This window comes from Mytilus galloprovincialis, chromosome 7 (assembly GCF_965363235.1).
Source record: "Mytilus galloprovincialis chromosome 7, xbMytGall1.hap1.1, whole genome shotgun sequence".
NCBI lineage: Eukaryota > Metazoa > Mollusca > Bivalvia > Mytilida > Mytilidae > Mytilus > Mytilus galloprovincialis.
In genome coordinates this window covers 33,827,190-34,115,547 of record NC_134844.1, presented here as the reverse complement: position 1 = coordinate 34,115,547, position 288,358 = coordinate 33,827,190, and the positions used below count along the sequence as shown (strand labels likewise).

The 288,358-nt window shown below is 32.7% G+C and overlaps 4 protein-coding genes and 1 long non-coding RNA gene across 87 annotated transcripts; 4 read left to right on the top strand and 1 right to left on the bottom strand.

The window, feature by feature from the left end:
- Window positions 1-2,317: 2,317 nt before the first annotated feature.
- Window positions 2,318-85,867, bottom strand: LOC143082836 (uncharacterized). Of its 49 annotated transcripts, none has more exons than XM_076258752.1 (7): window positions 85,744-85,867; window positions 84,293-84,451; window positions 81,457-82,772; window positions 80,430-80,821; window positions 65,639-66,041; window positions 64,885-64,911; window positions 62,214-62,247 (listed from the first exon to the last, which is right to left on the bottom strand). In XM_076258752.1, exons 2-7 carry the CDS (start codon window positions 84,416-84,418, stop codon window positions 62,229-62,231), a joined length of 2,283 nt encoding a protein of 760 aa, XP_076114867.1. In that variant the 5' UTR covers window positions 84,419-84,451; window positions 85,744-85,867; the 3' UTR covers window positions 62,214-62,228. The 49 variants fall into 49 exon arrangements, with proteins under 49 accessions (XP_076114908.1, XP_076114906.1, XP_076114894.1 ...); XM_076258749.1 differs by lacking the exon at window positions 62,214-62,247 and adding an exon at window positions 63,167-63,373; XM_076258751.1 differs by lacking the exon at window positions 62,214-62,247 and adding an exon at window positions 63,811-63,958.
- Window positions 85,868-98,214: 12,347 nt separating this feature from the next.
- On the top strand, window positions 98,215-184,023 carry LOC143082833 (uncharacterized). 30 transcript variants are annotated; one of them, XR_012980481.1, is made up of 8 exons: window positions 98,236-98,394; window positions 104,914-105,054; window positions 108,400-109,613; window positions 110,177-110,460; window positions 167,567-168,212; window positions 170,424-170,738; window positions 171,108-171,346; window positions 171,787-171,943. XR_012980481.1 is itself a non-coding variant. In XM_076258743.1 (7 exons), the coding sequence occupies exons 2-7, from the start codon at window positions 104,926-104,928 to the stop codon at window positions 183,789-183,791; spliced, it is 2,112 nt and encodes a 703-aa protein (XP_076114858.1). In that variant the 5' UTR covers window positions 98,236-98,394; window positions 104,914-104,925; the 3' UTR covers window positions 183,792-184,023. The 30 variants fall into 30 exon arrangements, 29 of the variants coding, with proteins under 29 accessions (XP_076114832.1, XP_076114833.1, XP_076114836.1 ...); XM_076258743.1 differs by lacking the exons at window positions 167,567-168,212; window positions 170,424-170,738; window positions 171,108-171,346; window positions 171,787-171,943 and adding exons at window positions 181,079-181,170; window positions 182,790-183,054; window positions 183,664-184,023; XM_076258731.1 differs by lacking the exon at window positions 167,567-168,212.
- A 1,366-nt stretch (window positions 184,024-185,389) lies between these two features.
- LOC143082832 (metal cation symporter ZIP14-like) lies at window positions 185,390-192,949 on the top strand. Its single transcript, XM_076258716.1, has 7 exons — window positions 185,390-185,706; window positions 186,848-187,019; window positions 187,686-187,855; window positions 188,525-188,653; window positions 189,226-189,484; window positions 191,071-191,258; window positions 192,553-192,949. Exons 1-7 carry the CDS (start codon window positions 185,467-185,469, stop codon window positions 192,700-192,702), a joined length of 1,308 nt encoding a protein of 435 aa, XP_076114831.1. The 5' UTR covers window positions 185,390-185,466; the 3' UTR covers window positions 192,703-192,949.
- An 8,957-nt stretch (window positions 192,950-201,906) lies between these two features.
- Window positions 201,907-203,486, top strand: LOC143081644 (uncharacterized). The gene is made up of 3 exons (XR_012980006.1): window positions 201,907-201,993; window positions 202,785-202,932; window positions 203,353-203,486. It is a non-coding gene; the product is annotated as an uncharacterized LOC143081644 (long non-coding RNA).
- Window positions 203,487-219,198: 15,712 nt separating this feature from the next.
- Window positions 219,199-278,860, top strand: LOC143082831 (uncharacterized). Of its 6 annotated transcripts, none has more exons than XM_076258711.1 (15): window positions 219,199-219,330; window positions 223,591-223,831; window positions 261,656-261,769; window positions 266,203-266,280; window positions 267,169-267,276; window positions 268,172-268,664; window positions 268,976-269,178; window positions 269,739-270,166; window positions 271,780-271,937; window positions 272,376-272,578; window positions 272,951-273,174; window positions 273,438-273,596; window positions 274,072-274,201; window positions 274,417-274,516; window positions 275,228-278,860. In XM_076258711.1, exons 2-15 carry the CDS (start codon window positions 223,712-223,714, stop codon window positions 278,806-278,808), a joined length of 6,099 nt encoding a protein of 2,032 aa, XP_076114826.1. In that variant the 5' UTR covers window positions 219,199-219,330; window positions 223,591-223,711; the 3' UTR covers window positions 278,809-278,860. The 6 variants fall into 6 exon arrangements, with proteins under 6 accessions (XP_076114826.1, XP_076114827.1, XP_076114828.1 ...); XM_076258712.1 differs by having other exon boundaries at window positions 219,251-219,334; window positions 223,595-223,831; XM_076258713.1 differs by lacking the exon at window positions 219,199-219,330 and adding an exon at window positions 219,402-219,503.
- The last annotated feature ends 9,498 nt before the right edge of the window (window positions 278,861-288,358 follow it).

Sequence of the window (288,358 nt, the reverse complement as noted above, 5' to 3'; positions counted from 1 at the left end):
CAAATGGTAGAAAGATGGAATCAAGCAGATAACCTTGGTCACATTGAGCATTGTTCTTGACTCAACATTCACTATTCATTGAAGTGCCTACCAACATACTCGATGAGGGTGTGTGAATTTCCAAGTGGAGCTAAACGGGTGTGAAGACATCATGACTCCTTCTTTTAGAAGGACTACTTATGCAGTAAGATAAGAGTATAGACATCATGACTCCTTCTAAAAGAAGGGATACTTATGCAGTAGGATAAGAGTATAGACATCATGACTCCTTCTATAAGAAGGGCTACTTATACAGTAAGATAAGAGATTGATAATGTTGAAAATGCATTACAGGAGGTGAGGACAGCTCACTAGTAGTTGTCTTTTGGGATTGAATGGCCATAATTCTAATGATATCAAATAAACAGTTTGTTTAATGTTTTATAGTTGCTTTTTGTTACTAGTAATTGTTTAATTGATGCTGGTTCTACAATTTGTGTTATCCTTCTCTAAAAGTATAAATTACTGCCATTTGATTATCGAATTTTAACTTGAAATTCATAGAAATAACCACCGACAATGTTTTATGAGTTTAATCTCTTTAACATGTCTAAGGATATGAAAAGCTTATATTCGTGACAAAAAGTATCATCAATAAAACTGTGAATAATATTGCAGTATAAAAAACTCAAAATAAAATTTCCTTAAGTGTTTTCTCAAATAGATTGTTTTCATATATGCAAGGATTTTAGCGAATGTTTCTATCAACCTCTTGAATGACAAACAGTTTTGACATATTAGAGATAGAAAGAACAATATATTTTACACGGCAATATGGATATGGATATCTTGTATAAACTTTAAAGCTAAATAGGATTTAACTGATTACAACATTTGTAAGTTTCAAATTACATGTTAGATGTCTGCTGCATGAAATTACCACTTATATCTTGCTATATGTAACGTATATTTCACATCCCTTTCCAGCATTTTCAACTTTTGAATAAAAACTTCAGATTATACATTTCCGGATAAACAAGATTAGTTTATTCATAGATGTAATAATTCTATGGTTTATTCTAGCAAAGTTTCAAGTTAATATTTTTCACCGACCCCAACAGGAGAACACATTAACATTCAAATATTACAAAGTAACAAATTAATGCGTTCATAACATTTATTCATTAACATTTATACAAGAAGTAATACATATTAAAGAAAAGCTTTTGTCACCGTAATAAGGAAAGACTTAGCAACCGTGAAAATAACATCGTAAAAGTCAGAATTTCACACTCAATAAAATTTCAATATTATGTTTGGTAATGCGATTAAAAGGTAAACATACTTTTTTTTCTTTCCGTTTTATTGGAAAAAATGTATAATCAAACAAGAAATGATATTCATCACCTACTTTATTTTTAAGAATAATAGCTAAACTTTGTAGGTCCTTTTTTTATTTTCAAGACAAACAATATATATGTCACTGAGTCAATTCAATTACATAAGTTTTGGTCATTCAGTGTGGGAGGAAACAAAACGGAAGGGGCGTGGGTTCTAAATCCAATGGTTGCGATTGAGTAAAGTTCAAAAAATTGGAATCATTTTCACTATCACTTCGAAATTAAACAGACGCACTTTAACTACTCTTGTTACAAATAAGAATGTAATAGGCATGGTGAAAAAAACTTCTTCATTCGGATTTAATCTTATCAACGGTCATATAATGGCTTCACGTGACGTAAATAAAGTAGAAACTGTCTCTAATAATATGTACATTGATCAAACATTTATATCATAGATCATGAACTTGAAAAATATGTTTCTTGCAGGTTAAATAAAAACTACTAATGAATCGAAATGGATGAAAAACATTGCAATATTCAAAATGCAGTAGGAATATTCTCCGTTAGAAACATTTTTCTTATAAAGCTCACTCACACAGTCAAATATTTCACAATTACAAAAAAAAACATCAGAAGTTTAAGTCTATATATTTGAAAAAGCATGCTGCCTCAGACATCCTGATTACCGGGAGAAACACCTTTATGATACATAGCTGCATGAAACAATCAGACATCCTGGTTACCGGGAGAAACACCTTTATGATACAGAGCTGCATGTAACAATCAGACATCCTGGTTACCGGGAGAAACACCTTTATGATACAGAGCTGCATGATTCAATCAGACATCCTGTTTACCGGGAAAACACCTTTATGATACAGAGCTGCATGTAACAATCAGACATCCTGGTTACCGGGAAAAACACCTTTATGATACAGAGCTGCATGTAATAATCAGACATCCGGGTTACCGGGAGAAACACCTTTATGATACAGAGCTGCATGTAACAATCAGGCATCCTGGTTACCGGGAAAAACACCTTTATGATACAGAGCTGCATGATACAAATAAAAACACTTCCTACTTCCACGACAAAGTGGTATGTTACACAAACTGCATTTATATCTGGTGAATATGTCCCATCCATTTTTAGTCTTGGCACCAATCTTGATACAGTAGTGGCATCGCTTGTGGTTACCATCTACCAGCACTGATGTATGATCTGTAGACATAGGTACTGACATGATACCAGGGTCCAGTAAACCATCTGCAAAAGAAAGATTATTTTCATTATAAGAGTAAAAGTTTATGGAAGTTGCAATATCGTGAAAATAAACAAATACGTACATTGTTTATAAATTGGGATCACATAAGAATGTCATTTTAACAATATCAATCCTGTGGTAAAATCTACTTAATTCAAAGTATGACTATGTTGGATTACTTTTGAATGGTTCGAAATATAAAACCCATTATAGACATTTTCTATTTCTATCCACAATGACTATATAAGACTTATATAAAAATTATATTGTATGAATGCCAATGAAACAACTCTTCTTTATGGACAAAACGACGTCAAAGATAACACCTTTATATCACCGTACAGCCTTGGACGATAAGCGAAACCTATAGCGCCTAGTAAACTATAAAAATCACAGAAATGACAAATGTAAAACCATTCAAACGAGAAAACTGACGGACTGGGTCTCACGTCTAGTATATGTGATGGCTGTCAGCACTTCGGTGTTGACATGAATTTCAATTATATGGTAATTTTTTAAATTTCCTGTTACAAAACTTTGAATTTTTCGAAAAACTAAGGGTTTTCTTATCTCAGGATAGATTACCTTAGCTATATTTGGCACAACTTTTTGAAATTTTGTGTCCTCAATGCTCTTCAACTTATGTAGGAAGACGGATTAATATAAGGGAAACCTTGTTTCCGAATCCCTTTGTAATATTGTATCACTGCATTTATATGTGTATGTCATGTACATGATTTTTTGAAATAAAATAAGTAACTTTGTACTTGTTCGGCTTTATAACTATTTTGATCTGAGCGTCACTTTGGGCTTGTTCGGATGTGTCTGGTTATGTAATGTATTTCAGTTGTTTCCTGTAATTAGTTAATATTTCAGTTCTATCATGTACAGCTTTTGTTTAGTAATTTTATAAATTTACTGTTGGCAAAACTATAAATTATTCTAAATAATAAGGATGTTCTGGTAACTAACAGAAAACTCTGGCCGTTTTTGGCACAACTTTTTTTATCTTTTGGTCCTCGATAGTGTTCGACTTTGTGCTTGTTTCGGCTTTCAAACTTTTGTATCTGGGCATCAATAGTAGATCTTGTGTGGATAAAATGCACTTCTGGTGTATTAAAATTTTCAACTTGTTGCCTTTTGTTGGCTGTTGTTCGTGTGCTTCTTTGTCAATTGTATTCTCCAATTTATTTATATTGTAGTCCTGTGGTGTTGAGTTGTCATTTTAATGTTATATTTCACATGGTTATAAAAGGGGAGGTTTGGCATGCCACAAAACCAGGTTCAACCCGCCATTTTTTTTCTTTAAAAATGTCCTGTACCAAGTCAGGAATATGGCCATTGTTATATTATAGTTCGTTTCTGTGTGTGTTACATTTTAACGTTGCGTCGTTTGTTTTCTCTTAATTTTGAGTGTAAATTCACATTGCGATAAGACGTGTCACGGTACTTGTCTATCCCAAATTCATGTATTTGGTTTGATGTTATATTTGTTTTCTCGTGGGATTTTGTCTGATGCCTGGTCCGTTTCTGTATGTGTTACATTGTGGTGTTGTGTCGTTGTTTTCCTCTTATGTTTGGTGCGTTTCCCTCAGTTTTGGTTTGTTACCCCGATTTTGTTTTTTGTCCATGGATTTATGAGTTTGAACAGCGGTATACTACTGTTGCCTTTATTTATGAGTCTTACATGTATGTAGACGAAACGCGCGTCTGGCGTATTAAACTATAATTCTGGTACCTTTGATAACTAATTAGAAAAAGACTGTTACATGCAAAATCAGATAGTCAGAAACTATTTGAAATTTCTAAATTGTGTTAATAATCTGTAATCCTTCACCTTCTAAATGTGAATAAAATAGTATCAATCAAATCAGAACCCTAAGCCTAAAATAGTAATCTCTATCAAGCTAACAGGTATCTTTCAACAGTATATAATCATATTAACATATATATTCTGGTTATTTTTATAAGGATAAAAATACTTCAAAGCATTCACATTATGGTAATGTATAGTCCTGCCTCGGCACAAGTACAAATCGTATATATATGCACTAACAAATACTTAAAACCTTCCTTGTACAAGTAAATTCTTGAAATCATGCATTATCTTAATGAACCATTGAGTGCCTTTCTTTCTAACATAATACATATGGTATTGTCACGAATAGTGCAAAACAGTATTGCCAAGTTCAGATCTGAAAGTTAACGTATACTCAAAATTTCAATCAAGAAAAGAAATGGACCATGATTATAGAAAAGTCTTATAATGTAAATAAGGTATCAATGCCAATAACCAAACACCTACAATTTAGTAGTAAGCATTCGAAACTAAAAGTGTATTTCAAATCTCTAGCAATGTCTATATCTAATTTAAAGTCAAAGAAGTCTGACAAACAAATGGAACATGTAAGGTCATTAGTTACGATTTTCTTATCCCAGGAATAGATTAATTTGGCTGTATTTGGAATTTTGGTATATATTTTGTTTTTTTAAAATAAGTATCAAATAAAAGGTGAATGACACTTGACCCTTGAAGAGCATATTATGGCTGACAGTTTTGAATACTACAAACATGTATGAATAAATTCTAAAATTGAAGGCATATATTGTCTGTTTCTCAGATGTAAGATACATTGTTTGGTGTATCATAAGTTCTGGTAACCGGTTTGGCGTGTAAATAACGGTATATTATAAAATTCCCCTAACATACTACAATGAATATATTGTTTTCTATATCAATATCATAAGTTATAACCATAACAGTAACGGTCCCACTACTAGAAACACTTATGAATCACATCAACAAACGACAACCACTGAACATTAGTTTCAGGTAACATTTTTAACATGCAAGTGACTCTACTAGACAATGCGTTGTGAAAAGATTATGTATAGATAACCAGAATCAGTGTTAAGCGCAATATTACAATCAGAACAAAACAAAAGAAACGAATACAGACAATTACTGACGAGTAACCAAGCTTTCGACTGGGACATTAATATTATATATTTACCGCCATCTGAGTACTCAACCTAAAATGTATTAATATCGATCGATATATAAAGATAGAAAGGTCAGTATACAATAAACATTGTTAAAACACCTTCTACCAATAGTTGGTTGACCATATCCTTTTATCAGTGTATCAGATTACTATAGACATAAACCATGTTTTGAATATCACATAATCACTCTAGTATATCTTAGAAATCTTAGAAACATTGATTGATCGATTTTTTATTTATGTTTTTGTGTTTTTCGCCACTTTCAGTACTATTGGTTATTTAGTGGTGGCCAGGGTTTTTTGGCGGAGAAAGGAAGAGTGCCTGGAGAGATTCATCCATATCAAAAACAACAATATCATAGTTTCAAATGTAAAAACATTACAAGACCAAATTGTACAAAGAGATCAACCGCAGTACTTCCAAGTAGATTTTAAACAGCGACGTAATGAACTGTGAAGTAAAAAAAAATCCAATTTAAACCAATCAATTGTTTGGGTGTGGTCTATGAAGACCAAGATCATGCAAATGGTACACCACAAAGCATTTCTTATTATGGTATACATCAAAACAAAGAGGAACATTACACTGGATGCATTTATACCGACATCCCATCATTTTTCATATGTTAGAAATGTGTAGAAATATTGACATGGTTTACGACTTCTATCTATGAATGTTTCTGTTTGTTTCGGATAGGTAGAGGTGGAATCATTGACAAGTCATGAAAATATATGCAATTTGTTAACATTAATAAAGCATAAGATTATTAGTGTTATATCACATTAACATCTAATTAGGATAAATTGTAAAGAAAGTAATTCAGCCTATGATTACACGGGGTTTAAAATCGATTAGATACTTTCTTTAGATGTATTAGCATACAAAGAGCTGAAATAAAAGGCGTTTTTTTTTTAATTTAGTAAAAATAAACATCAAAATAGACAGAGAATAATATAAACATACTCTTTGCCACTGAAATATATGTCTTTTCCAAAGAGTTATTGAAGGTTTCAGACTATTGAGCTCCAGGTGTATATCCTATGTCGTCTAGTTAATTCTAGTCAACTGTGATTCCCGCTTTTGACAATATTAATAACTCTGTATAACCACATGTATTTGTATAACTTAAATGAAACTACCAGAAACAGATTTCCTTATACCATTATAATTTATATTCAAATACTTAAGAACTAAAATCTAAGTGATAGTTAGCACAAATGATATTCTATATAAAATTGTAGTCATTTCTAAAACAAAAACACACAAAGAAAAAAAGACGAAAGTTACAACTGTGTTGGCTACATTCGGTGAAATTGTGCGATCCATTCACTGTCATTGATTTTATCTTTGAAAATCGTATGAAAAACTTCAAAACAATTTCGGTAGGTGTAACACAATGAAACATCACATTGGCTACACTTGTAAGCACTGAAGATATCCCATCCTCTTTTTGTCTTGATCTTGTTCATCCAACAATATTGACAACGTTTCCTGGTACCGGTCAGTATTGGCAAATGACCACCAGATGGTTGGGCTCCTGGAGTTGCCTGGATATTTCTAGCGGTCACTGAAACAGAAATTAATTGCATTTACAACAAAACATACTCTGTTTTTTAACAAATGTCATTTGGATACATTATTAATATATAGTTGACCTATTGCATATAGTATTTGAAAACAGACCTTGCAGGAAACTTAATTTTATCACTGATTTACAAATTAAAGTCAAGATCAGATGAACCGTGTATTTTTTAACAAAAACATCTTATCCTTCCATACCACACAAATAGTTGACATATTACTACATTATCTGAGAAACAGGCCTTATCTAATAAACAAATAGATATAATAATGATAAGATATGGTGTGAGAAAACCATTATAGGTCAAAGTACGGTCTTCAACACGGAGCATTGACTCACACCGAACAGCAAGTTATAAAGCCTCCCCCCTAAAAAAAAATAACAACAAAAAACAACAAATTGAGGTAAAGGTCAAATGAACCCTGACAGAAAAGAGGGACGAAAGATACCAGAGGGACAGTCAAACTCATAAAACGCCATGGCTAAAAATGAAAAAGACAAGCAGACAAACAATAGTAATCATGACAAAACATAGAAAACTAAAATATAAGCACGAACCCCACCAAAACCTAGGGGTGATCTCAGGTGCTCCGGAAGGGTAAGCAGATCCTGCTCCACATGTGGCACCCGTCGTGTTGCTTATGTGATAACAAATCCGATAAATAGTATAATTCGGTAGGTCACATTCATGAAAGGGAAGGGGATTGTAGAAACGACGTAAGAAACATATCCGATATCATTTGTGAAACGGTTATTCCATAACGGTCAACCAACTCCGTCCGAATGTACACCTTTAAAATATGTGATTCAACTCAATTTTCCAATTGTCACGAAAAGCAAAACTGTGTAATTTATAGTTATCTGTATCAAAAATACAATTTGACTATAAGCATATATCTATTTTTTTTCAATCAGTTACCGGAAACAAAATTTTAATCTGCCATGTATTAGTGAACAACAAATAGATTTCGTTTATATTTCGGTCTGAGTTATGCCGCTTTGTCTGTAGAATATCATCTCTTGACAAATAAAACTGATTGAAATAGGTCACAATATGTCAAAACTTAAAACACTGTAAAGGGAGTATTTTTCTGTGAGCTACATGGGAGGTCTCCATTATTACGTCACAGAACACAATACCCAAACAACTGAACAATATGGTAAAAGGTAACATTTTAACCTACGAAATATATGAAAATAAATATGTTGTGTAATAAATGTTAGTTTGTACAAATTATATTTTGTACAGGGTTTTTGTACAAGTTATAAGTTTTTTGACACATACCTTCTTACACCAGGTGATTAAAGCATATTATCCTGATTTAGAATAATTTCTCGCAATTTGATTGCCTGATTTTGTCCTAATAAATTTCAGTACGTTTTTTTATTACGTCAATTGAAATTATCTCCCTTATTTATTATGTCAATTGGAATTGTCTCCCTTACACCATTGACCTAATAAAATAATGAGTGGCTTTATAGTCCATATAGAATGAAATTCAAAACAGTGTGGCTGTGGCCATTGATTGACACATTAAATTCATCCATTGACTGGGACAATTTACGTGAACTTTTGTCTGTAACGACCACTGTTCACGACGTACCTACGACAGACATTTAAACTATGGGGTCACCAAGGTTTCTTAACGAATTTAATTATAAAATAATTCGAAAAATTAATCAGAAATAACCTTTATGTTTTGATTTAAATAATTGATATAAATCAAAACATCGTGTTATTTCTGATTAATTTTTTCGAATTACTTTATTAAGGTGTTGAGAACCTTTGGTGACCCCATAGTTTAAGTGTCTTTAAAAAGTACACAGTAAGCAATGATCGTTACATACAAACGTTCACCTAAATTGTCCCAGTCAATGGATGAATTTAATGTGTCAATCAATGGCCACAGCCACACTGTTTTGAATTTCATTCTATTTTTAATTTTTCACAGTTTTAGATTAAATATCTAAAATATGTTTTGTTGAAATTGTCCTAATATTGAATTTGAAAATAATAATATGTAATATAAAAAAACAGGAAAAATTCGTTACAAAGTGTCCAATTGTCCTAATGCAGAATTTATCGGGTCAATAAAATTCATATCGGATTTGGCTTCGCCTCACCAGAAATGAATTTTATTGACTCGATAAATTCTCGTATTAGGACAATTACACACTGTGGAAATGATATTTTGTAAAATGTATCAGTCAAATATCTAAAATTCAAATTCATATACTTCAACCTAACATTTAGTGCTATTCTCTTTGTCATTAAACTGATATGAGGACACCTGAATGGATTATATTCTAATTTTAGTTTTCTCATTATACCATAATCATATCCATAAAAAGCCAGTTTGTGTTTGTGTATCAATGCTCAGTATTAGACTGTATCATGCAGTTGTGGAAATATGACAGAATTATGCAAAAACAAGAATGTGTTATTGCATCAAGGAGACCACTATCCACCAAAGTTCAAATGAAGTGGATGTAAGCAATTATAGACAATAATACGGCTTTCAACAAAGAGAAATACCATACCGTATAGTCGGTTATAAAGGGCCACGACATGTAAATAATGAAACAATTCAATCGAAAAAAACTAACATAACAAAACAATTTACGAAAATCGTATGTGACAGACATGAACCACAAATTACAGGCTCATGACTTGGGACAGACACATAAAAAATGTTGAGGGGTTAAACAAGGTTCGGAACGCTCAACTCTCTCTTAACCAAGGCCAATGGTGTTACTGAACAACATAAGAACAAACTATAAAAGTCAGTTAACAGGGGCTTAACTCATTAGATCGATACAAACCAGAAAAAAACATCAAACCCATTTTTAAGTCAAACCCATGTCTAAGTCGAAATGAATAAGCTTTACATTATTAGCATTCTCAAGAGTTGTGTGGTGAGAATTTCATACTCGCTGCTCTTGAAATAACCCATACAAAGGTCTCTTTGAGGAGTCAATGCATGACATGCTGCATGGTAAACGGAGTCAATTGAGACCAAATTGGTCTCAAAATCAAGTGTATTGTAAGTTAGCAGACCTTAACATGCAGAATCAAATGCTAAATATATGAATATTAATAAATCCATAAGTTTTGTTTTGATTTTCCATGATTCCATCTATTTTAACTATTTGACTATGTGTAGAAAAAATGTTAGAGCACAACAGTAAAAAAAAATATTCACACAGACTTTGAATCTATTCGTCATGATTATGAATGAAACATATGCAACTGAATGTTCAGCAAACAACAATCAATTAGTCAATATAAATATTTCCTTTGGTGTGTTATATCAACTTTTCATTCTGTAACTTAAGTTATGATTTACAATATCCATACTGGTGCATAGGATATAGAGAAAACAAGCTTTGCTCCTATTATAAGTGGCTAAAGGGACGACAGAGTCGTTTCAGCATAGATATTTACGGATTCAAATATAGATAGGAAATCATCAGTATGTTCATGTTCCAGACCATATGAGTATTTGGAACGTACGCGTACTAAAATAACATGACACAAGTTATTAAGTTATATCTTTTATTATCGTAATTACCTTTTACATTTAGAAATGATTACAAATCTTTTGTCAATAATTACAAAACATTGTCTTGGTTTTTTCTTCCTTTTTAATATCGTACAGTAGGTAGAAATAAATGTATACAGCAGAAATAAAAATATAAATACAATTGAAATGAAGTGTGTACAGTAAAAATGAAAATTATACAGTAGGAATTAAAACGTATATAATACAAATTAAAATGTATATAATACAAATTAAAATGTATATAGTACAAATTAAAATGTATATAATACAAATTAAAATATATACAGTAGAAATGGAAATTATGCAGTTGGAATGAAAATGTATACAGTGCAAATGAAAATTCATCTCAATGGCCAAACACAGTAGCCTTCATTGATTGATTATTCCTGACATCCTTAAAACTTGACATTAAAAAATTGTTCGTGAAAATTTTCGAAACAATTACGAGGAGTTTGCATTCCGGAGCACAATGGAATTTCGCATTCTTTACACTTATATCGAGTGAGTATATCCCAGCCTGCTTTCGTTTTACATTTTGATAGCCTACAGAATTGGCAACGCTTTTCCTTCTTGTCACCAATAGAAACAAGAGTATGTTGAACGTCTCCTACATAATGATGTTTGTACTCTTCTCCACCGGTATGTTGAAGCTTGCTAGTATTACTTGAAAGGTATGGGAATAGTACATCTGAAATTATAAAATATAGCGTCAGGAAAATAATAAACTTTCAAATGTACTTTTTTTACAGAAAAATATAAATTTAAAAACTTTACGACAAATTGAAACGCACAAGCAGATACATTATCTACGCTAGCCAATGGTTATTATCTACTCCCCTCCTCGTATGCTCTAAGGAGGAGATTGGATCGTAACCCTTGGCTAGCATAGATGCAGATACATTTGTTAGATGAAATTCGACAAGTTTTATGTGACATTTTAAAACATATCTTATCATTTTTGTCATGAAAATAATTAAAATTGTATCTTTAAATTCTGTTTGTCGCATCAGATCAAACTTTCTTTTATGTTTTGTATTATGTGACCTTACTTTATAGAAGGGTTCGTATACTATACATATCCTTGGTTCAAAAATTGTGCCGGATGACAAACATACTAAACTCCACAGTTGTTTCAAACGGGGTTATTCTATTAAAACTGACACAACCATACATTCGACAATGCCGACCAACTAAAAGATATTCTTTGTACAGTAAATATACTTTGTACAAGCATTTTCCGAATAAATATATGGGTTTAACTTTGATTTACAACTAGCTAACCCTCCCACTTTTGCAGAAATTTGAAAAGATTCTATTATAACGGAATATTTATACGTCTTTATTCTTTTGGCATTTGTAGAAATAAATGCAAATAGGAGACATATCTATACTATTAATCTATACTATTAAACGAGAAAACCTCATTTTGTGTGCCGCTTCTCTTCTTTCCACAATAAATTAATCAACACGCCTCTGTGTCCTATAGGTACAGTACATAGTCGCATTTGTCATCTATTCAAATGATTATTCAGATTGAGTTATTTTGGGAGAAAAACGAGAAAAAAGGTCATCCAAATACTGTCCCGTCATTGGACGAAATTTTAAGTCAGATTAGACTTCCGGTTTGCGTTTTTCTGTATACTCTGACCATACATGATCATACATATACTACGAATAAAGTGCATTTTAATTCTATCTGCTATCATTTTCAAGTTTACTATCCACGACGGTCAGAGTTTATTAAACGGAGAGGGTCTGTATACTATATCAATTGACCACCATGGATCGAATAGTCAACTTAGAATTGAAAGTAAATACACTTTATTTATATAGTAATGAATGTTCATAATATACAGATAAGCGCTAAAATTATTCATGTAAACTTTTGATACCTTTTCTCAAATTCTCCAGTCATTAAATCTTTTACAAAATTCATTGATTACAAAAAAAAGATGTGGTAGGATTACCATGTTGAGACAACTCTCCACAAGAGACCAAAATGACACAGAAATTAACAACTATAGGTCACCGTACGGCCTTCAACAACGAGCAATGTACATACTATGTACATACTTAGCTTTGAAAGGCCCGGAAATGACGATGTAAATCAATTCAAACGAGAAAAATAGCGGCCTTATTTATGTACAAATAATGAACGAAAACAAATATGTAACACATAAACAAACGACAGCCATTGAATCACAGGCTCCTTACTTAAAGGTTCATAACATACTAAATGAATTTTCATATTGAAATTGATAGAAAACCAAACATTCGGAATTTTGGAAATGAAGGAGGAGGAATAAAAAAAACATTTTCCTATCCCTAATAACCTATGACTTATGATACTTTTGCTGAAATTCTCCAGTCATTCAATATTTTACAAAATTCTTCCAACAACACTTTACATACTTTAAACTACGCTCTGAATGCCCGCGATTTCGCGGGTGTGTTCTAGTATGTTTTAACTAAAAGAGTGTAGCAATTTAAATGCACAATTCTTGAAGAGAAATCTTACATAGAAAGTAATAACTGTACTTGCATCAGAATCAAGCAATATGCATTTTCTTTTGGAGTGTAATAATTACTCCCTTGTTCGAAAACGTTTGAACAAGTTAAACATTTTCCCGTAGATTCAAAACGATTTGGCATATAACGTCTTTTATGGCTAGGATCGCGATTTGGGTGAAAAAGCCTTGACAAAGTCTTTGAAACTCACACCGCCACCGGCACATACATGTAGAAAAGATCTGATCGACGAAGAAAAATCTATTTTTTATTAGCGGTTATTTTCCTTTAGCTTTTTGACAGTGAGACGGTATTAATAAAGGGAAACCTGTTTCCGAATCCCTTTGTATTAATGTATTAATGTATTACTGTATTAATATGTATATGTCATGTACATGAATTTTTAAATAAAATATGTTTAAAGTATAAAAAGGGTGCTCGTATCTGGTGGATAGTTGTCTCAATGCCAATCAAACCACTGGTTAAGTTTTGTAATATTTAACAACGCTTTATACACCACGAAATACTTTCAAAATATATGATATTTGACTTTTGCATGTATGATCTTCATAAGAGAATTATCAACTACGATGGGGTGTTTTAATGGACACAAATAAGTCTCCCCTTATCTATAGAATGTATCGAACTTACTCTGATAAAGGAAAGGTACAGCAGGGGCTGATCCAGCCATTTTAAAAAGGGGGAATCCCAACCCAGGACAAAGGGGGGTTCCAACTATATTTCCCCATTCAAATGCATTGATCGGCAAAAAAAGGGGGTTCCAACCCCCGAAACCCCCCCCCCTGGATCTGCCAATGTAAAGGAAACACATTCTAGTACAACAAAGGTATTGCCATGACACATAAGAATACTCATACTAAGTACCATTAGGTAATTGTGTGGGGATCGTAAAATATCTAGGTATATTTAATAACTTATGATATAAGTGGGTGAGAGGTAAGGAGCCATAGATCATAAACAGAATCTATGCTCAAGATATTTAGTTTTTCAGCATGTTTCAATTAACAGCAATCATATATAACTCTGATTTGTCCTAAACTTGTTATGATAACAATTCATTGCCAATCTCAGTCTAAAGCGGTTTTCAAGAAAATCGTTAAAATATCCTTAGCCATGTCGGACTTGTTGGTTGACAGTAGGAATCATTGGACATATTTTGTATAAGTTAGAATTTATTCTGATAAAATGTCCCATCTCCATCCAAAGACAAAAACAATTTGAAGACGTGTTTCATTTTTGTTCATAAACTACTAACACATTATTTTTAGCAGAGAACACTTTTATAATTTACATCACTATTCAGCAGCAAAACAGTATGTAAGAAAGCTCTGGATTTGGATTCACTATCCGCAAAAGCATAGCTCTTTGTGATCATAATTGTGCATACTTCTAAACCTTCAAATCATAACGAACAAGTATATATTATAAGTTTCTCATTGATGTCACCACAGCTTTAGGAAAAACTCTAAGTAGTCGAAATACAATATCACCAGCCAATCAACACTGAAGTTGTGAGTTCCAATCCCGCACTAGGCAGGTGCACTCGAATCTAATCTTCATTGTCAGTTTTCCTACCAAAGGTCGGTGGTTCTTTCCAGGAACTCCGGCTTCCTCTGCCAATTAAGGTTGAACGCCACGAAATAGCACAATGATGTTGAATGTAGCGTTAAACACCGATCAATTAATCCTGAAAACTACCTTGTTTAGCCTAGAAATAGACCAGAAAACATTTTCGATACATGGCTTCATAATTGACCAAAAAACCTTTTTTTATTATTCTCATTTAATTAGGACCCTCGTAAAATAACAATCTAAATAACGAGTATACTATCCTTAAAAAAGACCACAATATGCAAGAATATTTTCAAAACTGAAGGATCCATATTGATTCAAACTTTGCCAGTTATTGGTTGGTTTACAATCGCAATATTATAAAACGCTGTTGGCATGCATAACTTCAGTCGTTACAAAAGTCTAGAGTATTTATTTTTCGTGTTTCGATAAATCGGTGATGTAAGAAATAAAACATAGATAACTCTACAAAGTCATGCTCAAACTAGTTATTATTCAGTGGACTGGCAAAAACTATATGATTAATTTCAATCAATATTTTAATGAAAACAAAGTTTACTAAAACCAGGGCCGTAACTACCTATGAGGCAGGGGAGGCAACTGCCTCCCCTGAATTTTCTACTTCAATTTTTTGTTTTTGAAGTAATAAAAGGGAAGTATCAATATGTACACGAAGAACTTGAATTTGTATTATGAACAACACACGTTTACAGTTTTAACAGTGTTATCATGATACGTAATATATATATATCTGTTATTTTCAGGATTTTTTTTATCGAAAGTGAACCATTTCAGTATTTTTTTTATTTTTTTTTTCGTGTGGCCATCCATCTGTTATTCAATATTTCCTATGTCGTACGAGAACGCATATGAAACTTTGTTTTCGGCAATTTTGATTAAAAGTTAACTAATCATATTTATTTACCATGTTTAGGGGCTCAATTAAGCAGAGGAAGTTCCTTTTGTATTGTCAAGATTCAAAGTTTTATTTAGAGTCGATATTCAATAAACTGCATAAACACAAGCTCTAGTGAGCTTTTCAAATCGACTTTTGTGAATCTTTTATGATATCGGAAATTCGTTACCGGCTGAATCAGCTTTTGGATAATTTTTTTTAACGTGTCTAGTCAGACAGTACGTCTCCCGATCGTACAAGAACAAGTATGGTCATTGACTCAATGCCTTAATTAGTAGTTAAACACTCCCATTCGTTGTAGTTCTATACATGTCTATTCAGCTTTTAAACTATGATATTGAAATTCAAGGTCCTCGATAAAAAAAAATATTCTTGCGTTCTATTATCTTACTTGATATGTTTTTTTTAACTTACCAGTTTGATTTCTAACAAAAATATCTTTAAATACAGATAATAATTGTTTGCAAAACAAATTGCTCCCGAGTTTCAAGCATTACTGATGAGTCGTAAAGTAAGGAAATCGAAGGAAAACAGGTGTTTTTTTTTCGCCATTTTATTGAGAGAAAAAAAATCGGCGGTCACAATGTATTTAATGTTAATAATTATAGTTAAAAGTACGACCTTCAAGACGGAGCCTTGGCTCACCCCGAACAGCAATCTCAGTTTGTTTTTGCATAAAAATTGCTTCCAGGTTCAAGCAATACTGATGAGTCTTAAAGTTTCGAAATCGAAGGAAAACGGGTCATTTTAAGCCATTTTACTGAGGGAAAAAAATCGGCGGGAGGCTGCACCCCAAAATCCCCCTCTCTAGGGGCCTTAATCGGCGGTCCCAAACCCCTGCCTCCCCTGAAATCGATCCCTAGTTACGGCCCTGAAAACATAGGTCATAAACTAAAAAGTTTATCTTAATATTCTTTCAATCATTTTATTGGTACATCGCCATGTTGTCCAAAGACAAACTCTTCATGAAAAAGCTGGAAACAGTTTCTGTCTGTATTTTCTCCAGAGCATAATCCAATGTCACATGTACCACATTTAAAGTTTGTTACAACACGCCATCCGGACTTGGTCCGTAATTTATGTATTTGACAATATTTACACTTCCGCTGCTTTTTATTTTCTATTGGCACAACCGGATGTCCAGGCAAATCACATTTCCGGTTGACATCCTCCTGACTAAAGTATGGATAACATCCTGTTCCTGTTAATAATTGTCTTCTTGACTGCCACGGTAAGGTTGCTGCAAAAGAAAAGAAAACCTTGTTGACTGCGAAAATCAGTATCGAAACACTTCTAATATAAAATCAAAATTGAGGATGTTTGGATATGAGATAAATGCACACTTATACTAGTAGGGGGACTCCTATAATGAAGTAGAAGGGTCTAGTCTACGCTTACTATACAATTTCCAACAACAACACAAGGGAACAACTGGAAACAATGTTAAATATCACCGAAGCTAACATGTCATTCTGGACGATGTAATAATACTGGATAAACCCTGACTCTGTTAAAAACACTGAAACCAGTGAAAAGGTTAAAAGTATTTACAATAAAAAAAATCAAGGCTATAGAAGCAATAGAGAATTTAAAATGTTAACAGAATACAATTTATTTACCCTTAATTCAGACTGCTGGTCCCTAAATACAAATTCATGATGATAACTAGTGAAGCAATTGCGGTTGGTCAATTCTTTGGTGCAGAGAGGAATATCACATGTAGCACATTTGTAATTAGTTTTCACTCTCCATCCAGATTTGGTACGATTCCCAGTGAAACGACAATATCTACATTCTCTTTGCTTATAGTTTCCTCCAACTATGGCTACTGGGTGACCTGGAACATCCTCTATCGGAGGTGGCCTTCCTACGTTATCCGGTCTTCCTGTATTACCCGGCATATAATTATACATAGTTGATCCTGGAAAGCAAAAGATAGTTTCATTTATTTTCCCCATGAACACTGTAATGCAGTTTTTGTAAGAGTACATGTACGCTTAGTGTATTCTTTTTAACTATCCTTTAAAGAACACTGTTACCGAGGTGTAAAAAAACAAGAGCTTTTTTAAATGACAGTTCCATTATTACGAAATGATTATCTTAAAGGGGCACTAGCTACGAGTACATGTATATAAATATTAAAATATGATATTGTTTGTTCAATTATTAGTTAAAGTGAAATCGTAAAATAAGTACTCGTATTTTTCAACTAGTATGTTCAATTTTGTCAAAATAAGCTAAGAAACATCGATGATGATTTTTTCACTTGAACAATTCGACCTCATTGAATCCATATTCATGTGACTTTCAATTCAACCCCTTAGCTAGAGATCGAGTGCGCATAAATTAAGCGTGTTTAATTATTAAAAGGAAAAGAATGTCAACATTAAAAGTGAATCAAAGGAACATGATTTCATTGACTGAATTGATCCACAAAAAAATCTTGCTTATACAGGTAAAAACGATGATTAAAGTTGAGAATGGGGAATGTGTCAAAGAGACAACAACCCGACCATAGAGCAGACAACAGCAGAAGGTCACCAACAGGTCTTCAATGCAGCGAGATATTTCTCGTATCCGAAGGCGTCCTTCAGCTGGCCCCTTAACAAATTAATATATTTCAAACCTATAACATGAAATTAAACAGACCTAGCTATCTATTTATATCCGTATATTTATGTTTATATCGCTAATATGATAGTCGACTGTCTTTGGATGACAACTCCATAGTTAATAAGATAGCGTCTAGACTAAAATACGCACGAAACAATTCAGCGATTTTTCACCAAAAATCAAGGTTTTCACCCAAAATTAGCAATTTCCCTTCATCCAAACATTCTCGATTTTTTTTATGTTCAACAATTCACCTAAACCAGCTTGGAAAACTAGAAGAACATTCTGCTGCAATTAGTTTGAGGTTTGGTCATATTTTGGCTAGAATGACTGGACTAAATCTCCACATATTATCGAGCCCATGCCTTGGAAATTGTTTACTTCAGACTTTTTTTATAATTTGGATATACGTTTTGTTATGAATCAATATGAGAATTTGAATCAAATCGCTGAACATGAATTTTACATCGAATGCCCTTTTGAGGTTAGCGTTTCAACAACAACTTGTAATTAATTAGTCTATAAAATTAACTTCAACATCAGCTTATTCAGGGAATATGACTTCATGTCACAGAAATTAACTCTTCGTACAAATAACTCAAAGCTGTGATTTCTTCGAACGTTCAGCACTAGAAAAGCATAGCGTGTATTATCAAAGTACTTGTATGCACTGAAGGGTAAAGATTGCTTTGGTTTATCATTGTATATATTAATTGTCATTGATTCAACTACAACTATCATGGATATAGGACGATAACTCCAATATCAAGGTGACTTTAAAAATGACATAATTGATATTTTTAGAACTGATATTAGATTCCTTCACCTTGCAAAAGATACGTAAATTTTCTTGACAAGTGCAACTTGAATTTGTGATTTGAATATCTGAGCATATATTTAATTGAAAAAATTTCTGGAAATTTTCATGGATATGATGTACAGAATGTTCTTATCAATGCACTATATTTTGTGTATCTCATTTCACACATGGTGCATGTTAGTAAACTGTATTTCAACCGACGTCAACAAGAACCACCGTCAGGAATTGGAATATTTGAAGTGCAAAGACCCCCATTCAAAACAACAGAATAAAAGTACATGTAAGAAAACACAGAGTAATAGAATGAAATTCAAAACAGTGTGGCTGTGGCCATTGATTGACACATTTTATTCATCCATTGACTGGGACAATTTAGGTGAACGTTTGTATGTAACGACCAATGCTCACTATGTACTTTTTAAAGACACTTAAACTATGGGGTCACCAAAGGTTTTCAACACCTTAATAAAGTAATTCGAAAAATTAATCAGAAATAACACGATGTTTTGATTTATATCAATTATATAAATCAAAACATAAAGGTTATTCCTGATTAATTTTTCGAATTATTTTATAATTAAAGGCGTTAAGAAACCTTTGGTGACCCCACAGTTTAAATGTCTATCGTAGGTACGTCGTGAACAGTGGTCGTTACAGACAAACGTTCACGTAAATTGTCCCAGTCAATGGATGAATTTAATGTGTCAATCAATGGCCACAGCCACACTGTTTTGAATTTCATTCTATTAATAATTTCTTGATAGATTTTGGCATGCAATTTACAAAATTCAAACCAATTTGAGTTCTCGTTTATTCATAAGACATATTAAAAATTATATATAAAAGTTTAACAAATCATCAATTACAAATATATGACATCAGTTTCATCAATACTATACAGTAATGCAAAGAAACCTAAACCATACAAGTGGTTTCCTTACCATTACAAACGAATTCTTTACATAAATTATATCTTCATTCAACCAATGATCATTTAGATTGAAGAAAGTGCATTCGAAAATTTCAAAATCTTTAAATTTCAAAATCTTTTTCTTATGATATCAAACACTGATTATAATACAATAAAATTACAAAAACTAATAGCAAAAAAACAATTCCTTAGTCATTCTTTTCACATTTATTCTTCACATATTAGTGTCTTTCGGACTTAAATACATCTGCTATGGAGCTTGTCCGTTCTTTTCACATTTATGTTTCACATGTGTGTGTCCATTGTACTCTATAAATTCCGTTCTTTTCACATATCTGCTTCACATGTATGTGTCTATTGGACTTTCATACATCTGTGATAGAGCCTTTCAGTTATTTTCACGTTTAACTTTCATATATTTGTGACAAGAGAACCAATATACATCTGCTGTTGATTTCACATGCATGCTTCACATGTCGGTGCATATTTGACTTGTATACATGTACAGTTGATTTCACATTTCTGCTTCACATGTTTGTGTCTAGTTGACTAATATACATCTCCGATTGAACCTTCCCAAAAACGTTTTCCTCGTGATATAAAACAAAACAATTTCTTGAAGTCATATCACCAGAACATAAATTCACGTTACAAGTTTCACATTTAAATTTTGTCTTGACATTCCATCCCCTTTTTGTTTTGATCCTGTATTTCTGACAATATTTACAATCTCTCTGCATATTATTTTCCCCAATCGGTACGACAGGGTGACCTTCTATATTACACTTTCTATTCGCCATTGTATTTCTATGTGACATCGAAATAAAGTAGTCCCTTCCTTTATTATCTGAGTAATAATGTTGTCCTAAAGGGTTGTTTCCTAAATCTTGTTGAAAAGGTATCAAGTCTGAAAAGAAAATATAATTTTATAGGCATAAATGAAAATGAGTTATCACAAAGGTTTTGGAAGTTTTGATGTGTACAGCAAATCGGTAAATAAGCAATGTGCTGAAATGATGTCTATTTTCAATTACAACATGACTAATTGCTTAAAAACACCCCCAAAAAACGATACCGTGAATTAGTCTATTTAGAGTTATATCCCGTGCTAAATATCTCATATTTTCGAAGAATATACAAGTTATCGCCATTATTACATATCAATAAAAATCCATAGAAACTAGGAATACACTAAAGTTCAAACTATAAGCAGATATTTCTTGTTTTAAAGTCTTAATCAAATCATACATCGTGTAACCTCAAAAAACACATTTTACATACATGTATATCCAAATCAAAAATTCTCACACTCAAATAAAACAGAGAAAGAGTGTGTTGCAAATACAATGGGTTTCTTTATTTGAGTGCATGTAATGAATAAATCAAATTCATCTTCAATATCAGAATTACATAATTGACAAATCCTCCCTGCTGACAATTTAAGATAAGTGAACATCATCTTTCAATACCTAAATCACTATTGCTTATACATTTCTTTTTCACAATTGTTGTTATAATATGAAAAACAATTAACTCCTTATAATTGCATGCGTTCGAAGCGCTTTTCGGGTTGCACCTCCATCAGGGACGCTCAAAGCCGAATACTCTAATGCCATGCGTGTTTGTTGAAGTTAAAGAGATATATGACCAAAACAGACTTTAAAATTAATAGCCATAATCATCTAAAGGTTAAGTATACCTGAGGGAGTTAAACTTTAGTTTCTTAATAATTTTCAAATTAATACTAGTAAACAGTTAGGTATGTTATAAATCTTTAAAATACTGAAGTATTGGCTGCTGAGCTATTGATGCATCTGGGGATTGACACATGTAAATGCATGAAAACTACTTAAAACTGATATGACATAAACACAAGAGTTTCTCAGAAATAAAGTTAATTTGAAAACATCCCAAAATATCCCAAATACACGTAAACAAAACACCAGAAGACAGCAAACTTGAGACACAATAGCTGGTTGACAGCATAATCGCGCTCTTTTTTAAGACTAATTTTCGGAAAAGTCTGTTATACTGCCTTAAATCTCAATCATAAATCGCCAGTTTAAAAAAAATATGTGAAATTCCAAACAGATAAAAGTGATTCCTAATATTTAAAGCCTTGTACCGACCAGTCCTGCAGATGCAATAGCTAACACAGATGAAAATCTGCTGTACACGGTAACAAAATCCACTGTATTGCAATAGCAATCGGAGCTGCTGACTACATCTGCTTTATATGACAAACAAAATGTTTTGAACGGCAATTGGGAACACAAATTCCACTGATATGATGTAGTGGTAGTCGGTAATAGGGTGTATTATTACTACTTGTATATTCTACATAGATTACCTTTGTCAGTTAAAGGAATGTCTTTATATATTGTGTTTTCCGAAGACGAATTCATTGTGAAATAAAACAAAACAATGTCTTTCTGTATGTTCACCACTACACAAGGCAATATCACATGTCGCACACTTGAAGTTCGTCTTGAAGCGTAGTCCTGATTTAGATTTTAATTTGTGTACTTGGCAATATTTACAGTCCTTTTGTATCCGTTTTATTCGAATTATTGGTACCATGGGGTGTTTAGACATATCTCCAATAGGCACAGGATGTTTAGACATATCTCCAATAGGCACAGGTGAACAGATGTTGAAATGACTTCTTTCATGATTTCTGGGTAAAAACAAGTATGTTCTACCTGAAAGGTCAAAGTAAAATACAATTATAACTTGGACCAATAGTTCTCTTATATGTCAATTATTATTACTATCTTATACGTTCCATCAGTTATGTGGTACATGCTACAATTGATGTTCAAGTTTCAAATCCTCACTGAATAAATCGAAATATCTACCGTGTCATTATAAAATACTATGTGTAATTTTATATACTAATATATTTAATTCCATTGAACTACTGTTTATATACTAATATATTTAATTCCATTGAACTACTGTTTATATACTAATATATTTAATTCCATTGAACTACTGTTTATATACTAATATATTTACTTCCATTGAACTACATATCTGAGATGTTAGATCATATCAAGGAAATGACATAAAAACATTTCAGGGGTAGTCTAAACCCGCCCTTAATCTCGGTAAACCACTAGATTGTAGATCCTACCTATTGTATCAATTGTTGACTTGCTCTCGTTACACAATTGGCACTGGAAGTTAAGCAAACAACAAACACTCAATTAAAAGATGTTTTTATTCATAGTCTTAAAATAAACATTTGCACCTGTCCTAAGTCAGGAATCTGATGTACAGTAGTTTTCGTTTGTTTATGTAATTTATACGTGTTTCTTGTTTCTCGTTTTTTTATATAGATTATACCGTTGGTTTTCCCGATTGAATGGTTTTACACTAGTAATTTTGGGTCCCTTTATAGCTTGTTGTTCGGTGTGAGCCAAGGCTCCGTGTTGAAGGCCGTACATTGACCTTCAATGGTTTACCCTTTAAATTGTTATTTGGATGTAGAGTTGTCTCATTGGCACTCACACCACATCTTCCTATATCTATTATCATAAGATACCACGTCTGCATTGATTCTAATAAGGAAAACATGTTAACTTCTGTGCATATGAACAATTTGAGATATTAGTATCCGTCAATAATTGGAGATATTGGTATCCATCAATAATTGGAAATATTGGTATCCGTCAATAATTGGAGATGTTGGTATCCGTCAATAATTGGTGATATTGGTATCCGTCAGTAATTGGTGATACTGGTATCCGTCAATAATTGGAGATATTGGTATCCGTCAATAATTGGAGATATTGGTATCCGTCAATGAAACAGCAACACAGCGAACAAAATGAACAAAGACATCTAGAGGGTAATCAATGCAGCTTTCAACAATAAACTGTCTGTACAACATGTCGAGCTTAAATTTGAACGGGGATAAAACACAATAATCTAAAACCGCTTATATTATTTTTTTCTATTGACAACAGTCATATTTTCATTTTATTTTTTCAAAGCCGCAGAACATTCTGACAAGCATTCCCTGTATTCATGGAACTTTATGGAACTTATGTAAACCATACACATGTACATCTTCGATACAGATTGAGAAAAAAAATCATGTATTTTTTTACTGCTTCTGTTTTATTAATTTCAATATGCCACATTAAATAAAATATATAGAACTCCCTGTACCTTCTACTATAATAAAGAATAGCCAACAAATATACAAATGGCACACTTTGACAATCTATATTGTACATTATAGTACGCTACAGTTTAACAATTTACACCTTTATATTCCAAAATAAAGTTATTAAGCGTTAGATTATAATTTACCATGACCACTTTTAAAACTGCAATGAGTTAAAACTACTTTAAACGGACGGTGCCACTACCAAACATTACTTACAATAATTGCATTAGCCAATGCACATGCGTGTAAGCAAGGACATATGTCAGTTATAATTCCTTGGTTTCTATAATCTGGTAGAAAAACTAAGCCAGAGTTCTACAATATGTTACAGACTTTTCTTTTAAATATCATTAAGAAAATTGGGTTCGATCCAACAAAATACTCATCTCATAGCTTCAGAAGAGGAGGTGAAACTGTTTTTAAACAGGCAGCCAACTTATAAACGCCTGGAGATTGCAATATCGCATTTTGTATATATTTTGAGTACCTATCTACCCAAATGTGTAAGCAGGACATCGTTCACCCAAACGAAAAATGTTGAAAGTAAAGCAATGTTTTGCATTTCGGGTACAAATAACTTCATGTTGAAGTTAATTTTAAAACGTTTCTAAAGACATAGAGATTCTATTTTCGGAATTAATAATTGGAATAACATTTTACAGCAATATACACATAAGGAAAACATTTTTTGACAATATGCCATTGTGAAAAGTTTAGAAACGATGGAGTCACAACCTTCATCAAACGGATAAGATCAGGAGGATTCAAAATTCATTCTATTTGTTTTCCAAAAACGAATTCATTGTGATATGACACAAAACAGTTTCTCCCAGTATGCTGGACACAACACAGTGCTATATTACAAGTTGCACATTTAAAATTTGTTCGCAGTCTGTTTCCAGATTTAGACTTTATCTTATATCTCTGGCAATATCTACATTCTTTTTGCATCGGATAACCTCTACTTCCAATAATAGGTACTAATGAATGTTTGGAAATCTCTCCCATGGGCACTGGAACACCTCCGCTGTGTCCTTCTCGTTCAGAGAACAACTCGTGCGACTTACCTGAAAGTTTAAATTAAACATTCGATTAGCCATCGAAATTGCATCCTTTATATAATTTGAGTGTTTTGTTTTGTTTTACCCCGGATTTTGTCTGTTTTGGAGTTTGTTTGTTTGTTTTTGTTTTTGTTTTGTTTTGTTTTGTTTTTCTCTTATTTGTTTTGGGGTTTTGTTATCTTGGGCGGGAGTTTTTTTTCAAATAGCATTATGCTGAATAACATACAAGTACTTTGAAACTTATACATATAAAACTTTGATGGGCGTAAAAAAAACATCGAAAGAGCAACAATTTAGAATTTCAAAATACGGGTCACCTTATTTTTTCTTAATTATCCTTCGCATAATTTGAATGCATAGTTGCTTTATTTGCGGACATGAAGTAGAAGAATTGGAAAATACTTAGAACCGTCCTCAGAATATACGAACATGTATGATTAACTGACCATACCTATTTATTTGTACAGTATTTAATAACTAGAGGCTCTAAAGAGCCTGTGTCGCTCACCTTGGTCTATGTGAATATTAAACAAAGGAAGCTGTCTGATGGATTCATGACAAAATTGTGTTTTGGTGATGGTGATGTTTTTGTACATCTTACTTTACTAAACAGTCTTGTTGCTTACAATTATCTCTATCTATAATGAACTTGGCCATGTAGTTTCAGTGGAAAATATCAAATTTTATGAAAATTGTTAAAAATTGACTATAAAGGACAATAACTCCTTAGGGGGTCAATTGACCATTTCGGTAATGTTGACTTATTTGTAAATCTTACTTTGCTGAACATTATTGTTGTTTACAGTTTATCTCTATCTATAATAATATTCAAGATAATAACCAAAAACAGCAAAATTTCCTTAAAATACCGATTCAGGGGCAGCAACCAAACAACGGGTTGTCCGATTCGTTTGAAAATTTCAAGGCAAATAGATCTTGACCCGATAAACAATTTTACCCCCATGTCAGATCTGCTCTAAAGGCTTTGGTTTTTGAGTTATAAGCCAAAAACTGCATTTTACCACTATGTTCTATTTTTAGTTGTGGCGGCCATCTTGATTTGATGGCCGGGTCACCGGACACATTTTTTAAACTAGATACCCTAAAGATGATTGTGGCCAAGTTTGGATTAATTGGCCCAGTAGTTTCAGAGTAGAAGATTTCTGTAAAAGATTTTACTAAGATTTACGAAAAATGTTTAACAAGAGGCTGTCACAACGACAGCAAACCGGATTTATTAACATTTATTTGTGTCCTGGCAATATCACAAGAACCATTACTGATGAATGGTGAAAGTGAAAATCGTCAATATCAAATTTGACCTCCATTTTGTCATCAGTATCAACATATTAAAATTTGAAAAGCTTAGATTGAATGGTTCATGAGTAAATGCAACAACCTGAATGGAAACGCCATTTTACGATCTTTCAAGAACCATAACTCCTGAACAGTAAAAGTCAAAATCGTCATTATTGAACTTGACCTCTATTTTGTCATCCGTAACAACATATTAAAATTTCAAAAGCTTTGGTTGAATGGTTCATGAGAAAATGCACGGACACGACGGGAAACACCATTTTTCAATCTTTCAAGAACCATAACTCCTGAACGGTAAAAGTCAAAATCGTCATTATTGAACTTGACCTCCATTTTGTCATCAGTAACAGCATATTAAAATTTCGGAAGCTTTGGTAGAACAGTTCATGCATAAATGCACGGACACGACTGGAAACTCCATTTTTCAATCTTTCAAGAACCATAACTCCTGAACGGTAAAAGTCAAATTCGTCATTATTGAACTTGACCTCCATTCTTTCATAAGTAACAACATATTAAAATTTGGGAAGCTTTGGTAGAACAGTTCATGCGTAAATGCACGGACAACTCCATTTTTCAATCTTTCAAGAACCATAACTCCTGAACGGTAAAAGTCAAAATCGCCATTATTGAACTTGACCTTCGAATAGTTGTCAGTAATAACATATTAAAATTTTAAAAGCTTTGGTTGAACGGTTCATGAGTTAATGCACGGACAACATTTGATTGCCGCCCGCCCGCCCGCCCGCCCGCCCGCCCGCCCGCCCGCCGTACATCCCCAAATCAATAACCGACATTTTTGTCACAAAAATCCGGTTAAAAATTGACTATAAAGGGCAATAACTACTATTGGGGTCAACTGCCCATTTCGGTCGTATTGACTTATTTGTAAATCTTACTTTGCTGAACATTATTGCTGTTTACAGTTTATCTCTATCTATAATAATATTCAAGATAATAACCAAAAACAGCAAAATTTCCTTAAAATTACCGATTCAGGGGCAGCAACCCAACAACGAGTTGTCCGATTCATCTGAAAATTTCAGGGCAGATATATCTTGACCTGATAAATAATTTTACAAAGTCAGATTTGTTCTAAAAGCTTTGGTTTTTGAGTTATAAGCCAAAAACTGCATTTTACCCCTATGTTCTATTTTTAGCCGTGGCGGCCATCTTGATTTGATGGCCGGGTCACAGGACACATTTATTAAACTAGATACCCTAAAGATGATTGTGGCCAAGTTTGGATTAATTTGGCCCAGTAGTTTCAGAGGAGAAGATTTTTGTAAAAGATAACTAAGATTTACGAAAAATGGTTAAAAATTGACTAAAAAGGGCAATAACTCCTACAGGGGTCAACTGACCATTTCGGTCACTGTGACTTATTTGTAAATCTTACTTTGCTGAACATTACTGCTGTTTATTTCTATCTATAATAATATTCAGGATAATAACCAAAAACAGCAAAACTTATTTAAAATTACCGATTCAGGGGGCAGCAACCCAACAACGGGTTGTTCGATTCATCTGAAAATTTCAGGGCAGATAGATCTTGACCTGATAAACAATTTGACCCCCATGTCAGATTTGCTCTAAATGCTTTGGTTTTTGAGTTATAAGCCAAAAACTGCATTTTACCCCTATGTTCTATTTTTAGCCATGGCGGCAATCTTGGTTGGTTGTCCAGGTCACCGGACACATTTTTTAAACTAGAAACCCCAATGATAATTATGGCCAAGTGTGGTTAAATTTGGCCCAGTAGTTTCAGAGGAGAAGATTTTTGTAAAAGTTAACGCAGGACGACGCCGGACGCCGGACGCAAAGTGATGAGAAAAGCTCACTTGGCCCTTCGGGCCAGGTGAGCTAAAAAGTACAGTATTTCACAAACAAATAACTACTGTTTTGTAAATAATTCTACCCACAAAAGAAATTCTTTCCAGATAACGAAGACTTTCAATTACAACATGGCAACTAAAGTCCATAACTGTAATGGTAGGTTTATATGTGTGTATAAATTTTGTGAAAAATTAGTTTTCACCAATATATAAAAATACAACAAGGTTGTTTCCCACATAGTTTTGTGTATCCTGTTTGTACTATAGTATAAAATGAAGTACATCTCTAATTCATTGTCCCATTGCTTTCCGTGTTCAATTCAAGTAGGCACAGCTCTTTTGATTTATAATTCAAGTAAAGTGACAATTATTGCATGTCAAAGCAACATTGTAAGATGTCTTGTACAAAAATTAAATCAACATACCTTTAAAGGCATATAAAAGAGAACTAATTACCGGAATTTAGAATGTACTATAACAAGTACTTCAGATCTAACAAACAGGCAAAATGTATGTACCCTCCTTTAAAAGGCTCATGCATTTTTTTATTATTCAAAATTATAAGTCAAAAGTGTTTTACAATGATCACCAGTTCATTTGATATTTCTGGATACAAGCAGTTTCAAATTATTCCCCATTGGAAATTCTAGGGCATTTAGAATCTAATTTCCACTTAGCCAGGTATTTGACATTGGGCGAGGAATTAGAATGAAATTCAAAACAGTGTGGCTGTGGCCATTGATTGACACATTAAATTCATCCATTGACTGGGACAATTTAGGTGAACGTTTGTATGTAACGACCACTGCTCACTATGTACTTTTTAAAGACACTTAAACTATGGGGTCACCAAAGGTTCTCAACACCTTAATAAAGTAATTCGAATAAATTAATCAGAAATAACAGGATGTTTTGATTTATATCAATTATAAATCAAAACATAAAGGTTATTCCCACAGTTTAAATGTCTATCGTAGGTACGTCGTGAACAGTGGTCGTCACAGACAAACGTTCACGTAAATTGTCCAAGTCAATGGATGAATTTAATATGTCAATCAATGGCCACAGCCACACTGTTTTGAATTTCATTCTAGCTTACACAACTTTAAGGTGGATTAACTTTGATTATTACGTCTTATGGTTTTCTTTCTGATCGGCAAGTATGCCCGTGAATTCAACGAGAGAGTATTATTTAAGAAATGCTGAGACCAAATTACATAGAAGTTTACAACTATAGGTCACCGTACGGCCTTTAACTATATACATGTAATGTGTACATTGTACATAATTTTATTCAAACATGATCCGTAATGGAGAAAAAAAAATGTTGTTTTTTTTTTTAAGAAAAATAAAAGAAGAATGTGTCTGATAACACGAATGCTCCTGTTCAAGCTTTGCGATTTTAAATTAAAAAGGGACATAACTCTAGAACGGCAAGTGACTCTCTTCCCAAATTCGGACTCAGTCTGCTCGTTATGGTTCTAAATATTGTGAACTAGTTTCAAAAAATTTGGATAATAAAACTTTAGTTAGACTGCAGAAACGAAAATGGAACGGACGGACGGTAAATGGTAACACTTTAACTTTAGCGGGAGCAAAAGCAAAAAATGCCTGAATGGGATAGGTTGTGATCTTATCAGGTATCACTTTGTTTAGTTTACATATATTTCATTTGCTTAATATTGCGATGAGACACAAATTAATCAAATTTTATAGTCTTCTCCAATCTATTTGTTTCCATATGTACTATTAGGGACTTGTGATAGCAATTATGTGTACAACACATCCGAGTAGGTATATCCGTAGTTACATTAGTACAAGCATATTTTCTTATATAATCATTTTTATTGAAATAACATAAAGCAACAGATTAACATATTTACAAAGAGTGATTGTATAAACTTCGTTGAAATCAGTATTCTTATCATACTTTTTGTCCATGCTATTACAATTATAATGTTCCTCATAACATAGCCAATCTTATTTACACACACACACATATATATATATATATATATATATATTATAAAAGGAACAAAACAGAATATGTGACTATCAATTAGTGCTGGGCGTGGCTATATTACCCCCCCCCCCCCCAAAAAAAAATAATATACTAGTATATAACAAAATAAAAAAAATGAATTTGAAAAGAAATTATAAGTTCAGTTTTCAAAAGCACATTATATTTACAAACAAACAGATTATTATATAACTCATATAAAAATAAGGCAACGGTTACATATCATGCTCTATCGCTCCATCATCTATGAGAGTATTGAAGAGGTGAATAGAATAGAAAATAATAGTCCCAAAATAATGAATTAACAAAAATGAGCCAAAAAAGGAAAGAGAACAGCAGGTTGCAAAGCATATATAAGATTAAATGTGGATATAAAATAAATCAAGCAATACAATACTGTTTACAGAAATGAACGATGAACAGAATAAATAAATTATCTAATGGATTGATTGTTGGTTGCTTAACGTCCAGTGGCAAATATTGCATACATGTTCAGGTCTAGATACGATATTATTCATATTTTCACGAGAATTTTACTGAATACGAGTTATTTCTAAAGACTAAGAAAAATGCCTTAAATGCCTTAAATTGGAAAAAAAATATTCCATAAAGGAAAAGTGATCCCATCCAGACGTACCCTGAACTATTAGGACTGACAATACTCCTTGTGATACATGTAAAAGTGATCCCATCCAGACGTACCCTGAACTATTAAGTTTGAGACTGACAATACTCCTTGTGATACATGTAAAAGTGATCCTATCCAGACGTACCCTAAACTATTAAGTTTGAGACTGACAATACTCTTTGTGATACATGTAAAAGTGATCCTATCCAGACGTACCCTGAACTATTAAGTTTGAGACTGACAATACTCCTTGTGATACATGTAAAAGTGATCCTATCCAGACGTACCCTGAACTATTAAGTTTGAGACTGACAATACTCCTTGTGATACATGTAAAAGTGATCCTATCCAGACGTACCCTGAATTATTAAGTTTGAGACTGACAATACTCCTTGTGATACATGTAAAAGTGATCCTATCCAGACGTACCCTGAACTATTAAGTTTGAGACTGACAATACTCCTTGTGATACATGTAAAAGTGATCCCATCCAGACGTACCCTAAACTATTAAGTTTGAGACTGACAATACTCTTTGTGATACATATAAAAGCAGGACCTTCCCGTCTTTTTGTGTGAACACAGATTTACGTCACAAGTATTGCATTTGTACTTGCTTTGTACTGGCCAAATGCTTTTAGACTCAATCTTCTTTCGGCGGCAATACTTGCATTCCCGCCTTCTTTCACTAGAAACAAGAACGTGTTCACGATAGTTGACCACAATGCACTCATATCCATCCTGAACCGCAGCATTCGACATCACACCTGGAAGAATCATGCAGATAGAAAATAAGCAAAGAAATGTACCGAAAAGGATGTGTTTCAAGACTGATAAGGAAACCTTGACTTGTATCATAATGAATTAGTACACATGCAAACATACAGCAAAAGTTAGTGCATATAGAAAGGGTGAATAGAATTTGTGTTAGTTCATAGCAACATAGTGCGTAACGAGTCATCGGCTGTCGAAGAATATATAGATGGGTATTATAACGAGTCCGTGCAAGTATATACATGGGTACTTAAGGAGTTTTTTGAAGTATATATACATGGGTACATGACTGTACACAACTGATACGTCAACAGTAAAAAGTAGACATCAGCTTCTGTCCACATTTTGAATTTTGAAAGATGCAAAGGTGAAGCAAACTTTTTTCAGTTGGTTAAAATAGAATAACAAATAAATCAAACTCAATAAAAATCTCTCCAATATTTTCTGTCCAAAGTTAAAACTTCGCAATTTAACGCTTTATGAGGAACAGTAAACATTATATTTTCGAAACGATATATGCTTCATTATGAAAGGCAACCAAACAATTTCTGTCTGTGTATCCTCCGGAACACAAAGCTACGTCACAGGTTTCACATTTATACTGAGTCTGTACAGCATAACCACTTTTCGTTTTTATTTTATGTCTCTGACAGTATTTACATTCTTTCTTCTTGTTTCCAGGAATTGAAATAAGATGGTGTCCCGGTGGTAAATTATGTTTATTGAAAGGAAAGGTATAGCGATTCGATTCACTACCTATTGCTCCTAAATGTGGTGACGCAAGGTCCATCATAACAAAAGATTTCTCTGGATTTTGTTGAACCTCTCTCTTACCTGAAAGGTCAAAGAAAAACAAACATATAATCAAAATGAAGACAAAACTTAAAAGTATAAAATACGAACTCTTACTGCATGCCTAAGAATTTTTCATTATGATACAAAACAAAGCAGTTCCTGTTAGTTGGTTCACCAGAACATAAAGCAGCGTTACAGGCTAAACATATATATTTGTTTCGTACTGCCCATCCTTTCCTTCTTTTCAATTTGTAATTTAAACAAAATCGACATTCTTTTTGTTTTACGCTACCGGAAGTAGGATTTACCTCCAATGGGTGTTAAGATGTGACCTTTGGCATATTACTTTTGTCAAAGGGGATTCTGTTGATGGCTAATGCTTCTTCAGGTTTAAGTTCCAATTTAGGTTCTGATAAAACGTCGTACGAATTTATGAACTTCATGAACTCGGCTTCATGCAAAGATGTTATCGAGTCACCAACGTGATTAGGACTTTCTGTCTTTTGAATAGGACAATGGTTTTTATACCTTGAAGGTCAAAGAACAAAATACAGCTAATGCACGACAACGTGTGACTTAATTGATCCAATAACACTACTCTAGTCAAAACAACTGCAATCAATGAAATAATGTGAAATTTTTCAACACCATAATAACAAGTTAAATTGGTGTTTCGTAAGGGGAACTGCAGAACCCTGTGTCTCGCCCGCGATTGTTGCTTTCAGTGTTAACGTGTAATGTTGACTTAAAAATAGGAGTCCATTTATCAGTGAAATACAGAACTTTTTCTTTCAATGCTATTCCTTTGTCTTGGAGATAAGCTTCTGTCTAAGTTTCATAACATTCCATAAAGGCTTGTTAATTTACCATGTCAAAATAATTTAATCTCAGACATTCTGTAAATTCAATTGTAAAATAATAACCTAAATGTTGACGACGCCGACGACGGAATCTATGTGTCGAAGGCTCGACAATAAATGAACGAGGTGAGAAATCGTCAAAATATAAATGAGAGAGGTTGTGGTATGATTGACTGGGGCATTTTTCCACCAAAGACCAAATAACGTAGAAGTTGGCATACTATTCCTACTTTACTGAGTGTTTGGGGCAACATTCAATGTGAGACAAGATTACGTAAGGAGATGTGGTATGATTGCCAATAAGATAAATATCCAACATAGTTCAAACGGAGTAGATTTTAATAACTTAAGTTCAACTTACTGCCTTTAACAATAAGCAAAACTCATCCCATTTAGTCAGCTTAAAAAAATAACGACATGACAAATAAGAATCAATTCCAATAAATTACAACCGCAAAATGTAACACAAAACCAATAAATGAAAATAAATTATGACAAAACCGAAACCAACAACAACTCCTGAATTACAGGCTCATGACGTGGGACAGGAACATATAGAATGTAGTTGGTTTAACATGTGCTTATCCCACCTCCTATTTGTGGAAGTGATATTACAAGCACAACATAAGTCAAAACAGTACAAATCATTTAGAAATACCTGAACTCATTAGTCAAGACCGTTAGTGTCCAAAGACATAATTTATTTACACAAACATCTCGTGTGAAATTTTGTTTGTTGTTAATAGCATTGGTTGTACAATCAAGACAAGCTCTCAAAAGGAGAAAAAGGGGGGTGCACATTTTATAAAATATCTGAAGCTCGAAATCAAATATATAACGACACATTTCAAAACCAAAAAAAAAGATGTTAGGCTAAAACTATAATGAACTCCTGGAGGATGTTATAGATAATAGCCTTTTAAATTTTATATTTAAAAAAAAAACATCTTAGGACAAAACTGCTAGTCATCCAAAAAAGACGTGTATTAATATATGTCTCCGGAAAAAAAACTAGCGAAGTCAATGTTTTTAAACGGGAAATCAAAATAAATCACAGATCATCAATTCAAATAGCAACCGCACACGCACGTGCATGTCATGAAGTAAAACGTTTGGTGGAATTCCGTTAAGCATGTTAAAGCCAACTGTGACACAACGAAGAAGACGACACATTTGACCCCACAACATCTTTGCTATAAGGCCACACATTTTAAAACGCACATGATTAATTCATTTTGTTAAAATTTACATTCAATGAATATAAATCCTCCTTAAATGGAAGTTTCAAACATGTTAGTGTTTATTTGATCTCATAAGCTGTAAATGATTGTTTATTATCTGTTACATTTTAAGATAATAGGAGAAATGATTGAATTAGTCAAACTTTGACATCGTCATTGCAAGGCAATCCCCTATAGAGCACAGTGGTAGTTTCATTCGCATTGATTTTCATATCTGGTATTTCTGTTTGTTTTTGCTGTTTACAGTTTCTGATTGTATGTTCTATCTTTTCTTAAAGATGATCCTTTTCATTAAATAAAAAGTGTCTGACGACAATATTTGTTTCCTAGTTTTCATCTGACGTTGCAATACAAATTAATAGAGAAACTCGAATATAAGAAGAAAACAAAGTTATTATATCGGTACAGGAAGAAGATAGTTCAACACTAGAATCTAAAACAAAAACTTAAGTAAATGATTCGGATAATAAATTCAAAAATACATGGAATAAATTTTATTCTTAGTCATAAAATAATAAACCAAACCAAACCAAACCAAAACCAAAACCAAACCAAACCTCAACCAGGTGCTCCGCAGGGCGCAGCTTTATACGACCGCAGTAGTCGAACCCTGAACAGTTGGGGCAAATTTGGTCACAATATTCAAGCTTGATACTGTCTGAATTTGAATCGTGATCAAATTTTTGACATAATTTGGGTTTTTGTCACAACATAAATGTGGTCAAAGATCTAACAATTCTATTGCACAATACTGTTCAATTGAAGATTTCTTCTTTTAACCTTTGAATACAAGCAGTGTAAGGGAGGTAATCAAGTAATCACTTATATATAACAGTATTATTTTAATTTTAATTGCATTACCTCCCTTACACTGCTTTTAAATTGTCTAAATTGTCCTTTAACCAGAAAAATCCTTGTCTTCACCCTTTTTTGCCCCTAATAGCTTAATGATTTGAGCCATAACCCCCCAACCATCCCTTTGCAGTATGAAAACTTCAGCGAGATTTATACACTTAAACACAAATTATAGACTGAAAACTACAAAAATGCTTATTTGGGCCCCTTTTTTGACCTTCACTTATTGAAACCTCCTCCCACCTTGGAGCAAGAACCCCAAAACTCAATTCCAGCCTTTCCTTTGTAGTAAGAAACCTTGTAGCATAATTTAAGAGAGATCCATTCACTTAAACCCCAGTTATTGCCTGTAATCTAGAAAAATGCTTCTTTTTTGGCTCTTTTTTAGCCCCTTATTTCTAAATGTTCAGGGATATACAACCCCAAATTAAATAAAAGCCTTTCCTTCGTTATATGGAACCTTGTGGTACAATGTCAGGGAGATCCATACAGTTATACATGAGTTATTGTCCCAAAACTACAAAAAGGCTTGTTTTTGGCCCCTTTTTTGCCCTTAATTCCTAAACTGTTTGCCCCATAACCCTTAAAATAAATCTCAACCTTCTACTTTATTGTATGAACATTGTGGTACAATATCAGAGCAATTGAAATACTTACAAATATTGTGTTAAAATTTTATTGATTTCTATTTACTTTTACTACAGTTATTATCCGGAAACCATCAGTCATCGGACGACGCTGACGACGACGACGACGTGATACCAATATACGACCAAAAAAAATATTGTTTGCGGTCGTATAAACAATAAGTCATTGACAAAATCAAACTAATAGTTTTAACTAAAATCATCTAATTTGAAATTCAGTTTAAATGTTTCTAATTCAAATTCAGTACTATTATACTTGTAACAAATTAAGACTTGTTATGAGTACATATCTAAGCAAGCATTTGATTAAAAAAAAGTAATATTTAACAATGAACTAACTAGAATAAACGCATCTGTTCCAGACCGTATGAGTATTTGGACCGTACGCATCTGTTCCAGACCGTATGAGTATTTGGACCCTACGCGTACGGTCTGACTAATACCAGACCGTATGAGTATTTGGACCGTATGCGTACGGTCTGACTAATATAAAGAAGTTGGTCAATTTTAGTAGATACAAATGCATATTACAGATCAACATAACTTAACTCTCAAAATAATATAAAAAGTTCAATTGTAATTGAAATAAAAACTTTATATTCTAACTATTTAAAAAAAAAAACACGCTAATCAACTCTGTTAATATCTTGTATTTATCGATTAGTTATACATTAATTAAATTATGATCACTGAAATTGAAGATATCTGAAGTAAATATAATATGGGAGGACAGTTGTTCTAGAATGTTTACCAACTTTACAAAAAAATCGCAATTGCAAAGGAACATGCATGAACTGCAAACATGTACATTTTTAAATGTAAAAAATATTACGTTACTTGTTGTAGCAAGTGTCATCTTGGGCGATTGTACCAAAATTGGATTTAGATATACAATTTAACAAACGTTTAATTTCAATTGTTCGTTTGTTCAGTTTATCCATCTAATTGTAATGATAACAATTTGTAAAACTTAAAAAAAGATTGTTATAAATTGTTAAAATATAGCCCATATGATCCAATCACATGCATGGTCAGCTCGTACTGGACCATACGCGTAACCTCATACGGTCCGACCGTACGTGTATGGTCGGACCGGACGAGTATACGTATACGGTCCGGACCGTACGTGTACGGTCCAAATACACATATGGTCTGAAACATATCCAATGTAACCCCACACATAAACAGAATTATAATACAATATATACAATAAAGATGAATCATCCCACATTACAACAGTTCACACCACAATAAAGGAAAACCATCAGTATACTAGAATACAAAAAAACATCACATTTGAAAACTCGTAAAAAACACAACGGGAGGTACAAGCATTCAAATAATAAGTTCTGGGATACTAAATTAAATTCGGTATTGAAAGGGAGAGTTTGTGAACCCTTTCCTGTGAACAACAACAGAAGTCAAAGTTTGAAATGCTTGCTATTGAAACTCCCCTTCCCAAAAATCAATTTGGAAATATAATACATTAGTGTTGCCCTTCAAAAACAACACAATCAACAATTATTAATTTGATAGCACACATCTCTCTATTTCATATATGCTGATGGCTTCCTTTGTCCTATGTTACACTAAATTTAACTATGCATATACCAGTAAGCCATAAGAAGACTAATTAACAATTACTAGTATACAAATGTATAAGCAATACTATCATCTCCTGTATTAACCTGTATAGGTATAGTTCTATTATACAAAAGAATTAATATAGTCAAATGTCAGCACACATCATCGTTCACTGTGTTTTATCGCCTAAAATCTGCTCGCCAAACATTTCAACATGATGTAGATGGAAGCAATTCCGCTCGCATACCTCGCTCGCACAAAGAGCCACATCACAAGTTTCACATTTATAATTAGTTTTTACTCTCCATCCAGAAGGTGTTTTTATTCTATGGACTTTGCAATATGTGCATCTTGCACCATTTTTTATATCATTAGGGACAATTTTATGACCTGGTAAATCATCAATTCCCTTTAATACTATCGCCTTCTTCTTAACAACTGCCGGTGCAGAAGAACCTGCACTGTCTGGGGCGACCACGGGATCAGGCTTACCATGAGCAATACTTGACGGAGATTGAAAATACGTTGGTCGTGATTGAAACTCCATGAAATTAGGAGAACTTTCAAGACTAAGTGGATAAGGTGGCGGCGGACGAGTAATATTGGGTAAAATTGGAAAAGGTGGTGGCGGACGAGCCATATTGGGTAAATTCAAAGTAAATCTTTCTCCACTAGAGATCGGATATCCACTCTTCATAGTATTCGCATCGCCTTCAGCAGTTGCCAGAGAATTTTGCTTATCCATATCGGGTTCCATTTTAGACTGTTCTGAATCCAAGGGTCTTCTTTGACGTTTTGTACCTAAAAGATAAATATCACACAGTAGGTTTTCATCTTAAAAATAGTTTTACATTGGTGAGTAGTTGAAAAATCTTCATATTGACTGTAAACGGGTCCATTATCTACATTTATTTAGTTATTATTAGTGTTTCTTGAACATTTGATTTCAGAATTCTAGGGGACAAATGTCATACAACTGTATTTTCTGTTTGAATATATTAAACAACCTTAATATATTTCAATGTAGCGATATAAATTTCAATAGAAATAAATTAGATATACTATTTCCATCTGTCAGGTATCTGAAACACATTTCCTCAAACATGTAAATATCTTTGCCAAGTTTAAATACGTTTTATGACGTCCATAATTGAAAACATGTACGGTTCCGGTATTATTCTATTCAATCAAACTGATCAAGTTTTAAAATGACACAAACATGACCAAATAACAAGACGGAAAAGTAAAAACCCCAAAAAATAACAAAAGATGAAATGCAACAAAAGCTGGTCCATTAGTCGTTAGCATTTTTCATATTCTTTATTAAAGCACAAATTACACCCATAAGAGGGCCAAAGGCATGACAATTACATATGTAATAACAACAATTTAATGGCGACATTAAAATTTACATAAAAAATAGAAATAAGCCAAAACATTAAACACAACAAATAACCTCAAGTTCCCCGTCCTCAGTTCCATAGACTGTTTCGTCAAGGAGCCTATAGATTTCACTTGCTGACTAGTGGTTGGATTTAGTATATATTGCATTTTATTATAAGAAAAATCTGTGTATTGAGTTTTTAAATCATTTAAAAAGACATGTCTTAAATCCTCATTTATTTTACATATTAGAAAGAAATGGGATTCATCATCCAGAACTTTGCACTTACTTCAAAGTCTTTGAGGGTGTGGAATATTTTTGTATCTTCCAGTTTCAATAGCAAGGAAATGTTCACTTATGCTAAATTTGCATATTAGTTTTATTGTATCAAGATTAGGGTATGTCAAATAAAATTCTTGTTTATATTCAGTTTTTATATTCTTAAACAATACAAGTTTGCTATTTTGGTCGAGAGATGATATTTTATTGTCGTATGTTTCTTTATATCTTTGCTGAAATTTATTTTTATAGTATTTTTTACTGAAATTCTAGTCTCCGTTTTTGTTTTTAGTTATATCTTTGGGTTGGCTAATATTATTATCAGACCTAATATGATTTACATATGAGTACCTTGAGTATATACCTTGATCAGGAAGTGATTTAGAAAGGGAGTAACACTCTTTAGGTAAATCAGATGAGTTTTCACTCAAAAGTCGGTCTTCATATAAAAGTGACCGTGTGGCAATGAAAGAAAAAGGGGGAATCTTCCTAATTCAGATCTTGACGCACTTCATTCTAAAAATGTGCGCACGGTCAACGCTTATCTGCATACAAATTAAAGTTTTTTGTTTTTGATTTTAGGCGATAAAACAAACGTTGCCAAAAGGCAAAATAAAAAGTTTAAACACATCAAACGAATGGATTACAACTGCCATATTCCTGACTTGGTACACAAATGCTCTTCTGTAGATTTCTTGGGTTCTTTTAAAATAAAACATTATTGATGTTCTTCGATTCTGATATCGTTGTACAATTCTTTATTCTGATTAAGTCAAAAATATATCATAAACTGGAAACAATATAAAATTGAATAGTCCGAAAATTTCAAAAATAATGTTTAACTGTAATATTCCTGATCGAATGGTGAAGACAGGTTGTTGATGTTAAGAACCAATCTTTAAACTAAGTGTTTGGTTTCAGCTTTCATATGTCTTCCACCATTTATTGTAATAAAGAAATGAATTTCGAAACTTACAGGTGTATGTCGATCCCGGCCTGCCTCTACATCGACAACAACACCCGACTTGTCTCTACATCGACTTTAATGACATACATAGGTAATTGTCATTGGTTAGTTCCCCAAAAATCAAGTACCAACTCTCATAGAAGTAGTTATTTTTTCTGTTGAGATTTTGAATGAAAAGAACAGTTAGCAGACCATGTTACATTACGGGAAAATCAAACTACTTCTTTTAATAATAAATGGCGGAGGACCTGGGTTCAGGACAGTGTTTAAGTACATGTAGTCAGACATACAAGTTTTATAATAAGTTCTGTAATTAAGTTTTATTCTAAATTCATTGACATATTTATGTTTTCAAGAATGGAACTTTCAAAAAGACATGAAAAAAATATTTTGTCCATAAATTGATAGGTATCAGAGAAAAGTGGGGACTATAGTCCAACTTGACGGCCTATGTATCACTTGTTTCCTGTTTTGGTGCACCATTTACCATGTGATATACAAAGAAACAACGCCGTTCTGAAGTATATGGATTACAGAGAGCGATGCCACAGGTATCACATTTATAACGTGTAAAAATCCTAAGGCCAGTCCGGGTACGGGATTTCATTACTCTGCAATGTTTGCATGTTTTCTGTTTTCCCAATCCCAAGGGAACAAGTCTGTGTTCGGGTGGAATGAGGATATCTTGGTAACTTCCGGCGTCAGATAACTTCGTGCTTGATAAGATATGAGGAAAGATGGATGAATCTGCAAAATAAGGGGATTTTAGTATGAGCTACTTAAACATGGTTGAAAATTCAAGAAATCAAAAGAAAACTTAACTACAGAGTTTACTGTATCACACGTTAACGAATAATTTATTAACGTAGTGGATGGCTTCATGTCAACCTAGTTCATATATCTGTACAACATTGACCTCCCAATTATTTTTTTTCTTATTTTTATTCAATCAATGAAAATTGTTATATGAACTATAAATTTACACACTAAAATCTAGATTATGGAAATGTCCAATCTACGCGAAGACCTCTACGTAAAAACCTAACTAAAAAGCTCAGTCGTCGAGATCGAGTCAAATGAACTTATTAACAGGAAGACTAAATATGAGGATCTGGATGGTCCTTCATTTCTATATTTTCTTTTTTTTTTAAACCATTTTTCTCTTCAAATTTTGCCTGCTACATTTTATTCTATGTTCTTTATATTAAGGCACCCCAATATTCTCTATTCAGTATTTTTTTTTGTTGCCCATTTTTCATTATTCTTTATAATTGTTGCCTTTGTATTCTGCACATTTTGACTATTATTAGTTTCTATTCTGTAAACCCAATCCACATTCTCAAATATGCAAGTTAGCAACATAGATGTTAAATTCCATAAAATATGGGCCTTGACTGAAAAGTCTGATTCAATCGTGAGTAAATGGAGGTCAAAGTAGCTAAACTGTCGCCAATAGGTGTCAATTAAACTTGACACAGTGCACAGACGAAAGTACTTTTAGATTTTCATATAATATCAAATCAAATCTGTTTTATTTCCATCACATGACATATAGTCTGTTCAGTTCATAATTTCAGTGATTTCAAGAAAAATTCTGGTTTTATTATTGGCTGGTAGTATTAAGTTGTATACTGAATATTAGAACTAGACGATAAAAATTCAAATCACAAAATTCACCTTCTGTATTTCACTTTTTTTCTCTCGATCATGTGACACGCTTAGTGAAAAAACCTGTTGAAACATATATAAAAAAAGAAGATGTGGTATGATTGCCAATGAGACAACTGTCCACAAGAGGCCAAAATGACACATATTAAAACTTGGTCACCGTATGGCCTTTAACAATGAGCAAAGCCCATACCGCATAGTCAGCTATAAAAGGCCCTGAAATGACAATGTAAAACAATTCAAACGAAAATTAACGGCCTTATTTATATAAAAAGAAAAAATGAACGAAAAACAAATATGTAACACATAAACAAATGACAACCTCTGAATTACAGGCTTCTGACTTAGGACAGACACATACATACATATAGTCTACTAAAGAGCGAAAGAATTACAGGCTCCTGACTTAGGACAGACACATACATACATATAGCCTACTAAAGAGCGAAAGAATTACAGGCTCCTGACTTAGGACAGGCACATACATACATATAGCCTACTAAAGAGCGAAAGAATTATAGGCTCCTGACTTAGGACAGACACATACATACATATAGCCTACTAAAGAGCGAAAGAATTACAGGCTCCTGACTTAGGACAGACACATACATACATATAGCCTACTAAAGAGCGAAAAAATTATATGCTCCTGACTTAGGACAGACACATACATACATATAGCCTACTAAAGAGCGAAAGAATTACAGGCTCCTGACTTAGGACAGACACATACATACATATAGCCTACTAAAGAGCGAAAGAATTACAGGCTCCTGACTTAGGACAGACACATACATACATATAGCCTACTAAAGAGCGAAATGATTACAGGCTCCTGACTTAGGACAGACACATACATACATATAGCCTACTAAAGAGCGAAAGAATTACAGACTCCTGACTTGGGACAGGCACATACATACATATAGCCTACTAAAGAGCGAAAGAATTACAGATTCCTGACTTAGGACAGACACATACATACATATAGCCTACTAAAGAGCGAAAGAATTACAGACTCCTAAGGACAGGCACATACATACATATAGCCTACTAAAGAGCGAAAGAATTACAGACTCCTGACTTAGGACAGACACATACATACATATAGCCTACTTAAGAGCGAAAGAATTACAGGCTCCTGACTTGGGACAGACACATACATACATATTAAAGAGCGAAAGAATTACAGACTCCTGACTTAGGACAGACACATACATACATATAGCCTACTAAAGAGCGAAAGAATTACAGGCTCCTGACTTAGGACAGACACATATATACATATAGCCTACTAAAGAGCGAAAGAACTAGATATCATTGAGATGGGAGCCATCTCTGTGGGCCCCGCTGTGAATAATGTGCATTAAAAAATTGTATCTTTACCATAGGACATGGCTTTGTCAACTGAAATCAAAGTTTTTGACCTTGACCTTTGACCTATGAAGTTGTAAATAAATTATGACACACCCTTTTGTGTTGGTTTATAAACATGTCAAGTATAAACTTTGAAATGATAAAGGTTCTCAAGATATAGAGCGGACACGATCTTTACCATAGGACATGCGGTTGTCAACTGAAACCAAAGTTTTTGACCTTGACCTTTGACCTAGGAAGTTGCACATAAATTATGACACACCCATTGGTGTTGGTTTATATACATGTCAAGTATAAACTTTGAAATGATAACGGTTCTCAAGATATAGAGCGGACACAATCTTTACCATAGGACATGGGGTTGTCAACTGAAACCAAAGTTTTTGACCTTGAACTATGCCCTAGGCAGTCGTTCATCAATTATGACACACCCTCTGGTGTTGGTTCATATACATGTCAAGTATAAACTTTGAAATCATAACGGTTCTCAAGATATAGAGCGGACACGATCTTCACCACAGGACACAGGATTGTCAACTGAAACCAAAGTTTTTTTACCTTGACCTTTGACCTAGAAAGTTGTACATACATCATGACACGCCCACTGGTGGTGGTTAATAAACATGTAAAGTATAAAGTATGAAATCATAATGGTTCTCTAGATATGGAGCGGACACAAAGTGTTACGGACGGACGGACAGACGGACGGACGGACGGACGGACGGACAGACTGATCACTATAGGGGAACGCCTTTGGCGGGACCCTAATTACAGGCTACTGACTTAGGACAGACACATACATACATATAGCCTACTAAAGAGCGAAAGAATTACAGACTCCTGACTTAGGACAGACACATACATACATATAGCCTACTAAAGAGCGAAAGAATTACAAACTCCTGACTTAGGACAGACACATACATACATATAGCCTACTAAAGAGCGAAAGAATTACAGGCTACTGACTTAGGACAGACACATACATACATACATATAGTCTACTAAAGAGCGAAATGATTACAGACTCCTGACTTAGGACAGACACATACATACATATAGCCTACTAAAGAGCGAAATGATTACAGGCTCCTGACTTAGGACAGACACATACATACATATAGCCTACTAAAGAGCGAAATGATTACAGGCTCCTGACTTAGGACAGACACATACATACATATAGCCTACTAAAGAGCGAAATGATTACAGGCTCCTGACTTAGGACAGACACATACATACATATAGCCTACTAAAGAGCGAAATGATTACAGGCTCCTGACTTAGGACAGACACATACATACATATAGCCTACTAAAGAGCGAAATGATAAAGCAAACCCAAAGTAATATGATTAATACAGATTAATATCAACATACGAAACACCATCATGCTACTGATAATAAACCAAATACTCACAAAATTCTCGTCAATCTTTTAAATAGTCAAATCGCAACTGACCTAAGCACATGCTTAGTGTTTGCCATCTCCATAACTAGTTATAGTGATGACTTTAACAGTCTAGTAAAATCATATACAATGACAGATTTTGAAACCATGTCACATCAAGCACTCATCACTGCTTTCAAGTGATTGACAAAATATGAAGTCAATAATACCCGAGACAAGTGCGATGAAAATTCTTCAGTTTATTAACATATTGAAAATTTAAAATGTTGGCAACTAGGTTAAAGGTATTTGACATTAAAGAAAGGTAGTAACACATTAAAACTCATCACTAACAAGCTGTTGGCCAAGTATTAAGTCACCTAATAGGTTATTCAGTAGTACCTCAGTGAATGTGTGTGGAAAAATTGTTTGACGGACGGACGGACGGACAATGTGAATGCAACACAACCACAATTTCATAAGTTCGGGTATGGCATTTTTTCAATGGACCATAAGCCTGGTCAGAATCACTTCAATAGATATTTTGGTTATAAGACAAAGTCTTAATTTCTCTATGATTTATTTTCACATGCATTTTTACATGGTTATATAATATGTTTATAAAAAAAAAGTAAATTTTGTTCACAATTTCACGTAAAAAAAAACTTAAAACGGAAAATATTATTTTGCATTTAAAATGGTCTATCTTTTGATTATCTGCATCTCCACGATGAATCTCAAGCAAGTATAACAACAGCTAAATACCATCAAATCTCATCCAACCGATACTAGACTAAAATGTCCGTTTTTTTATTTACACAAGCATGCAAACCCACAACCAAACGTGTAACTAGCTAAAAAGATGAATAACTAGAATTTGACTAGATTTGTCCACAGTAAATAAAAGCAACAGTAGTAAACCGCTGTTAAAAACTTTGCGAATGAAATATCATTCATTGCCTTCGTCGTCTAACTTTCCTCCTTGAGTTTTAATAAGTGTGTCATGATAGGCTTTGAAGCACATCCTTTCAGACGTTTCAAGTTTACATAACGGAACCTCACAGGTTCCGCACTTGTGGCGGGTAAAAATAGGCAACCCTGACCTAGTCTTGTTGTTATAGAAACGACAATACATGCATTTCTTTTGTTTATGTCCTTCGTTTGACACGCACGGGTGTCCAGGAACTTCAAATGATTTATTTGTGAGGACCATTCCTCGATACATATCTTTGTAGTAGTCGGTATAGTATGATACTTGCATCTGACCGAGGTCTTCAGTCCGAGGAGATATCTTAATGTGAGTTCCTGAAAGGGAAAAAGAGAGACAAAGAATTAAAGACAGAAACTAGCCAAAACTATTTGAATAAATCACACATCAACAGCATGCACCTCACATAAAAGGAGAAAAGTATTAGTAACTGTGAGAACAAAACAGAGTACACAACGTGTATATTTGATTAGAACACACGAACACTTTACAGCAGAATAATCATTATGTTGAACACTTTACAGCAGAATAATCATTATGTCCAAGAAAAAATAGGACACTCGTGGATTGTTTTTTTTAAAGCTTCATTCGAATATTGTTATAAACTTCGAGTCGAATGGACCGCCATCATATTTAAATCACCAAACTGTATTGTCATACCAAAAAATAAGAAACAATTCACACTGACATACAATTATTTTTAATTCTTTAAAGGGTGTTAACTGTGATCAATGGATTCATCACAATTAATTTTCAGAAAGGCAATGTCAATGTTTTAAAGTTTAAAGTCCCGCAACGTTCAAGAACCGGTATAACCCAGCAATTCCTCATGGTATTGCTTAAAACAATCCCTTTCTGAAGTATCGTCCCTACACAAAGACACATCACAACTCTCGCAACGAAATCTAGATGCGACCTGCCATCCTGACTTAGTCTTTCTGCGATATTTTTGACATTGCTTGCATTTACGCTGTTTGTGTCCCTCATTCGGAACAATTCTATGACCCGGAATGCCAGAATCCATTGACCTATTGACGTTCCAATATGCAAAGCTAGAGAGGTCGAATCCTGAAAGGGAAATAAAATCGAGTTACTCATCATCATATTAAGGCATGCCAGAACTGTTTGGATAATTTGTGCTCAACTTTAGAATTCATTCTGATACCAAATGTTCAGATTTCAATTCATTATAAGCAGGTCTGATAAAAATATGAGTCATCATATGACCGGTTTCTAGTCCCAACTTTGCATTACAAACAATCTGATTAAAGGATTGATTGGTATTTGGTGTTAAATGCCACTTTCAGCACTTTTGGCCATTTCTTGGCGGTCAGTGTTTATTTATGGGAGAAGCAAGAGTGTCTAGGGAGAACCACCGATCTTCGACAGTAAAACTGACAGTCCAAGTCAATTAAGACCTGTCAGGTGCAAGGTAACACACTAGATGAACTACATGGGCCACTCGACAACTGGTGTCCCCCTTAAGATACGGAATTCCGTGCGGAAAAATGAAGACGAACAAAGAACAATATTCAACATATTATCAACAAAGTCAAAGAATCACTGATCAAAATGTAACTAACTTCTTAACTTATTTTTTAAGGAAAGATCATCTATACGTATCCTTTTGCAAAATAATTGATAAATGTAATCACCTGTGAAAAATAAAGTATATCATATACTGGAATCAGCATACATTAAACTTGGGTTTTGTAGCTACCATATATGCTATTTATAAAACGATTCAAAAGATTCAAAATCAAACTGTCACCGTAAATGTCATACGCAAACCACAAAATCCAAAGTTTGTAATCGACTAGTCCCATCAGTCATCTTAGCAAGAAATTTAACTTTGGGGCTAATAAAACTTTTCAACTATATTCGGCTTGCCCTGGTAGAAAAAAAGACACACATGACGATTATTATTTTACTACCAACACAATTACCAAAGCTATAATATTTCATACATTGTGTTTTGAAATAATCAGAAATTAAATATCCAACTTTAACACACTAAGAATGTCTTTCTAGTGGTGTCACATAAACAGTAAAAAGATTTTGTACAGATTTGTATATTGTTGAAACAGTGCTCTGTAAACACCACTGCCAAGTAAAGTCGAAACATTCGTCGAGTAAGCTTTGAAACACAACGGTAAAATGTGTCACGATTTTCATTCGAGTTAGCTTTTGCAACGCATCTGAAAAACTTGTTATATATTTGAACATAAAAATCCAGTTCTAAACACAGACAATCAAGACTAAATAAATAAAACCTAAATGCTAAGACAGAATTTCTGCAGAGTGCTATGCACATCCAGGGGGGGAACTTGATTTGAGAAAGGTTTCTTTCTGAACTATTCTTCGTGATGTTGTTTCAAGTGCCCCGTAATATCGTTAAAATCAGGGGAAGTGTTACTGTCTGAACAGTTCCTCGTGATATTGTTTAAAACAGTCTCTTTCACGACACAAAGCTACGTTACATATATCACATCGAAACCTCGAATTGACCCGACATCCCGATTTTGTACGTATCTGATTTTTCTTGCACTGCTTGCACTTTAGTTGCCTGCGACCTTCGTTCGGAATCATCCTATGACAAAGTACCGTATCTGAAAGGTAAAGATAAAAGGATAAAAGACGGAGTCCTAAAATTCAATTCTATTTCTACATTAGTCAAAGGCAGCAGTGCAAAAGCCAAGTAACCAAATACTATCTCAAAAGACTCAAGACATGATACATACCATCACTAAAATACTACATTTTAACCTCAAACTTTAATTTAGATGGAGCTTCGCCATTTCATTTAAAACCTCCATTACATATAAGATTACATATTTCCATACTTTTATTGACATACTATTATGAAATCGTATTTAACGTCCAGTAGCAAATAGTACGTGTATATTCGGATGAGAAAATGTTAATATGATATGAATATGGACCCTGTTTCGTACTATCGCCTCGCCAAGTCAATATATTAGGTTGTTGATCTCGTCCACAGAAAAACATTACACCCTACCTAGACACATTTTACTGACTTCCAGCTTAAGTGTCTTACGCTCACTCCTGAATGCCAAGTGCATAGATGAGGTGCAGAAAATAACTATTTTCAATTGATTACTATTTTCAATTCTTTCATTTGACACGACCAGAAGTCAAACCAACGACCTTCGGCACTCGATCTCGCTTTTAAGAGACTATTATCAAGACTAATTGGCACAATACCCAAACTGTATGAAAAACGCCCCAAAGGTTTTACCAAATGTAAATTTTAAACTCCAAGTGCAATCAACAGAATCTATATCGCTTTATAATAAAACAAATAATTTTGTGTGTCCATAGTACACAGGTGCCATATCCGCACTATCATTTTCTATGTTCAGTAGACCGTGAAAATGGGGTAAAATCTCTAATTCAGCATTATAATTAGAAAGATCATATCATAGGGAACATGTGTACTAAGTTTTAAGTTGATTCAACTTTAACCTGAAGAAGACAGACGGACGGACAAACAAACTTATTGGGCATTAAAAAAAACGCATTCGTTCTCAATAATTAAACTTTTTTCAATTTTTTTTAGCCAATGCTACTATTGTGACATCTAAATTCTAAATTTGTAAGACCAAATATTAAAGGTTTATTGAATACATTAATTCTAGAACGGACCTTAAATATTAAATCGTACTTTTGAAGGAAAATGAAAATGAAGCACTCGTAGAGTAATTCTTTTGTGTATTTAATTATACAAAAAATAAAATCAAACTATTGTACAAATCATAACAAATCATCCCACGTGTCAATCAAGATATATATTTTAGCTGGTTATCTAAAACCGGTATGTCTACAGATATGGCAATCCGTCGTTGTATAAAATGAATTAACAAGGCACAAATAATTAATTTCATCATGCTCCTATCCTATTTCCACAAGAGACAACTTTAATATTTGTCTGGAAACACAAACTGTTCATGGAACAATTTGAAACACTGTCGCTGTGTACGTGTGGTTTCTTGACATAAAGGCACGTTACACACTGAACACCTTACACGTGTCCAGATCGTGTTTCCGGTGGAGGTTCTTCTCCCTATCGCTGAACAGTAGCGGCATGGTTTTTGTTTATACCCATCCGTAGTGACTAAATGGTGGCCTTGAGGAGATAATGGTGACCTTGGCTTATGACCCGGAAGAGGATAACGTTCCCTGTTGACGCATGGTGATTTCACTGAAAGGAAAATGATGGAAAAATAAACAAAATTGTTCATAGGGTTAATGAAGACACACTGATTTTAAGTTACAAAACAATTCCCACTGTGCAAAAGCATAATATACTTATACATATTTGCCATCACCTATGTATAGCACTTTTATAATTTCTGTAACTCAAGATACAAAACCATCACCCGTTTAGATCACAATTAAGGTCAAAATTGGCCAATTCATCTACTTCCAAACTTTCTACAGATAATTGATCCCCAAAACAAAGCAAATCTAAGATAGTATTCATAGTTCAATCCATAAAAATATTCACACAGAGTAAACTTATGTTCAATCATGTCAATAAAAAATTTCACTGTCGTATATATGCTTTTTAATTACAAAAATGCTACATTTATATCGAAATCAGTACAACTAAACCGTTACCCTCTTAAGACGTAAGCCGTTATTACATTTTTGTCACTTTTTATTAAAAATATGTTTTTCGTGAAATAGCTGGAAGCATTGTCTATAAGGCCGTGTTTTCCCGCGACATAAGGGAACGTTACACACTGAACACTTCATTTGAGTCAGAACGACCCAGCCAGATACAGTTCTAGTCCCCTCCATTTTACAATATTGACACATTTTCTGCTTGAAATTATCATTCAAAACCAGAGTATGCTTTTCAGCGTCAGTTCCGCGTGTCCCACTTGGCGACAAAAAGGATCCTCCTTTCATGGCACTTTTGGGGACTGTCGTTTGGCCTGAAAGGTAAAGAATCGTGTTTGCAAATATTATTCTACGTGTATATACTATGTATGTATGTATATATATAGCTACAAAGAAAAAAAAAGAAAAACATTCATCAATATCGATTAGCAAATAATATACTTTAAATATCAACGCATGTTCGGAAACTTTAAAGGAAATAACAATATGAAACACCAACTTTAACATACCAAAGTTCCAAGAACCAAAAAATACATCAGTGACGCCTGTTTAATTTATTATGACTGAATCCCATGATGATAGTCTTGTCATATGCAAACCAAAAATTTACTGCGAGTATTCAAACTATGAAAATGGAGTCAATGTAAGTTGATCCCAGTTAATCTTAAAATAACACTTATCAATCGTAGTAACTGGGTAACATACTTAAGAAACTGAAACATTTCTGGTGACCGATTAAACATGGAAAACAGCTATTCTCATAATGAAAATGCATGAAATATTTGCCACTGGACGTTTAACAATTACTGCTAATTAAGCTATTATCTAAGTTGTTCTCATACTGAACATGCATAAAATATTTGCAACTGGACGTTTAATAATTACTGATAATTAAGATATTATCTTATATTTAGTTTTTCACGAATATATACACAATATTTTTTAGTATCGTATGGATAGGAGCAAGGGCACATTCACTTTGAAAAAATGGGTTTTAATAATAAGAAATATTTACTTAAAAAATTAAACAAACAAAAAAGAAAAAGAAAAAACGGGTCTATGCCCCCAAGCGCCTGTGATCTTACTCAAAAGTTTTCCTCAGTATCCTCGATTAAGAAATGATAATTATGAATATTTTTTAGTTTGTTTTTGAATTGATCTATTATCAAATAATAGTAGTCGAAATACTAGTATTCACATGTCAAAACAAGTTTAGTAACGACAAATGATTTCTTTAGGTTTCAAAACTGCTTCAAGCGTCTACACTTTACATCTATGAACCACTAAGATTCAGACTGATTCAATGTGCGATTTCAATGTCTGTTAAACTCAATGGCTACATATGTTCATTTTTTAGGAAAGTTTCACAATCAAATAGTTCGCATGCTCATTACTAAAGATGATTCATATGATAGGAAAAAGTCAGTTGTACAGCTTCTTATAACATCAATGTATATACGCAAAGTTACTTGTCTTTAGATATATCGTCCTTGAATACAATTTTATCATGAAAAAGTTTAAAGCATTCCCTATATGGACGTGTAATTCCGCGACACAATGACACGTTGCAAATGGAGCATTTAGTACCAGTCAAAACTGTATACCCAGAATGCGTTTTTTGGCCCATCAACCTGCAGTAATAGCAGATTTTTTGTTTATACTGGTCGTTAGGGACTAAGTCATGGCCTCCAACACCTCTGATATAAATATGTTGTGTCGACACAGAAGAATTTGTTTGTTGAATGTTTGCTCTTCCTGAAATGAAAATAAATAACCAACATTGAATGAGAACTATTTCTCCTTTTATCGGAATATTTCACAAATACAAACAAGAAAAAGATACCGATAAAGTGGTAATTTATCATTTAAGAGACTTCAAACTGCAAAACGGTATTCCAAGAGAAGCGTAGTTCTATGAAATAATTCTACACATGACTGTGTCTTTCCACACAGAAATTGAGAATCCCTGTTTTCATTGTTAAGTATTTTAGTAGTTTGTCTTTAATAACAGTAGTGTCTCCCATCCTTTTTTCTAAAACCCTCGCATACCACAAACAAAGCCACAGTACAAAACTTAGATATAACAACATCTATAATATTGTCTAAATTGATTTTCATTACAAGACTGACGAAGAAGAGGATAAAAGTCTCTTTAGCTACATACAAAGATAATGTGACAACCCAACAAACGCCTCTCATTATACGATATACGCCTTTATTACGAAATAAACAGAAAGTTAACTGAAAGAACAACCAAAATATCGGTCATTGAAATGTACATGAAATAATTATAAAGAAATTATCTTTGAAATGTACACAGAGTTTTAACAAATTTCTCCTAGTGGACATCCTCGTTTCCATTCTCAATTATATTGTACCTCTCACTCAGTCTCCAGATTGTACATTCGAATAAAATATCAAAATATGATTGCTCGTTGTCAAATTTTGTCAACTTTTTAACATTTTAAAGTACTGAATATATTTTTTTTGTTTTTATATACATTGCCAACATATATATATACAAGGACAGACAATTTCCTATCATTTTGAAATATTCTCATCGGATGTTGTATATTGTTTGAGAATATACTCTTCGTGAAACAACCTAAAACAACTCCTTTCTGTCTTGCCATCATGACATAATGGGACATTACAAGTTTCACATTTAGATCGAGTAAGTATTTTCCATCCAGAGGGTGATTTCATTTCGTTAGCCCGACAGTATCTACATAGTTTTTGCTTCTTGCCATCCGTAGGAACAATGTTATGCCCAGGAATGCCACTGTTCCAGAACCTATAATTTGGCTGACCTTTGTTCGTCATCGTACGAGCAACACCTGCAAACAGAAAGGGGCAAAACAAATTGGTTAACCTTTTTACAAATTCCATTTTCAGTTTTCAATTTAAGACAAATATAAGCAACGTTCACTGTTGTGAATAAATTTTAACTGCATCCAGTTAGCAGCAAAACAAAATAGTCGACCTTTTTCAAACTCAATTTTCATTTTAATTTAAGACAAATATGAGCAACGTTGACTGTTGTGAATAAAATTCAACTGCAACCAGAAAGCGGCAAAACAAATTGGTTAACCTTTTTTTTCAAATTCCATTTTCATTTTAATTTAAGACATATATTAGCAGCGTTCACTGTTGTGAATAAAATTCCATTCACAGCCTCCATACATGAAGAAAATCAAAACATGTTATCCCTACTCGTGTATCATACGCATGCGTCGCTTAAAAACATGTTTAGGAAACCTTTCCTCCATGCAGACAACTACGAAAGAGCACAAATACGGTTCAAACCTGAACTTTGAAATATAAAACTACGTAAAATAATCTACGGATTTATTAAAACAAATGCTACTATTTACAAATAAAAGTACGCTAAAAATTGAACTAACACTCAATTCTCAACACATACAATGGTTTTCAATGACGGATTGCAAAGCTAAGCTGTTCACTATACTCTCTCTAAAAGAATCTACATCGGCTGAAGCATGAAGCTTTAGTATATTTTTCTAATACACTCAAGACAGTTAAACAAAATCAAAAACGAGGTCTACAAATCAGATGGGTAGTCAAAGTCGTGGTAGATTTTGACTGTTTTCGCAGTCCTTGTGTCCTGCCATAAAGAAGTCGAAAGCAGGAATAACAAACTCCAGATGGTATTTACTGAAACAATTCCTTCCGGTTCTAATACCAGGACAAAGCGGAACAAGACAGGCTTGACACTGATAAGCAGTCTCAGCTATTCCTCCTGCCGCTGTTCTAAGTTTACGTTTTTGACAGTATCTGCACCTTTTACGGCGATTTGTTTCCATTGGCACAAGTTTGTGTCCATCCATGGCCTCGTGTTCTTGTAAAATCTGGTTCATTTCTGACATGCCGATTGATTGGCTGATATCTGAAACACTGTCTGACTTGTTATCCCAGGCAAATGTTCCTGCAAGGAGAGAAGTGACTGGTTAAACCATTATATGCTCTAGACAAGAGAGGGGCGTGTTATCACGAAAAAGCACACTAATATCAAAAATGTCTTGTACATATCACCACACTCACTTTCAAAATGCAATACGCACATACACAACAAAAACATGTAGACGTGTGAAATAAAGATTTCATTTAAGCAACCATTCGTGATACAAATTAAAACAATCTCTATTTTTAGTACACAGAGGAACATCACAGAGGTGGCACTTGTTTCTTGTTCTAGCCATATGACCAAGTCTTGTTTTTATTTTCCGTTCTGAACAGTATTTACAGGGTCTGAGTTTGCCATCAAAAGTATTCACAACAACATGACCTTGGGTCTCTAACTGTCGTAATTTTGCACGATGCCATTCGAACTGATGAGAATGAGAAAAAGACGGATAAACATGTGCCGCCATTTGTTGAAGCTTTGGCATATCTGAAAGGAGAAAGAAACAATCTGTAATTTTATTATTCCGGACCTCTACAAGAACAGTACCATGCATACATCCAAGCAAATTAGCAACTATTAGAGCGAGACAAAACATTCCGAAGTCTTTACATCAGACGGATAGAACAGTCAAGTATCGAGCCAGTGATGGTATGCAATGAAACAATCTCGGTGTTTTGTGCACAATGGTACATCGCAAGTCGAACACTTGTATCGACTGCGTATTTTGTGACCTCCTTTTGAAATATTTTTGCTAACTGAACAAACAGCACATGATCTTAATTTCTTATCAACATTATCAACTGCACAATGCCCCAACATTTGTAAGTTTCTCATGTACATATGTCGTTTTGCTCTAATGTCACCAGAGACTTGACGAGAGGAACCATCGGAATGAATTGGAAAGGGTCGGCGGAAATTTTGATGGCCTGTGTCTTGCAATGACTTGTTAGTTTCTGATATAAATTCACCAGGGAGAAAATCTGAAAGGAAAAAGAAAACAATTCTTACTGCATGCAAGGAACAAGCATAGCTTATATCTAGAATGAAGATTGGGATTAATACCCGGAAAAGAATCCACGAGAAAAGAGAAGTGACAATTCGAGAAAGCTATGCAAACACATTTAAAAAGCACTCACGAAATTCACAATTTGATATCAATGAAAAGCAATTACCATTGATGAAGGAAATATCAAAACACAAGAACAAAGTGGAAAACTTCAATGTAAATTAACACGAGTCTGTTGTTCTTCACGTTTAGCTTTGTTTCCCCTTCAGTACAGCTATAAGATACAGTAACATTTATAATTTTTATTTTACATAAATACAAAGCGCTTCACAAATAAACAAATAGGCAAACAAAACGAAAAATGATTGCAGTAAATAATTATGACATGACAGCAACTAACTCAATAATGAGCTGATTTCGATTTGTTACCTTATTCAACCATTGAAATACACAAATGTACAATAGTTCTGATGTTAGACGTGTCAGACGTCTTTCCTCTACATACAAACTATGAAAAAACAAGAAAAATCCAGCAATCGATTACAAGATAGAGAGATGAATAACAAGAAAAAATGTTAATCTCTGATAATGAGAACTGTCTCAAACAAATTATCAACACTTCACAAAATAGGCATCTATAGATGGAACATATATAAATAACGAAAATTGTTTTCGTATTCATTGTCAAACAATATCCACGTACAACCTTTTCCAAATCAATAAAGAATTTCGACATGATTAAAACATTTACTGTTAATTAACTAAACAGTGCTTCAGTTAGACTGAATCGTTTATACCAGTAGACGTTTGTTCAAGAAGGGTTCTATGATATTCAACAAAACAATCTCTATATCCAATGCAAAGAGGTGCTGCGCATGTCCCACATTGCTGACGCACGCGTACTCGTTCTCCTTTCGGTGATCTGATATCATGTTTAAGGCATTGTACACATATTTTCTTCCTTTTACTGAAAGTGTCAACAATGGGATGACCTATAGAAGCTAATTTCTGTTGTTGGTATTTTTTCCAAACTCTTTGCTGATAGTCGGTTGTGACGTCAAAAACTACAGGTGCATCTCCTGAAAGATAAAACAATTTCGTCGTCATTTCCACCATTTTGGTATCAATCTAAATATAATGTGCAGTCAAAATCCTTAAACAAAGAATCCAAAAGGTGAAACAAACAGAAGGGAACCTTTATCCTTCTTCATTTGAAGAACTCTACTTCTATAGTAAGTTTCAAAATAAAATAGTATCCTACGTCATATTTTAGTTCTCATTTTTCAGAATACGTTTTAACAACAACTGCATTATGTTTCATACACAGATATGCATAACGAGAGATAACCACAATAAGACAGCAAATTAACAATTACAAATAACCAACAAGACATCTAGAATTCAACGAATGTTATTCCACATTTGAATGAAGTTGGTACAATATCACGCTCTAATTCACTACAGGAATAAATGAAAACAATGTCAATGTACACTATCAAAGGTCTGTCATCAACACAAAATGACCTAAACATTATCATGAAAAATGAAAAATATATACAACAAAGGTCGTATCATTTCTAGAAAATCCTTCCCAATATAAGTAAGAAGAGTTAATATGATTGCCGATGAGACAATTATATTTTTCATCTATTCACGCTAAGGCATCACTATTGTCGGCTAGTACGGCCATCGAATTATGTTTTCTTATGCCAATTTTTTTATTGGATTGTTTTATTGTTTTTCATCATCTTTTAGGTTTTTGCTTCTCTTTTATCACTTTTTTGTTTTACTTTTACATGTTAGTCGGTAGGGTATCTTGAGAATACCGTTTACCATGGAGATCCTTAAAAAAACGAATCATTAAAGGTTGAAATATTGAAGCTCTATTTGAACTCGCTTATATATACATCAACACTGTTTCTCCCAATAATAAAACATATATTCAGTCAACAAACAATAAAACTGAGTATAATATTTATTCAACAAACACATTTACATTGATAAATAAGACAACACCATGAATGAAGTTTATTACTTCGTCAACAATTCTGGTTGATTACTATAAAAGCAAACATATATATATATACACTTATGATATCAGCAATGATTCGTGATATATAGAAAAACAATTTCTTTTTCCAATGCATAATGCCACATCACATTTTGAACATTGGTGCCGAATTCTAACTTTCAGTCCGTATTTTGATCTTATGTTCCTACTGGAGCATAAAACACAAGGTCTTAGTCTGTCATTAAATGTGCCGACAATCCTGTGCCCTAGACTTGAAAGCCTGCCAATATTTTCAGCTCTTACACCCCTGTATAAACGTCCACTCTCGTCATCATACATATACATGGAAGAGTCTGAAAATATAGATAATATGACTCACAGTCAGGTCTCTTATGACTTAAAAAAAGTATGAAAAATGAATCTAGACTAGAAGTAATACAATACATATCCTCTGTCCCATGCAATGTTTTATGACTACAATATATACGAAAACTCGCAAATAATCAACTGAGTAAAGACTGGTGATGTAAAGTGAAGCATTCACGGTAACCAATACATAAAGCTACACCACACTTAGCACACTGGTGACGTATTCGGATGCTGTGACCTCTGTGTGACCTGACGTTACGCGATGCACATACAACACATGGTTTCAATCGTTTTTCGTCCGTATCAACAACTCTATGTCCCTGTAATGACAACTGACGTATAGTTTCATGTTTCCTAGTTCTATAATCAAAGTCTGTGTGGAACTGGGTTACCAAATCTGAAATATAAAAACATCAACCATGACAAATTTCTTCCATCAAGCAGGTCCCTCTTAGTGGACGAATTCATATCACTCGTAAAATATTGAAGGTTATCAAGCGAAATGCAACCTTGAATCCCTTATTAAACTGTCAAAACTCCAATAAAGTATTTAAAGTTATTTTCCACTTTTTTGCTGACTAAACATCCTTTTATGAAACTGATAAAAACAATCTCTGTGTCTTAGACAAAGAGGAATGTCACATCCTAGACATCGGTGACGGACACGAACTTTCTGTCCGGAACTAGACCGAACGTCATGAATCGTACACAATCTGCATGGCCGACATTTCCTTCCTTCTGTGTCACCTGGTACGTGGCCAAGGATATTCCATGCATCTATTTCAGCCATTCTGTCATTATGATTTGTAAGAATTCCTCCAAGATCTGAAAGGTAAAATGAACATTTTACCAAAGCTTGGAGCCAGGAAGACGACAGATTACGAATGCCAGTTTTTTAAATGTAGAATGACCACGAAAATTTAAAATCCACAAACCATTTAAAATATAAATATTATAGTTATAGTCTAATACGTTAACTTAACTTATAAAATCGTTTCAAAAATAATAGTACAATATTCCCTCTCATGTCGCCTTTTTATATAAACAGTCAGAAATATTAAAATTCAAAACAATAAAACAAACATGGAAACTGATGCAATATAAATGTATCAAGTGCGCATGAAATCAGTCAACGGGTATGCTCCAGATAAACGTTTGAGATGATTTCTGAAGAGCGTTAAAACCAGTTTAAGCACATAAAGAGCAACACAAATCGTCGAGGTGTGACGCTAATGAGATAAGTATCTACAGAGTTTAGATGGAATGGGTGTAATCAATTATAAGCTACCGTACAGCCTTTAACAATGAGAAAACCACACATAGTATAGTCCGACATGAAAAAAAGTGAAACAATTCAAACGAGAAAACTAATGGTCTCATGTATAACGTACACAAACGATTGACGTAAAACAAATATAACAGACATGAACCGACGACAACCACTGAACTCAAGGCACCAGACTTGGGAAATGCACATAAAGAATGTGACAGGGTTTAGTGTTCAGTACAGACTTTTCTGCTAGAAAGGATATCATTATTTGAACTAAAAATCCAAGGATAGCGTGTACGGACCTTTGTCAATTGCTAGTTGAAAACAGTTTGTATATCTCGAATTATTTTGGTATTTTTGGCACCGTTAGATTGCTGTCTACTAATAACAGCAAAACTAAACTACAACCTCGGAAGTAAACATCCAGTTTTACTTGAAATCACCTCAACTTTTTAAATTATTTCTCCAATATTTAGCGAAGTACCGTATAACGACATCAGGGAGTGTTGTACAAATATGCAGTCGTCGTCTTATCAGCACATGGGCAGTGCGATTCATACCCCCCCCCCTTCTCCCTTAAATTTGTTATCCTGCTCCATAGATATGACCTGGTTAGTTATTTCACACAAATTTGAAAACTAAACAATTATATCAAGGATTACATCTGATGGTCGGGATTTTTCATTCATTAACAATGCTGTTCGATAGAAACTGATCCAATAGTTTCCGTGAGACGAAGAGTTAAAAGTCTTAAGATATTAGACTCCGATTCAAGGCATATTGAATTCAACATTCCACATGCATTCAAATCCAACAACTTAAAACACAATACATATCACTCTTGATATTTTTTAATCATATATTTTATTAAATGTTATTAACAAGATTCCAATTACAAATTACAAATATTCCATACCACCACTTTTCATATACTACACTATTTGTATCTATCTACACGTTACATTCACACATGATTATATAAACAAAACTTGCAGTTGTCACCAATACAAAGACAACTATTCCTTACGAGTCGTTTTCCATACGAGGTGGTGTTGGGGGAAAATCAGTCATTTAAATAGTTTTTAAGCGGGTATTTAAAAAAAAAACTATATGTTTGCTTCCCAGTCCTTTAGTTTTCTGTCAAAAAGTTCGTTTCACATAAAAAGTATTAAAACAATTCAAATAAAAGGTAGTCTGCCATTTGCCACTACCTAAAGTTTCCTTTTTGAAAAAAACAGCATTATTTTCCAAACAGTTCATCGACTTTTGAAGCAATTTGCACATTTTTACAACTCTTTATGCCCTAGTCTTTCTAGTATAACCGATGAAGAGCCGTTTGTCTGAACTTATTGTACACACTCGCAGATATTTTCCCAAAGTCTTACTCAAGTCCAAAGCATCACAGCTTCAGGTTTTTATCTTGAAGGTTCAAACAATCGATTACACAGAAAATTTATCAATATTTCAAAGGTTTTGTACGAAATTTACTTAATAGGTTTTGAAAGCAATTCAAGCAGCAATTTCAACACAACCTTAACATGAGGCATGATGGATTCCAACTGACACCACTAAGTTGTTAACAGAATATAAACAAACAGTTCACCTGACAAAGATGTTTATGTGAATATTAATGCAAATTCTTTGAAATCTTGTCACAATTACGAAGTTGGCTTAAATTCTCAAAATATCGCTTTGCCTGTATTTAATGTGTTCATATATTATACATTTTTCAAAACAGACCGATGAAACAAATTGTTGTGGGTTCTTTGAAATATATTGTCACAATTACAGATTTAAGCTCAAGTTTGCACTATATCACTATGCCCGTAATTAATGTATTCATATATTATGAATTTTCCAAAACAGAGCGATGAAACAAATTGAAACAGTCCCTGTTTTTAGTACACAGAGGCACGTCACAGAGGGAACATTTACATCGGGTGTATGTTTTGCGTCCAGACTTCGAACGGACTGAATTAATGGAACAGTATACACAAGGCGTGACCTTTTTACCATCCGTGTGAGTAATATAATGGCCTAAAGATTTCAATTTCTCCCAAGAAGCATTAGAATAGGCGTGAGGACGATGTCCAAACACGTTGCTGTATCTCTGGAATAAAGGTTCTGAAAGAAGAAAAAGAAGTACTTCAGTATTGCGTTCACCAAAAGTTGATCCTAATGGAAAGATAAAACTCACAGCTGTACATGAACTTATGACCATTTCTTTATGAAAGGAAATATCACTTTTCAAGTAAATAATGTTTTTTCTGCTAAGTTCAAACTTCGAGATTCACTACATGTGCTATATTTGGGTAAAACACGCCTGCAACCCTACATTGCCTGGCTCTCTTCAGATACAAGACACATGCAACATTTCATATAAATCTTAAGGTTTTAATTATTTCTCAACAAGATTTATTTCAACTTTATTGGTTATAGCGCTTGTGTGGTTAGAAAACTATATATTCAACGAGTAATTACTAAAGGCTCTAAGCGACAATAGCAGAATATAACCCAAGACTCAAGGTATTTACAAAGACGTTTACAGAGACAAAAATCCAACATTGTTCTTTAAAGACACGTGCGTTTTTACACAAAATTACAAACTTTTTTTTAGCAGAGGACAAATATCAATCTATAAACGTGAAGTATAAATAATAAAAGTGTGTCGATTAAAACCAACAGATAATGTTTACATTGAAGCACATAACTTTTCTATAATAATCCTTTACAAAATGACACAGTATTTAAACAGGTTAATACATATGTACACGCTGCTGTCCCGAATAAAGTTTTGAAGCCACCGCCTGGTCCAGCAAATGAGAATGGTACAGACCAAAACAAGATCTATTTTTAGTACAAAGCGGAACATCACATTTGGAGCATTTATGCCTAGAGAACGCTCGATGTCCTAATTTAGTCTTGATTTTCATAGATTTACAATAAACACATTGTTTTGGTTTTTTGTCAGGAGTGTGAATGATAGTGTGGCCGGAATTTTCTAAAGTCCGCATAACCCTGCTGTAGTAGATTGAATTATGTGAAACATCGGCGTCTGAAACGGAAAAAAATAAAACATTTGAAGAAATTCGTTTATTTTCCACTACAAAAGATTTAAATACATATATACAAATTTACAATCACGAAGTTTAAAAATTATATTTCGATTCTCCAACTTCATCACTTTATTGTGAAATAATCATAAAGGGTATACATGTGAAGGCATCCGAGAGACGAGTATAACAACTTCAAAGGGAATTCAGAATCATATCACACAATTTACAGTATTATCTTATAAACTAATAAAGGTGTCAATGATGAAAAAAGAACACCATAACAAACAATGAAGTCAAACTATAACAAAAACAACTCAGCTGGAATATTAGAGAACCAATATAACAACGATAATGCATGGAAACTGCAATTGTAATCCTGTATATTTTGTTTTTGAAAGGAGCTGAGATGGCAAGAAGACGATATTGCTTATAAGTCGAAAAATATCGATTTTAATCTCCTTATCCTTTTTCAAACCATAAATCTTGATCGTAAATCTCAAGTAATCAAAAAGATATATGAAACTTAAACCTATTCTTGCATTCAAGAAATACACATATATACCATCCCCTATAAATATTTTGATCTGAGCGTCACTGATGAGTCTTATGTAGACGAAACGCGTGTATTAAATTATAATCCTGGTACCTTTGATATATATATACACACGTACATGCAGTTCAAAACAGTCCCATGAAATGCCTATCCAAACAATACTTTATATTGAACAGGACAAACGAAACTTTCAAACTGGCTGACAGCCAACGTTTCTGAACATTGAATTTAAATCCCAATTGTTCACATAAAGTTGAATGAAAGGACCTCCCACACTATGAGATGTATATATCAACGACCAGGGTCGAGCTGAAAAGCAGGAGCTAACTCTTCTCCCATAAAGTTTATATGAAACAATGCAAAACAATTTCGATTTTTTGTACAGAGTGGAATATCACATTTGGAGCACTTGTGTCTGGATAATGCTGGATGGCCAGATTTAGTTCGGATTTTCATGGATTTGCAGTATATACAAGGCCTTGTTTTACTTTCTGGGGTGTTGGCTATTCGATGACCAAAGTGTTCTAATCTCTGCAACACATTTGCATTTATCTGGTAAAACTTTAAGGATTCTGAAAGGAAAAATAAACAGATGGTCAAGTGCTGATTTACGTAACTGAAAATTAACAATACTGGTCATTCGTGAATTTTGATGTACAAGTGTGTAAATCTATAATATTTACACGAACCCTCTTTGAAACCAACTTCTATGGTCGTAAATAATTTTACACGAACTCTCTTTGAAACCAACTTCAATGGTCGTAAATAATTAATCTAGTAATTCATACGGAATAAACATGTGCAATCCTTTACAGTAAGCCCAACAACACAGCCATGTCAAAGAAGACACCACATAACCTATATTTCAATTTACATTCATTTTTTCAGAACAAGATTGGACCTCTCCAGTAGTTTTTTATGATGTAAATAGAAACATGGTCTATTTTTTGTACACAAGGCAATATTGCATAAAGAACATCGATGTCTTGTATAAACTTTCCAACCAGCCTTAGATTTGATATTGTTTGTGAGGCAATAAACACAAGCCTTCGCTTTCCCTTCTGGATTATTCATTAGCATGTGACCCATTCCAGATAAAGCCCGAGTACTTGAGAAAACGAGAACATCCTGTTGGCTACCTCCCACGTTGTAAGCCTCTGAAAGGAAAAAAGAACAAAACTGAACTGAATATATTCTTTAATAGTAGTTCCAAACCAAATATAATAATTAACACACATCTTTGTATTTACTAAAGTAGCATAAATAAACTCGACAAGAAACAAATGTATGCGGAATTAACAGCACTATTATCAAAACGAGACCCATAGTTATCAAAACGAGACCCATAATTATCAAAACGAGACCCATAATTGACCAACTGTTTATTTTATTTGTTCTCAACGTTTATCAGTATAAAACACTTTTACTCGGTTTAACCAACGAGACAATAATAAGGATATTGAGATACTAAGTATGACTTAAATGGGTAAGGATTTCAAATAAATTTTCGCAGTGACAAAGATCATAAAGGCGAACTGTATGATATAAATATGTCAAGCCAATTTCTACTAGTTAAACAACAAAACATGATTTACATTGAAGTATACTATCTATCAAGCTGAGCACAAAATGAGCGTCCGACTACTAGCCAGTAATCGAACATATACTGGGTGTTATCTCCAGTACGATGTCAATGGGTAACTTAGATGAGATATAAATCACGACAGAAACATTTTATTACAACTTCATAGAAATGAAAATAATTTGTATAGAACAGAACCTCATATATAACACTATGTTGTATGTGCATGTTCAGACAGATGACGTGATTCAAGATCGTAGAGAAGAGTTGTATGGTACAACAGGAAGCAATCTCTATGCTTAGTACACAATGGAACATCACATCCGGCACATTTATACCGAGTATACACGCGCCATCCGGATTTTGTTTTTATTTTACACATTGTACAAAAAGCACATGGTCTAAGTTTTCTTTCAAAGGTAGGTACAACCAGGTGGCCTAAGGATTGTAACTTCTGGAATGATTTTGGTTTGGAGTCCTTGAACGTGAAAGGGTCATTACCTAATGTGGTCTCTAACATGCGAGGATCTGAAAAGGTAAAACAGATCCTAGTTATTATTTCATCACATAACCAGTAAAACATCAGACACAAAATAACAACGTGTAAAACAAACAATAAGTATTCCTTATTCTCCATGGAAGAAAACAACTATAGAGTGTATTTTGTGCCTTCCTCGTAATCATTTTGATAACTTCCCGTTGGGGCATAACGGACTAGTTTGATTACCGAATTTGAAGGATTATTTCCTGACAGTTTGCTACCAATAAGGTTATGGTAATGATAATAACAATCTCTTGAACCTCGACAAAGAGGTACTTCACATGTCTTACACATGTAATATGACTTGACAGTCCATCCCCTTCGAGTCTTCACCTTGTTAATTTGACAATAAACGCACGCTTTCAGTTTATTTCCTTCAGTATGAATAAGAATATGTTCAGCTTCTTCATTCACTTTCTGCGAACCATGGCCAAAAGGCGGCGCTGGTTCTGAAAGAAATAAAGTATATTTGAAACATGAAGAGGCAAGATAACCTTGAGGAATTTACAACTGTCGATCTTAGGTTGTCATTTGAATAATACTGAGGTTATTTTCTGTTACAAGTCCACGCTTTAATAACAATCAACATCAAATACGATTTTTTTCTTCAAATTCATCTTAGTTTACACTAAATAACTTAAAAAAAAAAAAGACAATGTAAAAATCAGTCAATGTCAAAATGACTTCTTCCTATAGAGAAAATGACAAGTTTACTGAGAATCGGGAGACGATAAACTGATACAGTAAGTATATTCTGGAGTCTCGTGGGATCCCGTGTCAACAGATGATATACTGTCCGATTGTACAGTTGCCGTAGTAAGGGGTTCTGGTTTGATCCAGGACCCACTCAGCCTCCTACGACCGGTCCCTGTATTAAAATCATTCCATCCACGTTCTTCAATGTGCTTATGGAAGTCACCAAAGCAATTCCTCATAGTTTTACATAAAGCTACACCACAAGCTTGACATTGAAAGTAGGATGTTACAGCATGTCCGCTATAGGTTCTGGCATTTTTAAAATGACAATAAACACATTTTCTCAGTCTCTTTTCTTCTGTATAAACAAGCTGGTGTAGGATTACGGGACGACTGGTTACTTTTCTATTCTTGGAACTGCCTGAAAGAAACAAGTATGGCTCTGATTGGCTTTTTTGGATTCAAAAAAATAAAAATGTTGGTTGTTCTTAAAACTTAAATGGTTTTGATTGACTAGATACATCGAAATACGTGGCTATAGGAGATCAATAGAAATGTAAGAAAGTCTCAATCTTTTCTTTATTTGTCCAATTAAATGTTATTGTCAATTTCATCCCGAACACCATTACTTCGACACCAATTTCGATAGTTGACTGTTAAGACCTGTTTAATCATCTTTCGGTCTAGCATATATTCAAAGTCAACTTCCTTCATCAACTCGTGATAATAACTAAAACAATCTGTTGATCCTTTGCACAAGAAGACGTCACATGTGTCACACTTAAAGTAAGACTTTCGGACTTCTCTAGAGATTTTGGTTCTGTTTCCAACTACCGAGCACATGATACATGTTTTGTTACTACCAGCACGAATACACACATGTTGTCCTGGCAACGACTGACGAGTTACAGGATTGTATTCCTCTGAAAGGATAAATGACATATATCAAGTCACGTGGGAAGGATCCGGCATTGTTTTGTGTCTTATTAAAAGAAATTGCAATTTTCTTTACATACAGACTCAATTTGGGTATTATTTTGTATTGTTTGGTATTTTGTGAAAACACAAAGCCGAATAAGCCACATACTTCATACTGAAACAGTCACAAAACATTGATTCAATATCTGATATCTTGTCAGCAATAAAAATATCCAACAGAACAACGTATTGATTTAATATCAAGGTAATGCAAACAAGCCTTATTGATTTCGTATTCGTAAAAATCAATTCACATGTAAAAATACATAAACTATCAACTGTACTACGCATATCATACTTGGCATATTAAGCCGGATTGATTTTCTTAATTCTACTTAAAGATACATCAACAGCAGAAAAGACAAAATCAACAACATATAGAGTTTGCATTGCAAACTGGGATATTCCATCGACTTCCAAAACGTCCTAATCATATAAGTATTTAGATACCCATCTACACTAAAACTAAACACTTAACATTGCTATCAAGAACATTCCTAACATTGACGCTTTAAGACTCTCTAAGAACAGTACGTAACATCACCGAATAACACCGTTTATATACGACTTCACTGATATTAAGTCATAGCTCACAAGGACATAGTTCCGGTTACAGCAGTTATTTCTTTAATTCATATCAGTATGTAAACTTTGTCCACTGGAGATTTGGATTACGTGTTCGTTTTAAGAATTCGTGAAACAGATTATAACAGTTACGAGATCCACTACTGCACAATGCAGCATCACAACACTCGCATCGGTAATATGACCTAACCGAATATCCCTTATCCGTTTTACATCCTGTTAACTTGCAATATAAACAGGTCAATGCACGGCCACCTTGATTATGAACAAGTCTATGTTGTGGGGACAGGATGCTACGTGGAACATCGTCATCTTGAATCAACGACCGTTCCATCTTGGGTACTTTTAATGGTGACGGTATTTGTTTTGACCCTGTTTCATGTAAAGCAGAAATTTCGGTCATGACGACATTTAGATCACAATCAGGGGCTTGTGAATGTCCAGCTTGTTTCGATTTAGATTGTTCATTATGTTCATCATGTTTTGGACTATATTGAATCTCTTCTAAGGACAGGATCCCTGAAAGGACAAGAAAGACCTAGTTAGCCTACACGTTTTCTGATAATTAAACAGAAACAGACCACTAAAAAACTAGCTAGAACATAACAAACAACATCTAAGGCAACATTTACATCCTACCATGCTACTTCCTCTAATTAACTTAATATATGCAACATAGTCCAAGGTCTTCAATTTTGTTATAAAGTTTACTTTATCCAACTGGAAATTAATTCAACAATAGACTTTTATATTTCCACATCAAAAATATCAACAACTTTTAAAGTCCTGGTTTGACGATCGAGTGGTTCAATACATAAAACTTCAACAAATTTTTAATTGAACGAAAGATCATGACAAATGCACCCACATAACATGAAATTGGAAGTTTAATACTATAAACGCATTACAATAATAACATCAATTTGGCAAGCTATCTTGTTCCATCATCATATTATGAAACCTAACAAAGCAGTCTCGAACTTGAGGTCGACAAAGGCAGACATTGCACGTATCACATTTGTAATAAGTTTTTGTTGGAAGTCCTGTTGCAGTTCGAATGTTATTCTTTTTACAAAGCACACAAGGTTTGTTACTGGCAGTATTTAATGGAATTAAATTGTGTGATCCTGGCTGAGGGGTTTCCATTAATTGAACATGAAATTTAGACTGAGCCATGTCCGTTTCCTTTTCCCTATTCCACACACCATCAGATACATTCCACACAGCCACGGGACCCAAAGATTTGTCCTGACCCCACCCTGAAAAGGATAAACGAAATAACGTTAACCGGGAACACTGTGTTCTATTGTTGACTGTTTATTATAATGTCTATATCATGTGATATAAAAGTAAGGATAAGTGGTAAGATTTTCAAATTGACAATTATCAACCAGAGACAACTGGAAATGGATATGAACAATGAAAGGCCATCCATCCACCAACAGCCGAGTAAACCCCTGACTGTATAGAAAGATGTATAAAAGGCACTCCAAAATGATAACAATTCAAAAGTAAAAGCCAAATGCCTGATTTATGCTAATTTGATTCCAATTGCAAACTTTTATCAGGATTAGATAATACTTCAACACATTTAGTTTGTAACAAGATAATTAGTCATAAAGCTAAATAAAATTATGAATGGTATTATCCACTGTGACAGACATCAACAATGAGTCAAAATCATTATAATTCATTCTATTTTCAAAGTTGCCAGAAATACTGTGCATAGCATCAACATTTCACTGCCAGAAAGACTGTTCTACACCAATTGTTTAAACTACAGCTTAATTTGTGACATTTTTTCTCTGGTCTATCACATAATGAAAGACTGAATCACATGTGTCCTAGGGAATTTACTAGTGTCTATAAAATTTCTCAAAACAAAGGCAGAGAAATAAAGAGCAGAGTAAGTCTTCTTTGATAGATTAAAAGATGTCCCATGAAGTGTAGCAAAAGCAGATATGAATCACAAGATTTAATTCTTAATTAAACAATCAATTCTATCAATTTTTTTCCTCCGACACACCAGCTGAACAGTTATGTTGTTGAAGATTCTTTTTATGTTTATAAGACTTATTGCAAACCAAACATACAAATGTCTTTTCTTCTGAATGGCATCGCATGTGAGTAATAAGTCGACTCTGACCATGGAATAATTTTCCACATACAGTACATTGTTCAAATGAACCAGTCTCTCCGTCATGCATTTTCTTGTGCAGTTCATAGCCGAGATTGGATTTAAAACCTTTACAACATAGACGACAATAACCAACATATTCTTTCGAATGCTTTGTTTGATGGTGAATATTCATTAAATCTAACGACACAGAAGAGAATCCACAGATCCGGCATTGGTGATGTTGTGGACCACAGGATGTAGTGTCCAGAGAATGTTCAGAGTCTGTTGACTTTGCTGAAATCAAGAAAAAGAAGGATCCTAATTGCAAGTGTAAAACACTATGTAAAAATTAAATCTACTAGGCAAACTGCAAAAGTTTGATGTAGTCTATAAGCTGAAGATTCTATGCAAGTGTAAAGCAAAACATATCAATATATCAAATGTGTCCATATCAAAGAAATGGTCCAAAAAAAACAAATAAAAGAAAGGAAACAGAAAAGGCTTTTAAATTTTTCTTGTCAAAGGTATAGCATAAGATAGAAAGAAGTGTTTATTTCTGCTTTCATTTGATGGTAAACTTTGCCCTGAATTTAATTATTTAGTATATACTTTTTAAGATTTATATTCCATATTTTGTATTTTTAACAGACTAACAGGTTACGTGACAAAACGTTATTATATTAAAGCTTAAAGTCTCTATATAACTATCAAACTTTGAATATATATGCATCTTTTTGTATATGTCAACAAGTAAAATCAAGATCAACGATTGGAAAGATAAAATAAGAAACCTTTTAAAGAAACAAAATTAACAGGATCTGAAATAAAAAGCCCTAATCTTCCGTCAGTTTAGCCCAAATAAGTTGCAACCAGAGATTTTATGAACTCAAAATTTACTGATTACATTAATTGTTTAAACTATGCCAATGCTTGAAGGCTAGGTACTGGCCAGAGTGTCCACACTTGAAGTAAGTAAACTGACAAAATGATAAACATCTTGCCCATGAAAATCCAAATCACAGCCTAATAACATATTGTGACAACCAAGTTGTAGTTCAAATAAATGTTATTTCAAAGTTGATCTTCACATTTACAATGGAATACAAAAAGTTAATTAATTGCTTCACATCATCAACAGGAGAGGTTAGTCCTTTTATTCAGGTAAAATCATTTCATTATAGAACCATCCTTTGAAGACTGTAGGGACATATCTTTTAACTTCATTTATCTTTATACAATGTAAATGTATTTTACTTGTTTTTTTATTGGTGCATTTGCATATTTGATTCAATTTGTCTTTATTACTTTGGTTAAAAAAAATAAATTGTTTTATTTTACAATATAGCAGAACTCATAATTCTATTTATTATAGATTATTTTCGTATACTTTCTTCAATTAGTTGCACGACATTTATGATCTCTCAAGTCTTTTTCATGTTTATAAGACTTGTCACAGTGTGAACAAGCAAATGGCTTTATTTCAGAATGACTACGCATGTGTACAGCTAATCTGCTTTGACTAGCACACCGTCTTCCACAAATGCAACATGTTGGATAAGAATCATTTTTCTCCTCGTGCATTTTTTTGTGAATTTTGAATCCCGAAAGTGATTTGAATCCTTTTCCACACTCAATACAAAATGCTATGTAATCCAATCCATGTGTCGTCTGCTGGTGGTTATCCATTTCATCATATTCAGTGGTCAAATAGCCGCATGTCCGACATTGATAAGGTGGCTTCGTCCATGATGAACTACTTGCTGAAATCAAGAAAATAACCATCCTCAAATCATACTGAATAAAATAATCAGTCGATATACCAAATTATTTTAATGTATTCCAGCTTAATATGCACAAATTTAATAGCAATACCAACATAAAAATTTCATGAAGATACTAAAATAAAATAATGACTTGTATTTCATATGCATGTTGTTCTATCAGAAACCATATTTTACTACAAGAAGAAGCGTTTATTTAACTAAGTCAAACTTGTGTCATAATTCCTCATTTGTCAAAATTCTTAATAACTGAATCTGGAAGCCAAAAGAATTGTAAATTACTAATGCGAAAGATCCCAAGTACCACTGCTCCAGTTCAATTCAAAGTTCATAACACTAACACTTTCTATGGTGATATGCAGACCAAAATGATAAAACCGATTATTGATAAGATATTTAGTATCAAGTGGCCAACAGTACACTCAATTCAACACTTTTACTATGACGGTACTTTATTTTGCTATGCTTTTTCAGTGTTTCTCAAGTGAAGTCTACATTTCAATGCATACATAAGGCAGATAAGTTAAAAACAGTTTGAAGACACTGCAATATAAAGTTGGTTAGTTAAGGAATATTCCGCTGTTCTTTTTCCCTCCTCTTCATGTAATATCGTCGGTTTACTTCACGTCGTTTCAGTTTCCTCATGTGTTCTTTGATCATTTGTTTAGACCAATTTTCTCCAATAGGATCGACTTGCAGTTGTGCCTCTAAGTAACTAACTGAAACGAAAAGCCACTACGAATAATTGCAGAAATGATAAGCCATTTCATTATAAGTAGAAACGGATTTACATTGATTGATATGTGTTTATTTAGAAGTATTAGTCTAAACTTGAGTTCAATGTAAATAGGGTTGTCACAAAGGAAAATCAGGCTATGAATTCCTCCCCTAACAACCCTATTTACAATTTGAATGTTTCCATATACAGTTTTATTTCACAAATACCTGCGATAAACCAGTCCATGTTTACTTTTATGTTCAAGTATCCTTTTCAATAGTTACTATAAAATAGTAAGTTTATCTGATAATAATTTATTCCATTTATAGATTCATAGTCTTTTACAAAAATACATTGAGCATCAAATACTTATTAAAAAGATATTTGCTTGGCACCAATACATAGAATAGCAATTCTATATATCCTTTACTGAACCCCATTAATATAATGATTACATTTTGTGCTGTTAATCAATACAACCTTAAGTCATCTTATTGATTTGGAAAGCCTGGTACAAAATCAATATCCTTACCAAGATTTCCATTACACAGAATTTGGTCTCTAGAAAATCAATTTTACAACTTAATTCTGTACATTTTGTATACTGACATTATCAAATCAACTGAAAAACTGGAATTTCACAGATTTATCATTGATTTATGTCAACACAATGAAAACCTTGTATTCAACAGTTGAATCAGGACAGAAGCAACATAACGGACCCATTTGCCTAGGTAAACACTTGTAGAAATGGAGAATGGAAGACAGCAAGCAAACATGTATGCAAACAACCAAATGAGCACACGTCAGTTCCAAAAAGAAATATATACACTAACAAGTTGACAAAATCCAAATCACATTTCTCCTCTCCTATGTCTTTCCATGTGTCCAGAATGACCATTCCACGTTTTAAATCCTTTTCCACAGATTTTACAGAAAAATGTATATTCCTTATGAACTTCTCTTTGATGATCTCGTAGCTCTTCTTCACTTGTTAGGAAAGTATTACAAACTCGACATTGTGGCATAAGATTGTCCTTGTGGTCAAGAATGTATGTGACAGCGGTCTCTTTGGTTGATGAGGTCCTACCATGTCTGTTGGATTGCCAGTTGTTAGCCTGCTGCTTGGCCCATTCTACATAACTCTGAATGTCTGAAAGCAGAGATGGGTACATGTGACTACTACACCCATTATATCTCTTTCAACTTATTTTCTATATTCTTCTTCAATACTTCCACACTGACAATGTAGTCAGCTGAATGAAACATATACGTCTTTGAAAATATTGAGAAATCTTGAAAAGGTCAACTGAAGTAGTAGTCCAATGATCATATTAAGATCAAGCAGAAAGCAACAATTCCATGGCAAAAAGGAATAGAAGAGCCTTGGCATATAGGAAAACCTTATATTAAAATAAAGATCATCATTAGAAATGTCAAATTTTCAGGCAAATACATCCAGCCAGTCACAAAAGAATTTCAATTCAAAAACTTGAACCTGAATGAGAAACTATCTTTGCATACACTAAATTGGAATATTTGTTGTTCAGTAATCATTATTTAAATCTACATAACACTCAACATGCTCAAGAGCAATGATATATTGCTAAGTTTAGGTGAATTTAAAAAAAACCAGATCTTTTTATTCATAGTTTCATACCTTTTCATTTTCAAATCAGTCACATTTTTAATGACTTTACATATTGACAGTTTAATTTTCCTTTACACTTGATTTTATGCAATGTCAATAGTTATAGAATTATAACTCCATTACAAAAACAAAGATTTGCGTATAGACTGCATTTATTTTGAATATAAATTTTAGGAAACTGAATGCTCATGTCCAGGTGATAAACATTAGAACTATGATCAGATCTTGTTATGCATTTAAACATACAAATTATAACGCACATTTAAACATACAAATTATAACACACAACTATTTCACAGTGCTATAGCCCCTCTATGCGTTAAACATTTTACTGAATGGTCACTGATTATTGTTTGACCTCGATAACATCCAATTCTCAATTCCAGAAAAGTGTTGTTATTCTAAGATACAAGGAATAAAAAGTTTCCACCACTGTATAGTTCAGTGGTTACTTTACATCGTCTCTTTTCCTGATTAAATTTTCATGTAACAATGTACAAGATCATTACTTTCAAACTAAGAAACTAATATCAATTTTTTTTAAATTTCAAAAGTACTTTCAACATGCTTTTAGCTTTTGAATAAAATACATGCAAATTAACCAATATTCTAAATTCAAATAAATTGGGATTTATCTCAATGCTGCCAAAAGGAGTGTATCCAGTTAGTTTGACAAAAACGTTCAATAAAATTCAAAAAAAATTGGACATATTTGCAGTTTATATAACTGTTTCATTTCGTAAAGTAATAAACATCCAGCATTTCTAAGTTGAAAGCCATAAACACAACACTTCAAGTCTTCTAGTACAATGTCAATCCATGAACCTTGTCAAAACAACAAAACCCAAAAAACATTTTCTATTCCAATTATTATAATACAATGATCTTTTGAAAAACCTTTAAATCCTTTATCATTTTCATAACTTTTCAATCAAGTCAACAAGAAAACAAATTCAATCCAGCACTTTTGTCTATTCAAATATCATTCAATTATTTTTCACAGAAACTTAATTTGTCCATTTGCAAACTGTCAAGATATTCTATATAGTTATTTGGTAAACCTTTTTTTTTTTATTTATCATTACATAGTTTACATTTCTAGTGACAAAAACTATGTTCAAGAAATCATGTCATTATAGATATCATTTAATCACCTCCCTCCAACCCAATCTGACATGATTGCTCGAGGAGATGGCTTCAATAACAGTATCTTAAAATCTTATTTCAAATGTTATTATGCATAAAGTAACCATGTTTTACCAAGATAACCTAGCTCACATTTCATAATACATCAATAATCAGCAAAGTATTGAATACATAATATGCTCTTTAAGCAAATTAAGTATGTTTTCTTTTGAACATCTTCACATGTGAGCAAAGTTTCTGGAATTGTGTACAAGGACCAAAGGACATGGAATAAGAATGGTAATGAAAAGGCAAGCAAGCAAGTTGTATACGTACCTTTTTGGATACAGTATTCGGTCCAACTTTAAACCTAAAAATTTATAGAAAAACATGCACATATTCAATTAAGTGATCCAGCTAGAATTTCAAGGAGAGGGCTAAATAAACATGATGAAGATTTGTTTCTGTTTCTTTAACTTTATCTTATCATTCAAAACACTTTCATTTACATTTTACAAATTTTCTATCTGTATTCTTGTCAAGTTCATTTCACAGAAAGGACAAAATGAAGGACAGAGAGTTATTTCATCTCTTAATTTCAGACTAGCTGGAACACTTTAACATTCAATTCATCAAAACATCAAAATCACTTTTCAATATATACTCATCAAAGAATGTTATGAATAAAAGCTCTTTGAGTATCAAATTTTTAATAAATTAGTTATTTCATCCCAAAAAGTTTTTTTCAAATCAATTATATTTGAATTACTATAGAAAAGAAATATAACCTTGATGTTTTGTAACAGTAAAGTCTTTTTATTTGATGAATACAGGAACATACTATATGGCTTGACACAGTCAACAGACTTTAGATGTCATAAAAATACTTTCTTCTGGATGCCAAGTGTGCTGATCTTCTCCACAAATACCTTTTAAGTCTTTTAAAGTATAATAGGTGAGGGGTGTAACTGGGGACCTGATTCGGCAATTCTTAAAACTTGTGCTTCAAACTTATGAGTTTAAATATCCCTTTGGTATCTAGTGTCACTCTTTCATAGTAATAAATCAAAAAGTTTCTTGAAATCAAGAAATGATGAGACCATAGGCTAAAAATATGGGATCACTTTTGCAACTTCAAAGTAAGGAATGATGTGACTAGACAATAAATCCATTTTTTAACTCTATCACTCCTGCATCTCTGGATATTCTGCCTTCATACAAGTACTATTTTCTTGATAAATGATGTTCTACCTTATACAATGTACTTCCATTTAAGCAATTGCAAGTAGGGAGAGGCAATACTTTCCTTTTTCTACAATGGCAATGCATATGGGTAGTTGGTTAATTTCAATGCTGTATAATTGCATTGCAAATAGACTAGAATATGGGAAATGGCATTAATAGGATAATGACAGAAAGATATAACATTTTATATTTTTTTTAATTTTTATTTGTCATACATAAATTCTGTGTACTCTTCTTTACCAATCGCAGCATCATCCTTCCTTTTGTTCAGCTTAAAACCAGTATTTCTGGACAGTCCACTTCAGGTTTAAAATCCAATAGGTATAGCTGACATTTGTTGATTACAACTGTTGTTCTGTATTCAAGATGTTTTGGATCTGATGCTTACTAACATCTACATATGTTTTTCTTTGATGGAAAGTTGTCTCATTGGCAATCTTATCACATCTACATATGTTGTCCTTTGATGGATAGTTGTCTCATTGGCAATCTATCACAGATCTACATCATTTGATCTTTGATGGGTAGTCCTCTCATTGGCAACTTTTTAATAAAGGGAAGTATTTGCGATTCAACTTTGATCTAGAGCATACCGGATGACACTTATTAATCAAACATTTCCTGTGAACCACAGGAAGTTAAAAACACTTATATCATCTATATTATCCAAACTTTACTTTTTATTATGCCTGTTAATTTCAATTGATGATCACAACTACTTTACAAAAATATCATCTTGCGAGTTTACCAATAATCCAGATATAATAAAATAACCATTCACATAAAATAGTCACCATTAGGTTTCCCCAAACTCCATTTCTATATGGGTGCATGACTTGTGTATCCCAATGTGTGTTTTTAGCTTTTAGTTCACAATGCACATGTATGATCTTATTTTTCTCAGTTATACATACAATTGGTGGTGTCACCAATTTAATAAATTTTGATGCTGTGTTAAGTTTTTTCTTGTTTTGTACATGTGGCATTACTAACTTTGGGTCTCAAGCATATCTGGTGGTAATTTATTCCCAAAATTACTGCCATATGTCATATTTGTATTGTAATCTTTATCTTTGTTTATGGAAAACTTGTCCTTGGATATCCAACATAAGCTTCTGTTCAACTTCACTAATTATTTGTGACTATGTAATACAATTTAATCAAAAACTCATTTCTTCCTTAGTCAATTTACATACATATGACCCATAAAAAATCTGAATGTTAATAATATTGAGTTTTTACTCAAAATTTGAAAAAAAAATAACAAAAATTAAGAGTCAAAATCTGCAGTTTTAAAAAAAAGAAAAGACAAGCAATAACTGATTTAAACATGTGTATATGACTGCCTTTTGTAATTGTAAATAATCTATTTTTTTACAAGAAATTAAGTTTTTGGCTATTTTTGAAGCAGTGATTCTGAAGTTATTGAATAATTTTTGTAATAATCAAACATATATTTAATTTTAAGGATCAAATGAAATCACACGCACACATACATTTTTGTAACAGTAACAGTTTTGTATGTTTGTCTTAAAACACCATCATACATTACATTTTGTACATCAATTTTCAATATTATCAATATTGCTAGAAAACAGTTAAAACATGACGGTTACATTCTCCGGTCTAGTGTCACAGATTCCCAAATGGCAATAATGTTTATCAAATCAATAAAAGGGAGGCTTGCACATAGAGAAATTATTTGTCAATCCTTTTAAATTGATGTAATTTATTCTAAATGTGTACTGATATAATTTCATCACTTCATCTTCAACAAGCAAAAAGAGAAAAAGTCAATTAGAAAGAAATAGCTGTTTTGCAGGTTTTTCTTTAGTTGGTAAAATTTAGCAGGAAAAAAAACAAATACATGTAACTAAGGCAAATACTAAACTTCCTCTCTCCAATATCTTTATATCCAAATCTTGGGGCGTAGAATCTTTATGGAAACTTGCTCATATTCAAACCTTTATACAAGATCTAAGTACTGGATAGTTCAGGCTATTTAACCATTTTTTTATTTCCTTTATTGAAGCATTTTAAAGGCCAACATATAGGTGACTATTAAATTAAAATTCAAATATTACTATAAACAAACTTATGTCTTGTGAATATTGATATCAGTCTTTGAATTCAATTAACATACATTTGCTCATTATACCCTCTCAATAGTTTTATTTCCAAAATATAATGTAATGTGCATGTATGTAAACACCAAATAAACTTAAAATTACTCAAATCAAATCATAACATTTTGGTACATTGTACAAGTATATAATATGCATCTCATCAAGGTCATACAAATACCTTTTATATACATACAATGAATTATAAAACTTAAATTAGCATATAAACCTAACTACATAACATCTGTTACAACAAACACAATAAAGTACTACAAGAAAATAACCCATACATCTATCAATTTAAGAATATGTTCATAGACTATAACATGCAGGATTTCCAAGTTACACAAATTTAAGATTGAAGATATTTTTTACCCATTTTATTACTGAAATTTAACAAAATGAAAAAAGTTTCACATTAAAACTAAAGGAAGGACAATCATGACAATGCATTTGTTCATGAACTATATCTAGTTGCAAATATTTTTACTAAATGTATTTTGTCTATATATCAAAGTCATAGGCATGTGAATTGATGAAATTATTTCTGGTAGACTTGGCCAAATTTCTAAAATGTCTTATAAAAAATATTTCTTTGGATAAAATAAAATTTTAAGCCAAAAGGATTAAAAAAAAATTTTAAATACCATTAAACATCATGAATATTGCCCCCTAAAAAGTCCATGACAACAAGTGTAACAAAGATGTTTAATCTTGCATATTATATGACATACCTTTTATTTTGTCCACCATCTCCAGTCTTGTTGCCTGTTCTATCTGAAACCTATCATACATAACCCTAACACTTATGTGGGCAGGGTGGGACATGTAAATTGTCCGTTTCAATGTTAAATGATTTTCAACATCTCAACAGTGCAGATTTTTTTTATATATTATTGCATACCTTTCCTGTGCAACTGTTGAATATACATGTATTTAAGAATCTCATGTCAAATCAAAGCATTTCATACCTGCTTTTATATTTTCTTTCCATTAAAGCAAATGAGAGCCAAAGATGCCGTAGTGGAATATGCATTCAATTTAAATCATGACTGCTCTTTTGATAATATTTGCCATTCTAAATGTAACATCAGTGTTTTACTTGACTGATTGATTGACCTTTAACGCCACTTTTAGCATTATAGTGCTATTCTGTGGTAGTCAGCTTATATATCTTTACTTCAATAAAACTAGTTATATACTAGGCTTATTAAAACAATGAAATTTTCACCACTTTTTTTGTGCAAGATTCTTCTGTATACTTCATAACAGGTACTTATCGCAATAGGTCCAGACAAATGGGCAAAGGGCTTTTTTTTTGTGTGTTTACAACATGCAGTCAGTACAAGCTTAAAGTTTGTAAGTGTATATACCTTTTGTAAATTTACAATTTAACACTTATATCAAACTTTAAACTTGTATATACATCCTATATATGCTAAAGCAATTATTCAAGTTGAAGCCATCTCCTGTAAAAAGCATTAATTAACAGACTGTCTAGTAAAAATGAAGGAAAGCATATAATTTATCAAATCTTGTACTGTAAACAGGTCAAACTAGCCTCATAAACCAACAGCAAATGTTTTGAAGTTCCAAATAAATCTGATGACTTGAATAAGTCTTTGAACATTTACATGATCAAAAAATCAAAATAATATATTTAACTATCATGATTCTGTTGAAAATGAAAGCGAGTTTGACTGTATACACCCCTTCAGGCCTTCATTCATTCTTGAACAGTTATAAAATGGATGAAAGATTTTGGTTTTAAAAACAGGGAAGCATGTTCATAATGGTTTTTATTTTTTGTATCAAATGCAATAAATGCAGTCTGATTTGTCAGTCTTCATGTGGTCTGAGAAAGTTTCCTGTCCAACTTTTAGTAACATTACATTTCATGTCCCAACTTTTTAAAGCCGACAATACAGTATGAGGTTTACTCATTGTTGAAGGCTGTACAGTTGTCTAATTGCCTTATACGAAACATTTGGAATTTTACTATTTCAAAATTTTCCAAGACCTTGACTGCTGGTTGCAAATATATCTATAAGAACACTTTAGTCAAGTTTATTTTGTATAGGTGAAGGTCATCTTTAAAAGCATTTCATTCCACTGTCTCATTAGTCATTCACTTTAGTCATAAGTCTTACTGGGAAGGGACCCACACAATCTTGTTTTCAAACTTGTACTGTGGTAATTAGGATGAAGCCAAAATATTTCCTCAAGTGCTAACTATGTATGATCAATCACAAAGATGGAAATAAGAAAATATCAAATTGAACTAGAAGCCCTCATATTACCACAATTTTGTTAAAAAAAAAATATAAATGAAAGAGGTGGGTCTTGTGTTAAGACAGCAACCCAACATCATGGTTCTGATTGAATTTTCTAAAAACTGAATTCACAGGACAAGTTGAAAACAAGATGTTTCAAAAAACCAATATCTTTCATTGGACTTGTGAAGTAAAGAAAATTGATCCCTACCTCTAAAGCCTCCAAGTGGGTTATTTGGATCGTTGCTTAAACTACTATCATCGTTACTATCGTGTGGCCAATCTCCTGTCGCTTCCAGTTCCTCAATATCGCTATCACCTTCCTGTCCCATACCGTCGTCATTCCGTTGTATTTGCATTGTCATTGTCCCGCCATCGTCTGGTGCATCTACGTGCATGTCCAGACCACCAGTCGTATCCCCACTCAACAGACCAGAATGATCTGTAGAGTGAATAACACCATCTGAGGAATGACCAGGCTGACCACTGTCCTTGTGTTCTTTGGACATTGTCTCGTCTCCCGTTTCTACTTTGATTATTGTTATGTCTGCCATTAGATCTGCTGAACTTGCTGTTGAGGAATCTTCATTTTTTTGTTTTGAACTACAATAAAAACATTTTAAAAGTCAAAACTACAACAAAACATTATACAAGTTAAAACTACAATAAAACATTGTAAATGTTCAAACAAATTCTAATTCAAAGCAATATAAAGTTGAGTATCCCTAACCCTGATGAATTTGAAGATATGAAAACATGGCAAAGGGCATGTTAAATAAACACATAATAGTACATATGTATTAAATTGCAAAAGGAATTATTTTTCAATTGAAGAAGCTCTAATGACAGTTCATCAAGTAATTGTTTGAAATGCATGTTTGATAAGAAAAACATAATTTATGTTGATTTCAGATATCATTTTGTTTTGTTTGTATTGTTTGATTCCTGCAATATTTATACCATACCAATGAGCTTTAGAATGTTTTGTCAAATTATGGAAACTTTTTAAGAAAACATGTAAGTTTAAATCTTGCTTAAAAGCATAATTTGCAGTAAATATTCTTGTGCAGTTAAGGAATTATTTGACAAAGTTATACAAATTCTGTTTTAAAATATCTTTGGTATTGAAATAGAGATTCATTTACAAGAATGCACAACATTCTATTCTAGAAGACCTTTTTTCAATATAACAATGTAACAATTTATAATTTTGGAAGATTTTATAATAAAACCAATACCTGTCCTTGCTGGCCTCAACACTGGGAGGTCTATCCATACTATCACTTCTACCACTTAATGAAGGTGATCTATCTGGTCGTAAAGTGGATGGTGAACCTGTGGAGGAGGAACCACTGTGAAGATTTGGCATCTGTGGTGCACCTACTTGTCTGGCACTGCCAGCAGCAAATGATGGTTTGCTAGCAGTCTGCTGTAATCTTTCAGTGAAGGGAAAATGAGGAGGTCTTTGTTGTGACAATGATTCATGTGGTGATGTGAGGCCTGGGGCTAACTGTAATGCTGGTGGTCGGGAAGATGAGGCACTATGTTCTTGTTGTTGCAACTGATGGGTGACTTCTCTGGTTATCTGTGATATTTGTGGATCGGTTAATGAGATGATGGCACGATCTGATGCTTTTGACTGTGATGGCGATGAACTGACTGATGAATGGCGTGGTGTATATGACGATGATGACGGAACATGTGGTGAAGAATATGAAGGACCACTAGTTTGTCTCTGTGAATGACCTTGACTTGGAGATGGACCATGCGGAGGTCCAGTATTTCCCGTTACACTAACAATGCTAATATTTGGAGGTCCACTATCCAGCTGACTAGCCACGGAAACAGCAACACCTTTTTGTGATGGTGGCTGGTGACTGCTGCCATCTCCTGGGTCAACATGAATTAGTTCAATGCTGTCTTCTACAATATCAATGACACTTGGCTGTTGAAACCTTTGACTTTGACCTCTTGACATTGAAGCAGCATTAGCTCCAGGTCGTGGTACTCTATCCCATGGTTCTTGTTGACCAGACCCATAACTGTGAGACATGCTGAATGTATCATCAGCTCTTTGGCTAAAGCTTGACTGTGATGATTCTGATGGGGGTGTTGAGGCTCTATAAAGTCTTTGTTTTTTACTTGATGGGCTTAATGGTCTACCCATTTCTGAAGCTCTTTTCATTAGACGATCTTGAACTGTCTTCTGCAGGTCTGTTGCTCTAACATGGCGGAATTCTAACATATCATAAGATGAATATTTGTACTTTGAATTGGAATACATATTGTTCCCTGTTTTTGATTCTAAACACTTATAAAAGTCTGCACAACATTTGATTACACTATCCACTTGTAAAAGTCTTGCAACTTTTTCAACGTCTTTACAATTTTCTTCCGTGAGCAACATGAAACCTTCATATAGGTACTGTAAGAACATGTTGACTGCTTCCTGTTTGATGTCTGCTGTCAGTCTTACCTCCAGGTGAGAACCAATAGATGCTTTTTCCATGGATTGCAACATTGGACATGCTGCAAGTAACACAACCCGGTGGGCCTAGAAAAAAATCAAAACTTTTTGTAAGCATTTAAACAAAAACAAAATTTAAAGTACGAGTTGATATATTGTTGATATACATAAATTCATCATTATAACCAAAGTCCTCTGTAAGACTAATAGTGAGGTCATAATGTTCTTACATAGAATTTTAGATATACATATCAAAGGTGTGAGTTCGAATCCCGCTGAGGGACGGACAAAAATTTGTCAGTATAAAATCTAACTCTAACACTGTTTGGTGTAATTTTCAGACTTATATAAATATTTGCATTAACCTTGTATCTATATCACTCTTAGATCCAGTGGACATGTATATTGTATGGTTTGTCACTTGTTTCGACTTGTTTGTAAAATATACTTATTTCTAGTGACTGTATAATGAAATGAATCATGATCCTATATGATATATAAAAATTGTTGAGTTAGATTGCTGACAAATAATAAATACATTGTGTATGAAAATAATAATATAACATCTACACACGCTTAAAAAAACACGTGTCTCATGTCTATCTCTAGATTCACCTTCCGTGACAAGGTAACACTACGACTATTGAAGTTATATTTTAATATAGCGGATGTGGTCGAGTGGTCTAGAGCGCTGGACATGAGGCTAAGCGATTGGTGCTGTAGTGTATCAAAGGTGTGAGTTCGAATCCCGCTGAGGGACGGACAAAAATTTGTCAGTATAAAATCTAACTCTAACACTGTTTGGTGTAATATTAGAAATAGTAATATATTATATGCTTATTTTTGAACCTATTTTTGAACCTATATATATATATATGTTTTATTAGTAAAGTTAATCAATCTGAGAAGCAGTTGTAAGTCATTGCAAAAACATGTACCCTGAAAAATTATAGTAACAAATCCAATTGCTATTAAGATGGAAATCTTATCAGCTTTAGTTGTTTGTCTGATGGGTAACTAATGGAAATCTTTTGTGTATCTGGTTAGGCAAAATAATATAATTGATCCTAGGCTAAAGATTTTTTTTTAGGTCAAATAGGTTCAAAAATAAGCATATAATATATTACTATTTCTAATAAGTGTTGAATCTAATGTACTTAAATAAAACATTAATTATCGTAGGTTGAAATTAATTTTGAAATATTCCCATTTAATTGGTTATAATTTGGTGACATCTTCTTATTCTTAAAATATACAGCAATAATATTAAAGAAATTCAATAAAATGGTGAAATAATGTAACTTTGCCACTATTTCAATTTGAATGCTTAAGAATACCATTGAGTCAGTTTGGAAATAGTTGATCCATTACAAATTTTTCAGGATCTGAATATTGAATTTCATTCACTTTTTATTGTTCCAATGACAATAGAAAGCATACATGTAATTTGAACATTATCTCATCAGCAATCATACTGCATCTCCTAATTTTTATATTTCAGGCCATTAGGTTCTGTCCCTTGGTTTCTGATAATGTTAAAACATAGGGCTGTTGCTGCACAAGGTATCCCTAACTGAAACAGAATATATATTTGTTTGGCTACATACCTTTGTGGTGACAGTTCCTGTCCTTATGTAAGCATCACATACTAGCTGGCTCCTCCACATCTGAGCTAACTGACCTAATAATGAGCTTGAATGTATCTGGTTCATATAAACCTTCTGGTAATTCATTTTGGCAAGATTTTCTACTCTTAATTCTTTGAACTGCAATATAAATTATATTCAAGATAATCTAGGTCTGTAATTTCCTATTTCCATCTACTGAACTTTTAAATTTTTACAGGGCTTCCAAAGAATACATTTTAACTTAAAAATTGATTTTCACTTAATAAAATGTTCATATTTTTTCTGTATGTCTTAAGGAGGATTGCTTTTCAATCAATAGATTTTTGTTTTCCTTTTAAGGTTCATCATAACAAATGGACAAATATGGCCGAATTTTTAACTCAAAAATTACTCTGTGTGCAGACTTACCTGTGCTGTTTGAAAAGTTTTAAGGTCTAGCATCCACTAGACATATAAAAGTTAAATGTATTTTGCATATCAAAAAGATGAAATCTTTTTTGGATTTTATTGGGCATTTTTTTTTTTCCTTCCTGTAGAAGGTGTAAAAATAAACTAAGTTGGGATATAACTTTGAGATGCTCCCTCTCTGGTAAGATCTGGTTAGTCCTGTATTGATTGTCCTTGATTGAGTGGACAATAGATATCTACACATTCACACATGTGAGTTAAAGAGTTTATCTGATTGGACAGCATCAAAGTAATTCAGGTGTTTGTTTATTTTTACATCTTCTGCCCTATAATCTGTATATAACTTTTGCATATAAATATTATTATTAATATATGAATTAAACTTTCTATAATTTTTATTTTCTTGTAGAAAATTAATTATAATGACCTGTAATTAATACATAGGTGACAAATATCAGTTTAGTCTCCACTCAAGACAATAAACAAAACTTCGCCTTTTTTACTTTTAAATGGTGTATAATGTTTTTCTTTTAAATGTTTAAAATTATGCAATAATCATTGAGGTACTTCAAAAATTATCACTGTAATTACTAAGTAATGGCTTTAAACAAATCTACAAAATTAGTCAGATAATGCAATTGCCAAATGACACCTACAACCAGATTATGCTAATCAAATGTTATTAACAAATAAACGTGTTACTGGTTATTTCGGTTATTAGCCAAACCGTGTGACAGGTGCCCGTTGTCGTTATTATGACAATCACTTTTCAGACACTGACAAATTCATTCCTAAACCAATTGCATAACTATTGGGATAACATATGACAGCTAAAAGAAGTCAACTAAAGAATAAAGGGGTAACTGTCACTTCATTTGATTTTCCGAATTCCAAAAATGCGGGTCATGCTGCCTCCATCCCCGACCAAGATATCCCCTACCAATTACGTTCGGAGTCGCAATGATTTCAAAGTGATAGGACGAATAATAAAAAAAGTTATCATCTGTAAACAACATACTTACGTTTAATATAATTTTTGCTATTTAGAATTTTCTTTTTTGACGATCAATCAAGGAAGATATCAGTTTGTAACAATGGACCTGCAATCTTCCGCCATTTCTTGTATGTCAATGTCTGATATTTTAAACAATGCGCAGAGCAATTGCGCATGTTAGTTGACGGAGGTATACAAAAGGATATTTCATAAATGTATAATTTAAAAGTCTATAATTAATTCTGTCCCAATGATAATTATTTTTAGATTATAATCAAATACTTTCAGAGTCAAATTTTAAATCTTTATTTAATCAACTCGTTATTATAAATTCATATCAAATAGTCTGGAGACAGTTTCAAAAATAATCTTCCGACTAAAGTTTGACTTACACAATTCAGCATGATCTTTGCGATCAACTGAAGTCGTAAGATTTTTTGTGAAATTCGTTCCGCGGACTGTTACACTAATATAAAGGGACGACCATTTAACTTCAAGACTTAGAGGGAGGGAGATTGTGATTTTTCCCCGAAAAAAATGTCCGCCGGTCTGATCCCAAATTTGATGAAAATTGAAAAATTGTGGTCAAACAGATGACAAAAAAATTATCCAGATTTTCCCTATATCTTATATAATCTAGTGTCTATAATTTCAAAGAAGAAAAAAAATATTGATAGCGTCGAAAAACCAACAAAAAAATGTTCACGTAATGAAAAATAAATTCCAAGACAAAGACCTCCCCCCTATTTTTTCAAGTTAAATGGTTGCTCCCTCATAGTCATAGGTTCCAGCTATGACTACTTTAACACATGTATAATAGTAGTCTCAGACAGTGGCAGATCCACAAATTTTCGCAAAGGGGGGGGGGGGGGTGGGGGGGTAGTAGATTCAAGATACGGCTAGGTAAATCGCGGCAATTACAAGTAAACAAACTAAACTGTATAACAATAAGTCCAATAAGATAAAGCTGGAACATGATATAAGTTATCTCCTTCTCAAGATAATCCATAACTGAGAGGAAGAGTACAAAATTACATTAATAGAACTAAAATTGAGAATGGAAATGGGGAATGTGTCAAAGAGACAACAACCCGACCATGGAAAACTGACAACAGCAGAAGGTCACCAACAGGTCTTCAATGTAGCGAGAAATTCCCGCATCCGGAGGCGTCCTTTAGATGGCCACTAAACAAATATATACTAGTTCAGTGATAATGAACGCCATACTAAACTCCAAATTTTACACAATAGTTTTTATATATAATATTATCATCAGAAGGGCGGATTCAGATTCAGGCGGTGGCGTGGAGGACGTGCACCCCCTTAAATTTGCAAAGCATGGGTTGTCCTCAGCCAGATATCTACATTGAACCCACTAAGGAAGAATATTTCGATTATTTTACACCAAAAAATAGTTGGTTAAAATTTAAGTTTGCGCACTCCTAACATAAAATCATTTGTCAACCCCGATCAGTGGTGGGTGCAAGGTGGATTACACAGAGGGCGTACGACCCCCTTGAATGTATATAAATTTCAGCTTCAGTATGCAGTTACGACCCTTTCTATCTAAAACACATGAACCCACCGCTGATCTTGTATTCGTTGGTCCAATTATGATCGTCCACATTTCTTATAAAACTTCCGATGTGAATATACAAATTCATATTTTTTCTGTATTTACCTTTATCGGGAACGCTCAAATTCCAAATATATGGAAACCAATGATGTACTTGTGTAGAAATTGATCAAAAGGAATCAATAAAAAAACATGCACCTATTATCAGTTTTTAAAAAGTATTGTGAATAAAGGAGATTCGGGGTATATACAACAATAATACAGGAAAAATACAGATTGAGATTATTATATTTGTAATATAGATAAAATGAACGTTGAAACTAACCTTTGTTCAACGACAGATTTCCTAAATCATACAAAAAATCTTTCCGACTATCTTTATTTGTTGGAATTAGACTAAAGGGGTCTTATTTGCTATCATAACACATCTTCTTATTTCTGTATTAAAGTGGTCAAGTGTTCAATTTTAAAAACCTTCTTCAATTGGTCTGCACTAAAAAAACTTATGTAAACGATAAATATCTGTTATCAACAACCTTGATATAACAACATTCAACAGAACTTTCAATACTTTTAAATAATCAAACAGTGCCTACTGAGTCGTTAATCCACTACTAACCGTGTATTGAAATAAGCCCCGCCTCCCTACTAACCTAATATGGAATATACACGGTCACCACGAGGTCGCATTTAACCAATCATATTCCTAGAAAACTATAGGAGGTAAGATAAATTCAATTTTACTGCCAGTAATTATGTGTTTTTGGAGGAATATTGCTGCATTATATATTCAACCCGAGCAGTGGCGGATCCAGAGGGGGGGTTCCGGGGGTCCGCACCCCCCTTTATTTTGGCCGATCAATGCATTTGAATCGGGACATATGTTTGCACCCCCCCTGCACCCCCCCTTTGCCCTGGGCTAGCACCCCCCCTTTCGAAAATTCCTGCATCCGCCACTGCCGAGTATGATTTTATTCAAGCAGTGACATACAATAGCTTATACTTATGATACTGAAGTTTTCTTACTTTTTGATCGTCTAATAGATGTGTATTTTTGTAATGTGTGCATCATTTCGTTTTGTTGAAAGCAGGACATTTATATTTAGTGGAGGAAGGCACACGCGAATGCAGTTCATGCCGTCCCTAGCATCTACGCTTGTTGCGACGTCAAATTATGATAACGGACAAACTTGCACTTGACATTTTCATGAATCCGTATTTTTTATAGATAACCCTGTAATCTTAATGCTATTTGGTGTACCAACTTCAACTTTAAAATATATGTATATCACGTCATAGAATGTTCATGCAAAATTTCGAAGAGTTGCGTGAACATTTCGCGAATTTTTCGAGTTTTATCTTTCGAGTTTGTTACATGGGACAACGCTAAGTAAACGTTTTTCGGATAATCTGTGTCTTCCTATAAGCCTATGAATATTATATTTTTATTCTTTCTCTATCATATATAATGTGAAAATTTAAGAATCAATCTTTATTTTCATGTATAATTTGAAATATTTATTTCAGCATTTCTATAAAAATCTTCCCGTCAAATATTTACTTAATGCTATTTTTCGTGGTAGTAGCAATATCTAACGTTGCGTCTCAGCTTTTTCACAGGTTTCACTGTATAAATGGCAGTCCTGAGGATTTCTGTGCCATGTAAATGTAGTTTACAGAAGTTTATAGATATATTGGTCGATCATTTCGTTTGTTGTTTCCCCCAGGCCATTATTTCTCAATTCACATTAGATAACAGTTTATTGCACAGTCTTTGGAACTTGAGAAGCGAATCGATAAACACTTTTCTTATCTCACATAGCGATATTGTCTAATATCAATTAATATCTTTATATATACACATTATTCACATTTCCATTCATATACTTTATCATCATATAATTTTTATCCATCAAATCAAGCAAAATATAGTATCCGGCAAAACCTTCTTAAAATCCACAAATGCGCACTACATCTTTTTCTTTTTTCAATTTATTGGACTCGAAACATTGCTATATGAAACTGTCAAGTTATGAATTATATTTTATTTTTGAAAGAAATTACTACAAGCAATTCCACCTTATCAAAATTAGGAGATGTGATACCGGTATATGATTGCATATCAGTGAGAAAACTACCCCCCCCCCCCCCACACACACACACCCACCTAACCACCACGTTCAAATAAATTGGATGTTAGCAAGTATACGCAACCTTAAGGTCTTATAAAAACAACGAGGAAAAAAAGAAAAAAAACATGTCGTATAGTCGACTATAACCAGCCCCGTCAACCCCGTTCGAAAAACAAAGATAGCAGACATGTGCATGACCAAACGAAAACCACAGAACTACATACTCCTGACTATAGGGACACGCACATAAAGAATGTGGCAGGGTTTCACATGTTTATAAGTGCTCAATCCTCTCCTACGATTGGACAGTGGTGTTACAACAGACAATGAGAACAAACTATAAAATCATTTGAAAGGGGCTTAATTAGGTGGCTGGGGAGGCTAGCTTCCTTCGATTTGGAAAAAGCAGATAACAAATGTGAAAATTTCGAGAGTAGTATGTAATTCATGTGTAAGACTTATCATGCTTATATTGAAAACTGTGGGTTTTATCATATTTACGGCTATATTTTACAAAAAAACAAAACAGATTTATTTGTTTGATTCACTTTTTTCAACTTGTCAAATAAGGGGAGTTAACCCAGATCAAGTATTTTTTTTTTACAATGTAATGTTTTACCTTTTTAACTGTGTAGGAAGAAAACGAGTCCGGTGACCTCATTTTTTATTCTCTTAGCTGTAAGCATATTATAAGAGCTGTTTTCTTATATATTTGATCTACAAATTCTGATAGGCTTCTTTTCTTTTTATCACACAAAAGTGGATTTTTCAGGCATAATTTATAATAATACGAAATCTTACAATTTTGCACAACGAACGGACGGATAAATACGGACCAATTGGCGGGAAGAAAGACAGAAAGACGGACGAACGGAAGGTAAAATTCAATCCCCCTGGCCTAACGAAAGAGACATAGAAATCCATGTATCTAAGACTAAAATATCAATCAGTATACACATTCACATCCATGCATCATCCATCATCCAATTATTTTAGTGAAAGGAACAAATAAAGGTTAGAGAAAAATATGACTTTGTGCGATGTCAAAATATAGGAATTGACAGATTCTTGTACTTTACTTACAATGAAAATGCATTAGTATATAAACCCCCCCCCCCCCCCCCCCCCCCAAAAAACAACAAAAAACAAAAAACAAAAAACAATAGTATGGTTTTAATTGACTAATTATAAAATTGATATTTATTCAATGAAACAATATTCAAAGATCTAATAACAGTATTGAATTGGTACCATTTAAACTAAGTTATTTAGGGCTTTATACCGTATCTAAATTTACGGGCTTGGTAAACAACATCAGCGTAAAAAATCGGATGATCTATTCCCTTTGAAATCAGTTTATAACAGGTACAGCCAGACTTGCAAGCCTATTATTTGTTTCTATGAAACAATTTAATTAATCCTCCACTAATAAAAAAAATAAAATAATAAGAAATCGCGTCATGTCTTTATGGGCGAATGGTTGCAATGAACACAAACGTCTAATTTACGAACAATACTCAACTTCCATCTTTAAAATATATATATTCATATAACAATTTAACCTATTGAATGAAGCAATATATATAATCATACTAACTTGTTAAATTCAAAATAAGATAGGCGCATGTATACAGTCTTGATAAATGAATAATGTAATATGAATATACCCCACCCCCCTTTTAATCGGTCTTTATCCAAAGTCGGTCACCTATTAGAATCATGTCGAGTTTGTAGTCCATGAAGTAATATATTCTTATATCTTAATTTATTAATACAAAAACAGAAAGACTACCATGCAATATTGCTTGATGATAACTACATATGAGAGATAGCAGAGAAGCATATAATTACATAGTGGGAAGACACCGAAATGTTCGTGTTAAAAGACTTCTGATGTTACAACCTTTTAAACTAACTTCCAGGACCGAGGGGTGATACACTTCTGGGATGTAGGATATAAGGGCTTGAAATAGTCGGTATGTTAGACATAGGAGGCAGGAAAAACGTAATATCTAGGGGAAATTACGAAAATACAGGAATTTACAAATGAACATGTACAAGAATTATGGACATTTCAAGGCGAGATAACTCGTGTTAATTTTCTATTCTGGTTCCCAATTTGTTCTGATCGTCTGGTGACCAGTAGATAAGAAAAGATAACTCCCCTAAACAAACACCCCACCAATAGATGTCGATTTGCCGTTAGGCATATTGCGTAATTAATGTTATTAGCAATTACACGATAATTCCAGAAGCAATAGATTTTAGAAGGGATCCCCACTATGACTTTAAAAACTCTAGGTCAGCCAAATAAAGGTTAATGATCCTTGATTTAAGAAGAAATATCCGAAGCAGATATCCATTATAAATTATCTGTTGATTTTGTAAATATAAACAAGGAGGTTATATGATACAGACCATTCTATTAAATTGTATTTGAAAAGTAACGGTGTAAAACAAAGTTGTGGAATAGAGAACTTGAAGCTGTAAAGTCTGATTTTGTCATTGAAATTTATAAAATTATTTGCTTAACTATGTATTTATTGTTTATTGTTAATTCTATATATATACTTTATTTAAGACAAATGTATCAACAAGTTTTGATTCGTTTATTCTACATTTGCCAGAGGTACAATTATGTATAGCGAGAGGGTTGAATTCACGGCTCACAAAACATGTTTCACCCTGCCGCATTTTTACGCCTGTCCCAAGTCGGGAGCTCCTTGTCTGTCTTTTTTATTCTTGTGGGTTGTTTTTAATTTTAGTTAATTCAAGGATTTGTATAGTTCATTTATGTGTTTAATTTTTGGGGTTTAGTATGACGTCGATTTTCATTAGTTCATTCACAAACATTCGAAACTCAACTAGACCCAACTCGAATTATTCAGTGCCCTCTATCTACTACTTTTCTCGAGGGTGTGATCGAAGTGATCGTAATATAACGACTGGATTATTCGGGTTAAACTAGAACTAACTAAGGCCGTGTTCACACCAAATGCCTTGTACAGTAAACATGTTTACATTTGGTTTAATGTAATCTACACTAGTTTCACATAAGATTTGTCCACATCTATACACCTTGTTAAGTTACCTGTACATAAGATTTGTTCACACTTGTAAACTAAATGTCATTTCAATGTTCATTACGTAGAACCGAACTCAAATTTCCGAACAACTTTTCTAGCAGTAAGGGAACGACCATTTGACTTTAAAAAAAAAAGGGGGAATGGATTTTCCCACAATTTGATTAAAACAAATCGGGTCATACAGATGATTAGTCTGAATCCAAAGTTTCCCCATACATTATAGTGTTAAATATTGAATTGGTACCATCGAAAAAAATTGAATATTAACTTTCGCGCGAGAAAAAAATCGGACTCCGAGTCCCCCCCCTTTTTTTTTTAAAGTAAAGTGGTTGCTCCTTTAAGAAAGTCATTCTGGATTATTACATTTCTATCTTTTCTGTTTGTTTCAAATAGTATTGCTTCTACAAGTTTTGTTTTTTTTTGGCAAAAGGAGAGGGTGATATTTTTTTTTTTTATCTAAAATTGTATTTTAACGGATCTGAGATTCTACACAAACAAACAATTAACCCCACCCTTTTTCAGTAATGCATTTATGAGTGAATCGTTGTTTGAGTAAAGACCAGTGGCAAATATTTCTGTCAGTGCGTAGGTCCAGTCGATTCGGGAAGACCTTTTCTAATGAATTATGTGTTCGGCAATGATGATGGATGAGTCTTGATAATGGGTTAATAAGGCTATGTAAAGTGTTTTATAACAAATAAATATATCAAGTTTAGACAAATATTTCTGTAAAGAACTTTATTAATAAGTGTTATAAGTATCAATTTTATATAAAAATCGTTTCTTTTTTACATATAAATGGAAAAATTACAGTTCGGAATGTCTAGTTTTGTGTACACTGAACCTACACAAGGCCTACATTGACTATCGACTGCATGTAGACAAAACATGATTTAAACTACATGTAACGTAAACATTGAATTTTATCAATGGGAACGTAATTATGTTTAGTTCATGTGTGAGTTACACTAACACAACACCGAGTTTGGGTCAATGTGAACACGGCCTAATTCAACAGTGATAAACACAGAGTAGGAATTTTTCTTATTTCGCAAGTTTAATAGAGAGAATCCCAGTGGCGGATCCAGGAATTTTCATAAGTGGGGGCCCACTGACTGACCTTAGAGGGGTCCCGCTCCAGTCACGCTTCAGTGATTCCCTATATAAGCAACCAATTTTTTTCCCAAAATGGGGGGGGGGGGCTGCCCACTATAAATCCGCCTCTGAATCCATAGGCATATTATACCAAATTGTCACGGAACAGAAATTTAATACATTTTATGAACGGAGAACCAGTAATGAACGCAAATAAACAGAAATCCTGACACAAAATTGTTGTGATTTAGGAAAGATTGTAACCCTATCGGTCAAGTATTTCCAACAACCGCTGTCAGTAAGCAAATACACGGAAATAATTCAAAACAGAAACAAAATATCTAATAGCGCAAAACATTTGTCAATAAGGAATGTCATGACATCCGAAAGTCAGGTGCTCGTTTAGTTCACTCCTTTTTTATTGTTTGTTTAATCAATTTTTGAAAATATTCGTTCATATTTCAACGTTTCTAAATTTATTTTCACTTAATAAAATACGTTTTTTTTTTTATGTAGAACCCTCTGTATATTCTTATGTGTAGAAATAAGAATGCCCTTATACAAAAGAATAGAAAACAACAAATATAAATAAGTATGGTTATATCGCCAGAATAAGAGTTATACAAGAAAGAAAAAAAATGAAATATGAAAAGAATATTTTCAAATAAAACTTAACCAAAATAAAATGAAAAAAAAGGGGGGGCACTCAATAAGAGCCTGTGTGTGAAATACTTTATTTTCAATATAATACTTCCATGATAAGATAAAATAGCAACATATGGTATTAATTTGGGATACAGCACTGGAAAGGATTTGTCGTGGCCCCATGGGACGCTTATATACTATGTAAATATTGACACATTTGTGTTTATATGGCAGTTAAGATCATGGAAGTACAAAATGTATTATATAATACTTCCATATTTAGATCGATTATTATGGAGCTTTTCTTAAAAACGATTTCCGATGTATTTTGTCATTTTCATTCATTGTTTATGTTTTGAATAACATTAAAATTTCACGTTGGCATCTATATTCTATTTCAATTTAATTTTTCAGATTATGTAAACATTTTTTTTCATCAATACAATCATTGTGTATTCAATTAATTGATAACAAATTAATGCTATTGTTACTTGAAACTAAATAAGTTTATTAAGACAAAGCCTTTTTTAGAAAAAAATCCTTTTTCTGTACTTTTCTCAAAGATGTCGACAGAACCACACTACTTAACTTTGATGTTACTTTAAAGACATCTTTGGTATAACAGAAATTAATGTATTGCTTAAAACCTAACTAGATATTTCAAATAATGGATGTCAAAAAAAGGAAATTCACATCATAAAATGGAGAATTCAACTTATAACACCAACCACAATTCGTCTTTGAATACGGTCAATCCTAGTTGTCTGAATATACGTTGTATAACAAAAAAATATGAAGTTCCACTTTTAAAAGCATAGGGACACCAGTAAACATTATTTTAAAATGATATTTTTTATACCATTTGATAGGAAAACGTTTTGCCAATATTGTATAACGTATTAATTTAATTTACAATAAAAAATGAATTGAATATGATTTTTTTAGTAGACATGTATACCTCGTATTTGCTATATATTCAACCAGAAGATGACCCAACGTTCAACACGATGAGGACACCAGTAAATTTCGAAATAAAGTGAATTTTATTACACCATTTTAAAGCTAGAAAAATGGTGCAATCTTTATAATTTGTTAATTTTATATGATATCTATAGTATAGGCATAGTATTCGTTTATTTAACTAGTGGTCATAATTCCCCGTAGACAATAACGTTAAAAAAAATTCAATGATAACTGCTCTCTGTGGGATAGTTGATAAGGCCATCCAGCTGAGCTGTCCGCAATTCTTGTGTATGACCCCCATATCGGCACCCCTATCTTTGACAGCCTTTTATTTCACGTTGAAGACACTGCAAACAGTATACAATAGCTATTTGTTGAACACCCCTTCAACCCTGAACTCGTTAAAATGGGGTTTTAGTAATATTTAAAAAAAAAATTTGCTCTTTGAAACGGTCAGCTACCTGTTAACCTTCAGTTAAATTTTCTTTTCATTTTAATTTTGCGAGAAATTGCGATATACGAAACGATCGAGCTTTCTTCTCAACTTTTAGATGCAGCATTAATGTCAAGTATTGTGATGAGAGCTCATTAAAATCCATTGGAAATATTATATTAACTAGAACACACCCGCGAAAACGCGGTCATTCAGAGCGTAGTTTAAAGTATGTAAAGTGTTGTTGGAAGAATTTTGTAAAATATTGAATGACTGGAGAATTTCAGCAAAAGTATCATAAGTCATAGGTCATTATTTCCAAAATTCCCAATTTTTGGTTTTCTATCAATTTCAATATGAACATACATTTAGTATGTTATGAACATTTAAGTAAGGAGCCTGTAATTCAGTGGTTGTCGTTTGTTTATGTGTTACATATTCTTTTTTCGTTCATTTTTTGTGCATAAATAAGGCCGCTAGTTTTCTGGTTTGAATTGTTTTACATTGTCAGTTCGGGGCCTTTTAAAGCTGAGTATGGGGTATGGGCTTTGCTCGTTGTTGAAGGTCGTACGGTGACCTATAGTTGTTAATTTCTGTGTCATATTGGTCTCTTGTGGAGAGTTGTCTCAACATGGCAATCATACCACATCTTCTTTTTTTTGTAATCAATGAATTTTGTAAAAGATTTAATGACTGGAGAATTTTAGAAAAGGTATCAAAAGTTCACATGAATATTTTTAGCGCTTATCTAGAGTTGTCTCAACATGGCAATCATACCACATCTTCTTTTTTTTTTGTAACCAATGAATTTTGTAAAAGATTTAATGACTGGAGAATTTTAGAAAAGGTATCAAAAGTTCACATGAATATTTTTAGCGCTTATCTGTATATTATGAACATTCATTACAGTAACTATATAAATATAGTGTATTTACTTTCAATTCTAAGTTTACTAATCGATTCATGGTGGTCATTGGTATAGTATACACACGTGAGTATACAGACTCTCTCTATTTAATAAACTCTGTGACCGCTGTAGATAGTAAATTCTAAGTTTACTAATCGATCCATGGTGGTCATTGATATGGTATACAGACTCTCTCTATGTAATAAACTCTGTGACCGCCGTAGATAGTAAACTTGAAAATGATAGCAGATAGAATTCTGAAAATACACTTTATTCTTTGTATATGTATGTTCAAAGTATACAGAAAAACGCAAACCGGAAGTCTAATCTGACTTAAAATTTCGTTCAATGACGGGACAATATCCGGATGCCTTTTTTCTCGTTTTTCTCCCAAAATAACTCAATCTGAATAATCATATGAATGGATGACAAATGCGACTATGCACTGTACATATAGGACACAGAGGCGTGTTGATTAATTTATTGTGGAAAGAAGAGAAGCGACACCCAAAATGAGGTCTTCTCGTTTAATAGTATAGATTCAATATTAGTTTTGTCAATATCAAATTGATATTCTATTTTAAGAAAATTGACCAGCCGCTCTCTTCCAACATACTATCAAATGATGCTTCCTAAAATATTTAGTTTCATATAAAAGAACTTTATGATGAATAAACACTTTAAAGAAAATAGTGGCCTAGAAACTTTGGGTTTTTTTTTTTTTGGGGGGGGGGGGGGGTATATTCAACTTGAACTACCACACACTTCACAACTTTAGAACTCTGCTTGGATACGGACTCACTGGGACTTTTAGAATGAGTGTTGGATGTTCATTGGCAAATAGTGAATGTCCATGGATCCGGACTCACTGCGGGGCTTTTAGAATGCGTGTTGGTGTCCATTGGCAAATATTCCATTGATCCGGACTCACTACGGGAGCTTCAAGAATGAGTGTTGGGTATCCATTGGCAAATATTCCAAAAATACCAATGCACTATCTTAAGAAAAATAAGACTTTTACTGAGAAAAAAAAATGTTGCCAAAGGAGATTTTATTTTCCAGTTATTTCATGTTTTGGTCAATCACAGCACCTTTATATCAGTATACTATAAAATATTTGATTGTAGAAAAACACAGTGACTTGGTGTTCTGTCTTTGTGTACAGTAGTATCAATCAAACCTCCTTATTTCTGTGTTTGTCATTGGTTACCTTTTTGGGGGGAGATGACGTGTTCTATAAATAATAATTCGTCTGTCTATATATTTCATGAATGTTATAATTATTCTGAAGAGTTCAGTTTGTTTGCAATAATTTTCTAGACAGAATAACTGTTCAGTATCAACTAATTTTTAATTGTTTTTAACTAACGAATACCCTTTTGGATACCTCACTAGTCTGGACCAAGTGGATATCCAGATACCACGTGGTAGACTGAACCCCAAACATGGACATTAATGACATCAGTGTCCAATGTCGGGGTTCGTGAGAAATCGATCGAAAATCTAATGTAAATATTGGCTTTTGATTGAGAGGTCTGCGTTCCATTTAATGAATGGGCGATGAAAATTTATTGATTCAATTTATATATTTTGTTATATAGGTAGTTAATTTGATGAATGGTAATCATCTTCCCCCAAACGAAGCCCAAAATTAACATAATCCATGGATGCGCATGAGCCCTGCGCAGGTGCCCGCCGACAAAGAAGACCCTGGACCAATCGATATCGAGTCAGAACACAGGCGAGAAGAGAAAATGGCCACAACTCATTGAACCCGCAGTTGCAAATTACACTTTAAATTACTAACTTGAACAAAATTGCACTTCTTAAAGCATAATATTTGTAAGTATTCACACATATTTCTGTCGACTTATGTTGTAAATGCATGCAAACGGCTGGACCGTTGAACCTGTGTTAATATTGTCAAAAATGCTTTGTGTTTATCCGCCATATTTCCGGAGGAAATGTGGGGCAAAATTATGTGAAAGTTAAAATTATGTGTCCATATTATAAGATGACAATAACAACTATGATAAATGTTTGCTATCCGAATAACATAGTTATTTTATTGTAATTCATTGTTGGTAGACCAAAAGTTAATGAAAAGGGGGAGTGAAAAACTTCACTGATTTGTTTTGCCTTTTTAGAACTGGCATTTGTCTCTTTGCTTTATAAGACTCTTTCACATTTTGACAGATGTTGAATGCACTGTCCAATTTTCCAAGTTATCTATGTTGTGTTTCTATGATCCAGTGATCTGGAAGGTTTTCTCACTATGGCAGGGCCCCTCAAAAATAAATTTTATTTGAATTGAGCTCTGTTAAAAAAAAAAAAAAAGTATCATGCAGTATATTTTGGCAAAAATACCTTTAATATGTTTATGATTTTAAATAATAGCATGATATTGTTCCTGTGATTTTGTAATTTCAATTTCAATGAATATACAATAACTTCTTCCAAACCGGACAATAATTAAGTTAACCTTTATTTACAATGTTTAAACTGGTACTGTTGCCTTGTTCATGTTTATTTTGTACATTAAATTTGGGTCTTTGTCGATACCATACTTACTCCAGGCGCTCCGTATTAGAGGACATTTCAGGCATTTCCTTTGCACTTCTTGTATTATTTTTTATAACTTCATCACGGTGACAAGAATAACAGTAGAGAGTACTATTAATTCATAGAATAAAACAACAATTCGCTGAAGTCATGTTTACAAAATGTCAAATCGAGCGAAAGACCAAAAAATGACAAGGACAGTTAAAGGGAAACTTCGCAAAAAAATCAAAAATTGATATTATGTCCATTCTGTGTAAAAAAACTCAACTTCGTAGATATTAAAGTTTTATTTTGCTAGATAAGAGATCACCATCGATTTTAAATTTCGAGTATCAATCCTCTGCGTGCCGCCATTTTGACACCTTGTCCGTTTAAAAACCACTACATGTCTATAAACCACAAAGGACCAAAACTACAGTAACCGATGTAGTCGTAATTGCTTGTCGATATCTTGTCAATCGTACTGTTGTTTTATCCAAATAACTAACTTGATACGGAAAATGTTCTTATATTTTTTTAAATAACCATGGTCTGTTATTTTTAAACTGTTAATATTGGAATTAGTTAAAAAGTCAAAGTTCAAATCATAAATAAGTGTTCCGTGAAAATTGTTTTCGAAAATCTAATTTGTTCATAATTCTTTAAAGTAATAAACTTTATTAAAATAAATTCGGATCTTCACCTGTTCACCACCACCAGCATGGCTAAAGGTATTACTCCCAAAGGTATTGTGAGGGGTGTGAGGTGACACGTCCAGGTATTCAAGCGATTTCCTGTTAGGCTTGCAAGTTCGTGCATCGTTTCACTTGTGAAGGTATTGATCAGTGTACACGGCCGATAACTAAAAACTTTCCATTTTGAACTATCAGGTGTATAATATACATCTCTGTCTTGCGTGTCCGAAAGTGATATAATATACTAGTCATTACTAAACTCATACGCTTGTTTATAAATAACATTTCTGGTGTAAAGAATATTATTTATAAAAATATAAATAATACCCCCCCAAAAAAAATTGTTGAAATAAAAATCTTTTTACATATTTTTTCCAAGGGTAAATTTGGGAAAATGTAATATAAGTGAAGGACATATTGGAACATACCAGAAATATTGATTTAAAAAAATGTACGCACTTGTCGACGATTCGTTCATACGCCTGGATAGAAAATTACGAAACTATAGCGCAATTTAAAATATATAAATGTATACATTGAACATAAGAAAGAAACATACATTTTGTGTAAATTGAGGTAAAAGTTTTGTAAATAGACTAGTCCACGTATGCTGACAGTTATGTAATCATCGAATGTCAATAAACTATTGTATACCTAAAGAAGAAGAGAACCAATTTGATTTAAATACAGGTCGATATATAACTTGCTTTGGTTCATCGAAGTTATGGACATAGTAAAATCACAGATTTATATATCAATTAGATTGTTCTCGAATAAAGGAAGAAATTCGTCATCATCACAATTGTTCCGACATGCATGTAATTTATATGCAACTGGACGTACACTAAAAATCCCAAAGGGATGTGAATATTTTCCAGTAAAACTATTGAGTATTAAAGTTTCAAATCAATTTCGGGATTTATTTTTCTTTCTTGATATTCAATGACAACAATTTAAAGAATAAACTGCTTGTCCACTTTAGGAGTTTTCTTGCCAGTTTAAACAGACTTATAATTACATTCAAAAATATGGAAAGATGACATAAATTTGTTCTGTCTTTTTTTTTTAAACATCGTTGGCTCAAGTGTGAGACGAAGACTATTTTAATAAGGACATTCCCGATTATGATAAATTTGGTTGATGTTTTTCACACTTGAAAATAATATCTGTTCGTAATTTTTCGATACCATTCCAAGACGATCCTTAAATTTCCTGTCAATTTTTTAAACATTTTTTTTCTTCAAATAGCTGAAGGATTCATGCGTTGTGAGATTTAAAATATTTTGATGAGAACATTAATTCCTAAATAGATAAATAAAGATCGCTTTGGATGGACTAAATTATATAATTGCAATTGTTAACGATCTGTTTGAAATATTAAAGGTTGCCGATTCTAATTTAAAATAGAACAATTTTTAGTTCATACACTTGTGTTTAGAAGGCTATTTATATATATATATATTTATTCAATCAAAATAATTCAGTATTTTATCGTTACAAAAGTAATCAGAAGTCAAAATTCATTTAAAAGAGAGCTTTAATATGATAAATATATAAAAATATACAACAGCTATCCAGTTATTGTGCGACCTTAGTACTCCCGTAAATTAATTTTATTTCTTTTTCTTACATTTCTGTGTCTAAAACTATAAACTGACTCCCGTATATCAAACTCTGTCATTCATACCTGTGTAATACGAAATGTTGTTCACACCTAAGATGATGAACCCGTGACGCCTAGATTTCACTGCATGAAGATCAAAGATTAGAATTACATAATGCTAATCTTTTAATTACCTTGAGTTTAACTACGCATTCAACATTCACTCAGTGTCACAAAACAATACATATTTTATTTCCACAAGCAATGGAATGAAGCAAAAAGGTCAGAATACAAACATGTATTTTTTTAATACACTATCGATCATGTCAGTTTTCTATGTTTGTTTAAAGTATTTGCAGAAAAAAAATCACAAAAATGTTCTATTGTATTATTTACTTTATTACTAAAATTTGTATAAAAAAAATCCACACATAAACCCTACAATCTACTTTTAAAAGTTGCGTGGCTATCACTTATTTTTCGTTGGTTAATAGCTACACCAAAAGTCGTCGATGCGCTTTAAATAGCGTTATTATATGGTTAACGAACAAGACTTAAATGAGATTAATTTCACTCCCGGCATGCTTAAAGACTTAAACTACGTCACATAAGTCAGGAAGTTTGAAGAAATAAAATTAATAATTTCCAATTTTCTTCTTTATTACTTTTCATATCAAAATAAAACTTGGTGAATATGTTTTTTATGGTATTATGAACATAATAAGATAAAAAGTGAAAAATCGCGAATTATCCCTTTAAGCATCTTTTATAGAGAAAAACTATATTCATAAAAAATCTTTGGGGTTTTTCAATCTATTTAATTGCAAGCTAAACTAAATGAGATTATTATTAGTGAAATCTCGTCTGTACTAGCCAAATTTCACAAATTTAAAGTGGTTTATAAAAAATTATATAATGAATCATGGTAAATTACGTTTGTTGGGGTTATTAGTTAGACCGCATGGTTCTATTATTACCGTAGGAAAACACCCGAGACGCTGAACCGCATGGTTCTATTATCATAGGAAAACACCCAAGACGTCCCAAAAATATATAGGTGCTCCTATTGGAGGAACATTACACAGTTGTGTACACACACATAGCAGCACGGAACAGGATCAGAAATCCATTTGACGATATCTAAACGTTTCGAAAGTGAGTCAAACAAAGTGAAAAATGTGGGTGCTTACATTTGTCACTGTATGCGCCATTTCTTATAAATAGGCGTAGGGCGACCGTCCTTCCCGATCACTGTGATCTCTAGCCCGCCCAAGGCGAGAGATTCCAAACACCCAAGGCCAGTGACATTTTACTGCAAATTCCAATACCAAAATAAAATTCCATTTAAGGTGGCTCTGGCCTATTCAAAGTTTCTATCAGAAGTGCCGTATATTTTTGTTATTTTATTCTTTACAGAATCAAATTGGTTGAAAAAAATAGTGGGTCACGGAACATTTAAGCTCAAATTTTACTTTTAAATAGGTGTGTAAAAGGGACCATTTTTCAATGAAAGGATAGGGGAAAAAAGGGGTTGACATATTTTTATCGGAATATCAAAAGAACGTTCTATGACACCAAAATTGTAATTTAGAAAGCTGACATATAGCTTCAAAGAATGCGCAAATAAAAAACATAGGTCACAGATAAGGAAAAAAAAATATTTTGCCTTAAAACCCAAATTTTGGCGGGAAAATGGTGAAAATGGGTGAAATGTCATTTTGAGCCTTTCACAGATACACATAATATTCTTTTAGTGACATACAATGTAACTACAATGATTTAACATTTCTAATCAATAAAAATATTAAATTAAAAAAATAATATCAAATTTACAACACATACTTTTCATGTGCATTGTCATTCATGCATGAAATTATGTGCAGTCGAATACTCCCGATCCCCTTTAAAGACTAATTTTCTTTATTTTTGATCCCATTCAAATTCTGTTTTGTTTCCATTTTAAGCTCACCTGGCCCAAAGGGCCAAGTGAGCTTTTCTCATCACTTGGCGTCTGTCGTCGTTAACTTTTACAAAAATCTTCCCCTCTAAAACTACTGGGCCAAATTTATCCAAACTTGGCCACAATCATTATTGGGGTATCTGGTTTAAAAAATGTGTTCGGTGACCCGGCCAACCAACCAAGACGACTGCCATGGCTAAAAATAGAACATAGGGGTAAAATGAAGATTTTGGCTTATAACTCTGAAACCAGAGCATTTAGAGCAAATCTGACATGGGGTTAAATTGTTATTCAAGTCAAGATCTATCTGCCCTGAAATTTTCAGACGAATTGGACAACCGGTTGTTGGGTTGCTGCCCCTGAATTGGCAATTTTAAGGAAATTTTGCAGTTTTTTGTTATTATCTTGAATATTATTATAGAGAGAGATAAACTGTAAACAGCAATAATGTTCAGCAAAGTAAGATCTACAAATAAGTCAACATGACCAAAATTGTCAGTTGACCCCTTAAGGAGTTATTGCCCTTTTTAAAGTCAATTTTTTACAATTTTTCTTAAATTTTTGTCATTGTTACTAAAATCTTTTCTCTGAAACTAGTAAGACAAATTTAACCAAACTTGTCCACAATCATCATTAGGGTATCTAGTTTAAAAAATGTGTCGGTTGGCCCTGCCAGCCTTATCCTCTTTTGTGTATTGACCAAAAACTGAAGAAGTTAGAGAGAAACTAAACTGGCTAAATGATAAGCAATCTAAACTGATTTTTTCATGAATTCTATTCTTGTCTAGCTACAATGTTGGAGAGTGTCCGTTGTTGAATATGCACATAGACCAAGGTGAGCGACACCGGCTCTTTAGAGCCTCTAGTTTTATTTACAGTTATAGGCTAAGTAATAAAAAATTATTAATATTATTTTTTACCATTCAAATTCCAGAAGATATCTATTGATTTGGTGAATTATGCAAATGAGATGTATTTATTAACAATGTTGGAAGGGTATCAAACTAATGTTATTCATGAAATAGATAAAACGTCATTTAATGACATTATTAAATTTCTAGTGACTCCTTTCATATCAGAAATGAGTCATGGTAAACTCACTTAATCATCATTCCGATTTAAAATGAGCATTTATTAAAATTTAATAAATCAAAAACCCTTTTAAAATCAAAATGAAGCATCAAATTTTGATTCTATCAGTAAATGTAAGATAACTAAAATTAAAATTGCATAATGCAGAGTTGTTTTTGCCAAGGTCTGCATATAAGAGGGGATTCATTATTTTTCGTGGGAAACCAAATTTTTGTGGATTTCGTCGTTACTATCAGGATTCAGCTTGTTAACGTTTGGATTAAGAACTTTAAAAAAATCGGGAGCCAACATTGAAAGATTTTACTACAGATTAAGGGCAATATTAATTTTTCCCTGAAGCTTCTCTAGAGCGAAATGGTGAGACAGTCACTTTATTTGCCCAGTGTGGTGATCCCTGGAAGACTAAGTTTCAGATTTGATGGATTTGAATGGTCAAAGATGAATTCTTTATTTTCTACATTTATTTTTAGAAAGCATCAAAGATGAATCAGTACCAGAAGGTTTATATGAACCAGATACATTCCAGTTCTTTACTGGGACAGTTAGCACAGATGTGGAAAAGTCAGATGTTATGTGATGCACTAATAAGGACAGGAAATGTCACCACAAAGGTAACCTTGTAGTTACTGTACTGTAAACCAACAATTTTTCTACAGAAAATACTAGAAATAAATATTTCCTTTATACAATATTACATTGAAGATGTACAAAAATTACAAAAACAAATCATCATGTATAAAGGGCTAAACGCTTAATAAATTGTCATCTAAAATAAGTTGGTTCACAGTAAATATGTTCTAAACAAAAGATGTCTATTTAATCCATATATACATTATGACTTAAAAAAAAATTCACGAGACAAAATCTCAAGATTTAGAAACCACTAAAAAGTACATTACCATGTCTTAAAGTAACAACATGGCCTAAAACACACAACAAAAACTCAAACCCTTCAAGTTCATGTCAGTTTCAGAACCTCTTTTTGCAGAATTCTTTGAATTGTCAAAATTGTTACATAGTCATATACAATGTGCAAGGTAAAATATTAAATGATATCTATACAAGACAAAGAAATCTTAAGAAATATTATCATCCTTAATCATACGTAGTCTTCACTATTAAGTTTTAATGTTACAGACTTGTATTAATACTATTGGCCTGTTGTAGAAATTTTTGCTGGCCCGGTAGTATGTTTGACTAAGCATGAAAAAAGTGAGCAGTCTGTTTTTGTTTGTCACTTCTGAAAATTTGTATATAAATGCTAGGAGATAAGTGCAGTCAGGATTCTACTTCGTCAAAATTATCTCCCCATTACGGCAGTTCATTTTCACAATCGTAGAAATGGAATCCATTGTAGGGATAACATGCTGCCAGTTTTGCTTTTGGAAACCGATAGATTTATCCACATTGCACCATTACGATCCTTATATGTCAGTTCTATTTCAAAAGACAAATGTATCAACTAGCTAATGAGCATCAGTTAATGGTCTGGTCTGCATTGATTCAACTTAAAACTGTTGTCCGATCGGTTGTCGGGTGGAATTTTCCAAAATTCATAAACATTTAAAAAATTCTAATTAAATATTTCGTGGAAGGGCAGACTAGATTTTTTTAGTGGTTGAAGACTATAAACCCTAGTTATCACACACAAAAAAATATAATTTTTCAAAGATATGCATTTTCATCATCCAATTTGGAAAGAGTCGTCAAGTACTTTTAGTAAAAAAATAGCTATATGTAAACACCTACTCTGTTTTTGTGATTCATTTTAGATATGTTTTTCATCCGTGGTAAAAAAAAATAAAAAATCAGAGGTTATATAAAAAAGAAGATGTGGTATGATTGTCAATGAGACAACTATCCACAAAAGACCAAAATGACACAGACATTAACAACTATAGGTCACTACAGCCTTCAACAATGAGCAAAGCCCATACCGCATAGTGAGCTATAAAAGGCCCGATAAGATAATGTAAAACAATTCAAACAAGACAACTAACGGCCTTATTTATGTAAAACAAAAAATGAACGAAAAACAAATATGTAACACATAAACAAACGACAACCACTGAATTACAGGCTCCTGACTTGGGACAGGCACATACATAAATAATGTGGCGGGGTTTAACATGTTAGCGGGATCCCAACCCTCCCCCTAACCTGGGACAGTGGTATAACAGTACAACATAAGAACGAACTATAAAAATCAGTTGAAAAAGGCTTAACTCATCAGATAGATTAAGATACAAGTGGACGTTATGCATTTTCTACATCCCAACTTCAAAGATACCCATGTCATCGACTTGGTATCTAATTGTTCTGCTTTACTATGTAATTGATAAATTGAAAACTTATGCAAATTGTTTTTAAAATAAAACATTTCGTAATTGAGAAGAAAATTGTCATTAAGGTCTTTCCTTTTACTAAAGGGAAAGACCTTACTGTATTTCTTCTGTTTATTATTATTATTATTATTATTATTATTATTCTTCCGCCAAACTTTGACAAATTTATCCGCGTTAACCGTAAGACGTGTCGCTTTCATATTCACACTTTGTATCTGTGTCATGAATACCTATCCGGAACTCACCCTGTGAGTCGAAATATTTTGTCGGTTCGGAGTAATCCCTCCGAAACCCAAAAACCTTGTTATCGTTCCAACACCGTAACTGTAATAGGTAGAAAAAAAACGAAGGGTGAAATTTGTTCTGGACCAGACCCCGGTTCTTCGTTACATTTGGATCGAAAAGATTCAACGACTCATTGGTAGGGTTATGCCCCTCTGAAAATTAACCGGTGTCGGTTGGCCACCAAAACTCGGAAACCGTAAGTCGTAGACACCTAGGATCTTCACCATTCATCATCAATTCATGTATCTTTGAAAAATACCTCAAGGTCAAATTTGTATGTTGACCTTGACCTTTGACCTAACACCTTGTTATGGGATAATCTCAGAAACCATAAAACTTACAGAAGTTTTAAATAGTGGAAAATGTTTGGGTCATTATGGCGCAACTTTGTTACATTTTGACCGAAGAGATTTGACCTTTCTGTAAGGGGCATAACCCCTGATTTAGGTTTCTGAAAAGACAAAATCAGCTTTTACTATAAAACCAAAGGTCCTAGACCCGTGGGGTCTTCACCAATGACATTGGGGACTAATGACCTTGACAAAGGTCACAAGGTCAAAGGTCAAGGTCATGTCCCAGATAGCGAATTATGTGTTTTTGACCTTATTTTAAGGATTTTTAGTGTGTTTTAAATGTTTTTAAGGTTGACCTTGACCTTTGACCTATCAACTTTTTAGTCGATATCTCAAAAACGGTTAATCTTACAGAAATAGTAAACAGTGAAAAATGTTAAGGTGACTGAGGCACAACTTTTTTACATTTTGACCGAAAGGATTTGACATATTCTTAAGGGGCATAACCGCCGTTAACGGTTTCTGAAAAGGTAAAATTAGCTTTAACTCTTGAACGAAAAGTCCTAGACCCATGGGGCCTTTTACAATGACATTGTGGACCAATGACCTTCACAAAGTTCACAAGGTCAAAAGTCAAGGTCATGTCCAAATGATCGAATTTGTTGTTTTTGTCATTTTTTAACGGTTTTATGTGTGTTTGAGAGCTTTTCAATGCATTCTACGCCTATTGGAACATGTACTTTACATTTCGAAAAGGAAAGACCTCTCAATTGTTCAAGAACAATTGACATTTTAATTTTATTTGTTTCTATTAACTTTTAAAAATTTTTTCACTATAGTAAACATTTATCGCCTTCTCTAACAAAGAGCTTTGATTCTTTTTTTCTATTTCAACCGGGTTTCCGTCTGGGTGATAATGATACCAACAAAAAAAAACAAAGACATCTAGAGATAAACATATATAATCTATTTAATTTATAACAGATAAGTGTAATGTAAAGACTGCAATTACATAAATGTTCCTATCTTTCAGGCCCACAGAGTGGTGTTGGTAGCTGCTTGTCCTATGTTACAGTCCATGGACAATGCCTCTGTTGGTTCACATCTGGAAGTACGCTTGGCAGCAGATATTAAACAAGAGGCTGTCAATTCATTCTTACAGTACTTATATGAAGGATTTATGATGTTAAGTGAAGAAAATTGTAAAGATGTGGAAAAAGTAGCTAGACTTTTACAAGTAGACAGTGTAACAAAGTGCTGTATAGACTTCTATAATTGTCTTCAAAAGAAAACAGGTGTGCCTGTATATTCCAACACACAATATAAATACTCGTCAGCTGATCTCCTGGAATTCCGTCATGTACGAACAACAGACCTTCAAAAGACACTCCATGAAAGAATGATGAAACGAGCAGCTGCTGATTCAGTGAGACCAACAAGTCCAAGTGGCAAACGACAAAGAATGCAACAACAAAGACCACCAAGTCCCAACATTGATCTTGCCATGTTTGGTCAGAAAGCTGATGATACTCTCAGCATGACTCATAGTTACATGGGCAATACTGGCAATCAAGCAGCAGGTGAACCATGGGAAAGGGTACCTAGAATTGGTGCAATCCATAGTCAACGCCCATCTCACCCAAAGCCAGGTGTAATTGAGATCGTGGAAGATAGTCTGGAAATCCTTCAAACTCAGCCACCAGACAAGGACGGAAATAAGTCAGCTCCTCCCATTATACAGAAAAGCCTAGCTATCTCAGTATCTAGTCAACTCAATTCATCACAAGATGTTCATGTCGTAAACGTGAACGACTCTTCATCTCATCCCACTGCTGCCGGTGACGGTCCCATCATGAGTACGGGTAGAGACTCGATCACTGTCAGTCCATTAACAGTCATGCCAGGAACATCATCATTATCGTCATCATCAGCATCATCACCATTAACCAAAGATCCACACAAATCCACTATGGATAAAGATATGTTAGACAAACAAACATATGCCAAAAAATTACAGTCATCGTTAGACCATCAGTCCAGCACCCCTCAGAGAGGTCTGTTCCCTGTGTCAATGTCGCCAGCTAATATGTCCCCAATCAATCAAGTCAAGAAATCATTTGCAGCAGGAAGTGCTTCCCAAGCTGCCTCTATGTCACAATCACACGATTCACCCACCAAGAGAACATCAACCTCAGCAGGAAATGAAATGGAAAGGCCACAATCTTCAGATCAAGGCAAAGATTTGGGGTTTGTATATTACATGTGATAAATATTTACATTAGAAATATATTATAATAACATGCAAGTTCCCAAGCATTTGCGACAACACACACATGTGTTAATAAAGGTCAAACATAATAAAATCTTTAGTCATTTCAATTTTGCAATTATTTCTGTTTGTAATTAATTTTCATTCAGACAATGTATCCTCAAAATACGTAGATGAATAGATATAACTCATTCTCTAATCTTTTGTCTTGAAGTGTGACGATAAGTTTAAGAAGATGTGGTTTGACAGCCAATGAGACAACTCTTAATCCAAGTCACAATTTGTAAAAGTGAACCATTATAGGTCAAAGTACAGTCTTCAACGTACACAGAGCCTTGACTCGTCCCAAACAGCAAGTTATAAAACGCTCCAAAAATACAATTACACTTTCATATTGCTCAAATAGGACAATTAAAGTGACCAATTTACAACCAAAACAAATGCATTTTTTTCTGAAAATAAAAATAATAAACAGCTGACATAATATATTTGATTTGATTATAATAAATCAAGGTTAAATGTTAAATGTTTTACATTGTAGGACAAAAAATAAAGTGGATGACAGGTCTGCATCCAACAGTACAGATATGGCACCTGATTTAAGTATTGTAAAAGTAGAACCGACAGGTGAAGCTGGATTAGACATGTATGTTGATGTACCAGAAGAAAGTATGATACAGGCACAACAAAGAGAACAAAGGGAACACGATGATGAAAGCGATCTGGAATTAGAAGAAGCCTCAGGCGATTGGTCAAGGGATGAAATGTCAAACGAAGCAGCTGGTGGTGACCAGAATAACTCCTGGTATATAGGACAGTTCAAAGGTAGGTCTTCTTTAATATTGTCCTGATTATAACCCAACATTGTTGAGATAAATATACCGAAGAAAAAACTCAATTCTATATGATTTAGGAATGAGACATAGTTGTAAGGTATTTTTGAGTCTGCATTGTTGGGTTATTGTGTGGATCCCTCAAGATGGCATAATTGAGTCATTTTTACTGCAGGCACAATACAAATTACTGATATAAGTGAGGTTCAGTATCTAAACATCATTTATGATCAGTTCATTCTTTTTCAAATAAAAAAAATCATAGATTTGGACTTCATTTTCATAATGCCTTATTGTTGAAAAAAATACAATTTGCATATAAACAATGCTGTCAAAATTGAAAATCAAAGTTTTATTTCGTTGACATTTTTCCCAGATAATAAGTAATATGGAAAAGTTAATGAATTTTATATCCTGCTTTGTACAAGACCAAGCCTGATTTTAAATTTGCTAGATCTTGTGGTAAAAACAGTCTATAAAAAGTGCTAAACTTCCCTTTATAAGGTTTCCTGGTTAAAAAATTTTATTTTAACAAAGCACATTTTATATTGAATATCAAAAGGTGTGAAACGGCTATATCCATGTTTTCCTTGATTGAATTGTTAACCATAATTAGCTCAACAATCTTAAAATTTTATTCCAAAAAAGATAGGTTCAAATTCTATTACTGATGATTTCCTCAGTAAATGAAGAATTATTGTGGATGAAGAAGATTCTTTAGATTACTAAATATCAGTGTTGAAATTTCTTTTAAGAAATATACTGCAGGAAACTGCAGGCCTCACGCTATTGACCAATGTGGGCTTTAAATTCTTTTCTTCAAATTATTTTAGTTTGCTCTTTTATTAACAGCTTAAAGTAATTTACAGACCCAAAAAGCCAGAAAAACTGAGCATTTTAAATGAAAATTTTTCACAATATTTCACTGATTGTTTCACACTATATATATATTTTGGATATTGGACCATAATACAGGTAAATGTCCAATTTAAAATTTTTAAGTTTTAAGTTCTTAGACCACATTCATTCTGTGTCAACTATTTAATCACAATCCAAATTCAGAGCTGTATCAAGCTTAAATGTTGTGCCCATACTTGCCCCATCTGTTCAGGGTTCGACCTCTGCGGTCATATAACGCTGCACCCTGCAGAGCATCTGGTTCAATATTCCTACTTTGGTATGAATAGATATGGCAGAAATTTTTTAATAAAACATTATCATGGGTAGGCAGCAATTGAGAGAAATACATTTAAAAGAATCTTTTTCATCTACAATCATAAATGCAACATATTTGAGGGATCCACACTTCTTCTTAAAATAGATACAAATTTGATCACTACTGTATATAAATAGAATTAATGATCATGATGATGGAGAAATTTTTTCAACAATATTTAAATGTACATGTCTCGCCTTCAAATATATTCAAATTCACTTGGCATATTGAAAAAGAATCAACTGAAAAAATACAAAACTTATAAGTTATTTGTTTATCAAAAATATTTATCAAAAAATTTGAAAACGGAAATAAATTTCTCCTTTTAACATTGCTATGACACCCATAACATTATAGATATGTTTATTGATAAAATGTATTGTTTTATTATATATAACAAAAGACAGGTTATACTATAGTACTATTTAGTGTGTGTGTATATATACACGTGTTTCTTGTGGTGTATAAGACATAAAGCTTTAAAACTAGCTTATTCTGAGAGTATCGATACAAACCTTGGAACAGAAATCAAAATGAAGTCAATAATATGCATGGTGTCAAAGTTGAACTTGAAGCATGTCAAAAATTAAATTTGTAATCTGGTGCAGCAGTTGCTTTGTTGGACAGAAGTTGTACTATTTTTGAATTATTTTTAATGAGGGAATAATATCTTGAATGCTATTTATTTAAATGTTGAATTTTAGTCTTTTCCAGCATTGAAAGTTTTATGAAAGAAATTTTAGGACCACTTAGAACTGCTCAAACCAGATTATAAAGTGTGATGTCATAGCAATGAGAATGTTTTCTCATTTTAATATGTAGGTCAATGTGACCTGATTATGCTGATATAAGAAATTGGAAGATGATGAAATCAGCTTCCAGTCTCTGATATACTAATAGACAAACAAATTGTTTGTGACAATTTTATATTTATTTGGAACAAAAAGGTATCTTGTATATAGATCATTGTAGAGAAACAAAACGCTTCCATAAATTTCATTTGTGTCTGTACTTTGCAAGTTTGGGGGTCACAAGCGGGAAACACTCAAAGAAATTTGTAAAATAATGAACTGGAGACTACTTACTGACATAGAGTTTGACTGAAATTAGATTTTACTGTAGTATTCAAATTTGGTATAAAAGAAATTATCTCAAAACGTGACTGAAAGTAAATTTCGTGTCGTTTCAGATGACATGAGCAGCTTGCAAAGTACAGTTTTTATGGGACAGAATTTCGATTATACTGTTACACAGAATCTTGAGCAATTACATCCAACCTCAATTGATTCAAAAACAGACAATGCTAAATCAGTTGTCTGCTTCAATTATGATGAAATACTTCTTAAAGGCAGGGATGACCCATTCTCTGATATTCCAAGGGAACATTACATATCACTTACAACACTTATAGACCTTCATAAACAAAGTTTAGGACCTGGAAATTTTGCTAAAAATGTTTCGGAGAAACTTTTCCCAGAATTATTTGGACCTGATTTCTTGAGAATTTATTACTCCTACAATGGAGGTGGACGTTGCGATAAGAAAGAACTAGATCCCTTTAGAAAAGCTTACCTAAAAAAATATGTGACATTTTTTCATCCAGAACTTGAAAGCACACACCTCTGGAAAGAGAGTGCTGTTTCTAAAATAAATGAGAATTTACGACGTCCAACTAACAAAAAACGTATAAACATTAATGATTAGTTTCCTACCAGTGATTATTAAAATAAGAAATCTAAATTACCCAATAGTGATATTCTGATTTTTGAATTCTTTCCTTAAGCATCTCCACCCATTCAACCAGAGGTGATAACTTGCAAAACTGAAAATGAGGATAAACAGAGGATCTTAATTATGCCACATCCTGTTGTATTGACATCAACAGAGCCAGTTCTGGTAACAGAAAGTTTTGGCGGAAATAAGAATTCAGGAAGATCCTTTCTATTCACTAATGAGTTTTTAGAAGAATTGGATATCAAGTTTTCAGATATTGAGCCTCCTTACAGAATTTCAAATGCTGAACTTTTAGCTGAATTTAATAAATCTAATAGCCCAGGAAATTTTGCCAAGCATTTGTTAGAGAAACTATTCCCAGAACTTTTTACAGATGAATACCTTTGTCGTTTCTATTCATATTATGGGGGAGGCAGGCAGCTCAAATTTGCCCTTAATTCCTATGGTCTTGGCTGTTTATATCGATATGTCATTCATTTTTACCCAGAAGTTTCAAATCCCATAGCATGGAAGAAGTTCGTTGTTAAAAATATTAATAGTGCTCTAAGAAGATCTGAAAATTCCAAAAGTGAAGATGTGATAGATAAATTAGTGTAAATGACACCTTGCAAATTACATTCCAATTTAAAATACATTGAAGGTATTTAACACTTATGTCCTTTTTAGCTCACCTGGCCTAAAAGGTTACTTAAAATAGAACATAGGGCTCAAATGCAGATTTTGGCTTACATCTCAAAAACGGAAGCATTTAGAGCAAATCTGACATGGGGTAAAAATGTTCATTGGGTCAAGATCTATCAGCCCTGAAATTTTCAGATGAATCAAACAAACCATTGTTGGGTTGCTGCCACTTAATTGGTAATTTTAAGGAAATTTTGCAGTTTTTGGTCATTATCTTGAATATCATTATAGATAAAGATAAACTGTAAACAGAAAAAATGATCAGCAAAGTAAGATCTACAAATAGGTTAATATGACCAAAATTGTCAATTGACCCCTTAAGGGGTAAATGTCCTTTAATGACAATTTTTCACAATTTGTTCATCATATTTGCTAACTTTAAAAAATCTTCTCCTCTAAAACTGCTCTACCAAATTCAACCAAACTTCAACTGAAAGATCAGTAGGGTGTATAAAATAAAGTTTGTGTTTTATTTTGTTTTGGTCTCATTTTCTTTATTTATAAACAGTAAGTCATATATATTTGTAATATTGAAGAATTGTTAGCTGTACATGTTTGCCTGGCATGGTTCAATATGTTCAATAAGGCATTGTTTACCAGGTGAGCGATTCAGGCTCTTGAGAGCCTCTTGTTTTTTTTTCTCTATAATTTTTTTTTGTGTTCATATTCAACAGAAGTTTGAAATGAGTCTTGTATATAAGTTAGAAATTAATACATTGTTGCAAAAAAATGCAAATTTACTTCTTGTATTGTATTAATTAAAATGATCACATCAAGATACCTTTTTGTTTATTGTGCATCTGTATATATATTGATGAATTAAAAAAGGAGAATTTTACCTGAGAAAAGCTGGAGAAAGGAGATCATTTGGATTAAAAGCATTACCTTCTAAAGTCCGCCAGAGTTATCTTTCTTTGTTCACACATTTGAGTTCTGGAATTTTATGCAAAATACTTATTTTTAATAAAGACAGTGACACACACATATATCATTTAAATCATCCTCGTTTTCAATACAGATGAACATGTTGGTATAAAAATTTGGTATTAAGTAAATTGTAATGGTTATTAAAAGTTTCAGACATCAAACAAAAACCTGGCAGAGTTGTGAAGGCAATGCTAAACAGGTAGGTCCACATACACCAAACAAATGTCCCAGAAAAAATACATAACTGAAGAATGGAATCAATAATAAACATTGAAAAATAATTGAATACTGATTCATATATTTGAATTGACTGGATCATTGAAGGTTTTGAATCATGTGGAGTGATATAACCTTGTAGAGAGCTAAACAATTGACTGGAATGTTTGATTTTGGTTGAAATAGTCGTTAATCATGGAATTGTAGTTTTCTTGTTTTGATCTGTGATGTATGATTTATTAGTGGGAATGGAAGTTGTATTCTTGCTTTGACTTTGAATGAAGTAATCAATCGTTCGTTAAATTGATGGTAGAAATTACGCACTATTAAAAAAGTTCTTTAGAAATTTTAAATAAACTAAAAGAAATGGAAGATAAAAAAGGATGAAACATTATCTTGGAAAAAATATGAATTCTATGTTTCATGTTAAAAAAAAAAAAAAGAAAAATATTGAAGCCGTGTTTAAAAAATATATAAACGAAGAATCATAAAACCTTAGAATATAACCATTATAAAATTACAAATGGGTGATCATTTTGTTGTGTGCTGTTGCAGGTCTCCATGGTAACAGACACAACAAAATTGATCCACTCCGATACAAGATGATGAGATCCCAAGATAGAGACACCATATTGGTAGAAGAAGACTGTGGAGATTTACAATATTATGTTGAGGATGCAATTCCTGTGAAAGTGTTAAACTTTGAACATAGGCCTGACTGTGTTGAACCTGAAGAGGAACACACAATACAAGAAATATTAACCAATGCCGTTTCTCGTCAAAACTTTGCTTGGAGACTTGTTAGGCACTATTTTACTGATCCTGAATTGAAAGATCACAATTGTTTTGGTCGGAGAGGCAAAATGCCACTTATCACTGATAAATTAGAAAAGGTTGAGAGCATTGTATTTGCCTATTACCCTGTGGCTGATCCTGCGTTATATCCTCAAGCATGGCGAGAATGTGTGGTCGCTATTGACAAGGGCATTAGAAATTCATTCTCTGACTATGGTTACATTAAAGCTGACGAAAGAAAGTGTCGATCAAGTTACAACATTATAATATAAAATTCCTTAATGACTGGAAATTTAAATTGAAACTTATTTTGATGGTTTTGTGAAACTATCAAAGCATATGCATTAGCACTATATATGTCCAGAATTGAATGTCAAAAAAAGATATCAAGGGATGTAATTGAATGATGCAATTTCTGAATGGAATATGTTCTTCCTGCTCTGTGCTTCCGTATTTGCATATAGTGGTCAAATTCATTATTATAAATTCTTGAAAAGCAAAGAGTCGTCTCTTAGTTCAAAATGAATAGTTGTGATGTTTGTTTTAGCTTGTTTTTAAATAATTTATATTAAAAGATGAAAAGATGAAAATGCATTGATATTCTTGGGTTAAATTGGAAAAGGCTTGTTACAAATATTGATTGAGTTACTTCCCTTTGAACACTTAGTTATTTAAGGTTGATATGCAGTTGCCGAGTTGATTCTCATGTTTGTCCCATTCAGTCATAATACAAAATTGAGAAGTCTAAATTTCATGTTCAATTTCGGTTAATGGAGGCTGTAAAATGATTCCCCAAGGGCCAAACTATGTCTTGCAGAGGAAATTATACACATTATTTGCAAAACTAAACATTGTAATTTGATTTGAAATCTAGTTGTTATTAAGTTTTGCAGTGTTGACAATTGGTTTTGCAAACAAGCAGTCTTGCAATGTTATTTGAAAATCAAGTCTGATCAATGTTTTCTACAATGTACAGGATTCAAACTTGCAGGTAGATGTTATTTTTGATTGAATTGGCTGTGCACATAAATGGACCTGTTTGCAATGGATTTGACCTTTAAACCAGAGGGAAATTAAAGTGATGGAATGCATTATTTCTCTTGTAGTAAACCTGACATAGATATGATCACCAATCACATAAAACACCAATACACCAAACAGTACATTGATACACTAATACAGTGGGCATGTTTAAATTGATAATATAAATTGCATGTTGTTTGTGTTTATATTTTTAAATATTGCCTAAGTGTTCTATTCCTCCTGGTTTCACTAAAACTATTGAGAACACCTTGGCACTATTTAGGTACAAAATAGCCATTGAAAAGCAGCATAACGTGTTGCTATAGCTACTGAACAATAAAGAGAGGCTGTGTTTATTTCAAATTCCAAATTCTTTTCAATAAATGTTTTAGTGATACCTTGAGAAAGATTTATAAATTTCTTTTTGCACGAAACTTTTAATTGTGAACGTAATAGTAAAGCTAACACTAGCCTCTCTTTATTCTTTCAGCTCCCAAACAGCCAGTTTTAAAAACAAAGCCTATGCCTGCCTGTGCTAAAGCTAAGAAGTATCCAGGTTGGAAGGAAGAACCGTCTGAAGACCCAAATGATCAAGAAATAGAGTTTATGCCAGGTCACAAATTAGTTCACATCACTGGCCATAAACGAGCTTGCGCATATTGTAATATACTCCGTCTTAAGACAAAATCGGGATGGGCTATAAAATCTTACTATAAATGTGAGGCTTGCGATGTATGTCTTTGTAAAGGAAAGAAAGACTGTTTTGTAAGGTACCATGAATTAAGAATGGAACAACCAGATTTGTCACCAAAGATGTTGCTGAAAACTTTAAAGGAAGCAACTGCTAGTCAAACACCAAAAAAACCTCGTAAAAGTGCCAAAGTAGATGACCCAGGGGCTAAAACTGCAATATATGAAGAATTTACCTCAATGATGACACAGGCTATTGCTGATCAACTTCAGGCGTATGGGGGAATGTTGGACCCAGATGACAGTGGTCAACAGAGTCTGGATCAGAGTCGTGGATCTGATCAGCAGTCACATATAACTGTCTCACCACATAACACAAATGGTCCCAGTCCACCTGAAACTGCAAATGAAAAAAATAGAATTCCCTTGGAACCTCTGAAAAATGAACAAGGAATCTTGCCAAAAACTACAGATGATAAACCAAACCCTAACGAAGAACAAACTTACTCACCTAATAACCAACAAGAATACTTGTTGTAATATGTTGTTATTGAAACAAATTTAATGTGTTCAGCTAAATCATAGACAAAAAAGGGCATTTCATTGAAAACATACTTAATGTAGGAATAGGTTTTAAATGGCTCAGTCCTTGAACAAAAGATTTCAATATTCCTATTAACTGTTATTGCCACATTGAACAAATTTTGACTGACATAATAATTTATGAAATGCTCCATGTTTTACATATTATGTGCCAAGTATATATATAATTTTTTTAATCTTCCATATTTATTATTTTGCTATGTTTTTCTGATAAATGATACAGGTAAATTCTGAAGGCATTATCACAATTATAATTTATTCTGTTTGTATATATATTTGAGTTTTCTACGTTTTACCATTTATGATACTCTTTTTATTGAGAAAAAAACAAGGACACTTTAAAGTTATCTTCTCATGCTTTTCTACCTTGCTTGTGACAACACTTAGTATTAAAGTAAAGATAGATCAGGTCTTAAATCTTCGTTGTTGATTTCAAATTTTTGAAAATAGTCAAAATAAAAAAAAAAATCATATTTTGAAAAAATTACAACAGTTTTGAAGCCTTCAATTTAAAAACAAAGAAATATTTGAGTAATTAATGTAAAAAAATTGAGATATTATGCTTTAGTCTGAGAAGCACTTGTTTTCCAATGGGTAGTTAATGCATACATGTGTACCAAGTACAAAATGTGGGATTTAAGATTTTGAAATTTTATTGACAAAGCTTGGAGAAATATATTCATTACTATCTTCAAATTTCAATAACAAGGCTTTGTTTATGTTTCTTATATAATAATATTTAATTGTATAACTTGCATGTGTTCTGTGTATTCACTATACTTTAAAAAGGTGTTAATAATTATCATGACTAAAGATGCATGAAAATGTATTGGAAATCCCTCTTTCCCTATTTATGCCCTTTTGTTTTGTTTTGTGTTTGAAAATACTCATTTTGTTTGCTAATGTTGTTTTATAATGTACATGTTTTTTAAAAGTTAAGATTTGATTGTATTATCTGCAAAGCAGTGTCGATCCATATTGATCACCTAATCTGGTTACTGAAATTTGTAATAACCCATCTTCAAAAATAAGGGAGGTAACTTGTTTACCTTTGTCTGTTCATTTATGGCACATATGTGACAGCTTAATCTGGATATACAATAATGTGATTCAATTCAGTTCCCTAATATTAAACTTGTTTTGGAAATATTATATCTTAAAATGTTACCGACTTGTGTGAAATTTCTGTCACTATTTCAATTGAGGTATGAGCAGAAGCTTACAGTTCATCTTTTGATTCTGTTATGTGACAGAACAAACAAAATCTATACAGATTCTCAACAGTAAAGTTAAGCCATTTCAACACTTTGTTAAATTGGGTGTTCTTTCTCAAATCTCTTCATATGGAACATAAAATGTTAATAATTGATTAGGTATTTTTGACCCTTGTATTCATTTTATTACTCCTAATTTAATATACATCAAACTCAGGAAGAAAAGCTTTTGTATCTTTACAACATCTGAAACTAAACAGCTCTTTAGACACAAAGCCAGCTAATTTTTTGTTCAGGGCAACTTTTTCACCTTAAGAAGGTATAAAAATGAAAATGAATTAAAAAAAATGTAATATTCTCATGTAATTTTCAAAGTAATTAATATGTATTGTAAGTGATGAGCATTCTTTATTTGTTTTACAAAAATAACAATCCCTTATGGTTGATATTCTAAAATTATCTTGTATGAAAGAAATCTCTTAATACATTGATCTGAATTTGGATAATTAAAAAAAACTGATGTAAGGATTACATGTACCTCCTACCAGACTTTATTGTGAGGATTACATGTACCTCCTACCAGACTTTATTCATACACCAAATATGTAACAAAGTTTTGATTGTAAAGTATTCTATTTGATTTACTTCTTTTAATGTCCAAATTAAACAATCTCAAGTTAATTTAAGTTGTAACATTGAATTATGAAAAGTTTCAGGGACAGCAAATTTTTGCAATTTTTACAGTATCTGTTATTAGTTAATGGCCTAAAACAAGACACTTGGATATTTATTTAGAACAAAACAGAAATCCTTTTTTATATGCATGTTATCGTCTTTGTGCTATATTTATTTATGTATCTTTGTTTAGATATGTCAGTGTTGGTATTTTAGAATAAAATGTTGAATTATTTTAATGGTCAATTTTATCGATACCAATCACTGTGAACATAGAAAAAATTCTTTAAACTATCTGCAAAAATATATTGTACTGAACAGAAAAAAAACCACCTTAAAAACCTTGATTTAATTTCTGGAGTAACCATTATCAATCAGACACATGCCGGTACATACCAAAAACTAAATGTTATGGACATAATTATTTAATTTTAAAACAAAAAAGAGATATAGGGGACTGAGTGATATAAGTAGCGGAAGTTCTGTATTTCTTAAGTCTTGTCAGCACTGAGGTTCTGAGTTTGAATCCTGCCCAACTCCATTTGAATTGACTAGAATTGTCAGTTTTCCTATTGAAGGTCATTGGTTCTCTCTGCACACTCTGGCTTCCCTTCATCCTCTTTTAAAAACATGGCTGCCATAAAATAGCACAATAGTTTGGAAAGTGGCATTAAACGCCAATCGATCAATTAACATCAAAATTAAAAGGATGGTGAAATAAATTTAAGACTAGAAATATGTTCAAAGTTGAAGTTATATCAGTGCTGAATCATTCATATTTTACTACAGGAAAGTGTGTTTTGTTTTTATTTGAATATTTCATTGATTCTTGCTTTCAAATATCATCTGGGAAATATTGATTTTGTTTAATACTGGTGTTTACAGTCAGATATATTGTAAGGTTTTAGTTACAACACCAGACTCGCATTCCTGGATATATGATATTTATTGATAGTGGGCATTTTACCAAGTTGAATGACTTTCTAATGAATTGCCGAAGGTTTGTAAGTTCTGGTTCCCTACATTGTAAATTTCATTTCTTGCAGGGTACCAGGGCAAAGAACAATCTTCTTTTGGACACAAGTTTACACAGGAACTACATGAAAATATTTCCAAAGAATTTGAAAAAAAATCCCATGGTTATGAACATGATCAGCCAGTTGAGTGGTCTCTACAAAAAAGTCAAAATTTACCATATCTGATGGGGATTAGTGAACTTGAAGGTCAAGATGTGTCAGAAAGTCCACCATTTATTGTCACTGATAAAAATGATGCTTCTGAACAGGGTGGGAGAAATGTCGAAAAGCATAAATATCATTGTCTTGTGTATAACGCTGATTCAAAGGCCAAATACTGTGTATACTGTAAAATCATGGGAAATAGAACCAGCTGTGGTTGGAATGTGAGATCTTATTACTGTTGTGACGCATGTGATGTGCCACTGTGTAGTGGAAAACGGGACTGTTACAATGATTATCATAACATGTTAAAGAAAACACAACCAGACTTGACATGGCTGTGCTCTGATCTCAGACCAGTTAAAAAATGAAGTACAAATCGAATTTAATGAATTTTTAGGTTTTGTTGCTCAGCAAGGATATTTCTGTTTTTATAGCAAATAGAATAATCGTAAAGAGATCAGGCTTCACGCTGAGTGGCAGCCCAGGCTTGTAAAATTGCTCTCTGGCCTGTAAAAATCGTATCTACAGGCCAACAGAATCTAACTAAAAATTTTCAAAAATTGAGCTCTGGGCCTGTAGATTTAGCAGTTCATCGTGAAGACAATATGCACACAAATTAACTCTAAAACATTGGTTTAGATCTTATTCACAACTTTTTAAGATAAACTTCCAAGAGGTAAGAGTTGCAGGGGCGTATCCAGCCATTTAAAAAAGGGAGGTTCCAACCCCCGGAAACCACCCCCCCCCCCCCCCCCCCCCCCCCCCCTGGATCCGCCAATGAGTTGACATTGTATAAACGCTTGTTTAAGACTATATATTGTCTTTGAGATGTCTTTTGGTTGTTTTCTTCAATCTGTTGTGAAAGTCATGTCAACCTTTTGGGACGCTATTCTAACTGAGCAGAACAGTCATTGCTTACTCTGAAAGAAATTTGCTTTTTATGAAGCTTACTTAATAGTGTTTTCTGCAATGGGATTAGGGATAGTTTCAAAGAGAGGGGTTAAAATGAATCTGCCAACTACAAAAGCTTTGTTTGTATTAAAACTGACCAATGTACTGGATTAGTGAATGCATTTTATGTTACACTAAAGAGAATGTTTAATATATATGTCTCTCTAATGATACACATACATATAAGAGATCTTTCAAAAGGCCCTTGTTGGCAGATTCAGAATAATTCTTTCTCTTTGTTTTCAGGCGGCCAAGTTTCTTCTAATCTTCGTGACATGCTCACATGCCAACTTCCTGCAGACAGTTATGGTTTACAGTCGCACAGTTCAGCTGTTTACAAATCAAAATGGGAGGCATTAGGCCATTTACTGGTCAGATGCGATAAAAAGCTTTGTTTCATGTGCCAGGCCCATAAACGAAAAACTAGGGCTGGCTGGTTTGTGTACACTCGGAAGAAATGCGAAAAGTGTAATATTCCATTGTGTAAACAGGGAATGGGTTTCAATTGCTATGAAATGTTTCACCAGCTGTATTTTCATGAAGATGGAAGCCCAAAGCCATCTCTAGTCCAAAGTTCTGGAGTTCACAGAATTTCAGCAAGTTCAGTTAGGCCTATCAATCAACTGACACCTGATAAGCAAACATCTTTGATATATTCAACATTTCAACTTCCTCATAGTACACCAAACCCACTCGAAGGTGGTAAAAATACAAGACTATTATCTGATCTTTCACCTTTACCTCACCAGTATGGTCGACAAGTTGAGAGAAATGTTATTAATGAACGATATTTTGATGAGGATTTCACTAGACATATGGAACATATAGTTTCTAATGTGATACCTGTTCAAGGAAATTATAATACTGATAAAAGAGATGATGATATTGAACAACAAAGATCTGATATACTTTCATTTGAAAACACGAAAACAATTAACCTGAATGAAAGTAACAAGTAGAGATATGAACCTTTCTAACTTTCAAAGAGTCATATTCTGAAAAAAATACTTGTGGTAATACATTTTGTTATAGAGTGCCAAATAAAAATAATTGTTTTAAGCTCTTTTTTCTTTCTCTATACAATAAAACGGAATTCAAAACATGGATATTTGATAATATATAGAAATAGTTGAAATCTTTACACAAATTACTTCTTGGCAAACAGCCCAGAAATGTTTTGTACAGGATATTAAATTCATTTATAAATAACTTGTTTAAAAATTGTGAGACAATTTCTTGGACTGGGCTGTAGAACTTATGGTTTTCTTCAAGACTATTCAAATCTTGGGTTTCAAGTAATCATATTTTAGCATGCAAGCTGTAGGCATGATATGTTTTGTTGACTCTGTAGTTTTGAATTGGTATTTGCTGCATGTGTAGAAAAGAAGCTACTTTACTTTTGTCATTTGATACAGAGTTAATTAGTATTAAAAAACATATACAAAAGATTTATAGCTTGCTAGTCAATGAAATTGACATGTTTAAGTGAAAAAACTCCGGGAAACAGCAATTCAGATGAATGTGTATAATGCTGTATATATTGTACAACATGATTCAATATTAAGTGCTCAGTGGCTTATTTTATCTTTCATACTTAGTCGAGCATGCACACATGTAATCTATGTTTTCAGGTGGCATACAGATACCAACAGAATCAAATTGGTCATCAGTGCAGCCTCAACTTGGACAAGTCGTGCCATCCAAAGTGGTTGTCAATAATCCTTCCTTTTGGTCAATTCCTTTGAAATCTTTTATGGGAAGTAAACAGGAGGATTTTACTGGTTCCCTGAATAATTTTACTCTGCTGCCACAATCAACTGAAGATTATAAAATTCCAGCCGAAATAATTTTACATGCGCTGAATACGTGTGAGCTCCAAAGGCATAAATTTGCAGTTGCAATTTTTCGCCAGATTATATCTATTGGTGAAGCTCATGGTCGCAATATCACTGGAAAAGTCTTTGTACCAAATGTTATTAAGGGTAAAATTTCTCCAGTTAAACTTCAGACCATTCAATTTGTCTGTAGACAGTATTACCCATCAAAGTGTGGAGAGGAGGAAAAAGATTGGAAAATTGTTGTTTCTGCCTTACATAAAGCATTGTGGACAGTGGAAAAATTCGTTCAAAATTTCTTAGATATCAGTCCTATTGCCAACATGCAAGGGATGGCGTAAAATACATTGGTCTGACAATGTACTTACTGTAATAACTTAATTGATATATATGTGATTGTAATTTGCGGTGAGATTGTGGTATGTACTTTTCAATCTTATTTTTTTGGACAAAATAATCATTTTAAAGGAATAAAATGTCAGTACATGCTGTTAAAAATGTGATTCGTCACTGAAAATCAGGAGATTTTATGTTGAAAACATTATGTCTTTGATCTTCCAGACTTGGTTGAACAGGTTTTGCATCATTGATATGTCTAGTTCTTTGGATAAAAGTGTTTGCATTATTGTAAGCTCTACATTTTTGGTTAAACAGTAATTCATTATTGATAGCCTTTAGATATTTCTGATAGAATGACAATTTAATGATCCATCTATTATGGAGAATTCTACCTGAAGATCTATAGACATCAAGAAAATAAAGATCCATCTTGAAAACAGATATTTCAGCAGTGTTAATGTTATTGGTCTTGCCTAGAAAAATTGAATGCTGGAATTTGAAACATAGTTTAAAATCTTAGTTTTCGAAAAATTTGTTTAATTTACATTGCTTTGTTGACACACTTACACTTTTTTTTTTACCTAATATTGAATAAGAAAAAGAACATATGGTGGTATGACAGTGAAACTTGGAATTGGATTTTTTTTTTTTGAAAGTTGAAATAGATGTATGATACAGATTTTAATATGCACCATGCATGTTTCTGAAAAAACCTTCCAAGTAAAACATGTAAAACCAATAGTTGATGAAAGCAAAAAACCAATACTGCCAAGGTTATAGAAGTATAAGGTCCCAAAAAAGGGACAGGAAGAATAACCCCAAAATGCCTGTCAATTTTGGCCCAAGGAGTTACAACTGTTAAAACAATTTCATTTTTTTTAAAGCAGCAGACTAAAGGATTTTGACTTTGTTTCTTTTTTAATTTAAAATTTTAATAAATAATTTACGTGGAAAACATTTTGTTTTCAGATGAAATGCAGTCTTATGTTCCAATGAGGTTTCTACACTCCCAGATAAAGCAACTAGACTTTGGACGAGAACAGTTTGAACCAGATCATACCAGTCAATCAAATTTGGCACAACCTTATGTATTGGATGATTATAGAAATTATAAATTAGAAACAAAATTAAATAAGCCATCACTTGCATGCAAATCACAAAGTCAAAGAAAAGGCAAAGTCAAAATCCTTGATCCAAAATTTTGGGATCTTCCATTAATAACATTGATTGGAAATCAACCAGAAGAATTAAATTACAATATGAACAATTTTGTATGTTTGTCAACACCAGCAGAGCCATTTATTATCTCCGATGATACATTGTCTCTTGCCATGACAAGTAGTATGTCACAACGGCATAGGTTTGCCACCACCGTGTTCCGTCATATCTGTACTATAGGAGATATATATCATGGAAATGTTTCTGGAAAATTCTTCAGAGCTCATTCTGCATCTGTTGTCAACAGGAAAATTAGTCCGTTAAAAATGAATGCGTTAGAACAAATTTGTTTTGAGTATTTTCCGAGCTCTCCCAATGATAGAGATAAAGATTGGAAAATCATTGTGACTGCTTTACACAAAGCTGTTTGGTATGGAAGAAAATACATTCGAAATTTATTGGATATAAGTGCTATCGAAGATTGTCTACAATGATATAACTATTGATATCCCATGTGTCGTAGGCTATTGATATCCCATATGTCATGGCTATTGATACCCCATGTGTCGTAGGCTCTTCATCTACTTCACCTCTAGGTTATATATTCCTACAATAACTGTCAAGAAACTACAATTATAGAGCAGCTTGAAAAATAACTGAAATAATGCTAAAATATATAATTTGTACAAACCATAACATTCATACCTAATATAATGTAAAAGGTCATCAATTCTTGCATCATCAGTTACAAAATATTATCAATCTTAAAAAATGAAGTCAAAAAGATCTGTGTCTTTTCTAAGGAATAAAAATCTACACCCAAAACGAATAACCTGAACAAATAAGTAAAAAAAAAAAACTCTTAATAAGCATGAACACTGACTGGAAATCATAGAAGTGAGTTGCATTATTATTATATAAGCTGTGCATTTGTATAAATTCTCTTCATCTACATTATTTATCCTTGAATGACTTATGATTGTTGTCTTATAGATATTTTGTCTGTTTACATCTAAATAAATATGACTGTTGTCTAACTCTTGTGTTTGTTTACCCCTGGATATATATATATACAACTCGTCTAAACATCAACCTAACAATGTTAGATCTGTAAATTTGCTCAAATGTATATATATAAATATAACAAACTGAACCATATATATATCTTTTGAAGACTTGAAGTTTTTTTGGTTATTTTTTTCTTCCATGTAAATTTTGTTGTTTTGCAGGTTCTACTTCCTAACATCTTTAATTAAAATGGTTATTGTTTTGTATTTACCTGAATTGATACAATCATACTTGTAATGTCGATTTTGTTGAGGTTTCCAGAGGTTTCATTATAGTTCAACATGTCAAATAAGTGCAGATATTTTCTAAAGTTTCAATTCAAATAACTGTTTTTGCAATAGTTCTAGATGATTAGTTAGTCAACCTGTACAGTGTACCCTTTCTGGTATTGTGAACTCGCACACGTTATCATTTATAATGTGAGAAGTAAAACTTCTTTGCATTTGACTTTGTTTTAAAAGGATAGAAGCAAATGTGGGGTTGGGGGTTTGCAGAACCACAACAACAAAACAGCCAGAACCTAGAAAATGAATATATTAGCAAATACTCATTGTAGATCTGCTAAATATATTAATTTATCGGTACATGCCAAAACTCAGTGACTATCCTGCTGGATTGTTTGGTTTCACTATACTTTCTTGAAGTAAATTTAATACTGTAAATTCAGAAATTATTGCGATATTTTTATTATTGCGAAAAATGCGGCAGAGTTATAATCGCAATAATTTAAACTCGCATTTTGAAATATTTTATATGAATAAAAAAGGATTTTTCTCAATATTGCAAAGATTTAAATCGCATTTGAGTCTAAAATGACAAAATCTCTGAATTTGCAGTAGATGGTGTAACTTACCTTCCTGGGCAGGAAAATTTGATTTTTCATTTTTCTGCTGCAAGATGATGGAGGGACTTAATAATAGTTACTGTTCATTCAACCATGTGATACGTTTATAGTGAAAGTAGAATGATCAAATGTCAGACATAATCACATTACCAAAGAATCATATTCTATCTAGCCTGTTTTGATATAATTTCTAATGTTGGTATATGGATTATGAAGTTTAGTTTTGTTTCCAGGTGTACAGTTAAAGGAAGAGACGTTAGAAGAGAATTTTGGAATCGAAGTTCTTTCCTTGGCAGGTTCTGCATATGAGGTTTTCTATGGTTCTGTGGATCAAGCCCAGAGTTTTGATCAGATATCAGAAAATTCCACAGAAATTGAAACTTATGGGGTTGATGAAATTGATCTTGGTCAGACAAATACTTCTCATACAGTCAATGAAAATGAAACCACTTTTCAACCAGTTGTACCAGCTGACAAGCAAGAAAAATCCATTTCAAATGTTCATAATACAAGAAGCAAAAGGTCTCCGCTAAAAAAATCTGCAAAACTAAAAACTACCACAAACAAACGAAAGGCCAAAGAAAAAGCATGTAAACCTTTTATGAATAGGTTAAAATATGCATTGAGAACAAGAGAAAACAGATCAAGAAGGTCCATTGGTTCCAAAGCAGTACTTTCATGCATAGAAAACAATGCTAATGTTAGAAAACCAATTGAAGGTGCTAAAACACAAAGTCGGCTTACTAAGAAAGCTTCTGTTGTTGGGAAACTGATTCCGGCAAAGAATGTTAAACATATACATAAAACAAAGCAATATTCAGCTGTAAGTTATCTATCCATGATGTCCAATATTGAAGACATGACCATGCAAAAATCAGTTCCTGTAAAAATTCCAAAGAACATTTCTAATACTTTAACTGACACCAATAAACTGCAGGAACAGTGTATTACAAGTTATTCATTCAAAGTAATGGATCCCAAATTTTGGTGCATTCCACTGCAGGCTGTATTTGGAATTGTCAGTTTGCCAGGTAATGCTAGGCTGAGATGTATATCACAGGTATCTGGCTGTCTACTTCCTGCTACTGATTCCTTTACAATCAGTGATAAAGCTGTAAAAACTGCACTAGAGACCTGTAGACAGAGCAGCTATAGGTATGCTCAATCTCTATTCAAGTCGGTACTTACTGTTGGAGAAATCTACAATAGAGGAGTTGGTAAAGTTGACAAAGAAGAAATAAGTCCTGTCAAGATTGAACTCGTTAAGAAACAAACCTTTAAACATTTCAATGTTGAAAAAAGTGTTGAAGAATTTCAATGGAAGCATATAATATATGGGTTTAACTTGAATGTAGAAGAAACTCATAAATTCATTGAGAAATGGTTTGATGTCCGTCTTATTATGGAACAATTGTAAATGTGTTACAGACTGTTTAGGCTAAGGAGGAAAGAAATTTTTTGGGGAAAAAGATCGCATGAAATGCATTTAAAACCCATTAGTACTGACTTGATATCTAAATCTTTTTAGGTTATTTTACCTTTGATATACACAAAATATAGTGCATTTATCATAACATGTTATCCATGAACATTTTCATAATATAAAATATATCAATAAGATATTTGCTCAGATATTTAAGTCCCAATTATTATAATATGTTATTCTTAAAATTTCTAAACTTTTGCAAGGTGCAATAATCTAATATCTGTTCTATAAATATCATTGATGACCTTGTTAAAAAAAAAATGGAGTTATCTTCCTTTGTCAAGAATCCGTATTGAATCAACTACATTGTACAACCAATGCTCTATAGGGTTACAATATACCAAATTAGATTACATGGGCGCAGCCATTTTATGAAGGGAACATGACATAGAGATAAAAATAGATGGCTCTCTGTGATTGGTTGTTATATCATTTATATATTTTTGTTCTGGAAAGCATTATGAATGAAGTTTCATGCAAGCAGAAATTTGTCCTTAAATGTATATGATGAAGGGCCGGAAATAATTTTTTTATGTTGATCAAAATTAGGGAAAATTTTCTGCGAAATCGTAAGGTATTGTGAAAACCCCCATAATTCACCAAGAAAAGCCATGGGACCATATATATTTGAGTGCGGTAAAATCACTAATAGATATTGAGCTTCAATTAGACAACAGCGGTTTTTCCATAATTAGTTTATTAAAAACGCCTTTTAAGGAGATAATTGCTAAAAATAGCATTGCCGGCAATGGGGCCACCATTTAGTACTTTATATTCTATAAATGCAATGTTTAGTTTTACTCCCCACTAATGAATGAAAGCAATCTTTAACCTTCTGTTCTGACAGGTACTTTGATTTGTGTTTTGTACACAAAAGGAAAAAAATTACCATGTGAAAACTTAAATTTCAATGTATTACAGTATAATTTTTCATATTGACAATTGAAACTTTAATCTTTTATTAAAAAGGGGGAGGTAAATATGTGATCAAACTAAAACTTAAAAGATGTTCTAAGAAATCAATTTATATATACATGTACTTGTTATTTGAGACGGATTATATGAACTTGTATAATCCACCATCTTTAAGTCTATTACCTACCTTGGAATATTGCAATAGCCTTGTTTATCCATTCATTTGTCAGTCTTACATTTTGTCCATTCATCTGTTTGACAAATTTTTTTTTTACTTGTAAAGATTTTATACCGAATTCTTGAACTTTGTAGTTTTGAGTTGTACCTTGAAATTGATTTCTTTATTTGCCAATGAATAAGGTCTCAGGAAAAGTCTGGCAATATTGACTTTGACAGTTTGACTTGGATTTTAACTTTTAAAAAGCTGGGGCTCCTGTATGAATAGTGATTTATTTCTGTTTGCCATTTATTACATTTTAGAAAATTTATGAAATGAAGATGAGCTCTTATATATAAACATTCAATTAAGGAATTGTATAATCTATGTAACTATGAATCTCTTAATGTAATATTATTATGATTGTAGTTTAAAGTACAATATAATAGTACACTCTGTAAGACTAACATATTTCAGTGAAAGTGTAAATATTGTATATAATTTCTCGATTTACAGTATTTGATTGTAAGATTTTCAACAAAAAGATATTCTACAGAGGAGAGATTAGTTACGATTTGATTTTCGATTCCAGATGCACAGCCACTAGATGAGATTCCAGGTGCACAACCACCAGATGATATTGATGCGCCAAACCTGGTAGAAAATTTCCTTGGCAAATCTTTTGAAGAATTAGCACATGGATCAATGGACACTCCAGAGGTAAAAGTGGAAATTGTTGCAGAACCCTTGTGGTATACGTTAACTGATGTTCCTACACAACAGGAATTTAATCTTGCAGCCACACAGATTGTACCAGTCAGTAAGACAAAAACTCAAACAATGTCAAAATACAAAGCGGCATTATTAAAAAAAAAGAACAGACTTACTAGTGATGGTTTCCCCTCTAAAATAACAACCTCTTCACTTGCTGTGAGGAAGGCTAATTTTGTTGGAAAGACTGCTATATCATCAGAGGATAAAATAAATGATTCCTACGAAAACCCCTTAGGAATGATTAGACCTTCCATTGTGGGAAAACTAATACCAACAAAGATAACATCACCTAGTAAAAGTCCAAAAACAATAACTGTCATACATAAACAGATTCAATCAACAAGAGCAAAACCTCTCCGATCAAAAATAAGCAAATCAGTCAGAAAGCCTAAAGATTCTGCTGGAAGAAAGCTGAAATATCCACTGAAATCAAAATCTGGTGTAAGGAAGAAACCTTTTGTAAGTAAAGTGAGAGCAGCAAAAGAGAGGTCTTTATTAGCAAAAAAGGGACCAGTTATACTGAAGGAGGCATCTGTTGTTATAAGCCCACTCAAAAGCCATAACCTACAGGGTACTTCAGTTATTGACAAAGAGTTGAAAGAGAAGACTCCTAAACCTAGATTAGATGTCCAGAGGGCAAATGTAAACAGCACAAACAAGCATAGAAACTTTCAAATCAAAAAGAAGTCAGATGGTCTTGATAAATCGTCGAATATCAATTCTGAGACAGAGCTAGATACTAGTGATAACACCGAAGAAAAATTAGAGATCCAATGGAAGAGACGCAAATACTTTAGTGGAAAAAAGTTCAATGTATGCGATCCAAAATTCTGGAGTCTTCCAATTCATGTTATCATGTGTTATGACAATGTGCCTCAAGATTTAGCTGTTGAAGATGTAAGCAAGCAGTTTGGATCAGTTTCAATCAAGGCAAATTCACTCTACATTGATCACAGGACAATAAAACTTGCCATGGATAACTGTCAGTCCAAGCAATCTTTATTTACAAGACATTTGTTTAGACATGCCTTCTCAATAGGAGAAATCTTTAACAGGCACGTTTCAGGGCTGGGAGGAAAAGAAAAGGTTAATCCTGATAAATTGAGGATGCTCAGAGAGATTGTTTTCCATCATTTTCCTCTTGAGGACAAAGAGGAGGAGGAAGAAGAATGGAAACAGAATTTGGTACGATTTCAGGCTGTTTTGACGGAAGCTCGCCTTCATATGAGGAAATGGCTGAAACTAGAACAAATTTTAGACAAAATTTAGTATGATTTCAGGCTGTTGTGACCGAAGCTTGTTTTCATATGGGGAAATGGCTGAAACTAGAACAAATTCTGGACAAACTATAGACTGTTTTTGTTATTATCGAACTGATAATGTGAGATGAACATGAATACTTATCTATTTTGTACAAAGAATAAACAGTAGCTTTTATATAGACACTTTTATAAACTTTAAAGGTTTTTAAACAAGATACCATATAGTATAGACCTTTGACATGTATAAATCATGAAATGTTTATAGTTTAATCAATTTGTGTTTGTTAATTTTTTTTATTTTATTCTTGTGATTCACCAAATGTGTTCAGAAATAGTCCTGTTATTTTGTATTAGTTATAAAATAATACTGTATTTTTGCTACTTCTTCATTTTGCATTTATTTGTTTTAATCTCTTGACAAAAGAAACTACTCTGAAAGGATCTAATTTTGTTTCACACAAAGTTATCATAAAAGTCTCATTGTGTTCTTGACTGGTCCTACAAAACAAAAAGTGTCAATTGAGGTATAAATATAAAATTTTTAAGTTTAGTTAATTTTTTAAATTGAGGTTGAAAGACATTTCTAATATTTGTGCCAGTTTGTAATTTTTCAGTGGAGTTTTATTTTTGTCAATGAAAAGGAAAAACATCTTCATTACTCTCTATTTCTATTTCTTTGTCCATTTACTACTTTTTTTGTGCCCATTATTGTGCATTCCGGAAACCCTATCCACAACCTGGAAAGAAGGAAAAGTAAAACAACAATAATATCAAATTATGATGGAAACTTCTAAATGGAAAGTCACTAATCAAATGACAAATCAAAAACTCAAAGGGATTTAGGACTTCACTATTCTTGTATGACTACCAGTTATAAATGAAATAGCCTTTACCCCTTATTGAATATTGATACATTCCCATAAACAGTGTTTTTATATCAAGTTTTTCCTTGATGAACAATGCTAGTGTATAAATGTGAAAGAATTTCCTAGTTGGACATCTTTGTTTAAAGTTTGGCTAGCTGGCGCATGGACTAGAATTACTTTTAAGGTCATATTCTGGATGTCAGTGTTAAACAATTTGATCGAGATATTCAAGTGAACATTATAATGTAAACATTTAGTTTTGTTTCCAGGTTTAAAGCCTTTAGAACAGAAAGATGAAGATAATTCTATAAAAGGAATACAAATTCAGTGTTCAACAGGGTCAGCTTATGAAACATTTTATGGAACAGATCTAGAACAAATTCCTCCTCCTAACAGTGATATACCAGTCCAGACTAGTAAAAAAAAGAAAGTATATACCTGCCCAAGTGACATCGTCATCAGAGTAACAAAATCTTCAGGAAAAGATGCACAAAGGGAAGTTCAATATTGTCCTACTGAACCAGGTTCAGCCTTTCAAACAAATGCTACAAAAAAATTGAATAAAACTGTTCAGTCAAAACCCAAGGAATCAAATCAGACAATAAATTCAGACAAAAGCCCCAACAAACCTGAAGAAGGGAGAAATAATATGGATAATTATTTGGTGAGCCTAATTAAAACCTATGACCGTCGTGGAACTTCAGTTATAGACACAGATTTGAAAGAGAAATCTTCTAAACCTAAATTAGATGCTCAGAAGACTAATGTAAAACATAAAAAAAAGAAAAACACATTTAAAAAGACCAATATGCGGGACTATCGTGGGAATAAATATAATGTATGTGATCCAAAATTTTGGAATCTTCCTATGCATGTTGTCATGTGTTATGACAATGCACCTCAAGATTTAGCTGTCAAAGATGTAACAAAGCAGTTTGGGTCAGTGTTAATAAAGGAAAATTCACTCTACATAGATCACAATACAATAATAACTGCCTTGGATAACTGTCAGTCCAAATGCTCTTTGTTTACAAGGCGTTTGTTTCAACATGCCTTCTCAATTGGAGAAGTTTATAACAGACACATTGAAGGAATTGGAGGAAAAGAAAAGGTTAATCCTGAAAAATTGAAATTACTTAGGGAGATAGTTTTCCATCATTTTCCTGTTGACAGTGAGGAAGAGGAGAATAAGGAATGGAAATTAAATTTGACTCGGCTCCAGCGTTTTCTGTCTGAAGCTCAACACCATATAAAGAAATGTCTAAAAATAGAACAAATTCTGGACAAAATGTAGAGTCTGAGTCTGTAGTCTTGTTTTGTTATTGAACTGATCAAGTGAGATGAACATGTCTATTCAATATTTTATAAAAGAAAAATATTGAGCTTTGACATGGTCATGAATTTATTTATATATGGGGATGACCATTTGATTTTCTTGGGGCCAAGGATGATTAATCAATTATTTTCATCTGTTGACAAAGAATGCTTTTTTTCACAGTAAATTTATGATGTCTTTCATCAAAATTTGTATGCTGCATTTTGTATTGCAGAATATTCATTTCATCCTGTTTTGTGCAGTTACTTATTTTCTTGTTCTTACCACTGACCAAATTATTCATTTTCAAAATCCTCCTTCCCCAAAAATATCAAATGGTCCTCCCCTATTTGTATAAATTTCATGGCTGTGATTTGTATTTTTTTGTTTCACCAGATGTGTTCAGAATTTTTCTGTCAGTGTTATATAGTATCAGTTGTGTCATTATACTATACTGTTTGCTACTTATGATTACTATTGGATTTTTGTCCACTTATTTGCTAACATTCTCTAGATTAAAGAAATCTTGTTCATTAAGCATAACATAAAGTCTCATTGTGTAATAGCATACTTTTGATTCTTTTAGTTCCTACCATTGATCTTGAGAGGGAAAAAAGAGTTGATTGAAATATGAATGGCAAATATTTGTTTGTTTATTAAGTTTAAGTTAGTTGATGGAAGTGATGGACGTTGTAAATTTAGTTCCTCTGAAGACTGACCAGTCAGCCATTGTTTTTGTCTGCCTTTTTTGGGGTCATTTTTCTGAGTTAAACTGGTAAAATGGACTACAGTAAACATTTGGATACAGTCTTTAAGATTTTGTCATGATATCCAAAATTCAATTTGGTACACAAGCTTATGACTTTATGTTGTTATTTGAAGTTGGTTTAATTGCAATTTTAAGACTGATGGTTGTAAACTAAATCAATGTCAGTTTGCAGAATTATTTTTATTCACTAATGTTATTTTGAAATATTTCAATCCGATTAAATGTGGTTGGGAACCAAGTTTTTTTTTCTGAAAGGGTTAAACTGCATATTTTGGCTGAAAACTTGAGTACACATCATCAATGTATATAACTTTTTTAAACTTTTGTTTGCCTATAGAACAGTTAGATCAGGAGGAACTAGATGAGTTTACCTTTTTCAATTCAAACATATTGATCAGATAGATCTTTTTTGTATATAAGAATATAAGTATTTTTATGGATGTCAGAGGAAATGATAAGGGCATTACATATATGTGAAAACAAGCAATAAAAAGTTTAGCTTTTACCCCTAAATTAAACTTGGATGCTATGTAATGAATATCCTTTTTATGAGTTTTTTTTCCGTAAGATGACATTCTGTATAAATGTTGCTTAAAGCCTTTATTATTTAACTTTTGTAAGTGTTAAAGTTTTCTTTGACTGGACTGGACATGAAGTTACATTCCAGATTGACCTACATGCAGTATAATACAATTTGATAAAGATGACTCAAGTGGACAAGATAAAGTAAACATTTGGTTTTGTTTCCAGGTTTGAAGCCTCTACAACAGAATGGTGAAGAGGAATCTACACAAGGAATACAAATTCAGTGTTCAACAGGGTTAGCTTATGATACATTTTATGGAATAGAACAAAGACCAGTTCCTTCAAATACAACTATACCAGCTGTATGGACCAATATAAACAATGAAATCTATTCTTGCTCAAGCAACATAAATGTCAAACCAGTAAAATCTTCTGGAAAAGGTAAACCAAGGAAAATTAAAAGTCTGCCTGTTATAATACCTGGCATAACAGTTCCTTTTCAAACAAAAGGTACAAAAAGAGCGAATAAAACCATTAAAAAGTCAAAAACTGAAGAATCAAATCGAACAACAATTAAATCCAGAAATGATGTGGATAGTAAACTGACGACAAAAGATAAGAGGGGGAGACGTAAATCCCCAACCAAAACTCCAAGAAAGTCACCTGATACTGGAAGCAAGAAGATAATGGTTAAACAAGAGGTCATAAAATCATTTATTAATGAAAAGAAAGGCAGGAAAGCTTCCAAGGTCATTCAACCTGGAAATCAGAATCCTAAATTATTAGATAATGCTTCCCCTAAAAAGATGAAATCAGAAAGAAAAACACCTAGGGGTAAATTGAGTTACAAATTTACCCATCGTAAGTCCTTAAAAAAATTATCTGGGAAAAAATATTTAGTTAAAGATTCAAATTTTTGGAATATGCCACTACTAGCTATCACTTCAATTGAAAGTCCAGATATGCTGACAACAGGAGACCTGAGTGCCCTGTTTGGATGTGTCCCCACTGGTGATTCTATTGATGGAGATATAATAAGTCTCGCACTTGAGGATTGCCTGTCTAACAGGGGTAGATTTGCTTTGGTCCTTTTTCACTACATTATATCCATTGGAGAGTTATATAACAGGAACATTAGTGGATCAGGGATCAAAATGAAAATCAATCCTTTCAAGATCAAGATGATTCGGGCTTTAACATTCCAACATTTCCCAGCAGCCACTGGAGAAGAGGAAGTGGAATGGAAGTATATTGTCAATAGAATGCATGTGACCATTTGGCATGCTGAGAAGTTTATCCAGAAATGGCTCATTATTAAACCCCCGAACCATTATAGTTTAGAATAGATCTCCACTCTTGGAAGGTTTATTCATGAACTTTTAAATCTGTTAGACCAATTTTGGGCATTATGACTTAGTAGCATATCAGAATCTCATTGAAAAGCAGAAGCATGCAATTTCTGTAAGGGATAATGGGATGTTAATATTCTCTTTTGTATATATTTTAGATTTTTATATATGCAGTGTATTGACAATTAACTTCAATATCACAGCTTTTAAGTACTTTTTTATCATATTATCATGTACACAATATATGACTGCAAACATGGGTAAATTTAAAGTGCATTTATTTTGGCAGAAATAATATCTAGTCTCTTGTTTCTGTTTTTGTTTTTGCTCTGATTATTCTTTTATCCAGAACTAGAACTGTGTTTTTAAACCAGAAAATCTTTATAGTTTGACATTGATTCTGTGATGAATGTCTTCTTTTTTAAACTGTTGATTGATAAATGAGTGTCAGCTTCTTTTCTGAGTAACACCATATTTTTCATCAGATTTTTATCAAAATTAAAAAAAATAATAAATATCATCAGTTTCCTTCTATTTGAACATCAGAAAATTCTGTGAGGTAAAACATTTTTACTTTGGTATTTGGGATGTGGAAGGATGGGTTTAAAACACTTCCAAAATGTGTTCCAACAGTTTCACCTTTCAACTGAAACACAGATTCATTTCTCTAAGTAATTGTTATTTGATTGCAGTAGAACGTTAATGAAGGTTGTTGTCTCATGAAAACGCCTCTAATTTATCTTTCTAATGTAGTTGGTAATTTAAAATAAGTCCATTTTTTTAAAAAAAGAAAAAGAAAAAAAAAGGGATCAGCTGGCACATTCTTTTTTATTCATTTTGAGATTTATATCGACTGATGGGTACATTCTTTCAGAGTGATAATTACATATGTAGAGAGAAAACTTTTGTAAAATTTAATGGGATATGTCACTATGTGTTGACATAATCAGAATATTGATAATGATTGATCAACTTTTAATACAACATGATATTTTGTCATACATAAAACTTGACTACAATTTGAGTTTTGGTAAATATTTAATCCTATCCCTGCACACAGAGAAATTGGCAATATGATTTTGTAAAATAAATTTCAGACCTCATTTTAAACATCCTTTAATATTAAATCCACCCCTGCTAAATATACACTGACAAAGGTTTGGTGTAACCTCTCCGACTACTGTAATAAATAAATAAGTGACTAAAAAGGCTAATAATTATAGAACCTAAATAACTAAAGCAGGACAAACAATTTTGATGCTTTCTTATTGGTTGTAATTCTGAATAATGGTTGTCATTTTTCTCTGCAGACTTCAAAGATTTAAAAAAAAAACACACCTTTTTTTCTTTCTTTGGAAACTACATTAAGAAAGTTGTTTTGAGTGTGAGTTCAATTATGTGGCATTTTTGTTGATAACTTTTAGCCAAAGAGGCATTTATGATTTTATATACCAGCATTTTTAATGTAAATAACGAAAGGTGTCATTCTGTATGCTTTTATTTGACTAGTGTATTATGATTCATGTAGACATCACTTTACTTTAAATAAAATTAGCTTTAATGTTTTATCATAGTTTACATATACATATGGTCATGTTTTTATGGTCAACTCGTGTATATTGCTTTACCCCTGTATAATGTCCATTTTCTTTATGGACTGTCCATTTAACTTCTAGGTATCGAGGCAGAAAGGTTTTATTTTGCAAAATTGCCAGGATTCGTTCAGCAGTTGAACTAAGAAGATATTTGTTTGGTTTTAAATATATGGACAATATTCTGTGCTTTGCTTGTCTGCTTAAATCTTCAGGCTTTTAAGCTAGAATTTAGAATTGATCATTACTAGTCAACTTTTATAAACTGTTCTAGATGGACACTGTGGTTGCATTAACAGAAATAAACCAATCAACCTTTATGACCACAAGTAGTTCATACCATGTAACCATGTAATTGTTTACAGGTTTGAATCATTCACTAAAATGTTTTGAAGTCGACCTCAAACTTTACTTGAGAGGTTAAGCAAGCTATAAAACCTGGTTCAATCCACCATTTTCTGTACCAAGTCAGGTATATGATAATTGTTATCCATTTGTTTAATGTGTTGGAGCTTTTGATTTTGCCATTTGATTAGCGACTTTCCATTTTGAATTTTCGTCAAAGTTCAGTATTTCTATATGACCGCAAAAAAAATTTGCGGTCGTATATTGGTATGACGTTGGCGTCGTCGTCATCGGAAGACTCATTGGTTTTCGCACTATAACTTTAGTTTAAGTAAACAGAAATCTATGAAATTTAAACACAAGGTTTATGACCACAAAAGGAAGGTTGGGATTGATTTTGGGAGTTTTGGTCCCAACAGTTTAGGATAAAGGGGCCCAAATAAGCATTTTTCTTGGTTCGTATGAAGCTGCCCCCTGCAGAGCATCTGGTTGTGATTTGACATTTTAATATCTTTATTGAAAATCATAATAGAAAAATCTGACACCGGCAAATGTGCTATGAATGTGGAGTTCATTATTTTTGTGATGCTACTGTTGACAGTTTTGTTTTCTGAAAACAATTATGTGTGAAATACTGCATCTTTGTTATCTGCTGAGATATGTAGACAGATTAGCTGCTTAAACAAAGAAGAATCAAAGAGCTACTGTTAAACAATCCCTTACTTGTTCTGCATTCATTTCTCAGGGTAGATCATCATAAAATCCTAGAATCTTACAAAAATGCACCATATAGCGAATATATACAGACTGGTCAATGCCTGTTTCGAAACTTAAAGCACCCTCTAGTGGTGGAGTCCGTGTTGTTTAATCTTTTGTTCTGTAGTTTTGAAGTAGTTTGTTGACTGTCTTTTGTATTTTTGGTCACAGTTTTTAATTGTCTTTCTTCAACCCATGTTTTTTTTTATTGTCCACTTGGTTTCTTCCTTAAGTTTTAATCAAATCTCAAAAGTGTTTGTTTCTCTTTTAAATGTTACTCAGAACTTTTCGTATTTCACACTCTTTAATTTGATTTTTGCATGGTTGATTTGAAGTCATTAATAAAATGTGTTTATGACGACAAAATAAGGACAATACACGCAGTTTATGTAGTCGTGTAACAATGAAATAAACTCTTCGCACGTTTCACTGCAAATTATATGATTGTAAATTATGATGATAACAGTCGAACAAGTAGTTGTTCTTGGTACCAAACCCTAGCTCGTTTTTAAGAGACATATATATGTCTCTGTTTTTAACGATCTTATTTTCATTGTCTTTTCATCACGTTTGTTAGCTCCAATTTGCCTTTGAATTTTATGTTTAAGAGAATTCTTGGGAATCGCAGATTATAGTTTTTGTCGATTATTTCAAAGAGTTTCCAAGATCTATCGAGATAAACTGATTGGAGGGAACAGCGGTCAAATGATATGATCGAATTATTAACCTCCAGTAAGGCTTTAAATAATACAAGTTATGCGTTCGTTACAACGTTGTGCAGAGGCAATATACATGTAAGTTTTCTAATTACATAAGTCCAAGCAGAAATGAAATTGCACAATTCGGCGGATTATTATTCAATGCACATAGCTTTGAGATATGAATGGAGGTTTCTTTTTCCTTTCAGGCCACCACGTTGCACAAAGAAGTCATCTTCAGTCAAGTGATGTCACCCCTATGGGGTCGGGTGTAGAAGGTCAGGGGTCGCGGACATTCGTTAGACAGGGGTTTGCCTCTTCAGCTGGTATTCTTGGTCCACAAACACTGTCTTCAGTAGATGATCTTGCCACATTACGACCACCGAGAAATCTCCCTGTGGACAGTATGTGCACTACAACTTGTAGCGCAAGCTGCTCTGGGGGAGGTCATATTCCTGTAAACATGATGGGGGTTAGGAAAGGTTGCGTCTATTGTCAACTAACAAAATCGAAAACGAGATCGGGATATTGGGTATATACACGGTACAAATGTGGAGAATGTACCGTGCCTCTGTGTATGCCCTCGGCGGAAAGAGACTGTTTTCAGTTATACCACAGGTATTTGAAAGATGGAAGTCTTCAGCCACCAACATTGTTTCCAGACTCTAGGGCTCCGCGACAGCAATTCGAAACTACTTCGTTTCCAGATTCTAGGGCTCCGCGACAACAAATAGAAACTGAACGTTTTCAGAGACAAGTTATTCAAGCTTTAAATAACCAATGCAAGGATGTAAATCCTAATAATTCAACATAGAACATCATAAGGTACTTGTTAGCATAATACATGTATTCCCTTCTTTGTACCATGTGATATTAAAGACAAGAACTAAAAGTAACTGTAGGTGAATAATGTATATATGTTTCTTATAAATGTGTTAATTTATGTGCAGATTAAAGTAAAAAAAAAAACGACGCCATGTCTTCTTTTTTCCTCTGAATTTTCACTGTTGAAAAGTAAACAATCCCGGGGTTAATTAAACGTACGTCAATTATTAGAATTCGATATATAATTTAAACTTGTTCAGTGTTAAACATTGTACTTGACTTTTAATACACCATTGCAAATTTGAACATGTTTTATTTAAACAAAATATGGGTCTTCTTCTTTTGCATCATTATCTTTACAATCATATAACGCCACGTACATATGTACGTGTATAATATTTATAAATGTTAAGTCTGTTTAAATCCTCCATTCAAAACTTTGAGACGGCAATTGAATAGTGAATATAACTGTCAGTTCCTTTTTACCAAGGTGTGAATAGTATCATTTCAGAATGATTACCATGCATAAAAGGCTTTGACCACACTATTATGCTTCTTCTGGTCATATAAGTTTTGAATTTATGCTGTTTGCATAACTGCTTCCTTGAAAATCACAAACGATGCATCTCTTAAAACACTTAGTAATCGCTTGCGTTTCTAATCTTATACTTTGTATGGTCAATTAGGACTGAAAAACCCTAGCAGATGACTATTGTAATGCAGTCTGTACTGTCAACACACTGCAATGTAACCTTGAACTTTTATTCTTTTGTCATTGAAAAAAAACCTGAAATTTGAAGAGGAATTTGATAACATATTTTGTGTTAAATTCTTCCTTCAACTTATAGCTGAAGTGCAAGACACCAAAGTGGTAATAGCCCGGGATAATTGACATAAAGAGCAACAGAAAAAAAATCTGTCTAGGTTGTATACGGTTGGTAGTCTTAGTACCAGAAGGAAGTCATAAATCCTCGTGAATGAATTTATTATTATAATCGCATTTAATAAACAACGTAAATTAACGAATATAACGAGGATTTATGGTTTTCTTTCTGGTTTCAGGTTTGGATTATGGTTCGCCTCGACAGTCTCGCCCTGGAATTCATCCGGTTTCTTCGTCAAGTGGTTTGCATGATGTTGTTCGGAACGAGGGAAACAAACCACGACTCTGTGTTTTGTGCAAATTTTATAAAAGAAAAACAAAAAGTGGTTGGAAAGCCTATTCTAGATTTCACTGTAATACTTGCCAAGTGAATTTGTGTAAAGGGGATAGGGACTGCTTTAAAGTTTATCATGTAATGCTTGAACGAGGAATAATTGACCTGGACGTATTACGTCTTCAAACAAATGTGGTTGAAAGACACCGAGATGAAATGACAATGTTTATGCAAGAGCAGGACAAATCTCGTTTTAGTGAGGACAAAACATTTTAGGGCCTTTTAAAAGCAGTTGACCATTAAGACCGTGTATCATTTGTTTTATTTTGTAGATTCTGTGCATTTAAAGGTATTTTTTTCTGATGGTGGTGGTTATTTAAGAGATGGAAATTGGTAACTTTTTTAACGTTACCTTCTTTATGTTTTCAGATTTTCCATCTCCACAGAAATTTCAACCACCACCAGCATCGAATCCTTCTACTGGTTCGGAACACCGCCTTGTTCACAACGAAGGTTATAAGTACAAGCTGTGCGTTCAGTGTCAGTTCAATAAAATAAAAACAAAGAAAGGATGGAGAGTGTATACACATTTTAAGTGTGAGAAATGTAATATTCCCCTTTGTAAAAACCAAGGTTCCCAGAAGAGAAATTGTTTTGTTGTATACCATCAAACGGAACTGGGTGATAATAAATCCGTTGCAGTAAACACACTGCCTCTGCCTGTTTCAGTTAAGTCACTGCCCCTGCCTTTAGTTGCTCCGTCCGATGGTAGCAACTCTTGGTCCTTCACTACCAACCAATCACCGGAAGCTAACGTGGTATCTATTAATAGAACACCGCAGTCATATATGTACATGGCCCAAACAAAACAACGATTCCCACCTTATCCTTTCCAGCATCCACCAGATACTAGTAGTTGAGATGTTTAACAGATATAATCGAATTGATGAAGTATTTTCACTTATATGCTTATTTTCTCATTCCCGGTGAATTAAATGTTTGCTTTAAAACTTGCTTTAATGGGAAATTGCTAGTTTAGCTGACCTGGTGCATATTTTCATCATGAGCTGCTAAGTTGCTATGATAACTAATATATCTTGGCTTTGCAAGTTCGTCACAAAATTCTAATTTTCTAATTTCCATTCATCTTTAATAACCATATATATATATAAATATATAATGCCAGTCTGAACAATCAATATAATTATGGACTTGATGTACTTTTTTTTAATTTTTAGAAAAGCTTGTGCTACTCTTGATGGGTCGGTTTTCATATTTTTTTTCCTGAAAGCTCTGGAATAATTGTTTTGTTGTTTTAAATGGATAGTATCGGATATTCCGTATATTGGGCGTTGTTCATACGGCAGACCTGTAGCATGTTTTCTCTATATAATCTACTCTATACGAATTTGCTAGTTTCATCGACAAAAAGCCATACATAAAATTGCAAAATACAAATACTCCATATTAGACTCAAAGATGAATTGGAAAGGGTTTTCATTGTATTTTAAATTTATTTTATGGGCTTTATTTCTTCTGTTGAACATTAGAATTTTTTAATCTTTGACTTTATAAAAGGATGTCTGAGATTTATGGAGAGAGAGAGGAATAATGTGGAACAGATCTCGGTCTTTAGTGTGGTGGGTATGGGATACAGATAACTATATTGGGGAATCTTTTTTTTTTCAGATAGACTTGCTAAATTGTGTATTTCATTATAGTTTGTAAATAAGATTTTTATAATAATTTTTGTATAATGGTTTAATCTTTGCTAATTCTATTTTTGATACAAGTATGCACATGTATATAGATTTCATTGCACTAATTGCCTTTAGAATAAAATAAAACATAATCCATTACTCATAACTCGTCATTATTTGTGGGCAGACTGTCTGATGACCAAGAGGCAAAATGTTGCTAGCATACAGTCGTAAGAAAGAAACCGTTCCCGTGATAAAATGTTTTATGCAATTTCAAAGTACCCTATCTGTATGTGTAGTTTGAAAAGTGCCACGGTGAATCAAATAGCATTCGTGATTGAATGATTCGTAGTTGTGCATTTCACTAGTGTCTCGTGTTTTCTTGTCTTTGCATTCAATACTTATCGTTCGTCAAGGCTGGCTTTGTCATTGACACATGTTCGTATACTGAAGACGAATCAGTATATCTCAATATAGTTGATAAAATTCCAGATATTTAGTTTAGTTTCCAAACAGATTTTCACGAAAAGTATTGTGCTACTCTTGATGCTATTTCCCCTTTCGATTCAATTCAACGTTTTGGCGGTGTTGGTGTTGCTAAAAATCTTTAGTATTCTGTAGTATTCATTGGACTGTTGTTTGATATTTCATTTGGCTAGTGTGTTTTATTTCCTTCTTTGACCAATAATAACAAGAAAGCTTCCGGAAAAAGATTTTTTTGCGATGAAGACAGTATCTTGAAAGTTTACTTACGCCATCATTTATACTTTGTTGACTTCAAGTTTAACGAAAATAGGTGTCACAGATGATATGTTCCATCTGTCGTGGCAATACTTTCATCGCCCTTTCCTCGTTTATGACAGATACATTTGAAAAAAATATTGCATATGTTTCTGTTTATGGCTCTCAGCACAACGTTTCTGGGTAACTAGAAGGACGAAACTGTTTTTACAACTACAAAATAACTGACTCTTTTTTTTTCTGATAATTTCAAAAATAAAATAAATCGAAACATACAGAAATCTAGAGCTCCTTACGAAAATGTTCATTTGGACGTAAACATTATATGGGAAGGAATCGATAAGACCGCATATATATGCCAGATTGATTGATCGAGATTATTTCCTTCTCTTTGTCACGAGAACTATCAACATTAGAAAAGTCTCTATGTGCAACTTTAACGGTTTTACCAAAATAGTTATCTTTTTAAAACTTTTAATTTTTAAATAATGTCACTTCAATTATTCAATTTTGCACATATATCGGTCCTCTCGATTTATTCTCATATAATGTTCACCTTCAAATAAAGTCTATTTATCTTTCACTTTTGTTGATGTGTTTTCGATGAATATCTTTTGCTTAGCATGGTGCATTTATGGAGTACTGGCGTGTTTATGTGACATGTTCGTCCAGTTGAGATTGATACGTAATACTTTGTTTGCACATGTCAACTTTTGAGACTAGTTTTTTCCTCGTTCTTATAGTCTGTTGTTCTCGTTGTTCTTTATGAAATGAAATTATTATATGCCTCTTTTTGCATATTTTTGCTTTCCTTATTTCCGTTTTCCAGCATTCTAGTATGGAAACATTGGAAAGTTCCATTTAAAATGGCATTTCTCAGGGAATAATATATTTACCTTATAGTATGCAGGAACCAACCGCCAATATGTTGAGAGAACTTGTTTACAGCTCACTTAAAATTTTTATCTGTACTATTTTGTTAAAGCTTAAAAATAAAGATTATATACAGTTTTTAATCTCAAAATTATAATCCACGTATACAAACAGTCTATAATCATTAGACATCGAGGGTACTAGTATATTGTATAACGAAAGAAGAATGCCCTTACCATTGCTTTGTCAGTTTGTTTTCGACTTATGTATCTGTTGTCTCGCTCCTACCATCTAGGGTTGCGTTTCTGTCAACAGATGAGATGTGATATTGTTGCAGTATTCATTTTGCTTTATAATTTACAGCAAGGGTTTTTGTTTGTGAGAGAGCTATCTATTAAACTTATGTTCTATTTCTTTTTGGTCTCAATAAATAGCAAATTACTACCTTGAAGAAAAAAAAGCTCAACATTTGTTATTTAAAAACTCGTTTATAACCCTGTACATTTTGAATTTTGAATATTTGGGATTTTAAGTAATCGGGATTTTAAGTAATCGGGATTGCTTTTATATACACTACACTGACGCAAGCCAAGACAGTATTTTATGCGAACCTTATTGTCGCAATAAGAAATGTTGATATTATATCATGTAACGAAGCATTAATGTTTAATGCAAAAAGACATGTAATTATTAAACTATTGCTGCCGATTCAAATGCAAATTTTGAATTTTTCCACCTTTTATATACTCGTGTTCATCTTTTGATTTCAGAACCCGACTTACCATATAGAATTAAGCACATTGAAGCAGCTGACAACATTCGACAAACGTCAGGAGTTACAAATGTTTCACCATCTACAAAATTACCCGACAGCCGGCATTCCCTTTCTGGCACGACGTCAGAATTTTCCTTCGGCGTTACCAGAGGACGCCCTAGTAGATTGTCGGAAATAGAGCTTGTTGATTTCATTGATCCAAATGTCCATACCGTTGTGCGAACCGTAGAAAATAAATACAAACCCTGTGTGTTTTGTCAAATCCAAAAGCGTAAAACAAAGAAAGGCTGGTACATTTATTCATATTATAAATGTAAGGCCTGCGATATTCCACTGTGTACTGGACAAAGGAATTGTTTTAACGATTATCATGCCTATATCAGTGGACATTATGTACCCTCCGAAAGTGAACAAGATGACAAGCAAATGACACTATAATGTTAGGATATTTGTTCAGTGTGACTTGTCAAATGTTGCAAGATTATGGAAAAAAATGTAGCAAATATTAGCCACCAATAGAAAACTATATAATATAAATAAGCAATTAAAGAATATCAGTTATGAGTTATTGCTTACAAAAATGAATATATATAGAATATTGCAACGTTTGATATGATATAGTTCCATTTTGTTAGTGTCCATATATTGGTAAAAACTGACATATTTGTAAATATGTGCATTTACGCTCTGACTTGAAGTAGTACTTACTCATGCAGTTAATGATTAGTGTGATATTATATTTCATATCGACGATCTGGTATTTGGTTTCTTGATCAACATTTTAGTTTTACTGTAGAAACAAATCTATTGTTTAAAGTTGTTTTGTATTGTGTAGGGTGATATGTCAATTTTTGAAGTGACAACTTTTGTAGTTTGATGTAAATACTTCGTTTCTCAGTAGTTTTTATTTTTTAATTGCGAGTTTTAACACAGTTTGTAACGTTGTGTATAGGAGATACATAGTTGGTTGTTTTTACAATGATTTTGTTCAGTAGTTTAGATACAAGTTTGCAAATTTGATAAAATAACATGCATGTATTTAATGAAAAAAAGTATCAGAGCTCCTCAGTTTATTGTTATTGTACAAGGCGTATAAAAATGCTATTGATACTACAATATAACTGTAGATCATTTGATCAAACTTACCGAAAAATGTTTCTTTACAGCTAATTTCCTAATGCATGTAAAGCAAAACTTTGGTTGGTTTGCTTGCTTTGTTTGCAATGATTTGTATAATTGTTTATACAAGCTTGGTAAATAAGATTGACATCTTTGAACAATATATATAGGCATAGTTTAACCTGTATAAATATAATATTTGAAGTGTTATCCTAATGATTTTACAATATAAAAACAAAGCAAGCAAGCTAACCAAAGTCTTTAAATTAGCTGTAAGTAGAACCTCTTTCGTTGATCTAATATCAAAAATTACCCTTCACTTGTAATTTTAAAGGCGATGTATATAGATTGGACATTGTCCTTGCTGAACAACTTTGAAATTTCATTATACAAATGGATAATCATGTTAAAAATGAAACTCGTGTGCAATTGAAAGAAGTGGCATCATTACGTTTCTCAGATAAACTTTGAAAAAAAGAAGATGAAAATAAATTCTTGATACATTAATGTAAAATGCCACTTCTTTCTGTTGCAGGAAATGGTAGGCAAAGTTTACAGTATCAGACCTACGATATCTCAAATTCTTATCATCCAAGTCAACGTGATTGTTCAGTCATATCTGTTGATGGATCTGGGAATAAATTTGAATATTCACAGAGTGTCGGACTTGGATTAGAACCAAGCTCTCATCTGCGACACAATTCTAACGTAGAATTACAGAATAAATCCGTGCATATTCCCCAATTTATTGGGGGTAATAGAGCTTGTCATTATTGCTCTAGCAAAAAAATCAAAACCAAAAATGGGTGGTACGTTTACAGTTCGTATAAATGTTCTCAGTGTAATGTTATTCTATGTACTGGGAAAAGAAACTGCTTTAATTTGTACCATAAAGACATGGGACTTCATTTGACAGGACAAGAAAACACCACGTGGTCAACATTATAACTTGTATTCCATTAGGTTGTAAATTAAACATTTTGATTGAGTCTTGTTTATTGTTTTTGTTTTATTTTGTTTTATAATTATTATAGTAAAAGTTCAGTGTGATAAAATTTAAAGTTTAATTTATTGTTTTTAGCGTTTTGTATTCTTCGATCAAACAGCTCCAAAATAATAGAGACTTTATATTTTGTTGTGTTTTTGTGTATTTATTGTTCACAAGGTCATATATGTCTTTGATAGATTCCTCTGGTTCTCGGTTGAAAATTTTGGTCACACTTTGTTCTTGTAGATAGTTATAATTTCTTTAATCATTTGTATTTCCTTTTCATGTACTGATAATCAAAAGGTCAACTCAATAGATCCTTCCAAAGGTATGTCACTCTCACTTGTCATATATGATCCTGGCGTGTTGATATCTTTTAGAGAGTGATGGGTGACAGGTTGCCCAAGTAATCATTGCAATGAACAATTGATGGTTGAAAATACTTCTCCAGGCACCTTGTATGCAAATAAATGCGAGAAAGTTGAGAAAACACGTTTCTTTTGAAATATTATTTTATTAATTTTATTTAGTTTGGATGAGAGTAATGGTTCGTTCTTTTGTTTCAGACAAAATGGCTTATCCAAAAAGATCTAACATGCATGCAGATGTCGCTAAAAAAATTGGTTCAGTAGGTGGACCTCATAATACCTCTGATGAACGGATGTATATTTATCGCACAAACACGAGTGCAGATCGGTATCAACCACGTGGCTTGCCACAACACAAAGTATCACATATACCTGGTATGTCGGCTAGTTTAAGCGGTTTTCCTGATGACACGAAACGTCACTTGGCTCAAAATATTGGAACAACAAGAGCCTGCGTCGTTTGTGCTAGACAGAAACTTCGAACGCAGGGTGGTGGCCATATTTACAGTAGATATAAATGTCAGATGTGTGATGTTGTACTCTGTCGTGGAATTAGAAACTGTTTCAGACAGTATCATCAAGATCTCGGAATACCAATCGAATAAGCATCGTTACAACATCCTGTTTTGGACAGATGTTCCGAATAGCAGGCGTGTTGTCCTTCCGAATCATTTCTTTTTAGTTCCTGACGTCTGCTTTGTTGATTGCATATTTTTTTATCTTGTTATTTGTTGACTTTGTTGATTTTAAAGAGAGAAAAACACTAAACTGTTTTATTTAAACCATTGCCAGAGACATTGAAATGAATTGTATTAATATTTTACAGAAATGCAAGTATTGGGTTAGTTGCATGATAATTATCTATAGTGATTTGGTTTCTGTTACGCCGCCATTCCCAAGAGATTTATTATTTTAGTAAATAAACTGGAATCTGGTAAAGATGTGGCATTATCGATAGTAGATGTGTCGTAAACGTTTTAACTTAATAACAAAATTTAACAATATTTTTAAATAAAGCAATGCCACTTCTTTATGTTCCAGATTCCCCAGTGGGTAAGCAAGTTCCGGTGGAGAATCCTTTGTCGCATAAGAGTATGAAAATTAAAATTGCTCGTTCGCAGTCATTAGATATAGAACATGGACAGTTTAAAGATACATCGGCAAGAAAAGAGAATATGGAAGAACTTGATATAAAAGATACTATGGAAGTTTTATCAAATATACATAGTTTAAATTCAGGAAATGAAAGCGGATCAAATAGGTCTAAACTTTTGGATAAGTCACCCGATTTACACATGCCACTTGAACAAGATAATTTTGATAATAATGACTATTTTGACGAAGATGCGGACCATAGAAAGACTATTCAGAAAGGGTATTATCCTAAACTAGACCCACCATATGATAGTCATAAAATTGAACCAATAGGTACCAACAAGCCATGTGCCTACTGCGAATTATTGAAGAGGCGAACGAAGAACGGCTGGTATGTTTACAGTCGTTTTCGATGCAGTGGTTGTATGGTGGCATTGTGTAAGGGAATGCGTGGATGTTTCTATAAGTACCATCAGTGTCTCAAAGATAGAAAGCAATTGAATTAGATGTAATGAATGCACCGTTTTACAAAGTTGTATCGAATTAATAAAAAAAATCGCAAATGCTTACATGATGAAAAATAATGTATTACAAGTAAGCTTTCTGTGTCATTTGTTCTCTTGTGGAGAGTTGCATCATTGGTATTTATACCATGTCTTCATTTAATATTTTATCGTCTTAGACTCTGTATTTGTTTTATTGGACAATTAATTGACAGATATGAGTAATTAACTAAATAGCTTTGACATATCTCTCGAATACTCTTAAAGAATGTACAACTGTAAATTGCATGAGTACTCTGCTAGTTTAAATTTGTTCTTTTAACATCACTTTCTATCTTGCAGTACAATCTCTATATTACAGACTGACTTATCATTATATTTACTGTTTTCTACCAGTTTTGATGGTAAAAGAAAGACCTATCATTGTTCATAGCATTTGAAAACGTCTTTCGTGGAAATTAAACTTATTGTACAACACTTCTGGTGTATATATATTATTTTTGTTCTAGGCGGATGTATTTAATGACATCTTTTTCTATTTCTTCATACTTTTCAAATTGAACTTCTTTCTGTATCTATTTTATTCATGTTCATGATCTATATTTTCTAAGTCCTAATCTACATTTTTTCCGTCTTTTATCGTATTTATCTTACGGAACCTTCTATTTTGATAATAAAACATGGATTGTCGGTATTGGATGCTCAAAACTTAAAACTTTTATGTAAAGATTGAATTAGATTATCATATTCTGTAAAAACACACATATTTTTTTTTAAATGTATTGTTTCACAAGAATTGTACATTCCCTTATGAAAGCATGTATTGTTTATTAAAACGTTGAAATGTTTTCATTTGTTTTATTTTCTATTTGTAAATGGCACAGTAACTGACAAGGAGCAGTGTCGTATAAAAATCAACCAGTTTATGTGTGTAAACATGTTAGCAGTGCAATAGGAGCTTTAGTGGTCAGGGGGGGGGACACTTTTTATAATTTTATGGGTTTTAATCCCCATTAGGTGAAGTAAAGTTCATCAATCTTTTAAAAAAGAATTTAATACAAGATTACTTCGAGAACGCAATATAAGATAGATGGATAGGGCCAAAAATGCATTATGACCTGATTTCATTCTTTAGCTGCATAACATGTCAAATAACTGAAGGTTAACTTTATTATAAGATGAAATAGTTTTAGCCCCACCGTTGTAAAAAAAACATGAATACTTTGATGTGAATTGTAAACCACTTGTCCAAAGTAAATTGGAGAGCGAATACACACAGTATATCCTTTTTCTAGATCTTGTTTCATAATAACGTATTCTTACACGCTTTCAAACATCTTAACTTGAACTACGGTACATGAAGACAATAATTGGTTGCACCGCTATTGTTCAAAGTATAATTGTCTTGATTTCATTGCATCCTGATTACTTGTATTTGCTGTTCTTTTAAAGTTTTTGGGCTGTTGTGAATGTTGGTAATTTTACAAGGGATATTGCTTCCACAGGGATCATTTACAGATGATCAGTGATGCTTTTATATACTACATTGACTGTTTTGATCTGTATTTGCATTAATGTAAACAAGAAGACATTGTGGCATGACAATGTGCGTTATTGTTTGATTTTTTTGTCAAAATCCGTATCCTTTAGATCTGTGGTGGTTCATTGTTGTTTGCATATGTTGTTGGTTTTAGTTTACTAAAACTGTCATGGAAAATGATTTATTTTATTCGATTCGGATAACGGGAAGGACAATCGAAAATCCTATATGCATGTTCAGACAATCCAAACCATATCTCTTAGTAATAAAAAGTGAGGGTTAGAAATTATACTGTTCCCAATAACTTAAGAACACATCTAGTCATACCGATTAGAATAATCTGATCTTCTATGGATGACAAACGAAAGCGGGTCTTAAAGAAAATCGTCTGCCTGGAGTAATATGGAGTTCTTTGTCAATCTAAGTATTTTATAAACTATGCGCATTGAACTGAAGATTTTACAGAAAAAAAGATTGAAGCTTTCATGTTTATTTATGTCCTGTTTAAGTTGTTTTGATTCATTTTGATGGTTAGTTCTATTTTAACAAATTTATGCGTATCTCGTTTTGAATAATGAACAAATCTGACTTTTTATAAGTTGTTTACAAGTAATTCGTCTTCACAGGATATGATGGTATTCCAGAGATGTTTTTGCGTCACTCTGTAATGCAAGATGGCAGTCAACCCAACAATGTCACAGATCTATTGAAAGGTAGGCACCATTTCCTTTAATGGACACATTAAAATAAAGAGTAATAAATTTAGAACTATTATTTTAACTTTTACTTTCTCTCTCTGGAAAGTTTTTAAATACTAAAGTTTGAAAATTATAAGCTGTTTCTTATTATAACGTAAGGGATTAAGTGCCATAGTAAATCTTGAAAAAAATGTAGTCTTTTATGTTTTCTATTTGAAATGGGTTTTTTTTTAACTTGCTCAGTAATTCATACCGTGACCTTTTGTCATTACAACCTCCATCAAATTATTTATTAAGAAATATTTTTCATTTTCATTTTAAAGACTGGGTACAGAAAGAAAAACGTACAGATCATATGATTATGAAAACGGAATTCACTCCTAGGCCTAAAGGACCAAAGAAAACACCCATGCGTCGTGACGATGTTAAACTCTTGATGTCATCTTCTTTGTTGACCTTGACGACCCCAATTGGTTTATTACGAAAAGTTTGGTTTGATCTAAGTCTCCATCTTGGTGTATGTGGCCAGGATGCTTTGAGGGATATGCTAGGAGATTCTTTATTAATAGAAACGGATGAATATGGATACACATACTGTAGATTGTCTCATTATATGGAAAGTAATGGAATTCGAAGCCAGAATGAAATGACGCAATGGGATTGGAACGCCCGGATGTACGAAATTCCTGGAGATCCAAATTGTCCGATGGCTAGTTTGAATTTGTATTTATCTAAAAGAAATCCGTTCCAAAATGCGTTATTTCAAAGACCTAAAGCAGTAACGTCAAAAGAGCAAGACATTTGGTATGCTACACCATTGGGTCATTGTGTTCTTGCTCGTTTAATGTCTAGTTTATGTGAGGAGTCTCGAATGGATAGATTGTATACTAACAGTACTATAAGAGTAACTGCTGCCGAGCTTATAGAGGCACGTGGAATACCAGTAGTAACAGTTATGAATGCCGATCCACGTTACAAACAACATATCAAACAATCTGTTATACAGAAAACGTCACAAGAGCTGTTAACAGCAAGCGATACTTTACACAATATTATGTACAATGCGTAATATCTTGTTCATACCGAAGAATTGTTAAACCTCACAGGAACTGTTAACAGAAATCGATACTTTACACAATAGTATGTACAATGCGTAATATCTTGTTCATACCGAAGAATTGTTAAACCTCACAGGAACTGTTAACAGCAAGCGATACTTTACACAATATTATGTACAATGCGTAATATCTTGTTCAGACCAAAGAACTGTTAAACCTCACAGGAATTGTTAACAGCAAGCGATACTGTACACAATATTATGTACAATGCGTAATATCTTGTTCAGACCAAAGAATTGTTAAACCTCACAGGAACTGTTAACAGCAAGCGATACTTTACACAATATTATGTACAATGCGTAATATCTTGTTCAGACCAAAGAACTGTTAAACCTCACAGGAACTGTTAACAGCAATCGATACTTGACACAATATCATGTACAATGCGTATTTTTTTGTTCAGACCAAAGAACTGTTAAACCTCACAGGAACTGTTAACAGCAATCGATACTTGACACAATATCATGTACAATGCGTATTTTTTTGTTCAGACCAAAGAACTGTTAAACCTCACAGGAACTGTTAACAGCAAGCGATACTTTACACAATATCATGTACAATGCGTAATATCTTGTTCAGACCAAAAGAACTGTCATTGCAACATACGACTTAGATGCATATAGTTACAAAGTAACAATAAAACAGCTGTTTATGTTAATTTCTAAACCGTTGTTATTGAATATTTACACGTAGAATGTAAATTTGTGCATTCCAATAATTGTGTGTATATAGTATGTTTGTTTTATTTAAATTATTAAATTATAATAAGATTGCTTTACTTTACTGCTTTTATAATATCATGATGAAATCTTACTTGTTGCTACCAATATATCTATGCTATACAAACGTATCCTAATACATGTATATTGGACTGGCAATATCAAGTTATATTTATTAAAGAACATTTTTTTAAAGGATACACTGTAAAATAAATTGCAAAAAAAGGATAAAAATTAGACAACAAGAAAATAAATAATGAGAAATTAAAATGTATACATTAGGTGTTTTAATGCAGGTTTTGGGAATTCTCTGTGGAGTTGGTAAACTAATTTGCATATTGTATAGACTGTTTTGTTGAAGGTAGTATATATTTAGATCAAAAATGTCTTTTGTGGCTTGTTTTTTCCCCGTCGAGTTGCTACATCATTGACGTATACGCCACATCTTTGTTTATTATTAACTTTTTTCTGGAAACCATTTCCTGCTTGACTTGAAAATGTGCTTTTATTCCGGGAACCATTGACTATCTGACTAAGAATGGTCATTCAAAAACGAATTGCTGCAATATTTTCTGACTATTTTGATCATATGAAGTTTGCTTTTATGACACTGTTACATGTAATATTATATTAGCTTGAAGAGCCTCGATGGCTAAGTGGTTTACTTCTACTGTATATAACCTGCATGTCATCTTTGAGGTTCTGATATCGAATCCCGCACGTGACAAGTGCGTTCGACTCCATTCTTAATTGACTAGGATTGCTAGTTTTCCTTCCAAAGGTGGTGTTTCTCTCCGGCTTCCTCCACATAAAAAAAAGTTCGCCACTAAATAACCAATTGTGCTGAAGATGGAGTTAAACACCAGATACCAATATTACAATGTATTAGTTCGAGTTTAATATATCTATATCTGCGTTGTTTAAAATGATGGTTAGTTCTTTTTGTAAAACAGCTGGTATTTTGTCAGAATCCTCCAAGTGAATAGCATTACAACAAAATAAATATAAAAGTATCTTGAATCAGTAGCATTCTTTTTTTAACATAAAAATGCATGAAAAGTACTGTATGTGATGTATAATTTAAACTGAAATATAATTAAATGTATCACTGAAACGCTACCTGGTAACAATTGACAGGGTCAGAAGTTCACGTAACCGAGACCGGAAGCCAAGGTGTTATAAAGATAGAAGACGATGACAGCGATTCTTCAGACTCGGCACAGATCAATTGGGGAGTCAAGTTGTTCAGAGGTAACACATTATTAACATGTATATATATTCTTTGAATAAAAAAAAATAAATTGGAAATGGGGAATGTGTCAAAGAGACAACAACACGATCAATGAGCAGAAAACAGTCCAATGCCACCAATAAGTCTTCAAAGCAGAAATAAAACCTCACATCCGGAGTCTGGCTTCATTTGGCCCCTAAGCAAAAATGTGTACTAGTTCAGTGAAAATGGACGTCACACTTAACACCGAAACTTAAAAATATCGCAAAAAAAAAAACCCACATTGTATGTCAGTGAATTTAATCAAATTTTCTTTAATTTAAATTTGAATTAAACATTTACAATCTTTTGAGATATGTAATTCAAATATTCTTTCAAATATTGCTTGTATCTGTTTCTCAATGTGAACCGTTTAAAATGTTTTCGTTTTTTTTGTTATTTTGTTTTTTGTTTTTTGTTTTGCTTTGTCTTCTTTTAACATCCGCGTCACACAATTTGTTCAATCTATTGCAGGTTGGCTTGTGAGTGTTAATCTACCCGTTGAATTTGAAATTTACACTGTAAGTGATTTGAATGATGTCTTGTGCCAGTTTTATCTCGAAGCAAAGTCCAAAAGAGGTGAACCATATCAACTGTGTACACTGATTGATGTCAAAAATGCGCTTAAACGGTATTTGTCAGGTATTTCAAAACAGTGGAGCGATTCTTGGAAGGACGACCGAAGTTTCGAATCATCAAATCGCATACTTGATAGTATTCGAGAAGCCATAAAAGAATCCACACCAAGAAACAAAGCGCCATCAAAACTACCGATGACACAAGAAGATCGAAATACGTTTATCAAATCAGGATTACTTTGCACTTCGAATCCCCTCGGATTGTTCCGTAAGGTTTGGTTTGATCTTTCGCTTCACTTAGGATGTGGCGGTCAAGCAGCAATGAGGAGTTTGACGGCAGATATGTTTGTTACGGAAATTGACGAACAAAATCGTCGGTATTATAGGCTAAATAAATGTTCCCATGTAGAAAGTGCTAGGTCAAAAATGGAAATGCAATATTGGGATTGGGAGGGGAGAATGTACGAAATTCCAGGAGATCCTAACTGTCCTGTTTCTGCTATGGACTTGTACTTATCAAAGCGAAACCCGCATAAGAATGCGTTTTTTCAGAGACCAAAAACAAATATACATGACTGTCCTGATGTATGGTATGAGTCTCAAGTAGGTCACGGTGTCCTAGCATCAATTATGTCTAGAATGTCGGAAGATGCGGGTCTTAGTCGCTTGTATACAAATACAAGCGTTCGAGTTACAGCAGCTGAAGCTTTGGAAAAAAGCTGTGTGAATGTTGACGCTATTATGGGAATTAATCCTAAGAACAAAACTGCCAAAAGTGTCCAACAAGCCATGTCGAGAACTCATACCTCTGATGAATTGTTTTTCAATAGTAAAACGCTGCATGAAATATTGTACGGCTTTTCTTAGACTTTTTACATTTCTGTGTTGTGTGCTTTGCATATTAGTATAATTACGCAATAAGGGGGAAAGTTGTATGGTTCGTCTTCCATGTATATTGAATATTCATTTTTATTTTACTGTAAAGAGCATGCAATTTTCTTTATTTGATAATTAAATGCTTCTTTTTGTAACTTCATTGGTGTGTAAAAGCGTTGACCGAAGTACATTTTGTATGAAGTGCGGGAGCGCCTCATTATAAAAATTTATAAAAATGTGCGCACGGTCAACGCTTTTACAACCCTATGAAGTTACAAAAAGAAGCACTCATTATTTATAATTACATTTTTTTTAAGCTAGGATCATGAAAACACGATTTTTATCAAGTTTTTATTATATTTACCTGTGCACTTTATTGTGGAATTTCGTGTCATCATGAATGATAAATTTCATTGAGTAAGGAAGTTGATTAAGGAATAAAATAATGCGAGATTGCAGTTAGCCAATCAGAATAACTTATTATTATGAAACATACATCTAATGTAATTATATGACAATGTGTACTCTATAATACTTTGTAGTACGTGTAAGTATGAAGAACAATTCTATGTATATTTTTATGCCCCACCTACGATGGTAGAGGGACATTATGTTTTCTGGTCTGTGCGTCCGTCCGTTCGTTCGTTCGTCTGTGCGTCCGCTCGTTCGTCTGTCCCGCTTCAGGTTAAAGTTTTTGGTCAAGGTAGTTTTTGATGAAGCTGAAGTTTATTCAACTTGAAACTTAGTACACTTGTTGCTTATGATATGATCTTTATATTTTAAAGCCAAACTAGACTTTTGACCCCGATTTCACGGTCCATGGAACATGGAAAATGATAGTGCCAGTGGGGCATCCGTGTACTTTGGACACATTCTTGTTTTAAATATTTTAAGCTAAAGCAGTTATTTTTTTAACATTCTAAGTTATATTCCATTTTTTAATCTTTATTTTATAGTTAACAAGCATAAATCGTTGCCATAATATGAATAAAATGGAATAACTGTAAGGGTCCAAACTAAATTTAAATGCTTTTTTCTTTTATCTCAGTTTCAATTTGATTTTGATATTGAATCATCCGTTAACATTTTGTCACTGATCTGATTCGACTTCAATGTTTATTGTCCGGTTTTCGGTTTTATTGGACACAAAATCATTATTTTAGGTATAATCCGAATTATGCAGTTGCTTTCTACGATTGATTTTACCTAGGGAGAAATTGGCTATGGGTTGGAACTAAATTATTGGGATTAATTTAATTCTTGCAAAAGAGCAAGTTTCATTTCAGTTTTTATGCTGTCTTTTTGTCTTTATTCAGATTTTTAACAAAAATTAAAAAAATAAGAACTTCATGATTATTTTTATTGTTTTTCCATCCTGTTGAAACGAAAAAGTATATTTTCCTTGTGCTTTGGATATGTATTTTTATTTTATTTAGTGAAAAATATTTTTAGATTAAAAGTATAGTAACATGTTTTTGGGTTTTATAAAGTTTTTAATATTTTTATCAATTATTTGAAGATTTTCTATCTACTTCTGTCTCGTGATGGTCTCAACCATAAGTCCATAACCGGTGCATAATAAAGTGGGATATCATTTTTTGTTTAATATTTTATCCAATGAAAACCATTGCTATTCATGTTGTTACAGTAGTACTAGGGAATAAAAGCATGTAGATTTTGTGTATTTAGTTGCCTTTCGTTGTGTTGTAATTAAAGTGCGTATTGAGACAACAACCAAAAACTGTTAATTTGCTTTCAAAATAATAAATCAACCATTTACAAACAAGTTAGTTTTATTTATTTGAAGGAGCAGTTTTGAGATCACATATACTTATTGGTTAGAACATAATTTTACACAAGTAATTCTGATAGTTCGGTAACGCATACATGGTTAAACTTTAAAGAGCCAAAACAGATTTAAAAAAAGGACAAAAATCCGTCACAAAACTTATGAATTATTTGGTAGAAATTGCAATACCACTGTCACAAAACTCATAAAAATATGAATTATTGGTAGAAATTGCTATACCAGTCACAAAATTTGTAAACAAATATGAATTATTGGTAGAAATTGCTATACCACCGTCACAAAACTACTAAAAATATGAGTTATTAGAAGAAATTGCAATACCACCGTAAAAAAAACTCCCCAAAATATGAATTATTCGTAGAAATCGCAAGACCACCGTCACAAACTCTTTGAAATATGAATTATTGGTAGAAATCGCAATACCAAAACTTAAAAGTATGTTGATAACATCAAAGTAAACATATGATTCAGAGCAAAAGTGTAAGTATAACAATGTAATAAGAAAATCAGTATGCTTAATTGATAAATCGGACTTTAGAAAGTATAGATTTTTTTCTTATTTATGTGAATGACACTTAAAGTTGTTGACGACCAATAAACACGACCATAATTATTGTACGAAGTTCAAGTCGAAGTCTGACTGTTGAGCAATGATTTTAAAAATTCTCTCTGGTTTTACAGCATGTGTAAACGAATTATTTACTTTAATCCACAATTTTCTATATGACGGGGAATATGGCAGTTGGTGTCAATTCGTTTGATGTGTTTTAGCTTCTGATTTTGCCATTTGTAAAGGGACTTTCCGTTTGAATTTTCATTGGAATTCAGTATTTCTGTTATTTTATCTTTTTAGTGAACATGTGAAACATGACTTTTTTTGACTGCGATGAGTTTAGTTTATTTTATTTTCTTTAAAAAAAGGAGTGTACATCTGTCTATCGTCTTTTTTCTTGTCTATTTCCATTGGCATGCAACAAGCAACCTTACTCTTTCTATATTCAATGATTCTTTATTGTCTGTCCTATTCCTGGATTGTAAGATCAATGGTCATAATTTATCATCTCTCGTATACTCTTCCCACATTTCTTAAAGTGGAATTGCTTGTAATATGCACCCTTTTGAACTAAACAAAATCATCTAAAAATGTATTGGATATTTCTAAGGAATTTCATTTTTAAATGACATTCTCATGCTTTGTGTCGTGTGCCATTTTGGATATGTTTTGTAACTCGCCCTTCACTGCACTCTGATATTTTGTTTTTCTCAGAAATAGGTCAGCTTAATCATCTTGAACCGTGTTGAAGTCTTAAATACGGTTCAAGAAAAGAACAAACAATGTGGTTGATAAATTGGTGTTTAACGACCAGTTGAAAATATTACATATCAGTACAAGAATATGATAAATGTGGTATGAAAATGAGCCCTGTTTTTTACTAGAATGACGCGCTAAGCCATATTTTAAATGAGGTACTAGTTTACAAGATAACAAGGTTTGGAAGATGTGTCACCCTATAACGGGAAAATTAAGTTTGACTTTGAGTAACCCCTAAATTCTCAGCTCTTAGAGGAGAAGCAGCACATACCAATTCCAAGTTAAGTTCGACCCGACCGGGGATCGAACCCACGACCTCCAGCGTACAAGTCGACTACGAGACTATCGAGGGGATAAAGGAACGAACACAAATTGAGAAAGAAATATATGTGCTTCAATATTTTCACTATTTTATACTGCAATTTGTAGATATTAGAGAAAGATATACAAAAGAACAAACATGAATGAAATAGATAGAATTATGTACGAAACCTGTACTTAGTAGACCCAACTGAAGTATATTAATAATAATCAACGCTACACATATACCAATTGCTAGAATGATTGTTATTCCACGCGTTTCTCACAAGCGCACTGATTTTGCATTTTTCTGGTTGATCTTTGTATTGAAATAGTTTTTCTGGCAGTATTATTGAAATACAAAAAATACAACTGTGCATATTATGAAATCTGAAATGAAATATAGTGAATGCAATTGTCATGAAGTTCTTTTTTTATGTTATATATAGTTTTTAGCACGCCATACACTTCATGCTTTTAAAGGACGTGTCCAATATTGAAACATTATACACTTGTAAGTAAATGTTTCCACAAATGAATTAGAAACTAATGATTGTATCAATGGAGAAATTACATTAGAACTTAATACTAGATTAAAATGTCGCATGCATTTAGTTTGGTAGTAGTTATTTTTAACGAGTATATACTTATTCCCGAATACACTTTGACAGGAAAAACAACCGCCGACAAAGATGGCGACGACGAAAGTAGTTCTACCACCACACAGCGGGAATATCTGGCTGGAACCAGAATGCGGACAAAAAGGGACATTAAGATATTCAAAGGTGACTTTCAGTTTTAACCTTGTATGCATGTTATGTCCTAGAAATGGATTAATACTCGCTGTTTCATTAACTACATGTAGCATGGTCGAGGCAGCTTTTATATAAAACTAAGCAAAGGGGCATAAGGAATATACTAAATAATCGCTTAATTGCATGATTTCTTTTTTATATAAAGAAGGATGGACAATGGATTTGTTCCAATTGTTATATTTCTTTTTAATTATTCATTTGCTCTTAATCTGACAAAAAGAAATTAAATAAAGCATGAGTTTTTAGATTCTGAAAATAACTAGCAAATTATTTTGGAAAAAAGGAGGAAGATAATATAACAGTTTTGTTTCATCATGGTTCAATGAGGTGATGACGTCCCTATTTTTATATTGTAGAATGGCTTATATGGAATAATCTGGATCCCGATTTTGAGACATTGCCTGGTGCTAAATTGAATAAATTCTTAGAAAGGTTCTATAAAGAAGTGCGATCAAAAGACGGTAAACCTTACACAAGATCAACTGTAGTGGGCATTAGAGCAAGTATAAATCGTTACATGAATTCTCTCCCAGAGTCCTGTCGCCTATCAATCCTTAAACATGAAGCGTTTACTTCAAGCAATGCTCTACTCGAACGTATGAACTTAGAAGATAAACACAGACCAAAAACTACCATCAAAAGAATAATTTCAGCAAATGATCTGACAAAAATGATGAGATCAAGTGTTATAGAGGCGAATGTTCCTTCCTCTTTAGTGAGGAAGGTGTGGATCGACCTTTGTCTACATTTTGGAATGAAAGGAAAAGAAGCAATTCGTACTCTTACCAAGGAATCGTTTCTTTTCGAAACGGACGAGAATGGACACCAATTCTACAGATTGAATTATGACCTTGAAACGCCAAAAATAGAAAGTTTCTCAGAGATGCATGATTGGCATTGGTTTGCAAGAATGTATGCAATTGAAGATAGTCAATATTGTCCAGTTAAAAGTATGAATGCTTATATATCAAAACTTAGCGCAGATATACCAGAATTTTTCCAGCGCCCTGTGGACAAAAAATCAATAACGGATGAAAATTGGTTTTACGGTGCTATGGGGCATAATTCCATATTGAAAATGATGTCTGAGATATCAACGGAAGCCAGTTTGACACGAATTTACACCAATATTTGTCTGAAAGCAACTATAACTGATCTCTTAGAGAAACAGGGTTTAAATGTAGAAACTATTATGAACATGCAATCAAGAGGAAGGTATAATGTAAATCCGATCCAGTCGTCTGAGGAACTCATGCAAAACAGTTTAAATATGCACTACATGCTGTACAGAGCGGTGTATGATCAGGCATCCGGCTAATAATAAAAAACTGTTTTGTTTGAACCAACACGTGTTTGTCCATGTTTGACACCCATTTTGTACTCTTCACCAATGATTTTGTCAAAATAAACTCCAACAATGTTTCAGCTCTGATGTTCTTGTATTTTTCGTTCATCGGATGAATTCTTTATACTATAGATACTAGTACTAGAGACTTTTAACAGAGTATATGTACACAAGGCAATGATTGTATTTTATTTGTATGACCTCTATTATGATTGACATTTAGATTTTCGTTTCTTTCATTGCTTGCATTGCAAAATATCACCGATAAAGTTTACTAACTGATACCAATTGGTTGTAAAACAAAGCTTTCAGTAGCTGCAACTACCGAACGAATGTTTATATTGAATTTATGGTTGGGGTACATTCGAGAAGAGATTGAACAGTCGTTAAAACCAAATCAATTAAGTAACATCCGTAAGAGTGTTCATAGCTTTTTTTCGTTAAATTCAGTAAAAAGAATGCCACATACTGGTAAAGCACTTTAACTTGCCACTAGAGAGCATTAAGTGCCCGAATATTATATTAAAAAAGAAAAGGTAATTAGATACACGTTGCTGTAATGTTATTTGTTTTGATGCTCGTTGCTTTGTGTTTGCATTTGACGTATACAGGTTTATTTATTATTTTTTTTGCTACCAGTATTCCAAACGAGTGTTTTGTTTTTCTGAATCTATAGAGATACTTGTTGCTGTGTTGTTATTTTGGGATTGAATTTATCGACATACGGTTGTGATCTTGAATCTCCTTTTATCTCCGTCAGATCTAAACATGATGATGTTGCTTCGAATGAAATATTGAGTTAGTTTGTAGTTAGAATACTTGTCTAGATAAGATAGTGAGCAACACTTTGTACTCAAATATTATTGGTAAAGGGGTAGTAAGTTACTCCTAAGCAATTGTTCGAAAATAAAGGCAAAATCCCTTAACTTTGGCTACTATGAACGGATTATTATATGAGCAAATTAGATTAAACGAGTGTTTTATACAAAATCGCTTTTTAATCCAGAACTAGAGACTAGTGAAATATATTGACAAATTGAGAAACCGTAACTATTGAAGAATAATTAATATGAATTTTGAAGATGGAAAGTAAAGTTGGCATACACTGGGTTTGAAGCATAGTAGGACTGTAATTACAAAAAATAGAAATCGAAAATAAAGGTTAAACAATACATGCATGTAGATATTTATCTATCTGCATGCGCATTAAACTTTTTCATACATACCGAGGGAGTAATTCAGCAGTTTTGTTCTATTTTTAAGATGAGGCAAAAGCAAATGAGACAGTCAATATTGAGCATCCAGTAGGAATTCCTGTTCCAGGAAATGTTGAAACACGTAAGGATTTCCTGAGACTTAAAGGACTTAACGAAAATACCAACAACGAAGAGTCCACGGAATCGCACTTTTCTCAAACACATTATGCAGATCGTTCAACCGAACATCCTAGAGAACAATCCATTATCACTATTTCGGAACAGATAGCATTTATCGATCATCAGAACCGAGATATTATGGAAAGCCAATTAAAACTACAAGTTGTTGTTGATAGTATATCAGAAGTTGTTGCTGCAGTTCAACACGATGTCAGCAACATTTTACGTTTGTCAGTTGATAATGCGTCTGATGAAGTACCAACTTCATTTTATTTACCAACAACAGATCCAAAGGTCATCCTGTCAAAGGAAAATCCTAAATCGATGCTGATTGGTGGATCTGAGTTTGAAATGGATTATGATCAATACTATGCAATTTTCAGCAAATGTTTCAAATCACCTCCGACGCTTGCTGTTAAGCTAATTGGCGTTCTTTTTACAGAGAAAGAATTGCTACATAAAAATGTCACTGGCAAAACTACAGGGAGGGAACAAACAAAAGGAAAACTAGATCCAACTAAAATGACAGCAATCGTTTCTCAAATTAACTTACAGTATCCAAATTTCATGATGAAAAAGGCAAATGCGGAAAAGGTTTGGATAGCTATTAATGGAAAGTGTAGAAAGACCACTGATAAATTTGAAAAACTTGACAAGAATTCGAATGGCTAGATTATACTGATTTTGAAAATTGTTCAAAGGTGTTTCCCAAAATGTGTGTTAAAACTGTTTTTTCAACAAAAATATATCAAGAGTTCCTACTCATTTTTTAAAATAAATAGAAACCTATCGATTTGCAGCATTCTATACATATTTTTGGATTAAAGGAGGTTGATTTATAGACATTTATCTGCCATTTTTCTTCGGTAAAAAGCCACGGCCTGTTTTTTTTTTCTCTCACAGAGATTCGACACGAAACAAAACCAAAAGAGTTCTGCATACAGCATGTACCAATAGACAAGTATCTAAATACAACAGGTCTAAATTGCATTTGAGTTTTTTAATACAACCATATCAATTTACTTTCTATATGTATAGACACTATGCCGCAAGTAACATAAACTAAATGTCAAAATAGTTTTCATTCATTAGATCACTTTAATTTAAAAGATGGAAAGTAAAAACTAGAAAGCTCGGGTGATCTTCTAGTTTAACAACTGCTAGATCTATGGCATTGGTGGTGGACTACAACTCGATAAGACTACTAAAATCTTAAAGTCACTGCATTTGTCCTGGTATGATTTCACTCGGATATTGATACATTGAAAGGTTTCTCAGTTTATGAGGGTTTATTGCTTCTCAGCTTTGAAACTGTCGAATTACCAATATTTTTAGCATCATTTAAATATGATAAAGAGAACAAAATGTTTGAAATGAGGTAATGTTACATCGAAATGAATTAGAACAACAAAGTATCATCGATTGAACAATACTCATCAGAAAATATTTCGAAATCAGTTTTACACAAAATCAAGAATCGATTGAAATTTAAGATATGCAGTCATCACTTATTGAATTGCAACTTATACCACAGAACGGATTTGAACCATTTTATTTCAAATTTTGACTGATACGATATTAAGTTAACCATTATTCACAATCATTAAAGAGTTCTCCCACATCCAGACGGTTTTATGTGATAACTGTTAGCTGTATCCTATTATATCATCTTCTGTACCATGAACCACTTCTATATTTTCAAAAGGTTTACCAGCTTTTTTGGTATTTCGGACTGCCTTTTGGTATATTACATTAACTTCCAGCAATCCTTTCACTTTGCAAACAAACAGTGTTATTTAGTTGATTTCAAGTTTTTAATTGTCGGGCTTCACTTTGGAAATGAAATTCATTGATCGATATTGATATCAACTGTTTGCCTAAATTTGGAACTTGAATCACAATGTGGGGCTTTGGCTGACGATTAATGGCGTTGTTATATTGTTGTGTTGTTAATAATTATACATTAAACTGTTGGTTGTTTTGGCGGTTGGTTTTTTTTTTTTTTTTTTTTCTCTATTGAAATAATATAGATGAGATATAATAACGACATTTTATTATTTTTTAATATCTTGAAGAGACGGGGGAAATGTACGACCAAACGAATTCTGACGAAAAGACAGCATTCGCCAAATCGGCTTTATAAAAGGTGATAATTGATAGCGTTCGTACTCCTGTAAATACTACGTGATCATCAGAAATTTCTTCTTTAATTGTCATAAATTTAGTTTCTTCAAGTGAATAATCAAGATTTTTTTATAAATATATTCTTTACATGTGTGTAACAATGCTGTTTATTGCAGTTTTACTGTATTTGTTTTGAAATTGAGTTTTCAGTCATTTTCATTATTTGGTATTGTCATGCTTGATGATACATAATTCTTCAAAATCTGAGAGCTAATGTCTGATCATTTCCAGATTAACTCGACCAATGTCCGATCGCTTCCAAATCACTGCGACTTCTATATTTATTTTACCCCAGAGGCCCAGACCAACTCGACCAATACCTGATCCCTTTGCGACAACATTCGACCACTCTGAAATGATCAGACATTAGTCGAGCAAAGGTCGAAATGATCGAGTACTGATCGGAAATTTTGTTGTATTCCGACCAATCTCGATCTCTACACGATCCTTTCCCGATCATTTCGACCGCTACTCGACGAATTCCCGATCTCTTCTCGAGTGACTTGCTTCTCGGTCCTTACTTGATTGCTTTTGACATGTCAAAAGCTCTCGGGTAGATGGTCAGATCGATGACGAGTAGGGTAGACTATCCCGAACATCCTTGTCGATTGAGTCAGACCAGTCTCCCGATCACGTAATTTGTCTTGATCGGGCTTGATCGAGTTGTTCTGATCGGCAGTGTGAACCTAGCTTTAGCCTTTTCATCGGAACTGTTTGAACTGCATTATACATCATTTATTGTGTGCCGTTTTGGGTCTGACTTATTGTTGAATAGTTTTTGACTCCCTACGTGTTGTTCTACCGAGTTACTTTGTCTTATTCATTACTTCATTTTAGAATTGTATGGGCATATTTAATACTCCAGTGCAATGAAAAGACTAATTGGTCTGTTAATAAAAAAATATATATATAAAAGGTATCAGTTAAACACAATCGTTCAGCAACACAGCATGGTAACATATGTCGTTTTCTCCACTATATTGAATGCTGTAGAATAATTGAGTGTCTGGGGTTCGTCTTACGTTAAAATTCTTATGGATGTTTCTATTTACAGATTGGCTACGACAACAAGGGGAGAGTATCTATTTTGAAGACATGCTACCATTGTATCTCAACTCGTTCTTGACAGAGTTCTACCAAACCTGCGTGAGGTCGGGATTGCCGTCTAATATTCTGGAGGCCTATCCGAGCGAGATTTCACGTTATCTAAATAACCCTCCTTTCAACAGAAATATAGATATTGAAACTCACCCAGAATTCATATCTTCATCTCAGATTTTAAGATCATGGTGTCATAACTTTGATGTTTCCCCAATGGCAGCTCCAGATGATGCAGTGCACCGCCCAATTTCAGATGAAGATTTACAACTTTTGTACAGATCACCGTGTATGTCTTGTGATACACCAGAGGGCCTTCAGAATAAAGTATGGGTTGATGTTAATTTATACTTTGGCGTTTTAAGTCGAAAAATGCTTAGACAACTTGAAAAGAGCTCTTTTATATTAGAGGTAGATTATGATAATGATAGACGATATTATCGAATTGCTGATGAAAAAATTCCAAAGGATCGACATATGTCGCGCATGTACGAACAACCAGGAAACCAGTTGTGTCCAGTTCAAAGCATGTTACATTACTACTCCAGGTTAAACCCGAGCAGCGAGGCTTTCTTCCAACAGCCGGATAAATCCGGTGTAGGGTCAGTATGGTACAATCCTACCCCTGTAGGAAAGAACGTTCACAGTGGCAAACTGTCAACGATCTGTCGACCATGTGGCATTAAATTGTATTACAGAAATACGGCCCTTCGAGCTGTCTATCGCCGTATACATGCTCATTCACCTGATTACACGTTCGAATTTAGCAAACGTATACTTAAGATTGTAAGTGGTGAAGATGATGAAAAAAACACTAATCCGACTTTTATTATATGAGGGAATTCGTCTAAAATTGACCCAAAACAAATTAACAAAAATATAAGACAATATACTAGTATTAATAGAGATATATGTATATATTGAAGGGTTTCATTTCTGAATTACTTTATGGCGTCTAGAATTCAAGTTACCATTTACGTTATACAACATAGACGAGCGTTATAACCTTCTAGTGGGATTTTGAAAATATTATTGTTGTAAACAAATAATTCATTTCTTTTAAGTTTAGTGCTTAATTTTATATCGAACAATATGTTTTTGTATGAAGTTAATTTATTGGTGCATTTATGCATAAGTTATAGACAATCAGTTGTAACAAAGCTGCATTAGATCACTGTCATTTGGTTGATAGTCAGGCTTTTCTTTGTAAATCCTTATTTGTTATCAATAAGTGCCATGATTGATGCTGTGTTAATATAATTATTTATCACAATTTGATTTTGTAGCTGTTAAATTTTTGTCTTATGCACTTTTCTATTCGTATGTTCATATATTATTTTTTGATATTGAAATAAACATGTTTGCGTCATCTTTATTGTTGTGTGCGATCCGATTATCAGTCCTCTTTGTTGCTGGAATGTTTGATGAAGTTGGCTGGATTTTTTGGATTTTTTCATCTTCGGTTTTTCTCTTTACTTTATTTGATATTATAGGTATACATTTGTTAGGGTTAGTATCAAATCAAACTTTCACCGAAACTGAAAATGCAGTTCCCTTTCTGCTGGTGTTAATCTTAAATTAAGAGTATTTTTATGGTTGTTGGTTCCAAAAGAGAGTTATTTGCGATATAATTACACCTCGTCTTATGGCTCGCGAAATTTAACATTCCCTCGACTGGTATTTTTCGCAAATACCACTCCTTAACATGATTTATCTGTTCACAATACGTATTTGGCCTTCAACATTTAATCCATTATTTCCAGACCAAAAGAGTTTCAAGCTTCCATGATCCATACACGTGTTGTAAAGTGAAATAAAACAGTTTTGGTCGAGGTTTATCTTTGAAGTGTATACATCCAAAATTTTGTCTTTTTTACCATCTCGTGGTAGTTACCTCGTCTGTATTGCCAAAGGTCAAAGGTTTATCCCCTGCCAGGTCAAGCAAACTATTTGAAAATTGGTATGTGGTGCTTCTTAAATAAACACGGTGTATTAACATGTATTAAAAAAAAGTGTGTCTCAGCTTGTCGGTCTAAGACAAATGGATTAGACTCAAGTTTTTCAACTTAGTAACGTCTTTTTTGTCCGTCTAATACAAAGCAGTGTTCATATTCTCGTTGCCATTTAACGGTAAACCATCAAGGTTACCTTGAACAAATGACCTTTCCTGTATTGGTCTAAACATCTTCTACTCTAACCACAGACACATTTATATTAAGCAGCAAACTTCAATGTTGTACCACTGGCAGAACAACCAACTTTTATTTGATTGTTTTTGGAAAGAATCATGTGAATAAATATCCATGTATCCATGCATTTTATTGTATAATACTTTTAACACAATAATCTTGAAGTTGTTGAAATAATAAACTTAATCCTGCTTCATTCATTCATATTTTTTTCTTTTGTTGAGTTATTCATAAATCAGGTTGTGAGCTGGTCTTAACGTTTGCATTTTTCTTACTTTCTGTCAGCTGGTTGATGCCTTTTATAGCGTACTAAATGATTTTGGTTTTGTTCATTGGTACATGCCGTACGGTAATATACAGTTGCTTATTTCCACGTTATTTGGTATATGGTGGATAGCTTTTCCTTTGGCAAACATAGCATAGCACCTGTATTTTACATCGGGGATGTTGCTAGATAAGTTATGGATGTTACAGATATCAAAGTGAAGTAAAATTGTTTGTAATATGGCCAAAAGGAAAAGCATATTCACCAAAATAACGATTTGCTCTAGATCTATTATAAAAATAACGTGGTTTAAAAAAGAACGACATATTTATCAAGGCTTTTCGATATTCGCTTTACAGGGAGAGAAGAATTAGTAACAATCCAAAACACAGAACCACTAGTCACTTATGATGGTAATACATCCATGAACTTTGAGCCTAGTAATTCAGCTGCAATGCAACATTTAAACCTGACCCTTGATCTTAATGATCCAGCAGGACAACAATTCCGACCGGTTCCAGTGCAGCGATCAAAGCCTGAAAGAGGAAAACAAAGACCTGGACCCAGACCTACAATGGTCAGATTGAAGTTCTACTTTCTTCCAGATTGGAGTAAATTGCCGTCATTGTCTAAACTCGACCCACTGATTCAAACTCACCAAGATCAAGGCTTTGGTAGGTACCATGTTTACAACTTTATTATGTTACATTTTTGTACTAGTATCTAACTGTAATCATTTAATAATGATTTAAAACGTATATTTTCATCAGCTTTGAGTCAAAAGAGTACCCTTTATATCATTATTCGATACTCAGATGAGTTGAGGTTTACGAACACAATCAAAACATCATTTAACAATTTCGTGGGAAAATGTATCAAATAAGACATTCGTACTTTTTTTTATTTCAAATGTCATAAAAGTTTTTCGTCATGATCTGAAAATCAAGGTAAATTCTATTTGAAAACAGTGCTTTATTCCAAACGTTCGTTCGTTTAGAATTTATAATACGAAATTACGCTTTTTTTTTTCTTCTTATTTTTAGGATATCCAGCGCATTATTACAACAGAGAAAAAATGCACGCCAAACCGTGGTCATGGAATTTGGACCTGTCGGATGAAGATTTTAAGGAGTCTATTCGAGATCTCTATCCTTTGCTGGAAGACAAAGATTTCACACTGTACACGGTTGACCAAAACAAAAGGTTGAGGCCAGTGCCATTTAAAACTGTATATTTCAAGGCCATTAAATACCAGGGTACCGTCATCATTAAGATGAATGAAGTAAGTATTTGTATTATTTAAGAAAACTATGTATTTCTTTCTTCTCAGACATAATTATTGAAATAACAGAAGAAGCAAAGTTGAAGAACTTGGAATGGAATTTTATCAAATGCATTGTACGTGTATATGAAAGAATTACATGGTTTGGTCGCCAATGAGACAATTATCTAGTTAGGCCAAAGATTGGAATCACATGCGTGATACATGGCCATTACGTATACTTGTATTGTTAAATCGGCTATATATAAAAGCATAGAAGGCTAAGCAAGTGATCCTTTTCCAGTTATATATATACGAGCTTACATTATGTTTTAAGAATATTATTCAAAAATTTAAAACAATCTTCGATCTCAAATTTTTATATGAGTTTATGCCGAAAATAAATTGTACATTTCCGAATTTTTCTTTTACCAATTTTCTTTTTTTTTTTTTTTTTGCAGGATCGTCGTCCAATTTTGCAGGATGGTTTTTCAGAATGGAGGGAACCAGCTTGAAAATTGAAGAGAATTACAATAGTTACATAACTTCAGTCATTCCATTCCTTCTTTGTAATCTATTTTTTTTTTCAGTTAACAAATAATAAAGACTGTTCTCATATTCTGTGTGTTGTAAATTGAATTTCACTTTACCATGTTCTATATAGTAGTTCTATATTTGCAAATGATTTGGTAAATATGAACGAACAAGTAAAATCCGTATATTGCAGAATGTTTTAACCTACTGACATGAATTATACCACTGTCCATGTGTACCAGAACAAGGTTGTACTAATACTGTTGGAGAAGGGATATTATAAATTAAAAGGAATAAAACAAACAACAACTATGAAAGCCATGTCTCTGCGTTGCAACGTAGTATTATGTTCTATGTAAATGGTTTATAATTTCTAAAAAAAGTATTTTAAAAGTTTTTGCTGTTAAAATTTTTCATGAAGACTTGGCTTGAATCGGAATGTTAGATACAGAGATTGTATGTACCATTATGTTTTACTTCAGTTACTATGGTAGCGTCTTCTAGCTTCAGAAAATAAGCATATCCTATCCCACAATTAGCCGAACTTGAACGCACTTGTACATTAAAAAATGTATATAAGGAAAGCTTAGACAAGTTTTTACAATTGCTAGCTACGAAGTCGGTAGTTAAACGTTTTGGATCACTAGAAACCCGGCTGTTCCACCTGACATCATTACAGAACCTTGCCTATGTCTTTGTTTTTGTTTCATTTTGGAATTATAATTTAAGAGATGGCGTGTTATGGTTTGAAAACAAATAGTTATTATTGTTTTGTGTGGATAAAAAGCCATCTAGAGAAGTTATGAATGGAGTTTGACAAAATGATTGACATCCCAGTCTGGCTGCAGTGACGTTAGTCAAACATCTCAGTCTGGCTGCAGTGACGTTAGTCAAACATCCCAGTCTGGCTGCAGTGACGTTAGTCAAACATCCCAGTCTGGCTGCAGTGATGATGGTCAAACATCCCAGTCTGGCTGCAGTAATGATGGTCAAACATAACTACTTCTTCTTTTATATGTGTAGTGTTCAAATTATCCCTTACCATCATGATTGATTGACCACTACATACAGTTGTCGAGGGATTGAGCGCTCACACTCATATTCAGTCATGTTACATAGTTTTGTAAGCCTTTCTAAGTCTGTAATGTGTTATCCAATTCTTGTCGCTGGTTGAGTCAATATCATGTCTGTGGTTTTCTTCTTTGAATTGTTTCATAGTTTGTCATCCCGTGGTCTGTTAAGGCTGACTGCTGTAAAGTATGAGTTTAGCGCATTTTCAAGTGGTGTCATACGATAACATGTTTATAGTGTTTACTTTCTTGTCGTATGGTCGGTTGGTTGATAATTGTTTTATTGACAAACACATCATATCTCTTTATTTTATAAATTTGTTTTTCTTTATACATTTTTTATCTTTAAAAAAACAATGCCGAGTGGTATGCATTTATATATTTTAAGGTAAACATGATAATATGTTTTGTCAGGAATCATGCATAAAAATCTAGAAGAATTAACCCAGATATACATAGTCGACTCCTTGAAGGCTATTAAAGCTTTTACAGATAACTGAAAGAAAATTCTTTTTTAGAAATGATTGAAGTCATATATCCCAAAATGTTCCATGTTCTGATTTATCTTCTTTTCCTCGTTATCGCCCTGACAATACTTGTTATGTCGCATACGATTTAGATATGCTACCCATTTGGAACCTCTGATTTTGTTTCCTTATGAGTGTGTTTAACTTGTTTGACCGGACTCTCTGTCTCACTGTTGTAGATAAAGGCATTATTAACTCAATCTTGCTTTCGAAAACTTTTTTGGATTGAATTCTTTGATATGATGAATAAAAAGTTGTTTTAGTATGAATAGTGGTGTGTGGTATTTCTTATAGTCGATAATTGCTTTTTTATATGAAAAATAGAAAATTTAAGTTTTTATTATCAATCTTTGGTTCGTATAAAAATAGTAGAAAGATATTGCATTTGAGGAATGATCATAGAAGGGTTGGAGAGGGCCAGGGGAATGTGGAAATAAATGTGCTAGCTTGGTAGAACTGGTAAAAAATCTTGCTCAAACGAAAATAACTTATTCTGCATCACTAAATGTAGGAAAAAGTTGTGAAGAAAATTATTATGCCGGCCTAGAAACTAGCTGATGAAAAGGAATTATGTTTTAAAGGAAAACACACTAACAACATTTTCTTGACTACATATTTTAGAATCACAAAATCAAGAAATAGTCGATGAGTTGTTGAAGACACACAGCGATGGGATGGAGCAAGGATTATTTAACTTTGATCAAAGTCTGCTTCCACCGTATCTCAGAAGATCCCCTAAAGAAATACCAGGAGTTACAAGGTTGAAAATGAAACCCGGACCTCAGCCGAGTAGTTATCGTATGAAGCTCTACCTATTACCACCCGGAAGTAAAATACCAAAGCTTTCAAAAAATGATCCTATCATACAGACACATCAAGAACAAGGATATGGTAAGACTACAACCATTTTTTCTTTTCTTTTAGGTGTTTTATAACTATAAATTGTATAAAAAAAAAATATTATATCTATTCTCATAGTTATTTAAAGGCTTATGTTGTGGTTTTTTTTATTTGTAATAAAATAAGTAGGGTACACGTCATGACCAGATACACGTCATTGAAACAGCAAACATAAAAGATTCTAAGATATTGCAAAAATGTAAAAGTGTAATCGTATACAAAATGTTCTCTTCTTTGTAATTTTGCCAACTAGTAAAATTGTTTAGTCCCAACAACATTAACAAAAATACACAATAAAATCCAGTGTTTTCCTTTGAAAATACATGTACATTCGCTCTACAGAAATAAGTTTTGATTTTTTTAAAGGTAAAAAGTTCAGCAAATAATTCATGTATCAGTAAACATGTAAAACACTAAGCATTATTGTTATAACTTTTGTAATACTCCAACTTAGTAATATTTTGCGTCCTTCTGTTCTTTCCTGTGTAACAAGGAACAAAACCAATTTGTATAATTCTTAAAGAGAATCTCTTTGATACTTTCTGATACACACATAATGTAAATCTTTCACATTTGTTTTTACAGGATATCCAGCTCGTCTATATGCAGAGGGAAAGGTCAGAGTATCATGGGACATAACTCTGTCAGAACAGCAGTTTAAAGAGACAATCAGAGCGACCTATCCAATTTTAAGGGATAAGGATTTTTCATTGGTCACCATTGACCAACAAAGATTGCCAAAACCAGTTCCGTTTAATCTTCAGTATTTTAAACAAGTGAAATACAATGGAACAGTTTTCATTGTAATCAACGAGTAATGGTCCCACAATTTGTTTTTAAACAATGAAATAAAAAAAAAAACATTTCAGATATATTGTATAAATTGTATAAATGTTTAGGTGACATGTGCAGTTGATTATGTTTTGGCTTTTTTCCTGAAATGTTTTCAAGGATTAATAAAAGTTTCTATAAAAATAATTAGAAAAGTTATGATTTCTAGTTCAGACATATTGTCTTAACATATTGTATCTGACGAAAGCATATGGGTCATACACAAGTACATCGTATTTCAAAAGTCTATATTAACAGCCGTAAACTACTGTTGACTTTATTGATAACAATAATATATTTGAGCTGACTATTCCAGAGCTTGAATTTCCTATTATGGTTTCCTTGATAGATGGTTCCAAATGGTGTAGTTGAAACTCCTTTGTAAATTATACAGTCCCTATCACGAGTTGGTTGACCGTTGTGGAATATCTGTTTTATAGCGGACATGATCCTAATTTCGTAACTACAATCCCTTTTGAAATAATGTGACCTACCGAGTAAAATTTATTACCGGGTTTGTACTAACATAGCAACACAACGGGTGCCACATGTGGAGCAGGATCTGTTTACCCTTCCGGAGCACCTGAGATCACTCCCGGTTTTTGATGGGATTCGTGTTGTTCCGTCTTTAGTTTCCTATGTTGTGTTTAGTGTACCATTGTTTGTTTGTTTGTTTTCTTCTTTTTTAGCCAATGCGTTTTCAGTTTATTTTCTACTTATGATTTTTAATGTCTCACTGGTATCTTCCGCTTCTCTTAATAATTATTGTGGACTATCCAATGGTTCAGGCAAATCATGGAATCCTTTATCATTATTGTGGACTATCCAATGGTTCAGGCAAATCATGTTATCCTTTATGATTATTGTGAACTATCCAATGGTTCAGGCAAATCATGGAATCCTTTATGATTATTGTGGACTATCCAATGGTTCAGGCAAATCATGGAGTCCTTTATGATTATTGTGGACTATCCAATGGTTCAGGCAAATCATGGAATCTTTATGATTATTGTGGACTATCCAATGGTTCAGGCAAATCATGGAATCTTTATGATTATTGCGGACTATCCAATGGTTCAGGCAAATCATGGAATATTTATGTTTATTGTGGACTATCTAATGGTTCAGGAAAATCATGGAATCCTTTATGATTATTGTGGACTATCCAATGGTTCAGCCAAATCATGGAATCTTTATGATTATTGTGGACTATCCAATGGTTCAGGCAAATCATGTTATCCTTTATGATTATTGTGAACTATCCAATGGTTCAGGCAAATCATGGAATCCTTTTAGGATTATTGTGGACTATCCAATGGTTCAGGCAAATCATGGAATCCTTTATGATTATTGTGAACTATCTAATGGTTCAGGGAAATCATGGAATCCTTTATGATTATTGTGGACTATCCAATGGTTCAGGCAAATCATGGAATCTTTATGATTATTGTGGACTATCTAATGGTTCAGGAAAATCATGGAATCCTTTATGATTATTGTGGACTATCCAATGGTTCAGCCAAATCATGGAATCTTTATGATTATTGTGGACTATCCAATGGTTCAGGCAAATCATGTTATCCTTTATGATTATTGTGAACTATCCAATGGTTCAGGCAAATCATGGAATCCTTTAGGATTATTGTGGACTATCCAATGGTTCAGGCAAATCATGGAATCCTTTATGATTATTGTGAACTATCTAATGGTTCAGGCAAATCACGGAATCCTTTATGATTATTGTGGACTATCCAATGGTTCAGGCAAATCATGATATCTTTATGATGATTGTGGACTATTCAATGGATCAGGCAAGTCATGGAATCCTTTCTTTGTGATTATTGTGGACTATCCAATGGTTCAGGCAAATCATGGAATCCTTTATGATTATTGTGGACTATCCAATGGTTCAGGCAAGTCATGGAATCCTTTATGATTATTGTGGACTATCCAATTGTTCAGGAAAATCATGGAATCCTTTATGATTATTGTGGACTATCCAATGGTTCAGGAAAATCATGGAATCTTTATGATTATTGTGGACTATCCAATGGTTCAGGCAAAGCATGGAATCTTTATGATTATTGTGGACTATCCAATGGTTCAGGCAAATCATGGAATCTTTATAATTATTGTGGACTATCCAATGGTTCAGGCAAATCATGGAATCTTTATGATTATTGTGGACTATCTAATGGTTCAGGCACATCATGGAATCTTTATGATTATTGTGGACTATCCAATGGTTCAGGCAAATCATGGAATCTTTATGATTATTGTGGACTATCTAATGGTTCAGGCAAATCATGGAATCTTTATGATTATTGTGGACTATCCAATGGTTCAGGCAAATCATGGAATCTTTATGATTATTGTGGACTATCTAATGGTTCAGGCAAATCATGGAATCTTTATGATTATTGTGCACTATCCAATGGTTCAGGCAAATCATGGAATCTTTATGATTATTGTGGACTATCTAATGGTTTAGGCAAATCATGGAATCTTTATGATTATTGTGGACTATCCAATGGTTCAGGCAAATCATGGAATCTTTATGATTATTGTGGACTATCCAATGGTTCAGGCAAATCATGGAATCTTTATGATTATTGTGCACTATCCAATGGTTCAGGCAAATCATGGAATCTTTATGATTATTGTGGACTATCTAATGGTTTAGGCAAATCATGGAATCTTTATGATTATTGTGGACTATCCAATGGTTCAGGCAAGTCATGGAATCCTTTCTTTGTGATTATTGTGGACTATTCAATGGTTCAGGCAAATCATGGAATCCTTTATGATTATTGTAGACTATCCAATGGTTCAGACAAATCATGGAATCCTTTATCATTATTGTGGACTATCCAATGGTTCAGGCAAATCATGGAATCCTTTCTTTTTAGTTGTTAATGTGTTGATTATCAATACACATTTATCGTTCATAATATTCATAGCTTTGCCTAATAGTAAAACAATGTGCATCCGATATTTTCTCTAAAATCGATGGCTTATATAAGCCACTTATCAGGATGGGAACACTTGTATGCGATATGAATACAAAGTCGGACAGTAACAATGTAATGTAGAATAATCAAAACTGATATCTGAAAGACTTATACTAGTAACTTAAAACATCTGAAGAAAGTCTTATGATAAATTTAGCAAAATTCGAACTGGATATCAACTGTTCTTCTCTTCTTGCAAACTTTTCCCTTTATTCATATAATAACGCCTTCATAGAAAGCTTCATAGGTAGACTGAGACAACAAATATTAATTAATTTTACGTTTCGCTTACCACAGACGTTAACAAAATGTATTACTGCACGTTAATAAAATAACAAAAACAAAAAGATTCGTTTGAATGATAATAAGAATTTTTGTAGTTTATTTTTATCAGATTGCAAATTTCAAGGAGTACATATCTTTGCGAAGGCCAACAAATAAATTCATGCGCTAGGCCTATTCAATGGCACAAATATACAACTTACGTGGGATAGAGGTTACGAGTGTGGAAACATATTTTCCCTATTTCCAATTTTAAAGATTTATAAGGATTAAACGCCCTCGGACTTTTATTTGTTTGTGAGTGAATTGGTCGAGTTTATACACCAATAAATACCTTTAAAAATGCGTTTAATCCTATAATAAAGGATAACAAAGAGATAATTACAAATAAGTATGACTTATATATAAAAATGAATCAGACGCTGAAGTTCAGTTGAGAACAAAACCTTTGACAGAAAAGATTATTTCTGCTTTCCTATCGTGAATTTTCGATTTCTATGTACCAATTTTCAGCCGCGCAATTATATAGAATATATATCTTCCAGTTTATACATCATATACAATTTGTGTTTTCTATCATAAGGTTGCTACAATGAAGTATTTTTAAAAAAAAAAAGTGTTAAACTAAGGGATCCTTAGTAGTGGTAAAGTTAAAGTCATTCTTCAAAATTTTATGAACGCCATCATGCATGATTCGGTTGGCCGTTATGGAATGTCTGTATCACAGATGACCACTGACATGTTCCAACATTCGTATCTACAATTCCAGCGTCTTTTCCTTTATTATTACAATACCGAATGAAACTGATCACTGAGTGTGAATCTTCCCATAAGCGACTAGATGGACGACACAAGCGTTATAAAATGGTAGAAGATACCAAAGAGACAATCCGAAAATCCGTTCTTAGTCCAACTGTTACCCCTTTATAATGTTTCTTTTTCTTCTTTTGCCAATCCCTGATGGTCCTTATAAAGAAAGATTGACCGTAGGTTTCTGTACATTTCCTTTCTTGGTGAAGCGGTTTTTACCTCTTGCCCGGTTATCATTTGGGATCAAATATTAGTGACTGTCTATGTTTCTTCCAAGTTTCCCATTTTAATGTTTTAACAATATTTGTGACGCAGCAAGGTGTTCGGTCTGTAAAGTGGTTGTTTACAAATCTCGCTGCTCTTCTCTGTACCTGCTCTATTGCCTTGATCTTGGTGTTGACTTATTGGATCCCATACTGTGCATGTATATTCGACTGCAGGTCTTACCATGAATACATATGCAGCTGTTTTTATTTGTTTTGTGCAGCATTTGAGATTTCTGTGTATAAATCCCAAAGTTTCATTAGCTTTGCCAACTGTTTTATATATGTGTTAATCCCAGGTTAAGCTGCTGTTGATTGTTACTCCTAGGTATTTGAAGCCTGTACCGAGTAAGGAATATGACAGTTGTTATTCATTCGTTTTATGTGTTTTATCATTTGAATTTGCCATTTTATTAGGGACCTTCCGTTTTGAGTTTACCTCGGAGTTCAGTATTTTTGTGATTTTACTTCTTTTCCACTCAGTTACTTTGGTCAGTTAATTCACGATTCAAAATAACATCATTGCAGCTTTACTTCATCTCGGTTTATCAATTCCAGACATTTTCAAAAAACTGTAATATCGAAGTTCATAAATATCATTACAAAGCGTCCTTTAAATCAAAGCTTGTGATGGTTGTAATGAAATCTGAACTTATACATTAAGTCTTTTTTTTTTGTTGGTCGGCCCTTTACCTTGTGTGATCAGTGACTTGGCTTATACTTGATATTCAGTGGTTGTCGTTTTTTGATGTAGTTTATAAGTGTTTCTCGTTTTCTTTATAGATTACGGACCGTTGGTTTTCCTGTTTGAATGGATTAAACTAGTCATTTTTTTGTATTATAGCTTGCTGTTGGAGAGTTGTTTTGTTGGCACTCATAACACATCTCATATTTATATCATAAATTTATCAGACCAGTAGACGACTATATGGATCAGTTCAAAAAACAATATCATTTAGTTCAATTGAAAAAAAATGATGAGTTTAGATTAATCTGGAGTTCACAAATTGATATAATATAAAAATTAAAGTAAAAGAAAGTTTTAACGAACTTTGGTTTAGAGTAGTTGATACATATCTCGTATAAAAAAAAATGTCAGGTAAATTTGAATATTTTTTATATTTAATGTTAGATTTTGAGAAATTTGTTTACATCTATTTATTTATCTAGGTATACTGATGTAAAGATATTCAAAGTATAAATAAATATGTGACTAAGCACAAAGCATATACAATTTGGATGTATTCTTCAGTAGAGAAAACTTTCCACTTAATTCACTGCGTAACTTATGATTGGGATGACGATACGAGTACTAATTAAATTCAATCACGGACCTTCAATGTCCTGGGTGTGATCCAGTACAACATAATAAGAAAACAAATTTACTGACTTCAGATTACGTAATATAAGTACACGTTATTACATCGGTTATTGCCCTAATTAGATTATTTGCAAATAACAGTTAGCCAAACGAAGGGTTTTCAAATTCAGATTATATTTGAATAATACAATATCTATTTTTCAGATGAAGACTTTCTGATTACTGAAGGAGTTGAAAGATTCAGGCAGAAAAGGTATAATCCAAAAACAAGACCAACGATTGAATTAGCAGATTATGTAGGTTTCATTTCGTTTGTACTGCGCATCGCCATTTTATTGCTTGCAACAAATTCATGCATTAAGGCAAATCAGTTAATTTTGGGAATTTCATATCGTCTAATAATGGCCACTTCAAAATAAGTTTTTGCATCATTAAAAGCAATAGTTTTTTGCATTATATGATAAATGATCAAATGTAAATATCAAAAGTGAATACATGAAAATAAATATAAGATAGACAGACCCCTTAACCATGGCATTAGAAAAGCTGCATTTCAGATGTATAGGAGGATGTGGCATTGGGATTAGAAAAAATGCAATGACTGAACGCGAGATCAAAGATGATTGTAACTAATAAGTGAATGTTAGACTCAAAACATAGTACATCTTCAATTTGTTTTAATATTGTTTATTATAATAATGATCAACAATATGCATGCATTAAGTGCAATATCAATGTAAATACCTTACTCACGTGATGCTATCTTATGGTGTAATTTAAGATGTCGTTTTTACAACACACCAATTTACTCTATAAATAAAAACTTTTATCAGGATATATCATTAATTATATGTTTTTAAAATTCAATCGGTATGCTTCCAGTACTTGCGTACTTAATAATAAATTAGTTTAGTACTTTTAAATGAACTGGAATATGACTATTAAAAAAGAGAATGTTGTCTCATTGACAATCATACCACTTCTTATTTTTATATGACCATTTAAAAATAACCAATCATATTTTGTAATTTTTCCACTTGATGTATCTCATTGTCAAAGTTAATAAACTGCGTGAACTTTTGTAATATTTTCATGAAGTGAGAACTATATATGTTCCCTTTTCAAAAAATAAATTCAAATTGAAAGAAATAATCCAATATTACTTTCACTGAATGAAATATAATGCAGTATAATAGTTTGTGACAGCATGAACGGTTTAGAATACATGACCCATGCAACGATGACATAATTGCTATAAGTATAAGGCATTGTTTACCAACAGCTAACAGACTGATTCATGTCCAAAACTAGGTCCAAAACAACAGACTAAAACAAATCTGATATGCAGCAACATATCAACATACAACAACCACTGAATTACAGGATCCTGATTTGTTATAGGCACATACAGAATGTGTGTGTGTCCGCGGGGGGGGGGGTGGGGGGGGGCGGGGGGGGGTTAACTTGTTTGAAGGCGCCAATCCTTCCCAAAAAGACACCAAGTACAGATGTGAAAGTACTCGCAGATACTGAGAGCTTTGTCAAAGCCATCAACAACTAATAAAATAAGCATGCATCTAAGACTAAAATATCAATCAGTACACATCCAATGGATTTAGTGTAAAGACGTTATCAACAATCAGAGAAAACATGACCTTGTGCAATGAAGGTCCTCTGAACTTTAAAACTTACCAATCCAATCAAATGTAACAATTTTTACCATCAAAATTAATCGAAATTTAGACCAGTTTAGCATTTAATGACTAAGACAGCATCTCAAGCTTCAGCTTTGGGAGAAATAAAACAGAATTATATTGTAAAATCTGCCTGTTTAAAACACTGTTTTATTAATAGAGGTTAAACTTCAGAAATTAAATTATGCATTCAAATATAAAACGTATTATTTTCTCTACAGTATGAAATTGGAGATGACAGCGTAATAAGAGATGGATACTGCATCATGGCACCTGGAGCAAAGATCGCTGTAAACGAAATATGGCTCTATGGTATTCTTTCAACGTTATCGAAGCATAGACACAGGAAAGCACCGAAAGAAAAGGAGAAAGCTGGCTTTGACATTCTTAAAAGGTTAATTGATGGTTTCTATGAACCTTGGGATCTAGCTATAGATGGAGGAACAAAAGTGTTTCAGGATTCCAAGATATTCAGAGCATTAAGAAGTAAGTAGGAAGTAGAACTATAAAATATAAAAAGAAGATGTGTAATTTTCATTGACACAACTCTTCACCTGAAACTGAATGAAATAGAAGTTTACAACTATAGGTTACCATACTGCCTTCAATACTGAGCAAAGCCCATAACACATAGTCAGGTATAAAAGGCCCCGAAATAACATATTTAAATCAATTCGAACAAGAGAACAAACGGCCTATGTACAAAACAATGAACTAAGGAGTTTTATTTATAAGATATGTGTATTATAAGGACTAGTGTGTAAAGTAATATATATCAATAAAAGATAGTCCAAAAATAGTTAAAGAAGACAACATAGTATTGGGTCAAACAAATATAAACGTTGCTCTGCTTTTAGCAGAATAGAAGATCAGGTTAATGTAGGTTAGTAGGTGAAAGATTTTTTAATTATTTTTTTTTAGATAATTTGCATCGACTAATAGTGAAATGTTTTATGTTTAAACGATGCCTAACCAGAAGTGTATATTAATAAGCTTCTGAAAAGCAGTTTTAGGTCTTTAATTATAGAGAGATCATATATTTCTATCACTTTGCTTTTATTTGTGACAATCATAATGTCATCTTATGATTTACAGGTTATGCAGAGCACAATCTAGAAATGGACCAAAGTACTTTTACTCGAGGTTGGCTGGAAAAAATGTCGTCGGCCAAAAAGACAGTTAAAAGACTGAACAAATTAGCTAGTGAATCTGAAAAACAGTAACGAATTCAATATATTAACATGGGATTACTATTGCTTAATATAGACAAAATGTTTTCCATTGTCTTTTTTAACCAAAGTTTACGTCATCTGCATGAAAGGAACGACTTATTTCCGGTGAAATAAAAGACTTTGTATGTTAGAATATTTTGCCATGTTTCCAATTTTCAATACTACCTCATAACAGTAGTTTTGTTGTTTCTGTTATGAAATAAATTGTCAGAATAAACAGAAACTGTTGAATTATTTCGTTCACACTCTTTGACTTGGACATTAAAATGGTTAATACTTTGTGTACCAATAAGTTGTTAATACACATTTATTACTTACATAAAAGCTCAAAATGTCATTGCTGAAAACATGGATATTAAAACAATAAGTAAGTCCCAAATAACGTGTCGTACAACAATCACTTTCGGATAATAAAGATATTATATATAAGCTCTTCTATACACGTATCTTGCATTAGAAAAAGACAAACAAAAAGATCTTCAGAAACTTCTCTGAGTATGGATTGTCCTCTGGATTATCCTTTTAGTTCAAAATGTACACCCTTTTTATGGAGAGCTGTGCAGGTATGAACTTATTAGCATTACCAGTATATCAAGTCATCTGTTTACAAATACAAATTAAGGGAAACAGATAAAAGATTGTAAACACATTATGTATTTACATTTACGATATCTATCCAAAAGTCCAAATCTAAGATGCGTAGTTAGCTAGATCAAAGGACGAACCTACTTTGTAAGAGAGCAAAGTTAAAGGAGGAACATATATAGATATACTATTCCTAGGTTAAAGGCTTAAGTAACAGCAAAGTTTAATCAAGTTATCCGACAAAGTAATGATTTAAAAGGCTTTACACAAGAATACTTGAAGTAAGTAATCTGAGCTGATTTTAGTTTGGGTAAGTGCTAATTATAGTGACAACGACTCCAGAGCCTTGCAATCCATGTGTAGTAGTCCAGCATTAAAAAATGGTTTAAAGAACGAAGTGCATTTGGTTGATTTTTCATGTTATTCAGATCGAGAAGAAACATCTATGAATAATCACAACTTTATCCCAAACATCCAAATCGCAGCACCTACTTCGACGTCTTATGCATACATAGTTTTTTCATGGTTAGGCCAATTTTTGTACTGTACTGAAGTATTGTTCAATGGACTTTAGTCAAATCCCACAAAGACTTGGACCTGCAGATGCTTAAAAGCTTACTATATAAGATCTCAAGTCATGTTTTCCAACTTTTGCAATTACGGAGCATACGAGACACTTAGCTTTATTATGTATCTCTTGAATGAAAAAATGAGATTATATCAGATGTCATAAATATTTGTTCAATGTCTATCGTATGCATACGACTGCCAATCTAGACATCTCAGTTTCTGACCCGTTTCACTTTACGGACAAAACAAATTAAATATATAAACTTGAACGCCTAAGATGACGCTGATAAATAGATAATTCACAATTTAAATATTTTATTCTTCGGACTCTTGTACTAAATACTATCTATTAGTAGTCGACGTGCTGTTTACAAATATGATAATGAAAATCAAATCTATTTACATACCATATCATATATTTTATTATTCGTATTTAATGCATTAACACATCTTGTGATATACTCGGGTATATAACTGGGTATATTTAAATACAAATACACATTGTGAAAGCATGGTTATTTCGGGAGCATGGATTGTTTTTATTTCTTCCTGCGTCGTTATAGAATCTCATATTCATGACAATTATTTTGAGTCTCTGATAAACAAGTTTAGTTCCGATGGTTCACTTTCTCAACTTCAGTTCCAGGAACTTGCTATTGATTTAACCGCTAACAAACTTCCAGGAAATTATTCTTCAGATTGTGATCATCAGTCTCCAGGAACTAGTTGTAACAGAAATCAAAGTATCCAGGTATTTATATATTTTTTTTAGAAAAGCATTAATAGCTGGTTCTTTTTGGTAAGTACATCACCCTTTGGGTGAACCACGTTTATATATATCTATCCTATGTTTCTATTTTCCTCTAAAGTTAACTGTTTTCAAACATGCATATTGGACCAGTGATAGTCGATTTCAGTGTTGTTTAATATAACGCTATACCATGATTAGACTTTTCTTGATTGTTTTACATTTTGGAACCTTTCATGGCTTAGTAAAGGATAAGTGTTTTGCTCATTGTCAAATGCCGTACGATAGATAGTGACTAACTTTTACGTCATTTTGTCCCTGTTGTCGAGTTGCCTTATTGGCAATCATACCACATATTCTTATATTTACATATTAGATATTATTATAATACATGTAGGTTATAAAGTTTACAAACTTTAAAGTCTGGACAAAAAGGACTCAGAAGCTCACTTAAAAGTCATATTATAAGGTATTTCTCGTGTAAGTGTCTTTCAGACTTCAAAAACAGACAAGTGTCCATAAAATTTGACAATTCACGAACCTTTGAAATAAGCAACTGTTCTTGTAGAACTTACACATTTGCTTATATGGAATTTCTTTAAATACGCGCAGCTCTATTATCCTCACTTGAGATCCGATAAAAAATACTCTCTATGGGTTAATCAGAGTACATGTAACATGAAATAAACATGACTGTGCCATTAACTGAATGTTCTTAATGTGCGCATTAGGTTTGATCAGGTAACTGCATCATGTGCTTCTGATTTTTTACCCTCAAACATAAAATTATAAGTTCATATAAAAAATGAATATACTAAAATTAAGAATGAAAATGGGTATATGTCAAATAGACAACAACCCGACCAAAGAGAAGACAACAACCAAAGGTCACCAATAGGTCTTCAACGCAGCGAGAAAATCCCGCACCCGGAGATGGTCCTCAGCTTGCCTCTTAATAACATTGTGTACCAGTTTAGTGAAAATGGACGTCACACTAAACTCCAAAACATATAAATCAAATAAAATTGAAAACATACAGGACTAACAAAGGCCAGAGGCTTCTGACTAGGGACAAGTGCAAAAAATGCAGCAGGGTTAAACATGTTTTAAGAGATTAACCCATAATTTCATTCTTTCATTCTAGTGTCTGGGATATGATGATATTTTTAATACATATGCCAAAAATGGAAAAGTGGATGAAACGGCCCTGGTTAAAGCAGTACCTGCACTTCTGTACTATACACAAGAAGACATTTGTATGAAACCAGACACCGCGATATACCATAGACATCATAAAAAGCCATCTTCTTCACAAGGTTATTAAACATACTATTAATCTAATTTAAGTAAATTTGAAATTACAAACATGTCATATAATCGTTGCGCTTCATCGGTATACATATGTCTCTCTTATTCGATTCGTTTTGAGTACTAATCAAAAGATCTCTGAAATATTGGTCCTATATTATCATAGACATCTGTAAAACGTGTGTGCGGATGCACGTTGGGCAAATAGTTCCATCCGTGACAGGGTCGAGTGAACACTATTAAAATTGTCTGTTGCTGCTTATTTCCTAAGCACGCGAACTCGAAACAATGCGTCCATATGAGGTGATACTCATGTGGTCTAATGCCGTATCAGCCTACAGGAAACTCGGTGCTGATGTTGTTGACCACAACAGGGTTTATGATCCATATCACATATGCATGTTCGTGTCATAAAAACCTTAATAATATTGAAACATTGCATAAATGTGATTTCATGGCCTTTTTTTGTTTTCTGTACGGTATGGGTTTTGCTCCATTATTGACAGCAATATAATGACCTATAGTTGCTTATTTGTATGTCATTTTGTCAACAATATACATGTTTATCCACCAGAATCTTATACTTTGTTCTAGCTTATTTTCTTATTATAAAATGAATCAAAAAAGTATAAACCCAACACTGTACCTTGTATATATTTTTGTTTATATTTTAGCATGGGGTTACGGCATTGGTTTTGTAAGTTTGATAGTTGTAATATCAAACATTGGAGCTTTTCTTGGACCTTGCATGAAAACTCAACTCTTCAAAAGAATCCTTATGTTCTGTGTGGCCCTTGCTGTAGGGACTTTAGGAGCAACTGGTCTTCTTGTCCTGACTCCTGAGGTATTGCATATATATAGTATACGTAACTAATTGTCAGTGCAAATTTGTTTATTTAAAAAAATAATACTGAACATATACTAAGATTTTCGTATAAGAAAACTCATCAAAAATACTATGCTTTATACTTATAATTTTGTAAGCTAGATGCGCGTTTTGTCTACAAAAGACTCATAATTGACTCTTGAAAAAAAGTTTATAAGGTCAAATCTATAGTAGGAAGTTGAAGAGCGTTCAGGACCCACAGATGATTTTACAATGTCTTAAGATGTTGAAATAGGATAGACTGTGTGTTAACTGTAGAACATAAGTTTAACTTTAGAAAGGAAATAAACTTACGAAAACAATATCGGTCTGATTTTAGCTCATAACTTATTACGAAAAAGAGTTGTGACAGGCTACAATAAAACTGCAACAACAGGACAAGAGGATCCTCGCTTAGAAAAAAGTACTTTCAACAGCAGTGTTTTAGGTACCAGTATTGAAATATCAATAGGTATGCACTGCTATGGTCTAGGGTCAGAGAAATGAATTGACTTTGAAGCTGACCTCTTTTCTTGGTTGTTTTATTTAGGCTTTAGGAATAACAGGAATAAACAGTCCTATTCCAGACTACAACTTTTATTTTATCTTAGACACTCACCTCAACTCTTGTTTTTTTTTTTTATCTAGGCTTTAGGGTTGACAGGAATAGACAGTCCTGTTCCAGACTACAACTGGAAGATGACGACTGTGTTAGGAGGAATTTACTTTGTGTTTGTGTGTGAGAGATTGCTCAAGATGATTTTAAAGGGCAAGAAGGTAAAATTGATATTATTTTCAACTGGTAAACACACAGAAATATTGTGCTATTCTGCTTGCACTAAATAAAATTGAGAATGAAAATAGGGAATGCTGTCAAAGAGTCAACAACCCGACCTAAGAGCGGAAGACAGCCCATGGCCAGCAATGAGTCTTTAACGCAGCGAGAAAATTCTGCAACCGGAGGCGGGCTTCAGCTGCCATGAATATACTTTTTACCAACGAATTCCAGATAGAAAGAGCACTACATTAATTTGACATACCTAATATATATTAGATACATGCTTTAGTTCGTTCAATGTCAATTCTATCCATGTTTATAGTAGTTAGGGTTGTCAACCAAAACTCTGAAAGCTAGTTGTCAATGCTTCATGTTACTTACATTTTATAACCTTAACTGAATTCAACACCAAACTTATTGAAAACTACGACAGAAGTATAAATGGTTGATAACAATTGGGTTCAAGAAGGAAGATATTTAAAAATAAAAGTATTCAACAACAGGTACAAATTTTGAGCCAAGACGCGCACTAACACTTGGTCAAAGAACTAATGTAAACTATATTTCGCAGAGAAAAGATGAGGAAGAGGAAGTAAAATTAAATGAACAAGGTAAAATAAAAAATGAGACTGACCATTCACACTTTGACCCAGAAGATATGGATACCAGTGATGGTGGTGTTAAAACAGTTGCTTGGATACTGTTGCTAGGCGACTCTATTCATAATTTTGTGGATGGGTTGGCTATTGGTGCGGCTTTCACAGAAAATGTTTTTACTGGTGTGAGTGTAAGTCTGGCTGTTATTTGTGAAGAGTTACCACACGAATTAGGTAATTAGGTAATTTTCCATTTTAAGTCATTGTCCTGAAAGCTTATAAATGTAGACAAGAGACAAATACTACATATTAAAGTCTCACCTTATGTACATACATATAAAACATGGAAAAACATGTATTTTTAACATAGATATAAGAAGATGTGGTATGAGTGCCAAAGAGACAACTCTCCATCCAAGCCACAATTTCTAAAAGTTAATTATTATAGGTTAATGTACGGCCTTTAACACGGAGCCGTGACATTATATGAAGATCTAAGACATTCTTTATTCATTGATATAATTCATCAACATAATTATAAGTTTCCACTTTATCAGATGATAAAAAATATGTATTTTAAATCATATTCAAAAGTGAAAATGTTTGTAGTTCTATTGCCAAAACCAGACATAATATTTCATTGCGACGACATAGTATGTTATATCGTTGAAATTCAAAGATGATATATTTTATATGTGCATGTATCATGTTTATCATTGAATGTGCATGGTGATATTGCACTTTTATGTTCTGTGTGAATAGCAAAACTATGTTTAATTCTGATGTTTTATATTAAAGTCTCTCATATTTCTTTTAAGAATGGCAAATACTTTTTATATTGTGTATCAAATGTCATATTTTGTTAATACGTGTTTGTATGAAGTGAGACTTTGGCTATTGAACACATATAAAAGGTATATAACAGCGTATAACACAGAGGCCACTATAAAAAGAGTAAAGATAAACTGATTAAAACATATTTTAATAAATTAATTTATATACAAGCATTAAACATATAAAACCCTTTTTCATTTTAATAATATATCGCGGCAGATATTGGCAGTGTAACTGAATAGCATAGTTCTACCGATATTATTAAACATAAATGTAAGTCTTTCATCATCATACATATGTAGCTTTATGTCACTTGTCATAGGACTTTAAAAAAAAAAGTGATCAAACATTTCAAAAATAGAAATCATTAATAAAACATATATCGTCTTTCTGATTCATTTTAAACACATGTGTGTAAATTTTATAATCGGACATGTACCAACTAGCCAGCAACCCAACGATAAGATAAAGTAAGAACAAACGTTACTTACAGCAAAATACTTGAGTGTGTAGGTACAGGTAATACCTTTGGCTAGTTTGGTTGCTAGCTGAACCGTGAAATCATTATTAGGTTAGGTAAACTACTCTTCTTTCGTAGTAGTCTAGTCCTACAAGCAAATAAATTGGTTATCTGTCGGTCAAGTCTACTCTTAAAGGAGTAGTACTACTATACCTAACATTAATGACTTCACGGTTCAGATAGCAAGTAAGCTGACCAAACGTATTACTTTTACCTACACACTCAAGTCATTTGGCTGTAAGGTTCTTTAAGATAATTATTTTCATATAAATTTCTCTCCAAAATATGGTAAACTTTTGTTATGCACAAGTCCTGATAAATTGTACATTTACAATCAGATATAATCGGTATTCCTTAGTTAAGACATTAACCTTAATAGTGTTCAGGTTCTTAATTATTTTCTGTGTATGCAGATATGTTCCTAGATATATTTATAAACATAATATAAATCTTCTTTTTTTAAAAGGAGATATTGCCATTTTACTACATTCTGGTTTGACTATGAAGAAGGCGCTGTTCTACAATTTTCTGGCAGCAATAGTCTGTTATGGAGGCCTGATTGTAGGAATAGTAGTAGGCGAAAATACTGATGCAAATCGGTGGATATTTGCATTCGCTGGTGGATTATTTATTTACATTGCTTTAGTCGATATGGTATGCGCAGTTTGATTTTTTTCTAATTTTTGTTGAAAAGAAACGAATGTAGTAAAGAAAGGCGATGGTGTTTTCGTATTTAATCTATTTTGCCAGTATATGTACTTGTCTTAGAAAAAGAATCCTACGTAGTTACCTTTGTATAACATTAAGGTATATAGGAATTTGTATTCTGAGATAAGTGCATGTTTTTACAGCATATAATGTCAACAGCAAAAAAGGAAACAACTCGGAGTAAATTAAAAAAAACACAGAGGTCCAATAAACGATCTTGAGCAAATAGACAAATCTCTACATGATATGTCATGCACTAAAACGTCCTTACTCTAACATCTAACAGGAAAAGTCACTAAAATTTGATGCTGGACGCTTGTCGTCCAGTGTTGAGTTATTGCATATTCAGGACGAGTACAATGACCACTCCATTATACTAGAACGACATGTTGAGAGGGATTTTTAACGTGCTTGTTCACAAGCATAACAGTCCACAGTAAGGCATATCAGCCGACGAACACATTATTCGGACTCCAGGGCAACTAGTATTTGCTAGCGCGCTCTTACTCCTTAAACCTACGTGATTAGCGGAGAAGCACCAAGTACCAATTTCTAAGTCTTTTGTTTGACAAGGCGATAGATCGAACCAACAACCATACGAACTAGCGGCAAGAACACCACGAGATCACTTAGTTGGTTCCACTCTGACAACGATGATATAGTGGGTCACAAATAACACAAACGACATTTGTGAAAAAATAATCTTGTATAAAGATGAAAAAAAAACATTAGATGTAGGAACACTGCATTAAACTAGAACGACATGTTGAGACGGATAACAGTACCACAGTAGGACATATCACCCGCCCCTAACACCTTTCTGACTCCGGGCTAGAATACTCGTGCTGGTATCATGATACTGTGAGAAATGTCTTTATAAACTCATCATATATACCAGGACTAAATTTTGTATGTACGCCAGACGCGCGTTTCGTCTACAAAAGACTCATCAGTGACGCTCGATTCCAAAAAAGTTTAAAAGGCCAAAATAAAGTACGAAGTTGAAGAGCATTGAAGACCAAAATTCCTAAAAGTTTTGCCAAATACAGCTAAGGTAATCTATGCCTGAGGTAGAAAAGCCTTAGTATTTTAAAAATTCAAAATTTTGTAAACAGTTAATTTATAAATATAACCATATCTATATTATGCTACAAAATAGTGTGTGTGTGTGTGTGTGTGTGTGTGTGTGTTTTAAATTTAGTATGCACTTATTCAATGAGTATATGTTTTATTGTTGCAGATACCAGAAATGAATGAACAAGCAGTCACATCCCGGAAAAATCAAACCGAAAGTACTTTACAGATATTCTTATATCAGAATACTGGGCTTTTATTGGGTTTTGCCATTATCATTATAATATCGTATTATGCCAAATACATTGACTTGTAAACTTAGTGTGCGTGGTCAGAGACAATCTAAACTTAACGTAGACTGTCCCTGGTGTGATGTATGAATTTATGTGAGAGTGGATCACAGTGGAGTGGAAGAAGGGTGACAAAGAGTTCTCCCGGCTACATTTTGTTGTTGAATGTTATCATACATTAAAAAAGGGACTATTTCCAAGATGGAATGTAAATAATAAACTTTTATACTTCAGCTCCTTGTTTTTTTTCAATATTAAAAACTAAAAATTTAACTTTAGCTTTTGTCATTTTCTTAGTATAATCGAGTACTACATATGCTGTCTAAATACACTTGTTAATAAGACTTACTACTTTAGATGACAGAAACCAATCCAACGCCGTACAGAAAACGTAGTAGTTGGCGTATTCCCGCGTTAACATGCACTCCAAAACCCATTGTATCATGGAGGAGTGTTATGCCGATTAACGTCCGAGTGCTGTATCCTAGGTGTTAGATGATTGACCTTCATTTCACTGCCTCACGGCTTTGGTCCTGATAACGCTTCCTGTCATCTTTAGAACTACGTCCACGACTCATCTACCAGTACTCCATCATCGAGGTTAGCGGGCTGCCAAGCAGACCAAATTGGCCCTGAAAGCAGCCGTTGTGAAGAAATAACACCAAATTAGTAAACAAACCAAAAAGAACTCACAAAACCAAGATGGCGACCACCACTCGTTCCTGACCGATGGTACAAAATTATTCAAACGCTCACCAAACGCCTTCGTGCCCGAGCCGACCGTGCGAGGGCTGTATAGCCAGTCAAGGTCGTTAAACACTTCCATTTGTTGTTGTAGATTAATAGACTACCGACGTATCGTGGAAAGGCAATATAGCCAATCATCAAGAACGATATAAGCTTCTACGAATGGAAGAATAATGTGTGGAATTAAATGTGGTCTGACATGCAGCCCTACCAAGGCAAGCTAAGCTTACCACCTACTATTTAATAAGCGCGAACTACATGGCTTCTTGTAATAAGGGTGAATTGAAGTATTGATTGCTCTATTTCTACTTTCAAACGTTAGGCACGATGTTCCGTTACATTTAAAATGCGGCGTCGAAGAGGGTTTTTGACTTCGATTAATTTTTGCAAGTTTTATTCGGTTTTTTATATGTTGGTTGATTCTGGTTCTGTTCGTTTTGTGATGATATTTTATCATAAGTTACTTCAAGTTGTGGAAATCGATTTAATAATGTTTACCCTTAAGTTATTTCAACTAAAAATACAGAACTTTCGCAAGTAATGTAGGAAGGAAAGATGGGACGGAAGTACATGTATACGGTTTTCCATAAAAAAAAATATTTTTAGATGTACAAAACTTTTATCATATGATGTTTAACCCCAATACAAATATATCTGACACTGCAAGTAAATCGAACATTTTTACCCTTGGTTAAATTTGAATAGAATTGTATTTTCCCTGGCACACAAGTTGTCGAAAAACACCCCTTCAATTACTTGAACCTTGGCTTGAGAATTATTTCCAAAGTCATCTATAGTGTTCAACTTCTGATATACATTTTAAAATATAGTAATCGTCCGTGAAAACGGCTAATATAATCCCGGGTTTTTATCAATTCGATGAAACAGTTTTCGTCGCTGTTTGGGATTCGTCTTTCAATTACCTCCATTTCATGCACAAGTTTATATTGACGAAAAGTTCCGGCTTCGCTAGTACAAGAATTACTTTCATCACGACAGTTATAACATGAATAGCAGTACAAATCACGAAGTAAAACATTCCGTGTCTTTTAATATTGGTGATTGCACCTTACTGAAGTGACGACTTTAAATGGTCTATTTCGGAGTTCTTCCGCAACATAAATTTCAATTCGCATACTACATTCAGAGGATTGTCTTGGTGTCTCCAATTTGTCTTTGCAAAAGTTGGACAAAGTTCATGTAATGAGATTTTTCCCCATTTCCCCATTCATTTAAATAAACGATTAATAAAAATTGCAAAATTTAACCTGTGTCGAACCTATTTCCCTGGGCGGAGTCTATAGCAACATGCACTATTCTTTTTTTCGGAAGCAATCATCAACCTCTTTTTCCAAATTCAATCATAATTGTTGTTAATTATCATGAACATTTAATTGAAACTTTAGCACATGTAACGTCGGAAGCTATGTAACGTCGGAAGCTATATAGCGTCTTTCGGATTTTAGACGTTTTCAGACGTTTGGACAAATTGGCTACCGTTTTGTAATGTGTGAAATCATTTTTATTCCTTTAAGACCCAAATATGTAGTTAATAGGAAAAGAATCTTGGCATTTTTTAATCTTCGTTTATCTAACTTTTGTTTTGATCAAAAAATTATAAAAAATACGCGAACAATGAGGCAAATATTTGTACTTTTGTTAGATATTATTATTTTCTACTCTTTTTATTCATTTTCTGCTATATCTACTTATAAAATTCACTTTCAGTCGTTGAGTTAACGAAATACGTCGTTGGACATTTTTCTTTTTCCAGCTTAATATACAGCCACCGAGTCAAATGAAATTTGGCAAAAAAAAACGACTTTAACGCCACAAAGAACCGACACATGTCGCTGTTCCTGCCAAGAATCAAAAAGATCAGAGAATAAGAAATAGGATCACTTTACATAAGAGTTAAAACAGTTTTTCATAAATGTAACTTTGGACATCCGTTTTTTTTTTCACATAGCTTTGTTATTTTAATCCTCAAATAAACTAGGTATTACTTACTATATGATCAAGAGCTGTAAAAACATAATTTAAAACGTATATTGATTTTGTTATATTATTTGTTTGTGTTTTCTTACATTTTTATTTTGTTTTGCGGATGAAATTTCGAAGATTCTGTTTTAAATCCTAGGGGTTGTAGAAACATCGTGCACACCGTTTGAAAGTAGACATAGAGCAATCAATACTTCAGTTCACCTTTATTACAAGACGCCATATAGTTTGCGCTAATTTATATGGAGGTGAAAGCTTAGTTTGATTTGGTAGGACTGAATGTCAATCATCATATAGTTCCATAAAATATTCTTCCATCAATTATAAGATGAGACAGATTATACAGCCCATCCCTGATAGGTATTTTATTCACCTACATTTGGGATTTATAAGATATATAAGTTTCTCATAGAAGGAAACCAAAGAAGGTAACCAAAGATTTTGCGACGATGCAAATATTAAACTTTACAATACAACCATGTAGAATGGCATGTTATTGAGATATGGTTCTGGTTGATGGATGTTCATGTAGGACCTGTAGTACAAAGTATATCACTGGATTGAGCTCTCTATCAAAGTGTATTATTAAAGTGCTTTGCTTTGAGCTCGGTTCATTGTTATGCAATTCATTCTTTGTGAAATAAAGATTTTACAGACAACTCTCATGTACAAGGATGTCTCCAAGTATTATCATTTCTATGTACAATGTAAGTAACAGGGAGATAAAAGCATTTTTTTTTGTTTGAACCAAACATTATTTGTCCATTGACCAAATTTGTTTTGCTTTCACCAGCTTTGAAGGAGATATTATCAAAGAATTGATAGAAAACAGCACAGAAGCTTACTTTCTAGCTCATCAGGCCCAAGCATCATGTTAGGCATTGTCATTTATACTAAAAACCAATAAATGTCTTCTAATATTATCTGAGGATCAATTCAACATTTTAAAGTGTTTTACTGATGATACTGACAAGCCACCACAAAGATATACTGAGTGCCAATGAAAACGCAACACTTTTGTTTTTCAAAAAAGTCTGATAATTTTTATTTATTTTATATTAGAACTTTGTAAAGTTGGTTGAAAATGACTTTAAAGACAATTGTCAACAACTTTACGGTTTGGTGATTTTTGGAACAAATGCGAAGTAAGGGTTATTTTGAAGGGACATAAACCGAGTTCACCGCTTTTCAACATACGCACCATTTTCACGATTTTGTCATTTAAAGCTTGGCTAATGTCATGAATTTTCCCGCCCTTATTGTAAGGAAACTGCAATAAACATCTGAGTAAATGCCAGGACTTTCTGACAACCAGCGACATGCAGTTTCGGGCATGATCCAATGAAGCCTTTCACAGCATACAATAACCCAAATCATCCACAAATTCAACAAAAATGGATCAGTTAATGATAAGCCACATCCCGGGGTTCAAAAAGCAAGAAACGCTCAGCAAAACCGATACATTTGGTCTTTAACATATCCGATATCGCCTCTGATGGATGTCCAAAGGTCACGTGAGTTCAATGGTGGTCACGGTAGGTCCTATGAAGCAATTTCAGTAAAGCACCATTTGCGCAGAAATTCAACGGTTTCACAGCCGACATCTAAACGGTTGTCTGGTGTAAACATCGAATTCTGTAGACCAAAAATCATTCATTATGTACCAAAAATCGTCAGTGGTGGTTACATAGACGTTTGGCACACGCCTTGGCCAAAAGTCGTGCGTTTCGCCAGATTTAGGTCCGATAGAGCAAATTTTGCATCAGATTTGACATGATTTAGACGATGAAAACCACCACCAATATCATAAAGTCAGCTTGAGTTTGCTTTACAGGACAAGTGGAATAACATTCCTCGAGATCACATTAAACGTCCGGGATGATCAATTCCACAGCGCTGTCGAGATTGCGCTGCACAACGGGGTTGTAGCATTTTTTGTTTGGACTGTGATTTGATGATTCGACATTGGATGTTTCGTTTATCTATTGAGCCCGAAAGATGACAAATGAAACATTTTTGTTTGATATCGATCTATTGTTAGAATTGTTAATTTTCAAGAACAATTCATTTTGAAAGATTATGATTTCTAATATAAATTTTATTTTTGAAAAACCAAGTGTTGCTTTTTCATTGGCACTCAGAATATATAAATAGAACCATACAAATAGTTAGCAAATACACATAAAAAAAGATGTGATATGATTGCCAATGAGAATTCTCCACAACAGACCAAAATGACATAGAAATTAACAATTACAGGTCGCTGCACAACCTTCAACAATGAGCAAAGCTAATGCAGCATAGTCAGCTATAAAAGGTCTCGAAATGACAATGTGAAACAATTCAAAGGAGAAAAATAACAGGCTTATTTATGTACAAAAAATAAAGAAAAAACGAATATGTAACACATAAACAAACGACAACCACTAAATTACAGGCTCCTTATATCATGTTCTCAGATATCATCTCCCAATTTAAAAAAATCACGAAAAATTGAACCTATTATGTGTTGCTCTCCTAGCTATAAAATGTATTCAAAATCAAAGATGTGGAACATATTCTATCATAATCATTTGGTAACTAATGCAATTAGTGTCTCTTACATGCCTGTCTTGAACATAAAAACTAAACTAAATATAAAATGAACAATACTCCTAATGCTCCGGTTGGTTGTCATTGTGCAACACAGTTAATAACACATATAGGAAAATCATAGAACTACATTTATCATAAAACACTGTCAAACATCCAAACATACTATCCACACTCATCTGTGTCCACACTTGTAAACTTTACAATATAAATAAATATCTTTAACCAATGAATTCAAATAGCAAAAGCTATGCAATTAACAAATATATACTTATTAAGAATCATGTATATTATCTAACAATGAAATACATTTAATATGAAATTTGGAGTTTTACCAAGGGAGCTAATAATTAATAACACTGTCTGCCACACAGCATTTCGGGGACTCTCCCTCTTTTATGACTGACTATGCGGGGGCTTTTCTTATTATTTGGGGCATTTTGATGACCTATAGTTATTAATTTCTGTGTCATTTAGTCTCTTGGCAATCATAATACATATTCTTTTAAATATAAAGCGATGTCGACATAATTTTTTTTAAATGGCCCTTATCGGCTTCCGTACTTAACAAACTAACTGTACTTAAAATGATCTAAAATAAAAAGTTCAACTCCCTCGTGCAAATTTGATAGACCAGTGGCTGATTCAATGGGTCATATATAGTTATAGTACGCTCTCGCCATGTTTGGCTACATCTTTTCCAGAAGAAAAAAAAAAACTCGCACGCTCAGTAGTATTTAACTTTTATCCACTCTAAATTCAGATTTTTCCGACAAGAAATACAAAAAAAAAATCAAATGATTCATGTATACAACAACAAACATTAAACGAAAAAGCAAATGATCTGCAGCAACAAGTGAAAACCACTGAATTAGGTTCCAGATTTGGGACAGGCAAGTCCAGAATGTGGAATCAGAAGGGTGATTGAAAAATATGTTCACTTATGTACTCAATCATATAACCCCTCAGTCTAATTAAAAACCGATCTCTCATCGCTCCCGTTTTCTGATATGTCGCGTTCCCACGCGACATATCAGAAAACGGGAGCGATGAGAGATTGGTTTTTAATTAGATTGATAACCCCTCTTACTCTTAAACACAGTGTATATATAGTTATTGCAAATTATGGGTATTGCTATTGGAAACCCCATTTAAAAAACAAAGGTTATAAAAGAAGGTTCTCAAATACCGTAACAAACCTGAGATCTTTGAAATTTTCATTGCAGTTCATTGCCATGTTTATGTGATCGGTAATGAGACGAAGGTACAACAATCACTTTACATCGTGGTTTCACTGTCAAGTTGATTTTTATCACCGCTTGATAAGAGCCTTCTAGGCCTGCTTTCTCTTGTTCTTTTATCCTTTAATCCAAGCATGGAAGTATGATATTGACTTTCAATATTAATTCCATGATCCAAGTGATGTGATCATCAAGGTAGAACTCATGTGCAAATAACGACCAAACGAATTCATGGCGTCACCCTTAAGAATTTACAAGTACAGGTCTCATCTTATAAGTCCAGATTTCAAACAAACAATGTTGTGAAAATAAATGAATTAACAAGAAATCGATTTATTTGGAGTGAGGCTAGGTGCGCCGTCCTGTTGATGCATGCATTACATTGTATCCCGATATGACGTCTGATAAAGGTATTTTTTTTTCATTTTTGTTTTCATGTTCGGTCTCATCACCATCGTCATCATTTATGGAATAGTGCATCATTGCAAACTAAGCCATAAAAGTAGTATGTTACTTTTATTTTTAGACGTCATAATTATTTGGACTAGCATCACACACATTACTAAAATCTCCCATTCAGAGTTGTATAATAGCCAGAAACAAGACAAACCGATAACAATGTCAAATTCAAGGAGATTCAAGCCCTGCATTGAGTATGATATATTTCTCCTCTCGAGTTTGTTAAATTTTCAAGGTCGAGGCTTTCCAAGCGAATTAAATATTTAAAATGTATCTGTCTAGAGTGGTATCCTATCGCACAGAGTTACGGGGGTATAACCTGTTTCTCATATAATTTTAGATGATATATAGGCAAATTTCTTATTTCTTTTTTATGATATGCAAAGAGATTGTATTGTTTCTATGTTATTAGGCATCGATCGGCCCCTTGGACCGTTTTCTGTCGTTTGTCGGGTTTGTTTTGTTATGTTTCTCAATGTTTTCTTTTTATTCTATTTCTCATCTTCGTGATGTTGTCTCACGCAATTCACAAATGTGGTAAATAGATTATATGCCGATATATATATATATATATATATATATATATATAGAAGTACACCCCTACCACCCATGTAATATGATGCCAGTCCTTATGCACTGTGTTGCAGGTGAAGCAGGCAAGTGCATAACCACATCAGCATATCAGATAGGAGGTAAGATTTATTATGAATCTTTGTACACAAATATATTAGTCCTTAAAATATACGACTTTGGAGTTTTATATCATTTACATTCAACGTTTTTTATCGGATATTTGTTTTACTATCATCAGTTTGAACGATGATAGTAAAAAAAAATATCCGATAAAAAACGTTGAAGTTTGATATCATTTACATTCAACGTTTTTTATCGGATATTTGTTTTACTATCATCAGTTTGAACGATGATAGTAAAAAAAAATATCCGATAAAAAACGTTGAAGTTTGATATCATTTACATTCAACGTTTTTTATCGTATATTGAACGATGATAACAAAAAAAAAATATGCGATAAAAAACGTTAAATTTAAATGATATCAAACTCCAAAGTCGTATATTATAGGACTAAAAAATATATATAACTTGTAGCTTTAATTTCGTTTGTCAAAGTTTAGCCTCCCCTTCTGTATATTGATTATAGATAAACTGCACCCTACCAGTCAGGATTCTACTTCGTAAAAATGATCTCCCCATTATGCCAGTTCATTTTCACAATCGTAGAAATGGAAGTCATTGTAGGGATGACGAGCTGCCAATTTTGCTGTTGAAAACCGATAAATTTATCCACATAGCACCATTACGATCCTTATATGTCAGTTGTATCTTAAAAGACAAATGTATCAACTACCTAATTAGCATCAGTTAATGATCTTGTCTGCATTGATTCAACTTAAAACTATTGTCTGACCGGTTGTCAGGTGGAAATATCAAATACTCTTGCTTTAAACGTTTTACAGACAAAATATTCACCTCAAACACGCCCTAACATAAAAAGGTGCACTCGATTTTCTCTTTTCGATAAAATTGTTACCCATTTTTTTTTTTATTTTTGTTGAGTCACATAATGGAAGAGCAGACACGAAAATTACTGAACTAATAGTTTGATATATTCTCCGTCCATGGTAATTTGAAAAAAATTAAATCGGAGGTTATGCATTTTCTACATCCAACTTGATAGATACCTATGTCGTCGACTCGATATCTAATTGTTCTGCATTACTATGTAATAGATAAATTGAAAACTTATGCAAATGGTGTTTTTAAAATAAAACATTTCGTAATTGAGAAGAAAATTGTCGTTTTATTTGTTTCTATTAACTTTCAAAATTTTTGTTACTATAGTAAACATTACAGTAAGCATTTATTGCCTTCTCTAAAAAAGAGCTTCGATTCTTTTGTTCTATTTCAACTGTGTTTCCGCCTGCTATCTGCTATGAAGTATATTTATTATACAAGGTATATTCGAAATTACTTATAGTGCTGAAGAAGTATATAGATTAGACATATAAAAATAAGTTATTCTTTTTCAAATTGGATAGAAATGCTGTTTCACGACTTAGTATATATCTTACATGCATTTATTACACACATTGTCACAAAATATACAGACGATGACAGATTATGTGTCAGAAGTAATTTACATACCGTATGTTATAATTCCAACATTTTAAACAAGAGTCGACAACTTGATAACACGTTCCTAATAAACCTTGAGATGGACATCCTCTCCAAATAACTTCGGAAGTGCTCGAATGTGCGGTAAGAGAGCTTTCAATTTTTTTGAATTACTGATTGTTTCTATACGATCATGTTATACAATTTTCAACATAAATCCGTTAAATAATCGAAGAATCTGTATTTCTGACATGAATTGATAAATACACAAATTATTTTTGAAACACCCCTTCAATTATATCATAAACATTCGGTTGTGTTTTAAAGAGGCATTAGCTGTCAAATTCATCTTCACCGTTTTGACTTTATTGTGTTTTCTAGTCTCGAAGCCATCTAATTAACCATCAGAAGCTGCCATCGGTCACATAACCCGATATAAACATACCGTCACATTATTAAAAAAAATAGATATCGACCTCGTGCTATTGGACTTTTTTTCAATAAAATCTTTTTACCTGTATAAGAATGATTTTTTGGGGGGACGGAATCAGTCAAGGAATTGTTCACCTTTGTTACACTTTGAATGTTAACATTCTTTTCTGTTAAATGGTCTTTAATGGCTGAACCGACTTGTACCTACGTATCAAATCTCTTGCAAATGGGTTGAATTGAAGGTCACATGAATACGGATTGAATGGGGTCGAACCATTCACTTACAAGTTACTAATTCATCAGCGATGTTTTTTAGTTTATGTTTTTACAAAATTGAACTAAACTCAACTGGCTGCTAAAAAGCGAATTATTATTTCACTATTTCACTATTTCACTTTCATTTTTTTAAACAATATAAAATTATATCTCGTAGCTGATGCCCCTTTAACATCATAAGTAATGTTCCTAATGTGTATTTAATTTTAACAATTTTCTTAAAACAGTCATCGGGAAGAAGGTCGGAAATGAGGTGAAGAAGAAGAAGGAGACTGAGCTGCAGGATGTCACCTAGCCGAAATGGTTTATGTGGGGGTTTCAACCCAGAACAACATTCCACACATCTGCCTGAAGTCCAAACTTCTCCCACTGAATGTTAGGGAACCATTCTTAATATGTTAATAATATAAAAAAAAAAGAAATGGTCATCTACCGTTTCTTCACCGGTCGCACATTGATCAGGAAAATCCTGTATTATGTTTCACACACCACTTTATCAATTAGAATAACAATAAGGGTTGAGTTGAAATAAGGTTTCTTATGAAAATACATATGAAAGGTAAATCTAATCATTATGACAAGAAAAAAAGGGGTAGTCAGTTTTTAAGATAAAGCACATGTATATAATAAAAATAAAACCTGTTTTTGCTAAATAATCACATATTATCTTTCAACGTTGATAGAGAATACCGAGACCAAACAAACATTAAAATAAACCATTTATCACCATCAACTATACAGATGATAGAAAATTAATTTCTAGTTATCTTTCTTTCTATATGTGTTTGATTTCAGTGACTCAATGTGATATATTGAAACCAATACAATGAGCTGCAGGGAAACATCATCACAGATGTCGGAAAGAACAATTGTGCAATTAATGATGAAACCCCGAGAAACGAACTTTAGCTTTTCTGAATTAAATATGTAGAAACTTTCATTTTGTTACTGTTTTTTACAAATTATATTTTGCGTAAATTTCAAGAATGCAAATAACCGTGAATGGGGAAAAACAGACATATTATAAATCTCAGTTCCAAGCAGAACCCGCAACTTAATATGCTGTTTAGTATTTAAAAATTGTCAACTACAGGTATTGAATCATTGAAAAAATAGATAAAACAAAATAATCTAAAAAAAGGGATTGTACTTGATATTCATATGATGAAGACATAATCTTTCAGGTTTGGAGCTGGCATGTCAGTAACTGCTAGTAGTCCTTTGTTAATTTGTATGTCAATCTAAACAAGGATTTGTATATATATAGTAAATATATTATACAAATCCTTGATCTAATTAAAATATTGATCTCTGATTACGACAAGACAAGACAAGACAAGACAATATTTTATTTAAGTCTCACCTCTTCATTATATAAAACATACAAACAGTTGATAAAACAACATCATAAAACATACAAGAGCCACTCTAAAAAGAGTTATGAGAGACTATCTAAAATGTATATACAATATTTACACTAAAATTAGCTATATAAAATACATTTTCTTTTCAATAAAATGTCATTGCAGATTTTGGCAGTATAAAAGTACATATTTTCATTTGTGAATAAAAATATAAATTTATCGTCATCAGACAATTGCATAAAATTAACATTAAATAGAGATGCTTGATAAAATAAATAACAACGCAAATCTTCATACACAGGACAATTCATTAAAACATGTTTTTCATCTTCAATTAAAAGATTTTCATTACAAATACTGTTATAACAAATTCTATTTTCAACTAAAAGACCTTCATACCTTCCGGTCTCAATTTTCAAAGGAGCCGTACCACTTCTAAATTTGGCATAGGCACTCCTATATTTACCAGGTATAATATTTAATAAATAATTTTCTTCACCAAATTCATTTTTGAACAGTCTGTAAGTACGTAGTTTACTACGCTCGTTTGACATTAAATCAATATACCATTGCTCTTTAAATCTATTGAAACAGATATTCTCAATATTTTTTATAACATGTTTATCAATAATCAAATTAGTATTACAAAAATGTTCCATATCAAGTTCTTTAAACTTTGTGTGTACTCTGAAATTCCAATTTTTCAGTCTATTATTGCATATATTATTTGCCCATATAAAAACTTTTTTGTTTATTCTATTATCACACATTTTTGTAAATCTACTATAAGTTCTAAAAATACATGTCCATTGTTTTACAATACATGGCATCCAGCCCATATCACCATATAGGGCTAAATTAGGTGTGTACTTTCCAACACCCATGAAAAAACGCATTGCCCTATTTTTTACAGCATTTATACAAGAGTATTCTTTACTTCCCCATATCGCAGCACCATATTCAATTACAGACATAACAAGAGTGTCAAAAAGCTTAGTAAAAGTAGAATATTCAAACCCACCATTTGCTTTGCATTTAGCAATTAGTAAACCTAACGATCTGCTGGCTGATTTTGCTACAATTTTCGCCATCTCGTTATAATCCAAAAACTCATTTAATAATAAACCAAGATACATATATTTTGATACAATATCTAACTGGTTTCCGTTCAACATAAATTCAAAATTTGTTTGTGTCACAGATTGTGTTCTAAAATGAACAATTTTTGACTTGTCCATATTTACAATTAAGTCATTTACATTACACCATAAACTTAAAACATCTAATATTCTTTGAAGGTCATTTTCATTTTCGGCTAATAAAACTACATCGTCTGCATATAACAATATACAAATCTTTTCACCATTTACATTTATACCAATATCTAAGCTCTTGATGTCATCAACTAAGTTATTTATGAAAATATTAAATAATAACGGCGATAATATGCAGCCTTGTTTTAGGCCAGAATTTACTCCAAACCAATCAGTCAAATTGCCATTTATCTTGACACAAGATTGAACATTAAAATATAAAGAATGTAAAGCATTTAACATTTTGGTACTTAAACCTAAGGATTCTAATTTACTAAACAACAAATTACGATTAACCCAGTCATATGCTTTTTTAAAATCTACAAATGCACAAAATGTTGAAAGTTTACAAAGTTTTCTTGTTTCAATGATAGTTGTTAAAGTTGATAGATGGTCTATGGTACTGCGACTCTTTCTGAAACCATTCTGTTCGTCATTGATCACTTCAAGTTCGGTAAGTTTTCCGGTCAGACGTGCATTTAGGACGCCACAGTATAGTTTATACGCCACTGGTGCTAGACTTATTCCTCTATAGGACATCGGATCTCTGGGATCTGCCGTGGATGACTTGGGGATCGGTGTAATGATACATTTATTCCACATAGCTGGCACTTTACCGGAATTATAACATATATTAAAAACACGGATAAGCGCATTCAATGCTGTAGGATTTTTATATAATTCAACTGGAATATCATCAACGCCAGGAGATTTACCACATTTTGATATTTTCACTACATTATACACTTCGCTACTGGTAATTTCACCATCTAAAATTACATCACAAATTATATCACTATTACAATTTTCTATTTCATTACTAATACTAGTATCGCTATTTTTATTTAACATTTCTTCAAAATCATATTTCCATTTATTTATAACTATATCCTTATCATCACATATTGATCCATCATTTAATTTTATCTCCATTGGAATAGTATTTTGACGCTCGCTCCCTACTCCGATCCTGCCAATTTTCCGCCAAAATTCTTTTGGGTTTCCTTGCGAATTAATTAATTCCTCTTGCATTGAATGCCAATATTGACGTTTTGATCTTTGGACACCTCGATCAAATAGTTTTCGTTTTTGGACAAAGATATGACGCAGTTCCCTTTTTTTGTTACTAAGACGACATTTATTCCAGTTTTTCTCCGCTTTACAAACATCATTCCACAACATAGGAAGCTCGGAATTCCACCACGGTTTTTTACATTTCCTAGCTTTGTTGTTAAACGCATTACTAATTCGAATTTCTTTACTTGATAACTTTTCGGACATTTCTGTTTTCAGTACCGATACAAAATTTTCATACATTTTATCGATATTTTGTTGTGAAGCTTCAGATTGTTCCAACTGCAATATCACACGATTAATTTCTGTTACAATAGAATCACCGATAAGCCAATTTTCCGGTAAACTTTTAGTATCATATTTAATTATTTTAGTAACAGTTTGATTTTTGTCTTTATTTTTACTGACTTGGTCTTCAATTGGAAAATATAGGCACATATTCCATGTCAATAGTGAATGGTCAGGTACTATTTTACGAAGGTCATATCTACCGGGCTCGCCAAGACTTTGAATGATAGTAGTAGCTCTTGTTACGCTAAAGGAGTTAAATGAATCCAACATTTCATATGGTAAAATACAGTAGTCCACTACACTGGAACCGCGTGTTGATACAAAGGTAAAGTCGTTGGTTAAAGTTTTCCGACCATTAAGTATGCAACAATTAAAATCAATTAGAAAATCACAAAAAATGTTCCCATATCCGTTTGTCTGAAAGTCGACTATATCGCGCTCTGGTAAGCAATCTATTCCTTCGATTGAATCCGAGAAATCAGAACAACGACTGTTAAAATCACCACACAGATAGAACAAATTACCTTGTGGGATTGTGTATATATGTGTCATTAATGTTTCCATAAATTCGTGTACATTGACTGCTCTAGTTGAGTTTTCTGGTGGCAGGTAGACGACGCAAACGTAAAACATATTGGAATTACAACGTTTATCTTTAAACTGTACCCACATTATACCATCAGTGTTATCATCAACAATTTCAATGTTAAATTGTTGATCAAAGTCATTACGGACCAAAAGTCCTACACCACCCGATCCATTCTTCGCTCGAATATGTATATTCCGTCGGTTATGGCCGTACCAGCAGTAACCATCCACGTTTACAGAATTAGAACCCATAAGGTGTGTTTCGGCAATACCCAGTATGTGTAGATTGCATTGCATAATACAAGAACTTAAAAGACTATATTTGTCACTATTTACATTATAGTTCCATCCGTTAATGTTCCAAAATTCGCATTCTACCTAATAACCGCCACGCCCACTTTTGTAGTGTTTCCCTCGTCGATTTCCACCTCGTGCGCTGTTGTATCCCTGAGTACTATAATTTCGATTTTCATATTCTTCATCTATTGATAGGTGATCTCTTTGTTGGTTTTCACTACGACGTGGGTTGCTGTCAATTCGGTTGTCACGAAATCTTGATTCTCGAGTTCGGACTCTGCCTCCTTTTATTTCTAGTCTATTTTCGCCAATTGCGTTCACAATATTCCGTAAGTTGTTATTCAGAATCCGTTGCGACTTCGACAAATCATTTTCAATAAATATGTCTTTAAAATTTCGAGAATCTTTCAAATTGCGCTTTTTATCCATGACTTTTCTTTTTTCGTTCAACGATTTGAAAACTACAATTACTACACCGTATTTCCCTTCTTTGTAACTCTTCTTACGATCTGCAGATACCGCTTTTACGTCTTTTAAATGTAGACCATCTTTAATTAAAGCGTTCACCTTGTTTAATACATTCTCTCCGTTGGACTCGGGCAAATTCCTAACAATAACCCGTATAGCCTCGTCTGAAGTTGGTTGCTGTTTCCACTGGGGTAAAGCTGATGACCGTAACTGCATTCACGGTCATCCCAAGATGTCGGATGAAAAATTAGGTCAGTTTCTGTATTGTCTGTTAAAGTGTTTCTATATCATTTTCTTTACAAATCATACATTGAAACGATGTAAATTTATAAAAGAATCACTCGGAAATCACTAATTACTTCTGAGAAATGTGCATGAAACGGGAAATTCGATTTGAAAAAATCGCCAAGATGACCGTAAATCACAATCGAGATGACCGTAACAGAATCAGCGATTCATAACAAGGCTGACCGTAACTGCTTTTAAGATGACCGTAATTTGTAAATGATGACCGTAACTTTTAAAGGATGACCCTCAATTCTAAGAAATATCCGTATTTATATAACTATCTTTTTGTATCAAATGATTAATCGTGTTGGTATACACATATTAATATGAAAGTTTTATCCTATAGGTAGAAGAAAATAAAACGTGCTTCAAATGCAAAGATTACCACATGTATCTTTTTTACAGTAGAGGGTTCAATTTTTAAAATGAATTTGCCAAAAGACATGCGGTGCACAGCCTTCAACTGCTCGACAAAAGATTTTTTTTTTGTTTCTGGGATTCCTTTTAATGACATATAATAAATACACATTTTTAAAAATGCCAAAAAATTGCATGTACACCCATTGATATTATATCGTCTTTCATTTTGTCTTGCAAATAAAATAACAGAAATATTTTGAAAATATCATTCGAATAAACTAGTGAAGGTGAGCTCCAGCAAAGTAGATCCTTAAAATAGTATTGTACGAAAGCGTATCACAAGGCGGAACGTTGTCAATTTGTATATATACAGAAATGTTATTCATACAGTCAGGATTCTACTTCTTCAAAATTATCTCCCCATTACGCCAGTTCATGCTCACAGTCGTAGAAATGGAAGCCACTGTAGGGATGACGCTCTTCCAATTTTGCTCTTGAAAACTGATAAATTTATCCACATAGCACCATTACGATCGATCGTTATATGTCAGTTATATTTTAAAATACAAATGTATCTACTAGCTAATGAGCATTAGTTAATGATCTTGTCTGCATTGATTCAACTTAAAAATATTGTCTGTTTGGATGTCAGATGGAATTTTTGAAAATTCTTAAGCATTTAAAAAAATTCTAATTAAATATTTCGTGGAAGGGCAGACTAAACATTTTCAGTGGTTGAAGATTATAAACCCTAGTTATCACACACACATTTTCATCATCCAAATTAAAAGACTGTCGTCAAGTACTTTTAGAAAAAAATAGCTATTCGAACACACCTACTCTGTTTTTGTGATTCATTAGATAGGTATCTCAATTGACCCATATATTTCATCTTTTCGTACTGTCATTTTTTTACGTTATAAAGTCAACCTGTAGCTTTGATATATAATAATGATAGAATCTGAAGCGAGATGCTATATAAAATACTCTTGCTTTGTACGTTTTAAAGACAAAATATACACCCCAAACATGCCCTAACATAAAAAGGTGCACTCGGTTTTTCTTTTTTCGATACAATCGTTACCTGTTTTGGGGAATTTTTTCTTGATTCACATATTGGAAGGGCAGACACGAAAATTTCTGAACTAAAAGATTGATATGTTCTCCGTCCGTGATAAAAAAAATCGGAGGTTATGCATTTTCTACATCCAACTTATAGATACTATATATAAAAAAGAAGATGTGGTATTATTGCCAATGAGACAGCTATCCAGAAAAGACCAAAATGACACAAACATTAACAACTATAGGTAACCGTAAGGCCTTCAACAATGAGCAAAGCCCATACCGCATAGTCAGCTATAAAAGGCCCCGATAAGAACCATGTCGTCGACTTGATATCTTATTGTTTTGCATTACTATGTAATAGATACATTGAAAACTTATGCAAATGGTGTTTTAAAATAAGAAAATTGTCGTTTTATTTGTTTCTATTAACTTTTTCAAATTTTGTTACTATATCAAACATTACAGTTAACTTTTATCGCTTTCTCGATAAACACAGAGCTTCGATTCTTTTGTTCTATTTCAAAAGTGTTTCCGCCTGCATATATCAAGACAAATTAAGATTTTAATCTGCTTCCTCTGGACCCATACACATGGGCTCGATTACCAAATACTCGTATGTATTATTCATGTTTTTAATGCTCCGTTTATTGGCATTATGTTTTTCTGGTCTGTGCGTACGTTCGTCCGTTCGTCTGTTTGTTTGTCCGTTTGTCCAGCTTCAAGTTAAATAAAATTGAAACTTAGTACACATTTTCCCTATGGAATGATCTTTTTAATTCTAATGCCAAATTACAGTTTTATCCCATTTTCATAGTCCACTAAACATAGAAAATGATAGTGTAGATGAGGCATCCGTGTACTAGGGACACATTCATGTTTCTTCAAATTTTCGTCGTATCGCTGTAAATTTGTGTTAAAATTTTAACGTCGATATCAATAAATATTTCATTGTTTACGAGAAATATGCAATTTACTATCATTGTTATAAATCCTAAATATGGCCAATTATATTATAGTTAAAATAAAAGAAATTTATGAAACATATTTATATCCGCTAACCGAGCCCCTATTAAGATCGACAAACTCAACAAAAAAGCTTTGAATACAATACGGATATTTCTTAGAATTGATGGTCATCCTATAAAAGTTACGGTCGTCCTATATAAATTACAGTCAGTCTTTACAAATTACGGTCATCCTTTACAAGTTACGGTCATCTTTTTACCAATCACGGTCATCCTTGTTTTATGTTACGGTCATCTTGAAAATATTTTGATTATGATTTACGGTCATCTTCACGATTTTTTCAAATCGAATTTCCCGTTTCATGCACATTTCTCGGAAGTAATTAGTGATTTTCGAGTGATTCTTTTATAAATTTACATCGTTTCAATGTATGATTTGTAAAGAAAATGATATAGAAACACTTTAACAGACAATACAGAAACTGACCTAATTTTTCATCCGACATCTTGGGATGACCGTGAATGCAGTTACGGTCATCAGCTTTACCCCAGTGGTTTCGCCGCGTTTGCATAGGACTTTTCTATATTTTCAACTTTGTCAGACACAGTTTTTAATTCTTTTTGGAACTGTTGTTTAACTTTTTTCATTTCTGATGAAATTTTACTATCGATCAATGACGCTATTGTATTCGGGATTGTTTTCTCAAGATTATCCATTCTTTGTGTAATCATTTGACAAAAACTGTTACGTTATACTACATGTATGATTACGTAATCAGAGATCAATATTTTGATTAGATTGAATTTATGTATCATTGTCATTTTGTTTAGTTTCTTTTGTTACCTATTTTGACATCGGACTCGGGCTTCCTTTGAACCGAGTTTTACTGCACGAGTACTACGACTGCTGTGTGTTTGTTTTTCCTTATTGGCTAGAGGTATAAGGGGAGGGTTGAGATCTAAAAAATACATGTTTAACCCCGCCGCATTTTTGCACCTGTCCCAAGTCAGGAGCCTCTGGTCTTTGTTAGTCTTGTATGATTATGAATTTTAGTTTCTTGTGTATATTTCGAAGTTTAATATGACGTCCATTAACAATGAACTAGTATACATTTTTGTTTAGGGGCTAGCCGAAGCACGCCTCCGGATGCAGGAGTTTTTGCTGCATTGGAGACCCATTGGTGACCTTCGGCTGTTGTCTGCTCTTTTGTCGGATTGTTGTCTCTTTGACACATTCCCCATTTCCATTCTCAATTTTATTTTTTGTCTAAACTCTTTTACCTTTACCGATGATATATTGAAATATCGGTTTTACTTCACATGGGTGGATTATATATAAAAAATGTGTTTAGTTCACCTTCTGAATTTTAACTGCCGTGTCATCGACAATCATAGGTGAATTTTCTTTGTCTACGGGACGGTTAATTCACTGCTATAGTAGTTTTTAAATAAAAAAAAGTCGATAAAGACCGTTAAGTCAGATTACTTAATTTCAAAATGTAACTTTCTTTCGTGTACTTTATTATATTTTCATTTTAGATCAAAGATAATGATAATGTTTAATAAATCATATTTTCCTTAAGAAAACACGCTTGTCAGTATTACAGTGCATTTTATTTGATGGAAATTTAATTTTAAAAGAATTAATTTTCATAACAACAAAAATATGATAAGTCAAAATACAACATACTTTGGCGTTAAAAGACTGTTGATTATGTGCAATATTGTATTAAATTAATAAACCTATGGATATTGATCTTGAAATATTAAATTCCTCGTAAAATCAGTTTCAATGCTTTATTGTTATAAAAATTGTAATTTTGTTATAGAATTTCATTGAACGACCCCATCAATAGGGTTTAATTGCTGGATGTTGCCAAATGTTTTGTTTATGGTTAGCAGTATTTAAATATACATAAATGAAACAATATTTCGATAGTTACAGATTTTCCGCGTTCGATGTCGATCATCATTTGAAACATCCAGAGGTAGGTCACATTATTTAAGACTATTATACTTATTTTATTATTACTAAGTCTCGTTTTTACATTCAACATCTTTCGTTTTTGGAACACATGTTATATAATAAGCATGATAAGTAAGTCTTACTACTTTTTTCAGAGGCGGATTTTTTTTTTTTGGGGGGGGGGGGGGAGAGTATTCGCCACCCCCTTTCTGAAAAAAAGGTTGATTATATACATGTAGGGAATCTCTGAAGCATGACCGGATCGGGTCTCCTCTATGACAGTCAATGGGTCTCCACTTGTGAAAAAATCTGGAAATGCCACGGTTTTTTTAAAGTTTTTTTTTCAATAAAATATAAAGAAAACAGGAAAGAAGAATACTCTTTATGCAAATAGAGTGCTGATCTATAAGGAATTACGGATTTAGATATATACGAATTATCTTCTTGTTGAGTAAATGATTATTTACTTCAAATAATTAGAAGTCCAAGTGGATTTCCAGTGTGAGTCTTATCATTGAATTGAACTTGCAGGAGGACCATCTAAACTATAGCCGCATGTACATATAGATTTGAAAATTATTCAGCCGTAAGTCTCTCCTTTGAATTTTTTCGCATTTTGTCATATTGGGGCCTTTTAAAAGCTATATATACGGTATGGGTTTTGCTTATTGTTGAAGGTCGTGTTGTGACTTATAATTTGTTCATCCTCGTTCGTTATTCTGGGTCATAGGTTTCTTATTGGCATGGGCAATCATATCACATCTGATTTTTATATAGAGAGGTTAATTATGCCTTTGAGCATCACGAATACTACAAAGAGAAGGTATCTTTTTTTATCCACCGGAGAATTTGGTTGTGAATAGACCAAGATTTCCCACTCTGTGAGCACTTAATTAAAATTTGGGAAAGAAATTGCAATTGCATACGAATTTATAAATTCCGTTTCGATAAATAAATATACAATGGTACACTCATTTATCATAATAAACAGTGGCGGATCCAGAAAAAAAATTGGGGGTGGTCCCAAATGAATATTGAATGGTATGAAAAAGGTTAAAAAATACCTTCGACATTATGGAAGATCATGAATTTGGACAACACCATGCAATGCACATATTCCTAGGTAAAGGAATTTAAAGACATGTAACACTGATTTTTATTTAAGACTCTATACAATATCTTGCAATCTAAAATAGCACAATAGACAACTGTCATCTGAATTAGGCAAGCTGTAAAAAGAGTTAAGCTAAAATGTTCCGAATCGGTAAAAATAGTTCTACGTAAAATTGTTCAAAATTTACTAATTTAACAAAGAGTCGTTTATCAGGTCATTCAACATCATCGTTCGCGGGTGTTTCCTTGCAAAGTTATCTATAATTTGTTTTATGTTTAGTTGCAAACTGTAGTGCACATGCATCAACGCAAGTCCGTTTAAACGGGATTGTTCACTAGTTGTTCTCAGGTACACTGGGGTAAAGCTGATGACCGTAACTGCATTCACGGTCATCCCAAGATGTCGGATGAAAAATTAGGTCAGTTTCTGTATTGTCTGTTAAAGTGTTTCTATATCATTTTCTTTACAAATCATACATTGAAACGATGTAAATTTATAAAAGAATCACTCGGAAATCACTAATTACTTCTGAGAAATGTGCATGAAACGGGAAATTCGATTTGAAAAAATCGCCAAGATGACCGTAAATCACAATCGAGATGACCGTAACAGAATCAGCGATTCATAACAAGGCTGACCGTAACTGCTTTTAAGATGACCGTAATTTGTAAATGATGACCGTAACTTTTAAAGGATGACCCTCAATTCTAAGAAATATCCGTATTTATATAACTATCTTTTTGTATCAAATGATTAATCGTGTTGGTAAACACATATTAATATGAAAGTTTTATCCTATAGGTAGAAGAAAATAAAACGTGCTTCAAATGCAAAGATTACCACATGTATCTTTTTTACAGTAGAGGGTTCAATTTTTAAAATGAATTTGCCAAAAGACATGCGGTGCACAGCCTTCAACTGCTCGACAAAAGATTTTTTTTTTTGTTTCTGGGATTCCTTTTAATGACATATAATAAATACACATTTTTAAAAATGCCAAAAAATTGCATGTACACCCATTGATATTATATCGTCTTTCATTTTGTCTTGCAAATAAAATAACAGAAATATTTTGAAAATATCATTCGAATAAACTAGTGAAGGTGAGCTCCAGCAAAGTAGATCCTTAAAATAGTATTGTACGAAAGCGTATCACAAGGCGGAACGTTGTCAATTTGTATATATACAGAAATGTTATTCATACAGTCAGGATTCTACTTCTTCAAAATTATCTCCCCATTACGCCAGTTCATGCTCACAGTCGTAGAAATGGAAGCCACTGTAGGGATGACGCTCTTCCAATTTTGCTCTTGAAAACTGATAAATTTATCCACATAGCACCATTACGATCGATCGTTATATGTCAGTTATATTTTAAAATACAAATGTATCTACTAGCTAATGAGCATTAGTTAATGATCTTGTCTGCATTGATTCAACTTAAAAATATTGTCTGTTTGGATGTCAGATGGAATTTTTGAAAATTCTTAAGCATTTAAAAAAATTCTAATTAAATATTTCGTGGAAGGGCAGACTAAACATTTTCAGTGGTTGAAGATTATAAACCCTAGTTATCACACACACATTTTCATCATCCAAATTAAAAGACTGTCGTCAAGTACTTTTAGAAAAAAATAGCTATTCGAACACACCTACTCTGTTTTTGTGATTCATTAGATAGGTATCTCAATTGACCCATATATTTCATCTTTTCGTACTGTCATTTTTTTACGTTATAAAGTCAACCTGTAGCTTTGATATATAATAATGATAGAATCTGAAGCGAGATGCTATATAAAATACTCTTGCTTTGTACGTTTTAAAGACAAAATATACACCCCAAACATGCCCTAACATAAAAAGGTGCACTCGGTTTTTCTTTTTTCGATACAATCGTTACCTGTTTTGGGGAATTTTTTCTTGATTCACATATTGGAAGGGCAGACACGAAAATTTCTGAACTAAAAGATTGATATGTTCTCCGTCCGTGATAACAAAAATCGGAGGTTATGCATTTTCTACATCCAACTTATAGATACTATATATAAAAAAGAAGATGTGGTATTATTGCCAATGAGACAGCTATCCAGAAAAGACCAAAATGACACAAACATTAACAACTATAGGTAACCGTAAGGCCTTCAACAATGAGCAAAGCCCATACCGCATAGTCAGCTATAAAAGGCCCCGATAAGAACCATGTCGTCGACTTGATATCTTATTGTTTTGCATTACTATGTAATAGATACATTGAAAACTTATGCAAATGGTGTTTTAAAATAAGAAAATTGTCGTTTTATTTGTTTCTATTAACTTTTTCAAATTTTGTTACTATATCAAACATTACAGTTAACTTTTATCGCTTTCTCGATAAACACAGAGCTTCGATTCTTTTGTTCTATTTCAAAAGTGTTTCCGCCTGCATATATCAAGACAAATTAAGATTTTAATCTGCTTCCTCTGGACCCATACACATGGGCTCGATTACCAAATACTCGTATGTATTATTCATGTTTTTAATGCTCCATTTATTGGCATTATGTTTTTCTGGTCTGTGCGTACGTTCGTCCGTTCGTCTGTTTGTTTGTCCGTTTGTCCAGCTTCAAGTTAAATAAAATTGAAACTTAGTACACATTTTCCCTATGGAATGATCTTTTTAATTCTAATGCCAAATTACAGTTTTATCCCATTTTCATAGTCCACTAAACATAGAAAATGATAGTGTAGATGAGGCATCCGTGTACTAGGGACACATTCATGTTTCTTCAAATTTTCGTCGTATCGCTGTAAATTTGTGTTAAAATTTTAACGTCGATATCAATAAATATTTCATTGTTTACGAGAAATATGCAATTTACTATCATTGTTATAAATCCTAAATATGGCCAATTATATTATAGTTAAAATAAAAGAAATTTATGAAACATATTTATATCCGCTAACCGAGCCCCTATTAAGATCGACAAACTCAACAAAAAAGCTTTGAATACAATACGGATATTTCTTAGAATTGATGGTCATCCTATAAAAGTTACGGTCGTCCTATATAAATTACAGTCAGTCTTTACAAATTACGGTCATCCTTTACAAGTTACGGTCATCTTTTTACCAATCACGGTCATCCTTGTTTTATGTTACGGTCATCTTGAAAATATTTTGATTATGATTTACGGTCATCTTCACGATTTTTTCAAATCGAATTTCCCGTTTCATGCACATTTCTCGGAAGTAATTAGTGATTTTCGAGTGATTCTTTTATAAATTTACATCGTTTCAATGTATGATTTGTAAAGAAAATGATATAGAAACACTTTAACAGACAATACAGAAACTGACCTAATTTTTCATCCGACATCTTGGGATGACCGTGAATGCAGTTACGGTCATCAGCTTTACCCCAGTGAGGTAGGTTTTTTAAAAGTGATAACTCACTTTTGGATCGCTCAAATTCGCAACTCGTCACTCCCACGGCAGCTATGATTTTTAAGATAACAGAAATATTTGGAAAGTCTATTTATTAAATCACGTTTGCAATTAACAGCCAATATATAAATTGCTATCATATTGACCGTGCAAGGGCTGTTTAGCCAGTCAAGGTTGTTAAAAACTTCCATTTGTTGTTTTTTCCATGATTGTGAATCTAGATTCATCTGTATATAGGATGTCACTATGTCGTTGTTTCTGACCTTGGGAACTTTGAGTAACTTTTATTCTTAGATTAATAATCAATTCAACCATTTCTATTATTTTTTTAAAATTAGTCTTTAAATTTAATATAGAGCATGGAATTCATTGTATCCAATGGTGCAATCATAAATTTCTCTTGCTATCGTATAGAGACATCTTCATTGCATGTTGTTAAGAACGCAGTTACAACCAAGGGGCTTACTTTCGTCAATGGTATGACCTTATTAGTAACATTCATCTCGATTTTCGTGATTCAGTCACAGAAAAGACTGTCTTAATTGGAAATCATGTAGAGGCAACATAGAAAAGAATATATTTTGGTCATCAAGTATTTTTTGACAGAAAATTATCGCCGCAATACAGCCTTTTGTATTGAAGTGGTGTTAAGCAAACTCCCAATCAATCAAAATTTAAAAATATCAAATGATATTTCGAATTTTGAATGTGTCAGACAATATTTCGCAGCACACAGTTCTCATTAATTTTTTTATAAGAAAACAAAAGAACAAGATTCAGTTCATATTCCAATAGTATACGTATTTATTGTTTGTGTTATTTGTTTTCCGTCTCGTTACTTAATTAATTGTTGTTTGTATATAACGTTCAGTGACAACTATTTCGTCCATATTGAAGACGACTATCCCATTGACTTTATTCAATACCTCCTTTAATTGTTATGTAATAGTACGTTGTTATCAGTCTTTCCTGTTGTTTGTTTAAAAAAAAACCCACTCAATTCATTAAATTCAAAATCCCTATCTGACCTTTGTTTGATATATCACAACATCAATACCGTTTATATCAAGCGGTTCATATCAATGGGTCCAAATAGAGAAACTTCAATTTTGCCATAGGGTAGATCTTGTATATGGGTTATTTAAAATCCAATTATTGAATGACCAAATTAAACTTGAGACATTAAGCTCAGACAGTAGTCACAGTACGCATGACGCGTATTCCAGGAGTGATCTTCAACAGGTTCACTAGGTAGGCTTGAAACCCAAAATAGTTGGTAACAACAACTAAGGTGTTTAAGATCGTCAAAGCCTAAAAAGAGTAATTAAAATATCCAAGGTCAACATTCATTGTCTGTAGTATTATTAAAAAAATAATCGTTTAATTCATTCCAGTTCATGAATCAAGCGGGCGGATTTTTTCTCGGGAATTACTAGCCAAACGGTAGCAGTACCGTACTTGAAAAGTGGTACTAACGCTAAAATGAATTTGAAATTTTGCATAAAAAATATCCAATTCCTCAAGCAATCATGGTTTACATAGTCAGTTTTTGGCAGATAAGTTATGACCAGTTTGTTGTTATCTACTAGTAGCTTCTAATGTTTAGAAACGCTAAAATAAATTTGAATTTTTCCATAAAAAATAAGCAATCATGGTTTGCAAAGTCAAAATTTGAGTCAGATTGATTTTAAGTGCTCAAAATCTGAAGCCATTTCGACCTCATAAAAATCTAGGACATCTTGCTTTTAGACTTAATATTTTTAGTTTTTATTTATGACTTGAATTAAAGAAATAAACTTTGATACTTGTCTTATTCATTAAAAAGTGGAAGTTTTTTTTAGTAGGTAGATATTTCAGTTTTTACGACTCCCGTACTTTGACATGAACGTTACAATGTTTAAACACGGTTTATTAATTAATTTAATTAAGGAACAAAATAAAATATCATTAGATCTATATACATTTTATATACAAATATAAGAAATTTAAATTCAAACACTTCAATAAAATTAAATAGAAAATATCAAAGAATTCAATAAAAGATGTAATTGAAGAAAACATGTCGGAACAAAACGTCTCGCTTCACGAATTTCAACGGATATTACATGTACCTCTTTTTTGTATTGAACATTGATGTTTTTTTTAACTAATCCATGTTAAATGATATTAAGGAGTGAAAAGTCACCTTTTTCAAGTAAGTCTAATTTTATGTTTAATCTTGTTAGTTTAAGTTGTTACCTATTACATATATCTGTTAATTGATATCTTTTGTGCAGTATACATTTTGGAGATGCATAGAAAGTTAATACGATCAATTACTTTACTGTCATCACAGTTTATCTATACTGGACACCGAGAAAATACATGGTAAGAATTTACATATTTTACAAATATTTTTGTAATTTTTTAAATAAAAATAAACGTCTTTATTATATTATTGGCAGAATTAATCAACATTTATTTGACTTGTATTATCATTTTGATCGGAGTTTGAGATAACATGTACACTATTTGAATATTGCAGAAAAGTATAAGGAAATAGTAAGAAAAAATGAGAATTTTTTAAACTAACTACTGTACTGACATTGTCGTTAAATGAAGCCGTAGTTTTCTTCTTCTTTCTCTCTTTAACGTTCTGTGCTTTTGTGGGAGTAATTTAGTATTGGTTATGTACGTGTCTTCGTTTTGGAAAAACCACACGTAAAAATAAGTGCAAACTATACGCCCTCAGGGCGACTGTGTAATTTGAAATAAAGCTTAGAATAAGATGGTTTAACAACTAACGAAAGTATACATCTTATACACCTCTTCTGTATGATTCAATGGTTGTGTCACTCAACAATATTTATCAAAAGTACCAGGATTATAATTTAGTACGCCAGACGCGCGTTTCGTCTACATAAGACTAATCAGTGACGCTCATATCAAAATAATTGTTGCGGCAGTCCAATTTAGATTATGATGGTCTATGAAGAAAACGAATAAAGATATGAACGGGTCTTTTCATAAGAAATCATTCTTCGTATACCATCTTGCTCTCAGTGATGTGAATACCCAATACTGTCTTGCTCTTGATGTGAATACCCAATACTGTCTTGCTCTTGGTGTGAATAACCCCATCTTATTAAAAAGCGGAAATTGCCTCCTCGTCGAAGCTGTTGACCATCACGTAATTGAGATCTATGTTTCAATAGATTGGTCAACGACTGTAATTTTGTAGATGGTATGGGAAAACAAGTACGTGTTAATGTGCTCTCTTTCTAATTACTATCAGTTCCAATCTAATACCTCTAGAATTGATGATACCGCGTTGCATAGGTTCAAGCTTGTTTATGTTGTCCTGAGATGCCGAATTACAGATGGTAATTTACTTTTCCATGGAGTGTCTTCTGAGCGCATGATGGTATAGGACTTAAGTGTTACTAGGACTGTTTTATGATTCTTTGAAGAACATTATTGGTGGAATACCCTTTTATGTGACAATATCAATTTGTTTAGTAATACAGAATGGCCCGTCTAGATAGTTCACATATAGTCAATTTCCTCAAGGTTATGGTCGTGTATTTTGTAGTTTGATTTACATGGATTCTGTTTTGTTGTTACTCTGTAGACTAGACATTTTAGGGGTGGATTTTCTACACAATGGAGACCTGCTTTATTTCTTTCAACTTTGTAAAGAACGTAGGGTTACATCAAAACGAAGTAATTGCCATTTTCATAATGTTAAAGCTGAAATAAGAAATTTTGATATATATAAAAACCCAATATGGAAATGTTTTTGTTTTTGTTTTTGTCTGTTCAAATCTCAACTTTATTTAATTCAACAAACCTATGTCTTGTTTACTATGAAACGTATACATTGTAATTGAAATGTCTGTCAATTGTATGATTTAAACAAAATATTACGTAGGTTTTCTGTGTTGCTAAATAAAATATCTTGAAGCTACAGACTTTAGCGAGATTTAAATTTTGAAAATTAAATGTTTATTTTATTTCAATTGCCATTTTCATATAAACTTCTGTTAACTTTGCCTCAAAGACTTTTTTCTAGAGAAAGTACCATACCATGTAATCAATCATGTCTTTGTACAGTCCATATTTAAAAAAAAACAAGTTTAAATGTAACATATGCATCTATTGTATATTCTATAAGTTAAACACTTTTAAAATTGAAAGAGTCAGGTTAGAGGTATGTGATAGAAAAAAAAGAATGAAATTTACAAAACTACTCATCGTCAAAAGAGAATGAGCATAGGATTTGACTGTTTGTCAGGAAAAAGCTTGAATCGGAGAAAGGTAGGAACAAATCTGACGACCTCGCACAGGAGCCAGTAGTTCAGAAACAGTCGTTGTTTCATGTCTTTCATATGTGTTAATCAGGTTTTTCTCACTTGAATTGTTTCACATTTTTTATATCGTTTTTTTTATATCCGACTATAAAGTATGGGTTTTTCTTATTGTTGAGGGGTGGCCTACAATTGCCTGCTTCTACTTCAATTTCACTCTATGGTAGTTGTTTCATTGGGAATCATGCCACACCTATTTAATTTTATATACACGACACGAACGCATGATGAGAGTTGTTGCATCATTGATTCTTCCAGCTTGAGAGAACTTTGTACCTTTCCAATATGGACTCAATATTTAGGGTCTAATTGGACCTGATAATGGTCAAATGGTTCAAATAACTTAATATCTAAATCAAACGTCATTGCTGTATTTTATCCAAATTCTCAAAACATTAGGGAATATACCTAATTGTAGTCATAAACTGAAAAATGATATTTAAACTGTACATTTAAACAACATGTCCTTGAATACACATGCTGAAATTTGAATATATAGTCAATTAAAAGGATGAAAAAATAGAGTTTTCATATTTAAACATCTGAACTATCATGTAGGGTCTAATTAAAAAAACAAGGAAATACGATACCACTAAAATAAATAACAATGATCCTTAAATAAGTTTGAATTACTAATACTTAAATGACATAGAAATTAATCAAATTGTAAATAGGATAAACTGAATCTTTATAAATAAATAAACTTATATTTATACTAGTTTGAAAAGAATTTAATTTTTCTTTAGGAAGAATCTTTAAATAGTCAAATTCAGATGTATTCATTTTAACATAAACTGCACATGAAAAAAATAGTTTAATGATATTTATGTCGACACGCAAATACATTAAAATCTAATTCTAATCATGATGTTGACATATCAGTTTTGGAGGAGCATGCTTTGTTCAGGTTAAAAACCCGCAAAATACTTCAATATGTAAATTATAAGATTACGAGACTGAATACAGAAATTAAATATTCTCCCTACGTGTATTAATTTTAAAAGGAAATTTGCTACTGGAAGACATCCTGATTTGTACAATCTTTACAGTGCGATGATGCAATTCCTTTTCTCGTTTTATTCATGGAAGGATTATTTACAGACTCACACATTCTATAATGTTATACAAATGTTTAACATACATTTCGACTTGTCTGAATTATCTATACAAAAGTTTAACATACATTTCGACTTGTATGAACTATCTATATAAAAGTTTAACATACATTTCGACTTGTCTGAACTATCTATACAAAAGTTTAACATACATTTCGACTTGTATGAACTATCTATACAAAAGTTTAACATACATTTCGACTTGTATTAACTCTGTATACAATGTTTGACTTGAATGTGCTCTTTTTACAGATAGTATAACTCTTTTGAGCTGTACTTTTACTTCTATTTTTCCTAGAGGCAGGCAAAATTACTACCTATTTTATTGTTCACAGATAGATTTTAATATGCTTATTCTTGTCTCAAAGTGTTTGTAATATTGCCCGCTGGGCATTTGATATATCAATTGTTACTAAGGTCAATGTCAATGTTATATTTGTTTTAGTTTATAAATGTACTGTATAAGTTGTTTTAAATACTTTTATGATGGCATATAGACTCCGTCCTCTATCATGTTTGTAAATTAACTATTAACTATAACATTATGTGTACAACATTTGTTTTGATATGTTGTTAGATGATTTTGGGTTATTAATTTTTTTTTAATTACAAGTCTATTGTCTAGATTAATATATGATCGGTCTGTTAATTTTTTTTTATCATATTATTCTTATTTGAATAGAAATACTAATTCTTCTTTTCATAGCACGATCTATTATCCATCATTTAATTGTACATCTAATATTTTATCTCTGCAAAAAGCATCTATTTCTATAGGATATCGGTGTCAGACCATACACCAGAGTCACACTTCAAAACATGCTTATACTCGAAACTATGTATCAAAATACATAAACACGACTTTTAATGACTGAAATGGGGATTGTATTATAACATTTAAATAAAACTTAGTAAATAGATGCAATAAAAAGATAAACCACATAAAACTCAATTTCATTTTAGTTTATTTGTTTAATTCTTTTGTTGAAATAGGTAGCAAGAATGCACAAGAAATTAAACTGTAAAAACTGGATATTTTCCAACTGTAACCAAATCCCATTAAAAACCAGATATTGTCAAAAGCTGACTAGAGGTCAATACTAAACAACAGACCATGGAAGAACTGGCTATTTCATCACTCGGACGTAGACCTACGTATTTAGAAGAAAAAGAGCATACGTTCTTTAGCCACAAGTCACCTACTATCTTATCAATAACAGGCAATTCATTGAAGGTAAGTCAAATAAGGCAGTTCTACTCGTTTTTATGAAGATATTGGCAGGTTAAAGAGTCTAAAACCCCAAAGACTGAAAAAATGAGGTGGACATAGTAAAAATGTTGCTATGATATATATGTACCGTCCGAAACTATCTAAATTATGAGAAAAATTACAATAACTTTAACAATTTCAATAGCAAAACCATAACCTATAATCTTGTCTTTTAGAACTAAATAGTCACTTATTTTGTATTCGAGGTCAAACTGTCATGAACGGATACACAAGGCGAAGTTCCGAAAGCACCCGTATATTTACACCCATACAATTTATCTGGGAATATTTTATTAAGTCTTTTTGGTCTCTAGTAGATAGTTGTCTGATTGGCAATTCATTTCAATGTCTCATGTTCTGTAATAAACTTTGCCACAAAGGATCATATGTAGGACTTGAGTTTAGAGGGTGTGAGCCTAATCATTTTTCTGAGCGACCATTTGTGTTCCCTTCTTAAGGGGCGTTATGTTTTCGGTCTGTGTGTCCGTTCTTTCGTCCATCTGTTCGTCCGTCTGTCCCGCTTCAGGATAATGTTTTTGGTTAAATTTTTTGGCCAAGATAGTTTTGGATGAAGTTGAAGTCCAATCAACTTGAAACTTAGTACACATGTTCTTAATGATATGTATGGTCTTTCTTATCTAATGCCAAATTAAACACGGAGCATAGGCTCAAACTGAACAGTAATCTATAAAGGGCCCCAAAATAACTATAGTGTAAAACAATTCAAACAGGAAAACCAAGTATATATTTCATAGCTCATTTGTTGACATTTGAAGTTAATATATTTTTAATGATTTATGACAAAAGAAAACAATTCTTTTCAAAGATTTAAATTTTCCAAAATTAAAATATATATTGATAATTTGCCAAAATTACATAGTATCAAATGCAGGTGATTTAATGTGAAGAGGTCGGCATATTTCCCTTTATCTGGGTGTAACCATCAAATATATATAAATTTCCTAGGTTGTTTTCTTAACATATAACATATGCAACTTAGCTTTATTGCAAAACTTAATTATTGGGCGAAATGATAAAGTCAGCATAGTTTACCAGTTTTCTTCTTATTAAACTTGTATCTGCAGGTTAAAAACTTTTTTCACATGTTTTGCAAAAGTTTAGCAAAGTGAAAATATTTTCAAAATGATAAAATTGAGAAAGGAAATGGGGAATGTGTCAAAGCGACAACAACCCGACCATAGAGCAGACAACAGCCGAAGGCCACCAATGGGTCTTCAATGTAGCGAGAAACTCCCGCACCCGTAGGTGTCCTTCAGCTGTCCCCTTAAAAAATATGTTTACTAGTACAGTGATAATAGACGATAATAGTGAGTTGGTTTACGATGTTTGCATTAGGGAGGGGAACCAACAAAACAAAAAGTGCACTGGTAACCGAGATGTTCTTGCGTCTGTTCACACTCATTCGAATGCTTGATCAATAGGTTCATAAATAAGTTGATAAATTTATTTTTTTTAGGAAATCAGGCATACGTGTATGAGAAATCTTATTAACACTCCTGTTTTGCAAAGCAATGGAAAACATATTAGATAACGGGATTTTCGAACACAAGTGAAAGAATATGCATAATTTAAAGAAAACGAAAATTTATACTGTTTCGGTTCTTATAAACATTTTTGGCTTTCAAATATTCGACTTTAAGCGTTCCTTGTGAAGCATAATCTTTTATAAAAATTTGATAACTCTTAAGTTTATAAATGTTGATTTTTTTTCACATTTCATACTAAGGTACAACTTAATCATGCAAATATACTGTTGACGTGTTTGAATTTTTAAATTTGGCTCTTCTTTTATCTTTCTTAAGGGTATCAACATGTTCCTGCATTTTAAACACCCATGCTTCTCAATACGATAATCTTAACTAGCTACAATGAAGTATTTATTTTTCTGGTAATTGGCAGACAATTCGAATTGTTAGAGAGTCCGAGTTGCAAACATCGTAAACCAACGCAAACAATGAAATACGTACGTGCGCGTGATGTAGCGTTGCTTCATAAGAACTCTAAAAAAAGATTTGTAATAAACTCACAGAATTTCATTATTTGTTCACACTTATTTAGGAAACCTTGAGATCAAACAGAATTAAGAAATGACAGTGTTAATTTTTAAAGTAAATGACGTGTCAAAATAAGATAAAAGAATATTTTTTTATATCAATTTGTGCTGTAAAAGCTTCATGAACTTTTTACCTTCAACCACGATCCTAAAATCTTGTCATAAGCTGTATTTCTTGGAACGTTCTTCAATTCTTGTATTTCCACATGAATCAGATTATGCTGAATGTGTCCTTTTCCATATTAGTCCTTGTCTCATTCAATGTAAGGTTTTTACTGTTTTCCCTGAGATAAAAACATCGTTTTCTTCAACCGGTCATTTTACTGGGGGTAGTGATATAACTTCGGCAACTGTCTTGAACTGTACAGTTATTCTTTATACAAAGTCTATGTTTTATATATGTTACTGGCATTTTCTAAATTTAGGCATTTTGTAAAATGCCTGAAAAATTTAGGCATTTTGTAAAATGCCTGCAAGATTCAGTCATTATACATATAATGACTGAAAACTTTAGGCATTTTGTAAAATGCCTGCAAGATTCAGTCATTATACATAATGACTAAATTTTCTATAGGCGTTTCACAAAATGCATGGAAAAATTAAAAGGCATTTATAGAATAAAAACAATTGAAAGCTTTAAACACCAGAGCTGTTTTATTTGTGATAATTACTGAATCAAAAAAAGAAGAGCTTAAACTATCAAGAATACGTTTTACTGAATTATTACAATTCACACAAGCACAGAACTTGACCTTTTTTTTAAATTTCTCAAAATGTTTGCACGACAGAACTACACAGTATTTGTCCTGAGTTTTTGCAATTATTTTGTTTGGCGTAAAATTTGATTTAACACTCAGACCACATTTTGAGAAATCTGGATCATCACACTTTTAGGTCTTTCATTACCTTTACTGATAAAATACTTAACGTTAGGCAACATAAGGTTTCGCAATAAGCACACACATCTCACATTCATATCTTCTTTTTCAAAGTATATTATCACTCACACTAATTCTTCCTATATCTATATATTATCATGACTCGTTTATTCGCATCTTTTGACTTATAGCTTAAAACAGACTCACGCAGATCTGCCCATAACGGGTGATTCCTCTTTAATAGGAAACGCTTCTCCTGTCAAAGCACTGTTATTTTTCTTTTCTTTGTCGATTTTTAGCTCTCCTAGCAAAGGGTGTCAAGTGAGTTTTTCTCATCTCGGCGGTTGTCTTCAGTCTTCGTCTGTTAACTTTTACAAACATGATCTCCTATGGAACTACCAAGTCAAATTTAACCAAACTTGGCCACAATCGTCATTATGGAGAATCTTGATTAAAAATCTGTCCCTTTAATCCCCGATAGCCAAACAACATGGCCAACATGGCTATAAATGGAACATAGGGGTAAAATACAGTTTTTGGCTTAATGTATCTCCAAATCTAATGCATTTAGATCAAATCTGACATGTAGATTAAAAATTTCTTCAGGTTAAGATCTACCAGCCCTGACATTTTCAGAAAATCGGACAACCCTTTTGAGAACCCTAAGGCTGTTCTGAAGGGGGATTTTCTGTTTCTGTCCTAATTACCTTCATTTCAATTGAAAGCTGCAGTCTAAATTTCTGTCCTTTATCAAGGTCAATCCACTGTAGAAATAATCCATACGAATTATAACCAAGTTGTTCACATCTTGAAAAAATGTATGACATATTTGCAACTGAAAGCAAAAAAAACCAGCAAAACGAAATTTTCTCTACTTCATATGTTTCAATTTACTGTTTTGGATCTATATTTTCTAAAAATATGATTGTGAATTTTGTTCTATTGACAGAGCAATTTTTTTTTTTGGCATATTGACAAAATAATCATAAATTCACTATTGGTATCTGAAATACAGAATGAGTAGGTACTACGTTCTTAACGTTGTTTCACTAAAAAGAACATATCATAAGGCATAAAACACTTCCAATCTGCCTTTTGGAGAATACATTAGTTCTACCAAACCATTAGTTATTTTCTTTGTAAGATATTGTGTTTTTGTCAACTTTTGTCATGCGCATCTCAATGATATCCTCCTTTTTTAGTCATTTTGTATAATGCCTGGCAAGGTTAGGCATTTTCTAAATTGCCTGAAAATTTAGTCATTTTACAAAATGCCTAAATTTAGAAAATGTCTGTAATATATATACAGAATTAAAGAAAATGTAGGATTTTGATATTTGCATTACTTCCCTTTATTCGGTAAAAATTGTTATACTTTAGTACCACTGGTAAAAAATATAGTAACATGGTTTGATAATAAAAAACATTTTACTCTAAGGGTGCCATATTAATACTAAAATATTAAAATCACATAAATTTGAGATGTTTCTTAAACATGGCTAGAAGTGTGAAATGTAAACTTAATAATTCGTTTTCCGTTTATATGTGTATAAAGTTACTAATTGAGTAGTTGGACATTTTAAGCATCGATTATAGCCATCAGTTGTATGATAAATACTGTTTTAGTTTGTTTTGGGGATACAGGTTTATCGTCAAGTATAGATTTGTATTCTCATTCAGGCCAACTGTCCATCTTTAATTTGAAATGTGTTCCTTTTTTAAATTCGCTACACTAATTAAACAATAAAAGGGTTGTCCTTTTCTATTAAACATTTTGTTTTGCAGAATCATCAGTAAGTTTCAGTTTTGATCTTTTTCGACACATTTCATTATAAGTCTTTTTGTAAAATGGTCTTCAATATCAGACACTTGAATATGACAGTTAACTCCCTTTACCAAGGATTGGCTATAATATTTTTCTGCTTTATTCACTTTAAATGCAACAATCTAACGTTAAAGCGTGTCATGTCAATAAAGGCAACAGTAGTATACCGCTGTTCATTGGTCATAAATCGATTAAGCGAAAACAAATCAGGGTCATAAACCACAAACCGAGGGAAACACATCAACTGTGAAAATACACCATGTCCTTTTCTATAATTTTAGTTCATGCTGAATTTTTTTCTTCTCCAAAAGCTGTTTCGTCTCGTTTTTAGTTTTGCATTGATACCCATGGCATCGACAACTGATAAAGCTTATCACTTTAGTTAGAATTCAGTATATACTCAGTTCGAGGCGCTGTCTCATTTTTGATTGGTAATGCCATTTATAATGCCCGCGTCACACTGTCCCGATTTTTACGCCGATTGCAACACGATTATAGAAATTTTCAAAATCGGGACTGATCGTATCCAGATCGGGCTATTCGTAGTGCCATCTTTAACCATCGTAGAACCATCGGCCACTTTTTCTAGCCTTCGGGGACAACTTCGGGAAGGGTTCTAAATTTTTTAACATGTTAAAAAATCCCCGAAGGTGCTTCCGATGTTGAGGGTTCGTATTGAGTTCGTGTCACCATCCTCACCATCGTAATGTCACCGGGAATGCATCTTTGAACATCGTATTGCATTCGTGTTTCCATCGTTTCCATCGGGCAGTTTTGACATTATGATGTCTACACGAATGAATCACGAAGCTACCCGACGGTCTTACGATGGCGACACGACTTCGTGAAGACCTCGTAATCCAGTCGTGTTGCCATCGAATAAAAGTACGAAGGCGACAAGATAGAACTACGACGGCAATAAATCCAGCTAAATGTAAGTTAATTTTCGCGCTAAAATACATTTAAAGTGCCATGCGCGAAATGCACTGGTCAGTCTAATACGACAGTTAAGAAAGACGTTCACAAAACATGGAGCTCATTTAATCTAATTCTATGAGAACAAGAAAGGCGACAGCGTTGTTTCTATTAATTCGAATGGAACAAGAAGAGCAGCTATTACAGGCTCAGGATTTACTTTTACAAGTAAAATATTATTTTTTGTCAATTTTTCATATCAAGTAACATAATGAAAATCTTAAACGCGCCTCGTACACCAACACTGCAGGTACATGTATATAGGGAAACCAACTTTTTCTTCATTATTCTGATTTTTTATCTATCGTATGAGTTGTTGTCAAACGAATGTTTACTCCATAACCATTTTGTTTTCTATATGTCATATTTTGCCGCATTTGTTGCTTTCTCCACATCCTTCTTTTTGTCTATATTATTATGATATTCTCCTGGAAAGAGCCATTTTTGAATGAAAGTGATCAACGAACCCATTACCTTAAGACAGATCAGTAAACATGGGCATAATTATGGGTGATTTTTCAGACTAGTGCACACATTTTACAGTTCAAACAAGGCAATGCCGAGCGTGGCATCCCCTCGTATGTAACATATTGGGGACAAATATGGACACTATATTTGTATATGACACATGCAGAAAATGGTAAATTGAATCTGCATATTTGATACATAAACTATTTTTTAGAAATCAACCAAAACATTCAGTAACTGGAAATACCTTTAATATTGTCTTTAGAACCAGCAGGTAAAAAAATGAGCAACCAATTTCCTGTGTATTATGCTATTTCAAGGAGAAAAACAAGTCCATCTGCATGACCTTGACCTTTGGCCTTGAACGTAAAAAAAGTCAGATCATTACAAGGAGGAATAATATACCAAATGTGGTTAAAATCTTTTGAAGCATATTGGTTTTAGAGTGTCCACAAGGGTGATACTGCCTTGTATTACAACTGCCACTGTGACCTTGACCTTTGAACTTTTAAGTCAATAGCACTTAAGATATTCTAAATGAGTAACACCATACCAAGTTTTGAGCATTTTGGTTCTAGAGTGTCCATAACGATTTTATCTACACGCAACTTACATGTAGTAGGCGTGGGGATAATAAACTAAGTTTTATAAGAATTGGACAAAAAGATTTATTTCCCGCCATGTATGGCAGACTTGTACAGAAACGATATGTTGTCGAAATTCTGTTCGTATCATAAAAAAAGTAAGCTGTACACGACGTCTTTTAGACATCGTATGGCCATCGCGCATCATCGTAATCCATCGTGTAGCCTTCGTAAGCCATCGTGTAGCCTTCGTGATCCATCGTGTAGGCTTCGGCTGAGATATGAAGCTTAAATACCCGTCTTCGGTTAACCTTCGTATGTCCATCTTTTGCTATCGTATATAATTTCGGCACCATCGTATAGACATCGTTATTCATCGTACTTGCTTCGGTCACTTTTTGGTATTTTAACGAGATCGGGACCAACTTCGTACGAACTTACAATTTTCGCTTTCGGGTGTCCATCGTATATACAAATCGGGACAGTGTGACGCGGGCATAAAGAAAACAAGTTTTATAATAGTTCTTATGAATTTCTTTTACATTTTCTATGAGCTATTGCTATAAAGTAGGCATCGATAGCCTGAAGCTTTCTCCGTTTGCATTCTCAAGTCTGTATTTGTATATTCAACCTCTTGATTAATCAAACATTTTTTTTTCATGTTATTTCATGGGACTGTTTTTTTGTTTTGTTTTCTATAACTTAGTATTTTTCCTCTTCTTTTTCATTTCTTAATGATATTTTCAATTCGTCGGATCTGTAAACTTTACGATATGTTTAAATTTGATAATACCGATGCATCATGCCTTTTCATATATCTGTATCTTAGAAATGGATGTTGTTTGCATCTTATACAAATATCTTTTGTTATACTATTTTCCATACTATTGAGAATACAATAACGTTAAAGAATCATGTCTATTCTTTTTTAAATTTCCTAGAATTTCCTTTAATAGAATTGTTTACACCCGGATATCACTTAATTGTGAAAAACAAACCAACATCTTCTCCGGTTTGGGCTATATATATATTGTATATATGTTACAGTGAATTTGTATAATCAGGGATTATGTAGAATCCCTGATTTTTCAGGGAATATGTAGAATCACTAAAATCATTAGTAATTATATATAATCCCTGAAAATGACTAGTGATTTTACATAATCACTGAACATTTTAATAATTATTCTACAAATTCCCTAATATAATTTCAGGGATTATGAATTATTTAAGGATTATTTGTTTGATAAAAAAAAATGAAAATATATAAACAAATTCTCATTTTTTACTTTTATATTCCTTGCCAGATGAAATAATTTTGCTTTTAAACACAGAGGATGGTTTTAAAGATATAACCAGCACAGGGTTTCGAGATAAAGTTTAAGTCTTCAAAATTGACAATATCAAGATTCCCTTTATAGCGACAACTTTACATGTTCTATTCTTAAATCCACAGAGCATGTTATTTGTGGTACATGTAAAACAAATGGTGAAGAAGATTATGGAACATGTTTTTTTTTCGTTTTTGTTCAAACAGAGACATGTTTCTGGTTCAAATGAACAAGAAATCCAAACAGAGAAATCTTACACATCTAAATGTATAGAAAAGCTAAAGATTGGCAATTATATCAAAGTTTTAGAGCATTTGGTGTTATATTCTCATAGCAAAAAAGGAAAGGGAATAAAAAAAAAACAATGGTAATTGTTCAACAAAAGTCTGAAAAAGGATATTGCCTGATAAAAAAAAGATATCTTGATCGAACCAGTTCGAAGTTGCTAATTTTTCTTTTTTTACAGATGTTCTTGCTGAACACCTTATTCTCAGGCGGGTAATAAAATCTGATTTGATATGTGAAGGAAAATGTTTTCTAAAATTTGGATATTGTCATTGTGGTAAAAACAGATGTGAAGCATATTATTTTAATATATTGTGTTTAACATTTTGATATATTGTGCTTAACATTTTGAAAAAGAACAAATTATCATTTTGATATTTTGTTCTTAGCATTCTACAATTTATGTTTATATAGTGTATTGCTGTTTCAATATGATTTCATAGCATAAATAATTTGACTTTTATTCATTTTCTTTATAAATAAAACTATTTCTTCATTTCAGTTATTATGTATAATCTCTGTCGTTATTTCTAGTGATTATACATAATCCCTGAAAATTTTAGTGATTATACATAATCCCTAAACTGGCCAGTGATTCTACATAATCCCTGAAAATTTCAGGGATTCTACATAATCACTGATTATACAAATTCACTGTAACATATACAAGTCTATATATTATATATATACTAACTACTTCGTTTATATGATCTTCCAACGGTTTCTTTTTTTTCGATATGAATTATTTGCTTAACTAAAGAGAATTCATTTGTTGAAATGCTCATATGATATTGATACCTTTACTGGCGGATAAGTATCACCAGCCAATAGTACAGTGCTTCGATACACATGGTAGTATGGATAAATTATCAAAGAAACCTTGCAACAATTGCTATTAGTTAGGCCAAAATGTATTTGCCATTGCTTATATATGTATCTTCATCATTTATTAGCAGTTACATTAGACCATTTTCAAATATATTGCCATTGAGCATCACTGTAGAGACGACATTTGTCGATATGCGCAATGCAATGGTGATAGATAAATTGGTACTGTTTATTCTAATATGGGTGATCATCGTCACATATGAATTCATTCGATATACAAATCTTCTGAAAAAACATCAGAAACCTGGAAAGTTGCATAAAGGCAAGAAGAACTTCTAATTTATTGATCTTCAACTGTTTACTTATCAATCAATTTGTTATTTCCGAAAAATGATATAAAGAACATAAAAAATAATCAGAATCTCTTGGGTTTTTGTGTTTGAAAGACGGTCATTAGCCTCTGGATGTCTTCTGATTTCCTTCAGATTCGTTCTTGCTTTTTAGACCCCAAATCTCGTTTTATGCATATTCAATAACTTGGATATAGCCAGAAGAGTCAATCATTATAATTACATCCCAGCTCCTTTGTTCTAACAGGGGTGATCTGAGCCGGATCGTCCCTACCAGATCACCCTAGTTTGAGTTTCTTTGTTATGCATGCTTTCCTTTGTTTTGTTACATTTTGGTGGGAATGTCAAATCCGCTATAAAACTTATAATTAATTATACGGAAAAGACTATCTATCAAAACTCACGTAGAAAAAATGCAGTGTATATGCTGGGATTGGAACTTTATAAAGTGGCGATATAATGTGGGCCGATAGGCAAGTGAGGCGAGTTGACATTGTTTGATATCTACTCATCGGGTTCGGGGGTCATAAAGGGTATACATCATATAGTAATATATAAAGTATATTATAATGGTTGTGTGGCGTTCTAAACTAGATTTTATGAATTGTAAATGTTCAATCTAAAAGAGCGGGGATGTAAAATAGTTATCCCACTCGGACTTGGTGTGTCAGTGTTAGATCACCCTCTGGCCTCTGGCCATCAGGGTGATCTTACACTGACACACCGCGTCCTTGTGGGATAACTATTAAAAACTGGCTTTAACGGCTACATTTACATTCTGCAATAAAGCTGAAGCATGTTTGGCTTTAATTGGAGAACTATTAACTTCTTTAACAAAACAATTAATTATAATTAAGATAATATAACGTGAACTATTTTGGACAAGGTAGTTTTTGATGAAGTCAAAGTCTAATCAATTTGAAACTTGGTACACATGTTCCTTATGATATGTTTGATCTTTCAAATCTAATGCCAAATTAAACACAGAGCATAGGCTCAAACCGAACAGTAAGCTATTAAGGACACCAAAATAACTATTATAGTGTAAAACAATTCAAACAGGAAAACCAAGTATATATTTCATAGCTCATTTGTTCACAGTTGAAGTTAAGATATTTTTTAATGATTTATTAAAAAGAAAAACAATTCTTTTCAAAGATTTAAATTTTTCAAAATAAAAATATATATGTTGAAAATTTGCCAAAATGTCATACTCATTAAAAAATTATCAAATGCAGGTGATTTAATGTGAAGAGGTCGGCTTATTTCCCTTTATCTGGGTGTAACCATCAAATATATATAAATTTCCTTTGTTGTTTTCTTAACATATAACCTATGCAACTGAGCTTTATTGCAAAACTTGATTATTGGGCGAACGGAAAAAGTCTACATAGTTTATCAGTTTTCTTCTTATTAACCTTGTATCTGCAGGTTTAAAACTTTGTTTCAAATGTTTTACAAAAAGATTGAATTGAAATTTTGTAAAGTGAATATAGTAACTAGCTTGAAATATATTTAAAGCTATTCTCAAAACTTTGTTTTAGTTTGTTTTGGTGATACAGGTTTATCGTCAAGTAATTTATATTCTCATTCAGTCCAAATGTCCATCTGTAATTTGAAATGTGTTCTTCGCTAAAATTAACTAGACTGAATCAAAATTTTTCTAGTTATTAAAATATTATTTATTATCATAAAACTATTTTAATATAGCAATGAAAGAGATCGTTGTCCTTTTCTAGAACATTTTGTTTTGTAGAATTCAGTTAGTTTTAGTTGTGACCTTATTCGACTCATTTCATTAATTCTTTTGTAAAATGGTCTTAAATTCAGTCACTTGAATATGAAATTTTACTCCCGCTCTACTAAATATTGGTCATATATTTTTCTGTTTTATTCATTTCAAACTCAACAATCGAACCTTAAAGAGTTTCATGTAAAAAAAAACCACCATGTCCCTTTCTTTCTATAACTATAGTTCATGCTGAAAATAAATTTGTCATAATGCTGCTGCGTCTCGTGTTTTATTTTTAATATTGCATTCATTCCTTTGGCATAGGCAACTGATAAATATTAGACATGCTTATCACTTTTGTTCGAACCAAGTTCAAATGCTCATGCCATGTAAGGATTAATAACTAGCACACTATGTAACTAATAATATCAATTCGTTTTTAAGTTTTCATTTCTGTATCATGATTGTGTGCACAGTTTTTCAGTTGGCATTCACAATGTCATATGCGTCTGCGTTTTAATGGGTATACACTAGAATATCGTGTTTTGTGTTAATATGGACATACACAAGTCCACCTTTTCTGTGCTATTATGTGCATACACTTTGTCATTCATGTCTGTAATCATAATTTGTTACTTTGGCCTTACACAAGGTTATCATACTCAGCAATTCTTTGAAAAATCACTACAGAAGCCGATATCAAAGTTAAGCCAGGGCACTGCCTCTGGATCGCTCTTATTAACTTCCATTCGTAGATACTGAAACATGTTTCATTTGTTTACCAAGCATATGTGTTTTTGTTTTGCATAATAAAACCACTTACAAAACTATTTTTGTTATGTAAAGTAAAATTTTTAGAATTAGCCTATTATGAATTCACTTACAACTTTTAATGAATAGGTATGAGTAAGAAATTGACAAATAACAATGAATGTTTTCAATATTGAAAACCTTCGACTGAATTATCGATGCCTTTAGATGGCGATCGTTGTGTTCACTGCAATTTCAACAATGTCTGCCTTTTCCATCTATTGCATCAGAAATCAAGAAAGCTCTGGAGGGAGTGTTCTTCACCTTTGGCTAATATTTAAAAGAGTTTGATTAAATCTTAGAAACCACAAACGAGCATTAAGTATGCATCGATATCCTTTCTCCGTTTGCATCTCTAGTGTGGATATCTGTGTTCAACCTTTCTATTTATCGAACAGATTTTCTTTTCATGTTATTTCATTTGACTGGGTTTTTTTTTTGTTTTTTTTATTCTATTCTTTATCTTCTAGTTTCTTGTATTTTTAACGGTATTTTCAATTCTTTGGATCTGAAAACGTTACGACATGTTTAAATTTGATTATCAAATGCATCATGCCTTTTCATATTTCTATTTTTTAGAAAAGTATGGGATTGCATCGTATACACATTTCTTTTGTTATACTATTTTTCATACTATTGAGAAATACAATGACGTTACAGAATCGTGTCTATTCTTGTTTAAATTTCCTAGACTTTAATAAAATTGTTTACACCCGGATATCACTTAATTGTGAGCATTAAGGAGTAGCATATAGTAGGTGTCTTTACAAGGAATTTATTCTATAAATAATGCGACTCCCTCGTGTATCACTATACTTTCTTATCCGGGTTGTGTTATATATATATATATATATAATATATATAATTCGGTTATATAACCTCCTGAACGGTTTTTCGTTTTCAAATATGTGCATTACCGAAGAGACATCATTTGTTGAAATGCTCATATGATATTGATACCCTTACTGGCGGATAAGTATCACTCAGCCAATAGTGCAGTGCTGCAATACGCACATGGCAGTATGGATAAAGTATTACAGCTGATTCCATTGAGTGTGTAGCCGAAGGTAACATCTTCGGTTAGCTTGCTTGTTAGCTGAACCGTGAAGTCATTGTTCTGTTAGGTTAACTATCCTACTTTAAGAATAGACTAGTCCGACATAAAACCAATCGATATGACTGTTGGAAAGAGGATAGTATACCTGACCTAATGATGACTTCACGGTTCAGCTAACAAGAAAGCTAACCAAAGATATTACGTTTCGCTACATACTCAATGGAATCCGCTGTAATGAAATTTTGCAGTGCTAATAGTCTGACCAAAGTCGATCATTTCAAATATATTGCCTTCCGAGCATCACTGTACTGACGTCATTTGTCGATATGCGGAATGCAATGGTGACAGAGAAATAACCGTCACTTTGAATTCATTCGATATACAAATCATCTGTAAAAACATAAAAAAAAACCTGGAAAGTTGCCTATAGGCAAGAAGAACTTCTAATTTATTGATCTTCAACTGTTTACTAATCAATCAATTTGTTATTTCCGAAAAATGAAATAAAGAACACAAAAAAAATCAGAATCTCTTGGGGTTTTGTGTTTGAAAGACGGTCATTAGCCTCTGGATATCTTCTGATTTTCTTCAATAACCGTTCAACACAAAGTAGTATACTTCAAAGAAAACAATCTCCTTAGAATATTTATGTTTTAAACAAGACAGTTTTACAATTGTATTTGAAGAAACATTACGCAAAAGTAGTAAATTTTCAATTCAAAAATGACATGATTTGTGTATTTTTTCTCCAAGAAAACAAAATGGCGGCCGTATTTTGACGTCGCCGGCCTCTCTACTTCAGATTCGTTCTTGCTTTTTAGACCCCAAATCGCGTTTTATGCATATTCAATAACTTGGATGTAGCCAGAAGAGTCAGTCATTATAAAAACTGGCTTTAACGGCTACATTAACATTTTGCAATAAAGTTGTAGCATGTTTGGCTTTGAGAACTATTAACTTCTTTAACAAAACACTTAATTATAATTAACATTATCCTTTCAGTGAGAAATTATTTAATTTTCATAAATGATAGAACATTCCCAAATCCGTTTTGGTCGTGTATGCGGCCCAATGAATCTATATTTTTTCATTTCCAAATTGCCATAGTAAGTCCTTATTAATTAATCAACACAGTTTTGTCCTTGAGTTTTTGTATATACCAGTTTCACTGTTAACCGCACAACAACTCAATATTCAGTCCTTCGAATTCATATTCACATTTTGACAAATATAAATACCAATTGTCCTCAGTTTGGTTATTATTTGCTTTTAATAAGTATCTGATATATTGTAATCAGAACGTCATAATGGCAACGTATATAACAAAAAGGGTTTTATATCTAGTAGTATTTTCAAATCAAGTCTTTAGTTGCATTTGTTTGCATATTTGTCAAATGACAGCAATACCAATTATAAAGTAAATTATGTATAATTGATAGCAGGTGCTCTTCCAATACACAGAAGACTAAACCATCATGCACAATAATAGTCTTAATTGTACCACAAACAGTTATCTCGTTAGCAATCATATGGAAATCAAATAGAAATCAATTAAACTAATAGGTTATCCGATGATATTAAGTCTATTGTGTAACGAGATATAAATAAATCAGGACTATGGTTGTGATCAGGACGGTGGAAAACTTCACAATCATCGTATCATGAAATGAAATTAGGAAGTTTTGTATATAATCTATTAAATTTCATTGGATATTAATGTGGGGAAATTTGAAATTTAAAGGTCCTTGAAGAAACTGTTTAATTTAATGTATAAATTACTCAATATACTTTCTCTCATCACAAAAACATCGTTGTTCAATGTTTATTTCGTTCATATAAAATTTTGACAGTTTTTTCTATGCCCCTATTGTTCGTAGTCATACGTATTTGTTATAAACACGCACACATGGAGTCACTGTAAATGTTGACATTGCTAAAAAGGAGAAGTAATTCCAGCAAGTCCGTTCCGCCTATTTGTTGATCAAGTATTATACGGAAGCTTGCAGTTTCTTAAAAATGTATTGAAAGCCACATGTGGAGCTTTGGTTAATAATGGTCTGATCATTTAGCTTCCCATATATGACAGAGGCAGTCATCAATTATTTTTAAACATTAAATGTTGTTATCGTGAACTTACAGTTGCTTACGAACAGACAAAGGAAATAGCATCCATGCAGCATCTAAGAAGCTCGTATTGCATAGCTTGACTAAGAAGTATATACTGATTCTTATGGAGAAAAAGATAAAGTAATATATGAGATTATATTTTGGAATTCGTTACACATTGGAGAATACACCCACGAAAGTTATTAATTTATAATATATAAAAGTTATTTGGACTCTATATACTAAGTTGACAAAGTCATTTGTTCACAGTAATATAGTCAGGACAAAAGAAAATTGATAAATCTCTTTAATAGTTGTTATTTTGTAACGTGCAATAGATGATTTAACAAACGGATTTAATATTAAAAATACAGTTTGAAAAGAAGACATGACAGTCGCCAAAAAGAAGCTAGCAACGGAATAATTTCTTCCGGAATCGTACGAAACTAAATTATTAGAAACGGCACGATAGTTTTATTGATGAACAGGAATCGAATCTTTTTGACATACTAAGCAGTAAAGTTATAAAAAGGATTAGTCTTGTGAATGATAGTTTACTTCTTCTAATACCCGAAAAGAATTTATTGTACCACCAATTTTATCTCCACACAGGAGAAGAGATACTCTGTTGACATCACTCACTTTGTTGAAAAAAAAACTACTGCACACAGATTAAAATATTTAATCAAGACAACAGTTTTCTAATACTGGGTAAATGTTTGTCATTGAAGTTAGTTTATTTATAGAGTACCCCGGATGTCAAGTGTAAGATAAACAATATATTGACTGTTTTATGGACTCTTTACTAACTTCATTGTCTAACCGTTTGGTTTCTATATAAAACACGGTTGTTTGTTGAACATCTTCCAGGCCATAATCCGCTTTAGGGTCATCTTCTGTGTGTAATCTTCTTTTAGATTCGTGAAGTTAATTTGTCTAATTGAGGGATTGGTGAAGAGTCAAGTGGTCGTGTGTACACTGTATAGACAATTCATGTTATGACATTGATTCTATTAGATTTGGATTAAAACACTGTTCTTTTTTTAAAACTACTACATGACACTTTTATCATCAGAGTCTGTATATAGGTTTGACTAATAACTGAAAGATTCATATGGAATTGAACAGTGTTAGCAGTGAAACCGGATTGTTATCATCTGTTTTCTTTCAAACGTCTTGGGAATATATTCTCTAACATAGATATTGCTGAATTCACTTAAGTCTTTGAACTGAATGCCATGTGATAAGCACCTAATACAGATCTCTACTCGTGGAATACAAAGAGATAAGATTGGAAGCTAACAACATTTTACTTCGCGCTTCAACAAACAGAAGTTCGTATTTCTATTGTTGCAAAACAATCGAGAAATTAGTAGTAAACATTTGCAAAAGACATGTAAAACATATCGTGTCATCAGTATCAAAAAGTGCAAGAAGACAGTCCCATCTTAAGAACATTAGAGTTTGGTTACGTGTGTCGGTATTGACTACATACGCTGTGGTATAATATACCAGATTATGTTAAAATAATCTGTAATTTGATGCAATTTTTTAAAGTGTGTAAACATTTAACTTACATCAACGAACATTTATATGCACATCACTCGTATAAAAAGTGGAAAACAAATAATTTTATTAAAAACAAAACGTTGACCATCGATTTAAATCTGATAGCACTGATCCGACAAATTTGAACAATAAGTATATTATAATTAAGTAAACAATTTGTAAAGTATATCAATACATATTGAGGACACCATTTAAAACTGATGTGATCGGTGGATGAAATGATGAACACGCAATAGGATCACAAATTTTTATTTTTCAAAGATGGAGGAATTTCCGTATTTTATAAAAGCAAGATCAAAAGTAAAAGTAACTACATCAGTTCCACGTGGATGGGAACCAAAAAAGAAAAAGGTAGGATTGAAAGCCGTTCTTATTATATTACTTATACTTGTTTGGTGGAAAGAGAACATTTAGATTTGTAGATAAACATTTATCTCGATAAATGTTTAAACAACAGAGCACTTATAGTAAAGAACAGCATTTGAAATTTTCTTTTGTTGCTGTTTTACATTATATTGGGCTTGATACATATTTTGATAAGTTATGATTTTACAATGGAACTAATATCAATTAAAAAAAACATATAAGGGTATGCATTTAAGAAGTTTATAAGTTTCGTGAATGGGAAAGTAATCCAGTAATACCTTAAAAACCAAAGATATATTTCCAGGTTTCGATAAGTTCTTCAACAATGAACAAGTGTGTAAACCCTTTAACAAGCTATAAATACTCCGAGGCTTTGTTCAATTCCGAAGAGCTGCTATCAAGTTTCTTTGAAAACAAAACTCAGTGATATAAACAAATACCATCTTCGAAGTTACAGAATTTGGACTGGTCAATCATTAGACAAGATATTTTAACCATTTTAATTTATTAAGTAGTTCCCTATACACTTCACTTTTTTTATCAAATAACAAAAAATACAGATTAAAATCAAAGAAGACAAAACACTGTCTTATTGGCCTATACAACCTCATATTCTTGTCTGTTACCTATTAAAACATAAATCTATAATACCAGCACAAAAGACTTTTATTGAAAAGACAAAATACATTAAAATTTTATATTTCCCTAGGTCATGATTATAAAAAAATAAAATACGTTGTCATTAAAATCGAATTGCTCGCATTTTACAAAGAAAGTTTTCAGTAGAATTGTATCTATTGAGAATGCAAATTAATTTCTCATTTTCCTTAGTAGCAACGGATATCATATGAAGTAAAATAGCTGCACCCTAGAGACGAACATATTCTGAAAATTTTACAGATGTAAATTTGATCGAATCCTTAAAATATGTTTGTTGGCTTGTTCTATATGACTGTATATATGTTACAGGGAATTTGTAAAATCAGGGATTTTGTAAAATCACTGGACTAATCAGTGATTGTGTAAAATCACTAACAGTTTCAGTGGTTTTGTAAAATCCCTGAAATTGTTAGGGATTTTACAAAATCACTGAAAATAGAGCTAGGGATTTTGTAAAATCCCTGATTACAATAAAGTATAACATGCTATTAGAAATGTGTTTTTCTTAATATACAGATAGACCAAATGAATGATCACTAATGATTTAGAAATATATTTATTTAATAAACACTATGAGCTAGAACTTGTGTATAATGATAATGACTAAAAGGCATATAAACGGGTATTTAGCCACTCTGAATTTGCTTATTTTTGCAAGACAAGTTTGGGTGACATCCCTACCACTATAAGCTATTGATATGTGAATTTTCTTAACTATGCTGTACATGTCTTCAAGACATACATAATATTTTTAAAACATCTTCATCTGAGGAATATCGTTTTTAACAATTTTTTCAAATCTCCACATTGAAGAACTTCATACCTTCATTTATCAACAATATATTTACTTTATTTGGATTAAAAGAGTTGAGAAATTTTAGAAACTTATTCAAAGTTATACCACTTTGTGATAGAATACATGTGTCTGATAAATGACCAAAGTAGGTAAAACTTTGTTGGTTTTTTTTTTGCTTGGATAGATTAACCTATTCATAAACATGCAAGTACAAAACAAAGTATTATTACCAATATTTTCTGTTGTCTTTTTTTATTATTATTTTGTGAATATAGATGTTATTTTGTAGGCAGCAAATTAATAATACAACACTTATTTGCTTTTTATATATCAATTTTCATGCAGCAATAAGATGCTCTTGATCTGATATCATGTAATATTTGCCACTGGATGACATACCCCAACCCACTCAATTTCTTATACCTTACACATGTGTTTTTCTTCTCTAATGACAGCAATCAACCTAATGTTCAGTTTTTATATTTGATTTAAAAAAATTGATATAATTGGTTTTATTTTCTACAGTAATTATACAGAAAAACTATAATAAACAGTAACTTTCTTTCAAACACGGTAGTGATAAGAGCTTGTTTTGTCTTCTTTCTGTGGCTCATTGACAAAATATTCCAAAATGTTTATCATATTTTCCCTTGTTCCATATGTTGCACTTTAATTTTACCTCAGTTATTTGAAGTAACTTATGTGTGTATGTTTGCTCTTGATTTCATGACATCTGTGCCTGAGCCATTGTTCTACAGTATGTCAGTTGTTTTGTGCATAAAAACCGCTCACTTAATATTAAAATAAAGACTAGATTAACCTCAAACTTATTGAGTATTACTGTTGTAGTCTTTTTTATCAGAAATTCTTAATAAAAATGAATGAATGTATTTTACAAATTCCCTGAATTTAATCAGTGAATCTGTAAAAAAGATCTTAATTATTTCAGGGATTTTGTAAAATCACTAGTCAAAATCAGGGATTTTATAAAATCACTAATCAGTTCAGTGATTTTACAAATTCCCTGAAATTTCAGTGATTTTACAAAATCACTGATTTCACAAATTCCCTGTAACATATACACATATACAGACAAGTGTGTACCTATTCTATGTTGGCTATTGTCATTGGGAAAACTATCTTCATCTCTTCATTTAGCAACATGCTATGGTTGACCGCTTTGAAAAAGTTGGTGAACGTAAACTAGGGATATTTGTTACAATATCACAGAATGTTACTTGTTATATGAATGTTTTTGTTATGACCCACAACATGAATGTCGCTAGAAGAACACAAACCATTTAAGACTACCAGAGTTCAACCTTATTTTTGTAAGGATTGTGATTCACCAGTTTTTTTTTTTATTTCTATTGACTGTAGCTTGTATTTCAACTGTTTTTTTTTTATCCACGATGTTCTTTCAACAACCTATGATTTTTATTGCTCCTAGGTATCTCTGAACTTTTTTTTTGTAATCTCTACAACAAATCAATTCAGTGTCGTAATGTTTTTATTTTGTAATTTTTATAAACTATCATGTGGTGAAACATTTATTGAAAGTGTAACTCCGAATCAATCTCACCTCTAATCGAAACGTGTCTTCATGTCAACGTATAAGACAAGCTACCTTATTCTGGTTTTGCAGACAAATATCGTCTATACTTATCTCGGACATATGAATATTCTATAACACTACATGCATCTTTCAGCTGGTCAGTTTTGTGAAATTCCTAACTACGACTAAGAATACCTCTATTCATTTGTCGAATCGAAGAAAACATTATGTTTAGTTCTGGAGACTTTGATGATAAAAAAGCTGCTTTGACTATGATTTCGTACTCATTTTAGATTCATATATAGACGTAATCAGGTCGTATGATTGTCAATGTCGTTGGTTAATGTCTGTTATATTTGTTATTCGTTAATTGTTTTGTTATAAAATAGGACAATGTCGAAGCCTTTTATAACCGACTATATGGTATGGTTGTTCACATTTTTCAAGGCCGTATGGTTGCATATAATTGCTTACCACTTTATTTGAATTTCGATGGATACATTTTGTAGTTGTCTCATTGGCAATCATACCTCATCTCCTTATTTTTATTTTGGAATACGAACTCAGAATGTTCATAATGAGGAAAGACAAACAATACACAAATCTTTTAAATGTTTTCATTAAAATTGAATGGATTATACGAATAATAAGATTTTTAATCGCCTGAAAATGTCAGACTCAAGAAAATAAGGACTTGAAATGTCAAATATATTTATTTTGTTAACAAGGTGTCAAAAACTTCATTTCAACGCAAACTATAATTTCAAAACAAGTGATTATAAAATAAGTAATAATTGATAGTCGGAAAAATATAATTCATTTAGTAACTGATGGAAAACTGGTACAGAAATTGATGTATCCCACTTAACCAGTTTCCAAATCCGGCTATTTAACGTGAAAATAAAGTATATTGTTATATATTTAGAAATAAGTTATTTGAGTAATCAAAAATAAGTTTTACATAATTGTGTTTCGGCGATTATCTATTTCTTTAATCGCAATGAAGATTGCAAGTAATTTAAACAAATAGCATAACCAAAACGAAAGTATGATCCAATGAAATTGGATGAATTTTGACACTTTTTGGAATTAATATCAATATTTATTCACTCATAGAGTCTATGTATCGGAAATAAATTCATAAGTTGTTGGCACGATACGGGTTATGTTCCTCTCGTATATTTTATGATGGTATGATACTAAGCACTTAACAAAAGGAATTGTGCTCAAGGTGTTTACATGACGAAAATATCAGAATACGGGATTATCTCGCTGTGTTGAAGACATATTGGTGGCCTTGGTTGTTTTCCTGCTCTTTGGTCGGGATTTTGTCCCTATGACACATTCCCCGTTTTCATTCATAAGAAGTACACACCCGTTTGTTTGTGATGACTTTTCGGGATCACTTCCGACCTTTGCATGGATGCAGAATATGTTTTTCTTCTACTTCAATTTAAGCCACACTTTAGTTTTCGTGCAAATAATAAGGTTATAAATAATTAAAGGTTTGATTATAGACTAATTTAAGGCTAGCTTGTGTTTTTTTCAAGTTCACTTACATTTGGCTAATTACGGTCATTGCAATGGTATTTTTTATCCTCTTTTTCAGATATTGTTCATGACTTTTAGTTTTAGCTAGTTTCAGGAGTTATTTTTGTGGTACTGTATTATTAGTTTAAGCTTTAAGTTGATTCTTGATATCTCTTGTTATCTGTATAAACTTTTCAAAAAGTTAAATCACAAAGAAAAATGAACTCTGAGGAAAATTCAAAACGGAGTCCCTAATCAAATGGCAAAATCAAAAACTCAAACAAATCAAACGAACTGTCATGCTCCTGACTTGGTAAATGTAGAAAATGGCTGTACCAAGCAGGATTGAACCTGGGTTTATAGCTAGCTAAATCTCTCAATTGTATGGCAGTCGCATCAAATTCTATTATATTGACAACGATGCGTGAACAATACATCTTTAAATATACTTATTTCTGATATCGCTTCCGCAATCATTCTATATAAAGATATATCAAACAGAATTCGCTTTGTTTAAATTATCAAGTAGGTTAACAACTTCCTGGTCAAGGTTAAGATTTAGAATTCTAAATATCACCTCTCTATCATGCTTATTACTAGTTTTAGTTCAACAGTTTTTTCTATATTAGGTCATGATTAGTTATTTATATATATATAAAAGCAAATTCTAAACTGTATGCAAAATAAAGCGTTTTATTTGAGTAAAAAAACACTTATTCGCTTTTGTTGAATTGTAGTTTACATAGATAGGGTCATAGAGAAGATAATGTGGCATGATTGTAAATGAGAAAACTATCCACCAGAGAACAAATGACGAAAATGTAAGGACTATAGATCAATGTACGGCCTTCCACAATGAACAAACCCCACACCTTGTAGTTATATATCTAGCATTCTTTCTTAATTTGGCCTGCTATATATGTTGTCAAGACATTAATTAAGGTCATTTCTTGGTTAATAGGTAAATTCCAATATGGGAAAAATCGAATTTGTATACATCATATTAGAGATCGAATAATTTATAGAATATTAAATATTGACGTTTGGTAAACTAATTATCTACTTAGTCTTGTACTCAACATGAACTTTTAAACTTTTTAATATTGTCAACGATGCAAATAGTGTTACAGACTTTCATATTATTTTTAATTGCCGTTCTGAAACCATGTACAATGATTATCAAATCAATTATATCAGATATTAAGTTTAAAAGATCAAAAACCGAGCTTTTACTTTCTTCATACGGATCAAAATACTTTAAAATCTACAATTTTTTAATTCAGCTATAATTGCACGTGACGATTTTTCAATTGGCTTTACTCTAACCTTCGGAGCCTATAGCATTTAGAAAAAGAATCTACGCTGTAATGGTAAAAGTTTTTGACCTCCGGAAGTAACAAACATCCGTTTTGTTGGTAGGGATATCGCACTATGGTTACCCGAGTTGGGAAATCAGAATAACATTTGTTATTGCATGCTTGTATATAACCGCCTTAGGCAGCAACCATTTGATTTTCTGGGGGGAGCTATGGTTTTTTTTTCTGTGCAAACTTTTTTTTTCGCCTTCGGCGAAGAACAATCTATTTTTTTAGCGACAAACCGAAGACAATTTTTTTCTTTCAATTTTAGCATTACATGTAGTGGCAGCTGAGGGTGAAACAAACAATTTTTTTTACTCAGGGTCCAAAACAAATTATTTTTTTCACCAAAACCTGGAAACAAACTTTTTTTTCCAAAAAAAACCATAGCCCCCCCCCCAGAAAATCAAATGGTTGCTGCCTTATATCGTTCTGGTTTTGTTTTAGATTTTCAATTTCCTGCACTCCATTATTCTTTTGTGATAATAAGTAATATATTTTTTTCTCATAATAATGGGATGGTATAACCAGAGAAATATTACATTATAAATCTCTGGTATAACTCAAGGATTTGCTTTTTTCCATTGCAGATGTTGTACTTGACAGTTAGTTTACTCGGTATGTGTTGTATCTTGTTTTGTTGTCTTTACTTTTCAGAACGTTATTTACTCTTTTTTGGGTTTGATGTTTATATAAACGTTAAACTGTTTTATTATTTTGCTTCCAATCTTTTGATCTTAGGTGAATTCTTTGATAACAAATGAGATGTTTTTGTGCTGTTTGTGTTTTTTTAAGCTTTTGTTATTGCTCTGAAATGTTTTACAAGTTTGACTTTTACACTGGATGTTGAGTAAACCTTATAAAGGTTATAGAAATCGTGTTATGTACTCTGAAACTGGCATCCTACGGTTATAGTATAGCTATTAAGAAACTACTGCTGGTTTCATGTGTAAGACTTAAGATATGAGTGGCCATCACCAATAAAAGAGGATGTCATTGAATTTAAGTCTCTGTTTGGAACGCTTTAATTTTAGTTATAAAAATTGTAGCATCGTAGCGTGAAAAAATAATGAACAAAAATACCAAACTCCAAGAAAATTTTAAAACGGAAAGTCCCTTAACAAATGGAAAAATCATTAGCTCAAACGAATATAAAACAACTGCCATATTCCCGATTTGGTGCAAACATTTCAGTGATGTAGAAGTTCACTGCACTATTTATCTAGAGATGATTATATTATATATTATCGCTTTTTTTCATTTTTTCTTTGGTCTTTTTTTGTTTTAATTTTTCATATCATGCTACTCGCTTGAGATGGATAATTATCGCCAGAAACTAAGGAGTCACGTGGCGTTGCTAATGAAATTGACACGAAAACACGATCATAGGTAAAATAGCGATAAACATATTATCATTGGTTTTCTCAACTCGATTGATTTTCTCGCTTGAGCCGGAACGGCTCAAGAGAGAAAAAACAACGATCATCTATAACTATACATGTATATATATGTGTTATGTCTCTTGTTAATACAATAAAAACCGTAAATATATATTTAATTTTTTTCAACGAACTATGTGACTTTCTGTGAAATTAAGACTATTGAAAAACCTGTGATCATTAAGAAGCGTAAAAGGTGGTGACACCTAGTTCTCAATAATCAATGATTACCGTGATTTTGTTTGATTTTCTATACGTTGTATGTCCTATATCAAACTATAGATTTAATCAGTAAATACACATGCAAACATTGATCTTTGTCAAATAATAAAACTTAATTTTAGGTAAGCTGGTGTTATAATAATAGTAATGTCAATGTTTATATGTTGCTAAGCCAGAGTATACTTTCAACTCAGCATGGCATCTATTTTGAGATTTGATAAAGAATGTGTTCATGTACTTTAATATTTGTTGTTAATTAAAGTACTATTTCAACATGCTGTGCAAGGTCTAATATTATATGATGATTTTGGAGTTTTTCTTTCAAATTCTGATTCCTATAGTTAATACTATTTTTTTTAATTAGTCGTATGTGTTATTTTTGAACTGTAAAAAAATATCTTCGTACTTTTCGTTTTTGTAATCAAAAGGATGTTTTTTAGCCACAAACGCGACTAGAACCACTATCAGGGGAAGGAACTGCTTATCCCTCTTTATTTTCTTTGTGTCGTTTTGTGTAATTTGATTGGGCGTCTTTTTCCTTTTGGCCATGTTGTTTTTTGTCTGAACTCGACTTGCGGCTTTTGATTGTACCCTAAGTATTCCAATTTTAGTCTATTCTGGTTTAGCTTTATACACTTGTATTTCTTAAATTCAGGAGTTAGTGACAAAACTGGTTTTAGGTCTCATGTATTCTAGATCTTCTAAAAATAAATTCTTTTTCTCTTACGATATGCCAACGAAAGTTTCATAGCGATTAGAATTAGAAAAAAACTCATATATTTTCTAGAGAATGAAGATGAGTTTGGTCAGTATAAGCTCTTTGTTGTTTTGTATATAAATCAGTCGGTTAGGTTTCACGTATGAATTGTTTTACATTTGTCATTTCGGGGCCTTTTGAAATAGCTTGCTGTGCTTGTTTTGCTCATTGTTGAAGGCCGTACGATGACCTGTAGTTGTTACTATCTACGTAATTTGGTCTCTGTGGGAGAGTTGGCTTTTTGGAAATCCTACCACATCTTTTTTTATACCTATTCCTGAGAGACAAATTATAAGTACAGTTGCACGTTTTAAAAGCGTGAATCTTTAATTGATATACAGTTGTCACGTTGACGTCTTTGTCAGGGTGTTTTTTTTTTTTTCTTTTCGGAAGCAACATAATTAAGTGTTTAATTGATAGTAAATCTATGTAAGTCATCAGTAGAACTGACATAATTTTCACATTAAATACAATCGGTTAAATTTTCATCGAATTAAAACTCATTACATGTCATACTAATCGAAGCAGAAATCTTTACATTTGAAAACTTCTTTCATCCGAACCGTTTGTGTGAAAAAATATAAGTCAACACATTAGAAATCCTTTCCTTCTCAATGTTATATTCCAAATACCGTTTAAATTGAAAAGTCTAAAATTAGATATTTATTGAAAAGGAAAATGTTATTCGAATGAATATATCTTTTCAACATTTTAAATCTTAAATCCGCATACTTTCCACTCGATTTATAGAACGCCTATTCTATCTAACAACGCGTATACTTGAATTATACTTAACAACTATCGTGATTAAATTCAAAATGCGTCCATTTATGACACAAAAACTTACTTAAATTGATGAGCGATCTATACATAGATATTCACCGAATTTATCATTCGGTCGTATTATTTGCTTATAATGAGGAAAATTTGAGAAGTAATCCGTGTTATTCTACCAGTAAATGTTGGCGACACGTACTGTCACGAGGCTTTGATCTATACGATAACTCCGCTATGTTGTTTTGATCTAATAGGCTTTCACTGATTTCGAAGTACATCTCCAACAGGGTTTAAATCAAAATACGTCTATCTGGCTAAAACCGGTATACTTTTTCTCGACAATGAAAACTGTCGTTTTTACATTTTATTTCTGAAAACTGTTGGAATGTTTATGCATTGAATTCTCTGCTTGGAACATGACTAACTCCTTCGTACGTTCAATGGAATTATACATCAAACTCAATTTATGAAAGCACAACGTGAATTATAGGTGTAAGTTCTCAATTGGAAACATCGGCGTTTATCGAGAAACAACGGACTCACGAGACTTCAATAAGTCAAAAAACAAAGCATGTAAATTTTAATAAGAACGAAAAGAAAATAGTATATTGTTATAAAAAGGATACTTTAATACTAATATATAGAAGAAATACCTCAAATGGAAGTGATATTTACCTCTGTGGAATGAAAATGCACATGCTTTTACGACAACCGTGAAATAAAGGAGGTGAAACCTTAATATGGTAACAATACAATACAAATAAAATCTACTTTGCAATGAAAATATTGAACTTTAATATCCCTTGCTTATTATATATTTTCGCTCGAACTGGAGAGTATAATTACTTCTATCGATACAATAAGCAATGGAAAGTAGATATATAAATAAAAATACATTAAATATTTTAAGCTTGATATATTTGCAAACGAACTGAAATTAGTTAAATAGCACACTTTAAAGAGTAAATTTAAACGTCTAATTGAGAAGACATCTTTAAAATTGTATGGAGACGTTGATTTTAGTGGACAATACAGTTGACAAAACCTTTCACATGCTAAACAAGTGTATGTATATAAAAAAAGGATTGGAATATATATAATGAAAGTGGATTTTTAAAGTACATGGTTAATGTATTAAAAGTATAATGACAAGTGTGGAAACTAGAAAACTTTATTTTGCCCCCACGATGGTGCTACAGACTGAACGTTTTCACATTCCTAATGCGAAAAAGGTTGTTAAATTGAAACGATTGAGGGAAGTTAACTTGAGAGATACCAACAGGAGAATCCGGGAACTTATTAAGGTAATATTGATAGCAACTGCTTGAGAAAAAATAACAAATATGAAAATAAGGGGAAATGAAGGGAAAATGGCATGATAACTCGATCTTCAGTAATAGGACTTATAAATGTAAAAACTGCGGCTAAATAAATATATGTTTGAAATAGTCCTTGAATATAGACTGATATTTTGGGAATTGGAAGTTTCTTAACTTCAACCAACAAGTTCTAGATTTTTACGTGTGTTGGTCTCAAGAATCTGTCTCTACTATGGATAAACGAAAATTTATTATAACACCGATGACTTTACTCGCTACGTTGCTTCTTCGTATAGAATATATATAGATCTAACTGGTCTGTGTTGCACATGATTGTAACAAAGTCCGGTTTAATAGCCTAAAGATATACAATTTGTATTTTATAAAAATACAATATATATATATATATATGTTTGTGTTGCTAAAGGCTATAAATCATGCTATTACTTCATATAACAAAAGTCCAAATGACAAAAGTATAATTGTTTTATGATTCGAACCAATTCTGTTAATCTAAGACCTTTACAACTGATTAGACAGTTTGTTCTTATGTTGTGCTGTTACAACGCTGTCCTTTGTTAGGGGAGGTTAAAGTGCTCACATTCATATTCAACCCGGTACATCGCTTGTGTGCTTGTCCCTGTTATGGTGGCTATAATTCAGTGATTTTCGTTGGTTGCTGTCTGTAATATTTGTTTTTCTTTTGTTGTTTTGTCAAAAGTAAGGTCGTTGGTTTTTCTTGTTTAAATTATACCACGTTTGTTCATGTCGAGGCCTTTTATAGCTTACTATATATTTACGGTATGCATTTTGCTCAGTGTTGAGGTAGCCATATAGTGACATTAAGTTGCTCTCATCAACGTCATTTTGACTAGCGGATAGTCTCATTGGCATTCTACCACATCTCCATATGTCTTTACAAGTTCATGATAAATTGTCATCTTGAAGCGATTAAAGAACTACTTGGTGCGTGCATCAAATCAAAAACTTTTGAATGAGTAGATATGGAACAATTATATGCTATATCTTTTTCTTAACATACATATATTGAAACTCTTAAAAGGCATTGTTACCCCTATTGTTCAAAATCAAATGCTATTATTTAAAGTATAATAGTCTAAAATATTTTAATTTGACATCTGCATGACTTGTAATATGATACTGTGTACATACAACTTTCTATAATCAACATAAATCTTCTCGTCATTTTCTAACATATAACAATTGTCCAAGATCATAATTATAAGTAAATTGGTCCAAACTAAAATTGCTTTGTTTTCTATGTTTATGACACGAATGACATATGTATACTTTTTAATAACCTATTTTGTATGATATAAGCAATATACGTAAAGACTATGTGTTCATCGACAATATCAGGTTCACTATTTTTTTTTAAATAGGAGAGATGAGGTCCACTAACAAAGAAAGCAAGGCACGAAAAAATATGAAATGAGAACAAAAACACCGTGGAAAATTGGGGTTCAAGGAAAACATCCTCCTTATCCCTCCTTGACCCTTTTTTTAACTACATCGGTACTGTTGAAGTTTTCAACAATAGACGTCCCGTATGAAAAGCTATACTTCGTCTCAAGTCAAAAAGATTATTGAACTTTTAGAACATTTTGGTACAATGACCATACGATCATCTTTGCCTCATACACAGACAAGTTACTGTTGCGTTTTTTTATATTAGAATCCTCGGCCAATAAAGATCACGGCTGACCGTTCAATGAAAATGCTACCTATGGATGCAAAACTAACGTCATAGTATTAATGAGTGTGTTTGGTTTCTAATTTTTAAATCAAACCTCAGACTATTTCAGAAACAAAGAAATGTTTACAGATATTATAACGAAATGTACATATTATGTATAAACTCCCTACTTAGTATTGACAAAATCCACCAAAACACTTGGCAAAACTAAAGCATGTTTCTTAGTTTTATTTTAGTGTTTTTGACAAGTATATTGACTTTCATTTGATATTCGTTAAGAAATCAACATTAAACCCTTATCTTAGATTTTGTCGTCTCGACTTAATTAAAAATTAAAATTAAATTTTTATTACAATGTGTCCAGGCAGTGATTTGTGAAAAATCAGATAGCTGTCAATTACGTTTTATTTCATTTGTTTAATAGAGAAAATTCAATAAAATTCGTTTCACTAAAACTTTAAAGTGAAACATATTCCACGTTTTACGGTTGTGTAATCTTATCGGATCTTTTGAAATATAGAAACTGTCATTGTAAGTCATACTTCCTGTTATTTACGCTATTATAATATTACAGATCTAGAAAAAAGGCAATGCCATAACGATTCTAATAGAACATATTTTATGGTCCAGTTGTATCCGAGAAAACAACATGGAAAATATCAAAACATTTCAACTATTATAGTAATACTTTGAGTTACAAAAGAACCAGTATTGTGTTTTAAGTCTAAATCAATTAAAAATACCGTTGGAAACCTTAATTAAATTCAATTTACAGGAATATTCTTCATGGTTCTGGAATGTTATCTGTGTATACTAATCACAAACCATGTTAGCATATAAACCTGAAATCAATATCTCATATCAAGGTCTTTTATAAGTAAATGTATACAATATGAAATGAAAATGAATAATTACTTTTGCGTTTTAATTACACAGTCACGTTAAAGACTGTTTGCTGAAATACTTGTTTAATATATAAAAAAAAATAATTGCTTTGTAGAAACTATTGAAACAGGGTTCCTTTAATACCAAATAATCACCAATAACGTGTCATAAGTGTACATTAACATACAAAGCATTACTTTTTTTCTTGATTTAATCAAATGCAGAACGATTAATTGATTTTAAAGTCTTTGCGGTAGTTTAAAAAAATATAAACTCGTTTTCTATTGCACTTACATATTAAACTTTAATTTTTAAGAAAAACACGTTCAATAGAATATGACAGGACTATTGCTCTGCTTAAGACTCCAGCACTTACAACACGTTAAAGCCATAATCAATGAAAACCACCAAAGCAGTCAATACGATGAAAAACAATAATCCTTCTGTATATAAGTATTCTTACGTAGTATTCTTCTCGATAAAAATTTCTGAAATTGTTTATCACATATATGGAAAAGAAATCGAAATAAGCAAACAACATTTTTAAAGCATTTGATGGACCATTAACAAATTAAAAAAGGGAAGTGAAAAACAAGCATTTTAAATTTACGAATATGTTAGATAAACACTTTCATTTGCAATGTGCCATCGAAATTTTTCTTGCAAGAGTTTCTTTGACCTCATTGTCTTCACGAAATAGCAGTACAATGCTTACACTATATCAAGAACCCATTCAGCACAACAACGATAGCATTTTTTCGTCTCAAGTTTTGTCCGATTTGATTCAAACCTAAACTAGCACCCGAGTTAAAAGATTTGCTTAGTAAAAACAAACTACCCGAACACGTTCAGATAGGAAAGCTCTACTCACTGTCCATTATAAAATATGATGATGTTTTCACTGGAAAAGAGGGGGGGATATGGTCATTTAGTAATTGATCACTATAATTTAAGTCTTACAATACAATTTATACTGATCTTATTGTATTATCTCCTCGTCCTTCAGAATAAAGGACCGTATCTTACATACCGGAGTAGTTTGGATAAGATATTGAGAAGACTTACTAGTTCATTGATTTTATATTAATCATTGTGGTTAGTGACTTTTTACCTTAAGTATACTTAAACATACTTTAAGGTTAATACCTGACAGATCATTCTGCTTTGTCATTGGAATTTGTTTTGTCGGTGCAATGTATTTTAATTTCGTTTCCATGAGATATATAACTACTACAAAATTTGAAAAGTTGCATAAAATAGCTAGCTAGAGGAAAAACAATATCATAAAAAGAATGAGAAAAACCTTTTTAGACAAAATCTGTCTATGTGAGTTGACAGTTTTTTGACACACACTCTTTCTCTCTGTAGAGTAGAGTAATTTTGTATACGTGACTACGGAATTTAAACTTGACTTCTCATAAAAAAGGTTTATTAGAAAGAATATGACCAAAAATTGTACGATCATAAAAAGTTACTTTTATGAGGATATATTTAGTGTCGATTATATAACATACTGTAAATTTTAAATAAAAATAAATGAAGAAAAATATGTTTGATACTTCAATATTTGAAGTGAATTTAAATTAGACCGATTGCCCTTAAAATAGCTTTACTGTTGTTATCATATTATTAACACAAAGTGTAATGATATTTAAATACTGAAGGACGAGAAGTTTTGTTTCCCTAGCAGGTACTTGTCAAAGAACAGGTTGTTTACTATTTATAAAATGGTTTAAGAAAACTATTTGGCATGTATAGTAGATATATATTACATCTAAACTTTAAATGAAATTGAAATAAACATGGCCTACTTATCTCTGAAAGTCATTTTAGAGAATGAAAAATATCATCAAGAAATAAAATTTCTTTTCCTTGTCTCAAATCTAAACAGACTGTTCTTTATTATTCGTCTTTTCTAATTAAATAACATTCATCAAGGTTTACTCGTGATCACAAGACATAGAAAATGATTAAGAGAATACATACCGAAGGGATAGAACAGACGACCCTCCCCCTCCCACCCTAATGTCAAGTTTACCTGAGCAAGTTGTAATCTTACTTTTGGAACAATTCTTATTTTATGACCTGGGAATTTACTGACAAATACTCTGCATGTTTATACATTAACGCTGGCTACCGGGCGCACGGATGGTACTCTGTGAGTGCACCGGCATTGGTACTGAACACACGCCGTGGTATACAAAACAAATTTTACCGGTAATTCCACGCGCACAGTACGTGTTGCTGGAACAACCTTCATCATATAAGATCGTAACCAAAAGTTAAAACTCGTATAATTGAAATATAAGGCAAATCATGAAGATATTTTTAAATTAAATGTATTATATACATTTTGAGAATAAACATTATATATATCCGGAAGCATATATGCATTCACCATGATTCAAAAAATGGATTACATCAGTAAAAAAAGACAGAAGATACCATAGCAACAACCAAAACCGATGAATCGAAGAGGAACCTAAAAAACAATGTCAAGTCGGGGTCTTAGCCTATGCAATAATGACATGAGGCTTTTCAAACTTTTCCGTGTCAACTGAAATGCAGACGTCATATCCTCCTCTACCCGCTGGTTTTTATATAACATATTCATAGTTTATCATATTCTCGTCTTGATACGAGCCTACTTGAATTTTAATATTAAGTCATCTTGCTTAGTGTATTGTTTGTACACTTATGTCCTTTTAAACTTGATAAAGCCCTAAAATTATCTACCTATTTTATGTACTTTGTTGTCCGTGCATTCTCATGGATTTCTATGGTTTACGAAAAATTTGAAACACATGAAATATTTTCTATAATTCTGTTGTGCAGGATATCGAAACAAATCATATCAGCTTGTTTATTTTTAAACTGTGTAATCTATATTATAAAAGTAGCCCATTATGACTGAACTAGTATACATTTTTGTTTAGGGACCAGCTTGAGCACGCTTTCGGGTGTGGGAGTTTCTCGCTGCATTGAAACCCCATTGGTGGCCTTCGGCTGTTGTCTGCTGTATACCATCATGCTCTATGGCCGGGCTCTTGTCGTCTCTTTGACACATTCCCCATTTCCATTCTCAATTTTATTATAGTCTTTCGTATTTTACCAAAGTTGCAATTCAAAATTCTGCAATTGTTTTGTTTACTGTTTTGGTGAAAAAATAAGAAGACATCAGATTTTTAACATTACAAATAGTGACCTTAGTTCGTCAAAAATATTTAAATTTAAAAAATATTTGAAAAGTACATTTAATATTTTTATACATATAAAGTAGTATAAAATGTATCATTGAAGTACATTCATATGTACATATTCAAAGTTATAACATCCATAAAATCGTACACACACTCAAAAAGATTTTTTGAGTTTATTTGTCTCGTTGAAGCATATTTTTGAACACTACACATTACAAATTACAGGGAGTGGCTTTAAAGGACCCTTCCACATCAATAAATTTATACCGTATCAAAATTTTAAATATTTTTCACTTCAATTAAACATGAATGCTTATATCGTTTTACATGCGAATAATTTTACATACTACATCTATATTTTAAAATTATTCATTCATTTCAAGACCTAACACGTTGGAAATTGATGCATTTATCTTTACATCGCTTGAATTTTAATTTGTAGTTCTACTAAACGACGAGTTTAAATCCTGGAGTCATGGGAGATGTTTTGTTATTAAATCATTTGTAGCTTTCGTTCAAACTAAAATACCATAAATAAACTGAATTAAATTAAAGTTTAATCTTTGAAGACTGAAAAATGTCATCGATATCTACGGTAGAGAACGTTGAAAGTATATTGTAAATCTTTATTGTTCAAACTCTTCAGCAAATTATTCATTAGATCCCTGTTTCAGACTGAACGTTGGTTTTTTTTGTTGTTTTAATGTCAGTCTGAATATCTGATTATTTACTTTATTATTGGTCTCTTTCCAGACATTATTGTTAAACTTGAGAGTCTAGACACATATTTTGTCGACAGTGCAGATCTATTTTAGCTCTTCTAACAGATTTTTTCAGTTTGTTTTCGTGTAGTGCTGTTATACCACTGTCTCAGGTTATGGGAGAGTTGGGGCTCACAAACAGGTTGAAGGGCGTACTTGGCTCACACCAAACAGCTTGAGCTATAAAGGGCCTCAAAAATGCATATCAGATTTCAATATGATGTACATACAGCATATAAATTCCAAATTTGTAATATCATAATAAAAACTACAATGAAATACAAAACAACTAAAAATAAATCGGTTTCAAAAGATATAGTGTACAGGATCATCCGATGCATTACTCAAATTGATTTAATTTGTCAACTAAATTTTAGATCTTTTACTTTTGGTAAATCTTGAATAATATAATTTGACAGTGGATTACCGGTATATCAAGATTTAACAGTACAATATTGTACGATGTACATACTTTAGAATATAGATAACATCTCATTGGAAATGTGTTTTTCTATGGACTTTTCATAGATGGGGACAAAAACTGAACAGCGAAAGAGTTGTAATGAATGTTATAATAGAAATTTATATGACAAAATTGTAAACTGACATAAGTACAAGTCGATGACTTGGACAACCTTTAATCTTCACAAAGACATCTGTGATTAATCGAAAATAACTTAAAACAATTTAAAATAATCTCATATACCAGATCAGAGCAATGATGAGAAACATAATTATTATATTTCAATATTGCTGAAAAGACAATCTGAGGAACACGACCGTTGTAACAGTAAACAAAAAAAACAGCCTTTCAGATTTGTACCAGTAATAATTATAATTTGTTGGTTACAATTCATACTTTCATTTGATAACTATTCTACATCATAGCAATGAAGAAAAACATATAGATAAAGCAACATTGCACTTGTTGCATAGTGCATCGATGAGGGAATACCTGTACATAAAATTGTTATCTTTGATCTATATGACTTTGATTCAAAGATTGTTATATAATAACTCTTATCTATACAATGCATATCTTTAATGAAAAACATCTATTCTATTTTTTTTAATTATTAGAATTCACAATTATTATTTGAAGTTGAAAGGGTATTTCTATACAAAGTTAGGATTACCACTCAACAAATCTCAGATGCAACAAACAATATTATGGTGGGTTTTCCCTTTATATTCATTACATATTAATTTTAAAAGAATCTTTAATATTTTATAATTTATATGTTCTAAAACATGTTAAAGCTTTAAATTGTACAGGAGTGCTTAGTGATAAGCGTTGTAATTCATCGAGAAGTTGGTCGTGAGAGTGACATGAAATTAAAAACAAATATTTAAATATACGGTGCAGTAAATGTCAATGGCACTTTCGTTTACAAGTACGTGTACTCCAAAATTCCCCTAAGATTTAACTGCATAACAATATAAATAAAACCAATAACAAATTTAAACTTCTTAAATCAGAAAGTAATATTAAAATTGCTCTCTAATGATGTAATATGAGCAAATGCTAGGTCTGTAATTATCAAGAAAATGAAATTTAAAGTTCAGGTCTTCTATTCTTCGTGAAAGTATACAGCGTATAATAGATTTAAAATCTTTGCTAGTTCTTACCAGAGTCAAAAGAGAACGAAAGAGATCGAAGTATTTTTGAGACAACAAATTTTTGTAAATAAGCTTGCTCAATACTAACCGGAGGAAAAATATCAAAGGGACACAGCATCACTTATGTAGGCCTACCACAGCAATCAAATTATTATTGTAGTCTTAAATCATTGGAGTCTGTTTTTATCAAACATCTGTAGGCCACATCTAATAAAAAGGAATTCAGTGACACTTTTTTACTTTTTAAACTTCCTTTTCGTATTATAGATATAACAAAAATGTTTAAAAAATTGTATTTTTTACGTTGTGGAAATTTATTTAGTTTATACAGAAAAAAAATCATTTTCTTTTTGATTTTACAGTTAAAACCGAGAACAAATATTGTAGGTTACAATTATCATTTCACTTACAGTGCATTAGACAGATCTATAAAGCTACAATTATAATTTAAACATTTAGACATTTAAAATTCCAACGATTACTAGATTTATTTGAATATAAGATTTCAGGTTAAAAATAAGAACTGTCCGTGAATGATCACGATGGCTTTAAATCTAGTTTCACCCTAGGAACAATCTAACCATAAGACAACATTCCATCTGTTTCTTTGAAGCATTACTAGTTTTAATTATCTTGTTATAAATGTGGCAATTAAAAAGTTTAACCTGAACTTGTATATTTTTTATAGAGGTTAAACGTACTCTTTAATCCTGAAACGTGTTTGTTCATTGAGTAAAATTTCAAACGAAATTATAATGTCGGTGTTGACATATGACGAAAGTATTTCTATATTAACGATGAATGCTCTAAAATCACCAGACAATTAAACGTGGTATTATTTAAGAATGCTCTTAAATGATCATACAATCTAGTTTCACCCTAGGAACAATCTAACCATAAGACAACATTCCATCTGTTTCTTTAAAGCATTACTAGTTTTAATTATCTTGTTATAAATGTGGCAATTAAAAAGTTTAACCTGAACTTGTATATTTTTTATAGAGGTTAAACGTACTCTTTAATCCTGAAACGTGTTTGTTCATTGAGTAAAATTTCAAACGAAATCATAATGTCGGTGTTGACATATGACGAAAGTATTTCTATATTAACGATGAATGCTCTAAAATCACCAGACAATTAAACATGGTATTATTTAAGAATGCTCTTAAATGATCATACCAGTGGCGGATCCAGGGGAGGGGGGGGGGGGTTCCGGGGGTGCGCACCCCCCCCTTTATTTTTGCCGATCAATGCATTTGTATCGGGACATATGTTTTGCACCCCTTTGCACCCCCCCCCTTTTGCCCTGGGTTAGCACCCCCCTTTCGAAAATTCCTGCATCCGCCCCTGCATACAATCAAATTAAAATTACTTATAGATATGCATTATTGTTGGTCTACAGCTATATTGATCAATAGCCGATCAACACTCATGCTGTGATTTCGAACTTCGCTCTTTATGAGGTATGTTCGACTCCGATCTCAATTAACGTTTTCCTGTCGAAGGTCGGTAGTTTTCTCAGGGTACTCGGGCATCCTCCACAAAACCTAGCCGCCATGTTATAGCAAAGTGTATTGACAGTGGCATTAAAATTCAAAAACAAACACACAAACAAACATACAAACATACAGATTAGTATAAATTTTAAGGAACCAGCTGAAACCACCTCCAGTGCAGGATTTTGTTCGTTGTGTTGAAGACACATTGGTGGACTTTGGCTGTTTACTGCGTTTTGGTCTGATTGTTGTCTCTTTCACACATTCCCTGTTTACATTCTTTATTTCATTATCATTATTTTTCCATTTCATATGTCTAATATAGTTAGGCATTGGTTAATCAACTACCCCATAAAAATTTCCAACAGGAAATATTGTAGAAAAAGATAGCGTTGTCAGAGAAGAATATCATTTTTTTTCTATAAATGATAAAATACTAAATTCTTCTTTTATTTCAGCATGCTGATGATGGGAGAAGAAGAGCAGGCGTACTGCCTCCATTACAAGTCAAACGAGAACCAACTTTCCACAGACAACCAAAGGGCAATACAACTCTGTCTAACCCAGAGGAGGTAAGCACATTATAGAATATGTTAGATATAAAGGACAAAGGCAGTGGCGGATCCAGAACTTTCCGTAAAGGGGGGGGGTGGGGGGGGGGTCAGTCATGCTTCAATGATTCCCTATATAATCAACCAAATTTTTCCCACGAAAGGGGGGGGGGGCGGACCCCCAGGCCCTCCCTGGGTCCGCCTATGAAAGGAACAAATGTAACAAATACGTTTCCGTGACAGCTTAAAAAAGATCAAAACATTGGTCTAGGACTTTTCAGTAACATGAAATAATTCTCTGTATCATGAATAAATGCACACTTATCTTTTTGTCTTTTTGACATTATATCACGAGAAACAAAACATCCTGTAATTCAGTATCAATTTTTCACTTGTGATTTTCAAATAATGTGTACCAGAGTATACATGTGTTTATGTGCTTTGGTTGCTTAATACGTATTTGAGAAGCTTCAATTGTTTATAATATATATATTGAATCTTCCAATGTCAATTTGAAAATCTTTGCTCTGCCTTTTCCACATATTCGTTGGAGAGACATTGTGGCTTATAGCTTGGCAATCATTTGTCCACTGGCTTTTGAGCGTCATTAGGTAGCAGAGTAATATCACTAACATCGCGAGGAGCTCCGAGTGACTTGTGATGGCAGGATAATAAAACTGGAATTTTGTCTATGTTTGTACTTTGGACTCTCTAGCAACATCATATGTACAATGTATGATGATATCACACAACCTTTAAATAAGATAGCCATACATTAGTATATAACATAAAGTTTCAACATAAGATCATTATAACAATCGTATCAATGATACAACCATTGGGTCGATGCCACTGCTGGTGGAGATTTAATTCCCTGAGGGTACTATCACCAGCCCAGTAGTCAGCACTTCTGACTGACATGAATTGTCATTGATATGATTATTTATAAATTAACTGTTTACAAAACTTTTGAATTTTTGAAATATTAAGGCCTTTCTACCTCAGGAATAGATTACCTTATCTGTATTTGGCAAAACTTTTAGGAATTTTGGTACTCAATGCTCTTTAACTTCATACTTTATTTGGCCTTTTAAACTTTTTTGGATTTGAGCGTCAATGATGAGTCTTTTGTAGACGAAACGCGCGTCTGGCTTAAATAAAAAAAATAATAATCCTGGTATCTATTGCTAGTTTATATACACTGTCAAACTCAAAATTACCATTAGTTTAGAAAATTTGTGAATAAATCAAACAGATAGTCAATATTATCCTGTCTATTTTAAATGTCTAAAGCCAGTAAGGACTGGTGTACTAGAGTTTGTTAACCCATATAACATCATTATCATATACAAGTTGTATGGTAATGTTCAGATTTATCATTACGTTTTATTCATTTCAACTCGTCTATAACACGTGGTTTTTTTTTTGGTTTTTTTTATGACTGATACTCTTTTTGCTATTAAAACATGTATAATGTATAACAAAGATAAGTTATTTTCTAATAAATTTAACAGCTATACATTATAACGGAAACATGTAATAACGTATAACAAGTTAATGATCCTTCAATGCTTTATAAAACTATTATGTTTTAGGTCTCTGCAAGCAATTCATATTGACTAATTTTTTTGGGGTGGTGAAAGTGGACTTATTTTTCAACAATTGCAGAACTAATGTTTGATAAATTATTGCCCTAAAATGTAATTGTCTTTTAATGTCCCATTAAAGCCTCACCTTACAACAAAATCATTATTGGAATTCATTTTCCGTTGCAATTTGATTCTATTTTTTTGTTATTCTATTAGCTTTAATAGTTTGTTTAACTTTACATAACCTTGCTAATAGGTCAAATTAATATTTTTCGATATTATTGATTTGAAATTATATGTAATAAACAACTTCAGACATGCTAACGTACTTAATATTTACAATGCGTCTGAATACCGTATTACAATAGAACAGAAACTTGTATTTGAGAGGACATACGATCTATAAACCAGCAAATTAGTCATTTATTTAATGGTCGGCTCATATTTTGTATCAATATTGAATATAGCAAATTATCCCATTTATGTAATACTCCGGGTCGTATTTAATATATGTATAACACTTGACTGTGCTTGATTTATATAACTAAGCACTAAGTCGAAGTGATTTTTAACTTGGATACATATATCGAAATATTTAAGAATTCTGGAAGGAAAGTTGTATTGAGATACATGGTGTTGGAATGAATTAACGGTGTAATTATTTTAAGATTGGTATATATCATTAGAGTGCTTTGATTTTTACAATTCAAAGATGAGAAAGGCATCGACTTATAGGCTGGAAAAGAAGGTAAGATCACCTAAATAATCTGAAAGAAAAAGAAAATTGTACTTGTGTATCTGCTATTTCTTGGTGGATGTTTTTATTTATTAAGATTCATTGTCTTGCTATAATCATGATTTTAATCTGATAACCATAAATTTAAGAGTAAATCAAAAAGCATAATAGGAATTAACATTGCAGGTTCCATGTCAAAAATGAATTTTCCAGCGCTTAAAATGTTAAAAAAAAATGTATGCTATTTTTCTAAGCTATTGTGTCTGTTTGTTTTGTTCACACATTGTTGTCAATTTAATGGAATTTGATGAAACTGTCATACAAGTGAGAGGTTTGCCTAGCTTTAAAACCAGGTTCAATCTACCATTTTCTACATAAGAAAATGCCTGTACCAAGTAAGGAGTATGACAATTGTTTATATCCATTCGTTTGATGTGTTTGAGCTTTTGATTTTGAAATTTGATTACGGACTTTCCTGTTTGAATTTTCCTCGGAGTTCAGTATCTTTGTGGTTTTACTTTTCACTTATGATGTACATATGATTGATTGTGAAAAGACCACGATATTTTGTCATTTGTGTCATATCAATAAGTTATCTGTTTACAAGATTTTGAATTGTTCGAAAGACTAAGGATTATCTTCCCAAGGAATACACCACCTTAGCTTTATAACCGACACTGCGATACCCCCATGGGTAGTCAATGTCGTTGCACACACCTTAATAGACGGCTGTATTTTTCAAAACCTTTAGAAATTTTTGGCACTCAATGCTCGTTATCAGCTTTTAACTATTTTTATTTGATCTTCACTTGGTGAGTCTTTTGAAGAAGAAGAAGAAACGGGCGCCGGACGTTCAAAATTATAAACCTGGTATTATTTTCCATTTATAAGATTATTGAGTCCAGTCTTTCTTGCGATAATTCTTTTTCAATGGAAGTTTCTCTGTAGAGTAACTCGACGCTCTTTGTTGATGCTATATATGACATTGTTTGTAAGCCGACTTTAATATTTAATATAGTTATTGATGTGTTACCACATGCAGTGATGGCAACAGGCATTTAAATAGATTTGTTGCAATGAATATTTGAATATTTAATTTGAATGCTAACTCCAGATACTAGATGTATCCGCAAAAAAACTCGTAAATGTATCTTCTCTTTTTTTTGGTAAAACACGACACTCTTTTTAATACTTAATTAAATGATCATCAGAAAGTTCTAAAATATGAATTTGTTAAATGTCTATGACATCGCAGATAAAGACTTATTTAACTAAAAAGAAACATATTCATGGGAAAGCCTTCCTTAAACTTACTCTATGATTATACTAATACTAAATAAATATGGCATTTACCCAAGAAACATTTGACATACCTCTATGTTAAGACACTATATAATGCTTTGACGGATAGTGTCTTTTGTTAGTTCTAGTTGGCCTATCTTAAATCTTTAAACAAAGAGTAAAACCAACCAAACATCGTGTTGTCTGAGAGTTTTTATGAAACGAAAATTAAGATATACATTATATAAATTTATAGTCCTGTCATGTAATGTTGTCAATTTAGTGTTATATTTTACCTTGTCATAAAAGCGCAAGGTTTGGCTAGTAAAAAAAACCCATTTTTTCTAAAAATTTCCTGTACCAAGTCAGGCAAATTGCAGTTGTTATCTTATATTTCGTTTCTGTGTGTGTTACATGGCCGTTTGTTTTTTTGTTGCACTTAAGTGTTTCTGTTGTTTAGTTGTTTTCCTCTTATATAATTGATGTGTTTTCCTCGGTTTTAGTTTGTAACCCGGATTCGTTTTCTCTCAATCGATTTATGACTTTCGAATAGCGGTATACTACTGTTGTCTTTATATATGTATATGTCATTGGGTCTTCAATGTAGCGATTAAATATCGTAGGCTGGCTTCAGCTGGTCCATAAACAATAATATATACTAGTTCATCAAAATAGTAGCTTGGAGATAATAACTCTCTATGCAGTTGCTCTTTTTAAAATTGAATGCTTTACATGTTTTTTTTTTAGCACACCAAAAATAGAAAAAGGTTCATATTGATTCCATAAACAGAACTACCTATATTAAAATGAATATATAGCCCATTTATACAATATCATTAATATTTCAGGCTGGTGATGCCCACTGGAATAAACAGTACAAAAAGTATACCGTCGATGTTGACAAAAGAGTTGTCAATCATCTCAGAGTAAGTAGTATTATTGAACAGTTGCTCTCTCATATCTCAGAGTAAGTAGTATTATTGAACAGTTGCTCTCTCATATCTCAGAGTAAGTAGTATTATTGAACAGTTGCTCTCTCATATCTCAGAGTAAGTAGTATTATTGAACAGTTGCTCTCTCATATCTCAGAGTAAGTAGTATTATTGAACAGTTGCTCTCTCATATCTCAGAGTAAGTAGTATTATTGAACAGTTGCTCTCTCATATCTCAGAGTAAGTAGTATTATTGAACAGTTGCTCTCTCATATCTCAGAGTAAGTAGTATTATTGAACAGTTGATCTCTCATATCTCAGAGTAAGTAGTATTATTGAACAGTTGCTCTCTCATATCTCAGAGTAAGTAGTATTATTGAACAGTTGCTCTCTCATATCTCAGAGTAAGTAGTATTATTGAACAGTTGATCTCTCATATGTCTTATAGTGATGTGCTACAGAACTAAATGAGAACTTGATATACTGTTCAAAAATATAGAAACGATGTACATGAATACCCGCATTCCAAATTGAATAAAGCATAATTGCCAAAAAAAACTTTTACAAACGATCAGACACTGGATTTTAATTTAAAAAAAATACTTCCTTGTATATGGCTTTTGAAAATAATGAAAAAACGTCTAAAAGGCGGAAGTTAGAATCCACTTTAAACACCAAGAATGACACACTGACTACTATCGACATTGGGGAAATTTTCCCAAGAGAAAATATATTAATGTACTAGTACAAGTTTGATGGTTTAGTATCATGTATGATATACATTACTCCCTTTTTGGTTTTATATGAACACTCTTATTCTAATCTTATAATAGATTTAGCTACTCATGCACAGTATTCTAACTAAGACCAATCTATTTGTAGAGAGTTTTAAATAAACGAATAGATGACCACATGAACAGTCTAACAGAGTCGGAAGACAAAGAAACGCCCGACAGTTCATCCAGTCAAAATGCCCCTAGAAAACAACCGGTAAGTCAAGTAAGGCAGAATGCACCTAGAAAACAACGTGTCACTAGAAAACAGCCAGTAACCCTTTTAATTTAAAAAAGGCACTAGAAAACAACCGGTAAGTCATGTAAGTCAGAATGCCAATAGAAAACAACCAGTCACTCCAGTAAGTTAGAATGGCATAGAAAACAACCGGTAAGTCATGTAAGTCAGAATGCTACTATTAAAAAATGATAACTATAGAAAGTATATTTGAAGATAGTTATACATAAACGATTAGATGATGACATGAATAGCCTAACAGAGTCGGAAGACAAAGAAACGCCCGATAGTTGAACCAGTCAGAGTGCTCCTAGAAAAGAACAGGTAACCCCAGTAATGAATAACATTAGAAAACAGCGGGTAAGTCAAGTAAAACAGACTGCCCATAGAAAACAACCTGTAAGTCAAATAAGTCCGAATTCCCATAGAAAACAACCGATAAGTCAAGTAAGTCCGAACACCCCTAGAAAACACCAGGTAAGTCAAGTAAGTCCGAACGCCCCTAGAAAATACCAGGTAAGTCAAGTAAAACAGAATGCCCAAAGAAAACAACAATTAAGTCAAGCAAGTCCGAACGCCACTATTAACAAATGATAACCATAGAAAGTCAAGTCGCGACTTGAAAACAATCGGTAAGTCAAATTAGTAAGAAAACTAATAGATCCTAAGGTTATTTTGTATGTATTGCTCTTCAACATTTAGATTTCTAATTAAGGCTCAGGTACAACTCACCAAAAAAAAAATGAATAGATTTTAAAATAGTTATCATATTTTACATTAAATATAGTTTTTTCGTTTAAGTAATGATCATATTGTATATTAAATATAGTATTTTTCGTTTAAGTAATGTTAATCATAATATTTCTATTTAAAGACTAAAAGACCAGATATATTTAATCGCTATAACGATATAGAAGTCATCAAACCAAAGAAACAAACACCTAAAGAGGACACAAATGGAAAGGTGGAAAACGGGAGGGCTTTACCTGGTATCAAGAGTGAACATGGACACAAAAATGGCCACGCTGCAGTAACTGTTAACGTTACTAATACTGATTCAGCAGCCGATGAAACAGACGGCAAAGCAGGAAGCAATGACGTCACCAACAGTAATTTGAGCGCGGAAGAGGACGAAATCCTTGATATACCACCATTTAATCTTGAAGATGATTCAAGTGACTATGGAGATTTTAGACAATGTCAGGTCAGCCCTGTGCCGACTCCGGTATTACAAAGGCCAATGACAAGAGAACAAACCCGGATATCACACGAGGACAAGGTTTCTGATATTTTAAATGGAAATGTAAATAGATATTGTTCTGCTAATAGTAAAACAATTAGGATTTACCTGTCTTCTGGATTTTCAGGTAAGAGAAATAACATTAATATTAAGAATTTAGCTTAAGAAAATGCGATTTTCTTTTATAAACCTTGTTTGCAAGTGAAAAAATGTCTTCAGTTATAACAATAACAATTTATTTTTGTATTTACCAATGATGTTTTTATTTAACCTTTTTTTACATTTGAGAGAACCCTATATCAGGAATGTTGGATAGCGACCTACATTATACTATGACCTGACTCTGCTTAGTTCTTGTCTGTCTACCTAATATTCCCGCGATATTTAATCAAATTGGTATTAATTGGTTAATTTAGAACTGTACCTTTTAAATTGCAGATTCAGTAACAGAGAGGTCAGTTTTAATGGAAAAAGTATTTCCCCAGCTCCGTAACTTCTGTGCAGCCAAAGGCTTTGAATTAGACGTGTATGATCTCCATTGGGGTTTAAAAGACTGTACTTTTGATGACCACTCATTACCTGAGACATGTCTAAATACACTTCATTCTTGTCTGAGCTCTCAGTATGAGATCAATATGGTGGTAAGTATCTGAACAGATAGAGAATATGTTAAAACATTTTTTCCGTAAATATTTTAATATTTCTTATTGAAACCGAAGAACGATGGAATATTAATCAAATGAAATAACAAATAATAAATAACAAAAACATAGGTGATTGCAAGCAGATTAACACAGAACATGATCAACATCGTGTTTACAAAAAAAGCAGTGTTTAAAATGGTCAATAAAACCCTCTGAACTGCGAGATAATTTGTAGCCCATAAGCAGGCCAGAAATAAAGTATAATGAACTGTACTCCCAGAAAATTTAGTTTTGGTTTTCCTGTTGGCATTGTTCTACACTAGACACTTTTGGGCCCTTTACAGCTTTATGTTCGGTGTGACCAAAGTCTCCGTGTTGAAGGCTGTACTTTGACCTATAATTGTTAACTTTTTTGTACATTGCGACTTGGATGGGGAGTTGCCTCGTTGGCAGTCATACCACATATTATTTTATGTCCACAACTTAAAATTGATATCAGTAAAACATGAAAAATAAATTTTGTTTACGAGCTTTAATTTTCAATCTTTATCTTACAGCTTTTCCTCGGTGAAAAATATGGACCTAGCTTATTACCAGCAAAAATTTCACAAGATGACTTCGAGAAAATCATACAGAAAACAAGAAGTCATACAGAAAATGAGGTTGAAAAGATACGTAAACGTTTAAAAGAAATAGACGAAGTCAAGGAAGAACGTGAAAGGGAAGAAAGTGGAGTTACTTCGGAAAATACTGCAAGTGATTTAAATGACAAAGAGCCATCATCAGCGGATATGTCTCATCAAATAAACTCTGCAAACGACATCAACAAGTTCAGATCTCACGCTGAAACAATCAAACGAGAAGCAGCGGTAGTTAAGATGTTACAGGAGAAACAAGATTCACTTCCTAGTCCTGCCTTATTGATGCATTGGTATAAACTGGATGAAAATCATGTCCCACCTATTTATAGATTGCAAATAATAAGGTATGTTCAAAGTCTCAGAGACGAACAAAAAAGTGTGGAAACCAAGATTTTGTAAAGCTTTATAGCCTAAAAGTTAGTCCGTTCTATTTTTCAATCTCAAAAATATATTCCAAAAGATATTGGAAGCTAATTGCTCCCATTTCACCTCGTCTCGTTATATTTTATTATTGAAATATTTATACATGGATGGAGAACCCATATCTTTTTTTTCCTATCATGTTAATGTTAGATTTTAAAAAGTCATGATACGTGAGAATATTGATAGTAATTTCATTGTTATTTTCAAAAGAGCAATTTAAATTCATTCCAATAAATTATAGTCTATTGAAAATCAGACAGTCACCGATGCATAGGAAATGTTCAAATTGATAAAGCAAACTATCAATATAAAATATACTTTTCTTTTACCATTGAGGTATATATTAAATTCTGTAAAACAAAATAATTAATGACTTGGAAAATAATCAAAAGCCAAAACATAATGAAAGTATGGTATTGTGAGAAATTAGTGGCAACAGCAATTTACCGATCTGCAAATTTCTAAAATCCATTAAGAAATTAGAGGCCACATCTTTAAATTTTTTTTATTAATTCAGAAATTATAGGCAACAGTAGTTTACCGATCTGCAAATCTCGTTTATCAATTCAGAAATTGTAGGCAACAGTAGTTTACCGATCTGCAAATCTCGTTTATCAATTCAGAAATTGTAGGCAACAGTAGTTTACCAATCTGCAAATCTCGTTTATCAATTCAGAAATTATAGGCAACAGCAAGTAGTTTACCGATCTGCAAATTTCTTTTATCAATTCAGAAATTATAGGCAACAGTAGTTTACCGATCTGCAAATCTCGTTTATCAATTCAGACATTGTAGGCAACAGTAGTTTACCAATCTGCAAATCTCGTTTATCAATTCAGAAATTATAGGCAACAGCTAGTAGTTTACCGATCTGCAAATTTCTTTTATTAATTCAGAAATTATAGGCAACAGTAGTTTACCGATCTGCAAATCTCGTTTATCAATTCAGAAATTGTAGGCAACAGTAGTTTACCGATCTGCAAATCTCGTTTATCAATTCAGAAATTATAGGCAACAGCAAGTAGTTTACCGATCTGCAAATTTCTTTTATCAATTCAGAAATTTTAGACAACAGTAGTTTACCGATCTGCCAATCTCGTAAATCCATTAAGAAATTAGAGGCGACAGTAGTTAACCGATCTTTAAATCTCGTTTATCAATTAAAAAATTAGAGTAACAGTAGTTTACCGATCTGCAAATATCATAAGCACATTAAGGAGATACAAATTAATGTAAATAAAATTTGGGGTCTCATGATCTTAGAATTTAGAATGAGGACAAGTGCGTCAATGACAGGGTTAAGCTTGTCCTTTACATAGAAAACATATTACATCTAAATATAGTATAAACTAAAATAATCATGAAGTAGGTCTGAAGAAAAATGAATCTTTAAGCACCTCACATTTTCATTTATTTACCTCGGAGTCCTCGCACTTATTCAAAATTATTTTTTTTTGTGGGCGGAATAATTAAAATTCCATCCGTTATTTTGTAAAATTAATCTTCAATAATTGTTATTCATGTATTATTTCAGCTCGGAGTACTCAGATTTTGTTAAAGGTGATTTTTCTAGACGTGAAGCTGGACGAACATCGTGGAAGGAAGTTGAAGCTAAAATTCAATCAGTTCTTATGCAGATTGTACCAGAGGTCTTCCCTGATGAAAAATCTAGGAGAAAATTTTCGAGTTCATGTAGGTATTTCCTGTATTTTCAGGAAGTGTGTATAGTAACACCTCGATTCAGAACTTTATTTCTTTTTAAGAAAATTTGAGATATGTTGTACGATAAGATGAGATCTTCTGATAATCACAAAAATAAAGCAAAGTTCACTTTCCTTTTATAGTTGATGTGGTTGACTGTTCCCTGATTGTTGTCTCTTAATCCATTTATGACTTCTGAACAGCGTTATTATATTGTTGCCTTTATTTAGAGTGATAAATTTGCGAAAATTGACAACGTCATGATAAAAAACTAAATTGGTAACAACTGGACATTGAACGGATATAGTTAACTAAACAAACTCTATTGAGACATAACTTAAAGCTGATAAAAATACAACATGATAGAAAGTGTAACACATATTTATAATATGTCCAACAAAGTTTATCTGTAGATATTATTTTTTTCAGTATTGGATCTTGAAATTGAATATGGTATTGTGAACTCTGATTCAGCATGTGATCATTGTGTAGTCATTCACCGCACGTTAGAACACATCACCTCTGGGATTGGTCAAGAGTCGAACTCGGACTACATTGATGTTGTAAATAGACGTCTTGAAAACACGAAACACAGTCGGATTACAGAGTATCGAGACATTATACATACAATGGTAAGAAATAAAATGTTTATTATGATTTAGAAGTAAAAGTTTGCGCTGGTTGTTATTGTTATTCGATATTTTCCAATAAGTTTTTTTTTAAACTTTATATTTTTGTCTTTTTAAAATGTTTTGTTTTAAGCGTACTCGATCAAAAAGTAATAGCAAAAACACATGTTGGGTACACATTTTTCAAATTTGCATATAAATATCAAATTCAGGAAAAATATCCTCAATTTCTAAGATTTATGAAGTAAGAATAGATTTACTACTATTATGAAATGATAATGAAAATGCAAAAGAATTTAGAAAATTTGGTTCATTTCTTGAACACTTTCTTGAAATTGTTTGAAAGTAATAATATATTTGCCATACTCTTCACAGGTTTCTGTAGCCAATGTTTTGCCTTATGAGATTGAATGGGTTGCTGGAGGAATCAAAACTAGTGGTGGTCGTCATCAGCAAGTTTACCTCGACAAAATGTGTAAACAGCTTCAGGATACAATACAAAATCGTCTATACCAGGATCTAGAAGCTATGAAAAATCAAGAAAACAAGCTGAAATTATTTGACGAAGTGTCACATCATGTCAGCTTCTGTCAACAGAGGTACTAACAAATATCATTTTTAAAACTTAAAACTTATGTATATTAATTGTAAGTATGCAGTTGACACTGCATTAAATATCCTTTCAAAGAGTTCACTGATTGATTGAGTTGAACCCACTACACATATTGATATTTAACAAGATCAATATTTTTAAAATTATTTATAAAGTCACAAATTATTCTTGTTTGCATTTTACAAAAACATTCATTGTTTGCTGAAAATATTTTATATTTTATATTTTTATGAATGTACCTTTTTTCAGAGCAAGAAGTTTCCAAGGTCGACAGGAGCAACTACAGCTTATAAAATCTTATCTGTTATCCAATTGTCGATCTCCTTTGGTAGTCTACGGCCCTGGTGGTAGTGGTAAAACAGCTCTGCTGTCAAAAGTGGCAAGGGATACAAAGACATGGTTCAAGACGTGAGTTTTCTTATTTTTTTAAGCCTTGTATCTATACTGAGCTTTTATTATTCCAGGTTTCACTTAAAACAGTCACTAAATTGATCACTTCAAGGAGATATGTCAGAAGTTTTCTGTCAAATCAACGCAATTGTCTTAGCTATTCAAATACTAGGTTTAGAAAAGTTACATTATTTCACTTATAATGCAACTTAACATTTGTGGAAATACATGGACAATAATTTGTTTACATAAAAGCAAAGTGTATGTGAGAAAATATAAGTAAACACGAGCAACAACAATTGAAATTGATTTTTACCGATCTAGTAATATTTTCTACATCAGAAAAATCCTGTACCAAGTCAAGAACATGACAGTTGTTATCCATTCGTTTGATGAGTTTGAGCTTTTGATTTTTGCCATTTGATAAGGGACTTTCCTTTTTGAATTTTCCTTGGAGTTTGGTATTTTTTTATTTTACCTATGTACATTTTAGGGTGGATGCAAGAATAGTTTTACGATCCATTGGTAAAACAACATCATCAGTAAATGTGCGAACCCTTCTGAGAGATATTTGTCAACAACTATGTTTGATACTGGATGCAGATGACGAAGACATGCCAACGGTAAGTTAACTTACCAATTTTTATTAACTGTAGTAGCAGTTGAAATTTTTTAAACATAAGGTTTAACTTTTATCAATACAAACTACATAATCTCAACGCGTTTGTCTCATTTTAGTATTTGGCCTGTGGTTCATTAATAATGTCAAAAGAACGAATGTAGTGTCATCTTAAACTCTTAAAGTATTTTTTAACATTATTTTTTTTCTTTTAAATAGGAATACAAGGGACTTATGAACTTCTTCAATCAACTATTGTCACAAGCAACAGAGCAGAGTCATTTAGTGATACTTATTGACTCCCTTGATCAGCTTACAGGTAAATTCAATTTAGATGTTTTTTTGTTTTAAATATATCTTTTTTTTTTATTGTATCCAACATTATGGTTTACAATCTCAAACTTTTCGAATATATACATTTCAATAGAAAATTGCATCCAAATTGTTAAACATTTTCAGTGTGTGTTCGATGTATAATTTTGAGTTAACCTATATGACTCGGAGAAAGAAGCATTTTTTTGTTTTTTGATGTTACAAAAAATAAAAGTATTTTAAGTTTACTAAACCTTAAGTTGATGGGTTGAGAGGACGAACGTGTGATTTATCATTTTACATCAGTTTAGTTGTAGAAAGCAATATTCGCTGGGCAAACGAGAGTCATACCATTATGGTTGTTACTTAAAACCATGAGAGGAAAAAAAAACGAAAAAACAGTGATTCATAGATTCCATTCCAAATAACCGAAAATGATGAGAATGAATGGTATAGATAGTAACTTCGTATTTTCATGCAGACAGCTATTTATCAGTTTTTCTCTTCTATTTTCATAAACTCACAGTTAGATATGTTTGCCTAATGTTTTGTCAGAAGGATGGAATGAACATTTATCTTCTGTAAGTTATCAGAATATTGAAAGAAAATTCAAAATTTATTGTAAGACAATCCACCAAAGTTTTCAAACAACATTTGTATCGAGTAATTAATGAATTTAAAAACTGCTTTACTTAATTTTCTACTTCAATAATTTCAGATGAACATGATGGACGAAAGATGAGCTGGTTACCAAAGAAATTACCACATTATGCACACGTCATCGTATCAACTAGTCCTGATGAAAAATATGAATGTCTCCCACAATTGAAGAAGATGTTACGTAATGATGCTTTTATTGAATTACCAGATTTACCAGTTGAAGATGCAGTTGAAATATTAAATCATTGGTTGATGAAAGACAATCGTGCTCTTCAACAATACCAATTTGATTTGATTATTGACAAGTTCACCACATGTGCTCTTCCATTATTTCTGAAAGTAGCATATGATGAGGCGATGTCATGGACGTCTTACATGGATCCTGATCAATGTAAATTGATGGATACTGTCAAGAAAATGGCCGGTTTCAAATTTTCTAAGATGGAATTAAAATATGGCGAAGCTACCATTAAACGTGCGTTAGGTTATATTGCTGCTTCAAGGAGTGGGGTCACGGATAATGAGATGGAAGACCTTCTGTCACTTGATGATGCTGTGATGGATGAAGTTATGGTTCGTTATACACCTCCACGTCGCCATTTCCCACAAATCATATGGGTCAAAATAAGAGAGGAGCTTAGTTATTACCTGACTGAAAGTAAGACCTACAATATCAATACGATAAGATGGTCGCATGGTCAGTTTAACGAAGCTGCAATAGACCGATATCTTAAAAACAAAGATAAAGCACCTTCTTACCACAAGGCAATGGCAGAATACTTCATGGGAGAATGGGCAGAGAAACCAAAACCGTTCGGAGGAAACACACGAGGAAGTCTTCGATATGTTTCTTCTCAGCAAATGCATTTTGAGTCAAATGCCGAGGGTGAGGAAATTTTCTACAATGTACGGAAAACTAATGAACTACCATATCACCTTTTGAATTCACAGCAAATGGAAAATTTCAAAAGCCATACGTTATGCAATTTTGAATGGGTTCTTGCCAAGTTGTGTGGAACATCTCTTAGAGAACTGGTAGAGGAGTATCAAACAGCTCTTTTGACTGAACCAGGTGATATGGACCTAAGAACACTATCAGATGCCATACAGTTATCTGGAGAAGCACTTACTAAAGATCCGAGACAGCTAGCGTCTCAAATGGTAGGTCGATTACATGGAGTTCTAGCCAAAGATGTTCCGACTTCACCAGGAGACCCTCGAAAATATCCATTCTTGCATACTTTTATGAACCAAGCAAAAGTGCCGTCTGTGTTATCTTTAATTCCATCAATTGGATGCTTGACACAACCTGGAGGTGTACTGTTTGACCTACTTTCAGGACATACTGATCCCATTACAGCAGTGACCTTAACAACTGATGGATTAAAGGCGCTCACATGCTCAAAGGATAATACAATGAAGTTGTGGGATCTAAGAACAGGGAAAGTAATGCGAACCATTGAAAACGTTGGAACAAGTGTTCGAATGATTCGGCCTGCTATGAACAATGCCTTAATAGTAACCGTGGAGGGTAGTGTAATAAAGGTTTGGAATATCCGCTACAATGAACTTGTACTAGTAATAGATAAATATGTCGATCCTCCGGAAATCGGAATTGCTGGTGAAGGGAAATATTTGTGTGCATTGTTTGATGGCAGTAACATGTTGCGCACTTGGAACTTAAGTAAAAGTAATTATCCTATGCTGTCTTCTGTGACTATTGACAATCATAAAGTATTTCAAGAGAGATCTGTTCTAATTGCACCTAATTCGTTCGACGAAAGAATACTTGTTGCCTTTAGGGGAGCAAATGTGGGAGCAGTTCATCATGCAAGAACAGGAAAACATATGCATACACTTAATTGCAGCGAAGATTCTTCCTCCGTTACAAGTCTTGGTATTACGAGAGACTACTATATAATGGCATGCAGGCAAAATTTTATGAAACTTCATGAAATATTTCAGCTGGAATTGTTTGACCAGAAAAAAGGTCGATACATCCGTAGTGTCCGTGGATGTATACATGATCGCATTACTGAAATGCATTTGAATTATATTGGATCTCATGCCATTTGTATCAATGCAAACGAACAAACAAGTACCACAGATATAGCAATCTGGAACGTGGAAACCGAAGACCACAAGCATTTAGCCCGTCACTCGGGTGTATCTACAATGGGGGCTTGTTCAGATTTTAGATTCTGTCTAACGGCAGGTAAAAATGATCGTTCTTTGCACATATGGAACATAAGTGCAAAAATAAATCAGAGTCAACCCAAGTTAAAGAAAAATCTTGGCGTGAATCAGATCGTGCCAATGGTTGACAATCCAAGATATGTGGTCGCCCGACAAATGAACAATGGTCCTGTGAGCATATGGAATGTTGCAAAAGCAAAATGTTTGGACAAAGCTGTCCGAATAGAAAGGGGACTCTCGGATTCATCCGATGTCGTTCTTATTCGGAATACAAGAGTTATTATATTGACTGACAAAGGATTTTCTGCAAATACAGATTCGTCTAGACCGGTCTTCAAAACCCTTCTTACATATGATCTTCAGTCAAAACGCTTCATACGTAAATTAGATAGTTGTTTCATCCCGCCATTACCAGCGCATGAATATGTTCTCCTCGATGATGACCGTCTCCTTAGTTTATCTGATTCTAGAAATCATTTTGTCATTTGGAACATGAATACAAGAAACCCAGATGACAGAATTAGACCAAACTTTACAGAAATAGAAAAGAAAAGGGGAATTGGAGTTAGGGAAAATTCCTCACTTATCAAACCAGGTCTTGGAGTAACAATGACGCCATGGGATCGTAGATCCGAAACATTGTCGGCGAAAAAGAGGAGACAGCAAAAGGAAATGGAAGCTGAAAAGAAAAGAATAGATGAACTGAAAAATGAAAAAGACAATAACATTGATCAATACGTCATAAGTGGAAACCATCGTATTATTGTAGCGTCCTTCTTTGCTCATCATATGTGTGTATTTGATATTGTTGACAAAAAACATACACAGACTATGGTGAGTGACACTTCAATGTTGTTTTTACATGTGTCCGCTATCACACATGAAGGCGATTATATAGTTCATGCAAACTACGACGAGGAAAATAAGATGAGTTTTGTCACATTGTGGGACTGCACGACTGGGAATGTTAAAAAAAGATTGAAAAATGAAAGTGATGTCATGGCATTGGGAATCACAGACAATGCGTCACGTGTCATCATAGGCAGAGGAAAGAATGAACTGCATATCTGGGATCCGATGTATTCCAGGTCTTTGCAAAAAATAAAAGGTTATCGCGGTTTAGAATTTAGCACTGAGAGTAAAATATTCGTTATAAACGAAGGAAAGCGAGCTGTAGTATATGCTGGAGATGTTTCTATTTGGGATATTGAAAAGGCATCTGTTATAGCCATTTTCACACCAGACATGCGAATAAACTGTGTAAACATAGCTTTGAATGGTCAGCTGATAACATTTGGTCTACAAGAAGTTTCTGACGTTGTTACTCTTAAACTCACGTCAAAGAATACATTGACAATGTTAGAGCAGGGTGGGGAAGATATGTTCGGTGAAGCTCCAGATGAGTCATCAGAAGAGGAAGAAGACGAAGAAGATTATGATTGATGATATACAAACATTTGATATCGTTTGGTTGGAAATTAGTCTTAAGTTCAAACGTGAGAAACAGCAAAATCCCAAAACATAAAATGTTAACTCGTTCTTTATATAAAAGGAGAAGGTATGAGTCATAAGCTTTGCTTTGAAATTGAAAATAGATTAAAATTACCAATTTTTATTAGTATTTGATTGTACATTTTTGTTAAATGCGAAAGTGTGTTGCCTATATAAATGCTGAATTGAAGATCATGCTATGTAACGTTTACCATTTTTCTCAAATGCAAGACCTAAGCAAGTTTCATGGAAAATATTGATATTGATATATGGCATACTTGTGAACATCTGAAGGATGATATTTGATATACTCATAATTCAGTTTGATATTTAAATGCAAAGCAACGACAAAAATGTGGCTGAATCATGCCTTCTTCCTTCATGTGCATAATATTTTTAGTGTTTTTTTTTTCTTTCATTTTATACTTTTGTACCAGCTTCTCATTGTTCATTGACAAAACATCCCTTTTCATCGTTATTTTCGTAAAATCATCCGTAGAAATGGCACATAATTCTATGTAAACGTATCATGCAATTTATCTTTCATTTCATCAATGTCGTCAGTATTGCATGAGACGAGACGAAGAGACGAGACGTTTGAAGTTTTGTTGTTGACATCTTTTAATGATGAAATCATCATTGCTAGAATATATGTCTTTTCATTAATTGTTAAAAATCCCGATTCAGTATTGACACAGGAACTGTGTTGACATCTTAGTTGTCAGTATTGAATACTGTTATGTTCTAATTGTTATTTGTTTATTTTATTTTTTTGTGTAATCAACTTGTCCAATATTTTTTTATTTATATTGTCAGCCTCCCTCAATCAAACGTTCGAGTGATTGTTATTCAGTAATAATTCTTTTGTATCAAACTTATATTCGGTCTCTCTCGGTTTTAGTTTGTTACCTGGATTGGTATTTGCTTTATCAAATTGTTACTATTAAACAGCAGTATAATACTGTTGTCTTTATTTATTCCTTCGTTTTCGTATGTCCGGCATGACATTGGTAGGAACGACAGTTAAATAATATTTCATTACGAAGGTTTGATACCACATAATTTGAAATATATAATTTTTAATTAAGTTTATAGTCGCAACTTCCATTCTTCAACTCCCTGTGTGATCTCGTAGCTTATTTCTACTATAATTTTGTATTTAGTGTAAAACAAGTAGAGTATGATTTAAAAGCAAATATATCCACACCTTGTTCCGACGATTGGCTATCACTTTCATTTGATATTTGGGAAATAAAATATTATCAGTACCAAATAATTGCCTTCAACATGCCACCTTTTTTCTAATAATATTTCATGTTGAATTTGTTGTGAACAATGATTATTTTGTTATTGCTTTGTGTTCTTAAAAAAGAATTGCCTTTCATTTGGATATTTTTATGGTTATTACAAATTAATGTTATGGAAAGGATGTTATGTAACACGCTCAACTATTTCAAATGGTTATTGCAAAGGATTTTATGCATTTCGCAAAAAATTTAACTCGTTTAGCAAGTATTGTTTTCAATATTTACACCTTCTACTAAGCTTAAATAACGATTTGTAGTTAAATGACATTTGAAGTAATATTTACAACAAATTAAATATCAAATAATTATTGTTATTATCAGATAGAAGTTTCACATTTTTTACTGAACCTAACATTTAGGAAATTATAAATTTCACCATTGACAATCCTTTCTTACTTTGATGTATGTAGTAGGCGTATGTTCTTATAATATTACCCATACGAAGTATGATACGGTTATAAGATAATTTTTCTTCGTTCAATTCAGTTGGAAGTTATATTGTATATAGTCAGAAATTGTACCAATAAGAAACATGTGTAGTTTTTTTTATCTACTTGTATACACTAATTGGTGCTACAATATTATCTGTGATATTATTACATGTATCGTTAAGTTATATGTCAACGACACGTGTTAGCTTTTGCATGATCTGAAATGCTTCAAATTATTTAGGTTTTTTTTTTCTAATGGAAAGCATGTTTAACGGGTAATATATACACACAAATATTACTGTAAATGACAGATGTGTCCTTCAAATATCTTGTAAAAAGGTAATGCGATGTTATACGAACGTTGACCACCTTACGCTGTCACGATGTCGTTCAGCATTAAAAGCAGTGTTTCTTAATTTATTTCAATTTCCAAGTTTATAGTTCAATTTAAAGCATTTTCTTTAAAATTTTATTTTTGTTTTAGTACTGAACTAAATAATATTGTGTTAACGGTTGGAAATCCGTCCTTTATTTTTACAAATCCAAGCAATATATATGCACGCAATGTAATATATTTTACACTTTATATTTCAAGATTTACGCAATAAATTGTTTAAAAAAGATTTGTTGAACAATTTTTAAGTGTTTACTACTATAAAGTCCTTGTTTTTTTTTAATTAGCTATTTTGATGATAGTTTATGTAGTAACATGAACTAAAACAAACATGCGCGAAGGACTTATTATTCCGATAAATAGTGCACATAAGGCCCAAGTGCACTTGTGTTATAAAAAAGAAAAAAAAATATACTAAGAGAGAAAAACAAAACCCACAATTCGAACATACACGTGGCAAAAAGAAAAGAAAAGAAAACCGACACAGAAAACACCTCACAGAAAACTTAAGACTGAGAAACAATATATCCTTCTGAAAGTAAACTGAAAATATTTGATTGAGAACTCCTTAATTGATATGGAATATTCGATTAGTGAGATGTGAAAACATGAAAGCAAAAACTGTCACAACCTCATGTTTTCCGAACCTTGACCATTCAAACGAAAACATATATTCATCTATACATCGTACTTAAAGCCAAATACCATTCCTTAGGTGAAAAGTATTTGCAACCTCATTAGAGAAACAAGCCTCAAAATTATACATTAAACATGTAAGGTTGATTGGCACCAAAAGTGACAAGACTTAATGAGTACATTAAAAGTACCTTTCCTGTGACAAGTCCCAAGTAAGAATAATCTTCAACAGCATAAAAATATTGTTTTGTAATAAAATTAACGGTACCAATTTTCTTGCACCAGATGGCACTCCATTAATTACAAGGGCTTATCACAAAATCCGTATTTTCATGCAAGTACCGAAGTACTGGCAACTGGGCTGGTGATACCCTCGGGGACTAAATAGTCCACCAGCAGAGGCATCGACCCAGTGGTAGTAATAAAATTAACGGTACCAATTTTCTTGCACCAGATGGCACTCCATTAATTACTAGGGCTTATCCACAAAATCCGTATTTTCATGCCAGTACCGAAGTACTGGCTACTGGGCTGGTGATACCCTCGGGGACTAATAGTCCACCAGCAGAGGCATCGACCCAGTGGTAGTAATAAAATTAACGGTACCAATTTTCTTGCACCAGATATATTCTGTTTGAGTTTGTTAAGAATCTCCAAAAGAAGAAATAAGATATTAATTAATGAAAACTTCGCAACGAAACTGTACGACTGCTATAAAGGAAAGTGTCATGTTTGGTCTCATTTTCTTTTGTTGGTTATAGAATTAGCTTATTGACATAAGAAAATCTGACAGTGACAAAATAGTTAGATATATCAATTAATGTCAACAAAAATAATGTGGTAGAATAACAACCAAAAAAAAAAAAAAATACCCAGGAAACCAGAAATGACAGCTTTTTCAGTTATAGTAAGAGTTGGATGCAATGAACGCGGGAATCAAAGTCGGCATCGAACAACTCACGTGACAAGGATAAAACTGCCTCCCTCCTTCTCACTCAAGATAATTATCATCAACAAAAAAGGAAAACCTCCGTGAAATAGTGTTAACCACAAAAAGAAAAATCACAAAAATACAGAACTTTGAGGAACACTCAAAACGAAAAGTCCTTTATCAAATTTAAAAATAAAATCCACCCCTTGTCAAAACATCCAAAAATCAAACCTGGCATATCAGACCAAAAAATGATACCTACAGACTTAAACACCAAACATCGTTATCAGCGTAGCAGACCAAGAAAATGTAATATTCACTCAAAAGCAAATAAAAACAATAACATAAAAGATGCGCTTACATAACATACACAGTGATAATTACAACAAAAATAATTGGGATAAAATAACAAAAAAATACGAATACAAAGAAGCCAGAAATGACAGTTTTTTTTTCAGCTAAAGTAAGTGTTCAGTGCAATCAACCTAGGATTCAAAGTCAGTACCCAACAACTTAAATGACAGCTATTCAAATTAAACTCATGGAAATAATTGCTTCCTCCTTTTCACTCAAAATATAAATCAACAAAAGAAGACAACCTCTTTGATAAATTAAGTGTTAACCACGAACCCATCAAATGGGAAAACATCTAAAATCGAACAAACATTAATAAGGAAAAAACAAATACAAGGAAACCAGAAATGACAGTTATTTTCATCTTAAGAAACAGTGTTGGGTGCAATCAAGATAAGAAAAAAGGAATATAATTTTTTCAATTGATTCAACGGTCCAAACTGTCTGCTACAGGTGTTGAATATTCAACAGACTTTTTTTATCAGCAACAAATTTTGTTGAGTACAGTGGACTGATATTTCAGCATAGAGTTTGTACGAATTGTACACCACTCCTTAACAATTTATTTTATCCGAATATAAAGCAGAATTCATACAGAACCTTTTCAACGACAAAATAAAAATAAACTTGCAATAAAATTGAGAATGGAAATGGCGAATGTGTCAAAGAGACAACAACCCGACCAAATAACAAGTGAAACTGCGAGCTACTGCTCACTGATGATACCCCCGCCGCAAGTGGATAATATTAATAGTGTAAAAATATGCAAGTGTTCGGTAAACAGGAAGTAGTCGAGTGATGAATCTGAAAACGCATCACACGGTATAGCTGACTTATATAAATCCTGAAACCAAATTTCAGAAATCCTTGTATTGTAGTTCCTAAGAAAAATGTGACGAAAATTTTCAACTTGGCTATCATGTGTAAAATCATACAAGTGTTCGGTAAACAGGAAGTTGTCGATTGATGAATCTGAAAAGGCATCACACGGTATACCTGACTTATATAAATCCTGAAACCAAATTTCAGAAATCCTTATATTGTAGTTCCTGAGAAAAATGTGACGAAAATTTTCAACTTGGCTATCATGTGTAAAATCAGACAAGTGTTTGGTAAACAGGAAGTTGTCAAGTGATGAATCTGAAAACGCATCACACGGTATGGCTGACATATATAAATGTTGATACTAAATTACAGAAAGGGTGGATGTGTAGTTCCTGAGAAAAATGTGACGAAAGTTTCATGGGACGGACTGACTGACTGACGGAGTGACGGACTGATGGACGGACGGACTGACAGACAGAGGTAAAACAGTATACCCCCCTTTTTTAAAGCGGGGGTATAAAAAACAACAGCAGAGGGTCACCAACAGGTCTTCAATGTAGCGAAAAATTCCCGCACCCGGAGGCGTCCTTCAGCTGGCCCCTAAACAAATATATACTAGTCCAGTGATAATGAACGCCATACTAATTTCCAAATTGTACACAAGAAACTAAAATTAAAATAATACAAGACTAACAAAGGCCAGAGGCTCCTGACTTGTGACAGGCGCAAAAATGCGGCGGGGTTAAACATGTTTGTGAGATCTCAACCCTCCCCCTATACCTCTAACCAATGTAGTAAAGTAAACGCATAACAATACGCACATTAAAATTCAGTTAAAGAGAAATCCGAGTCTGATGTCAGAAGATGTAACCAAAGAAAATAAACAAAATGACAATAATACATAAATAACAACAGACTACTAGCAGTTAACTGACATGCCAGCTCCAGACTTCAATTAAACTGACTGAAAGATTATGATTTCATCATATGAACATCAGGCACAATCCTTCCCGTTAGGGGTTTAGTATCATACCATCATAACATATATGAGAAGAACATAACCCGTGTCATGCCAACAACTGTTTTTAGAATAAATGTGTTTAGTTCCGATGCAAAGACCTTATCAGTGACTCAATATTAACGCCAAAATATGCAATCTTTAATGACTTGACAACAGTATCGTAATTATATCCCTTCTTAATAAGTCTATTCAAAGGTTTTGTAAGTTTCTGAGGTGAATACTGACACCTTTGTGCTTTATAAAGAATATTTCCATAAAAAATTGGATGTGAAATACCTGAACGTATTAGAAGTCTGCATGTTGAGCTATATTTACGAATGATGTCTTTATACCGATGATAAAATTTAGTAAATGTTTTGACTAGTTTGTGATATCGAAAACCCTGGTGTAATAATTTTTCAGTAATACATAAATTTCTCTCGTTAAAATCTAAAACATTGTTACATACAAATATACTTATTGATGTTTAATCACTCAATAAACCACATTTACACGAGTGTTCATGTCTCGTACACCATAGTCAACCTTAGCTTTTTAAATACGTATATATACTAAATGAAGATGGTCTGAAACATAATTATTTTGATCTTTTTCTCGATATTATAGCAGATGGACGACTATAGACTAGAATGTATGACACACTTTTCATTTCTCAGCAGAAACATACTCTTTGCTCCGTCGTGTGACGTTGAGAATTCTCAAGCAAGACTATAAATAATTTATCAAGATATTTTCATTCCCTGTTAAGCAATAACCCTTTAGCGCTAACCAGGACTGATAATACAAACATCTTAAACATCAACAAGATAAAAATACCATATATCTAAATATGAACGTACTCAACAGCATACTGCTTTCATGTTTGCTTTACTGCATTGTCACAAATTTAACAACCAAATTAGAGGAGTGACCACACAAACTCACCTGTGTACCAAATAAAAATATGTAAATAACAGGGATAAAACCGATCACATTACCAACGATATCAAATGTGAAACAACACCTCACAATACCATTACCTATACTGAGAGGCGAAATAGAACACAACCCTGGCCTACAGAGAACCAGCAAAGCATATACCCATGTGGATTATGCGACTATCGAGAAACATGGAAGTGCGATTGGGTTTATTTTGAGGAATTTGCTATATGGCATCATAGTTCTTGTACTAGTATCGAACTATAGCCAGTTCATTATGAACTTATTCAAAGAATAACATACAATGGCTCTGCTGTAAAAAGTAAAATAGCAAATGTACCGAACTCACATGAAAATTCAAATTGGAAAGTCCCTCAAAAAATTGCAGAACCAAAATCTCAAAACACATCAAACAACTCGCATAGACTTGGTACAGACATTTCCTTTTGGCGAACATGAAGGATTATATATATGGTTTTATAGCTATCTATATATGTCTATACTCTTATGTCGGTTTGTTTTGTTCGCAAATCGTTGTCAATATAATGGAATGACGCGACTGTCATACAAGTGAGATGTTTAGCTAGCTATAAAACCAGGTTTTATCCACCATTTTCTAAATAAAAAAATGCCTGTACCAAATCAGGGATACGACTGTTGTTATCCATTCGTTTTGATGTGTTTTCACTTTTGATTTTGCCATTTGATTAGGGACTCTCTGTTTTGAATTTTCCTCAGAATTCAGTATTTTTGTGATTTTACTTTTTTTTGTTGACAGTCGGATACATTCAGTTATATTGACAACAATGCGTGAGCAAAATCATCAGACATAATAGGTAAAAATATCAAGTAGGGTACAGGAGTAAATATTATGTTATAATCTTTAAAAATCACTATAAAAACAAGCAACTATGTCAACAAAGAAAAACAAAATAAGCATGTAGACAATTGACAAAGCACCTAGGCCAAACATAAAATCAAGAATACAAAAATGACCATAGCACAATAACATAGTGGTAGGATGTATAAATACCGAATAATGCCAAGAGGATATTACCAGAAATGGAATGAACAGTAAAGGTTAAAAAGATACGAAGACAAATAAAAAGGACACTGTTACACGTTATCAAGATGAAAAACAAAATCAATATCTAGAATCTATATGTCAATCTTAAGACATCATGAAATTGTTTGTGAAGTTAAATAATTATCAACAAGGTCTTGGTATCTTTCGATGAACTTCTTTTAGAAAAATGACGAGACGTTCTTTGAATAAATCTGGTCCATCAATAGGAAATGCGAGAGTGTAAATGTGTCATCATTTACGTGTCACAGAACTAAATACTGTGATATTTATTTATTTTCGTGGTTTAAGGAAAACTTTCATTTAATTAAATAGTTTTGCAGAACTCTGCATACAAGCCTATATGAACTCTGTGATTCGTTGAACATTTATTTCGTGGTTAATCTGTACCAATAAAATCCACGAAAACTGATATCGAACAAATATCAATGAATACAGTACATTAAATTCCTACAAACCACATACACATGAACTCACGTTCGTATCAGCGTCATAAGGCGTATATAGTATTGTTCTACAAAGAACAGCAGTCCAAGACCTCAAAATTGAAAGCAACCGTAAGCTAAATCAAACGCGACCTCATCTGTGGTACAGAATCATGACCTAAACCTAAATGATTGTACCACCTATAGAAACGACAGGGGAACGATTGGTTGGGTGTGTGTTGGTCATATCAGTAGAACAGAAATAGCACCAATCTCAACAGTTATCTTCCAAACATCAAGACAATGGAATAGTTATCAAAGGTACCAGGATTATAATGTAGTATGCCAGACGCGTGTTTCGTCTACATAAGACACATCAGTGACGCTCAGATCAAAATAGTTATAACCCTAAACAAGTACAAAGTTGAAGAGCATTGAGGACCCAAAATTCTAAAAAGTTGTGCCAAATACGGTTAAGGTAATCTATTCCTTTGGATAAGAAAATCCTTAGTTTTTTTGAAAAATTCAAAGTTTTGTAACAGGAATTTTTTAAACAAATGACCATATACATGTAATTGATATTCATGTCAACACTGAGGTGCTTACTACTGGGATGGTGATACTCTCGGGGACGAAACGTCCACCAGTAGTGGCATCGACCCAGTAGTGTAAATAGTTATCAAAGGTACCAGGATCATAATTTAGTACGTCACGTGCGCGTTTCGTCTACACAAGACTCATCAGTGACACTCAGATCAAAATAGTTATAAACCTAAACAAGTACAAAGTTGAAGAGGATTGAGTACCCAAAATTCCAATACTACCTGAATGCTGACTCATTTAAAACATTTTTGTGTTTTCAAAAAAAAGAGGCATTCATGCCGCTGACAATTACAGACCAGACTGATTAACATTAGGTCATTGTAAACACTAAAGCATCTTATAAGCAAGCATATTACAAACATCCTGAAAGCATAGAATATCAATCAGCCATGTTTTCAGATCAAGCTATTCGTGAGAAACAGCTTTTTTCCCGATTGTAACTCTAGAACTGCAAAAGTGACACCAGAAAAATTCATATTCGATCTGTATTTTTTATAGTTATAAGCATTGTGTATAAGTTTGATAACATTTGGTTAGGCAAATTAAAGTAAGAGAACTGAAAAAAACAATTTC

Excerpts from the sequence above, each read along its gene's own strand:
- LOC143082832 (XM_076258716.1), top strand. The coding sequence starts at position 185,467 with ATGGTTATTTCGGGAGCATGGATTGTTTTTATTTCTTCCTGCGTCGTT. Across the intron at positions 185,707-186,847 it reads ACAGAAATCAAAGTATCCAG|TGTCTGGGATATGATGATAT; the intron begins GTATTTATATAT and ends CTTTCATTCTAG. Across the intron at positions 188,654-189,225 it reads TGATTTTAAAGGGCAAGAAG|AGAAAAGATGAGGAAGAGGA; the intron begins GTAAAATTGATA and ends TATATTTCGCAG.
- LOC143082833 (XM_076258717.1), top strand. The coding sequence starts at position 104,926 with ATGAATCAGTACCAGAAGGTTTATATGAACCAGATACATTCCAGTTCT. Across the intron at positions 105,055-108,399 it reads CAGGAAATGTCACCACAAAG|GCCCACAGAGTGGTGTTGGT; the intron begins GTAACCTTGTAG and ends CCTATCTTTCAG. Across the intron at positions 109,614-110,176 it reads GATCAAGGCAAAGATTTGGG|GACAAAAAATAAAGTGGATG; the intron begins GTTTGTATATTA and ends TTTACATTGTAG.
- LOC143082831 (XM_076258710.1), top strand. The coding sequence starts at position 251,345 with ATGACAAGTGTGGAAACTAGAAAACTTTATTTTGCCCCCACGATGGTG. Across the intron at positions 267,277-268,171 it reads ATGCCCCTAGAAAACAACCG|ACTAAAAGACCAGATATATT; the intron begins GTAAGTCAAGTA and ends TTCTATTTAAAG. Across the intron at positions 274,517-275,227 it reads CTCCCTTGATCAGCTTACAG|ATGAACATGATGGACGAAAG; the intron begins GTAAATTCAATT and ends CAATAATTTCAG.
- LOC143082836 (XM_076258748.1), bottom strand. The coding sequence starts at position 84,418 with ATGAATTACCAGAAGGTTTATATGAACCAGATACATTCAAGCTCATTA. Across the intron at positions 80,822-81,456 it reads GTTGAGGCCAGCAAGGACAG|TTCAAAACAAAAAAATGAAG; the intron begins GTATTGGTTTTA and ends TTTTTATTGTAG. Across the intron at positions 38,714-80,429 it reads CCCACTTGGAGGCTTTAGAG|GTACAAAACGTCAAAGAAGA; the intron begins GTAGGGATCAAT and ends TTTATCTTTTAG.